This window comes from Phyllobates terribilis, unplaced genomic scaffold (genome assembly GCF_046119375.1).
Source record: "Phyllobates terribilis strain yellow unplaced genomic scaffold, ASM4611937v1 Scaffold_7__3_contigs__length_470593459, whole genome shotgun sequence".
Lineage (NCBI taxonomy): Eukaryota > Metazoa > Chordata > Amphibia > Anura > Dendrobatidae > Phyllobates > Phyllobates terribilis.
The window spans coordinates 290,175,754-290,464,111 of record NW_027362767.1 but is presented as its reverse complement, the minus strand read 5'-3'; the positions used below and the strand labels follow the sequence as shown (position 1 = coordinate 290,464,111).

At 46.5% G+C, this 288,358-nt stretch overlaps 4 protein-coding genes across 5 annotated transcripts in view; 1 reads left to right on the top strand and 3 right to left on the bottom strand.

Moving 5' to 3' along the window:
- GDPD2 (glycerophosphodiester phosphodiesterase domain containing 2) overlaps positions 1-30,663 on the bottom strand; it is a 104,214-nt gene extending 73,551 nt beyond the window's left edge. The window contains exon 1 of the mRNA XM_073640942.1: positions 30,507-30,663. The gene's annotated coding sequence lies outside the window, so the exon portion shown is untranslated. The remainder of the gene's footprint in view (positions 1-30,506) is intronic.
- A 92,994-nt stretch (positions 30,664-123,657) lies between these two features.
- Positions 123,658-177,124, bottom strand: KIF4A (kinesin family member 4A). 2 transcript variants are annotated; one of them, XM_073640940.1, is made up of 31 exons: positions 176,947-177,124; positions 161,270-161,403; positions 161,079-161,193; positions 158,393-158,583; positions 157,417-157,509; positions 157,174-157,340; positions 156,939-157,033; positions 150,935-151,054; positions 150,021-150,196; positions 149,870-149,931; positions 149,266-149,398; positions 145,667-145,725; positions 145,479-145,584; positions 144,323-144,397; positions 141,476-141,655; positions 141,045-141,148; positions 138,762-138,906; positions 138,047-138,157; positions 137,885-137,968; positions 137,688-137,801; positions 136,212-136,367; positions 135,829-135,923; positions 135,612-135,744; positions 134,794-134,964; positions 134,456-134,575; positions 134,017-134,094; positions 129,418-129,522; positions 129,197-129,346; positions 128,305-128,421; positions 126,352-126,474; positions 123,658-124,918 (listed from the first exon to the last, which is right to left on the bottom strand). In XM_073640940.1, the coding sequence occupies exons 2-31, from the start codon at positions 161,384-161,386 to the stop codon at positions 124,721-124,723; spliced, it is 3,693 nt and encodes a 1,230-aa protein (XP_073497041.1). In that variant the 5' UTR covers positions 161,387-161,403; positions 176,947-177,124; the 3' UTR covers positions 123,658-124,720. The 2 variants fall into 2 exon arrangements, with proteins under 2 accessions (XP_073497041.1, XP_073497042.1); XM_073640941.1 differs by having other exon boundaries at positions 176,971-177,124.
- Positions 177,125-190,235: 13,111 nt separating this feature from the next.
- On the top strand, positions 190,236-218,531 carry PDZD11 (PDZ domain containing 11). Its single transcript, XM_073640939.1, has 7 exons — positions 190,236-190,391; positions 190,465-190,559; positions 196,309-196,392; positions 197,536-197,592; positions 201,137-201,235; positions 212,888-212,948; positions 216,789-218,531. Exons 2-7 carry the CDS (start codon positions 190,467-190,469, stop codon positions 216,821-216,823), a joined length of 429 nt encoding a protein of 142 aa, XP_073497040.1. The 5' UTR covers positions 190,236-190,391; positions 190,465-190,466; the 3' UTR covers positions 216,824-218,531.
- A 47-nt stretch (positions 218,532-218,578) lies between these two features.
- LOC141154658 (START domain-containing protein 10-like) lies at positions 218,579-254,131 on the bottom strand. Its single transcript, XM_073640938.1, has 6 exons — positions 253,726-254,131; positions 224,863-225,010; positions 224,648-224,751; positions 223,940-224,057; positions 222,612-222,664; positions 218,579-221,844 (listed from the first exon to the last, which is right to left on the bottom strand). The coding sequence occupies exons 1-6, from the start codon at positions 253,885-253,887 to the stop codon at positions 221,608-221,610; spliced, it is 822 nt and encodes a 273-aa protein (XP_073497039.1). The 5' UTR covers positions 253,888-254,131; the 3' UTR covers positions 218,579-221,607.
- Positions 254,132-288,358: the final 34,227 nt, after the last annotated feature.

Sequence of the window (288,358 nt, the reverse complement as noted above, 5' to 3'; positions counted from 1 at the left end):
TTTTTTGTGGGACAAGTTGTACTTTTGTACGATACCATTGGTTTTACCATATCGTGTAGTGCAAAAAGGGAAAAAAAAAAAGTGCAATTCCACAATTGACTTTTGTTTTTCTTTTTTTACCATGTTCACTAAATGCTAAAACTGCCAATATGATTCCTCAGGTCATTATGAGTTTGTTGATACAAAACATGTATAGGTTCTTTTTTATTTAAGTGGTAAAAAATAAATCCCCCCTCCAATAAAAAAATGTGCCATTTTTCTAGAGCGATGAGTCTCCATTTTTCGTGATCTGGGGCCGGGTGAGAACTTAATTTTTTGTGCGCTGTGGACGTTTTTATTGATATTATTTTGGGGTAGATACAATGTATTGATCGCCAGTTATTGCATTTTAATGCAATGTTGCAACGACCAAAAAAATGTAATTCTGGGGTTTTGATTTTTTTTCTCGTTACACCGTTTGCCAGTCTGATTAATTATTTTTTCTTATTGATAGATTGGGCAATTCTGAGGGGGGTGATTTGAACTTTTATATTTTTTGAATATTTTCAAAAACATTTTTTTTTCTTTTTACTTCCTTCAATAGTCTCCATGGGAGACCAGAATCTGTGATCTTCTGATCACCTGTGCTACACACCGCAGGGCTGAAGCCCTCATATGTTTGTTTAACAAAAGTGCTCATAGCCGATCAGCTATGACAACCACAGGGGTCTCCTGCAGACCCCGGGTTCTCATGCCAACCCATCGGCAACCAGCGATGATGTGACGGGCGCACCGATGGGCAGGTCTTATGAGGCGCTTCCGGCGTGTTCATGTTAAATGCCGCTGTCAGAGTTTGATCAGATCAGCTGTCATGTCGCCGAAAAGGTGCGGGCTCATCGCCGGAGCACGCGCCAAAGAGGGGGATGCGACCTTGGATGTACTCATACGTCCAAGGTCGTAAAAGGGGTTAAAGAGAAGCCATGGTCAGAAAATGACCTATTATTTAAATTGGGTTTTTATGTTACATGTGTTTTTTTTTTTTTATATAAATGTTTTGTTCACATCACAAACATTAATTAAAAAAAAAAAAATTGTAATCTTACAAATTTCATAATAGCTGATGGACTTTTTCACACTCATACTAGAGTAAAATATATTTCAGCACTCAACGTGCTGTGAGTAAATAGTTTATATTTCTATAATTCTTAGCATACATAAATATATATAATAGCTGTACAACTAATAGAACTAAGATAAAAATAGAATAAACTACATAGATAAAGTGATCAGAAATCTGTTCCAAAGGATACTTAAAAATATAGTTTGAAAAATTATAAAAACTATTTAAAATGTAAACAAATAATGTAAAGAAACAGAAAAAATCTCAGCTTCATAATGAGTCTTGGCATCCGTGTGAATGATAGGTTACTTGCAATTCGGGGTTCTATATGATGCAAATTGCCTTGAATATGATGACGGTTGCATTTCCGTGGCCATACACACAACTCCACATGGCCATAACAGAAAAAAAACATGTAATGGATCTCAACATATCATCTTAACCAACGGCTTGGGACAGCTCATAGAGTCCCATGGCTTTCAGTATCACCTCTATGCTGATGACACACAGATCTACCTCTCTGGACCTGATATCACCTCCTTACTAACCAGAATCCCACAATATCTGTCCACTATTTCATCCTTCTTCTCTGCTAGATTTCTAAAACTTAACATGGACAAAACAGAATTCATAATTTTTCCTCCATCTCACTCAATCCCTTTAACAGACCTTTCCATCAAAGTAAATGGCTGCTCACTCCCACAAGTTCGCTGCCTCTGGGTAACCCTGGACTCTGATCGCTCCTTCAAACCACATATCCACGCCCTTTCTACTTCCTGCCGACTCCAACTCAAAAATAGCTCCCGGATCCTCAACCATGAATCTGCAAAAACACTAGTGCATGCCCTCATCATCTCACGCCTCGACTACTGCAACCTCCTGCTCTGTGGCTTCCCTTCTAACACTCTTGCACCCCTCAAATATATCCTAAATTCTGCTGCCCGACTAATCCACCTGTCATCCTGCTATTCCCCAGTCTCTCCTCTCTGTTAATCCCTGCACTCCCCATTGCCCAGAGACTCCAGTTCAAAACCCTAACCATGGCATACAAAGCCATCCACAACCTGTCTCCTCCATACATCTGTGACCTAGTCTCCCGGTACTTACCTACACGCAAACTCCGATACTCACAAGATCTCCTTCCATACTCCCCTCTTATCTCCTCTTCCACAATCGCATACAAGATTTCTTTCTCCTGTGCATCCCTCCTACTCTGGAACTCTCTATCCCAACATGTCAGACTCTCTCCTACCGTGGAAACCTTCCAAAGGAACCTGAAGACCCACCTCTTCCGACAAGCCTACAACCTGCAATAACCCTCGCCCCAACACACCGCTGCACGACCAGCTGTACCCCCACCTACTGTATCCTCAACCACCCCTTGTAGACTGAGCCCTCGCGTGCAGAGTCCTCTATCCTCCTGTACCAGTCGGTGACTTGTATTGTTTATGTCACGCAAGGTGTGGGAAAGACTTAGTGCAACACAAAGGGAAGAGTGAAAGGGAGCCCAGACTCTAGGAAAAGGGGGAAAGTGGAGACCTCTGTAGCATCGGCATCTCTGCCCCCGGCCAGGCAGAGACGCAGTCCCTCTCACCTCTCCGCTCCCAGCGTGGTGTCCTCCTGCGCTCCTCTTCCTGCTGCGGCCGGTGCGCGCAGCTTCCCGGGCACTGTGTTTAGGGCGCGTGCGTGCTACCCCTCTCTTAACCGGGCCGCGCGAGCCGTCCTAAGGAGTCCCCGGTCAATAGCCAGAGGACCTCCCATATATAAGGCACCTCCTCCAAAATGGAGGTGCCCGAGCAATAGTTGATGCACACTATACTTACCTCTGCTTCAGCCCTCAGGTCCAGTTGCCAGCCTGACTACTGTTCCAGTCCGCGAGCCTGACTACTCTCCAGCCCGACAGTCTGTCTTCCGTTCAACCCGCCAGTCTGTCTATGGGCAAGTCCGCCTGCTTACCAGGAAGCACCTGCCAGTTACCTGCCTGCTACCTGCCGTGCCTGCTTGCCCGCTCACCTGGGAGCACTCGCCTGTTACCTGCTTGTTACCTGCTAGCCTACCTGGAGGCTCGGCCGTCACTTGCCATGGCTACCTGATAGCCTACCTAGAGGCTCCTGCTGTCACTTGCCGTGACCACCTGTCTACTAACCTAGAGACTTCAGCCTGCTCTGCCGTCACGTGCCGTGACCACCTGTCAGCAAACCCAGAGACTTCTGCCTGCTTGTTGTGCCCATCCGCTATACCGGTCAGTCCCAGTCATCTGACCCGTGGGAGCCACCTGCTCTCTTACAAGGTCGTCCCCACAGTAGCACCTGGTCCCTCTGCTCGGTCCTTCCCTGGTCACGGAGTCGTTAGCCGCCGTACTACCAGGGTCGGTCTGAGTTGATACTTAGTTACGCCCCTCTGGGTCCCTCCTTGTACCGCGGCACAGAGGTTCCACCTCCCGGATCCGTAACAGTTTGCTCAGGCCATGGAACCCGGTGGCTCCCAGACCCCCGCAATCTCCAACCTGCACCAGGAGGTCTTACGTCAGAGGGCTCAACAGGAGTCGATCCTGTCCTACCTGTGGTCTGTTAACTCTCGCCTAGGTGCATTGTCCGATCCGTCTGTGTCCTTCTCTGGTCAGGCAGCGCCTACTTCCGCGGCACCACAATCTAGTCCCATTATGCACTTTGAACTCTTGGCTCATCAGTTCATCTCCGACCGGGCCAAGGTGGCATTCATCATGTCCCATCTCACTGGGGAAGCACTGGCATGGCTAAATCCCCTGTGGGAGAGAGGGGATCCCCTAGTGTTCAACCTATCATCTTTCCTCGCTGCTTTCCGGAAAGTCTTTGATGAACCAGGACGAAAATCCTCTTCAGCCTCCTCTCTGCTACGTCTCCGCCAAGAGAGTCTCACCGTGGGCCAATATGCCATACGGTTCCGTACCCTCGCTTCTGAGCTTGCCTGGGATAACGAGGCTCTGGTGTCCATCTTCTGGGAGGGTCTTTCCAGCCGGATAAAGGATGAGCTAGCTGGTTGGGACATTCCTACCACCCTGGATGACCTGGTGTCACTCGCTACCCGGATTGACATCCGGTTCCAAGAACGCACCAAAGAGACTACCCGGGAGAGAAAATTCCTCCGTCTTGCTTCTACTCTCCAGAGACCTGCCTCTCAACCAGTCACTCCCCGGGCGCACTCGCCCGAACCTATGCAGATCGACCAGACCAAGATGGTCAAATCTCGCCAAGAGTCACGTCGAGCCGAGGGGAGCTGTCTCTATTGTGGCAGTAAAGAGCACCTGATCCGTTCCTGCCCGGAGAGGTCGGGAAACTTCAGTGTCTGGGACCGCTTGGAGAGGTCGTCCTAGGCAAAAGTAAGCCCTCTCCATCCCTGACTTTGTCTGTCTCTATCTCCTGGGGAGAGAACCGTCTCTTTGAAATTGCTCATCTGGATTCTGGAGCTGCTGGAAACCTCATTTCCCAGTCCCTGGTAGAGAGATACCGAATTCCCACCAAACCTCTGGCTGAACCATTGTCCGTCGCCTCCGTGGATGGAAGACTCCTTCCGGTGACCATCCTGCTCGTCACTGAGCCCCTAACCCTGCAGGTGGGAATGCTGCACTCGGAGAAAATCTCCTTCCATGTGCCGTCCGGACTCTCTCACTCCCTATTGCTAGGTCTACCCTGGCTCCAGACACATGAACATGTGCTGAACTGGCAATCCGGTGAAGTACTCCGGTGGGGGCAAGACTGCCATAGGACCTGCCTGATTCCGGTTCGCCCGTTTCGTCCACCACCTACCCCAGCTAATTTACCTGGTCTACCGGCTCCTTACTGGTCCTACGCGGATGTCTTCGGTAAAAAAGAAGCAGAGACACTGCCACCTCATAGGCCATATGATTGGTCGATCGACCTGGTACCTGGCGCCACTTTACCCCGTGGGCGTATTTACCCGTTGTCGGCGGTCGAAACCCGGGCCATGTCTGAGTACATTGAGGAGAATCTGGCTAGGGGATTCATCCGGAAATCTACCTCCCCGGCTGGAGACGGATTCTTCTTTGTCAAGAAGGATGGCTCGCTACGCCCCTGTATTGATTATAGAGGAATCAATCAGATCACGGTAAAAAACAAATATCCCCTGCCGCTCATCTCCGAGTTGTTTGATCGCCTTAAGGGCGCCAGGATCTTTTCCAAGCTAGATCTGCGTGGAGTGCATAATCTGGTCCGAATCCGTCAAGGAGATGAGTGGAAGACGGCATTCAATACCCGGGACAGTCACTATGAATACCGTGTGATGCCCTTCGGTCTCTGCAATGCTCCCGCTGTCTTCCAAGAATTGGTCAACGACATCTTCCGTGATCTTCTTTACTCCTGCGTGGTGGTATACCTGGATGATATCTTGGTCTTCTCTCCGGATCTTCCCACACACTGGAGGGATGTTCGTCAGGTCCTGCTTAGGCTCAGGCAGAGCCACCTTTATGCAAAATATGAGAAGTGCCTCTTCGAGCAGACCTCTCTTCCATTCCTGGGCTACGTTATCTCCCAGACAGGCTTACGAATGGATCCCGAGAAACTCTCTGCTGTCCTAAAGTGGCCCCGTCCGGAGGGGTTGAATGCGATTCAGCGGTTTCTGAGCTTCGCCAACTACTATCGTCTCTTCATTCCGCACTTCTCTTCCCGGACTGCTCCCATATCTGCGCTCACCCGTAAGGGAGCAAATCCTAAGGTATGGTCGCCCGAAGCGGAGGAGGCCTTCCTCTCCTTAAAGCAAGCCTTCTCCTCTGCTCCGGTACTGCACCGTCCGGACTGCAACAAACAATTTTACCTGGAGGTTGATGCTTCCTCCTCCGGAACTGGAGCGGTGCTCACCCAAAAGTCTTCATCCGGGAGAATGGCAACCTGTGGCTTCTTCTCCAAACTCTTCTCCTCATCTGAGCGCAACTACTCCATTGGAGACCGAGAATGGTTAGCCGTTAAATTGGCGCTGGAGGAATGGAGCTACCTGCTGGAAGGGGCTCTATACCCGGTGATCATCTATAAGGATCACAAAAATCTGGCATATCTCCAAAATGCCCAAAGACTCAAACCGCGTCAGGCCCGGTGGTCTTTGTTCTTCGCCCGCTTCGACTTCGTCCTGCATTTCCGCCCGGCGGACAAGAATGTCAAAGCCGACGCCTTGTCCCGATCCTTCCTGCCCTCCGATCAAGAGGAGGAGCCTATGCACATCATCGACCCCTCCAAGGTGATGAAGGTGGCCCCCTTCGATCTAACTCGTATTCCACCCGGTAAGACGTTTGTAGCAACACCAGATCGTGAGAAGGTTCTTCGCTGGGGTCATTCATCTAAACTAGCCGGCCATGCTGGCCAAAAGAAGACCTTCCTGCTCATCACCCGGCATTACTGGTGGCCTACCCTGCGCAAGGATGTGGTAGACTTAGTCTCAGCCTGTTCGTCCTGTGCCCGCAACAAAGTTCCCAGACATCTACCTGCCGGTCATCTCCTGCCTCTTCCCGTACCTGATACCCCGTGTCAACACATTGCTATGGACTTTATTACAGATCTCCCTGTCTCTGCCGGTTGAACAGTCATTTGGGTGGTCGCCGACCGCTTTTCTAAAATGGCTCACTTCATTCCTCTGCCTGGTCTCCCGTCTGCATCAGAGCTAGCTAAGGACTTCTTCCTTCACCATGGCCTACCCCTCCACATCGTATCAGATCGAGGGGTTCAATTCACCTCACGTTTCTGGAGGGCTACGTGTAAGCTGCTGGATGTCACCCTGGATTTCTCCTCCGCTTACCATCCACAGTCCAACGGTCAAGTGGAGCGGATCAACCAGATCCTTACCAGCTACCTCCAGCACTTTGTTAACGCTCACCATACTGATTGGGTGGATCTCCGGCCATGGGCCGAATTCTCCTACAATAACCATGAGAGCGAATCGTCTTCCAAATCTCCGTTCTTTATTGTCTATGGTCAACATCCCCGGATTCCGTTTCCCGTCTCCGCTTCTGTGGACAACCCTGCCGCGGAGTCTCTGGTCAGCGAATTTTCCACCATTTGGGAGAATACTAGGTCTGCACTTCTTCAGTCCTCCGAGCGGATGAAGAGACATGCTGACAAGAGACGTCTGGATCCGCCTCAATTCCGTCCGGGAGACAAGGTTTGGCTCTCCTCCAAATATGTTCGGCTCAAAATACCCTCCTACAAGTTGGGCCCTCTGTTCATCGGTCCATTTGAAGTCCTTAAACAAATCAATCCAGTGGCCTACGAGTTAAAACTCCCAGCCACCTTACGGATTCCCAACTCCTTCCACGTATCTCTCCTCAAACCAGTTGTCTTTAACTCTTTTTCCAACAATCCAGGTTCTTCCCCTGCTCCGGTTTCCGCTGAGGACATTTTTGAGGTAGAGAATATTCTGGCCACTAAGAGGGTAAGAGGAAAAACCTTTTTTCTGGTGGATTGGAAGGGGTTTGGCCCAGAGGAGAGAACTTGGGAACCCAGGGAGAACATCCATGCCCCGCTTCTCCTTGAAAAATTTCTGTCTGGCCTAAAAAAAAGAGGGGGCGTAAAGGGGGGGGGTATTGTAGCATCGGCGTCTCAGCCCCCTGCCAGGCAGAGACGCCGTCCCTCTCACCGCTCCGCTCCCCGCGCGGCGTCCTCCTGCGCTCCTCTTCCTGCTGCGGCCGGTGCGCGCAGCTTCCCGGGCACTGTGTTTAGGGCGCGCGCGCGCTCCCCCTCTCTTAAAGGGGCCGCGCGAGCCGTCCTAAGGAGTCCCCGGCCAATAGCCGGAGGACCTCCCATATATAAGGCACCTCCTCCAAAATGGAGGTGCCCGAGCAATAGTTGATGCACAGTATACTTACCTCTGCTTCAGCCCTCAGGTCCAGTTGCCAGCCTGACTACTGTTCCAGTCCGCCAGCCTGACTACTCTCCAGCCCGACAGTCTGTCTTCCGTTCAACCTGCCAGTCTGTCTATGGGCAAGTCCGCCTGCTTACCAGGAAGCACCTGCCAGTTACCTGCCTGCTATCTGCCGTGCCTGCTAGCCCGCTCACCTGGGAGCACTCGCCTGTTACCTGCTAGCCTACCTGGAGGCTCGGCCGTCACTTGCCGTGACCACCTGTCTGCTAACCTAGAGACTTCAGCCTGCTTGTTGTGCCCATCCGCTGTATCGGTCAGTCCCAGTCATCTGACCCGTGGGAGCCACCTGCTCTCTTACAAGGTCGTCCCCAGAGTAGCACCTAGTCCCTCTGCTCGGTCCCTCCCTGGTCACGGAGTCATTAGCTGCCGTACGACCAGGGTCAGTCTGAGTTGATACTTAGTTACGCCCCTCTGGGTCCCTCCTTGTACCGCGGCACAGAGGTTCCACCTCCCGGATCCGTAACAACCTCCTAGGTTGATCTACCGTCACCCTGTCTCCCCTAACATCCCTGTATTGGCTCTTCACCAATCGCCGCACACGTGCCTCGCCCTGTCTTTCCCTGGCGTATGGCTAAATCTAGGGAAGGGAGGAGAAGAGCATTAGTCGATCTCCACTAAACACTATAGACAACAGGGGGGCACAAAAGGGGAAATTGCTTAGCTTTAGACGAATCCAGACAAATGTGCACACGTCCTCAAGCTCCAGAGAGGACGAAGTACTGCTCTTGCTAAAGCCTTCAAGTAGTAATGAATATCGCCGGCTCCTCCCTCTGCAACACAGCAGGTATTTATACACCCAGGCGGGGTGTTGATTAGCCAGAGGGAGGTAGACGCTGGGTCCTAGAGACAGCCTCTAAGAAGATGTCTGTAATGCCAAAACAGAGATCTCCTGCAAGCAACTGCAGGGCGACTGTCGCCTCGGACACACCCTTGACAGTTTAAGATTATTGTACTTGTTTTGTTTTTTTTATGTATACCCCCTTTTCACATGTAAAGCGCCATGGAATAAATGGCGCAATAATAATATTTTTTTTTATGATAGACTCAACTGAAAAACATAATCAATGTGCATATGTTATTATTGTGTGGACCTAAACGATTTACCACTGACCCTTTTTGCCTTGTAGTGTCAACCATTTTGGTGAGTAAACATGCTGTGCGAAAGTGGTAAAAAAGTCCTTTTTATAAGCCCACTTAGTGAACTTTAGTGTTATATTTTATTCATGTTTAATTCACTAGGTGATAAATGCACATATTAAATATGCATCAAAACCACTTCTAAGCCGCATCTAGAATAAATCAAAAATAGATCAAACATAAATCATGTTCTATATATTAAATAAAAAAAGAAAAATGGAAAACCTGATAAACCAAAATCACTCCAAATTGTGATATATACGGTAGGGGAAATAAGTATTTGATCCCTTGTTGTTTTGTAAGTTTGCCCACTGACAAAGACATGAACAATCTATAATTTTAATGGTAGGTTAATTTTAACATTGAGAGATAGAATATCCCAAAATAATAATTATTTGATCCCTCTGGCAAACACTTAATACTTGGTGGCCAAACCTTGTTGGCAAGCACAGCAGTCAGACATTGTTTGTAGTTGATGATGAGGGTTGCGCACATGTCAGGAGGAATTTTGGTCCACTCCTCTTTGCAGATCATCTCTAAATCATTCAGATTTTGAGGCTGTCGCTGTGCAACTCGGAGCTTCAACTCCCTCCATAAGTTTTCTATGGGATTAAGGTCTGAAGACTGGCTAGGCCACTCCATTGCTTTACTGTGCTTCTTTTTGAGCCACTCCTCTGTTGCCTTGGCTGTATGTTTTGGGTCACTGTCTTGCTGGAAGACCCAGCCACGACCCATTTTCAATGCTCTTACTGAGGGAGGGAAGTTGTTGGCCAAAATCTCACGATGCATGATCCCATCCATCTTCCCTTCAGTAAGGTGCAGTCGTCATGTCCCCTTTGCAGAAAAGCACCACCAAAGTATAATGTTTCCCCCACCATGCTTCACGGTTGGGACGATGTTCTTAGGGTTGTACTCATCCTCTTTCTTCCTCCAAACACGGCGAGTTGAGTTAATGCCAAAGAGCTCAATTTTTGTCTCATCTGACGACAGCACCTTAACCCAATAACTCATAAAATCATCTAGGTGTTCATTGGCAAACTTCAGACCGGCCTGCACATGTGCCTTGTTGAGCAGGGGGACCTTGCGGGCACTGCAGGATTTTAAGCCTTTAAGGCATAATGTGTTACCAATGGATTTCTTGGTGACTGTGGTCCCAGCTGCCTTGAGATTATTAACAAGTCCCCCCCCCCCCCCCGTGTAGTTTTCGGCTGATCTCTTACCTTCCTCGTGATCAAGTATACCCCACGAGGTGAGATTTTGCATGGTGCCCCAGATCAATGTCGATTGACAGTCATTTTGTATTTCTTCCATTTTCTTACTATTGCACCAACAGTTGTCTCCTTCTCACCCAGTGTCTTACTTATGGTTTTGTAGCCCATTCTAGCTTTGTGCAGGTCTATGATCTTGTCCCTGACATCCTTAGAAAGCGCTTCGGTCTTGCCCATGTTGTAGAGGTTAGAGTCTGACTGATTAATTGAGTCTGTGGACAGGAGTCTTTTATACAGGTGACTATGTAAAGCAGTTGTCTTTAATGCAGGTAATGAGCGGATTAGGAGCATCTAACTGGTCTGTAGGAGCCAGAACTCATAATGGTTTGTAGGGGGATCAAATAGTTATTTCTCACTGCAAAATGCAAAAAAATTATCTAATTTATGCAATGTGATTTTCTTGCTTTTTTTTTTGGGATATTCTATCTCTCAATGTTAAAATTAACCTACCCTTAAAATTATAGACTGTTCATGTCTTTGTCAGTGGGCAAACATACAAAAACAACAAGGGATCAAATATTTATTTCCCCCACTGTATGCCCAAATACAAGGAGAGCAGCAAAACTAGCACATATAAACCTCATAAAAAACGCACCTAAAACAAGTGTAATCATATTACCGTATTTTTTGGACCATAAGACGCACTTTTTTGGAGGAAAATGGGGGGTGCGTCTTCTAGTCCGAATGTGGGGGGAGCGGTATCGGTGGAGGAGCGGGGCACAGGAGGCAGCAGCCGCCCGCTGCAGCCTACACTGTCCCGCTGCTAAAGAAAATGAATATTCACTGCTCCCCACGCCCATGAGGCGTGGGGAGCACTGAAAATTCATGCTCCTTAAAAGCGGTATACAGTGTAGCTGCGTTGCGGCGGCTGCTGCTGCTGCCGGCTATGTCCTGTGCCCGCTGTTAAAGGGCATGAATATTCAACCTCTCCCATGGGCGTGGGGAGGGGGTGAATATTCATGCCCTTTAATGAGCGTGCACAGGAGATAGCCGGCAGCAGCCGCAGCGCGGCTCCGCTGTGTGCCGGCTATGAAGGAGAGTGAAGTCACTGCTCCCCGCGCACACAGACCAGGCGTAGGGAGCAGTGACTTACGGCAGCTGATCTGTCCTTGTGAGCCGCACATGGCAGTGACGTCATGCGCGGCTCATATGGAGAGATCAGTGCAGGCAGACAGGACGCAGCGCTGGAGGAGAGAGAAGAGAGGTGAGTATGAGTGTTTATTTTTTTTTTATTGTGCAGCCTGATGGGGATTAGGGGACCATGCATACCAGGACAGGGATGAGGGGTGCCATGCATACCAGGACAGGGATGAGGGGTGCCATGCATACCAGGACAGGGATGAGGGGTGCCATGCATACCAGGACAGGGATGAGGGGTGCCATGCATACCAGGACAGGGATGAGGGGTGCCATGCATACCAGGACAGGGATTAGGGGTGCCATGCATACCAGGACAGGGATGAGGGGTGCCATGCATACCAGGACAGGGATGAGGGGTGCCATGCATACCAGGACAGGGATGAGGGGTGCCATGCATACCAGGACAGGGATGAGGGGTGCCATGCATACCAGGACAGGGATGAGGGGTGCCATGCATACCAGGATTGGGGATGAGGGGTGCCATGCATACCAGGACAGGGATGATGGGTCCTACTGGAGTGATGTGGTGTTGGATGTGGGTGTGTGGGTCCTGGGTAGTGCTCTCTCCTTACCCGAGAGTGGGGTACCACACCTCTGGCTGAGATGCAGTACCTCTGTGGCGACTGGACCCGCAGGGGTGCCACATATGCCAGGACAAAATTAATCATACCAAAAATTAAAATCTAATAAACTTTATTAAGTATGATTAATAAAAACAACAATGTACAGACAAGGATTAAAATTGATGGGCAAGCACCAGTGGGAACTCCATTAATACAAAGGTATAATGTATAAATAACTAATAAATGTGAAGTAAAAGTAAGCATGAATCATGTATAAACATATACCTATATAAAGGTTTCAATACCAAGAAAAGATAGTTTAACTAACAGGTAGGTAAAGGGTAACAAATATGAATAATGAGTAGTGCCAAGCTCACCCACCAAACACCCGGCACGCGTTTCACAAATGCTTCTGACAGGTGCTCACCCACCAATTTTAATCCTTGTCTGTACTGCCTGTTAGGAATCATGGTTCTGTTCTCCCACCTGGGAATGGGACAGGTCCAGTGCTATGCTACTCCAGTCACAGGCACCCCCATTGTCCCGAACCTGAAGGCGGAGCTACTATGCATGCAGGGATATCTGGTGTTGTAGAATGTGTGAGGACGCGGGATGTCATGTCTGTGTCAGGGATGTGTTAGACAGTCGCTCTGGACCTGGCTGCAGACGCCTTCTTGATCCTCTGATCTCTTTGGTATTGTTGTATCCTTCTTCCTTTAGGACCCTGCAGCTACCTCCACCTTCTGCTGCTGATTGACACACCTTTGCTTGGTAGTTAAAAATGCTCAGTTTCTCCAGAGAGGCGCTGGTGATAGTTCTATGGACCTCGGTGTTGGCTTGGAGCACTAGCAGTTGGCTAGTTTCTTCTCTGGTGCTCTTGGAAGACAGTTGTTATCTTTCCGGCGTCTGCTCAAGCTAAGTGTATCCCCTTTGTCTACCTTGTTGTAGTGGGACCTGACTAGTGCTCACCCTGTCCCCTCCCTATCTAGGGCCAAGCTCTAGGGACATTCAGGGCTCAGGTTCCTGCTCGGCGATAGGTGTGGAACCTATATAGGGACGGTAAAGTAGGCAGGGTGATATTAGATCTGCCTAGGGATCTCCACTTCCCCTTTCCCTAGTGTTTGGGCTTCCTTCCCCTCGTGTTGCACTTAGTCTTTTCCTCACCTTGCCTGACAGTCTCTCATCGATTTCCCCGGTTGCCAGGCATAGCAGGACGCTATTTGTCTGGCTCTAAACAGTGATGGAATTATGTTCAATCTGCTGTGCAAGCCAGCAGGGAGTGGCTATCTGGGGATGATTGAATACCTCCCAACACCTGATCACTAGGCGGGCTATTTAATCTTGCTCCCTGCTCAGTCCTTTTGCTGTTTATTGCAGTTCCTATATGCTGGGTGGTGAGTGATGTTTGCATTAGTGTTGCTATCTTTTCAGAGGTTTTCTCATTTTCTCTTCTGGTTTCACTTCCTGGGGTTCTTGGAGAGGTACTCACTTGGTTCTTGACTAGGCACCAGCCGCGTCACCAGACGCCAGCTGTCCGGCAACAGTGGGCCTGGAAAGGGCTCTGCCAAAGTCCCCCTTCCATTTACTGGGAGCTGGGTGAAGAGTACTCCCGGCCCTCAAGGGCTTGCCAAGCTGGCCAGCTTGTGCCTAGTGCGTCTGTGCCTGCGCCTTTGCTGGTTTGGTGCCAGTCTTGCTGGGTCCCTTTGCAAACACTGCCGGGTTTATCAATACATTGTTGTTTTTATGAATTGTACTTCAAGTTTATTATATTTTAAAATTATTGGTATGATTTTGTCCTGGCACACATCCCCCGTTTTGTTTTTTTCCCCATTTCTATAGTGCGTTTCTGGGACATTTACACTTCCTAGGATTGTAAGCTTTGGTAGCTGGTTCATAAAATGTAGTATTACGTTAATTTTGTTTCGTATCACAGAAATTTGCTTATCCATGTGAAAGAATGATTGTCTCTACTTTTTGGACCCTACCCTCATTTACACTTTGGATATTCCCCAGGGTCTAACTTTTCTCTAAATAAGAAATTTTTGTGACCTCTTCTTCAAATTGGCTATTTTGAGTACAGTTATTATTTAACCACCAATACTGTATGAACGTTACATTTAATTGCCATGGAGGCAAGTGCCAGCTCATATACAAAATGAAATTTCTGGCAACTGGTTTTATCTCTCAATACTGATGTTAAAAGATCCAAAAATACAACAAAAAAGTCACTGATATATGGCATGAACTGTAAATTAAAGAATGTTAAGGTCCAAAATAAATTGGTCTAGAGTCTCTAGACATAATCTAGTATCCTTCCATATCAAAATAATATAATTTTGTTGTCCAAGTCGGTATCCATTTTAGTGGAGTCAGTCGGTATAAGATGGACTGACTCCGAAATATTTAATACATTGGGTTCATTAGTACAATGCTGGTTTTGCTGAATATTTTTTCACAATAATTTGGGAAAGTTATGAAATGTCCTATAAAGGTCTGTCCTATTCCTGATCTAAGGGTCTAGACTTTTAGTTGAGATGAATCTGTGCTGCACTTTATGGACATGCTCAGTAGTGAAGCTCCTCCTCCAGTGATGTGGAGTCGGAGTCAGGGAAATTGAGGAGTCGGAGGTTTGGCTTACACAGCCCTGGTTTCCCAGCAAAGCCAGGATTGCAATGACAGGTAACATCTCTATACACTGTAGATAACACAGGATCCATCAATAGCAATAGGCAAATTAACACCTGACCCTGCTACTCTGCTTGTCACAAAGACCTTTGCACAAGCTCAATAGATGCTTCAAAATAAAAGCTAGCGTCAAAGGCCCCGATTCATCAAGACAGGCAATTTTCTTGTGTGTTTGAATCAGACGCTCTTAATCAATCAGGAACTTCTGACGAGTAGCATGCACCTCCCTGTGCCTCGCCACAAATCCTACTCTAGTCCCTGAGTAGAGTAAGATTTCCGGCATAAGGAACACCACCCCCGATTTCCGCACATTTTGCCGGAGCATTGAACAACTGGCATGAAAATGCCAAAATCAGAAAATTTTTTGAACAAAACAGAGTTGCACAAAAATTTGGAGACTGTTCAAAGCAACTGATAACAAGGAACCACCATAAATAAAGTCGGGATCTACTTATCACATACCTAATAGAGAACATGGAAAAAGCAAGAAAAAAAAAAGAAGGTATGCAAAGATAAAGATCACCTGACTAAAAATTATATTTATTTAATGACATACAAGCCAACACAGAGAGACCTGTTAAAAACACTTAAAAAGCACAAATGGTCATAACAGTATAACTGACCACAACACTATAGTGTTGAAGTCTAATCCACCCGACTATAAGATGGAACATAAGGAACCAAATAGAGAATAAGCCATGGTACACATCTACCCCTGATGAAGCCACGGTTCTGAGTGGCGATACGCGTGGGGTGTCCTATCCATGTCTGCCTAAACAGGTTACCGTTTAAAGCCTTGATATCCTTATCTGTCTTGTCCATGTGCAGGTCATCATTATTGTGTCAGTCGTATATACTATTTTTATGTCTGGTGTTTACATGGTATAATAAGATCTAATATTATTAAGCACAGGATATTATTACTGTACCAATAGTGCACACTGTTTGTGTGACACTTCTATTACTTATGCGTGGATTAGACTTCAACGCTATAGTGTTGTGCTCAGTTATACTGTTATGACCATTTGTGCTTTTTAAGATGTCTCTCTGTTGGCTTGATTGTCATTAAATATCATTTTTAGTCAGGTGATCCTTGTCTTTGCATACCTTCTTTTTTTCTTGCTTTTTCCATGTTCAAAGCAATTTTTGCCAGAATTCTGGCGAAACTGCTTTTTATGAATCGGGCCCAAAGTCTGTTCACTGCTGATAATGTACACGTGAATTTCCTGAAACTACAGGAAGTTATAGTCTAAAAAAAAACCTCACTGGCCAATGTGAAAACTTCAAAACTTGTATTTTTTTTTATTTTTAATACAGATTGTGATATGAAAAAAAAAAAAAAACATTGCTAAAAATGTTTAAAGCAATAAACAAGTGAGAATCTCGGCGTGTTCCACGCCATGCATACGGCTGAGTCTGGAGACTTGTTTGACTGGTGATGGCTGAACAGCTGCAGTGATCTGGAATATCAGCCTGATCTCCATGTCCGCATGATTTCAGCCTCACCGCAGGCACACCATGCCCACAACATCATATTATTATTTTTTTTAACAATACATTTTTATTGAAAGTTTTAGGTACATTACATATAGAGTGCATAGCGGAATGTGATCATGCAAACAAATAATAGCAAGAACTGTAGGGGGTACAAACACATCAGATGAGGGTGGGGTGGGGAATTGAGCAGGGCCCAAGGAGGAGACCAATTAATTCTTGTAGATAAAAGTACTTCATGGAGAATAGGGGGTGGTAGAAGCCTTTAAAGGGGTTGTCCGGTCAAAAGTGATAAGTCTGCAGTCACTTTGTGTGACTGCAGACTTTTAAACCCCCCCCGCGCAGGCACTGTGCGCTGCAGTGATTCACCGGTATGAGACCCGGTAATGGAGGTTTTGTATGTGTTATACATACCCTCGCCAAGTGGGCGCACTCTCGCTCTCCATACACTTGTATAGAGCAAGGACACACCTTCTAGTCGGAAGCGCCCACTGGCCGTCCACGTCCACGTCACTAGACGGGGCATGGCCTTGCTCTATACAAGTGTATGGAGCGAGGCCGTGCTGAATGGCAGGGAGTATGTATTACGTATACAGTCATGGCCAAAAGTATTGAGAATGAGACAAATAGTAATTTTTCCAAAGTTTACTGCTTCATTTTTTGTAATGGCAATTTGCATATACTCCTGAATGTCAAAGAGTGATCAGCTTAACAGCAATTACTGTACTTGCAAAGTCAATATTTGCCCAGAAAATGAACTTTAACCCCCAAAACACATTTCAACATCATTGCAGTCCTGCCTTAAAAAGGAGCAGCTAACATCGTTTCAGTGATTGATCGCCAGCCCTGTCCTCAACAACAACCACACCTGTGTTTAAAAGGAGGCTGGTTCTTGGTATCATTGTTTCTCTTCAGTTAACCATGGTTATCTCTAAAGAAACACGTGCAGCCATCATTGCACTGCACAAAAATGGCCTAACAGGGAAGAGTATCGCAGCTACAAAGATTGCACCATCAAGAACTTCAAGGAGAGAGCTTCCATTGTTGTCAAAAAGGCTCCAGGGCGCCCAAGATAAACCAGCAAGCGCCAGGACCGTATCTTAAAACTGTTTCAGCTGCGGGATCGGACTACCAGCAGTGCCGAGCTTGCTCAGGAATGGCAGCAGGCTGGTGTGAGTGCTTCTGCATGCACTGTGAGGCGGAGACTCTTTGAGCAAGGGCTGGTTTCAAGGAGGGCAGCAAAGAAGCCACTTCTCTCCAGAAAAAACATCAGGGACCGACTGATATTCTGCAAAAGGTACAGGGAGTGGACTGCTGAGGACTGGGGCAAAGTCATTTTCGCTGATGAATCCCCTTTTCGATTGTTTGGGACATCTGGAAAACAGCTTATTCGGAGAAGAAGAGGTGAGCGCTACCACCTGTCTTGTCTCATGCCAACTGTAAAGCATCCTGAAACCATTCATGTGTGGGGTTGCTTCTCAGCCAAGGGAATCGGCTCACTCATAGTCTTGCCTAAAAACACAGCCATGAATAAAGAATGGTACCAGAATGTCCTCCAAGAGCAACTTCTCCCAACCGTCCAAGAGCAGTTTGGCGCCCAACAATGCCTTTTCCAGCATGATGGAGCACCTTGCCATAAAGCAAAGGTGATAACTAAATGGCTCATGGAACAAAACATAGAGATTTTGGGTCCATGGCCTGGAAACTCTCCAGATCTTAATCCCATTGAGAACTTGTGGTCAATCATCAAGAGACGGGTAGACAAACAAAAACCAACAAATTCTGGCAAAATGCAAGCATTGATTATGCAAGAATGGACTGCTATCAGTCAGGATTTGGTCCAAAAGTTGATTGAAAGCATGCCAGGGAGAATTACAGAGGTCTTGAAGAAGAAGGGGCAACACTGCAAATATTGACTTGCTGCATTAACTCATTCTAACTGTCAATATAACCTATTGGTACTCATAATATGATTGCAATTATATTTCTGTATGTGATATAAACATCAGACAAACACTAATAAAAACCAGAGGCCAGCAGATCATGTGAAAATATAATTTTGGGGTCATTCTCAAAACTTTTGGCCATGACTGTACATCGCCTCCTGTCCCGGGTCTCACACCGGCGAATCCCCGCAGCATACAGTGCCTGCGCTGGGGGGGAATTCATAAGTCTGCAACCCCTTTAAGTATAGTGCAGGTATGGCATTAGTGAGATGGCACCTGACCCCAGCTAGGGCAGCCAAAGCAGTCCCCAATACTCATCAAATGTTTTAGAGGCTGTAGATCTACTGGCAACATGTACCACATATGGTGGTTATGCCCCATAGTTCGCAGGCTCTGGATGAGAAAACTCTCTCATCCTTTCAGTTGCAAATTAGATTTTTTTTTTTTAGACAAAACTCAAGAAAAAATCAAAATGAGCATATACCCTATAGTAATAGTACATGTAACATAGGGTACTTAGTTAACTCTATTTTGATAAAAGAAAAAAAGCGTAAATGCTCAAAACACCAAGGTTACTTACCGGTAGCCGGTTTTTCCTGAGCCCATGACAGCACACCTTGAGAGAGAGGATCCGCCCCACCAAGGACAGGAAACCGTCTGAAATAAAAGGGCGGTACCTCTCCCTCGCTTCAGTTGTTTACAGAGCATTGAGAGGACCTCCCTAAACAGGTTAGGCATATAACCAACACCCACAATATACATATACACATACACACCACCCAAAACAGGGTGTGAGAAACATAGAAAAAATAGGGGGGGGGGGGAACCTACGGGTGCTGTCATGGGCTCAGGAAAAACCGGCTACCGGTAAGTAACCTTAGTGTTTTCCCCTCCCCAACGACAGCACACCTTGAGAGAATTTTGGAGAATTTATGAGCACCCTAGGGAGAGACCACCGCCTGAAGTACCCTTCTCCCAAAGGTGAGATCAGAAGAGGACAGATCCAACCGATAGTGCTTAAAGAAGGTGGATGGTGTAGACCAAGTAGCAGCCCTACATATCTGCTCGATCGAGACGTCTGCCCTCTCTGCCCAGGAGGTTGCGACGGCTCTGGTGGAATGAGCCCTCACATTGTCCGGGGCTGGAACCCCTGTGGACGTATAGGCTAAGCAAATGGCCTCCCTAAGCCACCTAGAGATGGTACCCTTGGACACCCCGTGACCTTTCCTACTCCCTTGAAAGGCCAGGAACAAGGAATAGTCCTTCCTCCACAGACTAGTCATGTGAATGTACTGTAGCAGGGACCTCCTAACATCTAGGCTATGGAACCTGACTTCCCCTGGGTTCTTGGGATTGCTGCAGAACGAGGGTAGCACAATCTCCTGACTATGGTGAAATCTAGATACCACCTTGGGAAGGTATGCTGGATCGGGCCGCAAGGTGACCCTATCCTTAAAGATTTGTGTGTAAGGAGGATTAACCAAGAGGGCCTGCAGATCACCCACCCTACGGGCTGACGTTAAGGCCACTAGGAGGATGGTCTTGAGGGTGAGAATCTTTGGAGAGACCTTGTGTAGGGGTTCGAACGGTTCGCTGGTAAGAGCGTTCAAGACTAAATTCAGGTCCCAAGGAGGAACTCCCATGGACCTAACCGGTCCTGCTCTGGCACAGGACTTGATAAACCTCGAGATCCACGTATTCCCAGGCAGATTACAATAATAGAGTGCCCCCAAAGCTGAAACCTGAATCTTAAGAGTCCCTGTAGCTAGACCCAGGTCCCGCCCCTTTTGTAGAAATTCCAGGATCCCTCTGATCGGAGGTCTGCTCGATAACGGGACATCTATAAACTCTAGGAATTTACCCCAAACCCTGCTATAAATCTTAGTTGTAACTGGTTTTCTGGTCCCCAATAAAATAGAAACTAAGCCTGGTGAAAACCCCTTGCTACTCAATAGGGACCTCTCAAATTTCCATGCAGAAAGATGGAACCCCCTGGCCTGGGCATGGAATACTGGTCCCTGCATGAGAAGGTCCGGCCTTTCTGGTAGAATCCAGGGATCTGACACCGACATTAGCCGAAGCAGAGAGAACCAAGGCCTCTTGGGCCAAAATGGGGCTATCAGAATCACCCTCGCGCCTTCCTCCTGGATCTTCCTCATCACTACTGGAATCATCACTAATGGTGGAAAGGAATAGGCCTTTCTGAACCCCCAAGGAATCTGGAGGGCATCTACGGCATGGGGATTCTCTGCCGGATTTAGGGAGCAAAATCTCTGCACCTTCCTGTTTGCCCTTGCAGCGAATAGGTCTATGTCTGGCTGCCCCCATAACTGGACAATCTGGTGGAAGACCTCCGGGTTTAACCCCCACTCCCCCTGTCTTAGGGTATGGCAGCTTAGAAAATCTGCTTTCACATTTTCTACCCCCTTTATGTGAAGGGCGCTGAGGGATGGGAGGTTTCGCTCTGCTAGACGAAGGATCCTGTCCGCCACCACCATCAGAGGGCGTGACCTTGTCCCCCCCTGGTGATTCACATAGGCTACTGCTGTCCGGTTGTCGGACCTGACCTGGACATGGTGACCTTGGATGTGAGGGAGGAAGCCCCTGAGGGATCTTTCTACTGCCCAAAGCTCCTTTATGTTTGAGGATGCCCCACTCTCGTGGTAAGCCCAGTGACCCTGTATTGAGAGTTCTGCCAGATGACCCCCCCCCATCCGGAACTGCTTGCGTCGGTCGTAATCATCCGACCTACTGGTCTGGACCACTGAACGCCTGCGGTCAGATTTCCCCTGACTGTCCACCACGAAAGGGAATCTACTACTTCTGGGGAGAGAGAGAGAGCCTGCCTTCTAAATGCCTGTTGCAGCACCTCTGTGCTGACAGGACCTCCCACTGAAGTCGTCTCATATGCCCCTGAGCCCACATTACTGCTGGGAGACAGGCTGTCATAGAACCCAGGAGGGACATTGCCTCTCTCAGAGACATCCCTGGAGCTTGAATGGCCTTCGAGACCTAACGCAATCAACCTGCAGATTTTGTCCTCTGGGAGGAAGCAGGCTTGGCGATGAGAGTCTAGGATTAGACCCAGAAAGGTCTGAGTCCTGGAGGGGATTAGTCTTGATTTTTGGAAATTCACTAACCACCCCAGCTGATGCAACACTTCCGTGACCTCTAGGAGCTGACTGGAGCAGTGGACTTCAGATTTCCCTATTATCAAGAAGTCGTCTAAATATGGCACGATCACTACGTTCTTGATCCGTAGAAAGGCTGTCACTTCTGCTATTAGTTTCGTAAATATTCTCGGGGCAATGGAGAGGCCAAAGGGTAGGGCAGCAAACTGAAAATGCCTCAGCTCCCCCTGAATAGACAGGGCTACTCTCAGATATTTCTGATACTCCGGATGGATTGGGACGTGATAATATGCGTCCTTCAAGTCTATTACAGCCATAAAGCAGTTGTGATGTAAGAGCTTCACTGCCGAGCTTACTGACTCCATCTTGAAAGTCTGGTTTTCTACTACTTGGTTCAGACTCCTGAGGTTGATGATGGTCCTTAAGGACCAGTTTGGTTTTTTTTTTTTATCATGAATAGTGGGGACTAGAACCCCTTCCCTCTCTGTGGTGTTGGTACTTCGAGAAGGACCCGCTTCCCTACTAACTCTAATACCTCTGTTTCCAGGGCTAACTGTTCTTCCTGGACCTTCCGTAGGGGGGGTAACCACAAAAGGTCCGACAGGGGGTCTGGCTGAACCGGATCTTCAGGCCCCCACTGATATTTTTTAGAATCCAGGGGTTTGTTGTAACCGCCTCCCAAGCTGGAAAAAAGTGGGAAAGCCTTCCACCCACTTCCAGCCTGGCGTCATTGGGAGGATCTCTTTGAACTTGAGGATGGTCCCCCAAACATGTAGCCTGACTCCTTTTTGGTCTTGGCTTCCCATCTCCTTTTGTCTCCCGGAGGACGACCCCGATTAAATTTCCTCCTCCGAAAACTAAATCTTCTTGATTCCCCCGAAAATCCCGGGAACCCTTTGCTTTTATCGCCTGCTTTTTGTAACAGGTCTTCTAATTCTTGGCCAAACAGGAGTCTACCGTCACACGGGAGGGAGCACAGCTTCTGTTTTGAAGGTAGGTCGCCTGGGCAACCTTTGAGCCACAAGGCCCGCCTGGCTGCGTTAGATAGTCCCGCTGCCCTAGCTGAAAGCCTGACAGAGTCTGCTGAAGAGTTGGCCAGGAAGGCCGATGCTGCTTGCATTAGAGGTAGATCCGCAAGAATTGCCTCTCTGGAAACCTTTTTATCTTTAAGCTGGTCTTCCAGTTGTTGGAGCCACACCATCAGGGATCTCGCCACACAGGTGCCAGCCACCACTGGTTTTAGGCCTCCTGCCGCCGCCTCCCATGTGTGGCGCAGGAAGGAGTCGGCTCTTTTATCCAGGGCATCTTTTCGGACGCCAGAGTCCTCCAAGGGCAGGGAAGATTTTTTCGATGACCTTTCTACAGTCCCGTCTACCTTGGGGATCTTATCCCAAGGTCCCGCGTCCTTCTCTTCGAAGGGGTACCTTCTTTTAGAGAAGGAGGGTAAAGCTCCTGATCTCTCTGGTCTCCTCCACTCCCGGTCAATGAGGCCCTGAATCTTATTGTTAACCGGAAATGAGCGTCTCTTTTTCTCTCCCAAGCCTGCAAACATGATGTCCTCCCGGGATTTAGAAGCTCTCTCTTCCTCCAGACCTATGGTTGATCTTACTGCCCTCACCAGCCTGTCTGTATTCTCAATGGGGAAGCAGGGTCTACCGCCCCCCGATGAGGAAGAGGACGACGAATCCCACTCTTCCTCGGACTGGGAGGAATCAGAGACAGAGGAAACCTCTCTACGGGGTCTTTTCTTCCCTCTAAGGAACCCTTTCAGGGACCCCTGAACTTCTGCGTGCACTATGGACTTCAAATTTGCAGCGAAATCCTGGGAATTCTCAGCTATGGTTTTGGTCACACAGCCCTGGCAAAGTGGTTTCTGCCACTCTACAGAGAGGGAAGCTTGACAAAGGGCACACATCCTATGCTTTTGCTTGGCCCTACTCTTCTTAGGCTCCTAAAAAAAAAAGGAAGCACATAAGAGACTTCCCGTTACTAATCAGTGACATTCACGAAGCTCACTCATCCCCGGAGATCACAAACGGGTACGGGATTTGGAGGCTGTCGTGGAATCAATGATTCCATTCTGGATGGTCCCGAGGCACTTGAAGCCTTACTTCTGCGGCTGCCACTATGATTACTCGAGCGGCTGTCTGTATGCGATGCATCCCTCTGCTTTTTCCGTTGCTGAGGGGGGGGGGGGTAAGCTGCTGCTCCTGATTATCCTGGTCAGCCATGTTTCAGAAGCGTACCATGCTTCCAGGATAGCCGCCCCCCCCCCTTAAAAATAGGGCCATCCAGCCTCCTCCGGTTCGTGGGCCCTCCCCCTTCCCCAGGCCGGAGCTCTATCGAAAAAAACCTCCGGCCTGGAACGCTCCGATGGGCGCCGCCATCTTGGATCGGGCTCCGCCACCCAGCGCACCGCTCCCAGTGTGCCCTGCGCCGTGACGTCAGGCGTGTCACACCCGGAATTGCTGCCGCACGGCAGGGGGAGGACGGCGCCGCGGTCTCCGGGAGGACAGAGCCTGCCTCACCGCGTGCACCCCGCTCGGCGCAGAAACCCCAGGGGAAGCTGCGGACGGCGCTTCTGGGATACTGAAGCCGGTGCACAGGCCAGTGCCCGCTCTTCCACACCGGGACAGCCCTAGATAAGTCTTCTTTTCTTCCTGAGACAGGTTCCCATCAAGAACAGGAAACCAACTGAAGCGAGGGAGAGGTACCGCCCTTTTATTTCAGACGGTTTCCTGTCCTTGGTGGGGCGGATCGTCTCTCTCTCAAGGTGTGCTGTCATGGGGGAGGGGAAAATAGTGTTTGCCAAGTACCCCATGTTATTACATGTACTATTACTATTTACATACTATAGGGTATATCCTCATTTTGTTTTTTTCTTGAGTTTTGTCTGTGAAATGGTCACAGTGTGAACATGCTCTTACACATTGCACATATACCAACTTATGCTCCGGCTCATTTCTTTGCTTTTGCTGTAGTTTCTTGTACTTTGTACAAACAGCGGTGTGGCCTACCTTTTCTTAACTAGCCATTTAATCTATATAGCTTTCCATGGACAGGTAGCTGGACAGTCGGGCCCCTGTCCTCCTTGGTCCGTATTTACATTGAGGTTGGCTGACACAAGGTAAGGTTTTAATACTAGAGACAGGAAAGTACTGACCCAATTGGGGTACACCTTGCCGTGGTGGGATGGCTTTTACACTTTTTTGATCAAAATAGCGTTAATTATTACCCTATGTTGCATACATGTAATATTGCCATTTACTTGCTGTAGGGTACTGTATATGCACATTTACTTTTTTTCTGGGGTTTTGTCTGTGAAATGGCCACAGTGTGAACATGCTCTTACACATTACACAGACAAACTTATGCTCTGGCTCATTTCTTTGATTTTGCTAGATTTTTTTTTTTTAGATTGTTTCTTTTACAAAGTTTTTTGTGTCATATTCTTGATTTTGTTGCATTTGTGAAATATTTGGGGGCTTTTTTTGCACCCTATAAAAGAAGTTTAAAAGGGAACCCGACAGCTGAACCAAGGGACAGCATGTATCAGACACTAGCTGTATGATCTCAGTCATGTATTTTTGAAAAACAATCAAAAAGCTGCTGAGAACCGAGCTGCAAGGGAAACTAGTAGAAAAGGTCCGGTAGTTTCTCCCCGCCCACTGCCAGTGACTGACAGGTCCCTCTCGGTACAGGCAAGCAGGCAGCTGGCGGGGAGATGGCGCTGATGACCCAGCAGTCCGACTAGTCTTCTGTGCAGTTCATTCTCTAGCGTCTTTTAAAGTATGCTTTTTTTGTGAAATACCACAGTGTTTCACAGTCAAACATACCTGGCTGAGATCATCGAGTCAGTGCCTGATACTTGCTTGCCTGATCCATGGTCAGCATGTATCAGTTGCAGATTTCCTTTAAGGAAAAAAAAACACCACAAACCAAAATAATCCCACAAATCCCGTGTAAATGCTTTCAAGTGGTCTTCTGGTCTAATAAGCAGTCTGCAGTCACTCCATGTGACAGTGCAATCGTGGCAGTGTGCGATATTCACTATTCCCATTCATTCCCAGTGCAAGTCAGTGATCACATGACTGCATGTAGGCGATTTACATGCTTCCTTTGGTTGTGGTCGTTTATTTTCATCAACTAAAGTCTAATATCCATGGACACCTGAAAGCTAGTTTCACGCATGCAGCTTTTGATTCAGCTTGTAGAACCAAAGCTAAAATAGCATGGAAAGTTGAGAAATGTCTATTGAAAGATCCAATGCAAAAAAAATTACCGCAGGCAATAATATTCCGAAATACCTGTTAGAGTTAGAAGTTAATTTTATTTCTTAGTTGCAATAAACCATATTTCCCATTATCACTAATATCTGGATTATTGTAAACTGCAAAAGCAGCAAAAGCAACACACAGAATCTAAAACAAACACAAAAGAAAAAAAAAAGTCTCATACTACAAAGCCACAACATCCAAGGTCTGAAAATAACTATGAAGAACAATATAAATAACAATAAGAGGGCTGGGGTGACAGATGTCACTTTTGGCTTTAAAAGGAAATGGATCAGATTTCATTTGCAAAAAGCTGGAATTGGTTGAATATATGACTAGAATAGGGTCTGTTGGATTTCTGGTTGTCTGTCATTTTAAACAGAAAAAAAATATTGTAGCAGGCTGCAGCTTATCTAAAATGACTGAATACAGTGGGTACGGAAAGTATTCAGACCCCTTTACATTTTTCACTCTTTGTTTCATTGCAGCCATTTGGTAAATTCTAAAAAGTTCATTTTTTTCTCCTAAAAGTACACTCTGCACCCCATCTTGACTGAAAAAAAACAAAACAGAAATTTAGACATTTTTGCAAATGTATTAAAAAAGAAAAACTGAAATATCACATGGTCATAAGTAGTGTTGAGCGAATTTGTTCGGCATTTCAAATTCGGGTTCATGTTCGGGGTTCCGGCTTGTTCGCGCCAAAAAGTCGGCTCCGCCCACGAACATCCCTGATTTGCCACGCTGTCACGTAGATAAAATCTGTTGTCACACAGATGTTATCTACGTGACAGCGTGGCAAAGCCAATTTTTTTGGCGCGAACAAGCCGGAACCCCGAACACGAACCCGAATTTAAAATGCCGAACAAATTCTCTCAACACTAGTCATAAGTATTCAGACCCTTTGCTCAGACACTCATATTTAAGTCACATGCTGTCCATTTCCCTGTGATCCTCCTAGAGATGATTCTACTCCTTCATTGGAGTCCAGCTGTGTTTAATTAAACTGATAGGACTTGATTTGGAAAGGCACACACCTGTCTATATAAGACCTCACAGCTCACAGTGCATGTCAGACCAAATGAGAATCATGAGCTCAAAGGAACTGCCCAAGTAGCTCAGAGACAGAATTGTGGCAAGGCACAAATCTGGCCAAGGTTACAAAATAATTTCTGCATCACTTAAGGTTCCTAAGAGCTCAGTGGCCTCCATATTCCTTAAATGGAAGAAGTTTGGGACCACCAGAAGTCTTCCTAGACCTGGCCGTTCAGCCAAACTGAGCAATCGTGGGAGAAGAGCCTTGGTGAGAGAGGTAAAGAAGAACCCCAAGATCACTTTGGCTGAGCTCCAGAGATGCAGTAGGGAGATGGGAGAAAGTTCCAGAAAGTCAACTATCACTGCAGCCCTCCACCAGCCGGGCTTTTATGGCAGAGTGGCCCGACGGAAGACTCTCCTCAGTGCAAGACATATGAAAGCCCGCATAGAGTTTGCTCAAAAACACATGAAGGACTCCCACTATGAGAAATAAGATTCTCTGGTCTGATGAGACGAAGAGAGAACATTTTGGTGATAATTCGAAGCGGTATGTGTGGAGAAAACCAGGCACTGCTCATCACCTGCCCAATACAATCCCAACAGTGAAACATGGTGGTGGCAACATCATGCTATAGGGGTGTTTTTCAGCTGCAGGGGCAGGACGACTGGCTGCAATTGAAGGAAACATGAATGCGGCCAAGTATAGAGATACCTTGGATGAAAACCTCTTCCAGAGTGCTCTGGACCTCAGACTTGGCCCAAGGTTCACCTTCCAACAAGACAATGACCCTAAGCACACAGCTAAAATAACAAAGGAGTGAACAACTCTGTGACCATTCTTGACTGGCCCAGCCAGAGCCTTGACCTAAACCCAATTGAGCATCTCTGGAAAAACCTGAAAATGGCTGTCCACCAACGTTCACCATCCAACCTGACAGAACTGGAGAGGATCTGCAAGGAAGAATGGCAGAGGATCCCCAAATCCAGGCGTGAAAAACTTGTTGCATCATTCCCAAGAAGACCCATGGCTGTACTAGCTCAAAAGGGTGCTTCTACTCAATACTGAGCAAAGAGTCTGAATACTTATGACAATGTGATATTTCAGTTTTTCTTTTTTAATAAATTTGCAAACATTTCTACATTTATGGGTTTTTTTTCAGTCAAGATGGGGTGCAGAGTGTACTTTAATGAGAAAAAAAAAAATGAACTTTTTAGAATTTACCAATTGGCTGCAATGAAACAGAGTGAAAAATTTAAAGGGGTCTGAATACTTTCCGTACCCAATGTACATGCAGATCAATGTCTGGCTTATATCTATATAGCAGATTACTTTCACATGGCAGTAAATAAACACTCTCCTACTCCCAATTTAAAAAATAAGCCTCGTTTATGGTAACGTATAAAAATAATAAGCTTACTAGCTTTATTGAGAGGAGAAGAAAAATTGCATGAATGGGCTATTCCCAGAATCATCTTATTATTTATCCATACATGATAAGGGTCCATGAGCAGTGTGATGGCTGAGACTTACCAATCATGAAAACGGAGGTTTCTTGCAACCCCTATACATCCTCCCTATGATCCCTGGTATGCTGAACCTACCCATCCAATGACCGTATTGTCCATCCATCCTCCTTATCCACATTAAATCCCCCCCATCCACGATCCCCCCAAGTACATCCACCCAGCATACCCATGACTCTTATCCCTCCCCCTTGTTTGTTCATTCTCACTACCCACGAACCCTTCCCCCAGTCCATCTACCCTACCAACAAACCCTTCAACCACTCCCACCACCACCCCAGGTCCATCCACCCAGCCCATGATCCCTTCCCCCCAGTCCGCCCATTCACGATACCGGCGATTACTACCCACCCTACCCATGGTCCCTTCCAGTCTGTCTGTACAGTCTACACATGATCATTCCCCCTTTTCTTCCAGATCAATCCATTCTGCATACAACCATTCCCCACTTCCCTCTCAGGTACATCCGTCCACCCTACCTACGATCTCCCCAGGTACATCCGTCCACCCTACCCACAATCTATCTTCCCTGGTCCGTCCATCCACCCTACCCATGATCTACCTTCCCCTCACCCCCAGGTACAACAGTCCACCATACCCACGATCCATTTTTCTTGGTCCGTCTGTCCACCCTACCCATTATCTCTTCCCCCTCCCAGGTCTGTCCACCGATCTCAAGATCCCTCCCCCACTCGGTCCATCCCTCTATCCAGCCAACCCACAATCCCTCCTTCTCCCTCTGGTCTATCCGTCCAACCTACCCTCGAACATTCACCCACTCTACCAGATATAACCATCCTTCCTACATATGAGCCTTCCTCTATCCATCCTACCCACATTCCTTCCTCCTCTCCCCAGGTTTGTCCACCCTACCCCTGATACCTTACTTCTCACCCCCAGGGCCATCTGTCCACCCTACCCACGATCTCTTCACCCCAAATCCATCTGTCGTCCATGATCCATTCTTCGCCCAAGTCCGTAATTCCACCCTAACCATGATCACTTGCCCCTCCAGTCTGTCTGTTCATCCTATCCACAATCCCTAACCTCCTTGGTCCACTTATCTATCCATGCTAAGCAAGATCCTGTCCCCCTCCTATCTGTCCATTCACTCCATCCATGATCATTCATCCCCTCCCCCATATCAATCCATCCAACTTACCCCTGATCCCCTACCCCTATCTCCCAGGTCTGTCCATCCACCTTACTCATGATCTCTTCTCCCATGTCCGTCAGTCCACCCTACACACAATCTCTTCCCCCCGCCACATAATACCTCTCCCCTTGGTCCATCCGTTTATACGCCCTACCCATGATCCCTCCCCCCTCTGGTCTGTCTAAACTACCCACGATCCCTCCCACTCTCCATCAGATATATCCGTCTATCCTACATACAAACCTTCCCCTGTCCATGATCCTTCCTCCTCCCCCCCCCCCAGTTTCTTATCCCCCTACCCAAGGTCCGTCTACTCTACAAACAATCCCTTACCTCTCAGCCCCAGATCTGTCCATTCACCCTTCCCACGATCCCCTACACCTCCCCCCAGGTCTGTCTTTCCAATGTGCCCATAATCCCCAACCCTCCAGTCCGTCGGTTGACTCCACCCACTAACCTCCCCCATCCATCCACCCTACCTTACCCACGATCCCCCTTCCACTTGATCTGTCCATTCATCCACCCTACCCACGATCCCTTCCCCTGGTCTGTCCATCCTACCCACAACCCCCCTCCCAACTAGGTCAGCCCATCCGTACCCCTACCCATGACACCTCAATCCCCAGTCCATCCAACTACTGTACCCATAATGTACTGTTATATGGACTGTTGATGAGTTTCTGGACGATTGGTAGACCTGCACTCATCCCACAAGAGCTTAACAGGGTCCTACTGGTGGCAGCAGTGGGTCGGCGAATCCTAGTGGTGGCAGCAGCAGGTCGGCGGATCCTAGTGGTGGCAGCAGCGGGTCGGCGGATCCTAGTGGTGGCAGCAGCGGGTCGGCGGATCCTAGTGGTGGCAGCAGCGGGTCGGCGGATCCTACTGACCCATGACCCCAGATGAGCAGATTCTGGAAAAGTTCCATCTAATGTTTCAGGCTGAGATATCACTTCTTGTGTACTTTCCCCACAGAATCCCCTCCTGTCCCCTCATCTCCAAGCTCTGCTGCACTCAGACTTAAGACCTGGGCTGTAGTCGCCACTCGCCACATGGGAGTCCAGAGCGGGGACCCCAGCGCGTCCACTCCCGGGCGGGCTCTACAGGAGCACATGTTCTCCCACAGACCCGGCGGCCGGCAGCCATACACGTACCTGCAGCCAGCGTGCCTCACGTGTCCCGGTACCTGGCGGTGCCCTGTGTCCTCACCTCCCGGTCACCTGCGGATCCTCATCTCCTCTCACTTTGTTTGCAGACTTTTACTTCTCATCTCTGCAGCGCCGACCTTCCACTGCTGTAACATCGGCACCTAGTGGTGACAGTGCGCGTTACACCAGCTCCTAGCGCCGTGCAGCTTCCCTGCTTTGGTCATCAATTAAGCAATTTAGGAGACGGAATACATAAGGGGTGAATGTGCGCGGTTTCCTGGCTGTGATGTCTGGGGTATTATGCAAGAAAACGTTAGAGCAAGCAACAGTTATATAGTGATAGGATTGTTAGACTGTCCTGGTAAGAACCATTGCAATAGCAATCAGCCCAGTGCAGGGACTTCTATGTTCACATATCCGTGCTTTTTGCAGAGACTTATCTATTTTTGATGCGGGTCACAGATCAAAATTTCCCATACAAGTCTATGGGTTCATGAAAAATCACAAGTAGACGTTGTCCTCTGTAATTAACATTGTAATGGATAGGAGAAGTTTTGCAATTTTTCTATTTTTTTGAATACAAGAAAATCAATGATTAAACACAGATGGTAAAACTGACACATTGACCAAACATTGAGGGAAATCTGACTCCAAACACTGATGTAAAATCTGGATTTTTGCGTAAAAGAAAAATCCCCATTGTCTGAATGAGGTTTACTGTTCTTGTTACATAAAGACAAGTAGTTAAAGCTATAAGGAACAATCATGCTTTTGTTGGACCAGTAAGAAAATTAAGCAAATTGAAGTCAAAGAAAATATCAATTGGTTTAAACACAACAGATTGGGAGAAGTAGGGAGGCAATGAGGATGAAGATGGCTGCATGTACATAGGAATCTCCCACAACTCTGTGCATTGCCATGGACTAGGACTGTCCAAACTAAAACTCTGTGGAGCCCACTCCATATTTATCAAGTAGGTTAAACACTTGTAAGACCTGAAGTTTTGTTTTTCAGAAGGTGCGTTCCATAGGTGTGGTGGGATGGGGCTCCTTATCCTGGTTGTGCAACATACATTATTCATGAATGAAGTAGAATCTTGTTTTACAAAAATGGAGATCGGTAAAGTGTCTTTCCTGCCCATCAGGCATGCCGAGGCACAGGGTGCGCACTGGTAACGAACCGCACCAAGAGAAAACATTGCATGGGTCCTATTCTAAGTAGTAAGAACTGTAACATAAACCGGGCACTACTATGTGTCTGTAGAACTGGTCCTGGATGGATTAGGACTTCTTTCAGGCCACATTCACCCTCTCAGTATTTGGTCAGTATTTTACATTAATATTGGAAACCAAAATCAGGAGAGGAACAATCAGAGGAAAAGTTTAATAGAAACACGTCACCACTTCTGGTTTTTTTTTTACCCTCTCCTACACACCAAATACTGATCATGTGAACATGGCCAAACTCTCCAGGACCAGTTTTACATGTCTATGGCAAATGTAAGATTAGACGGGACTACAATCTGTGGTACAATTTCCAGGAACACTTAGTGTGAATATGGCCTATCAGTATTTTACATCAGTATTTGTAAGCCAAAATCAGGAGAGGAACAATCAGAGGAAACATATAATAGAAACACGTCACCACTTCTGTATTTATCACCCACTCCTGGTTTTGGTTTACAAATACTGAGGTAAAAAACTGACCAAAAACTCAACGTGTGAATGTGGCCTAAGGCTATGTGCACACAGTGGGTCTTTGGTGCGGTTTTTGTGTGTTTTTTCCTTGCAGAAATGGGCCAAAAACGCATTGCAAGCCTCATCACATGATATCCTATGACATTTTTCAAGATCTGTGCACATAATCAGCATTTTTCCTGACTGAATTTCATGTGCAGAAAAAGAAGCAGCATGTCCATTCTTTCTGCGTTTTGGTCTGCGTTTTTCCTATATAATGCATTGAAAAAAAACAGGGCAAATCCGCAGGCAAAAACGCATGAAAACACATCAAAAACGCTGCGGAGTTTTCCGCTACGATTTTGCTGCCAAGAGGTGCAGAAACTTCTGCAAGCAATTCCTGATCGTGCGCACATAGCCTAAACCTAGCTATGAATGATAAAAGTAAGCATAAGATAATCTTACAGATAGACGGAGGCTCCTGCTGCTGACAGTTGACTTACAGCCAAACCCAGGACAATGAGGAGAAGGGAGGGGAACGTGGCTGAGTCCCTGGGCTACATACACACATATATACAGACACAGTGGCGTATTGCAGTTGATGGAACGGAATGCATTCACTCTGGATCTCATAATAAACACTACTTCTATTTGTGCAGTTAAAAACGATAGTGGAGCAGCCCCACCACCAAATCTTGTCATTTACAGTCTTATATGCTTCTGGATATTAGCGCTTCCAGTATTCTGGGGAAACAGGTGCAGGGTAATAGCCCACTAGCTCAGCACCATAGTCCTCTGAAATAGGCATGGAAGTGCATTAGGGCGGAGTCAGTGTACTGGAAGTCTATGGTCACTCCCCCAGGCTAATTTGCATGTGGCTTTAAAACTTGATTTCTCGGTGTTGGCACATTAGATTACTACAAGAAACATATTTCTACTTTTTTTTTTGTTTTGCATTCTTAGTAAAAAATCATCCTGACAGGTTTCCTTAAATTCTATGCCTTATTTTATATGCCTCAAATTAAAGGGAGTCTGACGACAGGATTTCATCCCCTCCAAAAGTATTAACTATTCATATATGCATATAGATCTTTCAAAGACTATTCCAGCAATACTTTCTTGACATACAAATGAGACTGAAGAGCTGTTGTAGATCTAAAGCCTTAGTCATTCCAGCTCTATTCCCTGCATAGTGCGGCCTGTTCCTGGTTGACTGCTGACTCCATTACCTGAATTAACACAGAATCGAGGTTGTCTGTCAAACAAGAGGAGGCGGCGCTGGGCGGGAATAGAGCTGGAGTGACAAACTTCAGCCTACCATAGCTCTTCAGCCTCATTTGTTTATCAATTCAAACACCAATTTCTCAGTAACATAGGAATTGACTGGCCATGTAAAGGTATTGCTGGACTTGTCTTTGAAAGAGTTACATGCACTTATACATAGTTTTGGGGGGTGGGTGAATCTTGACAGACTCCCTTTAAAATGCACAGAAAAAGATTATAAGAATTTTAATATTGTGAGGCTACTAAGAGGAGAACTGTTATTATCCCACTTTTGTGCCCCACGCACTATATACTTTGATTTTTCCAGCTGAAAAGATTTCCGTTTATTTTTTAATTGAATTGTACAGATTATATGTGACATTAAAGGAAGTAAAAGTTTTGAAATGTTTCTTCTTGGTATGCTTTTTGTTTACATGATAAAAACCTGGCATTTTAACAGGGGTGTATAGAATTTTTATATCCATAGTAGAGCAATAGTGTTACATTGCTGTATATAGTACAAGTGATGGGAGAATCAGAGGTTCAAGTCACCTAAGGGGACAACAAAATAAAGTAAAAAAGTAAATAAAAAAGTTTTTAAAAATATAAAAGTTCGAATCACCTATTTTTCTCCCATTAAAAATGTAAAAACAATGAAAAAATTGACATATTTGGTAAAAGTCTGATTATCAAAATATCAAATTAGCCCAATCAGTAAACGGCAAGACAAGAAAAAAAAAATAGAAACGCCATAATAGCAGTTTTTCGATCACCATAACACTGCAAAAAAAGGAAAAGAAACAATAAAAATATCATATTTACCTAAAAATGTTATCAATAAAAACATCAACTCGGGGCAAAGAACAAGCCCATCAGCCGAAAAGGGAAAACATTATGGTTTTTAGAGCATGGTGACACAAGTACATTTTTTTTTTTTTTTTACAAATTTTTGATTTTGTTTTCGCCACTTAAATAAAAAAAAAAAATACACATAAAAGTTTTGGTATTGCCTAGTCGGACTGGCCTGGAGAATCATATTGCAGAAAAGTGGATTTTTTGCGCAATTTCACTACAATTAGATTTTTTTTTTCTCGTTTTCCAATGAATTTAATGGTAAAATTAATAGTGTCTTTGAAAATTACAACTTGTCCCGCCAAAAAAAAGACGTCATGCAGCTACAGTATGTGGACAGAGAAATAAAAATTAAAAAAAAGTATGGCTCTTAGAAAAAGAGAAAGAAAAACACATAAATGGAAAATTGCCCAATCAGGAAAGGGTTAAAGCAACCAGTCTGCTCTTTAATCAATGTGACAGTTGTATCATCTGCCTTGTACTCGCTAACTCTTTGGCTACGTTCCCATGATGATCTTTTGGTGAGTTTTTGATGTTGCAGATTTTCTGCACCTAGTAAATTAATTCGGTTACTTGTGGTTTTTCATTACGTTTTTGAGTGCGTTTTTTTTTTTTTCATGCATTTTTATCGCGTTTTTGACACTGTATATTTCGTCTATTGTTGGTGTGTCATGTTTTAAACAAAGTCGCTTTCTTTTGGATAATACCTGGTATTTGGCTTTGACAAAACTTTATTGATATTGTCATGAGTGGATTACATGCGTTTTTGATGCGTTTTAAGCATGGAAATGCACTAACAACACGTGCGTTTTTTACCTGCGGACTTTCTGCATCTAATACAAGTCTATGGGGAAAAATCTGCACATAAAACTCAGCGTACCCAAAAGAGAAATTAACATGTTGTGAATTTAAAACACGCTCCGCAGGTCAGTTTACTCTGAGTAAAAAAAAAAATCACAGTGGGCAGGAGATTTCTATAAATCCCATCCACTTTGCTGCGGCTGTAAAACGCTGCGTTTTTGATGCTGCAAAAATATGCATCGTCAAAACCGCAGCAAAAGCTCATCGTGGACACCATGTCTTTCTCCTGAGCTAACAAGATCACTGAAAGCAGGTCATTTTGTGACCGGGATGAAATTCAGTGGAAATGGGTTTTTATTAAAGGGAACCTATCATGTAAAAAAAATGCTATTGAGCTGCAGATATGGGGTCGATCTGCAGGTTGATAGCGTTCTGTTTGCCGCACTGAAAGCCCCGCTGCCAGGAGGAAATTAACTTTATTCCCCCTGGCAGCCTCGCTCTTTCAGTCATATGGGTGGTGCCAGTGTGGCGCCCTGCTGCTCACCGGTGCCACAGATCCCAGAGGGGTGCATGGACGGATTCCTCCACAAGAGGCTCTCATAACATTCACACACCTCCACCTTCCACCTCAGACCAGCAGAGGGAGCTCGTTAGGGATATAAAAAGGGAAGGTGGAGCTAGGCAGCTCAGTCTGGAGTATGCAGTCTGGAATCTACAGCCTGGAGTATGCAGTCTACAGTCTGCTGCAGCCAGAGAGGTTGTCAGGTCAGTCCAGACTCAGAGAGCTCAGATTAGTGAGCCTAAGGCGTGCCGACGCCAAAAGAGCGGTGAAGAGTAGCGAAGAGCGTGTGAAGCCTAGTGAGGGCCCCGAGCGTGGCCGAAGGCGAGTGGAGTAAGCAAGCTACATAAGGGGTAGAGGAGCTTAACCAGCTCACCCCAAAAACTTTTTACCGGACACTGGGTCCGCGTCTGCAGGAATTCCTTAGGCCCAGCAGAAACAACCGGAACCCCTGGCGAGCTATATGTCCCAGGAACACCAAAAACTGACTGTTATACCAGGGTCAGGAGTCACGGAGGCCCAAGAGACCGGGGAGTGTGATCTCCAACAGAAGGCCCTACTACCAGGTCAGCAGGTGCAAAACAGAGACCAAGTTAGGCCTAGCTCCAGGCAGGTCAGAAACTTATCAGGAAAAGGCAAGAAACAGGAGGCCCCACACCCGCTCACTGGGGAGAGTCCTGATATGCACCCTTCACCCTAAAGTGCCCTGGATCATGCCTGAAACACCACCAGTAAAGGTACTGAAGTGAACTCCGGTGTGCGTGCCTATTCTTCTATCCTTCCTCTGACCCGGCTGGGTCCCCTCTGTCCTGCATTCCTTCTCCTACGCTGCCCTGAGGCCCTGCTCCACCTGTGGGGAGCCGCACCAACTAAGCTGCCTGAACACCGGCCTCAGAGGACTGTCACAGCGCTGGTGATCCTCACCAGACACCACAGGTGGCGTCACGAACATTCCCAATCCCATATAACTTCCCCCCCCCAGGGTACGGGCCTGGGAGCCGACCACCACAACATCCCCCAAGGTCAGGCAACAACAAGGCCCAGGCGCCGAGTCGTCCCCATCCCCTGGGCGCGTCACCAGCACTGGTTCAGTCCCCGCTCTATGGTAATGCCTGTAACCATTCCCCTGACTGACTAGTGCTGAGCCCTCTGTCAGTCAGTGTCGGGAGGTGGTTACACCATCGCTCTCTATGCACAGAACGGTGGCTAAAACTATGCTGGTGCTACCCCTATAACTGGAAGCTGAACGCTGCTGGGGGTAATGAAGTTAATTTCCTCCTGGCAGCGGGGCTCTCAGTGCAGCGGCCACATGGTATCAGAATGTAATTAACGTGCAGATTAACCCTATATCTGCAGGTTTCACAGCATTATATTACTTGACAGGTTCCTTTTAATTAAGTTTCATGTTAAGGTCTAACTTTGCAGTTCATCTGATCGCTCTTCATAACAATCTAGAGTTAATGTAAATTGCCAATATAGAAACTGAAGCGGCAAACAATGTGAAAACCAAAATTTGTGTCAGTCTCAAAACTTTTGGTCACGACTGTATATTTGTAGTGTGCGTGTGCATTGGTACCCCAATATGTGTCAGATGGTATTAGTGTGAGGCATTTATAGATCGCAGAGCTGTAGACTACAGCATTGTGTCCTGTCTTTTCACGAACTGGGGTTGGAAGGAATTGAATAAATCTTTTCCACTACAGCTACAGAAATTAGTGACACTAAGAGGGTCTGATTATGCAAAATCCCGACTCAAAAGCAAGGATTATAGGTGTGATAGCGATATCTCCATGGCAACATCAAGTGTCAGGATCAGACAATCGTGCAGGTCCCTTTAAATATAAAAAGGAATAATTAGTGTCATGTTACTCAGAGACAGGCCTGTGAGACCAAGTTCCCACAATGAGTTTTTGTCCAGTTTTCAGTGTTGCAGATATTCTGCCATATTTTTGCATCAATTAGCTAAGTTAGGTTACTTGCAGATTTTTTATTGAGTTTTTGAGTGCATTTTTTACACGTGTTTTTATGGCGTTTTTTTCAGCTCCTTACTTGTCTCTTGTTGGTGTGTCATGTTTTTAAGGCTATGTTCACACGTTGCGTTTTTAATGCATTTTTTTTTTCCGCAGGCGAAACCTGCTATCTTGGCAGTAAAGAAGCAACATCAAAAAAGCATTTACTGAGTTTTTGCCGCGTTTTTATCAGGGTAAATTTGTCTATTGTGCATGCTGATAAAATTTAGTGCACAAACAAATTACCTAATTCAGCTTCATCAGGTTTTGGCACCAAAAAAGCAGCAAAACCCGATACCTGCGTTTTTTGCTGCATTTTTGCGGCTTTTTGCACTACTGATTGCTTTCAATGGGTGAAAAACGCTGCAAAAACGCTGAAAGAAGTGACATGCTGCATTCTGACAAAACAGTCAGCAAAAAACCATCTCTGTGCATGAGATTTCTGAAATCTCAGACTTTGCTGGTACTGTAAAACGCAGCTTAAAATTTGCATTAAAAATGCATAAAAAAACGCTGCAAAAATGCAATGTGTGAACATAGCCTAATAAATCTGCTTTGTTTTTGATACTTCCTGGTATTTCACTTTGACAAATCTTTATTAATAGATATATACTGATTACATGCATTTTTTACTGCATTTCCACAGTTGAAAGGCACTAAAACCACGTGTGTGTTTTGGAGTTTTTTTCCTGAAGAGTTTCCTCATCTGATTCGAGTCTATGCAGAAAATCAGCAACTAAAATATATTTACTGCAAAAGAAATTAACATGTTACGGACCTCAAAATTGCACCGCAGGTCAGTTTATGCTGCGTAAAAAAAGGCACAGTAGAGATTAGATTTCTATAAATCCCATCCACTTTGCTGGAATTGTAAGGCACTGCATAAAAAAATTACTCATTGTGGGACTTAGCCTAAAGCAGTAAAAAGTTTTCCCTAAGAAAGGCACTATCACCCAAAGTGCTACATTCCAGGGTTTAGTAGCTTTTCACATGGCAGAAGTTGTCAATGGTTTGGGGTTTGTGTCTTTAGGTACCTTCTGTGAGAGCAGTGCCGTTTCTATGGCGTTAATGGGGTCTCAGGTTTAGACCGTCCCAGTGATTGGGAAACTCCAAAGACTATCGCAAAGGAAAGAAAAGGATTTCTAGTCTCAAGTGCTGGCTCTTAGAAAGTAGGAGACCACTCATATGTAAAGGGAATGTATTACCTCTATTACTTTTTAAATATACGGTAGATGCTGAAACATATTCTTTTTTTCTCATCTATTTTTATTTTCTCATTGTGATTTTTTTTATTTTATATTTTGTATAATTTTTTCTGGGACATCATACTGTGTGTTGTGATGTGTGTGTTGTGATGTGGGGGCTCTCATACTGTGTGGAGGAGGCAGTGGGGATCATCATACTGTGTGTTGTGATGTGGGGGCCCTCATACTGTGTGGAGGAGGCTGTGGGGATCATCATACTGTGTGTTGTGATGTGGGGGCCCTCATACTGTGTGGAGGAGGCTGTGGGGATCATCATACTGTGTGTTGTGATGTGGGGGCCCTCATACTGTGTGGAGGAGGCTGTGGGTATCCTCATACTGTGTGTTGTGATGTGGGGGGCCCTCATACTGTGTGGAGGAGGCTGTGGGGATCATCATACTGTGTGTTGTGATGTGGGAGGCTCTCATACTGTGTGGAGGAGGCTGTGAGGATCATCATATTGTGTGTTGTGATGTGGGGGCTCTCATATTGTGTGGAGGAGGCTGTGAGGATCATCATACTGTGTGTTGTTATGTGGGGGCCCTCTTATTGTGTGGAGGAAGCTGTGCGGATCATCATACTGTGTGGGGTGGCTGTAGATGCCATCATACCGTGTGAGTGCTCCGATCTCTGTAGTGTGTTCTGAAGCTCTGCATAGCGCCTGCTGTGCTGAGATGTCAGATGTCAGGGAGAATGATGAAAGAAGGAGCTGACATCCCCCTGTTCTATCATTGTTTTCAACTCTACATGCATCCAAGATGCAGATACATTTGAAAGTGTAATACCGCCATGGGCCCCACCCAACTCACGGGCCCCATGGTAGCCATGTGGTCTACTGCTATTAGCAATACGCCACTGCTTACAGGTATGCTGATGTATTTTATTACACCAATTTCAGTAACCTCATTAGCTCATCTTTTATATAGATGCAAATATCATCACAAGATGTAGTAATAAAGGGATCCTGCCATGTCCAGAATCGCTATTTATCTACAAATATAGTGGTAATCTAAAGGTAAAGTGTTTTAATCCTGTTTAGCCGGCTTATTGGAGCATTGGCTACAGGGAGAAATTGAAATCATATGCTCCCTGTAGCCGCTTGCTTCCATTCATTTGACCATTTCTGCTCTACACTCACATGTTGCATATATACAGTGTAGAGCAGGCTGTCCATCAGTGTGTCGGGGAGTGATTATAGCTATAACTGGAAGGGAACAGCTGCAGAGAGAACAAAACGTCATTTTCTCCCTGTAGTCACTACTCCTGTAAGCCTGATGCACAAGATTTAAATGCAATTTACCTGCAGATTAACTCTATATGTGCAAGTAAATAGAGCTTAGGGACATGACAGGTTCCCTTTAATGGTTATGAGCTAAGTATAAATGCATATGTGCATCCACTGCTCCCTTCCAGATTCCTGTGGATAGGTGATAATTTTAATTGTTTAGCGCAAATCTTTAAAGCGGACCTGACACCAAATTTCACAATACAAACTACATATATTAATAAAATGATCTCTTAGACCTGATTAAGCTGGTGTACTTACTTTGAAAATCTTTCCGAATGGCAATCCTAACGTTAAAATGTGCATTTTGTGCTAGAGCTAGAATTATAAAATGCTCATTTTAATATTAGACAGGGAAACTTCCAAAAAGGATTAAACAGCTACCTCATCAGGTCAAAAAGATCTATTTAATAATGTTTACAGTTTGTACTATAACATTTAGTTGCTTCATTCTTCATTTTTAGATACAATGGACTCATTCATTTATATCAAACCTATGCTCATAGTATAATAAAGGGACAGCAATATTTTTATATCAGAACGATGTTTTGTTCCCCAAAGCTTTGTTTCATTAGCATAATAAAACATGTTATATTGACAATATTACTTATCTGGTAATTAACTTTTATTGTTGGAAAGCACAATATCAGACCTTAGCTTAACATACTTGTTTACTTTGAAGATTATATTCTCTATTTTTAGGAAACAATAATACCTTTTACATATAAGTAAAAAAAAACAATGATGTGCCAAATTAAACGGCTAAAGTCCTGGAACGCCACAAATTTGTATCAAAGGCACTTCCTCTGCATTAGACAGTAAATAAATATTGTTACGTGAGTAACCTGGCAGAAGAAGACCCAGGAAGCCAAGGGAAATGCAATGATGTCATATCTTTGTGATAAGGAACCGTACACTGAATACAGTAAAAGAAATGGTGTGGAAAATAAATACAATGTATGAAGGAGAGTGAAGGCTGTCTTCTGAAGACAGACTAACCATTGTTGCTGCAATTCCCTAATATGAACATGTTATTGATATTTTGCGTTAAATCAGGGGCTATAACTTTATTATTATAACAGTGCATTCCACTGAAAATCTGCTAGCAAAACATGGCAATTGTGCCAAAGAAAATGAGAAAATTCTTCTTTGAAAACAGAATAAATTCTTTAGTTGTTAAATCAGGGTTAACGAAAGCAGAAAGGAGGGTCTGATAACAAAGTAAATGAGTATTTGATTTTTTTAAGAAATGACTTCTAAGGATTGTGTGAGAGAATGCTCAAGATGTTGAATACATTTTTAAAATGGAGACAAATTCAGAAATAAAGAAATGTTCAAGAAAAGCACAGATAATGTGTTAAAGCCAATTTGATCATCAGGGACAAAGGGAACAATCCAGATGTTCTGTGGGACCTAAGTATTGCCATAGATAGACCACAGTTCAGATTATGTCAAGTGGGAAACTCATTAAATTTATATTAGCTGTAGTCAACAAATGTAAATTCTACATAACTGATCTGAGGATTTAGACCAGCTCTACACGTAGACTTTTTTGTAGTTGTAATCTTTGATTGCTGTTGCAACTGACAAGATAGCATACTACTAAATGTATTACTGTGCATCACAGTCAAGCAGACTCCCGATAGGATGTTAGGCTCACATTGGGACAACCTTCCCTAACCTTCTTGATGGTCCCCCACTATCCATCCAACCTGGCACACACACAAGCCCAGGGAACTCTGTGCTGAGCTCAATGTTTTCCAGGGTCGGTGTCATAACCCAGTAGTTTAGGGATTCCATTCGGTGACCTTATACTACTTGATCGGTTTCCCTCTCTGCTTGGCTACAGTCCTTTTCGTCTCTGTCCAAATACTGATGGTTTCTTTTTGTCTTGGTTTTCTTTTCTTGGTTGGCTTCTCTCCAAGTGTTTTCCATTTTCCCTTTTGGCTCTGTCCTATCACATTTTGGGATGGGCTTCGAAGGGAAGGGACCCGATTTAGAGTGCAAAATTTGTCTGGAATAGAAAGCGGATGCTATGTTGCATTTGTAGAACCCATGACGTGTCTAAATAGTGGAAATCCACCACAAGTGACCCAATTTTGGAAACTACACCCATCAAGGAATTTATATAGAGGTGTTGTGAGCATCTTGAATAGAGATGAGCAAACATGTTCGGAAAACATTTGCCAATTTCAAATTCGGCAAGAACATTGCACATTCGGATTCGTGATCGAACACCTGAGCGTTTTTACTGAAAATCAGCAAAATTCAGCCAAAGTGCAGAAAATGATCACGTTTCCACTAGTGTTTTTTAGGACTTTGGTTAGGATAGTGGTGCTGTATGATGCACGGGGGAATGTTTTTGATTAGGGGAGGGGTTGAGGAGTGGTCAGAGGAATGGCGGACTGTTATTCTTATTTTTTTTTTCTTAACTTAATGTGTGGAGATTCCAGCAGCCAGTCCGGGAGCAGAAATCATCCACAAAGTCCAGACACAAGGGCTTGTGTCATTGGCTGCCGAAGTCACAAGTCCCTCTTCATATAAAGAGTGGACATGTTGTTTTGTCAGTGTAACTGCACAGAGAGGCTGCTCTTGCTGCTGATACTGAATAGTGAGATAGTTAGCTAGGCGGATGCTTGTCAGTCTGCTAGTTTAGATAGATAGGATCCTGTGTGGCTGTGAAATCAATGTTCCAGCAGATCAATCCTTTTTACTAATAGTGTGATCCAGAGGCACAAGGCCACATTTCAGCATATAACTATGTTGTGCTGATATTGTGCTCCATGCAGGAGTACACCTTTGAAACTGTAGATTCTTTCTGCTAATTCCGTGGTCCTGAAACAAGGCCACATTTGTGCATAGAAAGATTTGGTGCTGGTAATTTTTTGGGCCAGGCAGGAGTTCACATTAGAAAATCTCAATTTGTTTCTGGTACTACCGTGTTACATAAACCAGGCCACATCTGAGCTTTTAATTGTTTGGTGATGATCTTCTCCATCCAGGAGTAAATATTAGAAAATCTCAATTTTTTTGGCTACTATCTTGCTACAGAAACTATCCCACATTTGAGCTTTTATTTTTTTTGTCCTGATATTCTGCTCCATCCCAGGGTCGACATTAGAAAATCAAAATTTTTGTTGCTAATAGCGTGCTTCAGCCACACTATCTGAGCAAATAAATACTGATTGGTAATTTAGTGACAGGTGACTGACAGGTCTGGGCATAGGTTTGTTAAACAGCTGGTTAAAAGAGGGGACAGATACATCCATCATGAGTGGGAAAAAGCAAGTTTGTGGTGAAAGGGGGAATAGGCTTGGAGTTCAAGGTATATGTGAGGTAGGTGGTAATGTTAGTGAAGGCTCTACTGAACAAACACCGTCATGTCCTATTCAAAGACAACTGACAACTTCTGTTACTGGATGGGCTGCTCCACTCCCTTTCTATGGCAGCTGCACTGCGGTACGCCTTGTAGATGAGGGCCAGAAAGAGCATGTGCTGCAGTGGATGGCAAGCGCTGCATCAAGTGGCCTCTCCTCCTCTTCCTCCACCCCAACATCCCACACAGTACAGTCCTCAGAGGTGGCACCCCAGTTACCCTTGTTTGTCCCTACTTCACAACTCTCCAACCACCTAACTGACTGTAGGGAACCACAGATGGGTGAGTCTGCAGATCTGTTCACGCATTCTGTGCCATGGGCATCAGAGGTCTGCTCCAAAGATTCACAGACTCAAGAGTAAGAAAACATCTGCACCGATGCCCAAAATTTTTTCTGTTGGATCCGAGGCTGGACGATGTAGGATCCGAGTAGAATCCTGACCCTCGTCACCAGACGTTAACCCCCGGGAGAAAGGTTATCCTGATGAGACTCAGATACCTGAGGTGCACGCCGACTGTACTGTGCTGTCAGGGCAGGAAGAGCAAGTGACTCACAGGGCGAGGAGTGGGAGAACAGAGAGGATGACGATGAGGTTGTAGATCCCACTTAGTGTGAACCCAGAGGCACGCAGCTTAGTAGCTCAGCAGAGGAGGTGGAGGAGAAGGAAGACAAGGAGGTTACGTTGCGGCCTCCCGCACAGACACGGAGTTAAGTAACCACAACATGCACTGCATCCTCAGCCACAACTGTGGCTGTGGCCAGAAGCGGCCATGGGTCAGCAGTTCGCAGGGGTGGCAAGTGTTGCCTAGCCTGGGCCTTTTTTGAGACCCCAAAGGATGACCCAACTCACGTTGGCAACTTTGTACAAAATGACTCAGTAGAGGCAAAACTTGCAATAATTTGACTACTACATACATGAAGCGGCACATGCGCGATCAACATGTGTTAGCCTGGGAATCTCACTGCGATAAAATGCGGAGCAGCGGGCCTCACCAACCATCGTCCGCCCCATCAACTGCATCTGCTGCTGCTTTCTCCTCCAACACCATGGCAAGTGTTCTCAGACAGGTCTTCGGCCGCAGAACCTCCATTTGTTTAACTGCTACATTCGGGGTGAGTGAGAGCCCGTCATCTGTTACGAAAGTGGACATGCCTGTTGCTTTTTTTTCACCGAGCACACCACATGTTTCTCAATCCACTGTAACATCTCCGCCTGCACCTCACTCACAGTCCAGCAGTTTGTTGTGTTCACCCTACTCCACCCTCTCTCAGCACTGCAGTCAGACCTCGGTCCCTTATTTGTGGTCACATAAAAGATTGTTTCATCTTACACGTGCCAAAGTTAAGAGCTTGTAGTTCACCATCTCCAATCTGTTGGCCACGGAAATGCTGCCTTTCCAACTGGTGGATACAGACGGTTTCCGATATCAGTTGCCCAGTCGCCATTACTTCTCTAAGAAAGCTGTACCTGCACTACACCAGCATGTTGCAGTCAACATCACCTGTTCCTGGAAAAAATCTATGTCTCCCAGGCTGCATTTCACCACAGACACCTGGACAAGCAAGCATGACCAATCTTGCTGACTGGGCACTGGGTAACTCTGGTGGCTGTGGGGGCAGGCGGGGAAGGGGCTGCTCCACAAGTCTTGCAACCCCCAAGGCTTGTGGGATAAACCTCTGTATGTAACACTTCCTCCACTGCTTTTGCCTCCTCCACCTCCTCTAGGGCCTTCACCGGCGCTCTCAACCTCTGCCTGTTAGAACCCTCCTGTTTGTTTTTTCCATCTTGTGTTTTGCGATCACTTGACCATCTACCTTTATATTCCAGCTCTGCCCCCTTGTGGCTGTGCTGGACTTCAGTGTTTGACTGTTTCTCTAGCCTGCTGCTTCGGTGCCTTTCTCTGTCAAGTTCGCTTGGTCCTCTGGGACCTCTAGTACATTTTTGTCAGTTTGTCTTTTTGTGTTCTGCAACAACTTCTCTGTTTAGGAGGTGTCCCATTTTTGTCCCAGTCCTTAGTTCTTTTAGGGACCCCTCCCTTAATTCTATAGGTCTTCGTTCAGACTAGCCGAGGACTAAGGCGAGTCTGTTCACTAGGAACGGGCAGCCCGCTACATCGTAGGGATTCAGCTTAGTCTTACTGTAGGGACAGCTTTCCCCTATCTTTCCTTAGTACATGTTGCAGATCATAACAGTATGTCCAGCCCAAAAACTAAAAGGAAAGAAATTTGGAGATCAGTATGGTTTCCGTCCAGGATTTGGCTCAACTCCTGCAGGGATTGTCTCTGGAGGTGGCCGAGCTTCAGCAACACGTGAGTAGCTGTCCTGGAACGCATTTTGTCGAACCCAAGGTAGCACTGCCTGATGTTTTTTATGGTAAACGGCAAGATTTTTTTTCTTTTAAAAATGCTTGTTTGTTATATTTTCGTTTGAGACCAAGATCCTCTGGGAATGAATCACAGCGCATTGGTTTTATTATGTCACTTTTGCGCAATGAACCACAGGGGTGGGCCTTTTCTCTCCAGCCTAATGATCCGTGTTTAAGGTCTGTTGAAGAATTTTTTTCTGCTATGGGGCTATTATATGACGATCCTGATCGAATCTCATCTGCTGAATCAGAACTCAAGTGTTTGAATCAGGGGTCAGATGATGTTGAAAATTATTGCACACACTTCAGGAGATGGGCTTCAGAAGTTAAGTAGAATGATCCAGCGCTGAGATGTTTATTTCTTGCTGGTCTGAGTGAAAGGGTTAAGGATTTGCTAATTGCATTCCCTGCACCTGCGACTCTGCAGGATGCTATGCAGTTAGCTGTTCATATAGACAGGAGACTGAGGTGCAGGCTCAATGAGGTAAAGACTCCTGTAATGTCAGTTCCTAGTCCCCAGAAAATCTGCTCTGAAGGCGGAGAACCAATGGAGGTTGGGGCGATGTCACTCCGCTCTCAGGAAAGAGACTGGAGGTTTACCGAGGGATTGTGTCTTTATTGTGGTAAAGTTGACCATTTGATTAAGTATTGTGAGCGTCGTTTAAGTAAAGAAAAAAAAAAGTCAGTTACGCCCGTATAGCTTGTTTACGCTCTGCAGGAGTATTTCTTTCTGGGAGTACTACTTTGCAGGGAGATTAGATTGAATTTCAGGTATTTGTGGATTGTGGTTCAACACTTAATGTGATTGATAAAGGGTTTTTGAAAAAAATTTAAATTGAAATCCAAACCTTTGTCATTACCTATTTCTGTGATTGCAATTGATAACACTCCTTTGAAATGTATTACTCACAAGACTGCTGCATTTCCCCTCACTATCAATGGAGTTCACCAAGAAATTTTGGACTTGGTTGTTTTAGATAATTTACCCTCTCCAGTTGTTCTAGGATTGCCTTAGTTAAAACTGCACAATCTTTTATTGGACTGGTCTACTAATGTGATTAAGTCTTTGAGTCCGAAGTGCTATGATAAATGTTGTAATGGTCGCATTGCGGCTGTGGAAAAAGGGGAATTACCTGTACCTATTCAAGATTTTTGGAGTTTTTTTTCGGAGGAAGAGTCGCAATTTTTACCTCCTCATAGGGATTATGATTGCGCCATTGAGTTTGTTCCTGGAGCTACTCTTCCCAAGAGTCGCTTGTTTAATCTGACTATCCCTGAAAGAAGGGACTAGCCTGGCTGCTGGTCACATTAGACCTTCTAAGTCGCCTGTGGCAGTTGGATTTTTCTTTGTTAAAAAACAGGACGGGGGTTTACGTCCATGTCTGGATTTTCGTGAAATTAATAAATTACCGTACGCAATTCCTACCCATTGCTGTTAATTCCTGACTTGTTTGACCAGTTGGTGGGAGCCAAGTGGATCTCCAAAGTTGATCTCCGGGGGGCATACAATTTGTTACGAGTGAAGGAGGGTGATGAATGTAAAACTTGTTATAACACTCCGGTAGGTCACTTTGAGAATCTGGTGATGCCTTTTGGTCTTACCAATGCACCTGCATTTTTTTCAGAACCTTATTAATGACATCCTGAGACCTTTGATTGGTAAGAATGTGGTTGTGTATTTGGATGACATTTTGATTTATTCACCAGATCTAGAGTCCCATTGGCAGAGTGTACGTGAAGTTTTGCAGTTATTGAGTTATTCAATCTTTGCTAAGCTGGAGAAATGTGAGTTCGCTGTGCAGAAAATTAGTTTTTTGGGCTACATTGTCTCCAGCGAGGGCTTTGAGATGGACCCTGTGAAGGTTCAGGCTGTGCAGAAATGGCCTAGGCCTATTGGTTTGAAATCTATACAGAGATTTTGGGGTTTTGCCAATTATTACAGGAAATTCATTAAGAATTTTTCTGTAATTGTTAAACCTCTTACCGATCTCACCAGGAAAGGTGCGAATACGGCCCAGTGGACTACTGAGGCCATTGAAGCGTATCTCAAAGAGAGGTTCAGTTCTGCCCCTATCCTTATGCAGCCTGATGAGACCTAGCCTTTTTTGGTCGAGGTCGATGCTTCATCGATGGGGGTCGGAGCAGTTTCGTCTCAGTAGAACAAGGGTGGAGTACATCCTTGTGCCTTCTTTTCGAAAAAATTTTCGGAAACCAAACTGAATTATGATGTTGGAAATCGGGAGTTGCTGGCTATTAAACTTGCGTTTGAACATTGGCGTCATTTTTTGGAAGGCGCTAGATTGCCTATTCAGGTTTTCACAGATCATAAGAATTTGATCTATCTGGATGCTGCCAAGCGCTTGAATGTCCGTCAAGCTAGGTGGGCACTTTTTTTTTCTCGGTTTCATTTTTCTGTTACCTATATCCATGGTACTAAGAATGTTAAAGCCGATGCTTTATCTTGCATCTTCTCTCCTACGGTTGGTGCCGAGGAGGAGGAGAGCATTTTACAGAAAGGAGTTGTGGTGGCGGCTTTGGACTCCTTTTTGGAGAATGGGATTCTGAAAGCTCAAGATGATGCTCCATCTAACACTCCCCATGGGAGGTTGTTCGTGCCTAGAGCCTTTAGGAGAGATTTGTTTGTGGAGTGTCATGAGTCTCGGTTGGCAGGTCATCCAGGAATTTCGGAGACTAAGACTTATCAGTCGCAGTTTTTGGTGGCCCGGATGGCAGAAGGAAGTCATCAAGTGGGTGCGTCAGTGTACTGTGTGTAATAGGTCAAAGGCTTCACATACTCCTGCTGCGGGGTTGCTTTGCCCTCTGGAGGTTCCTAGTTCGCCTTGGACGCATCTCACAATGGATTTTATTACTGATCTTCCTGTGTCCGAGGGTTTTACGGTCATCTGGGTGGTCGTGGACCGTTTTAGTAAGATGTGTCATTTGGTTCCATTCATTAAGTTGCCCTGCGCCAAGACACTCGCTAAGGCGTTTGTTAAGGAGATTGTCAAGCTCCATTGTGTTACCATGGATATTGTTTCTGATAGAGGACCTAAGTTTGTGGCTCGCCTTTGGCGTGCTTTTTGTGACAGGTTGGGAGTCCATTTGTCATTTGCGTCTGGTTATCATCCTGAGTCTAATGGACAGACTGAAAGAAAGAACCAGGATGTTGAACAGTTTTTGCGTTGTTTTGTGGCTGACAATCAAGAGGTGTGGTCTGAGTTTCTGCCTCTCGCAGAATTTGCTCTTAACAATCATACATCCTCCTCTGCTGGGTGTTCTCCTTTTTTTTGTTGTACTGGGAGACATCCGTCTTTTGGCTCGTTCTCCAAATTGGGGTCGGCGGTGCGGGAGGAGGAGAATTTTTCCGGTGATTTGGAGAGCGTTTTGACTAATGTACGTTGCAACCTTTAATAAGCTAACAAGAAGTCCAAGAAGTATTTTGACAGGAAACGTAAGGAGGTTTTGTTTACTGTGAGTGACATGGTTTGGTTGTCCTCGAAGAACCTGAGGTTGAGGATTCCTTCTAAAAAACTGGGTCCTAAGTTTGTGGGTCCATTTAAAGTGCTTCAGGTTGTTAACCCTAGTGCATGACCATAAAAATCTACATTTTCACATACCTGGGGCCTTTTAGGCCCGTGAGCAAATGACATGGAATAACTCAAAAATGACAAACAACTATATACCTGAGGAGTACCTAGAGTTTCGAAATTCTAACTAAAGTAATCTTGCAGAAAATAGAAAACAATTAACAGGGCGGGCCTGCGAGGCCCCAGGTATGCGTTTTAGGGTTAACCCGTCTGCTGTTAGTTTGGATGTCCCTACTTCCTGGAAGATTAATCCTGTGTTTCATGTTTCCTTGTTGAAAAAGGCTGATATATCTGATAGGGACGCCACTGTCACAGTTCCTCCTGTTGTGCAAGACGGCAAATAGGAAATTTATCGTATCTTGAATTCTAGATGGCATAGAGGGAGATTACAGTATCTTGTCTCCTGGAAGGGTTTCGGTCTCGAAGATAACTCCTGGGTAAGGACGGATGATGTCTCTTCTCCTAGGATTGTTAAAGCTTTCCACAGGAGGTTTCCAGATAGGCCTGGGCCTGGAGGATCCGGAGGATCCTCATAAAAGAGGGGGTACTTTTAGAACCCTCCTGTTTGTTGTTTTCATCTTGTGTTTTGCGGTCACGTGACCATCTGCCTTTATATTCCAGCTCTGCCCTTGTGGCTGTGCTGGACTTCAGTGTTTGACTGTCTCTCTAGCCTGGTGCTTCAGTGCCTTTCTCTGTCAAGTTCGCTTGGTCCTCTGGGACCTCTAGTACATTTTTGTCAGTTTGTCTTTTTGTGTTCTGCAACAACTTCTCTGTTTAGGAGGTGTCCCATTTTTGTCCCAGTCCTTCGTTCTTTTAGGGACCCCTCCCTTAATTCTATAGGTCTTCGTTCAGACTAGCCGAGGACTAAGGCAGGTCTGTTCACTAGGAACAGGCAGCCCGCTACATCATAGGGATTCAGCTTAGTCTTACTGTAGGGACAGCTTTCCCCTATCTTTCCTTAGTACATGTTGCAGATCATAACACTGCCTTAATGAGACACGCGTTCCAACAGTGCAGAGCGAATCCCCACCACCTCTGTACTACGCAGCCAGGGCTCACTTCAATCAGACAGGGTTAAAATTAATATTCCAAGAAAAAGTTGTTTCCAGCTCCAGTAAAAAACATTGCGTTTATTTAGAAAGTGATTATTAAAATAACATATCCAGAAGGAGATAGTTTTGAAGTGTGGTTTTATCCCCCCAAGTTTTCATTTCAAGTGTCATGCTTTTTTCCATTTTCCTCAACTTTTCAAACATGGAGTTATAAATTAGTTCAGTATCAAGAGGATTGGAAAAAACTTGAGCTGCTCTGCGTGCCCTATCCTTCATGGGATCAGACATAGCGAAATGTAGAGAAATAGACTTGGAACCATAAAACAAACCGCACAACACTGTAATTGGTTATTGAGACCAGGAAATACAATCCCCAAAATGAGCAGAAAACAATTTTATACGGATAATCCAGTAAGGTGTGCAGTGTGCACGGCTAAACGGTCAGTACATAGCAAAAAGGGAGGCTGAGGCAGCTCACCTAGTGTGGTTTGTACAAGGAGCACGGAAGTCGTCCTGACCAGACGTATAGAACATTCCAAAACAAATCTGCTTCCGGCTCCAGTAAAAGAAATTATGTGTACTTATAAAATGAGTAATAAAATAACATATCAAAAAGGACACATCATTTTTTCACGTTTGATTGTTCATATTACTTACAATGTGGGGGTGCGTCTGTGGGGGCAAAATACTGCCCCTCGCTAGCCAATTTAGTCATGGCATATTGGGAGTGGGAATTCCTCTACTGTCTCAAATCCTTTTTCTGAGCATCATGTATGGTATGGCAGATGAATAGACAACCTCCTGTTCATTTGGGGGGGGGGGGGACATGTATCCGAGATACCTCCATTTGTGGAGTATCTTAATAGTAACAGCTACAATTTGAAATTTACTTATACATCTCATATTTCACAAATTTCATTTTTGGATCTTCAATTATCAGGTATTCCAGGTTGCACAATTTCAACTTCTACTTATATTAAACCCATTACAGGCAACACGATTCTCAATGCCCGTAGCAGTTATGCTGAACACCCAATTCGTTCCATTCTAGTTGGAGAGTTCTGTAGAATTAAAAGAAACTGTAGCAATCCAGCCACATTAAATAGGGAAATTGGTGAGACTAAAAATAGACTGGGGAAAAGGGGTTACCCCTCCAGGTCCCTAAATAGGACCATCAATATTATTCAAATGAAAAGCAGACAGGATTTCATGCAAAAGAAAAAATCTTAAAATGCAAATATGATGACTAAACCTGTATTTCCATCCAATACAGTCCACAATTTAATCGCATTAATTATGTCATTTATAAATTACTTCCTATCCTGTATCAAGATCCTATCCTTTTTTCCATCTTAGAACTTGGATTTTCTATATTGGCAAAAAAGAGTAGCCACAATAGGAAATATACAGTTGTGCTCAAAAGTTTACATACCCCAGCAGAATTTTTCCTTTCATGGCCTTGTTTGAGAGAATATGAATGATAACAAAAAAACTTTTTCTCCACTCATGGTTATTGGTTGGGTGAAGCCATTTATTGTAAAACTATTGTGTTTTCTCTTTTTAAATCTTAATGACAACCAAAAACATCCAAATGACCCTGATCAAAAGTTCACATACCCTGGTGATTTTGGCCTGATAACATGCAGAGAATTTGACATGAATGGGTTTGAATGGCTACTAATGGTAACATCCTCACCCGTGACCTGTTTGCTTGTAATCAGTGTGTGTGCATAAAAGCTGAGTGAGTTTCTGGGATTCAGACAGACTCTTGCATCTTTCATCCAGCCACTGACGTTTCTGGATTGTGAGTCAAGGGGAAAGCAAAAGAATTGTCAATGGATCTACGGGAAAAAATAGTTGAACTGTATAACACAGGAAAGGGATACAAAAAATATCCAAGGAATTGATAATGCCAGTCAGCAGCGCTCAAACTGTGATTAACAAATGGAAAATCAGGGGTTCTGTAAAAACCAAACCATGGTCAGGTAGACCAACAAACATTTCGGCCACAACAGCCAGGAAAATTGTTTGGGATGCAAAGAAAAACCCACAAATAACATCAGCTGAAATTCAGGACTCTCTGAAAACTAGCGGTGTGGCTGTTTCAAGATACACAATAAGGAGGCACTTGAAGAAAAATGGGCTGCATGATCGAGTTGACAGAAGAAAGCCATTACTGCCACAAAGTATCTCGCCTACAATACGCCAAACAGCACAGAGACAAGCCTCAAAACTTCTGGTACAAGGTAATTTGGAGTGATGAGGTCAAAATTTTACTTTTTGGCCACAGCCATAAACATTACATTTGGAAAGAGGTCAACAAGGCCTATGATGAAAGGAACACCATTCCTACAGTGGATCGCAGATGTTTTGGGGATGTGTGAGCTACAAAGGCACAGGAAACTTGGTAAAAGTTGAAGGAAAGATGAATGCAGCACGTTCTCAGCAAATACTGGAGGCAAATTTGCGCTCATCAGCCCGGAAGCTGCGCATGGGGCGTACTTGGACGTTCCAACAAGACAACGAACCAAAACACAAGGCCAAGTCGACCTGTCATTGGCTACAGCAGAACAAAGTGAAGGTTCTGGAGTGGCCTGTTACGCTCGCGCCCGGACTGACTGGCGTGAGCGTGATTAGTGATCCCACTGTACCATGAACCGAGGAGTGCCTGGAGGGGCGTAACTAAGTATCAACCCGAACCGACCAAGGTCGCACGGCGGCTTTGTCGACTCCGTGGACCAAGGAGGAACCGAGCAGAGGGACCAGGTGCGACTCCAGGTCAGACCCCGGTCACAGTTGTTGACCCACACCGGGGAATGCAGGAACAGGCAGGTTAGACTGGCATACAGGCAGGTGGGTAAGGTGGGTATTGGCAAGTACGGCTGGTATGCAGACAAGTGGTCACTGGCAAGCACGGCTGGTATGCAGACAGGGAGATTCTGGCAAGCACGGCTGGAGTGCAGACAAGGAGGTACTAGCAGGTTGGAGCGCAGGCTGGATAGGGTCCAGTACAGACTGGGAGACAGGTACAGAGCCGCAGATGCGGTAGACAAGCAGAGTAAAGCGAAACCGCCGGAGCGGAGGATAAGGCAGAGCAGAGATGAACTGCTGGTGCAGTGAGCAAGCAGAGCGGAGCGGAAACCGCAGGTGCGGTGGGCAAGGCAGAGCGGAGCGAAAACCGCAGGTGCGGTGGGCAAGGCAGAGCAGAGCAAAAACCGCGGGAGCGGTGGACGAGGCAGAGCAGAGAGAAACCGCAGGTGTGGTGGACAAGGCAGAGCAAAACCGCCGGAGTGGGGGGCAAGGCAGAGCAGAGAGAAGCCACCAGAGCGGTGGGTAAGGCAGAGCAGAGGGAAGCCTCCGGAGCGGTGGGCAAGTCAGAGCAGACAGAAACCGCCGTAGCGGTGGGTAAGGCAGAGCAGAAGGAAGCCGCTGGAGCGGTGGGCAAGTCAGAGCAGAGAGAAACCGCAGGTGCGGTGGACAAGGCAGAGAGGATAGGGCTCTGTTCACATGGAACGAAGTACAGAGACAACGGGTTGGAGTAGGTGCAGGTTCAGATACTGCAGGAAAAGGGACGGTACGGACATAGAGACAAACAGGTAACAGGCTAGGATACAGTTCAGACAGGAACTGCTACTGCAATGAGATACAAGAACGAGCCTGGGTATACAGCCCCCAGAGTGACGGAACAGACTAGAAGACAGAGATAACAGGCCTGGGTATACAGCCCCCAGAGATGGCGGAAACGGACAAGAAGTCACAGATAACAGGTCTGGGTATGCAGCCCCCAGAGAAGGCGAAAACAGACATGAAGCAGAACTGGACCTGGCAACTTCAGAGTCAAGGAGCACACTGAATTTTAGTGTTGCTCAGGCACCTCCTACTGGGTGGAGGGGGTTTAAATATCCAGTGACTCACAGCAATAGGCTGGAGACACATTAGGGGTGCGCCCACAGCAGCTATAAGAATCAGGAAGTAACCGGGCCGCCGCCCTAAGCAGTCAGTCAAGAGACATGCACACAGCATGAACAGGAGCAAGATTTGCAGGCTGGACTGACAGGTAAGATTGCGGTCTTGCATAGTGGGAGGTGGTGCACTAAGCAAGCGCGCCGCCAGGGATGTTACAGTACCCCCCATTTACGCCCCCTCTTCTTCAAGCCTGCAAGGGTCTTCTGCAGAGAATTTGGATGCCAATCCTTCTCTTCAAGAGGATTACCTCTTCTGTCCATTAGAGGAAACAAAACTGATCTCATCATCTTGGTGACTAGGATGCTTCCTCCTATCAAGCCATCCTCAGCAACAGATGAAGTGGGTGAAGTACCAGGAACAGCACACAGGAAAGTCTCTCTCCATTTGTTATCAGGTAGCACCCTGGTGGATTCAGGAGACAACTGGAGGTCCTCCGCCAGGTTGGAGGGGTGCAGGGACTCGGGGGTAACCACCACCTTGACGTTCACTTTGCCAAGCTTACTGGATGCAGTGGGCGGTGTACCAGGTGTAGGAAAGTCTCTCTCCATTTATCAGGTAGCACCCCGGGAATTTCAGGAGACAACTGGAGGTCCTCCGCCTGGTTGGAGGGATGCAGAGACTCGGGGGTAATCAATGCTTCGAAGTACATTTTGCCAAGCTTACTGCATGAAGTGGGCGGCGTACCAGGTGCAGGGTGTAGGAAAGTCTCTCTCCGTTTAACAGGTAGCACCCCGGGGAATTCAGGAGACAACTGGAGGTCCTCCGCCTGGTTGGAGGGATGCAGAGACTCGGGGGTAATCACTGCTTCGATATACAGTTTGCCAAGCTTACTGGATGAAGTGGGCGAAGTACCAGGTACAGGGTGTAGGAAAGTCTCTCTCCATTTGTTATCAGATAGCACCCCAGAGGATTCAGGAGGCAACTGGAGGTCCTCCGCCTGGTTGGAGGGGTGCAGAGACTTGGAGGTAGCCACCGCCTTGATGGACTTATTGCCAGATTTGTTAGAGATGGAGGATCCTTGATTAGGGACCAACTTCAGTCTGGTTTCTGAGATGACATGTCTGCGAGGCGGGGCGGTGCCTAAAGCCAGATCATTGGTACAATCATCGAGAGTGTGTGGGAACAATGCCTCCGCTTCCCTTCCTTCGGAGACTTCAGCGCACAGCGAGTCAGCGACTAGCAGATCTGGTGAAGAAGAAGAAACTGCTGACTGTCCTGAAGATATGGGGACTGGACACATCTTGCACCTCAGCAGTCCCCCAGGATACACCATACAGGATCTCCAGACCTGAGCGGGCACTAGATCTCTCGGCTCTGGATGACCTGTGGGTAAACCAGACAGCACCTGGTGTTAGAACCTTGCTCTTAGGTTTTTTCCTTTGCTGGTCACATGACCTTGTTGGCCTATTTAATCCTGCTCCGCCCTTCTGGCTTTGCTGGACTTCATTGTATAACTACTTTCTAGCTAGCCTGTGCTCTGTATCTAACTCTGTTAGTTTGCTTGGTCTACGGACCTCTATGTTCTATATATTTTGTTTGTTCGTCTGTCTGCTACTATTTCTGTTAGGAGGTTTCCCATTTTCCTCCCAGTCCTTAGTACTTGTAGGGATTCCTTCCCCTCATCTATAGGTCTCCGTACAGACTAGCTTAGGACTTTAGCAGGTCTGATCGCAGGATCAGGTTCCCTGTTACATCGTAGGGATTCAGCTGAGTTCTATCGTAGGGACAGATCTCCTCTCTTTCCTTAGCTCTGGTAGCAGAACATAACAGTAAGTCCAGCCTGCAAATTCTCTAAGGAAAGATTTTTCTGTTCCATCATGGTGTCGGTTCAGGATTTGGCTCATCGCCTGCAGGGACTCTCTCTGGAGGTGGCCGAGCTCCGTCAGCACGTGAGTAACTGTCCTGGAGCACATTTCTTGGAGCCTAAGGTATGTTTGCCGGATTTATTTTTTGGTGAACACCGAGAATTTTTTTCATTTAAAAATGCTTGCTTATTGTATTTTCGTTTGAGACCCAAGTCCTCTGGAGATGAATCCCAGCGCATAGGGTTCATAATGTCACTTTTGCGCAAAGAGCCTCAGGAGTTGGCCTTTTCTTTGCAATCTAGTGATACATGCTTCAGATCAGTGGATAGTTTTTTTTCTGCTTTGGGACTATTATATGATGATCCTGACCGTGTCTCATCAGCTGAGACTGAGTTGAGACGTTTGAAACAGGGATCAGGTAATGTGGAAAAATATTGTACTCATTTCCGTCGTTGGTCTACTCAAACAGGGTGGAACGATTCTGCTCTGAAAAGTCTATTTCTTGCTGGGCTCAATGAAAGGGTTAAAGACCTGCTAATTGCTTATCCTACACCTGAAGATTTGCAACAGGCTATGCAATTAGCTATACGGGTGGATAGGAGACTGCGTGCAAGGGTTAATGAGAGCAAATCCTCTGCTATGTCAGTTTCTGGTTATGAGAATGTGTGTACTAACAGTGGTGAACCGATGGAGATTGGATCGGTGGCACCTCGCTCTCAAGAAAAAGACCGTAGATTTTTTGAAGGCTTGTGTTTCTATTGCGGAAAATCTGGTCATTTGATTAAAGGCTGTGAGCTTCGTATGAAGAAAGAAAAAAAAATGGTCAGTCATGCCCGTATTGCCTGTTTAAATTCCAAGGGTGTATTTTTAGCTGCTTCCACGATTGCTCAGGAAAAATTAATGGAATTTCGGGTGTTTGTTGATTGTGGGTCTACTCTGAATTGATGGGGGATTCTTGGAAAGACTCAATTTAAAACCCGAACCTTTATCATCCCCCATTGCTGTGGTTTCTGTGGATGGTTCCCCTTTGAAGAATATTACTCTCAAGGTCTGTGAATTTCCTCTCACTATTAATGGTGTTCACCATGAGAAATTGGATTTGGTAGTTTTGAATAACTTGCCTTCTCCAGTAATATTGGGATTGCCCTGGTTAAAATTTCACAATCCTGTACTGGATTGGTCTACCAGTGAAATTAAATCCTGGAGCCATAAATGTTATGACAAGTGTTGTAACGGGCGTATTGCAGCTTTGGATAGGGGAGAATTGCCTGTTCCTATTCAGGATTTTTGGAGAGTTTTTTCTGAGAAGGAATCGCAGGTTTTGCCTCCCCATAGAGACTATGATTGTACTATTGAATTTGTCCCTGGAGCGACTCTTCCTAAAAGTCATTTATTTAACCTTACTATTCCTGAGAGGAAGGCTTTGGAGGAATACATACAGACAAGTTTGGCCGCCGGTCACATTAGGCCCTCTAAGTCTCCTGTGGCGGTTGGATTTTTTTTTGTAAAAAAAAAGGACGGCGGTTTACGTCCTTGTCTGGATTTTCGTGAGATTAACAAAATTACTGTACGCAATCCTTACCCACTGCCATTGATTCCTGATCTGTTTAACCAGTTAATGGGGGCCAAGTGGTTCTCTAAAATTGACCTTAAGGGGGCATACAATCTGTTGCGCATGAAGGAGGGTGACGAATGGAAGACTGCTTTTAACACTCCTGTGGGTCATTTTGAGAATCTGGTTATGCCTTTTGGTCTTACTAATGCTCCTGCATTTTTTCAGAATCTTATTAATGACATCCTTAGACCTTTGATCGGCAAAAATGTGGTTGTGTATTTGGATGACATTTTGATTTATTCGCCGGATCTGGAGTCTCATTAGCGGAGCGTACGTGAGGTATTACAGTTATTAATGGACAATTCGCTTTTTGCTAAGCTGGAGAAATGTGAGTTCGCTGTACAGAGAATTAGTTTTTTGGGTTACATTATCTCCAGCGATGGTTTTGAGATGGACCCGGTTAAAGTTCAAGCTGTACAGGAATGGCCTAGGCCTATTGGTTTGAAATCGATACAGAGGTTTTTAGGTTTCGCCAATTATTACAGAAAATTCATAAAAAATTTTTCTAGTATTGTCAAACCTCTGACCGATCTCACCAGGAAAGGTGCTGATGCGGTTCAGTGGTCTTCTGAGGCCATTGAAGCTTTTGTGTATCTCAAGGAGAGGTTCACCTCTGCTCCCATCCTTATGCAGCCTGATGTGACTAAGCCGTTTTTGGTTGAGGTTGATGCTTCCTCTGTGGGGGTTGGCGCAGTATTGTCTCAGGATAACGGGGATGGATTACATCCCTGTGCCTTTTTTTCAAAAAAATTTTCGGAGACTGAACTGAATTACGATATTGGTAATCGGGAATTATTGGCTATTAAACTCGCATTTGAACACTGGCGCCACTTCTTGGAAGGTGCAGAATTTCCCGTTCAGGTTCTTACGGATCATAAAAATCTGATATATCTTGATGCTGCCAAGCGCCTGAATGCCCGTCAGGCTAGGTGGGCACTGTTTTTCTCGCGGTTTAATTTCTCCGTTACTTACATCCCTGGTACTAAGAATGTTAAGGCGGATGCCTTGTCTCGCAGTTTTTCTCCCATAGTCGGTGCTGAGAAAGAGGAGAACATTTTAAAAGAAGGTGTTGTGATAGCTGCTTTGGACTCCGTTTTGGAAGATGAGATTCTTAAAGCACAGGAGAATGCCCCATCTAACACTCCTCATGGGAGGTTGTTTGTGCCTGGGACCTTTAGGAGAGATTTGTTTGTTGAGTGTCACGAGTCTCGGTTGGCAGGTCATCCCGGAATCTCTGAGACCAAGAGACTGGTGGGTCGCAGTTTTTGGTGGCCTGGATAGCAGAAGGAGGTCATTAAGTGGGTGCGTCAATGTACTATATGTGCTAGATCTAAGTCCTCACATACTCCTGCTGCGGGGTTGCTTTGTCCTTTGGAGGTTCCCAGTGCTCCTTGGACACATTTGACTATGGACTTTATAACTGACCTTCCCCCCTCTGAGGGTTTTACTGTCATCTGGGTGGTCGTGGACCGTTTTAGCAAGATGTGTCACTTGGTTCCCTTCGTCAAACTGCCCTGCGCTAAAACTCTCGCTAAGGCCTTTGTCAAGGAAATTGTCAAACTTCATGGCGTTCCTACTGACATTGTTTCTGATAGGGGTCCTCAGTTCGTGGCTCGTTTTTGGCGTGCCTTTTGTGACAGGTTGGGAGTTCATTTGTCGTTCTCGTCCGGATATCATCCTGAATCTAATGGCCAGACAGAAAGGAAAAACCAGGATGTTGAGCAGTTCTTGCGTTGTTTTGTGGCAGACAATCAAGAGGGGTGGTCTGAGTTTCTGCCACTTGCTGAATTTGCTCTGAACAATCATACATCTTCTTCTGCTGGTTGTTCGCCTTTTTTTTGTTGTTCTGGGAGACATCCGTCGTTTGGGTCGTTCTCCAAGTTGGGATCTGCCGTGCCTGAGGAGGAGAATTTTTCCGGTGATTTGGAGAGAGTTTGGACGGATGTGCGTGGTAATCTTCAGGAGGCCAACAGAAAATCTAAAGACTACTTTGATAGGAAACGACAGGAGGTTTTGTTCGCTGTTGGTGACATGGTTTGGTTGTCCTCTAGGAATCTGCGGTTGAGGATTCCTTCTAAGAAATTGGGTCCCAAGTTTGTAGGGCCCTTTAAGGTGCTTCAGGTTGTCAACCAATCTGCTGTTAGGTTGGAGGTTCCTACCTCCTGGAGAATTAATCCGGTATTTCATGTCTCTCTGTTAAAAAAAGCTGTTGTGTCGGATGGTGACGCCTCTGCCTCTGTTCCTCCGGTGGTGGAGGACGGGGAATATGAAATTTCTCGCATCCTTAACTCTAGACGGTATAGAGGTAGTTTGCAGTATCTTGTGGCCTGGAAAGGTTTCGGACCCGAGGATAACTCTTGGGTGAGGTCAGATGATGTTTCCGCGTCCTGACTTATCAGAGCATTTCACAGGAGATTTCCTGATAAGCCTGGTCCTAGGGGATCCGGAGGATCCTCTTAGAAGGGGGGGTACTGTTAGAACCTTGCTCTTAGGTTTTTTCCTTTGCTGGTCACATGACCTTGTTGGCCTATTTAATCCTGCTCCGCCCTTCTGGCTTTGCTGGACTTCATTGTATAACTACTTTCTAGCTAGCCTGTGCTCTGTATCTAACTCTGTTAGTTTGCTTGGTCTACGGACCTCTATGTTCTATATATTTTGTTTGTTCATCTGTCTGCTACTATTTCTGTTAGGAGGTGTCCCATTTTCCTCCCAGTCCTTAGTACTTGTAGGGATTCCTTCCCCTCATCTATAGGTCTCCGTACAGACTAGCTTAGGACTTTAGCAGGTCTGATCGCAGGATCAGGTTCCCTGTTACATCGTAGGGATTCAGCTGAGTTCTATCGTAGGGACAGATCTCCTCTCTTTCCTTAGATCTGGTAGCAGAACATAACACCTGGAATGTGAACTTCTTCATGTGTAATGCTCCAATCTGGAGCTTAATTTGTACAGACATATTTTGACTGTTTCTGAGTAGGGCTCGTCCTTCTGCTGACAATGCCTAAACCGGCTTCTGGAGTTGTCGGATGGGAATCAGACACCGACTTTTCAAGGCTTTAAGCCCGAAACTTCCGGTTAATCCGAGGCCTTCACTTGCCACGGAGACAGTCATGGTCATCTGTGGAGAGGAAATGACTCACCCCCTGGGCCAGTGCTGTAGTGCGGCGCGCGTGCGCGCGGGGGATACCCGGAGCCGGATCCGATGGGGGTAGTAGTCTTCGTGTGGCGGTGACCCGGTCCGCGCCCAAGGTGGTCAAACTAAGTGGCGGTTATTGGTATGATGGTATTAGTGTCCGACTATGCCACCCGTTGAATGCGGTTATGAAACCGCCGCTGCAGGGCAGACCGCTGAGGCCGGTGGTATAGGTGTGCAGCAATGTTGATATAACCCCCAACGGGAGAGGTATGGCCTCAGGGCAGTGGATGTGGATGATGTTGGGAGTGATGGTGTGGATGTCCCAGCACTAACGGTGCGACAAGGAAGCACGGAAACGCGAGGGTACAGTTCAGGGTCTTTACTGATGGTACAAGGCAAATTCCCCCGGGAGTACTGGCTAGTAGTTGGGGCCTGGTTAGTCTGCGAGTAAGCAGGAGTTCCCCTGGCCAGGTGGAGTTGTAGGCCTTCCCGTTAGTCTGTACACTTCCTGGCTACCCTGCTTTCGGCGGTTACAAGTAGCCCACGTCCCTGGGTATACCGTGTGGTGCTCACCCGTATGGCTGGTGACCTGGGGCCTCCTGTTAGCCTCCGCTCCGGGATGGCGGTGCTGGTCCCTTCGTTGTGACTGAGCCTCCGGGCTTTTATGGCCAGAGGACCTGGAATCCCCTGCCGGATGGATTCTGCTGCTGGGTATATCTTAGTCCCCACAGCCTCGGACTCCTGTGTCCGGTTTTAGTACCTTCTCCCAGGGCGAGCTCTGCACAGCTCCAGCCCCTGGCGCTTCTCCTTGGCTCCTACAGAGCTCCTGATGTTTATCTGTCCCTGTTTCTGCATGTCCAGACCAGACTCCGTCTCTCTCTGGAACTCCTGTCTCCTAACCCTGCCTCAGCCCCAGTTTATGTAGGGGAAGTTCTTCCCCTCCCAGGACTGGGCAGGAGGTGTGGCATGCTTAGGATTCCTGCCCAGGAGACCTCCCACCTGCTCACAGACGTAATATTGCTATTACTGTGGAAACCAGACCCCTGGGGTGCCACATTCCCCCCTAGTGAAATTTAGTACTCCCGGACTAAACATATATTTTTTTTCAAAAACATAACAGGGTATAAACAGGAACAATTAAATACATGAGATGGTCACGGCGTGTCCGTAACCGGGAAGCAATAAGGGTGTCCATTTCACCAAAGAACAGGGAGCCGTAACCAGGTAGGGGTCTGTCCTGCCCCGAGTCTTTAACAGTCTGTAGTCCATTCCTGAGTTACGCTCCAAACATATTTACAACAGAGTTCCGGTTACTCACTGTCCATAACCTATCAGTCCATATAAAGAAACCTGTAACTGAAAAACATAATTAGCAACGGCTACAACAAAACAGGTAAACATAAAATAGTTAAAGCAACTAGCCAACTTAGATTCTCCAACGTACGGGCATCTGGCCTTTGGTAACCCTAGTGGACCTACAGAGCTCACTAACTGGTCCTGCACTACAGGGTGTAGGAGGTGTTATGGGCAGGCTGGGCAGCTTTCTGCGCACTCTTTGGCTCACTAGGGGCACGGCAGGCTCACTACTAGCAGAGGGTTGATCCTCCTGTACTGCTGGTGTGGACTCTTCTGCCTCTTGGGCCGGCTGCTCTTCCAGCTCTACTGGTTCTTCTGTAGGCACTTGCGGGGCTGGCTGGAGAAAGGTGAGGACGGGTACCACGACAGCACCGTTTACTTGTGTCCAAGACCGGGGGAAGTCTCCGAGTACAGTCCTGATCATTTCTTCCCTTTCCTCTGCGGGTCGAGGGTTTTCTTGATCTTCTTCTTCAGGGCTTTGCAGCTGCTCGGGACACTTCTTCAGGTGGTCTCTGGAGACAACGGCTGTGGTTTCTCCTCCATCCTTACTGATCACGCAAATCTTTGGGCTCTCATGGCTTGATGGCAGTACGGTGTACGGGTCCTTCTCCCACTGGTCGTCCAACTTGTGGAGCCGTCTTTTCCTCTTCAAGACCTGCTCTCCAGGTACCAGGGGAACAGCGGGAGCATACTGATTATAAGCCCTCTCTTGCCTTTCTCTAGCTTGAGACAGACTTCGCTCCACGCTCTCCTGCACTTTCCGATACTGCTGCTGCCGTTCTGTATCCCAGTCTGCCTCTGGCGAGGTGTCCTCGGGCGTCAGGACTCCCATATCCAGGTCGATAGGCAGCTTACCAGGTCTCGCTCTCATTAGGTAAGCCGGGGTACAGTTGGTAGAACCTACAGGGATGTGGTTGTATAGGTCCACCAGATCAGGCAGCTTCTCAGGCCACATACTGCGTTCTTCCAGGGGCAATGTTTTCAGGAGGTCTATCACCACCTGGTTCATCTTCTCGCAGAGTCCATTAGTTTGTGGGTGATAGGGCGTTGTTCTTATCTTCGTGCAGCCATACAGGTTGCAGAACTCCTGAAAGACTTTCGCTTCGAAGGCTGGCCCTTGGTCTGTCAGCACTTGGTCCGGGTACCCGTGTGGACGGCAGAAGTGCTGCTGGAAGGCTCTAGCTGCTGTTTGAGCCGTTAAGTCCTTGACCGGGACCACCACCAGGAACCGGGAGTAATGATCTACGATTGTGAGGGCATAGACATACCCAGATCTGCTTGGAGCCAGTTTCACATGGTCCAGGGCTACCAGTTCCAGTGGCTGTCGGGTGATGATGGGCTGCAAGGGAGTCTTCTGGCTGGCACGGTCCTTCCTTCTTAGGTGGCACGGTCCACAGTCTCTGCACCACCTCTCGATGGCTCCTCTCATGCCTACCCAGTAGAACCGTTCACGCAACAAGAACTCCAGCTTCTTCCACCCGAAATGTCCTGCTCCGTTGTGGTACGCCTCCAGAATCATAGCTGCGTCTCGTCTGGGGACCACTACCTGCCAGGTCAACTCATGTGTTCGAGAGTTAACCATTCTCCGGCACAACTTCTCCCTGTAGAGGAACAGCCTACTTTTCTCCTTCCACAGTTGCTTAGTCTCCTCTGGGGCGTCTGGGTCCAGACTGGCATCGGCTTGGGTCAGCATTTCCTTCACCAGACGGACTGCGGGATCACTGTCTTGCGTCTCCGCCCAGTTGTAGTGGGGCAAGGGATTGAACGTCGCGGAGCGCCTGCCCTTCACACGGTGGGAATACAGGGTAATCCCATGACGGTGGAACGCAGGGAGCTCAACTTCTTCCAGATCTTCTGGATCTTCCCCTACGTCCGGTAAGTTCGGCATTCTAGACAGGGCATCCGCGTTGGCATTTGAGCGTCCTGCCCGGTATTTGATGGTGAATTCAAAGTTGGACAGGCGAGCCATCCATCTCTGTTCCAGAGCACCGAGCCTTGCAGTGTCCAGGTGTGTCAACGGGTTGTTATCCGTGTACATGATGAATTTGGAGGAGGCAAGGTAATGCTTGAAACGTTCGGTCACTGCCCACACTACTGCCAGGAACTCCAGCTTGAATGAGCTATAATTCTCAGGGTTCCTCTCGGTGGGTCGTAGCTTTCGGCTAGCGTAAGCGATTACCCGTTCTTTCCCCTGCTGGATCTGGGACAGTACGGCTCCTAGCCCGATGTTGCTTGCGTCCGTGTGGAGGATAAAGGGCTGGCTGTAGTCTGGATATGCCAGGATTTCATCCCCCGTGAGGGCCATCTTCAGCTGGCAGAAGGACTCCTCTTCCAGCTTTTCCCACCTGAAGGGCGGCTTCTGGTTTTTGGCTTTCCGAGATTGACCTATCAGGAGGTCCTGCATAGGGGCTGCCATTTTGGTGAAACTGGGAATGAATCTTCGGTAGTAGCCTACCAACCCGAGGAACTGCCGCACTTCCTTTATGCTGGAGGGTCTTGGCCAGTCCTTAATCACGGTGATCTTATCAGGGTCAGGAGCCACTCCGTCAGCACTCACCACGTGTCCCAGGTATTGCACCTTTGGTTTCAGGAGGTGACACTTGGAGGGTTTCACCTTTAGGCCGTAGTTTGCCAGAGCTTCAAACACTTCCGCCAGGTGTTTCAGGTGATCCTCGTAGGTCTTGGAATAGACGATGACATCGTCCAGGTATAACAGGACCGTCTCGAAGTTCCGGTGTCCCAGACAGCATTCCATCAACCGTTGGAAGGTTCCTGGTGCGTTGCAGAGCCCGAACGGCATACAGTTAAATTCGCTGAGACCCATCGGGGTGGTGAATGCGGTCTTCTCCCGGTCTGCCTCTGCTACAGGAACCTGCCAGTACCCGCTAGTGAGATCCAAAGTAGAGAAGAAGTTAGCAGATTTTAATGCAGCTAAGGACTCTTCTATCCTTGGTAACGGGTACGCATCTTTGTGTGTGATACGGTTGACCTTCCTGTAGTCTACACACATTCTCATAGTGTTGTCCTTCTTTTTCACTAAGACTAGTGGAGCTGCCCAGGGGCTACAGCTGTCCCTGATTACCCCAGCCTCCTTCATGTCTCTAAGCATCCCCTTGGCGTGTTGGTAGTGTGCAGGGGGTACGGGTCGGTATCTCTCCTTTATGGGAGGATGGTCTCCCGTGGGGATGTGGTGTTCTACCCCCTTTACTCGCCCGAAGTCTAACGAGTGTTTACTAAACACTCTCTCGTACTCTTGAACCACCCGATAGACTCCTTGTTTCTGGTGTGAGGGAGTGGAGTCGGTACCCAGATGTAGTTGCTGACACCAGTCCCCCACTGGTTTCTTAGAGCCGTTACCTTCCTCTGGTTGAGATGGAGGCAAGGGTTCCACGGCCTGTACAGAATTCTGGTTTATGGTGAACAATTTAGCTAGCGTGGCATACCGGGGCAGGTGTACTTCTCTCTCACCGATATTTATGATGCGAACGGGCACCCTCCCATGGCGTACATCGACCACCCCCTGTGCTGTCAAAATGGTGGGCCTACTGTCTTAGTAGACGGGTTCTACCATTGCTTGGTAGTCTCTACCTCTTAGACCAATAGCTGCCCGGCACCAAATCATCATCTCACTTTTTGGGGGCATGGCAATAGGGAACGGGTCACACATTCTCACGCTACCTATCTCACCACCAGATAGTTCCACCTGTTGCCGCTTCATCAGTGCCCGGATCTCTTTTTGGAGCACACGCTGCTGGCCGGAACTGGCGTTCTTGGCAACCTGCTGTAAAATGAGAATCACCTCTGCAAGACAATTTTCAATCACATTGGTTCCCAGGGTGATTCTAGGGTGACTCTCATGACGGTCTATGTCCACTATAATCAGTCCTTGTGCCGCCAGTTCGACTTTACCGATTTTAATGGTCACTTCCTTGAATCCCATCTGCGGCACGGGCTGACCATTGCTGGCGATGATACTCAGGTCGTCATCTGGGTAGCGGGTTATGCCCGAGTCATTCCAGTACTGTTTAAAGAGCACGTACGGGATGGTGGTCACCTGTGACCCAGTGTCTAGTAGGGCACTCATAGGAATGCCATCCAGTACCACAGGCAAGATTGGACGTCCCCCTACGTATTTATCACGCCAGTTTGATGGGCCTGATGGTCTTGTGCCTGGGGGTTGGCCCTCTACCCCAGGTTGTGCCCGTTTAAATGACAGTACCTTGCCACATGTCCGGGTTGATTGCAGCGGCGGCAGATGGGTCGTCCGTCCTCGTTGTATCTGTCGCTGGGTCTTCCTCTGGCCGGTGGGGTCCTCCTCAGTCGGCGCCACGGGACGTCCTCCGGTCCGGATGCCAGCTGGATCTTTCCTGGAGAAGAGACCTGTAAAGACTGCACAGTTCGGGTTAGCGCGGCAACGCTTTTAGTTAGCTCTTGGACCTGATGGTGCAGGTCTGTAGCTGGGTCATTGTTTAAAGCCTGCGCATCAGCTCCCACAGGCCCTGCAGACAAGGGCGCCGTCTCCTGGTGATAAGTGATAGCAGGGCGCCTGTGGGTCACAGCGCCACCTGGTGCCGGTTCTCGGAGCACCCGGATGGCTCTGTCCTTGAACTGTGCAAAGTCCAGGTCAGGGTCCTGTAAGGCCATTGCCCGCAACTGGGTTCGGTGGGCATTGCACAGTAGACCCTCAATGAATTGTTCAGTTAACAGCTTATCTTCATTTCCCACGCTGTCAGGGTCTGCCTGCTTAATGGCTCTCAGGGCCTCTTGTAGGTTTAGAGCATAGTCTCTTATACTCTCATGTGCCCGTTGTTTGCACCCATAAAATCTTAGTTTTATTTCGGCTGAGGTGCGGGTGTCAAATGTGTCTTTCAGCCGGGTTAGTATGTCTCTGACAGTCCTCTTCCTCCCAGGTGGCCAGGACTTTACCTCCCTTTGGGCTGCCCCGATTAATTGGGCCACCAGGATGCTCACTTTTTGCGCCTCCGTGAGGGGATACACCTGGAAGAGGCTATCCAGCCTTTCTCTGAAGTCATTTAGGGTATGTGACTCCCCTGAGTACTGGGGTAGCCAGGCTGCCCCCGGGATATAGGGCATGGTGAAAGGCATGACCGCAGCAGCGGTGGCGCTGGCGGCGGCTGTGGCGGTGAAGCTCTCCTCCATATCCGACATCCTCCTCCCCCCTAGTGGACCGTGGCCTACCTTGCAATGATCCTCTTCCGTAGGCCGCGGCTCCGCAGTGGATCGTCAGGGTTGAGGACCTTCCGTCGCGCTCCTGTGACGTCGGCGTCTGCTGGGCTCCTTCCAGGACCTTACGCAACGTCCGGACGTGAGGCGGGGCTTCAGTTCTCGCGGGCTTTCGGAGTCCACGCCCCTCTTCTTCCCGCGCGGCGCCCTCAAGATGGCATCCAATGGCGGGAAAACTCCACGGATGGCGGGAAGAAGGCAGAAGATGGCGTCGGATGGCGGGAATCGGCTCCAGATGGCGGGAAACGACTCCGGACGGCGGGAAACTTCACCACAGGTAAGTATAAAAGTCTCTTTTTTCAGGCACGCAGTACCCGGTGGTTGCGGGCACGTAATCCTGCCGACTACACCAAAGTTGACTCACCCCCTGGGCCAGTGCTGTAGTGGGGCGCGCGTGCGCGCGGGGGATACCCGGAGCCAGATCCGATGGGGGTAGTAGTCTTCGTGTGGCGGTGACCCGGTCCGCGCCCAAGGTGGTCAAACTAAGTGGCGGTTATTGGTATGATGGTATTAGTGTCCGACTACGCCACCCGTTGAATGCGGTTATGAAACCGCCGCTGCAGGGCAGACCGCTGAGGCCGGTGGTATAGGTGTGCAGCAATGTTGATATAACCCCCAACGGGAGAGGTATGGCCTCAGGGCAGCGGATGTGGATGATGTTGGGAGTGATGGTGTGGATGTCCCAGCACTAACGGTGCGACAAGGAAGCACGGAAACGCGAGGGTACAGTTCAGGGTCTTTACTGATGGTACAAGGCAAATTCCCCCGGGAGTACTGGCTAGTAGTTGGGGCCTGGTTAGTCTGCGAGTAAGCCGGAGTTCCCCTGGCCAGGTGGAGTTGTAGGCCTTCCCGTTAGTCTGTACCCTTCCTGGCTACCCTGCTTTCGGCGGTTACAAGTAGCCCACGTCCCTGGGTATACCGTGTGGTGCTCACCCGTATGGCTGGTGACCTGGGGACTCCAGTTAGCCTCCGCTCCGGGATGGCGGTGCTGGTCCCTTCGTTGTGACTGAGCCTCCGGGCTTTTATGGCCAGAGGACCTGGAATCCTCTGCCGGATGGATTCTGCTGCTGGGTATATCTTAGTCCCCACAGCCTCGGACTCCTGTGTCCGGTTTTAGTACCTTCTCCCAGGGCGAGCTCTGCACAGCTCCAGCCCCTGGCGCTTCTCCTTGGCTCCTACAGAGCTCCTGATGTTTATCTGTCCCTGTTTCTGCATGTCCAGACCAGACTCCGTCTCTGTCTGGAACTCCTCTCTCCTAACCCTGCCTCAGCCCCAGTTTATGTAGGGGAAGTTCTTCCCCTCCCAGGACTGGGCAGGAGGTGTGGCATGCTTAGGATTCCTGCCCAGGAGACCTCCCACCTGCTCACAGACGTAATATTGCTATTACTGTGGAAACCAGACCCCTGGGGTGCCACAGAAACACTAACGCCAAGGGCAGCCTCTCCTACAGGCCTAATGTCTTGGGATTCTCCAACCTTCGCTGGACAAAGACCGTCAGGGGGTCCCAAACAACCGCAGCGGGACCGCAATCCGATTTTGTGACTGAGTTCTGGCCTCTGCTTTGCCTGATGAACATAGTCATCCTTCATGGATTCTGTGTGGAGAGCTGACTCTACAGGGTGGGGAACAGGAGGTCTTTGGGAGGACAGAACCTGGCATGACGGTTTACCTCTACGCCTTCCACGTCTGGACTGCCTCTTGAGGTTGGGAAGGGAAGTATTCTGTGGAGCATTGTCATCCTGTGTCGATTCTGTGTGGGCAGCAGTCTCTTCATGCTGGAGAACTGGTAGGCTACCTACACACATCACCCATCGGGGCTGCTCCAGGATATTGGGAAGGGAAGCTTTAGCAGAAGCTTCAGGATAAGGGTCATCGAAGACCATTAGAAAGGCCACCAGGAAGGCCTGCAGGTCAGAGACGATAGGATCCCATGCTTCCCATAGGGGGGGGATCCATTTCAAGGCATCACCCGCTAGGTAGGACATCATGAATGCTACTTTAACCCGATCGGTAGGAAAATAGTGAGCATAGAATTTGAAATGCCGCATGCATTGCTCCACAAATGCACGGCTTCGTTTTGGATCCCCATAGTACCGCGGTGGATCCGCAGGAACTAGTGCTGATAGCTCCATTTGGGGCTGGTGCGTAAATTGCCTGAACCTCAGCTTGAGAAAAAAAATTTTTTAGTGCACGTATTCGCCAGACAAGGATTCAAATGTCTCTGAGAGCGAAGGGCCGTGGGGCTCAATGGGAACCATGGCCTGAGCAAACTGTTACGCTTGCGCCCGGACTGACTGACGTGAGCGTGATTAGTGATCCCACTGTACCATGAACCGAGTAGTGCCTGGAGGGGCGTAACTAAGTATCAACCCGTTCCGACCAAGGTCACACGGCGGCTCAGTCAACTCCGTGAACCAGGGAGGAACCGAGCAGAGGGACCAGGTGCTACTCCAGGTCAGACCCCGGTCACAGCTGTTGATCCACACCGGGGAATGCAGGAACAGGCAGGTTAGCTGGTATGCAGACAGGTGGGCACTGGCAGGCACAGCTGGTATGAAGGCAGGTGGGTACTAGCAGGCACGGCTGGTATGAAGGCAGGCGGGTGCTGACAGGCACGGCTGGAATGCAGACAGGCAGATACTGGCCGGTATGAACGCAGACTGGATAGGGACCAGTACAGACTGGGATACAGGAACAGAGCCGCAGGTGCGGTGGACTAGCAGAGCAAAACTGCAGGAGCGGTGAACAAGCAGAGCGGAGCAAAACCGCAGGTTCGGTGAACAAGCAGAGTAAAACCGCAGGAACGGTGAACAAGCAGAGCGGAGCAAAACCGCAGGTGCGGTGAGCAAGCAGAGCGGAGAAAAACCGCAGGTGCGGTGAACAAGCAGAGCGGAGCAAAATCGCAGGAGCGGTGAACAAGCAGAGCGGAGCAAAACCGCAGGTGCGGTGAGCAAGCAGTGCGGAGCAAAACCGCAGGTGCGGTGAACAAGCAGAGCGGAGTAAAACCGCAGGTGCGGAGAACAAGCAGAGCGGAGCAAAACCGCAAATGCGGTGAGCAAGCAGAGCGGAGCAGAACCGCAGGTGCGGTGAGCAAGCAGAGCGGAGCAAAACCGCTGGTGTGGTGAAGAAGTGGAGCGGAGCAAAACCGCAGGTGCAGTGAGCAAGCAGAGTGGAGCAAAACCGCAGGTGCAGTAAACAAGCGGAACAGAGCTGAACCGCCGGAGCGGTGAACAAGCAAAGCAGAACAGAACCGCAGGTGCGGTAAACAAGCGGAGCAGAGCGGAACCGCCGGAGCGGTGAACAAGCAGAGCAGAACAGAACCACAGGTGCAGTAAACAAGCGGAACAGGCCTGGGAAGGGAACTCAGCCTCCAGGGTGGCGGAAACAGACTAGAAGTCAGAGATACAGGTAGCGGCCCTGGGTACTCAGCCCCCAGGGTGGCGGAAACAGACTAGAAGTCACAGGTACAGGAAAAGGCCCTGGGTACTCAGCCCCCAGGGTGGCAGACAGACTAGAGTCAGGACAGGACCTGGCACCTCAGTAGCAAAAGACAAACTGAGTGAAAGTGTTGCTCAGGCACCTCCTACTGGGTGGAGGGGGTTTAAGTATCCAGTGACTCACAGCAATAGGCTGGGGATGCATTAGGACTGTGCACACAGTAGCTATAAGAAACAAACAGAAAGCCCTAAGCAATCAGACAAGAGACATGGACAGAGCAGGTACTGGAGCAAAGAGTGCAGCATGGACTGACAGGTAAGATTGCGGTCTTGCATGGTGGGAGGTGGTGCACCATGCAAGCACGCCGCCAGGGATGTTACAGTAACATTTTTTATTAAAGCTGGAAACAACTTTTTCTTTGAATGATCTCTTCGTCTGGTCAGGATGACTTCCGTGCTCCTTCTACAAACCGCACTAGGTGAGCTGACTCAGCCTTTCTTTTTAAAATGGCTATGCCTTGTAGATCACTGTCATACAGCTCAAGAGTTGTGGACAGCTCTCCAGGCCGAGTTTGAGCAATGGCTGTCTCCACTGAACCTGGAGACAGGAAAGGGCGTGTGCGATAACGGTGCAAACCTCGTGGCGGCCCTACGACGGGGAAACCTCACACATGTGCCTTGCATGGCTCATGCCCTCAACCTAGTGGTACAGCAATTTCTCCACCACTACCCTGGCCTGGATGTGCTGCTGCAGAAAGCTCAGTTGCTGTTGTGTCACGGGTGTGACAGAGGTGAAAGACAGTAGCCCTGCAGTGGGCTGCAGGAGATTTCTACATTTGGCATTGCAGACAGCTCCTTAGATAAGAGGCTGTCTTTAGGACCCAGCGGCTACCTCTCTCTTGCTAAATAGCTCTCTGGCCTTGGTGTATATATACCTGGTGTGTCTGAGAGGGAGTCACCGGTTATACTCATTTCTACTTGTGAAGCTTAGCAGGAGCAGTACTTTGTCTTCTCTGGAGCTTGAGGCCGTGTACTTATTTGGAGTTCATCTAAAGCTAAGCCGTTTTCCCTCTGTTTTGTCTACCTTTGTTGTCTATAGAGTTTAGCGGAGGTTGACTAGTGCTCATCTCCTTCCATCCCTAGCCATAGCTATACGCCAGGGAGAGTAGGGCGAAGCACGCGTGCGGCAATTTCTGAAGAGGCAATATAGGGATGCTAGTTGAGACAGGGTGACGCCAGATCAGACTAGGAGGTCTCCACTTTCCCCTTTCCCTAGTGTCTGGGCTCCCGTTCCCTTTTCCCTCTGTGTTGCACTAAGTCTTTCCCACACCTGGGGTGACATGTGGGCTTTCTTCCGCCGTTCGCATCCCGCGGGTCATCAACTTGCATCGCTAGAGAGGTCTTTGGCCATACCGGTTAACCAGTTGATATGTGATGTACCGACACCATGGAATTCCACTCTGCACATGTTGCAGCCACTGTGGCAGCAGCAATGAGCCCTGACACAGTGTCTCATTTTGCACAGCCTGGGCCAACGCAATACTGACGTGGTGCAAATCACGTTTGAGGAGTGGGCACAGATTAAGGACCTCTGCATCCTTCTGCACAGTTTCAAAATGGCTACTAAGATGGTTAGCGCTGACGATGCCATCATCAGCATCACTATTCCGGTCATCCACTTGCTGGTGCAACCTTTGAATAGTCTGAGGAAGGAAGTGGTGGTCCCAGAGGAAGAGGAAGAAGCAGAGGAGGATGCGGAAGGGATAACAATATCTCTAAGTTCCAGACTGTCGTCGCACAGGCGGGTGCCAAGGGAGGGTGGATTACAGTGATCGAGGGGGGCTCATGGTACCAGACAAACTGTTAGTTAAGGTGCAGGCACCGTGGAACAAATGAAGCAGGACGAGGAGGAAGAGGTGATGGGCGCACAACAGTCAGGAGATGAAGAGGATAATGTTGCCCATGGTTGGCGGGAGGGGACGGAGGAAGCAAGCTTCAGTGTTATCCCACCACCAACACACCATGGGCTTGGACCTCATGGAAGAGCCCGACACATGAGTGAGTTCTTGCTTCACTATCTGCAACATGATTCCCATATTGTTAGGATTCAAAATAATGCTGACTACTAGGTTGCCACTCTGTTAGATCTACTGTACAAGAGTAAATTTTGTCAGATGGTTCCCACCCTGAAAAGGGACGTGCGTATGCTGGGGAATCGATACACGCTTGTAGACAACCTTAAAAGTGGTTTTCCCCAGGACAGCAGCGAGACACACAGTGTGCATCACAGTTGTAGACTTCCAACCCTGGTAACATCAATTCGTCAACGCAAAAACATTAGCAGCAGCAGCAGTGTAAGTGGCAGAAGCAATTCCTTTCACACAATTTTTAGACCAGCTCGTGCACCAGCACAACAAAGTAGAAGTCTGACACGTAGTGAACGACTGGAGAGGATGGTGCAGGAGTATCTATAGCTCAATATCAATGCCATCAGGGAGAGTTTGGATCCTTTTGCACTTTGGTCTTCAAAAATAGAGTGGCCTGAGCTCGCCTGTCATGCCTTGGAGGTTTTATCATGCTCGGCAGCCAACATTCTCTCAGAGCGAGTCTTCAGTGCTGCTGGTGGGGTCATGGTGGATAAGTGCATCCAGATGTCCCCTGAAAGTGTAGACCGCCTAACTTTCATCAAGATGAACAAGTCATGGATCACCAAGGACTTTTACACCTCCAAGGACTGTGCAGACTAGGCGATGGTGTAGTTTTTAGTGTGCTGCACTGACCTCGCTTTATTGCAGTCTGTGACATCTTTGTCGTGGCTTCGGTGCCTGCTGTTGCTACTGCTGCTCATGTTATCAATAATTTTTTGAAATGCGGAGACTTCTGGTTGGGTATCTATCTGGTGTGTTTCCTCTAGTGGAAGGGGTGTCAGTCCCCATCATACTATTTCTACTCTGATGAAATTGATGTCACTTAAGTGGTGTGTGGCAATAATTTTTTGAAAAGTGAAGACTCCAAGTTGGGTTTCCTTCATGTGTGTTGCCTGTAGCAGTAGGCTTCCCAGACCAGCAGGCCTGCACTTACTTTCAGTCAACTACCTGTGTTACTATCCTTAAATTTTTGTAGCTATATTAGTTTACAAAACTGATATTTGTGCCACATGAGTGTGGCTGAGCAGAAAAGCAGCTTGAGCTGTTGCATGAGGTATCAGGGCTCCCAGCACAACAGGCCTACACCGGTCCCTCACCCACCTCGTCTTAATTTGAACTTAAATTCAAAGCTGTAAATGCTGGCCCAGACCCTGATACCTCATGCATGGCCCATGGCTGACTGCTGCTGTGCCATTATAAAATTTCGACTGTGGGTCCATTGATGCCTCTTTTCCTGATGTCTGCCCCTAATTTGAGCTGTTTTAGCAGCTTTTGGGATCCTTTTGAAGGTGTTGTCTATGTGTTTGGTTTTGTCTCCCATTGAATGCAATGGGATTCGGATATGTTTGACGAACTGTTCGGCGATCATCGGGAAAGTCATCGATCGGAACCGGAGCGAACCTTGAAAGGTTCACTCATCTCTAATCTTGAACCCACAGGTGCTTCACTGAATTTTAAAACATTGGACTGTGAAAATTAAAAATTATTTTTTTTCCCCAAAAATGTTGCTTTAGCCCCAAATTTTTCATTTTTATAAGGGTAACAAGAGAAAATGTACCACCCTGTTAGTTGTGCAATTTCTCCTGAGTACACCGGTGCGCCATGTGTTGGGGAAAACAACTGTTCGGGCACATGGGAGACCTCCAAAAGAAAGGAATGCCATTCAGGGAAGCAGACTTTACTTGTATGGTTTGCGGGCATCCTGACACATTTGTTGAGTCATTGTACTGCCAGAAGAGCAGTAACCCAAACAAATGACTCCATTTTGGAAACTATACCCTTCAAGGAATTCATCTAGGGGTATGATGAGCATATTGAACCCACGGTTAATTCACAGAATTTTATAACATTGAGACGTGAAAAACAAAAAATAAATTTTTTTTAAACGAAAATGTTGTTTTAGCCCCAATTTTTTAATTTTCACAAAGAATAATAGGGGGAAATTAACCCAAACATTTATAAAGCAATATCTTCCAAATGCAGCAATACCCTATATGTGGTCATACATTTTTGTTTGGGCGTACATCAGGGCTCAGAAGAGAGAGAGCGCCATTTGGCTTTTAGGGAGAAGAGTTTCCTGAAGTAGTTTGTGAACACCATTTGCAGAGCCCATAAGCTTCCAAAACAGCAAACATCCCGAAAAATTTACCCCATTTAGCAAATTACACTTTGGGAAACCATCTAGGGATAATGACTATTTTGACCCAACTGCCATTCTCCAGAAATTACTGCGCAATTGATGTTGCAGAGTGAACATTGCAAATATGCTATTTTAGTGCCAATACATAGTGCCCGGCTTGTACTTATGGAGACATGTGCCGCATTGATTGTTAAAAGAGTTGCCCAGGACGTAAAAATTGATGATTTATCTCAATACAAGACTGGTTGGGGTCCGACACCCTCAGGATCAGTTGAAATTGCTTTGGCAATGGCCCGACCTAAGGCGAAGTCCAAAGTGTGCTTGTGGTCACTGTTGGGTGCTTATGCTCAGGAGGTATGCGCCCATCAGTGTGCACTCTCAGGATGGATCCCGAAGCATCCGTCCACCATAGGAACCCACTGTAAAGAGATGTGCATCGCTTGTTATTCATCTTTTTGCAATGTCCCCTTGTACATAACATTTTTCTATGATTTTTATTCCAAATTTAGAGAAACAGAATAAACAAATGAAAAGTAATTCAGGGATTGTCTTCAATTTTTTTTACGTTATTTTACACTGTTCACCGTACAGTAAACATGATAAGGTGACATTATTCTTTGCGTCATTACAATTACAACAACGTAAAGGTTATTTAGCATTTTTATCATTTGCTATTTTTACATGCTAAAACACTAATTTTCAAAAAAAAATTGTTATTGTACTGTCATATTCTGAGAGCAATATTTTTTCTATTTTTCTGCTGAACGAACTGTAATGGGGGCCTGTGTTTTGCTGGATGAGTTGACGCTTCCAACTCATGCAATACCATTTTGGACTACATAACATTTTTTGATCGCTTTTTTTTCTTTCGATTTTTGGGTGGCAAAGTGAACAAAAAACAGAAATTCATAAATAATTTTTTTTTTCTCACAACATTCACCGTGCTGTAAAAGCGATCAAGTAACTTTATTCTTTGGGTCATTATGATCGCCGTGCTATTAGATTTACATAGGTTTTTTTTTAAGTTTTGCTACTTTTTCCACTAAAATCAATTTTTTACAATTTGTTTTTCCATAGTCATACTCTGATAGCTGTAACTTTTTAATTTTTTTATCGACGGAGCTATATAAAGGCTTGTTTTTTTGTGGAAAAAGATGACGTTTTTATTGATACCATTTGTTTTTGTACCATCATACCATGATATATTGATCACTTTTTACTCTATGTTTTGAGTGTCAGTTTGACGAAAAAGCTATTTTTTGGAGTGTTTTTTTTTTACGGTGTTCACCAAATGGGTTAAATAATATGACAGTTTTATAGATTGTTTCGTTACGGATGCTGTGATACCAAATACAGTGGGGAAAATAAGTATTTGATACACTGCCGATTTTGCAGGTTTTCCCACCTGCAAAGAATGGAGAGGTGTGTAATTTTTATCGTAGGTACACGTCACCTGTGTGAGACAGAATCTTAAAATCAATCCAGAAAATCACATTGTATGATTTTTACATAATTAATCTGCATTTCATTGCATACAATAAGTATTTGATACAGTAGAAAAACAGAACTTAATATTTGGTACAAAAACCTTTGTTTGCAATTACAGATGTCAGACGTTACCTGTAGTTCTTGACTAGTGTTGAGCGAATTTGTTTGGCATGTCAAATTCATGTTCGGGGTTATCTGCATGACAGTGTGGCAAACCAGGGATGTTCGTGGGTGGGGACGATTTATTGGCGCGAACAAGCCGGAACCCCGAACACTAACACGAATTTGAAATGCCGAACAAATTCACTCAACACTATTCTTGACCAGGTTTGCACACACTGCAGCTGGGATTTTGGCCCCCTCCTCCATACAGATCTTCTCCAGATCTTTCAGGTTTTGGGGCTGTTGCTGGGCAATATTGAGTTTCAGCTCCCGCCTAAGATTTTCTATTGGGTTCAGGTCTGAAGACTGGCTAGGCCACTCCAGGACTTTAAAATGCTTCTTATGGAGCCTCTTCTTAGTTGCCCTGGTTGTGTGTTTTGGGTCATTGTCATGCTGGAAGACCCAGCCACAACCTATCTTCAATGCTCTTACTGAGAGAAGGAGGTTGTTGGCCAAAATTTCATGATACATGACCCCATCCATCCTCCTTTCAATAGGGTGGAGTCGTCCTGTCTCCTTTGCAGAAAAGCACCCCCAAAGTATGATGTTTCCCCCACCATGCTTCACATGTTGTTGGGGTTGTACTCATCCTTCTTCTTCCTCCAAACAAGGCGAGTGGAGTTGATACCAAAAAGATCTATTTTGGTCTCATCTGACCACATGACCTTCTCCCATGCCTCCTCTGGGTAATCTAGTTGGTCATTGGCGAACTTCAACCGGGGCTGGACATGTGCTGGCGTGAGCAGGGGGACCTTGCATGCCCTGCAGGATTTTAAACCATGACTGCGTAGTATGTTACTAACGGTAATGTTTGAGACTGGAGTCCCAGCTCTCTTCAGGTCATTTACCAGGTCCTACCATGTAGATCTGGGCTGATTCTTGACCTTTCTCAGAATCATCCTTACCCCACCAGGTGAGATCTTCCATGGAGCCCCAGACTGAGGAAGATTGACAGCCATCTTGTGTTTCTTCCATTTTCTAAGAATTGTACCAACAGTAGTTGCTTTCTCACCAAGCTGCTTGCCTATTGTCCTGTAGCCCATCCCAGCCTTGTGCAGGTCCACAATTTTGATCCTGGTGTCCTTAGACAGCTCTTTGGTCTTTGCCATGGTGGAGAGGTTAGAGTGTGTTTGATTGTGTGGACAGGTGTATTTTATACAGGTAACGAGTTCAAACAGGTGCAGTTAATACAGGTAATGAGTGCAGAGTAGGAAGGCTTCTTAAAGAAAAACTAACAGGTGTGTGAGAGCCCGAATTCTTGTTTGTTGGTCGGTGATCAAATACTTATTTCATGCAATAAAACGCAATTTAATTAATTAAAAATAATACAATGTGATTTCTTTATTTCATTTTAGATCCTGTCTCTCACAGGTGAAGTGTACCTACAATAAAAATTACAGACCTCTCCATTCTTTGTAGGTGGGAAAACTTGCAAAATCGGCAGTGTATCAAATACTTACTTTCCCCACTTTTTGTGTACTTTTTTTTTTTACTTCTTGTTAGCATTTTTATTTGCAAAATTTTCAAGGTCCCTTTTCCTACTTTATGCTGCTCACAGATGAGGTAGCAAAAACCTGCTGATAGATTCTCTTTAAATAACACTTCATTACAATGTACAGGGTGGGCCATTTATATGGATACACCGAAATTAAATGGGAATGGTTGGTGATATCAACTTCCTGTTTGTGGCACATTAGTATATGGGAGGGGGAAAACTTTTCCAGATGGGTGGTGAACATGGCGGCCAATTTGAAGTTGGCCATTTTGGATCCAATTTTATTTTTTTCAATAGGAAGAGGGTCATGTGACACATCAAACTTATTGAGAATTTCATAAGAAAAAGAATGGTGTGCTTGGTTTTAATGTATCTTTATTCTTTCATGAGTTTTTTACAAGTTTATGACCACTTATAAAATGTGTTCAAAGTGCTGCCCATTGTGTTGGATTGTCAATGCAACCCTCTTCTCCCACTCTTGACACACTAATCGCAACACCGCAGAAGAAATGCTAGCGCAGGCTTCCAGTATCCGTTGTTTCAGATGCTGCACAAGGGTTCCTCCTTGTGCAGGACAATGCCTGGCCTCATGGGACCAGAGTGTTTAGGTAGTTCTTGAACGTTGAAGGCATTGATGTCATTAACTTTCCTTCAGACGTGAATCGAATTGAGAACCTCTGAGACCATATGTAACAGTGTATCTGATACTACCAAGTAGCTCAGCCGACCAGCCTAGAGCTCATTCATGCCCTGATCCTATCTGAGAAGAGATCCCTTAGGACACCTTATGCTGTTTCATCAGGAGCATGCACTACATTATTAGGACTGCATACAAGCACATACACATTATGACTTACTGTGATGAAATTCATGAATATTCGATCTGCTTGTGATTTTAAAGTTAATCTTTCAGTAGGATCAACCCTCCTAAGCTGTCTATATGGGCATGTAGGTCATAGGAAGTTGAATAAAATGATACCTTGATATCTGCGATCTGATGTCTTATTCCAGAGAAATCTACGTTTTTATTATATGTAAATGACCTCTTTGAGGCTATAGGACGGACACAGCCTGGAAAATAACTGCCTCCAGAGCTTATTTTACATGAAGGAGAGTTACCAGTGTAAGGGTATGTGCGCACGATGTGGATTTGAAACAGAAATGTCCTGAGCGTTTTTGCCTCTCCCTGGCAGAAAAAACGCATGCGGATTTTACATGCGTTTTTGACGCATTATTTACATGCATTTTTTGAAGCGTTTTTGTACATCAATGAATTCTTTTTGGAGCTAAATAAAGTTATTTGGTGGGACATTGCTAAAACCCTTGGATTACCATAGAACTGGGGTGAGTATATCGGTTCATTTAAATGATTAAAGAATGTGTCTGCTGTAATTCAAATAAAGTGTTTGCTCTGTGCCTGTGTGTTTATTTAACTCTTTACTTTACTTTAATTAAGTTTGGTCATGAAAAGGTCTGATTGACCCTTTGTCATCACCAAACGAAAGAGCTGGGTGTCAGTTAGTCCCATTTACCCAGTCATTCGTTAGCATGACTATTCATGTAATTTATGCGGCTGCAATGAGCTGTTATTGCTGTTATTATTAGCCTGGGAAGGTGCCATTAGGCAAACATGGTCCATGGCCATTAAATAACATCTCACAGCTGGTTCCTTAGCCACTACGTCCCTCCGATCAGCACTCAGCAGCGCTTTGAACGCAGCATATTTTTGTTACGTCCAAAACACTGTGTTCTAATACCGCACATATGAATCCACTGCATATAATGACACTTCAATCGGTCAAAATCTGCAGCGGAGACTAGCGTGTCCTCTACAGAAATTGACATGCTGCAAGTGAGTTTGGGTACGTGGCCATGATCAGAAGCCGCTGCAGGTTTGACGCTGCGTGTTTATACAGCGTCAAATCCACAGCGTCCAGATGTTACAGCATAGTGGATGGGATCTTTACAAATCCCATGTCCACTATGCGTGCATCAGAGGCTGCGAATCATCCGCGAACACTGACATACAGCGCGTCTTTCAGGACCGCAGCATGTCAAATTCTCTTGCAGAGTCGCTAGTCTCCGCAACAGAAATTTGACCACTAGAAAGTATTGAATGCGGTAAATCCGCATGGTTCAGTGAACACATGTGGATTTACCTGCATTCAATAGAATGCAAAGTTTTGGACGCAGAAAAAAATTGTGTCCAAAGCGCTGCTACGTCTGAATTATGGGCACAGAGCCTAAAATTAAATTAAAAAAATGGCGTGGGCTCCCACGTCATTTTTATAACCAGCAGAGGGAAAGCCGACCGCTGGGGGTTGATATTACCGGGGAAAGGGCCATTAGCCAACAATGTTCCCTGGCTACTAATATCAGCCCACAGCTGTTTATTTAGCCTTTACTGGCTAGATTACAGGGGGGGCCCCAGAAAAAAAATTACGTGGGGTCCCGCTTTAAATTCTAACCAGCAAAGGCTAAACTAGACAGCTGCTGGCTGATATTAATAGCCAGGGAAGGTGCCATGGATACTAGCCCCCTCCGCGGCTATTAATATCACCCCTCAGCAGTCCCAGAAATGGCACATCCATAAGATGCACCAAATCTGGCGCTTAGCCTCGCTCTTCCCACTGCCCTGTAGCGGGGGCAGTGGGGTAATGGGGTTGGGGTTCACTTCAGCCTTGTATTGGCAGCTGACGTGAAGCCCAGGTTAGTAATGGAGGGTGTCTATAAGCGTCTGCACATAGCCTGAGACAAGTAATTAACACAAAACAGAATAAATTAAATTTGTCTTCTTTCAAACACATTTTTTGCAAATCTCTGAGCTCTGCTGTTGCAACCCTGTCTGCCTGTGAGCTGGAAGCTGTATCTGAGAGGGACCTGCAGATGTCAGGTATAATCACACACAGCTCTACAGTGAGATCAGGAGAGCAGAGAGCTGCGATCACATATCATACTGGTAACCATTACACATCACACATCACACTGGTAACCATTCCACATCACACTGGTATCTATTACACATCACACTGGTAACTCCCCTTTATGTATAATAATCTCTGGAAGTTGAGTTATCTTCCAGGCAGAGTCCTCCCCAGAGCCTGGAAGAGGTAATTTATATAAAGTAATAAAAGTTGATTTATCAACAACAAGGCATCTGATATGAGGTATACAGGGATGACATTTTTCAGCAATCTATAACCTGTATGCCTATATTAATAGTTTATATAGGTCAAATGTGGTGACAGATTCCCTTTAATTTTCCTACCTTGATTTTTTTGGATGATTTTGAACCCAGCTCTCAGGTAGTTGATGATATTAGTTTTTTTTTCACCGTTGATACATCATTTTGTTCTTAATGAATTTTACAATTTATATTAGTAAATATTTTCAACATGAATCTTCTATTCATTGAGATCCAATATGTGATTTAAGCATTCTCTTAAAGGGAATCTGTCCGCAGGTTTTTAATATGTAATCAGAGAGCAACACAGTATAGGGTAAAAGAGTCTGATTCCAGCTATGTATCAGTTACTAGGCTTTGGTAGAATCCTTGTTTGTCTGATGTAAATGTAGCAAGGCTAAGACTTTTGGGCTATGTATAACCCTGCCCACACCCGATTGGCAGCTTCCTGTCTATGCTGTGCATTGTCAGCAAGCCTCCAATCAGTGGTGGGGGCGGGGTTACACAGATTAGCCTGACACAGAAGATGTAGTCCCGCACTGCTAATCTCTTGCTGATAAAATACTGATTGTATTGAAACTACAGCACAAAACCTAATAAGTGACACATCCCTGTATTCTACTATACAGAAAAAATAAAGGGGTTTAACCGGCTCACCCTCCAGCAACTTAAGTCCGTCCAGGAGTACGCAATCAAGTGCTCTGCCAGCGCTAGGACACAAAGGTTAGGAGAAATAGATGCAGCTCACCAAACGTCCAAAATGTAAAATTCAAAATTTTTTATTTTAAATATATATTAACCCCTTTACCCCCAAGGTGGTTTGCACGTTAATGACCAAGCCAATTTTTACAATTCTGACCACTTTCACTTTATGAGGTAATTACTCTGGAATGCTTCAACAGATCCCCCTGATTCTGAGATTGCTTTTTCGTGACATATTGTACTTCATGATTGTGGTAAAATTTCTTCGATATCACTTGCGTTTATTTGTGAAAGAAACGGAAATTTGGTGAAAATTTTGCAATTTTCGAAATTTGAATTTTTATTCCCTTAAATCAGAGAGATATGTCACACAAAATAGTTACTAAATAACATTTCCCACATGTCTGCTTTACATCAGCACAATTTTGGAACCAACATTTTTTTTGGTTAGGGAGTTATAAGGGCTAAAAGTTGACCAACGATTTCTCATTTTTCCAACAAAATTTACAAAACCATTTTTTAGGGACCACATCACATTTGAAGTCACTTTGAGGGGTCTTTATGACAGAAAACACCCCAAAGTGACACCATTCTAAAAACTGCACCCCTCAAGGTGCTCAAAACCACATTCAAGAACTTTGTTAACCCTTCAGGTGCTTCACAGGAATTTTTGGAATGTGGAAGAAAAAAATTAACATTTAACTTTTTTCACAAAAATGTTACTTTAGACCCAATTTTTTTTTATTTTCACAGGGGTAACAGGAAAAAATGGACCCCAAAATTTGTTGTGCAATTTCCCCTGAGCATGCAGATACCTCATATGTGGGGAAAAAACACTGTTTAGGCGCACGGCAGGGTTCGGAAGGGAAGGAGCGCCATTTGACTTTTTGAATGTAAAATTTGCTTGAATAATTAGCGGACGCCATGTTGCGTTTGGGGAGCCCCTGATGTGCCTAAACAGTGGAAACCCCCCACAAGTGACACCATCTCGGAAACTAGACCCCACAGGGAACTTATCTAGATGTGTGGTGAGCACCTTGAACCCCCAGGTGCTTCACAGAAGTTTATAACATGGAGCCGTGAAAATAAAATTTTCACATTTTTCCCACAAAAATGTTTTTCAGCCTCCAATTTTGCATTTTCATAAGAGTAACAGGAGAAATTGCACCATGCAACTTGTTGTGCAATCTCTTCTGAGTAAGCCGATATCCCATATGTGGGGGAAAACCACTGTTTGGGCGGACGGCAGGGTTCGGAAGGGAAGGAGCACCATTTGACTTTTTTAATGTAAAATTTGCTTGAATAAATAGCGGATGTGCCCCTGATGTGCCTAAACAGTGGAAACCCCTCACAAGTGACAGCATTTTGGAAACTAGACCCCTCAGGAAACTTATCTAGATGTGTGGTGAGCACCCTTAACCCCCAAGTGCTTTACAGAAGTTTATAACATGGAGCCGTGAAAATAAAAAAAATCAAACTTTTTCCACAAAAATGATGTTTTAGCCCCAATTTTTTTATTTTCACAAGGGTAAGAGGAGAAAATGGACCCCAAAAACTTTTGTGCAATTTCTCCTGAGTACGCCAATACCCCATATGTGGGGAAAATACAGCGTTTGGGCGCACGGCAGATTTCAGAAGGGAAGGAGCACTGTGTGACTTTTTGATCGCAAAATTGGCTGGAATCGAGAGCGGACACCATGTCGCGTTTGGAGAGCCCCTGATGTGCCTAAATAGTGGAAACCCCCCCACAAGTGACCCCATTTTGGAAACTACACCACTCAAGGATTTTATCAAGAGGTATAGTGAACATTTTCAACCCAGAGGTATGACACAGAATTTGATAACATTAGGTCATCATATTGAATAAGCTGTCATTAGTCTTGAGCGCGAGTACTCGGGTATGCACCATGTGTCGCGCGTGCTTGAGTGACATGCTCGAGTCCACGCCCACATGTTTCATGGTTATTAGACACCCAAAAAAAAACATGCGGGGATCGCTCGTGCATGGCAGGCAATCCTCGCAAGGTTTTTTTGGCCTCGAAGCATATGGAGCGGAGACTCGAGCATGTCACTTGAGCACCTTCGATACTCAGTGCATACCCGAGCACCCGATGCAAACTCAAGTAGCGAGCACTTGCACTCAACATTAGTCGCCATATCGTCATCTTTTTTTTTACTTTTGAAAAAAATCCCAACCCTAACCCAACCCCAACCCTAACCCTAACCCTAACGCTAACCCAACCCTAGCCCAACCCTAACCCTATCCCCAACCCTAACCCTATCCCCAACCCTAACCCTAGCCTAACCCTATCCCCAACCCTAACCCTATCCCCAACCCTAACCCTAGCCCAACCCTAACCCTATCCCAACCCTAACCCTAGAGTTTATTTTTTACGCCGTTCCTTGTGCGGTATAAGTGATTAGATGACTTTATTCTTCGGGTTGGTGCGATTACAGCGATACCAGAATCATATCGGGTTTTTATGATTGACAGCTGTCACACACTAAAAGACGCATTTTTTTTGTAAAATCTAGTTTTTGCATCCCCATATTTTGAGAGCTTTAATTTTTCCATATTTTGGCCGACAGAGTCATATGATGGCTTGTTTTTTGCGGGTCGAGTTGACGTTTTTATTGGTGCCATTTTCAGGCACGTGACATTTTTTGATCTCTTTCTATTACGATTTTTGGGAGACAGAATAAACAAAAACCAACAATTCAGGATTTTTTTTTTTCTTTTATGCTGTTCCGCGTGTGGTAAAATTGATAAGGCAGCGTTATTCTTCGGGTCAGTATGATTACAGTGGTACTACATTCATATTTTTTTTCTATGCTTTGGCGCTTTTACACAATAAAAGCTATGTTATAGAAAACATTTTTTTTTTTGCATCGCTTTATTCTGAGAGCTATAACTTTTTTATTTTTCGGCTGATGGAGCTGTATGGTGGCTTGTTTTTTTGCAGGACAAGATGACGTTTTCAGTGGTACCATTTTTATTTATATTCGTATTTTTGATCGCGTGTTATTCCATTTTTTGTTTGGCAGTATGATGACAAAGCATTGTTTTTTGCTTCATTTTTTTTTTTTTCCACCATGTTCACTAAAGGGGATAACTAGTGGGACAGTTTTATAGGTCAGGTATTTCCAGACGTGGCGATACAAAATATGTGTACTTTTATTGTTTTTTTTTTCATAATAATATTTATTGATGGGTACATTATATTTATATTTTTGGTGGATTATTTTTTTTTTTATATTTTTACAATTTTTTTTCATTTTTAAACACTTTTTTTTTTTACTTTTATTCTTTGTCCCACTATGAGACTTTCACTTTTTACATTCTGATTGTCTGTATAGCATAGGGATGGAGCACCATCCCTGTGCTATACAGGCTGTCAGTGCTGCAGATGCAGAAGATACTTTGGTCATGCACTGCACATGACAAAAGTATCTTCCTGCTGTCTGGTGACCCGGATGTTGTCATGACGACATCGGGTCGTCATGGCAACATCCGGGAAGACGCAGCAGTCAACGTTTGACGCCGGCAGGACAGGTATCGCGATCACCTCCCCTTGCCACCGCAATGCTGCGATTGACTTCGATCGCAGCATTGCGGGGGTTAATGTGCCGGGAGCGGTGCGGGACCGCTCCCGGCACATAGCACCGGGTGTCAGCTGTGACAATCAGCTGACACCCGGTGGCGATTGCGAACGCACAGACTGTGTGCGGGCGAGATCGCCATGACATACTAATACATATCTAGCTCTTAAGTCCCAGGGCGCAGATACGTATTAGTACGTCTTGGGCTTTAAGGGGGTTAAAAAGTAAAAAAAAATCCATCTTGATAGTGTGAACAATCGAAAATCCATATTTGGAATTAGGGAAACATGGGATACAATGCTGGTTACCTAACGCGTTTCGAACAGATTCCCTTTTTTTGAGCAGTGCATATGCAAAGATAAACCCATAGGCAAACATATAGCATGGGAGGATTTTTTTTTATAGAATTGAATACAGCAGATTTAATAAGACTGACCGACACGTCTTTGGTACATCTTTTGGCTGACATTACACAAGATATTGAGGAGGTGTAGGTTTACGCTACAATTTAACCCAATTTCAGCCAAAATTATAAGACAAATTTTGGACCAATGGTGACCTTACCCGTCTGCTTAACTTTTTCCAATTTGACAAGATGAATTAAAAATCACAAATGTTATGTAAAAAAATATAACGTGCAAACATTTGTGACTTTACACCAGAAAAGCTATTGATAAACTCCCATGAATTCTTTTTCTTGTTAATAATTGCCTGTGTAAACTAGGAGCCCCAGGGTAAGGTAGTTACAGAGGTGGGACGATGTGAAGCTGCACTGCAGCTAAAAACCACAGCAGCCTTTGGTTGGACATTGGTGAAGTTTTGCACTGCACAATTCTGTCTGTGAGGTTTTCCTTGCACTAACAAAGCCACAATCACACTGCACCGTCTTCCTGTGAAACTACATGCTCTTTAATTTTTTTTGGCTGCTCTGTATGGTCTCGCCAGTAGTATACCACAAGAAATAACTTATCTTTCTGAGCTGGGAGCACTTTTTCCTTTTGCACTTTGCCTTATTATCCCCGGCACATGTAAATGAACGGCGGGCCTTGTGTCCTTAATTTAGTTTGCATTCATTAGATTGATACATGTTTAATCTAGTAGCAGTTAACACATGATGCCAAGAATTTTACATGTGTCATTCAATTAAAAGTGTAGTTTGTTAGTACAGTACGTGCTCAGAAAAATTGCTTTAGTTCACACACCCACACTCCACTCCCCCTTACATTTATAAGGCCGTATAAAAGAATGAATGTGAGAAAATTCTGCATCCGACAGCTTAAATCATAGGGCAAGTGATGAAGCCCCTCACTCCAGGTCATCTGTGGCCGGCATTCTGTGGAATAACTGAGTGTACAGGCAGGGGCGGACACAGAAAGAGAAGGGCCCCTGTGCAAGAACCGTATAAGGGCCCTTTTCAGGCCAGAAGCTCCTCTAAATGCACCCTTTTACGTGTCTGTGACAGAAACTGTCTGTATGGCAGGCTCTGGGTGAATCTACCAGGTATTTTAGTGGTATATTAGATATTACATAGTGGAAAATGGCATCTGTGGGTGACACCATGGTGGCGGTCATCTTTATGGCGGGATATCTGAGAAGCATCTGAAAGGTTGCGTTATATAACGTGATAGGCTGAATTTTGTGTGCCATGTTATTTTCTCTCATTGGCTTATGAATTCATTTCAATAACTTTGTTCCAATCCAGTAGAAGTAAATACGGTATTTGGACTAAGTCAAAATATAAATCTTCTTGTCATAGCCTACAATGACTAGGTTGGAAGTATAAGGCAAGGAAGATGACAGTCACGTTTCATGCAAAAATGCTGCGCATCGGAAACAATGCTGGTACTAACAGGAGATGGACATTTCACACTAAGTGCGCTTCATCTGGCCTGAAATCAACTAATCAGCATGTCTACAACTATCTCTAGTCCTGCAAAACACAGGGCTTAAGGGTTACCACCGTGGTGGGTGTGAACATGCACAATTAATCGTCTTAAAACCTAGCGAACAAATAATTTTACCTGGGTAGATTCACATGGGCAACAAACTACAAACTACATAGATCTAATATGTTTATTTGCACCATAGATTTGCAGATCACTTCATCCAAATTCATCAAACTCTTTTTAGCATTGTATTCACAACATTTCATTGGGTTTTGAGCACATTTTTTATTCCTTATTTAAACATACCGCAATTCCTTAGATGTCTCAGTAAAACTGGCAATTAATCGGAATTGTCATAGAGAACGTCCCTGACCGTACATCTATCGCATTACAAAAGTCAGTTGTTACATATACAATACACGCAATCGTAATTTGAGAGACATTATTATATGTAGCAGATTTAACAACAATGACAAAAAAACAATTGGTTGGAGAATTATATGCCAAAAAGTAATTTTAAATGTGAAAATTGTGAATACAATGTTAAACAGTTTGATAAATTTGGATGAAGTATCCCCCGAGTGGAAGATTTCATTTCATGCAAATCAACATATCAGGTTTGTGTTTTTTTTGCCAATGTGAGTCTTTCTATATATTCTCTATAGTGGTGTGAAAAAGTGTTTGCCCCCTTCCTGATTTCTTATTCTTTTGCATGTTTGTCACACTTAAACGCAAAACAAATTAAAATATTAGACAAAGATAACACAAGTAAACACAAAATGCAGTTTTTAAATGAATGTTTTTATTATTAACGGAAAAGGAAATCCAAACCTACAGGGTCCTGTTTGAAAATGTGATTGCCCCCTAAACCTCATAACTTGTTGGGCCACCCTTAGCAGCAACAACTGCAATCAAGCATTAGTGATAACTGGCAATGAGTCTTTTACAACGCTCTGGAGGAATTTTGGCCATTCATCTCTGCATAATTGTTGTAATTCAGCCACATTGGAGGGTTTCCGAGCGTGAACCGCCTTTTTAAGGTCATGCCACAGCATCTCCATCAGATTCCCGGTCCTGAAGCAGCAAAACATCCCCAGACTATCACACTACCACCACATTTAACTGTTGGTTCGATGTTCCTTTTCTGAAATGCTGTGTTATTTCTGCGCCAGATGTAATGGGACATACACCTTCCAAAAAGTTCAACTTTTGTCTCATCAGTCCACAGAGTATTCTCTCAAAGGTCCTAGTGATCATTAAGATGTTTTCTGGCAAAAAACAGCCTTCATGTTTTTTTTGCTCAGCAGTGGTTTTCGTCTTGGAACTCTGCCATGCTGCCATTTTGCCCAGTCTCTTTCTTCTAGTGGAGTCATGAACACTGACCTTACCTGAGGCAAGTGAGGCCTGCAGTTCTTTGGATGTTGTTGTGGAGTCTTTTGTGATCTCTTGGATGAGTTGTCGTTGCACTTCTGGGGTAATTTCTCGGCCACTCCTGGGAAGGTTCAAAACTGTTCCATGTTTTCACTATTTGTGGATAATGGCTCTACCTGTGGTTCGCTGGAGTCCCAAAGCTTTAGAAATGGCTTTAGAACCTTTTCAGACTGATAGATCTCAATTACTCTATTTCTCATTTTTTCCTGAATTTCCTTGGATCGCAGTTTGATGTCTAGCTTTTGAGGATCTTTTGGTCTACTTCACTTTGTCCGGCAGGTCCTATTTAAGTGATTTCTTGATTGCGAACAGGTGTGGCAGTAATCAGGCCTGTGTGTGGCTAGGGAAATTGAACTCAGTTTCAATAAACCACAGTTAATTTATATTTTAACCCCTTAGGTCACCTCCCCCTTTTTCCGCAGGCGCCGGGAAGTCACTGTGAAGATAACTGATGGAAAAAATATAGCCGGGAGAAAATGAAAAAGTGCCTTGCGGTATAGGTGATTTGCGCATGCGTGGGATCCGGATGCCAAGACTGCACATCACAAGGCATTGTTACGTGCAGGGGAGGGGGGGGGGGATTGAAATTAGCAAAGTAGGCGGGAATTTCTTCCCGTCCCCCGGTCGGCAAGAATGAGAAAACGCACTGAATAAAAATGCATTTCACACCAACAAGACCTCTAATATGGGCCATACAGGTATGTATAGGTTGACATTACTATCATCTGTATGCCCATATTAGAGGTCTGATAAGTCCCAGGGGGTGACAGATTCCCTTTAATTCAATGGGAGCCATAGGGTTAAATGAGAAAAATTATCTGAGTGCTTTCTCTCGATAACAATAGCTTAAATAGTGATTTAACCATTACTACTAATATGTCATATATCCTTTTAGCGCTTACATTCTCTTGGGGAAAATATTATTTTTAATTTGTTTTTTATTGCTTCTTTCTTGATTTAGAGCATCGCTCCTATATAACTACATGCTGATTAGTTGATTCTAGGCCGGATGAAGCTCCTGTTAGCGCGATACAGCCGTCACCTGTTGGTACCAGCGTTGCCTTCCAGGAGCTGCATTTTTATATGAAATATAGTATTGGACGATATGCAGGGAGAGTGCTGCCTTCCTTACCTTATACTTTTGATTCATCTACCTGTTTTTTTTTTATTTTGCGGTTGAGCAACATTATACGAGATATATCCTTATGGAGTGCTTCATGTGACTAGCCATATTAGCCGGCATTAGTAGAGAAGGCACAGTCATTCTTTTATTTTGATAGGAAGAAAGGAGCTGAGATAACAGGAATGCTTACAGGGCAGGTGCTTGGTCATTAAATCAAACAGTCAGTCAGTGGCAGGTGACAGGTGTGCAGCTACTAACGCTCACATGGACAGCCAGAGACAGGCTAATACTTGCAACAATGCAGGATCCATAGACATAACAAACTTGCTTACCTTTAAAGAAACACTCCCATTAAGTTTTTTATTTATTAAATGTGTGTGTATGTGCTTTAGTGATGAGCGAACATGCTCGGCATTGCTCGATACTCGATTGAGCATCGGGGTGCTCTGGTATGCTCTTTACTCATTGGAGTATCGCTGGTGCTCAAGCGCTATGATCGAGTCCCCACCCCGCATGTTTCGTGTCTGTTAGACAGCCAATAAACATGTGAGAATTTCCTGCCATACACGGTAATGCCATAGCCATAGTTTTTGATTGTAGGTATATAGGCAGGGTTTATTGCCTTACAGTCCTTGTATAGGTATACTGCTGCTGCAACCTAAAAATAAAAGTCCTTTTCAGGGCTACATATTTTCTTTTTCCTACTAATAACAGAAAGTTTGCAGGCATATATTATATACCTAATTTAAAAGGCGCAAGGTGTGCAGTAAGGGACGGGGAAGTGGACGTGCTGCTCATGGTACATGTAGAGGCTGAGGCCGTGGGCCAGGTGAAACTGTGCCTGCTGCGGGAGCACAACAAGCATGCTCATCCACGAGAGCTAGCTTCCGGGCCCACTTTGCAGTGGGCACAGGACACCAGTTTTGAAACCAGAACAGTGCGAACAGGTGGTCAATTGGATGGTAGATAATGTTTCCAATATGTTTCGAAGCACCATCCTATCTTCCACACAATCCTGTCTCACTAGCCAAGAGTCTGGACCACATAATCCTCACCCTGATCCTCCTTCCTCCCACTATGGCGAGTTCCAGGAGACAAGTGACCCCATACTCGGACACTCTGAAGAGCTCTTTATTTTTCCATTTATTGATTCTGGCGTCTCGCCCTGCACATTTCAAGAGGGACATGAGGAGATCGTGTGTAGTGATGCCCAAATATTTGAGCAGCCACGGTCAGAAGAAGACGACGGTGGGGAACCGCAATTAGTGTCTCAAGATGTAGATGATGATGAGACACAGGGCCGGCGTCAGCACCCGGGCGAGTGCCGGGGCCCTGAGCAGGCAGAGGGGCCCACTGGCAGTCGCGCACCCCGCTGGGCTATGGGTGGAGGAGAGCGGTGTCAGCGCCCGCCCTTCTTCCCCGCTTGCTCAGGGCCCCGGCAGCCGGATACTTACCTCTCGCCGTGCCTCCGCAGATCCGCTGTCTTCCTGCTCTGCGCTCCCTGTGACGTCTCAGGTCAGAGGGCGCGGTGACGTCTTTACACCGCGCCGTCCCCCTGAGCAGTCACAGGGAGCGCAGAGCGGGAAGACACTGACAACGCTGGAGTCCGGACCCGAGCAGCGGGCAGCAGGTGAGAAGGAGGGAGGTGAGTATTTGATTTTTTTTTAATGTATGGAGGCATGGGGCATTATATGGGGGGGGGGGGTGACATCCTGCATGGGGCATTATATGGGGGGGGGTGACATCCTGCATGGGGCATTATGGAGAGAGGGGGTGACAGCCTGCATGGGGCATTATGGAGAGAGGGGGTGACAGCCTGCATGGGGCATTATGGAGAGAGGGGGTGACAGCCTGCATGGGACATTATGGAGAGAGGAGGTGACAGCCTGCATGGGGCATTATGGAGAGAGGGGGTGACAGCCTGCATGGGGCATTATGGAGAGAGGGGGTGACAGCCTGCATGGGGCATTATGGAGAGAGGGGGTGACAGCCTGCATGGGGCATTATGGAGAGAGGGGGTGACAGCCTGCACGGGGCATTATAAAGAGAGGGGGGGGTGACATCCTGCATGGGGCATTATATGGGGGGGTGACATCCTGCATGGGGCATTATATGGGGGGGTGACATCCTGCATGGGGCATTATGGAGAGAGGGGGTGACAGCCTGCATGGGGCATTATGGAGAGAGGGGGTGACAGCCTGCATGGGGCATTATATGGGGGGGTGACATCCTGCATGGGGCATTATATGGGGGGGGTGACATCCTGCATGGGGCATTATGGAGAGAGGGGGTGATAGCCTGCATGGGGCATTATGGAGAGAGGGGGTGACAGCCTGCATGGGGCATTATGGAGAGAGGGGGTGACATCCTGCATGGGGCATTATGGAGAGAGGGGGTGACAGCCTGCATGGGGCATTATGGAGAGAGGGGGTGACAGCCTGCATGGGGCATTATGGAGAGAGGGGGTGACAGCCTGCATGGGGCATTATGGAGAGAGGGGGTGACAGCCTGCATGGGGCATTATGGAGAGAGGGGGTGACATCCTGCATGGGGCATTATGGAGAGAGGGGGTGACAGCCTGCATGGGGCATTATGGAGAGAGGGCGTGACAGCCTGCATGGGGCATTATAAAGAGAGGGGGGGTGACATCCTGCATGGGGCATTATAAAGAGAGGGAGGGTGACATCCTGCATGGGGCATTATAGAGAGAGGGGTTGACAGCCTGCATGGGGCATTATAAGGGGGGAACAGCCTGCATGGGGCATTATAAGGGGGGGGCGGACAGCCTGCATAGTGCATTATGTGGGGGGAACAGCCTGCATGGAGCATTATAAGGGGGGGGCAGCCTGTATGGGCATTATGTGGGGGGTAACAGCCTGCATGGAGCATTATAAGGGGGGGGGCAGCCTGTATGGGACATTATGTGGCGGGTAACAGCCTGCATGCAGCATTATATGGGGACCAGTATCCTGTATGGAGCGTTATATGGGGGCCAGTATCCTGTATGGAGCGTTATATGGGGGCCAGTATTCTGTATGGAGCCTTATATGGGGGCCAGTATTCCGTATGGAGCCTTATATGAGGGCCAGTATTCCGTATGGAGCCTTATATGGGGGCCAGTATTCCGTATGGGGCCTTATATGGGGGCCAGTATTCCGTATGGGGCCTTATATGGGGGCCAGTATTCTGTGTGGAGCGATTCGCCCGTTTCTGAGCTTTTGTAGAATTTACAATAGATATCGCTCATGTAATGTGAGAAGTGAAATCTTTGCATTGTACTATATATATATATATATATATATATATATATATATATATATATTTATTTATATTTATTCCTCTACCTTATCTGTGCATCATGAATCGTGGTATGTATTAAAGGGGCCCACTGGGACTCTTTCGCCCGGGGCCCGGAAAAACCTGGAGCCGGCCCTGATGAGACACATTTAGCAACAAGTGATGTTGTTAAGTCAACAAGTCAGGAAGTCCAGAGTGCGTAAGTGGAAGACGAGGTGGTGGACTATGAAGTCACTGACCCAAATTGGGAAGGTGCCATGCTGAGTGAGGACAGCAGCGCAGAGGGAGGGATCCGCAGCACCACAACAGGCAGTCAGAGGCAGTGGGGTGGCCAGAGGGAAAAGGCGGGAAAATGTTCCCCAGCGCACCAACACATGGCAAGCTACGAGGACAAGGGTTAGGTGTTCCCCAGTCTGGTGCTTTTTTAAAGAAAATGCAGATGATAAAAGAACGGTCATTTGCAACCTGTGCTGTACCAAGATTAGCAGGGGCCTGACTACTCACTGTCTGACAACCACCAGTATGCTCAGGCACATGTCATCAAAGCACTCAACTAGGTGGGCTGAACGCCTGGGTCCACAATCAGTATCTGCAGGTGACACCACTGTCTCTTTTCCCATGCTACGTGCTTGTCAATCCCCTGTCCAGGATGCAGAAGCGAATGGCTCCCATCCTGCACCTATTGTTGCACATTTAGAAGCATCCTCAGCAACCATGTCCAATTCTTTGTCCCAGTGCAGCGTTCAGCTCTCCCTACCCTAGGCCTTCGAACGCAAGAGAAAATACCCAGCCACCCACTCACAGGCCCAAACAGTAAACGGCCACATTTTCAGATTGTTTGCCCTGGAAATGTTGCAGTTTAGGCTTGTGGACACTGAGGTTTTAAGCAAACTCATGGCGGCGGCCATCTCTTGGTACTCGGTCCCCAGCCGCCACTATTTTTCCGGTGTGCCGTCCCCGCCTTACACCAGCATGTGTCCCATAGCATCACCCATGCCCTGACCAACGCAGCTACTGGGAAGGTCCACTTAACGACCGACATGTGGACAAGTGCTTGTGGCCAAGGACGCTACATTTCCCTGACGGCACCCTAGGTGAACCTTGTGGAGACTGGGACCAGGTCAAACTCTGGGACGGCACACGTGCTACTGATGCTGAGGATCTCTTGCCAAAGTTCCATCAGGGTTTCCTCCACCAGTTCCTGCACACTGCTCACCTTCCTCCTTCTCATATCTGTCACAACCTGGAAGCACTGCAGCAGTGCCTCGGTGAAGCAGCAACAGGCTCTGCTGAAACTAATTTGTTTAGGCGACAAGCAGCACATCGCCGCAGAGTTATTGAAAGGTATAACAGACCAGACAGATCTGTGGCTTGTGCTGCTGAACATACAACCAGGCATGGGGGAGTGTGATAATGGCCGTACCATGCCTGGCCCACATGCCCAACTTAGTGGTTCAGCGGTTAATGAAAACCTACTCCGATTTGCCTGAGCTACTTGTGAAGGTATGCCGCGTGTGTGCGCATATCCGAAAGTCAGCTCCAGCTGTTGCCGGTCTGGCAGTGCTGCAGCAGTGCTTGCAAGTGTAGGGCACCGACTGGTGCGCGACATCACCACGCGCACTCCATATTACCGATGTTGGCGAGGCTTTGGGAGAAGCAGAGGGCAATAGTTGAATACCAGCCACATCATGCCCGTCTGTATTCTGGTCAGCTTCCGCACATAACAACCGACAAGTGGGCATGGATGTCTGACATCTGTGAGGTTCTACAAAACTTTGAGAAATCTACCAAGATGGTGAGCGGCGATGACGCCATAATCAGCGAAACCATGCCGCTTCTGTGTCTACTCAAACACTCGCTGATCACAATTAAAGAGGAAGCTTTGCATGTGGACTAGGAGTAGATGGAGGAAGAAAGTACAAAGGGTGATACCACCCAACCCAGCCTCATCTCATCTTATCAGCGCAGATTGTGTGATAATGAGGAGGAGGAACTGGAGATGTTTGCCTGAGCTACAGAGGGTACTCACATCAGCTTCATTCTGTCTGTTAAGTGCGAATGGGCTGAAAAGGAGGAGGAGAGGGAGGAGGAGATGGAAAGTTATCTTCCTGGTGGGACAGGGAAGTCTTGCCTGTTGGGAGTCTGGCACACATGGCTGACTTTATGTTCTGCTGCCTTTCTCGTGACTCTCGCATTATACGCATTTTGGTCACGTGCGCACTTACATTTCTGGTGATGCGCAGTGTGGCGTTCATATGCGTTCCAACAAGACCTTATTAACACGTGATCGGCATCTTCTAGTCACGTTTGTACAATTGTGGAACGCATTTGTGACACAGTGTCACGGAAGTGCTGTTACCTTAGGTAAGTACAAGTGAATGGTGGATGTGGGCAGGACGCCACTAATGTATATATATGCGGCGTATCTGACACATATAAACTGTGCTCCAAATTGATCCCTGGCTTTCTTTATTTAGGAAACATTGAAGTATCAAGTACCGAGTGTGATCCATGCCATGAGGGTCAGCTTATATACCACTTTGAAACATTTCCCCTGATGAACCCCTATAATAAGAGGGGAATGCAAAGTCCCCATGGCTTAAGGTCACACCACCCCACAGGCACAGCATCACAGAAATAATGGCCATCGCATAGGACCAACAGCAATGAGTTCAATACACTCCTAAAGGATCTCAGAGTGTTATATGTGTTTTTTTCCGTGCAATTACAGACTTTGCAATATTGGGATTCTCGGTTAATTTATTCACCGCATCAAATTTTTAGGGTACATATGGTGAACCTGATGATTTCGAATTTTATACCATCTGCCCAACTTTAATGAGAAGAATAAAGTATGTTGACTAGCTGCTACGGCTAATACATGTTATGATAGGACTTACTGTAACCCTGTATTCTTATCATATAATTTACTGATTTTTATAAAGTTAATAAAAAACATTAAATCATACTGCTCCTGTTCTTTAGCTCTTGTACCAAGAGCTGCAGCTTCACCTAGAAAGTATGATGCCCCCAAAGCTCCTTGCACAGTATGATACCCCCACAGCACATTAAACAGTATGATGTCCCTATAGCCCCTGCTGCAAATGATGGGGGAAGGGAGATGGAAATGATGGAGTGAAGGGGGGATGAGGGACTGCAATTGATGGAGTGAGGGGGGGGACAAGGAACTGCAAATAATGGAGCAGGGGGAAACGAGGGACTGCAAATGATGGAGTGGGGGGGCTGCAAATGATGAAGTGAGGGTGGGGGCTGCAAATGGAGCAAGGGGAGGCTGCAAATGATGGAGCGAAGGGGGCTGCAAATGATGGGTGAAGGGGGATGGAAATTATGGAGTGAAGGGGGGACGAGGGACTGCAATTGATGGAGTGAGGGGGGGACAAGGAACTGCAAATGATGGAGCAAGAGGGGGGAACGAGGGACTGCAAATGTTGGAGTGAGGGGGAGCTGTAAATGATGGAGGAGGGGGAGCTGCAAATGATGAGGGAGGAGGGCTACAAATGATGGAGTGGGAGGGCTGCAAATGATGGAGTGAGGGGGGAACGAGGGACTGCAAATGATGGTCTGCAGACCATTACAGCGAGCACAGCCTGCTTGCCATTTGTGGAGCCTTATTCAAGGACCTCTGACTAGATAAGTTATCTGTTTTTGCACTATTAATAATGACCTGTTATATTACTCCTGATGAACCTCATAGAGAGGAGAAACGCGTTGAGTTGTTTACAGGTGTTCAATTCCCGCACTAGAAGGAGGGTTGATAGTCGTTATTGATAATTAATGTTTTGATTCTATATCTATCTTTTTATATCAACCTGACTGAAGGTATCCAGCGCCTATAGGAAGTGTATATAATATCTATATGTGTCTATGATACAGTCCTTCATTGAATTTTTTCTATATAACTTTATTCTATGATTGGGAATGAGCTGATTATACAAAAGCCCTGTTTGGTTTTTGAAAGTGAGCTGACTTCATTTCCCTCAGCTTTTTTGTAGAGGTTATACATGAGAATTATCAGTTTCTCGTATATTACTTGTTCTTGTACACCAAATATGTGATATTCTTTATATAAACTAATGCTGTGTGTGACTTCAGGTGCTTCTTCTGACAATAGTAGCTAGGTGGGCTCCTTAACCCTTAGGGTGAGATAAGGGCCAGAAGGGATAATCGCCGAGGAGCGGGGGCGCCACTGCGCAGGAAATAGGGTGCCAACCTCTGCTTTCAGGCAGGGCCGTATCAGGCATAATAACAGGGATATACCCCCTAGCAAGAATGCGCTTCATACACTGGCAGTCTTTAGAAAATCAGCAACATCTTATTATCCTTTCCCTTCATTTGGGCCATGTAGTGACACATGTTGATCTGTGCATGAGTGTCTTGGTCAGCTAATTTTTGTCTACCACCTCACCTTCTTATTGAAACAGTGGATGTTTATCTGCAATTATTATTTTTGGAGTTTAATAATAATAATAATAATAATAATAATAATAATATTTTTTATTAATATAGCGCCAACATATTCTGCAGCACTTTACAATTAAGTAGGGATATGTACGGACAATATAAACAATACAATGCATCACATTTCAACAGTTACAGGAGGAGTGAGGGTTCTGCTCGCAAGCTTACAATCTATATGGAAATGGGTGGACACAATAGGTAGAACATGGTCATCAGCCAGTATCTGTCTAAGGCTGTGTGCCCACTATGCGTTTTTTAAGCATTTCTGCAGCGGCAATTCCGCTGCAGAAACACTTAAAAAACACTTGGTAGAAGGCCTGCCATGTTCCCCAATGATAATCCACATGTGCTGTGTACACGCTGCGGAAATTTCCGCTGCGGATTATCATTGCGGAAAAATATGCAGCACTACCAATTATTTTGCGTAAACGCGGCGTTTTCGCCGCCATTGACTTGCATTGGAACGCTTGGATTCCGTATCACTTGATCTGTACATGCGGAATCCATGCGTTTCAATGTGCCGATGGTACCCGGGTCTGGAGGAAAGGAGACTCTCCTCCAGACCCAGGTACCATAGTACCTGTAAAAAAAGAATAAAATAAAAAATAAATATTATACTTACCTTCTGATGGCCCCCGGTGTGGTTGTCTTCGCTTGCCGGCAGATCACAGTGGACTGAAGGACCTGCGCTGACATCATTTAGTCATGTGACGGGTCACGCGACCACTGACGTCGGAAGGTCCTTTAGACTACCGCGAGCTGCCGGCAAGCCAAGACGCATCGAATAAAGACTCCGGGGGCCATCAGAAGGTAAGTATATATTTATTTTTTATTTTTTACCATTCTTTACGTTCACGCTATATAAATCCATGCCGGTTGCATGGATTTATATAGTGTGACCAAGTTGTCAAGCACTTTCCAAGTGATGCTAAAATCGCTTGGAAAGCGCTTGACAACCCGCATGCGGAAATGCATGTGAAGAACGCTTCACATCCGCATGTCCCTGGCAGGAAAAACGCATGTACAATCCGCATGTACAATCCGCATGTACAATCCGCATGCGTTTTTTCTGCCAGGGAGATGCAGAAACGCTCAGGAAAAAATCCTGAGCATTTCTGCATCGTGGGCACAAAGCCTAAGAGCAGTTACTGTGTGCTATTTGGTGCATGGAGAATGTAGAGACAGATGAATAGGCAGGGGCAGTTTAAGATAAACATTTAGGAGGGAAGAGGGGAGAGTTAGGTTGGTGAGTTGAGGTGGTAGGCTTGTCTAAACAGATGTGTTTTTAAAGCACGTTTGAAGACATGGGGGCTAGATATTAGTCAAATCGTTTGGGGCAGTGCATTTCAGAAAACTGGCACAGCACGAGAGAAGTCTTGGAGACGGAGGTGTGAGGTTCGGAATATGGAGGATATCAATCTTAGATCCTTGCAGAACGGAGGGCACGGGAGGGGTGATAGACAGAAATGAGGGATGAGATATAGGGCGGCGCAGAACTGCGGAGAGCTTTGTGGGTGAGAGAGATGAGTTTATATTGTGTTCTGTGGTGAATGGGTAACCAGTGCATTGACTGGCACAGGGTAGAGGCGTTGGTGAAGTGACTTGATAGAAATATGACCCTAGCTGCTGCATTCAGAAAGGATTGGAGAGGAAAGCGTTTGTTTAGAGGGAGACCAATCAGAACAGAGTTGCAGTAGTCCAGACGAGAGTGAATAAGAGCGACAGTAAGAGTGTTTGCAGTATCAAAGGTGAGAAAAGGACGGATTCTGGAGATGCTTTTAAGGTGCAGGTGACAAGAGCGAGTGAGTGATTGAATATGGGGAATAAAGGAAAGTTGTGTGTCAAATTTGACTCCAAGACAGCGAGCGTGCTGCTTGGGAGTTATGGTGGCGCCACCCAAGGAAATGGAAAAGTCAGGTATTGGTAGGTTAGTAGAGGGAGGAAAAATAAGGAGTTCAGTTTTGGAGAGAGTCAGTTTCAGATAGAGGGAGGACATGATGTTAGACACAGCAGACAGACAATCACTGGTATTTTCTATTAGGGTAGGGGTGATGTCAGGTGGAGAGGTGTATAATTGGGTGTCATCAGCATAGAGATGATAGTGGAACCCAAATCTGCTGATGGTTTGTCCAATAGGGGCAGTGTATAAGGAGAAGAGGGCCCAGGACTGATCCTTATGGAACCCCGATAGTAAGGGGATGAGGAGGGGAAGAGGAGCTGGCAAAAGATACCGTGAAGGAGCGGTCAGAGAGGTAGGAGGAGAACCAGGAGAGAACAGTGTCCTTGAGGCCTATAGAGCAGAGCATAGTCAGCAGGAGTTGGTGATCCACAGTGTCAAAAGCGGCAGAGAGATCCAGGAGAATCAGCAGGGAGCAGTTACCGTTTACAGCACTAAGCACTTTCTGCACGACATTATTAGCATGGCCTAATAGGGCAAGAAGGGACAGCCGCCGAGGAGCGGGGGCGCCACTGGCGCAGGATTTTTGTAGGGTGCCAACCTCCGCTGTCAGGCAGGTGTGAGTGTTAGATTTATATAGGGACAGCAATAAATCTGTCATTTTAGCTTTTTCACCTGGGTGTTTTTTTTTGTGTTTTTTTTTTAAAACTAGTTAATAAAAGTTACATTTTATTAAATCTTGGTAAAAGTACAGCGAATACTGAAAACGCATCAAAAACGCACAGTGTGCACATAGCCTTATAGTTGTTTAGAGGGATATTGGGGCGATTCGTCAAACCTTTTACAGCAGAAAGCAAGCATAAAATGCTTTGAAAAGTCACAACATTTTTGCGTAACTCACAGCTCCGCATTGTGCAAAAGCGTAGTGACTTTTCAAAGTATTTTACACCAGTTTTTTTGGCATAAAAGCTGTGATTAATCACCTGCTTTGACTTTTTTTACGATAGACAACACTAATGCAAGATTAGGAAAAGATTAGAGACTGAAATCCCGAGGCACATTCCACCACCCTTCTGGCACAATTTGTCTGCTAACTGCTTCTTGATGTTTTGCAGGGTTGTGATTTTCTGTTTTCATTTTGGGCAGGTATCTTATGTGCCACAAAGACAGTGACAAGACCAGAATGAGGAAAGAGAGATGTATTCTGAACTACACAGATGTGTTACTATGTTTTCTTCAACACGAGCAAAAAACAAACTAAATGGAAAAAAATGTTTAAAGGACTTTTTTTCTGTTCATTTAGATAAATGTAACAGAAGTAATCTGCCAGAACACGTTTGCACATGAACATTTACCAACACCCTGTATTAAGTTTACAGGCAGTGACATGAAAACTGAACATATTATTAACATACATATGTCAGTTTCCCATAACCTAAATCGCTGCATTGGCACTAAAAAACACTCTTTGCATACAAGCGTCTACCAACATGTCTGCAAGTAATGAGCATGCAATACATTGTCATCTGTGCGCGGCAGTGTCACACATGTGTAAAGAAAAACATTGCCACATAATAAAGAAGGTTTTTACAATGCAGGATAAGAAAACCATTAAGGCAGCTAATATGGCGCAGTGACAATCTGGCCTTTAGCACATTAGAACTTTGGGATCCTCTGACACCAGATCAAGGATTTGAAGATATTTTAACCAATTTCTCTTCAGTCTTTGGAAGATCATATATTTGTGGTTCTGATTAATATTATTGCGTACAAGTAACCAAGAAAAAGTATATGTATCCAAACAATCTAATGGAAACAAAGATGTATATTCTGTATGCAAACTGAGCTTCACTTCTCAATATCTGGCTTGAACCCCTTGGAGTCGCAGCCATTTATTACTTTGTTGCATTCGTTTTTCCTCCTCACACTCCAAGAACCATAACTTTTATTCTTTCTTTTTCTGTCAGCGTTGCTATATGAGGATTTGTTTTTGTGGGACGGTTTGTAGTTGTGAATAGCATCATTCATTTTACCTTATATGTATTGATACATGGAAAAATGTATCCCAAAAGTGGGGTAGAATAAAAAAAAAAATCCAATTGCACTGTGTTTTTTTTCATTTATTTTTGTTTACAACATTCAGTTTGATATTTTATATGGATCACTATGGTCATGGCTATACAAAACTGATATTGCTTTTTTCTTTTTTTACAACTTAAAACAACTAAATAAAATTGGATTCAGCTACCATACTTTCAGGCCACGGCCCCACTATCAGTATTTGGTCAGTATTCTGTCAGTAATTTTTCTCAGGAGTGGGAGCCAAAACCAAGAGTGGGTGATAAATGCAGAATTGGTGACTTGTTTCTATTATACCTTTTCTCTGATTGTTCCTCACCTGGTTTTGGCTCCCACTCAGTGCAATTGGATTTTTTTTTATTCTACCCCACTTTTAGGATACATTTTTCCATTTACTGGTTGTGGCTCCCACTCCTGAGAAAAAATACTGACCGAATACTGACCAAATACTGATAGTCCCATAATTGTTTTGGTTGACAGAGCTGTCTGAGGGCTTGTTTTTGCATCGTGAGATGTAGTTTTGATCGGTACAATTTTGGGGTCTGTGTGATATTCTGATATATTTTTTTTCCCATTTTGATGTTCACCACATGGAATGAATATTTTTAGATTTTATTAGTTTGGACAATTATGCATGTGGCAATATGAAATATGTGATTTTTTCATTTTTTTAGATTTCACTATTTGAATCTCAGGAAAAAAGTGGGTAATTTACATTTTTTTTTTTTTATCAGTTTATACATTTATTGCCAGTTCCCTTACAGCAGAGGTGGAGAACCTCCAGCCTGCGGGCCGTTTACAGCCTTCAATATCCTTTTCTCCGGCTCCCATACAGATTCCCAAGGACCGCTGTGTTTGGGCCACTGACCTGTTTTACCAGTCACCGGTCGTTTAATTCCTCTTTTCACTTCAAGCACAGGCACGCAGTATTCCTTACTGAATGTTGTGGCGCATGCAGTGAAGGATTATGTCCTGACTCTGGCACTGGCCAGCGTCAAGACGTACTTTGTGGGCACAGTTAGCATGCTCTGCACTCCCGTCCCACTGATGAAGACAGGAGCCCCAGTGTCTCCTATGTAATGTATATGCTGCAGCCCCAGTGTATCTTACGTGATGTATAAGCTGCAGTCTCAGTGTCTCCTATGTGATGAATATACATATATATACAGGTGTCTCCTATTTGATGTATAAAAAGCAGTATCAGTGTCTCATATGTGATATATATACAGCAACCTCTGTGTCCCCTATGTAATGTATACTGCAGTCTCGTTGTTTCCTATGTAATGTATACAGCAGTCTCGGTGTATCCTATGTGATGTATATACAGCAGTCACGGTGTCTCCTATGTGATGTACAGTACAGACCAAAAGTTTGGACACACCTTATCATTTAAAGATTTTTCTGTATTTTCATGACTATGAAAATTGTACATTCACACTGAAGGCATCAAAACTATGAATTAACACATGTGGAATTATATACTTAACAAAAAAGTGTGAAACAACTGAAAATATGTCTTATATTCTAGGTTCTTCAAAGTAGCCACCTTTTGCTTTGATGACTGCTTTGCACACTCTTGGCATTCTCTTGATGAGCTTCAAGAGGTAGTCACCGGAAATGGTTTTCACTTCACAGGTGTGCCCTGTCAGGTTTAATAAGTGGGATTTATTGCCTTATAAATGGGGTTGGGACCATCAGTTGTGTTGTGCAGAAGTCTAGTGGATACACAGCTGATAGTCCTACTGAATAGACTGTTAGAATTTGTATTATGGCAAGAAAAAAGCAGCTAAGTAAAGAAAAACGACTAGCCATCATTACTTTTAGAAATGAAGGTCAGTCAGTCCGAAAAATTGGGAAAACTTTGAAAGTGTCCCCAAGTTCAGTTGCAAAAACCATCAAGCGCTACAAAGAAACTGGCTCACATGAGGACCGCCCCAGGAAAGGAAGACCAAGAGTCACCTCTGCTTCTGAAGATAAGTTTATCCGAGTCACCAGCCTCAGAAATCGCAGGTTAACAGCAGCTCAGATTAGAGACCAGGTCAAATGCGACACAGAGTTCTAGCAGCAGACACATCTCTTCAACAACTGTTAAGAGTAGACTTTGTGCAGCAGGCCTTCATGGTAAAATAGCTGCTAGGAAACCACTGCTAAGGACAGGCAACAAGCAGAAGAGACCTGTTTGGGCTAAAGAACACAAGGAATGGACATTAGACCAGTGGAAATCTGTGCTTTGGTCTGATGAGTCCAAATTTGAGATCTTTGGTTCCAACCACCGTGTCTTTGTGGGACTCAGAAAAGGTGAACGGATGGACTCTACATGCCTGGTTCCCACCGTGAAGCATGGAGGAGTAGGTGTGATGGTGTGGGGGTGCTTTGCTGGTGTCACTGTTGGGGATTTATTCAAAATTGAAGGCATACTGAACCAGCATGGCTACCACAGCATCTTGCAGCGGCATGCTATTTCATCCGGTTTGCGTTTAGATGGACCATCATTTATTTTTCAACATGACAATGACCCCAAACACACCTTCAGGCTGTGTAAGGGCTATTTGACCAAGAAGGAGAGTGATGGGGTGCTACACCAGATGACCTGGCCTCCACAGTCACCAGACCTGAACCCAATCGAGATGGTTTGGGGTGAGCTGGACCGCAGAGTGAAGGCAAAAGGGCCAACAAGTGCTAAGCATCTCTGGGAACTCCTTCAAGATTGTTGGAAGACCATTTCCAGTGACTACCTCTTGAAGCTCATCAAGAGAACGCCAAGAGTGTGCAAAGCAGTCATCAAAGCAAAAGGTGGCTACTTTGAACAACCTAGAATATAACACATATTTTCAGTTGTTTCACACTTTTTTTTATTAAGTATATAATTCCACATGTGTTAATTCATAGTTTTGATGCCTTCAGTGTGAATGTACAATTTTCATAGTCATGAAAATACAGAAAAATCTTTAAATGAGAAGGTGTGTCCAAACTTTTGGTCTGTACTGTATATACAGCAGTCACAGTGTCTCCTATGTGATGTATATACAGCAGTCACGGTGTCTCCTATGTGATGTATATACAGCAGTCACGGTGTCTCCTATGTGATGTATATAAAGCAGTCTCGGTGTCTCCTATGTGATGTATACAGGGCTGCCATCAGGAACTTCAGGCAAAATTTTCGGGCCCACTTGAGACTCCGCCCAGACTCCACCCCAGCTCTGCTTCCACCTCCCAACCCTTCACAGTTCCACAGGGGCTGCGGTCTGGTGTCTCATAGGGGAAGATATGGGTAAGAATACGTAACCTGGGTATACAGATTTCATGTTTTTTTCTATAGACACCCCATTTTACTCTGCTATGCCACCATGCAGGTGTTATAGAGGGTTTTATTTAGTGTCTTTTACTGCCGATGCATTGGTATTATGAATTCAGGTGCACTACACACATATTTAACATATGCCAAATAATTATCCATGCACTAGCACTTTCAGGTGATTCATTCACCCTGCCCTTATTATTATATGTGGACTCCATACCCTTAATACCTAAGGCTGGGTGCCCACGTAGCGTTTTTCAAGCGTTTATGCTGCGGAATTTCCGCAGCGTAAACGCTTGTGAAACGCTATGTTATCCGTCCCCCATGGTCCCCAAGGGGATTCCGCATGTTCTATGCACATGCTGCGGATTTTTCCGCAGCGTTTATGCTGCGTACAAAAATCCGCAGCATGTCATTTAATTTTGCGGAAGCGCAGCGGAATGGCCGCCATTGACTTGCATTGAGACGCATAGAATGCGCGTCTGTACATTTCTACAAGCGAATTCTATGCGTCTCTATGTGCGGATGGTACCCAGTTCTGGAGGAGAGGAGACTCTCATCCAGACCTGGGTACCATTGTACCTGTAAAAAAAAGAATAAAATAATAAATAAAGTTTATACTTACCTTTCCGAAGGCTTCTCTGCATGCCGGCAACGCTGAAGGACCTTCGGTGACGTCACAGTCATGTGACCGCAGGCCCTTCACCGCTGTGTCTCGCGATATGCCGGCAGCCAGGAACCAGCCAGGAAGCAGCGCTGCAGCCACACCGAGGCATCGGGGGTGAGTATAGCTTTATTTTATTTTTAGGGTTCACACTGTATAAATCCATGCTTTTTGCATGGATTTATATAGTGTGACCTAGTTGTCAATCACTTTCCAAGTGATGCTATCGCCTGGAAAGCTCTTGTCAATCTGCATGCGGAAACGCATGTGAATCCGCATGTGGATCCGCATGTATTCTGCAGGAAAAACGCATGCACAATCTGCATGCGTTTTTTCTGCCAGGGAGATGCAGAAATGCTGCAGAAATTTTCTGCTTCATTTCTGCATCGTGGGCACATAGCCTAACTCTATCTACTAATCATCTTGTCCTTATATATATTTATTTTATGTTAATATCTACCTTTTAGTGATACAATAAGTTGTATTTACTTTGATTATTGTACTACTTGGCTCTTTGTTTCTAGTATTATTTTCTTTTTCTTGTTTCCATACTTAAAACCTTCCATATCAGGCGGTTTTCTAATACTCTAAATTTTCCCTACTTTCGTCTATATTGATACGTTTAAGCCAAAATGGCTTAAGCTTCCGACTCAGGTGATGTCTATTCCGCATTGGGTCCACCTGTACCTGAAATTACAGAAGAGAGATGACATCATCATGGCATTACAGAGGATCATATCTATTCTTGAAAGAAACCTTAATGTTGAAGATGCACAAAAATAGACCCTTAGATTTTTGGAGAGAAAGAGCCCTCAATCTATCAGCCCTACTTGATTGATCATGCGCCCAAAGGGCGACAAATTATCAGCCCCTGCCGAGCACCAATCCTTAAAGGGATTACTTACCGTATTTTTCAGACTATTAGACGCAGTTTTTTCCCCAAAAATTTGTTAGAGCTTACAGGCTGCGGTGGAATGGGGATCCCAGGTTCACTGCTGCTGGAAGCCGGGAGCTTCGCCGACATTTTGTGAAATCTCGGAGCCCCGCACTTTCCATACTTTCTTATGCAGTGGACTTCAGGAAAATGGCCACCGGCGGCGGTGCATGCGCAGATTGAGATCTCGGCACCCGGATCTAGTCTCCCGAGATCTCAATTGCGCATGTGCCGCCTCTGGCGGCCACTTTCCTGGAGTCCACCATATTAGAAAGTATGGAAGGTGCAGGGTCCAGGCTTTCACAAAATGCCAGCGGAGCACCCGCACCGCCGAACGCTCCATCCTACCAGCCTGGGGCCCGCAGCATCACCCCGCTCCTGCCGCCGCCAAAGACCCCATCCTATCAACCTGGAGCCCACAACATCTCCTGCATCCGCAGCATTCCCTGCCTCCGCCAGCAGCGACCCTGCCACCTGGGACCTCGCTCCACCACTGCCACCCCCCAGTTAGGCTACCATAAAAGTGGATTATAACACGTACCACCATTTCATTAAAAAATATTTTTTTCCTATTTTCCTCCCCAAAATTTGGGGTGCATCTTATAAACCGGTGCGTTTTATAATCCGCAAAATATGATTTATTATTAAAATCACCCATAATTAAAGTGGGAAGGTCCGGCCAGGCTGCAATCTTCTCTAAGATTTTCTTTAGCAGGATATTTGAAACAGGAGGAGGAACATACACTGCTCAAAAAAATAAAGGGAACACTCAAATAACACATCCTAGATCTGAATGAATGAAATATTCTCATTGAATACTTTACTCTGTACAAAGTTGAATGTGCTGACAACAAAATCACACAAAAACTTCAATGGAAATCAAATTTATTAACCAAGGGAGGCCTGGATTTGGAGTCACCCCCAAAATTCAAGTGGAAAAACACACTACAGGCTGATCCAACTTTGATGTAATGTCCTTAAAACAAGTCAAAATGAGGCTCAGTATTGTGCGTGGCCTCCACGTGCCTGTATGACCTCCCTACAACACCTGGGCATGCTCCTGATGAGGTTGCGGATGGTCTCCTGTGGGATCTCCTCCCAGACCTGGACTAAAGCATCCTCCAACTCCTGGACAGCCTGTGGTGCAACGTGACGTTGGTGGATGGAGCGTGACATGATGTCCCAGATGGAGGAGGCCGTAGGAGGGCAACAACCCAGCAGCAGGACCGCTACCTCCGCCTTTGTGCAAGGAGGAACAGGAGGAGCACTGCAGAGCCCTGCAAAATGACCTCCAGCAGGCCACAAATGTGCATGTGTCTGCACAAATGGTTAGAAACCGACTCCATGAGGGTGGTATGAGGGCCCGACATCTACAGATGGGGGTTGTGCTCACAGCCCAACACCGTGCAGGACGCTTGGCATTTGCCACAGAACACCAGGATTGGCAAAGTCGCCATTGGCGCCCTGTGCTCTTCACAGATGAAAGCAGGTTCACACTGAGCACATGTGACAGATGTGACAGAGTCTGGAGACTCCGTGGAGAGGGATCTGCTGCCTGCAACATCCTTCAGCATGACCGGTTTGGCAGTGGGTCAGTTATGGTGTGGGGTGGCATTTCTTTGGAGGGCTGCACAGCCCTCCATGTGCTCGCCAGAGGTAGCCTGACTGCCATTAGGTACCGAGATGAGATCCTCAGACCCCTTGTGAGATCATATGCTGGTGCGGTTAGCCCTGGGTTCCTCCTAATGCAGGACAATGCCAGACCTCATGTGGCTGGAGTGTGTCAGCAGTTCCTGCAAGATGAAGGCATTGAAGCTATGGACTGGCCCGCCCATTCCCCAGACTTGAATCCGATTGAGCACATCTGGGACATCATGTCTCTCTCTATCCACCAACGTCACGTTGCACCACAGACTGTTCAGGAGTTAGCGGATGCTTTAGTCCAGGTCTGGGAAGAGATCCCACAGGAGACCATCCACAACCTCATCAGGAGCATGCCCAAGCGTTGTAGGGAGGTCATACTGCAACATGTTGACATGTCTTTTTAGTAATGAGTCCATATTACTCACAGTATAAATTTCTCCTGCAATGACTTAGTCTGGCCATTAGGGGTCAGCAAGAAACAAGTAAAGAAAAAGCCCGGGGATCTGTAAAAAAAAAGCCCGGGAAACACAGAACCAGGAAGTCCTCCGAGGAGATGAGATGTGACTGATTCCTAGGGGATGTTTGGGAGGTTGTACAGACTGCAGCCAGACTGTGGGTCCAAGAAGAAGCTGTGCCTTGTGAGTAACTGAGATATGTGACCAGTCACCAACTGTGTAGTCAGTTAGGGAAAGCTAGTTAGTGATTCCAGTAGTGCTGAGAACTGCCTGTTGTATATCACTGCTGATGGACTGATCAGGCTTGATCCAGAGATTGTGAAGGATCTGGTATACTAAGACTGTGTACGTGGATACTACAAAGGAGCCCTGTTGTGAGCTACACTTTGAGACTGAGATTGATTCTAATTCCTGCTTACACCTGGATATGCTGGAGAACTTGGTGAGAAGGAGAAGCTGATCAAACCCTGTGGCCAGAGATCAGGGTCTAATAAAAGGTTTAGTTTGTTAACTGTTTGTATATGTATTAAATCTGAGAGATTTCTCTTTGCTCTTGTAAGAAAAGAAACTGTACACTGTAGAGGTAACGTGTTGGCTAAATATATATATATATGAATGTTCTCTAAGGGGAAAACAAGGGTACCCAGATCCCATTGTATTAGTGTGGGAGGGGGGGTGTAAGGTTATATTCCTGGGAGGACAACGTGCCACGTCCGCGGTAACATCCTGGGTAGGCCCTGTACTGAATAAGGGTGGGAACGGCATAGCCCAGGGGTAGTTTGGCTCATTCCCGTGAGATTGGCACTTGGGTTCTCTCGGGCTGCATAACTTGTAATTTGTGTTAGTGGCTGTTATGGCCCATATTTTGTAGAATCGTTTAACCCTGTCATTTGCGTGACCAGTATAAAGAAAGTTATTTGCCACTATACGGGGTCAGAGTCATTCATAGCAGCGCCATATCCCTCATACACATTCGACCGGCGTTCCGGTCGTTACATCTTGGCGTAGTCGGCAGGATACGGTGCTCGCCATGAATGGTGACAGTAGCGCTGAAGCTGCTGCCGCGTCTGCTGTGGTAATCCACCCTCCTCCTCCAGTTGTGACCGGTAGAGACCGGTTAGTTGGTTGCTCTCTAACGAGCGCACTACTTATCCACCTGGCCAAGTCTGATGGGTATAACTTGCTGTTCAGTGATTGGGTAGGCAGGTTGAAGAATGCCATTGCCTTGCACGGTGTCAGCTCTCAGCTGCAACCGGAAGTCGCGCTGAATGCTCTGGATGGGGATGCCCGCAAAGTTGTCTTGTTAAAATCCGAGGATAGGCGAAAGACGGTCGACGACATCATCCGGATACTAGAGAAAGCATTTGATCACGTGGCGGCAGCAGGGCAACTACGAGTACAGTTTTTCGCCCGGACCCAGAGAGACGGAGAAAGCCTGATCCAGTATGCTATTGCGCTGGAGGAACTGCATCAGGAGATCAAAAAGAAGTCGCCTGTAACCGTGGGTACTGAGGCCGATGTCAACAGCATTCTTCGGGATCAGTTCATCAAGGGGATACGGAGTGAGGCGCTAAGGAGCGAATTGTTGCTGAAGGCGCGGAATACCCCTGGTGGTCACTTATGCCAAAATACAGGAAGAGGCGGTAGCACGGACTTTGGAAGTGAAGTCTGCTTTGCAGTGGAGTAGCCTACAAGTGGCTAACACAAGAGAGCCGAGACCAGACCTTGTTCAGGCACAGCTGGCGGCTTTGCAGAAAACCATGGAAAACCTGACGGAACAGATACAACAGATGCAAGTTTGGGAGACGCCTCTGATATGCTCGGCCTTGACGAACCCCCCTATTCCCCCTTATGGTCAATCCTCCTATACCTCAAGAAGGACGCCGACTGCTCCTAGACCTCAGGCATCCGGAGGTAGGGCAAGAAGACTGGTTCAATGTTGGCGATGCCAAGAACTGGGGCATATACAACAGTACTGCCTGAGGAACCTGCCGGCTGAAGTCCCGCCATCGGTAAAAGAGAGGCCCTCGCTGTAGTTGGGCATACGGCGAGTCAAGAACGAAAATTAACGCCCAACGTCTGTTCTGAAGATCTGATTGCAGAGAGTCCCACGTTGGAGGTGCAGTTTGCAGGAAAGAAGGTGGCATGCTTGGTGGATACCGGATCGAAGGTGACGACCATGCCGATGGAATTTTTCAAGACGCACTTCGAAGAGACTGTTAAAACGTAGTCGGCACACCTGCTAAGGCTGAAGGCCGCTAATAATGATGAAATTCCAGTGGCAGGCATCGCCTGGATGAGAGTACAGCTGTGCGGCCAGGAGTTGGGAGCCAAAAGAGTGGTGCTCGTGAAGACTCAGGTGAGGCCGAATCTCCCGGTGGTTCTGGGAATGAATATCCTGAGAGAGCTAGACTCCCTTTTGTTTGAGCGTGATGGTCCGAGATACTGGAAACGAGCCACACCCCACAAAGCCACTCAAAGGGCCCTGCAACAGGTCGTCCGTTCGTGCGGCATTCAAAAGAGTTCGGCTGAAGGAAGAGCAGTGGGAGCGGTGTATGTCCCACGCGGGTCTGCAGTTGTAATCGCTCCGGGTCAAGAGAAGCTTGTGTTGATGCCGGTAGGGACCCACAGGAAACTGAATGGTGTAGAGGTGATTCTGAAACCGGTGGGACGGTCAGAAGATATGGATAGCCCGATGATAGCCCGAACAGTGGCCATTGTGCAAGAAGGAAGTGTACCAGTGAGATGTCTGAATCTGCAGAATCATGAGGTGACTCTGGCAGTGGGCATGAAGCTGGCTGATGCGTATGTGTGTGGTGAAGGAGTCATCCTCAAAAGCCAGTTCACACTGAGGGCAGATCGCCGGAACGCCTGGACCCTGTCGATGCAGACGGCAGCTGAAGAATCCCCCATGCCCTAGTGGAATGGCAGAAAGATTATGGAAATCATGAGAGTGGATGAGTCCCAGTTGACTCCCGAACAGGCTCGCAGACTTGAGGCTGCGCTGTGGGAATATCAGGCTGCCTTCTCCAGGGGAGATGAAGACTTTGGTTGCACTATGTGGAGCACGAGATACCCACGGGAAACACCCCCCCCAATTCGGGAGAGATATCGTCAGATCCCACCGAGTCTTTATCAAGAGGTCAAAGGAATGCTGGCGCAGATGCTAGATAATGGGGTGATCCGGCCGAGTCAAAGTCCTTGGGCCGTGCCGGTCGTGCTGGTCCGGAAAAGGATGGAACCATACAGTTTTGTGTTGATTACCGTAAGCTGAATGCGCACACAGTACGTGACTCCTACCCGTTGCCCAGGATCGAGGAATCCCTGTCTGCCCTGGGAAAAGTGAAGTACTTCTCCACTTTTGACCTGGCCTGCGGCTACTGGCAGGTGCCCGGGGCAGCTCTAGATGAGCAGAAGACAGCATTCATCTTGCCAATGGGATTGTACGAATTTAATCGAATGCCCTTCGGACTGACTAATGCTCCAGGAATGTTTCAGCGGTTAATGGAATACTGCTTAGGCGATTACAATTTCGAGTCTGTGTTGATCTATTTGGACGATGTGATTATATTTGGAGATTCGTTCGACGACCACCTGAAGAAGCTCCGGCAAGTGTTGCACCGACAAGCCAAAGAAATGTCACTTGTTCCTGACATAGATCGAGTATCTGGGGCATGTAGAGTCGACTGAGGGTGTGCGACCAGCATCGAGTAAAATTGAGGCCATTCAGGGGTGGCCCCGTCCCAAGACCGTGAGAGAAGTACGAGTGTTCCTCGGTTTAGCCGGTTACTACCGTCGGTTTGTGAAAGACTTTGCTAAGGTGGCTGAACCACTGAATGAGTTGTTGAGAGGGACGGCACAGGGGCCCAAGAATCATCCGATTCGGTGGACGGACCAACAACAACAGGCATTCGATCGGGTCAGGGCCGCCCTTGTACAGGCACCTTTATTGGCGTATGCTCGCTTTGACCAACCGTTCACCCTGTACACTGATGGAAGTCTCCATGGTCTGGGAGCCGTGTGAGCCCAAGAACAAAATGGGCGTGAGAGGGTCATCGCGTATGCTAGCCGGTCTCTACGGGACACCAAGCGAAATCCGGACAATTACAGCTCGTTTAAGCTGGAGATGTTGGCCCTGGGTTGGGGCATGACTGAGAAGTTTGCAGAGTATCTGGCTGGTTCTGAGATTCTCGTGATGACAGACAATAATCCGCTTGCACACTTGGAAAACGCTAAGTTGGGAGCCCTGGAGCAGAGATGGGTGGCGTGGATGTCCAAGTTTAATTACCGGATTCGGTTCCGTTCGGGTAAAGAGAACTCCAATGCTAACGCATTATCACAAGTGATCCGAGGCGCACCCGAGCATGGAGTGGATGAAGACCTCGAGGATACTGAGATCCCCGATTTGAGGCGATTGCCTCTGTTCGTGGACGTGGCACTTTCAAGTGGGGTGGCGACACGGGTCGCCACGTTGCTGGGCAAGACTCGTCAAGAGTGGGCTGAGTTACAGGATGCAGACTCCGAAGTGTCACGAGTAAAGAAATGGCTGAGTCAAAATTCCTGGCCCGACGGGAGAGCAAGAGCCCGGCTGGGTTCAGAAGGACAAAAGCTGCTAAGGCAGTGGGATCGATTGGCCATAGCGGAGGGGATACTGTATCGCTGGATCTATATAGCAGCGGAGCTGGGGTACTATTGGCAGGTAGTAATTCCAGCTTCAGTGGCTCTGTACATTGCTCAGGAGGCTCATACGCGGGGTGCACATTTAGGGCCTGAGAAGACTTATCGTTGGCTGCACCGGTACTTGTACAGTCATGGCCAAAAGTATTGAGAATGAGACAAATAGTAATTTTTCCAAAGTTTACTGCTTCATTTTTTGTAATGGCAATTTGCATATACTCCTGAATGTCAAAGAGTGATCAGCTTAACAGGAATTACGGTACTTGCAAAGTCAATATTTGCCCAGAAAATGAACTTTAACCCCCAAAACACATTTCAACATCATTGCAGTCCTGCCTTAAAAGGAGCAGCTAACATCGTTTTAGTGATTGATCCATTAACACAGGTGTGGATGTTGATGAGGACAGGGCTGGCGATCAATCAGTCATGATTAAGTAAGAATGACATCACTGGACACTTTAAAAGGAGGCTGGTTCTTGGTATCATTGTTTCTCTTCAGTTAACCATGGTTATCTCTAAAGAAACACGTGCAGCCATCATTGCACTGCACAAAAATGGCCTAACAGGGAAGAGTATCGCAGCTACAAAGATTGCACCTCAGTCAACAATCTATCGCATCATCAAGAACTTCAAAGAGAGAGCTTCCATTGTTGTCAAAAAGGCTCCAGGGCGCCCAAGAAAGACCAGCAAGCGCCAGGACCGTATCTTAAAACTGTTTCAGCTGCGGGATCGGACTACCAGTAGTGCCGAGCTTGCTCAGGAATGGCAGCAGGCTGGTGTGAGTGCTTCTGCACGCACTGTGAGGCGGAGACTCTTTGAGCAAGGGCTGGTTTCAAGGAGGGCAGCAAAGAAGCCACTTCTCTCCAGAAAAAACATCAGGGACCGACTGATATTCTGCGAAAGGTACAGGTAGTGGACTGCTGAGGACTGGGGCAAAGTCATTTTCTCTGATGAATCCCCTTTTCGATTGTTTGGGACATCAGGAAAACAGCTTATTCGGAGAAGAAGAGGTGAGCGCTACCACCAGTCTTGTCTCATGCCAACTGTAAAGCATCCTGAAACCATTCATGTGTGGGGTTGCTTCTCAGCCAAGGGAATCGGCTCACTCACAGTCTTGCCTAAAAACACAGCCATGAATAAAGAATGGTACCAGAATGTCCTCCAAGAGCAACTTCTCCCAACCGTCCAAGAGCAGTTTGGCGCCCAACAATGCCTTTTCCAGCAAGATGGAGCACCTTGCCATAAAGCAAAGGTGATAACTAAATGGCTCATGGAACAAAACATAGAGATTTTGGGTCCATGGCCTGGAAACTCCCCAGATCTTAATCCCATTGAGAACTTGTGGTCAATCATCAAGAGACGGGTGGACAAACAAAAACCAACAAATTCTGGCAAAATGCAAGCATTGATTATGCAAGAATGGACTGCTATCAGTCAGGATTTGGTCCAAAAGTTGATTGAGAGCATGCCAGGGAGAATTACAGAGGTCTTGAAGAAGAAGGGGCAACACTGCAAATATTGACTTGCTGCATTAACTCATTCTAACTGTCAATATAACCTATTGGTACTCATAATATGATTGCAATTATATTTCTGTATGTGATATAAACATCAGACAAACACTAATAAAAACCAGAGGCCAGCAGATCATGTGAAAATATAATTTTGGTGTCATTCTCAAAACTTTTGGCCATGACTGTACACACCTGGCTTAGAAGAAGTTGTGAGAGAGGTGTGTGGTAGGTGCCGGGCATGTTTGCTGAATAAGTCTACGGAGCAGAGGGCTCCTGTCCAGACAATCGTGACGTTTGCCTCACTGGAAGTGCTAATGGTGGATTGCAAAAAAAAAAGAGCATGGACCGCACCTCCAAAAATCATACATTTGATCTAATGCTTCATACAGTCTGATCAGAATGTTAAACTAAGAACCTCATGTTCAGTTATATATATTTTTGCCGAGAGGCATTAGATCAAATGTATGATTTTTGGAGGTGCGGTCCATGCTCCTTTTTTTGCATTGTATATTCTTTCCCCTTTCTTGGACCAGCACTCCTCTCATTTGGCACAGGTGATTTTAATTAGCAGGAGACTGCAAAGACGGTCTAGCCTATTTTTGCTCTCATTTGAGAGCTTGAGGAAGGTGAGTCACAATGCTCCTTTCTTGTGGTGTTGGTGCAGTGTGTCGGCCATTGTTGCTGTGGTTTTGTGCTTGTGGGGCAGCGTGGCCTGGAGTCATGGGGACTCAGTCTTGCAGCATGGGTGCTGTGAGGCACCAGGCCGCCCGCCCTGCTGGTGCATTGTCGCTGTGGCGGTGGTTGGTGCACGGCTCCGCTCCCGTTCAGGCAGGAAATGTTAGGACCCACTACGAGGATTGCTGTGACGTGGCAGTGGGCTTCATACAGTCTGATCAGAATGTTAAACTAAGAACCTCATGTTCAGTTATATATATTTTTGCCGAGAGGCATTAGATCAAATGTATGATTTTTGGAGGTGCGGTCCATGCTCTTTTTTGTTGCTAATGGTGGATTATTTGTCAATTGGGTACGCCAAAAGTGGTCATCATTCATGTCTGGTCATGACTGATCACTTTACTAAGTTTGCCGTCGCTGTCCCCACCAAGGATCAGACTGCTAAGTCTGCAGCGGAGGCAATTTGTAAGTATTTCATCCAGGTTTATGGGTGTCCTCAAAGGATACATTCAGATCAAGGTGCTTGCTTCCAAGATCAGCTCATAACAGAGTTGCTACAAGTCTATGGGATTCAGCAATCCCGGACAACGCCCTACCATCCGCAGGGAAATGGGGCCTGTGAACGGTTCAACCGAACCTTGCTCCAGATGCTGAGAACACTTGAACAGAGGCAGAAGGAGCGATGGCCTGAGTTCCTCCCAGAACTTATGTGGGCCTATAACAATCGGGTCCATAGCACCACAGGATTCACTCCTTACGCGATGATATTCGGTCAGCCTGGGCGAGAGATCGAAGAACTGTATCTCACTGTACCCGATGAACCAGAATATCGTATAGCCAGTGAGTGGATCCAGGATCATCGCCGAAGGTTGCGGGAAATCCACCGGATAGTAAACGACCGTGTGCAGGATCATCCCCACCGAGATCGGGGCCGGTGCACCGAGATGAGTTCCGGGTGGGTGATAAGGTGCTAGTTCGAGTCACACGTCCGGGAGGGAAGTTGAGCGACAGGTGGGAGGATACACCCTACACAGTAGTGGAAAGGGTATTCCCAGAGGGAAGTGTGTACACAGTGGTTCCCGAAGGGTGCATTGGACCCCGTCGCACAATGCACCGGAACTGGCTAAAGAAGTGTATGTCCGACACACCTGCCAGTCACCCTAAGTCACCTGCGCCACCTACGGCGGTTGCACCGAGCAATGTTGAATGCGACTGTTGGGATGACTTCGGGGTGAAATCCTCGGACGTGCAGAGTCCGATCGCGCAAGTTCCAGACACCGCCCCTTGATGTTACTGTTCCACTAGATGCGGCGGACCCATCCATCGAGCTCAGCAGCTACTGGTTTGCGGAGATCAGAGAGGAGCACAGCTGGTGTTCCCCCGATACGATATAATCCTGAGGAGTATGTGTTACATATGAGTGGTATGAAACCATTTGTCGGGATGCCAAATTGTAAGTGGGGTGGAGTGTAACATGTTGACATGTCTTTTTAGTAATGAGTTCATATTACTGACAGTATAAATTTCTCCTGCAATGACTTAGTCCGACCATTAGGGGTCAGCAAGAAACAAGTAAAGAAAAAGCCCGGGGATCTGTAAAAAAGAAAAAAAAGCCTGGGAAACACAGAACCAGGAAGTCCTCCGAGGAGACGAGATGTGACTGATTCCTAGGGGACGTTTGGGAGCTTGTACAGACTGCAGCCAGACTGTGTGTCCAAGAAGAAGCAGTGCCTTCTGAGTAACTGTGATATGTGACCGGTCACCAACTGTGTAGTCAGTTAGGGAAAGCTAGTTAGTGATTCCAGTAGTGCTGAGAACTGCCTGGTGTATATCACTGCTGATGGACTGATCAGGCTTGATCCAGAGATTGTGAAGGATCTGGTATACTAAGACTGTGTACGTGGATACTACAAAGGAGCCCTGTTGTGAGCTACACTTTGAGACTGAGATTGATTCTAATTCCTGCTTACACCTGGATATGCTGGAGAGCTTGGTGAGAAGGAGAAGCTGATCAAACCCTGTGGCCAGAGATCAGGGTCTAATAAAAGGTTTAGTTTGTTAACTGTTTGTAAATGTATTAAGTCTGAGAGATTTCTCTTTGCTCTTGTAAGAAAAGAAACTGTACACTGTAGAGGTAACGTGTTGGCTAAATATATAAATATATATATATATATATATATATATAAGTGTTCTCTAAGGGGAAAACAAGGGTACCCAGATCCCATTGTATTAGTGTGGGAGGGGGGTGTAAGGTTATATTCCTGGGAGGACCAGAGCCACGTCCGCGGTAACATCCTGGGTAGGCCCTGTACTGAATAAGGGTGGGAACGGCATAGCCCAGGGGTAGTTTGGCTCATTCCCACGAGATTGGCACTTGGGCTCTCTCGGGCTGCATAACTTGTAATTTGTGTTAGTGGCTGTTGTGGTCCATATTTTGTAGAATCGTTTAACCCTGTCATTTGTGTGACCAGTATAAAGAAAGTTATTTGCCACTATACGAGGTTGGAGTCATTCATAGCAGCGCCGTATCCCTCATACACATTCGACCGGCATTCCCGTCGCTACAATACAGGCACGTGGAGGCCACACACAATACTGAGCCTCATTTTGACTTGTTTTAAGGACATTACATCAAAGTTGGATCAGCCTGTAGTGTGTTTTTCCACTTTAATTTTGGGGGTGACTCCAAATCCAGGCCTCCATTGGTTAATAAATTTGATTTCCATTGATGATTTTTGTGTGATTTTGTTGTCAGCACATTCAACTTTGTACAGAACAAAGTATTCAATGAGAATATTTCATTCATTCAGATCTAGGATGTGTTATTTGAGTGTTCCCTTTATTTTTTTGAGCTGTGTATATTACCACAATAATGCAATGGAAGTGAGACCGTTTACAATGAACCCCTACAAATCACCAACCTAAATGAATCTAAGCAGATAAAAGGAATATTTCTGTGTACTAGAAGGCTGACACCCAGTGCGTAGTAGGAATAAACAGAATGAAGGCCAAACCCTATCCATGACCTATGAAGCAGATTAAGAGAGTCCTTGGTTAAATGTGTTTCTTGCAATCCTATAACAGCGGGGCTAAATTTTCTAATGTGTTCAAATATTGCCGGTCTCTTGATATTAGAGGAAAGGAAAATAAGTGGCACATCGGATGTGCCGCATATTTTCCTTTCCCCTAATCTTTGGCTGAACTTCACCAGCAGGACCAGCACCCGACAGGCAGTCTTCAACCTCAGTATTAGAAGGCATAGCGTGGTGAGCTCATAATTCCCCCTCTCTCTTACCTGTCTCTTGCTATTATCTATAAGACAGTGAACATTCCAAGAAAACTAATTTTATCATTGAACCCATTTTTTAACCCCCCCCAAAAAGCTTTCAAACTAATACCCAGCTTGGCGTATTGCTGAGACGCTTTTCTCTCCCAGACAACAAAGTAATCACATTTGTGTACCATTGAAAACGTTCTCCTCCCTCACCCCCAATTTTACTCCCCTTCCCTTTAACCAGCTTAAACCTACCCTCACCAGTAAGGAGTGCGGTACCATAGCCAGTGGCGTAACTAGAATCTGATGGGCCCCAGTGGAAGATTTGGACAGGGGCCCCACCTCATCCTGAAGTAAAATAAATTTTATACTATAATATATACAGTGCTCAAAAAAATAAAGGGAACACTCAAATAACACATCCTAGATCTGAATGAATGAAATATTCTCATTGAGTACTTTGTTCTGTACAAAGTTGAATGTGCTGACAACAAAATCACACAAAAATCATCAATGGAAATCAAATTTATTAACCAATGGAGGCCTGGATTTGGAGTCACCCCCAAAATTAAAATGGAAAAACACACTACAGGCTGATCCAACTGTGATGTAATGTCCTTAAAACAAGTCAAAATGAGGCTCAGTATTGTGTGTGGCCTCCACGTGCCTGTATGACCTCCCTACAATGCCTGGGCATGCTCCTGATGAGGTTGCAGATGGTCTCCTGTGGGATCTCCTCCCAGACCTGGACTAAAGCATCCGCCAACTCCTGGACAGTCTGTGGTGCAACGTGACGTTGGTGGATGGAGCGAGACATGATGTCCCAGATGTGCTCATTCGGATTCAGGTCTGGGTAACGGGCGGGCCAGTCCATAGCTTCAATGCCTTCATCTTGCAGGAACTGCTGACACACTCCAGCCACATGAGGTCTGGCATTGTCCTGCATTAGGAGGAACCCAGGGCCAACCGCACCAGCATATGGTCTCACAAGGGGTCTGAGGATCTCATCTCGGTACCTAATGGCAGTCAGGCTACCTCTGGCGAGCACATGGAGGGCTGTGTGGCCCTCCAAAGAAATGCCACAGAACACCATTACTGACCCACTGCCAAACCGGTCATGCTGAAGGATGTTGCAGGCAGCTGATCGCTCTCCACGGCGTCTCCAGACTCTGTCATGTCTGTCACATGTGCTCAGTGTGAACCTGCTTTCATCTGTGAAGAGCACAGGGCGCCAGTGGCGACTTTGCCAATCCTGGTGTTCTGTGGCAAATGCCAAGGGTCCTGCACGGTGTTGGGCTGTGAGCACAACCCCCATCTTTTGACGTTGGGCACTCATACCACCCTCATGGAGTCGGTTTCTAACCGTTTGTGCAGACACATGCACATTTGTGGCCTGCTGGAGGTCATTTTGCAGGGCTCTGGCAGTGCTCCTCCTTGCACAAAGGCGGAGGTAGCGGTCCTGCTGCTGGGTTGTTGCCCTCCTACGGCCCCCTCCACATCTCCTGGTGTACTGGCGTGTCTCCTGGTAGCGCCTCCAGCCTATGCACACTACGCTGACAGACACAGCAAACCTTCTTGCCACAGCTCGCATTGATGTGCCATCCTGGATGAGCTGCAGTACCTGAGCAACTTCTGTGGGTTGTAGAGTCCGTCTCATGCTACCACGAGTGTGAAAGCACAACCAACATTCAAAAGTTACCAAAACATCAGCCAGAAAGCATTGGTACTGAGATGTGGTCTGTGGTCCCCACCTGCAGAACCACTCCTTTATTGAGGGTGTCTTGATAATTGACAATAATTTCCATCTATTGTCTATTCCATTTGCACAACAGCATGTGAAATTGATTGTCAGAGTTGCTTCCTAAGTGGACAGTTTGATTTCACAGAAGTTTGATTTACTTGGAGTTATATTCTGTTGTTTAAGTGTTCTCTTTATTTTTTTGAGCAGTGTATATACTCACCAGGGGCATACATAGAATTCATGGGGCCCCGAAGCAGAAGTATAATGCACTCTCCCTAGTATAATACACAGCCCTTAGTCATCCATGCAGTAGTATGGGCAGATAAAAAAAAAATATATATATATATCACACACACACACACACACACGGCCTCCTCCTGTGAAGCTGGCAGCTGACTTCAGTGTGCGACGGAAGCGCATTGGCGTCACTATCATGCACCCCCAATCACGTACGCACCTAGGTCAGTTGCTGGACTCTGATTAGCCGGCAGCGTACATTGCTGAACACAGATCCGATGGGTCTGTGCGGTGCAATACACTTCAGATGCTTGTGCGTCCGAGAGCACACATCCAGTTGAAGTTTCTTCTGGCGTGGGCAGGCCCCTGCCCCGCTGGGTCAGGTCATTACGCACCTGACCATAGAATATAAAGTAATTTGTTATGCAGTCGCCCTGAAAAAAACAATGCAACTTCTTTACTAAATGCAGACTACTCCAGAGCAGAGCCCACTCCCTTATCATAGGATAAACAAGAAAACATTAAATACAGCCTCATAACTAAGTGTAATTTCCACCATGTACAATCTTGAACTTTCTTAAAATCAATACAGAGGCCCAGGACTCTTTCACAACATTCCCTGTTAAACATATCTTTCCGCCACTGAAATTGGAAATGCCACAAGATTCTTCTTCCATGGCCGCTCATCCACTCAGGTCCTTCCGGCTCCCATTTCCTGTTGGATCTAGCGCTCATGAATTTCCAGCCATCTCAGGGGTCTCAATGAATCTTGTATTATCCAGTGTCATCACTCGCAACTTGGCAGGACAAATCATACAGTACTGTACTCCCAGTGATCTTGTTCTTCTTTTGATGTCTATAAACAAAGCTCCCTTCGGCTGGACTCCCGATGAAAAATCCGAGGCTCTCTCAAAATAATGTCCCAATTTTTATAGTGTAGAATTTTAATCAAAACTGGTCTGGGCGGTCTGCCCACTGGTACCTGTCTTGTAGGGATCCTGCGTGCTCTCTGCACAGCCAACAGAATTATCAGGACTTCTTTGCCAAAGGTGTTGAGAAGCCATTTTGCAAAGAATGTGTCTGGATCTGCTCCTTCCACTTTCTTCAGAACTCCCACCAATCTAATGTTATTATATCTTTGGCGATTTTCTAGATCCTCAGCTCTGGCCATCAACTCTGCCACCGCCTATGTATGATTTGGTATATCACTACGAACTGGAGGAAGTGCATCCTCCATCTCGCTTACCTGGCCGTCAACGACCATGGCACGTTCTGCTCCTTTCTGAACACCCAGTCGGATTATAGAAATGTTTGGGAGCCGTGTTATATTTCTGGCTAGATGGGCAAATTGCTCCAGCCTGGCAGCCAGCTCCCCACTTAGATCTTTCTGCCTCCTCACACATGGTATACTTCTCTTTAGTTAGGGCATATGATAGCATGGTGAGTCTCTGAGAATTACATGGCCTTATGTTCTGAAGGTGGTAATCATCTCAGTTACTAGAAGTTTCTATCTGATGAAATTGCTTGGACTGTAGTACTGAAATTCTCCACAAAGGAAAGACAGAAGTTCACATCAAAGATCATGATGATGACTACACAGCTCCTGTCACACAATTATATTGTAGAAAATTACAGATCAGCCTCCAGACTGTAGGCTTGTCATATATTTTCTTAGAAAAAAATAGAAGGAAGGACAATCAAATGTTATCCCAAAAGATAAACAGCTAGAGGCAGTACGGTCTATGACGCTGTACTGATGCATTATGGTATTTTCTAGAAAATCACAGAAGAATAACATGCAGGATGGGGTTCCTAGAAATCAAGATAGAGGTTGAAGGGTAAAAAAAAACAAAAAAACAACCCCCCCAAAACACAGGAATCTGAAGTACATACATACTGTATGAGAAGCACAGAGTATGAAAGAATCAGTTAGAGGATGCAATTTAAGAAGAAAAAAAAACAAACAAAAAAATACAGTGAGTGCTTCTTTAACAGAGATCAACAGAACTCGACAGATCGTCAGCACAGGAGAGGCTGGCGATTTCACAGGGGAGTATTTTTTTCCCCCTTCACATTCAAACAGTTTTTTGAGACAATAAATTCACAGTTTTTGAACAGGTAGATGTATAATTTTCTAGCCAATGGATTATAAAATAACCATAGATAAGTTCTGAAACTGGTTAGCATAACCTTTATAAAGAAACAAATAAAAAATCATAATTAAATAGTATTTATTAAATAACGTGTAGACACGTTACTAGTCCAATGCTTGTAAAGTCTATTCAAAGTCATGTAAGAAATGAAACATTTGAGCATGTGCTTTTATTAGTAATAACTACAATTATTAAAAAAAAAAAATTAAAAACAAATTTTAGATTAAAATAGCCAGGGTCTCAGAACACAATGATTTTTCAGAACTAAAAATTTCATGGCAGAATCTGAAAAAGGCCTGCACCACTGAAGGCTAGCTTAAGACTAATAGTTCAAAGTTGCTTTCAGGCTAGAACACTTAGGGGCTACATGGCGATGACACGAACAACCAAACATCACACTGCTATGATGAACTATCATGTGAGTGAATGGCGGTACGTTTCAGCCAGCAAGTTACCATGCCACACAAGAAGCAAGAAATCCAAACTAGTTGGATGTTAGAAACTTGCATGTCAGCAATGCGCCAACATTCACTTACATAGTGTTGGAAAACAGGAAAATGCAATGCGTAATGGCAAAAGTTGCCAAGTAGTCCCAGCCTTATGGTATGTCAATTAAATTAGGGTCTGTCTGCGGGGACCCCAACAAAGTCATAATCAAGAAGAACCCTGTACTGAACTTGGGGACGTTTGCTACATCGGTATGTATACTTATTGTGTCCATGTCATGCCACCAATTTATTTTGATAGAACGTGGATGTACATGCGCAGCGGACATTAGTGTGGGTATGACCACTGATTCAGAAACAATCACATTTAATTGACAAATCAAAAGACTTTCCAGAGAACCCTTTAATACCTTGTCAGGTGTAATGTGAAGTTATGTTACGTTTGTTATTACTGGTCAAGGCAGTTTTCCACCAATGCCTTCATGCCGCCTTGATCACTTAGCAGAACCGCCGGCCTCATAGGATTAATGGCAGCTGCAGACCTGTAGCTGGAAAAACTTTAGGATTTAAAACTTTTTGCCATTGCTAAACTCGAACACAACACGGACGAACAAAGACATACAAATATTTACAAGTTATTGCCGGGACTAAGCGCTAAAATTACCATTAATATACAGTCCACCTTCCCCTAGATACTACTCATTTTAACCTATGCAGAGGTCAACTATAACTGTACACAAAGAAAGGAGATACTAGGACGGACGGCTTCCTTCACTCATCTTCCGTGATCGGGGAACACCCAGAGAAGAAGCTGATATTGCTGTTGCAAAGGGCTTTCTTCTTTTTCTTTAGTATGGACGTTTGATTTTCTTGTGAGTCGGCAGTCAGCGATCCACTGGGGACGATGCTTGGTTTACGCTGCAGTTTCATGGTGATCACCTGGCCTATGTCGCTTATCTCCTGCAGAACCTATGGGGGGAAAAAAAAAAAGGAAAAAAAACACGTTACTTTTGTTCAAAAACAGTTGTACAGTTTTGTTACTGCACGCTTTTTATTAATTGAGGCACTACAGCACTGATCAGAGCAGACAGCAAGCAGCGAGGATGCTCTTCCAGCTCTGGTCACAGTGCTGGCAATCTCCTCAGCTGCTTTCCACCACTCTTCGTTCTCTGGCCACCGGCTCTTGTAAGGACAGAGGGAAGCATGTTGAGATTAGACTCTGCTGTCAAAGTATCTGATAAAGATGTGCATATGGCTGCATTGCTGGAGCTGGTGACAAAGCGCCTTTTTGACATTATGAGGGCACTCAGAATCATGCCCCATTTGACACCCAACTGTGGGGACAGCCTAGTTGTCAAGTTTTGGGCTCCAAAACTAACTGTAAAATAGACAATGTACAAGAAAAAACAAAAACAAAAGACACATCAAAAAAGGGTCACAGACAACAGGGGAGGGTAAGAGTAACCTAATATTATAGCCCCCTTACAGTGTGGTAGTGACAAATATAAATGAGAAAGGAACAATCTCACCGTTAGTTGGAGGATAGCCTTACTCAGAACAAAGATCCCCAATTAGCTGGTATTTCATCCAGAGAGACGCAATCCACAGAGGAGATACGAACAAATGGATGGGGGAGGGAGAGAAATACCCACAGGAAAATATCTCATGTATAGATAGTGAGCCAGGGATCTATTGCACATGTCCCAAAAGGTTTCTCATGGGAATGGGAAAATCTTTTGGGACATGTGCAATAGATCCCCGGCTCACTATCTATAGATGAGATTTTTTGGGGGTATTGTGTGGGTATTTCTCCCCCATATTTGTTCGCATCTCCTCTGTGGATTGCGTCTCTCTGGATGAAATACCAGCTAATTGGGGATCTCTTTGTTCTGAGTAAGGCTATCCTCCAACTAACGGTGAGATTATTCCTCTCTCATTTATATTTATGTCACTACCACACTGTAAGGGGGCTATAATATTAGGGTACGCTTACCCTTTCCCGTTGTCTGTGACCCTTTTTTAATGTGTGTCGTTTGTTTTTCTTGTCCATTATCTATTTTCTACTTGAGCCATATGGTCATTTTAATATATTTTCATTAAAAGTTACATTTTATTACACCTTCTGCCGTGCTGGATACACAATTATATGGTTGGTAGTCCTACTTTTATATTCCAAAACTAACTGCCAGTAGTGAGGTGAACAGTGGATAGTGTCTTGAGAGGTAGGAGAAGGAAGAGGAGAGAAGAGAGGAAAGAAAAGAGAAAAAATAAATAAATAAAAATTACTCTAAACAAAAGAGCAAACACTTTACAATCTAAAGATTTAATTCTATTAATACTTTGACTTTAATTTTGGAAAGAGCACATGAGCAGATAAATACAAGCAGCACACTTTGCCATACCTTTTTGGTGGGTGTGACACAAGGTGGTGTGAAAAATGAACTTCCAGCTGTTACATCTCCAGAGTAGTCAATCTTCAGTGAGTTCTCAGACTCCTGGGATTGATCCTCGCTATTTGTATCATCCTTTTAAAATAATTTAAAGTATAAAAATAAATATTGAGTGTCGTGGGACAGAAGAAAAAAAAAAACTAGACACAATAAAATTACAGCAGATGTAGGAAAGTCAGCTAGCACAGGGTTAAATCCAAGCACTAGAGGTACTAATTACTGATTAGGTGCACCTGTGTGTTCAATGGCCAGTCAGCTGGGGAAGCTGAGCAGAATGGGTTGTGTTGGGGAGCTAGAGAGACACTAAGCATAGTCTCTCTGTGTACACGACCTGTGTAGGCTTCTCTCAAACAAAGTATCACTGGTTGCTATGGACAATAGCCATTTTGTGTGTGACCAAACTGGGACTAGCTCACCCATGTCAGAGTCACCCGTGAATGTTAGCCCAACGAGCATAAAGCAGGACCTGAATTGCAGTCTGGGTGAGACCCTGTTATTGCTTTGCCTTCATTAGAAAAAAACCTGACCTTTGTTATTACATGTGTGCCAGGAAAAGGCTGTTTTCATTTAAAGACCTGTGCAAGTTTATGAAGTTCAATAACTCTTACACTGCTTTACCACAAGAATCCGGTGCCTGCCTGAGAGAGTCAACCCCTACACATGCAAATTAACTTAAGGGGTATATATATAGTAGGTGTAATAATAATATCAGCGAATACCTCCAATTAGAAATGTAGTATAGTTCTCCTGATTCACTATGTTTCTTTCATCATGTGCAGGCATGATTCACTGATAAAGTGACAGTTTGTTGCTAGTCGTAACCATGGATACCCAAGGTACTGCAATGCCTGCTCATGAGGAAAGAGACATAGCAAATCAGATGAACTATACTACATTTCTAATTGGAGATATTTGCTAATATTATGATTATTACACCTACTACTTTAGGGATAGGATATCTTGGAGATGGAAATATTCCTTTAAAGGATAAAACCCCTTGGTGGATGCTCTATTAAGTTACCAAGAGCCAAAACACTGATTTTTACATCCGTAGCCATACAAGGGCTTGTTGATCATGCAAAGCACTGGCAGACAGGAAGAAAATGTCAAGTGTAGTGAAATAGTGAGAAAAACACACAACAAAAAAAAAAACCTCCAAAGTTTTTTTTTTTTAATAGGATGTTAATTTGGTTGTAAAATTTACCTGGAAAGAAGATTCTCCAGGTCAGTACGGTTGCAGCAATGCCAAACATACAGTTTTTGTTAAAACAAAAAATACAGATTGTATTAAAGTTGGATCCAGGGTGAGGGTGGTGAGACAGTTTGTTGTGGGGAGGGGCTCTGTCATAATTTTATTATTAAAATACAGAAAGTATTAAATTAAATAAATACAAAAAAATAAACGTGCTGCCATTTTCTGAGAACCATAATGGTTTCTTTTTTTCCGTCATTGGGGCCGTATTGTTGGCTTTGTTTTTTTTTTTTGGGCATGGAGAGCAGATGTTTTTACTGGTATTATCTGGGGCTACATACAATATTTTCTTTGCTTCTTATGCTATTTTTTGATGGAGAAGTCTAAAAGGGAAGAAATATATATAAAAAATAAAAAAATGTACCTGTAAAGTAGGCATGCCAGCCTCCTATGGACACTAAGTGTAAAGTTTAGCCTAGTGGCTGCAGGAGGGATATAACTGACTGGCGTTTAGTGCCCATCTCCTAGTGGCAGCAGCTTAAACCTGTGTCATCCAACGGCACGGACGAGAAAAAAGGCACGGCCGTTTCCATAACCATAGCCCATGCCAATCAATTAAGTACTTTGCACAACTGCAGCTACATTCAGTTTTGGCCTAGAAAGGTTAAGGTGGTTTGTTTTTTATCCCAACCAAATAATCCTTAAAGACTTACGGAGAAGTTTTCCCTGTTGCGGCATTTAGTAGGGTCACAGCAGCATTCATCGGAACAGTTCTGCTTAGTTTTCCTACAGCGGCACATCTTGTTTCCACAACGCCCTTTACAAGAGCACTATAAGAGCAAGACAAAAGGGGCACACGAGCTTGGTATTACTAATTGCCAAAATACAGCCACTTCAATGTCTTAAAAAGCAGATCTGGCAGTATGGAAACCCCACCACACCACACACACAAAAAAACTACAGAGGATTCTGAATGTCATTTTTATCTCTGTACTCATTGACAAAGCCCGTCAGACATTACAGGTTCCATGTACTTTATGCCAATCTGTTCCTAGGAGACAGAGGAAGACTCCCAAGGCCCTTTTCACATCACGTTCTTGCCCACATTGAGTGCTCCCATCGCCCCAAACTTTTTTATCCGAACCTCCCACAATGGGGACTCTGGCATATGCGCTGACGGGGCCATTGACTGCAATGGTGCCAGAGTCCACATGCTCTATTGTGCATCATTTTTGAGCGTAAATGTCTACTAGAAGCGGAAACTCAGATGCAGTTTTCTATGTCTGAATGTCCGCCTCCAGTAGACATACACGCCCGAAAATGATGCACGACAGCATATGTTGACTCTTATTGGCACCATTATAGTCAATAGCCCCGTCGGCGCATATGCCAGAGTCCCGTTTTGCGGAATATTCGGATGCAAGCCCCGAAGGGACAAGAACGCAGTGTGAAAGCTCCCAAGGTGTTCTAGCACATTCTGTTCTAACCTGAAGGCTCCCCAAGTTACATCAGAGCACTTTACAAAGTCAGTGAGTATATTTATAGAAAAAAGTAAAAAGTATCATCAAGCATTGGATCAGGGGTCAACTTTTTTTTTTTACTCACTCCACTGGGCACTTTTTTGGGGTGTTTGACATTTTGGACAGGGATCCAGTTTGTGTCACTTGAGTCATCTTCAGACTCTTCAGATTCAGATAATAAATCTTCCAAAACTACTGCAGCAGATTTTGCTGTTGTTCTACGAAGATTCTTAGGCTAAAATAAAAATAAAATGGTCAACAACCTTCACGGACAATCGAGGCAGAAAAATCCTAAACAGCACTTACCTTGGGAGGAACAAAATCGAAGGGAGAATCTGGAGACTTAGTGACCTGTGCATCAGACATCGTGTACATTTTCTTTCCACTTGCAACATGAAGGAGCGCCAATTTCTTAAAGAAAATGGATAGTTGAAAAAAAGTTAATACAAAAGAGGCCAGACTGAGAAGACCACATATTCGCTTTACTATCTCCTGAATGAAAGGCTACAGAAAAGTAACAAATCTTAAAAGGGACTCATCAAATGAGTGGATCCAAACCGTGCTACTAAGCAGAGCCACAAGTATAGGAGCAGCAATGTCTCTGGACAAACAGCAAAACTCTTGTCCCTTCATCGTGATTGATGAGGTTCTCAAAGATCAGACTCCCCAATGACACTTTAATGGTCAACCCTTAGGTAAAGTGTTAATGTACTATACAAAAAGTTAGATGAGGAAAAAATGCTTCTAGAAATAAGTGTTGATAGTTTATTGATATCACATAAGAAAATGCAAAGTGAATGAACAAAAGAGAAATGTAAGTCAGATCAATATTTGGTGACCGCCCTTTGTCTTCAAAACAGCATAAATTCTTATAGGTATAACTGCACAAAGTCGGGGATTCCATAGGTTTATACCAGGGTATATGAGAAATCAATTACCCCAAACAAGGGATAATATAATTTTCATATGTAGGTTGAAACACAGTCAACAACAGAGCCCCCCATTAACTCCACCCCCGCCGTCGTATACTTGTGTATAGTGTGTAGCGTTAGTCTTTTAATATTCTCACCTACTGGTGTCTTCTCTGCTATCCAGCGCCGCTCCTCTAAGTCCCATGATGGCAATTCAGACTCTCCAGATAACGCTGTGCTCTGCGGGAGCTGGAAGTGGCTTTTACAATGGAGATGAAGAACAAGGCCCCATAGACTTACATTGTAAACGAAGCTTCCAGGTCACAGAGCACAGTGTGATCCCAAGAGTCTGAATCTATGTCTTGTCACTCAGAAGAGGAGCGGAGCGGCACTGGATACTGGAGAAGAAGGCAATCGGCTAGTATAAGGCTATGTTCACATGTTGCGTTTTTTTTTTTATGCAAATTTTCATTTGCCTTTTACAGTCCAGCAAAGTCTATCAGATTTGAGAAATGTCATGCACATAGCTTGGTTCTTTTTGTGCAAAGCCTTGTGTTTTGGAGAATGCAGCATGTTGCCTCTTTAAGCGTTTTTCATCCATTGAAAGCAATGGGTGATGCAAAAAACGCTGGTATCAGGTTTTGCTGTACAGCAGTATGTGAAACCCATTTATTTTTGTGATTTTCCAAAGTTTACCATCTTGTCTCAGTCACCTGAGATGGCAGTTTGGATTAGTATGGTTTCATTAAATTAGTAATGCCTACAAAGTAAACATTGGCTGACCAAGGTGTGAGATTGAACAATGCCTGAGCAACTAAATGGCAGACCAACGTGGGAAAGTAAATAGTGTCCTACAAACTCAATGCACTACCATTGGTGACCTGTGTTCAGTGGTGGAAGCAAAGCTGAACTTTGGGATCCTCAAAAAAGCAGCAAAACCTTCTTTTCTGCCAAGAAAAAAACGCAACGTGTGACCATAGCCTTAGAGGTTGTCCACTACTCAGATAACCCCTTCTCAATCCCTATGTTCCCCTCCACCATCCCAGAAAGTAATAACACCTAGACTCCCCTCCGGTGCCGTTCCAGTGGTGTCAACACTGGCTCTCCCCAGGCTCGTGATCCCTGTGGCCAGTCAGCACTGGCTTCACTCTCCTCTCCTTTATGCGTAATTGACATCTGAAGGAACAAGGTCTCTCCGAGGCAAATATATCAAAGCAGGCTGGGGTTTCAAGAGGTGCTGTTCCATCTCTTTTGAAGAAGCACCAAGGACAGGGCAATGATGAACATAAATGCAGGGTTCAAGGAGTCCTGATCCCAACATCGAGTCTGTCTGGGAATACACGGAGACAGAAGGATTTCACAAGTGACATCCACAGATCTGTGGTTAGTTGTCCAAGATGTTTGCCGTGGTCACTTAAATAGAAGAATTGATACTTTGGTGCCGTGACAAAAGAAAGAAAAAATATTTTGAAGCAAAAAGGGTGGTCAGATCAAATATTGATTTAATTTAGTTTTTTTCTTTTGCTCGTTCACTTTACATTTTGTTAACTGATAAAACTAAACACCATTTTTGAAAGTATTCTTACTTCGCAGCATTTTTCCAATGTTCTGTATGTTCAAAGTAATTTTTTTTTAAAGGAATTGTTCTGTAGAGATTACTTTTCAGCAGTGATCTCCCCATACTCAGACATGATAGGGAACTGTTCTGATGGGGGGGGGTTCCTTATTCCTGAGGCAGATTGAGTCACTTTGCACCCAGACTGACCTCCGTTACAGTGTTGCCTGTCTTTTTGGGATGACACAACAGCATGATAGACTGTCTGAAAAGGCAAATGCCACTGGAACAGAGGCCGGACAGTTCAGAGTTACCCCATCTGCCGCCTCATATTGAGCGGCTCCATTGTGGTTTGAATCGGAATCTTGTTTTTTAGGAATTAAGACAGAATTCGTAACGCAGTGCTCGGTGTAAGAAGACTGTGAACCAGGCCTTACAAAGAGAGGTGACTTGTATATTCACAGATGAGCATGCATACGCTACATGGACGATAGAGTAGTGTCCCAGTACTATCACTGAATGCAGGTTTTTCATTCAGTCCCATTGCCATAAGTGTATAAAATCCAGCCCCTCACCATGTAACCGGCCTTTCCTAACATTTTTGATAGAATGGGTCGCTCTTTAGAGCTCACTGAATTCGAGCGTGGTACTGTAATAGGATGGCACCATTAAAAGAAGTCTGCTCGTGCGAGATTTAGAAGGGAAGAAATGTCACCATCATTTCTGAGTGAGTGGTGATAGCATTTAGAAACCACAGCAAGTCCGTCACAAGTCGGCAGACCATGTAAAGTTACAGATTGGGGTCACCAAGTGCTGAGGCACACAAGTCGCCAATGTTCTCTCGACTCCATACCTGCACAGTCCAAATCACCTCTGGCAATAAAAGCAGAATAAAGTGTTGGGTACTTCATGACATGGGTTTCCATGGCTGAGAAGCTGCATACAAATCTTACATCAAGTGTGTGATGGAGGGATATTAAGCCACCACTGGACTCTGGAGCAATGAAACATGTCCAGGGGAATGATGGATGCCTTCTTTATCCGGCTAGTTTTGACAAATGCCAGAACATTACCTGTCTGACGCATTGTGCCAACTGAAAAAGTTTGGTGGAAGAGGGATAATGCTAGCGGGATGTTTCTCAGGACTATGTCCTTTAGTTACAGTGGAAGGCAATCTTCGTGCTTCAGCATACAAGACATATTGGACGTTATATACTTTTAATATTGCGGGAATAGTTAGGAAAAGATCCTTCTCTGTTCCCCAGGACTGTGACCAATGCACAAAGCAAGGTCCATAAAGGCATGATTGGTAGAGTTTGGTAAGGAAGAACTTGACCGACCGCAGCCCTGTCTAACACGTTTGGGATGAATTATAATGGAGATTGCAGGCCCATCCCCATCATCCAACATCAGATCTCATAAAAGCTCTTCTGGATGACTGGGTAAAAATATCCTCAAACTCCTAAACCTTGCAAAAGACCTTCCCAAAAGAGTGAAGCTGTTACAGCTGCAAAAGGGAAACGCCATATTAAAGGGGTTCTCTGGGAAATGTAAAATATATACACATTTAAATATTAAACATTTTTTGTTAATACCTTTATTTAGTAAAAAGCTATGCTTTATCTAGTTCACTCTGTCAGGATATTAAAAAATGGCAGCTGCCATATATCACTGTGCAGCCCGTCCTAGATTTCAGAGGGCACGCAGTAGGACGGGCTGCCTGAAGCACGAGACAGATGCACTAAAGCTGTCTGGCTGACTGAGATGGATGTTTGTTCTGTCAGATAAAGAAAGGGGTTTATCTTCTCCTTTACTCCGGCTCTGCTCAGTGTCCTGTCAGGTGGACTGACCAGAGGAACGTGCGTTCACCATGCCTGACCGGGGGCTGCTCTGACCCTCCTATTATGTGTCCTCTGAAATCTAGGACCGGTTGTGACTGATGGCAGCTGCAATCTGCAAAATCCTTACACAGTGCCCTAGATAAAGCATACCTCTTTGCTAAATAAAGGCATTTAGAAAAAGATTTAAACATGTATTTATTTTATTCCATTTCTCGGAGAAGTCCTTTAATGTCTAAAGCGTAGATGGCACCAATAGTTTTGTGCATGTAGTGAACATAATATAGGACAGGATTACACTGCTCATAATAGGCAATTATCACAGTTCATGGCCGCCATGCCCCGCACAATGCCCTCTACACAGATAAAACAGCATGGCCAGAACACTCTCCCTTAGAGATCTGTGACAATCTTTAGACTATTGTTTAGTATGAAGACAGTCTATATACCAGAGGCTTTCTATATATCTGGTTTTACTTAGTCTAAACAAAATTCTTTTCAAACGCGTTTCTAATGTCACCTATTTTTTTTAAAGACGTTTTCCAGCCATTTGACACTGGTGACTGGGGCTTAGAACTAAGAGGTCCATATTCTCACTTACTTGTTTGTACACATCATTTTCTTGGATGAGTTGCTGGTTTTTCTCGCAAAGCTCCTTCATTTTTTCAATTTCTTCATCCTTAGAAAAGAGACAGAATTCTTTAGAATAAGCAATGTAAATATATGAAACATTTTTTGTTTTAAAGGATTTATAGTATGAGATAGAAACTGAAATTCTGTAAGGATGATGAAAACTGAACGCATAGTTGTGCTTTCATGGTCACGACAACCTAACACTTGCTGTGGTCCATCATATCATTGTCCTTGGAATAAATACTAAATATAAGATGGCCTGGTCTTACCAGTAATCATCCCCTATAACCAATCCCACAGTGTAATCTGCACGTTGATGAGCTCCATTTCTCAGTAACCTGATAGATTCTCACTTGCATATCTTGCACAGAGGTCTAGAAACCATTTATGGACTCAATGTGAATTACCTGGAACTTCATTCTCTCTAACAGCTGTTTCTCCCTCTCCGTCACTTTGTCCTCTGCAGGTTCTTCTACCTCCGAGACAATCGGCTGCTTCTGCTGTAACTGACTCAGCAAGTAAAGTATCTGAAGAAACAAAATAAGGATGCCGGGGTTGAAAAACTTAATTATGAGCTTTAAAGAGGGTCAATGCAGAATTAGAAACACCCCTCCCTCTGAAATACCTTATTCTACTTTTGGACAAACCCTTTAAGATGTTAAATATTGAAAGTAAAGACAAAAACAAGGGTTCATGAAATATACCAAACTCAAAACCCTAGCAATGTCAGAAACTAAAAAGCTACCTTCTCCTGGTGCTGCTGCTCCAGCTCTACAAGCTGGCTCTGGTGCTCCGTCTCCATTTCAGCCATCTGGTTTCTTTCTTCGAATATTATCTTCTGCATGTCCGCAGCATGAGCTTTGTTCTGTTTAAGGCTGCTCTCCAGTTTACTGATCTGAACTTTGGCAGAAACCAGCTAAAATATTGTAGAACGAGAAGAGAGAGAAGAAAAGCAAATAAGAATGTTATTAAAATATAACATTCAGGTGATTTTTGAATGAGCAGCAGTGTATATACATGAGGAACACCATGGCGTCTGGCCAGGACATGATTGTGTCCTGCATGGTCACCAGGTTTCTACCTGCACTAGAAGCCTCAGCAGTGTCTCCTTGTGCCTTTCTGCTTCTGTCTCCCCCCAGCTGCTCACCCCTCCTCCATCCATAGTGAACATGTGTAAATTGATGTCTCACTGCAGAGATTTTTAGACCATTTGAGAGGAGTGCAAGAGACAAAGTAACAGATAAGTGGGGAAAGTAGTTACTATTTAACCCCTTAAAGGCGTTGGTCACTACTTTTCTTATTGATGGCCTATTAAGATAAGCTATAAATATCTGATCGGTGGGGGATAGATCAGATGCATTGGGGGTGGATCTTCAGTACCTGGACACGGCCATTATGTTCCTACAGCATCCAAGAACTTCTAGCCGCCACCTGTAACAGCTGATTAGCAGGGGTGCCGGGTGTTGCATCCCCATCAATCAGATATTAATGGCCTAAGCAAGGCTTGGGTGTGGAGGGGTGACAAGAAAGGTTTGCCCATTACTAAGACTCTGAATAACGTACCTCCCCCATTAAGTATTTCAGGGCACACTTTGCTTCCATGATGTTGGTGATGGTTTCCCATCGCTGCTTCACTCGCTCTTCCTCGCTGTCAGCATCCAGTAACTTTTGCTGTAGATCCGCTATCTGAGCGCTCCTGTAGGGAGGACATAATTACTAGATATTACAGCAGCACTCAAGAATACAATCAACTACTTCTATCCAGCGGTTATAACTATACCTGAGCTCCATTTCAGTCTCCAGACTGTCAATCTGCTTGGTGACTGAAGCCTCTTCTTCCATGTTCTCAAGCTCAGCCACGGTGTACGTCCGTCTCTTAAGAAGCAAAAACAAAGTATTGGGATTTTTTTTAAAAAAAAAAAGGTAAAAAAAAAAAAAAGTTATGTTCCATGTGAACACCCCAGTAACATCTGCCATCTTTAAAGGGCTCATAGCACCACAAATTATGAATAGATCTCCACCCATGTATCAGATGAGCTCCAACTTCACAGGACTGCGTTTTGTAAATCCGATTTTTGTAAATTTACATTAGTTAATACATTACCAAGAAGCAGCATTTTGTTTGTGAAGCAAAGCTCAGGACAGTTGCAAGATTCTACTTACACGGATTTTGGCGGGGATCCGCTCGCCGGCATCCTTCTTCTGCTTCAGCTGCGCTATGTCATGGGCTAGGATCTTCCTGTCTTCAAGGAGATCATTAAGATGTCGCTGAGCTTCTTCCGTACTCACGAGGACTTCCACCTCATTGCAAAGCCAATTCTGGAGAAACCAAAAACATGTTCTACCATTATATCATGATTGCAGTCTCCAGAAGGGTGGAAAAGCAATGAACTAGAAATTTTTAACACCTGATGCTTACCTCAGAGACCTACTGCAAAATGAGTGTGTGAAAGAGACAGATCGATCTAGAGACAGATCGAGCTAGAGACAGATCGATCTAGAGACAGATCGATCTAGAGACAGATCGATCTAGAGACATATATCTATATATCTCATTCACACACTCATTTTGCAGTAGGTCTCTGAGGTAAGCATCAGGTGTTAAAAATTTCTAGTTGCTTTATGAGCTTTAAAGAGGGTCAGTGCAGAGTTAGAAACAGCCCTCCCTCTGAAATACCTTATTCTACTTTTGGACAAACCCTTTAAGATGTTAAATATTGAAAGTAAAGACACACATACACATACAGTGCTCAGCATGATAGAGAACACCCCCTTAAAATCAATATTTCAACACAAGAACAATTTCCAAGATTTTAACAAGACCGAGTTTCATAGAAATGTTTTAACCCCACACCAAAACTATTACATCTCGTATTTTGTACGACCTCCATGAAATTTAAGGACAGCACCAAGACTTCTAGGTATGGAGTGAACACACGCTGGCGATATATTGCAACATCTATCTTTCTCCATTCTTCAAGAACGACCTCTCAGACTGGATGCTGGATGGAGAGTGAGGACAACTTGTCTCTTCACAATTAATCACAAGTGTTCGGTTGGATTCAGATCAGAAAACACTTGGCCGCTGAATCACTTCCACTCTGTTCTTCTTCAGAAATGCAGCAGATGTGTGTTTTGGATCACGGTCATGTTGGAAAAGTGCAAATCTACCAAGGACATTGAGAGATGGGAGCATCTTTTACAATATAGAGCAGTACATCTGTGAATTCATGGTACCATCAATAACATGTAGCTCCCCGACACCAGCAGCGTTCATGCAGTCCCACATAAGGAAACTGCCACCACAATGTTTCACTTTAGGCACCATATACTTTTCTTTGTACTCTTCACCTTTGCGATACCATGCAATTTTGAAACCATCAGGTCCACAAACATTTATCTTGGTCTCATCACTATAGAATATACTATAGAATATATAGAGTAAAACTGAAAATTTTGTAATTGAGTTCAATTAACCTTACTTTCATGTTACGGGTTAAAATAACATTTGGTATAACTCAGTCTTGTCAAAATTTTGGAAACTGATCTTGTGTTGAGATATTGATTAAAATTGTACTTTTCAAAGTTGGCATTGTGCATCAGACAAACTGACCTGATGAGGACAGTTTCTTTACTTACCTTGACTCTGGCAGACGCTCCTTCCATGCCTTTGCTCTGGGTATCCTTCCGCCTATCCATAGCTTCCTTCTGTCTCTGCAGAGCTTCCTTTAACCTCTTATTTGCAGTTGCCGCCTAAAAAAAAATACACATTTGTATATATATCACGTCAAAGTTCTACAATAGATAACACAGAAGTCATCACCACTGATCCGAACCTCTTCTGTTTTCCTGCGTAGTACGTTGGCTTGCTTCTGGAAGTCTCTTTCTAATTTGAGGAGTTCATACTGACGCTTACGGTCCTAAAAAGAGAAATAACATTGCTTTATAATAAGAACAGGACCTCTGCACATAGATCAGGATACAATGCCTCCACGTACCTTCTCCTTAAGCTGAATCACTTCTTTAGTCTTCTGTTGTTTAAAAGAACGGAACTTCTCAGCATCGTCCTTCATCTGCCTCATGAGCTGCACTCTCTGCATCTTCATTGCCTGTAGAAGACAAATGGACGTCTGCAGTTTATATATATATATATATATATATATATATATATATATATATATATATATATATATATATATATATATATGTATGTTTATACACCAGTATGAATGGCACTGTGGCACTTCTCCGGATTCCTCAAGGTCATACTTGCAAGCCCTACTAAACAACGACTTGGACATATTTTATTACAACTATGTATTGTGCTGTTCTTGTTATTCCCCCTGGATATTTGGGAATAAACTGACCATTTCCTTGCCAGAGCGGTGTGTCCCTACACAGTCCAATACCATCAGTACCGAATGGGCACTGCCGGTATGGAAAAGGATCTGCCCCCAATATTGTCAATCGATGCATACATTTCTGGAGATATAACAGTCCCAAAATTATTGGGATATCAAGTATTTACAAAAATAGGCAGATCAGGGAGCCGACAGGTCCTCTAGATCGTGCCAATATTTCTGGTCATGCTGACAACAACTGAAAATCTGCATTATCTGAGACAGACAACGTTGTCAGACATAAATCAGCCTTTTGTTATAGGGGAGATCCTCTGGGGGTGCAAAATACAGAGATTGGCGGCCCCAGACTCACGTGAATTTCTTGGTTGAGTTTGCCAACAGTTTTCTCGGTGGACTCCCTTAACTTCAGGAGCTTTGATTGCTCATTCAGCTTTTTCTTTAGATCATTCATTTGACCCTCTAGTTCTTGCAATCTTTTTCGTCTTCGTTCGCTCAGCCTGTAAAAAGATTTGATCATTTAAAGTTTCAAAGTTTTTAAAAGTTCTTAGTTCCCACTGAAATGTACATAATTTAGCACAATTGAAGGCATCATTTTTTAACCTAGTGCTGATCAAATCAGTAACCACTAAAAACAAAAGAATTGGGAGACAGCTAAAATAATGTGACAGAAGAGAAGCAAAGCCTGCAAGAGGAAGGTGAGGGGGAAAACATGGATCCCGTCATAATCAGTGAGGAGTCCTGACTGTGCAGAACACAAATGGCCAGGACAAACCAACCACAATCTCGTGAAAACTTGTGCCAAGGGCCCTCCCCATGCCACATTGTGGGCCAAGAATGGAAGCTTTGCTTTTCCTTTCAGCTAATGACTGGGTCAGATCATAGTGAAGACATCCCTGACTGTCAGCCTCTCTCAGCCCGGCACCAAAAGTATTCTCAGCAATACTGCTCAGCAATAGAGAAGCCGCTATTCACAATACTTTCCCAAAGTGGCCATTTCAGATTGATATTGGCCCCGATAAATCAAAGCTTTTATGACAAAGTGGTGTGAAAGCTTTGAAAAGAAGCAAAATTTTGGTGCAACTCCAAGTTGCACCAAAATTTTGAAACTTTTCAAAGCTTTCATGCCAGATTTTCAAAGTGGAGTGGCGAGGGGATGACTTCACAGTGTCTAATTCATGACCAGCTGTGGCCAGAAATCTGACTCCAGTCGCTGATTGACATGGCACATGAATTATGAGAGTCTGACTCCACCACACCCCCTCATTAAGACCGACGAGAAAAATAGTCAGTGTGGATGAATCGGGAGTTTGTCTATAAACTAGTGAGGACTTCCTTGCACATTGATTGACAGCCTGCTCTGTGCCCACACTGTCTGTAAGGCTGTGTGCCCACTATGCGTTTATTAAGCGTTTCCGCAGTGGCAATTCCGCTGCAGAAACGCTTAAAAAACGCTTGGCAGAAGGTCTGCAGTGTTCCCCAATGATAATCTGCATGTGCTGTGCACATGCTGCGGAAATTTCCGCTGCGGATTATAATTGCGGAAAAATCCGCAGCACTACGAATTATTTTGCGGAGTCGCTGCGTTTTTGCCGCCATTGACTTGCATTGGACCGCATGACATCCACATCACTACACATGCACATGCGGATTTCATGCGGTTCAATGTGTGGATGGTACCCAGTCTGGAGAAGAGGAGACTCTCCTCCAGACCCGGGTACCATAGTACTTGTTAAAAAAATATAAAAAATATACATTATACTTACCTTCTGATGGCCCCCGGTCTCCTTAGTGATCCGTCCTGGCTTGCCGGCAGCTCGCGATGGTCTAAAAGGACCTTCCATGATGTCATTTAGTTATGCGACGGGTCACGCGACCGCAGACGTCAGCGGTCGTGTGACCCGTCACGTGACTAAATTACGTCATTGCAGGTCCTTTTAGACCATCGCGAGCTGCCGGCAAGCCAGGACGGATCACTAAGGAGACCGGGGGCCATCAGAAGGTAAGAATATTTATTCTTTGGGGTCACACTATATAAATCCATACAGGTTGCATGGATTTATATAGTGTAACCAAGTTGTCAAGCACTTTCCAAGTGATGTTAAAATTGCTTGGAAAGCTCTTGCATTTCCGCATGCGGAAATGCATGTGAAGAACGCTTCATTTCTGCTTGTCCCTGGCAGGAAAAACACATGTACAATCCGCATGTACAATCCGCATGCGTTTTTTCTGCCAGGGAGATGCAGAAACGCTCAGGAAAAATGTGGAGCATTTCTGCATCGTGGGCACATAGCCTAAAGGTGCGGGGGAAGTGATGACTGTGCACTCACTGTATACAGAGCAGTGACTGTTACAGCCCCAATGACTGGAAGAGAGCGGCTGCAGGGAGAATACAAAGTCACTTTCCTCCCTGTAGCAGCTGCTCCAGTAAACCAGCCAGACACTAATAACTGCAGATTAATGCTATATCAACAGGTAAAGAAGATTTTTAGCTGACAGGTTCCCTTTAAGCTTTGTAATGGGCATTTTCTAGATGGAACACTATAAACAATGCAGTAATCACACACATTGGAAAATACAAAAATACAACATCTACAAAATGGGAATTAATTGGATAAATCATTTACACGTCACTCACTTTGCTTGATTGGTATCCTTCTTGGCTGAATGAAGAGCAAGGATTAACTCTTCCTTCTCCTTCTGTAGAGCCCCCACTTCTGTCTCTAAGGTCTTTATATTATTCTACATACAAGGCAATACATTAAAGAGAGAATATTCAAGAAAGAGAAACAGACGGTTGAGACACGTGACAGTGGGCACACTAGTGTTTAAATAAGGTCATTTTTTTTTGGGTGCAGTTCTTCTGCGATTTGTCACTTTAGGACTTGTGCCACGTGTACTAAAAACTGCACATAAAGGGGGAAAAAAGGCTAATCAATCATAGAAACTGCACTTTTTTTTTTTAAATATTACATTTTGCAAGTTTTTGCATTTCTTGGATTGTGGCATGATAGGTTTACTACAACAGAAAATGTTACAATGTCCTCGGTGATAAATGAAAAGGTTTACCAGGTATTCTCCCTGCATAGGTTCCAGCTGACTGTCGTTCTGCACCATCTTTTTGGCCAGGGCTTCCTTCAGAACCAATGCTTTATTTAACTCAATGAGTTCTTTGGAAAGCTGTGCTTGTCTAAGGGCATGATGAGTGGTAAAGCCATCCGAAGAACGCTTCTCTCCGCTGTCCATTTTCTGAAAAGGTAAGACAAATAGAAAACCTAAAATAAATATTAAATTATCCCCTTTTCCATATACATAAGATAGTGTGTATATTCCGGCTGTGGAGAACCACTACTGTGTCATACATTTCCCTTACAGTAGGAGGTGGACACAGTGCATTCATCCATCATATCAGCTGATCACCAGGGAAAGGGGTTAAGTGGGCTTTGTCCCAATAAAGTAATACCCTTTAGAAAAGCACCAAACAGCTTGGGTTCTAAATACCAAGATCTCACCGGGTTAGTCAGGCTTCTTGGGTCCTTCAGAAGGTATATATAAACAGTAAAGGGTTGTCTGGCTACAAGATATTGCTGATCTATCCTCACAACGGACCACTGATCCGATATTGATGACCCAACAACTTCACTGATCAATGGGTATAAGTTCTGGCAGTGGCCAGATGTAAACCCATTGAACACAGGTGCACTGTACTGTGGACCAGCTCAAGCAAAACTGCAGGAGAACTTCATGTATAGTTTATTACTTGCGACACAAGCCGACAGAGAATGACAATTCCTGCTGGTTTCTGCACAGCTGGAGGTAGAGATCACACCTGAAACGTTCCTACCAGCTACCCCAGATGTAGTCATGAAGTCCACCTGCACCTCAGAGGGCCAACTCCTTTATATGCAAGGGTATGTGCATCCATACCCTCAAAGTCCACTACCATTCTGCATCCAATGCAAGTTACTGAGATATTGCATACCTCATTCACAAGCAGTTTTGTCTGGGAACAGGCAACAAATGCATATTCTCATTTCTTGTACATGTAAAAACTGTGGATTCATCCTATTGAATGGCAGTGGTGTGGATCTGCAGCACGTGTGACAGCAGTAGGGCCCACTTTTATTAATGTGTATGGGGCTAAGAACGTACCTGCCTGGTCTGCACGGCGCTCATATCTGCCATCTCAATCAAGGACCGCTCCTGCCAGTGTTTCTTCTGCTTTCCGTGAAGTCAAGTCAAGAGAGCAGTGTTTTCTTCTGCTCTGCAGATGTCATGCTGATTGACAGCCTGCTCCCCACTGCCTAACTGCGGGGAGCCGGCTGTTAATCAGCATGATGTCTGCAGTGACACCCCGTCCAGAGCAACCCAGAAGAGCTGCTCTGTTGACAAGTGAATTGAAGTAGGGGAATCATAGGTAGTTAATAACTACCTGCCCATTAGTGGTTGGCCCCATACACAAAAATAATTACCGTATTTTTTGGACTACAAGACGCACTTTTTTTCCTCCAAAATTTTGGAGGAAAGTGAGGGATGCGTCTTCTAGTCCGATGTACATAAATATTGTGACTGTGGGTGGTGGGGGATGTGGGGTAAGCGACAGCGGCTGAGTAGTGGGGAACCGGAGGCAGCAACCACCTACTGCAGCCTACACTGTGCACACTACTAAAGAAAATGAATATTCACTGCTCCCCACCCCTATGGGCGTGGGAAGCAGTGAAAATTAATTTTCCTTAATAGCCGGCACACTGTCCCTACAGCGGCTTCTGGTATGTATGGCACCCTTCATCCCAAGTATGTATGGCCCCCTTCATCTTCCTATGCTTGGCACCCCCTGATCCCCGTCACGCTGCACAGAAAAAAAAAACAAAAACACTCATACTCACCTCCTCTGTCCTCAAGCGCTGTGTCCCGCTCTGTGCCGGAATAGTCACTTCTCCCCCCACGCTGGGATTGTGTGCGTGGGGAGCAGTGACCATTCAGTCTCCCTAATCGCACGCACACTTGAGCTGCAACGCGGCTCCTGCTGCACTCAGCTGTCAGCGTGCCCGCTATTAAACTACATGAATATTCACCACTCCCATGGGTGTGGTGAATATTCATGACCTTTAATAGCGGGCACACTGACCGCAGAGCAGGAGCCGCGCTGCAGCTACAGCGTGCACGCTATTAGGTAGAATGAATGGTCACTGCTCCCCACGCACACAATCCCGGCATGAAGTGACTATTCCGGCACAGAGCGGGACACAGCGCTGGAGGGGAGTACGAATGTTTATTTTCTTCTGTGCAGCGTGATGGGGATCAGGGGGTGCCAAGCATACCAGGCTGAAGGGTGCCATGCATACCAGGAAGAGAGATGAGGGGGGGAAATCTATACATACCAGGAAGAGAGATTGGGGGGGGGACACAGCGGCGCATACATACAGGGATAGAGAGTGCCATGCATACCAGGAAAAGGAATGAAGGTGCTATAGATACCAGGATGAAGGGTGCCATACATACCAGGAAGAGGGATGAGGGGGGCCATGCATACCAGGATGGGGGATTGGAGTGCCATGCATAACAGGAAGGAGGGGGCCATATACACCAGGATGGAGGATATTAACAGAATTAGGGGACATTACACCTATAACAGTGTCTTCCCCTTAACAGGGCATCATGAACACATTTTTTGTTTCAATTTTTTTCTCTATTTTCATCCTCTTAAACCTAGGTGCGTCTTATGGCCCAAAAAATATGGTAATGTCATGAATAACCCCTTTAATAATAAAATAAAGATAAAATAAAGCACAAAAACAATGGAAAAAAAAGAAAAAACATGAAAAGCACAATTTCTGCAATTATAAAATCTATGGTAATTTACAAATTTTTATTTTTTAATTTGATAGGAGTTTCTCTATTACATACAAGTTATACCTCTTCACAAGCTGGAGAGTGTGCGACTTCATCTACCATGGCTTCAATAGACGCAGCAATTCCTGAACTTTCATCCTGATGGAAAGGAAGGATTGAAGACAGACAATCAGTGACGGACATGCTGCTCCGCAGGAGCACTGCTCACTGAACAATTCATAGCACTAAGGAGGAAAAAACAAAGCTCTCGTGTGTGCAAACAAAACGTGCTCCAGCAAGGTGGAGCAGGTATATTTCATCTATCAGCTGGAACAAATAGGTCTACAACAATATGCAGTTATAATAGGAGCCCAAAATATCTTTTCCTGGGCTTAGACCACTGCACACAAGGAAAGACATGGGACAATCGGGATGATGTTTTAAGGGGTTGTATCAGCCCAAACTGACAGCATAAAGTAATATATATAACAGTGTAAGGGATATCCTCAGCAAGAAGAATACATATAAAAAATATTTAGTGTTCCATTTGCGCCTCTGTTCTGTAGAAATTGAAGTTTAATGAAATATGATAACTTGGGTCCTGACTGCACCCCGAGTGCGCCCGAGAGGCACAGCGCGCCATTCCACCCGCTGGTTTCGCATGCTCCCGGCTCCCTCACTGGTGATTCCCAGCAATGGCCAGAGCTTTCTCTGCAGACAGTCCTCAGTTCAGTAAAGGCAACACTGTCAATCACCAATGACAGCAGCAGGGGCATGATGCAAAACCAGTGGGCAGAACAGTGCACTGAGCCCACTATGACGTTTTAGTCAAATATTCCAGTTTGGGCAGAATGGGGACAGACATTTTTATATAACAGCTCTAGCCCTTTAAATGAAGTGTGTCACAGACTAAAATGAAAACCTAGAAAATACCCAACATAAAGAAAGCCAGAGGGCACAACAGCACCAGTAATTAGAAATGTGCCACAAATGGCAATATTCTGCGGAAGTTCTGAAAGCTTATCACATATTACAACTTACTAGTATCATAGACTAAAACATGTCACAAATTTACCAATTTAAAGGGTCTGTCCCAAATCTCTAAAAAGAAATCAGTTTACAGACGGCATAATGGTGGTGAGATGTTATTTCCAATGGTGTTGCTTCCGTGTCAAAAGAACCATATACATTAACACTATTTAACATGGCCTAGAACTCCTCTAACAACGCTGGTTCTTACCTGCAGGTGGACGATGACCTGCTGCAAGTTGCGAATAATCTCCACATTCTCCTTTAGTTCTTGGTCTTCTAATGTCTCGACCATCTTCTGCAGGTCCACCTTACAGCTGCACCGGATGAAGTCAGTTAATTAATAGGACGACGAACAGATTCTCTACATAAAAGTACAAGGCAAACCAGAAGACTCACGCTGCGTGTTGCTTAAGCTCCTCCATTTTTGTGTTAAGTTTGTCGTTCTCCTGTTCAGTCTACAAGGAGAAAAAAAAAAGAAAAGAAAAATAACATGACATCTTTGAAATAAAACCGCTCAATACATCTGAATGGTGTCGTTGTGCCAACAAGATCATAAATGGGATTTCCAAAAATCCCGTTCAGATGTATGGGATAGATGTTCAAATGGAGTTGTCCCACAAACAACAATCACACTGCAGGACAGATTTGGCCCATGGGCCTCAGTCTGACATCTATGCAGTAGGTGGAGTTTATTAATGGCTGGAGGGATTCACCCATTTCAGAAAATTATAATTCTCTAGTGCAGTTTATTAAGGCAAAAAAAAATGCTTTACGCCCTCTTCCTAGGTAAAGCACTGAGACTCCACTGCTGCTCCCGTTGTCTGTGATTGGCTGCAGTGCTGATGTCAGGTCGACAGCCATCTGTGAAGCTCAGCGGCTCTGGTCTTGTAGACTGGCTGGCGAAATGACGTGCAGCCGATATAAAGAACCAGGAGAGTAGTGTTTTTTTTTGTTTTATTAACTGGGACCAGGAATTTCTGGAAGTGAATAACCCCTATAAATTGCGGACGTATTTTTCCTGCCAAAACGTCTTGTCATTAATGATTTTTATTGGTCTTGTTTTGCAGGTAAAATCAGTGTTAACATCAGTTGTGCGGCCAATTAACTAGGTGTTTGCCAGAGTTTATGGCAAGTTTTCAGCCACAAGTCGCAGCCACCGTGTATTCTTACCTTAGGGTCCATAGGAAAGGTGATAAATGTATGGTCACTGGGGGTCTAAACTATAGCATTATTAGGGGTCTCTGCAACTGAACCCCCTGCAAGAATACATATATCATATGATAAAAGGGGGACAAAATTAAAAACTTGGATAAAGTCACTGGCCAACCTTGATATTCATAACAAAAAGTGTGTGCGCGCGCGCGCGCGCCTAGGGTAGGGAGGATCCCAATACTGCAGGATAAGTTAGGGTTGTGTGGATGGTAGACAGCAGGCCAACCTTGATATTCATAACAAAAAGTGTGTGAGAGAGAAAGTGTGTGTGTCTATCTAGGGTAGGGAGTACCCCAATACTGCAGGATGTTAGGGTTGTGGGGATGGTAGACAGCAGTATACAGGGGAATACAATGGTAAGGAGTGAACAAAAAAGGATAAAATCTCAATATATAGGGAAAGGATAACAGTGTACAAAGAAACAACATGGAGGATATACAGTTATATGAAAAAGTTTGGGCACCCCTATTAATCTTAAACTTAATGTTTTATAAAAATTGGTGTTTTTGCAACAGCTATTTCAGTTTGATATATGTAATAACTGTTGGACACAGTAATGTTTCTGCCCTGAAATGAGGTTTATTGTACTAACAGAAAATGTCCAATCTGCATTCAATCAAAATTTGACAGGTGCATAAGTATGGGCACCTCACCAGAAAAGTGACATTAATATTTAGTAGATCCTCCTTTTGCAAAAATAACAGCCTCTAGTCGCTTCCTGTAGCTTTTAATGAGTTCCTGGATCCTGGATGAAGGTATTTTTGACCATTCCTCTTTACAAAACAATTCCAGTTCAGTTAAGTTTGATGGTCGCTGAGCATGGACAGCCCTCTTCAAATGATCCCACAGATGTTCAATGATATTCAGGTCTGGGGACTGGGATGGCCATTCCAGAACATTGTAATTGTTCCTCTGCATGAATGCCTGAGTAGATTTGGAGCGGTGTTTTGGATCATTGTCTTGCTGAAAGATCCATCCCCTGCATAACTTCAACTTTGTCACTGATTCTTGAACATTATTGTCAAGAATCTGCTGATACTGAGTGGAATCCATGCGTCCCTCAACTTTAACAAGATTCCCGGTGCCGGCATTGGCCACACAGCCCCAAAGCATGATGGAACCTCCACCAAATTTTACTGTGGGTAGCAAGTGTTTTTCTTGGAATGCTGTTTTTTTTTTTGCCACCATGCATAACGCCTTTTTGTCTGACCAAACAACTCAATCTTGGTTTCATCAGTCCACAGGACCTTCTTCCAAAAAGAAATTGGCTTCTCCAAATGTGCTTTTGCATACCTCAACCGACTCTGTTTGTGGCGTGCTTGCAGAAACAGCTTCTTTCGCATCACTCTCCCATACAGCTTCTCCTTGTGCAAAGTGCGTTGTATAGTTGACCGATGCACAGTGACACCATCTGCAGCAAGTTGATGCTGCAGTTCTCTGGAGGTGGTCTGAGGATTGTCCTTGATTGATCTCACCATTCTTCTTCTTTGCCTTTCTGATGTTTTTCTTGGCCTGCTACTTCTGGCCTTAACAAGAACTGTCCCTGTGTTCTTCCATTTCCTTACTATGTTCCTCACAGTGGAAACGATGACAGGTTAAATCGCTGAGACAGCTTTTTGTATCCTTCCCCTGAACAACTATGTTGAATAATCTTTGTTTTCAGATCATTTGACAGTTGTTTTGAGGAGCCCATGATGCTACTCTTCAGAGGAGATTCAAACAGGAGAACAACTTGCAAGTGGCCACTTTAAGTAGCTTTTCTCATGATTACATACACCTGGCTATGAAGTTCAAAGCTCAATGAGGTTACAAAACCAAAAAAAGTGCTTTAGTAAGTCAGTAAAAAGTAGGTAGGAGTATTTAAAACAAGAAAATGATAAGGGTGCCCATACTTATGCACCTATCAAATTTTGTTTGAATGCAGATTGCACATTTTCTGTTAGTACAATAAACCTCATTTCAAGGCAGAAACATTACTGTGTCCAACAGTTATTACATATATCAAACTGAAATAGCTGTTGCAAAAACACCAATTTTTATAAAACATTAAGCTTAAGATTAATAGGGGTGCCCAAACTTTTTCATATAACTGTATGACCAAATAGAGCAATAAATCATGGCATGGGCACACTGGCTCCATAGCAGACCTGTGTGCACCTTGCAGATATAGAGGGTAGTAGGCACTATGTGCGCTGAGATGAATGGAGAGCACAGGGGGAGTGCGTGCCGATGTAGGGAACGTCCGGCTCATTGACCGCCGGTAAGGAGGCCCGTCATAGATGGGGAGTGCTGTACCGGAAACACAGGATTTGTAGTATTAGCATGCGGTGTCTACCGGCGGGCCAGCTCTACTAGACATTTTGTATTTTCTCATGAGCCAAATACGAGTTTGACATCCATGACTCCTACTGTATGTAGATGTTGTGTTCAGATGCACATTTCTGCATATCCCCAACTCATGACAACCCGACCTAGTTAGAATTGTGTTTTGGTTTTTTTTGCAAGCGCTTTATACAGTTCTATAAAGGAACAATTTGATGACACTGACAACTCCTGAATAAACGCCATCTATAATTCCATGCAAGGGTTTCCTCACCCATTGTTCCTGGATAAAATCCATTCCATCTGTCTGGATGTGACGGCTGTTAATAAACTTGGATGTAGAAATTATTTGCACCAGGTCACCCAATTGTGAATATTTCCTTAGGAGATTTTTCCCTAAAGTGATCAAAATGACTTTCTACACAACAAAAACCCAGACGGCCATCCAGTGGGAAGCTTACCAGGATAATTCTCTCTAGGATCTGAGCAGTTTGTTCTGCAGCCTCACTCAGCTCTCGACTGAGTTTACCGTTCTCTTCCTCCAAGGTCTTCGTCTTCACCAGCAGAGACTGCAGATTTTCAGATGGTTCCATGCTAAGAGTAAAGAAAGGGAAATAAAATAAAGTGGCATGTGAAGTCAGGGACTCCTGTGACTCAGTGAGTTCTCTAGGCATATGAGGAGGAGTGAGAATAATCAGTTCTAAAGATGGAACATGCACCCGTCTCCGGATGGTTGATCTGCTGCAATGGCGTTGGTGGCAGATCAAGTGCGTCTCTCAATTCACCACAGTGGGAGTTCTGAGGACAGATGAGCAAGTGCACATGGCTGTAGTCTGAACTCTCATGGCAGAGTGTCAAGAGGCACAGATGTGCAGCCGCCTCACCCATCACTGCTGCCAGGGCTCTGGTCGGAACAGGGCACCCCTGTCGGAAAATTGGTGCAGCACAGAGCATCTATTAGACATTTATGGCATATCCTGTGAAAGTGCCAAAAATGTCTTTCAAGGGACAACCCCTTTAAACTACTTTTGTACCAACACTAACCTACTAATTTTATTCTCTTACTTGGTCAGGACAGGTAGAGTCCCTCCATGGGCTTGTAGCAACAAAACCTGCAGATCTTGAACCTGTTGAAATACAGTCACATAGTGAGATCCTGACAGTACAGAGGAGACGACGCTTTCATGCTTCTTCAGACTCTGGAAGATACAAGTACCTGCTGTCTGAGTTTCTGAAGCTCTGCCGCCTGGGGATCAGTGTTGACTATAGGTTTATTCTTGATTTTCCTGGCTCTGTCTGCATATCTGAGAGTATTAAGGGTCTCCTCCATGTTTGAGTCAGCAGGGCTGACACAAGCAATCATGAGAGTGTGACTGTTACCACCGAGGGAATCTGTGGATGAATATACACATTATATGTCACTCCTTCCAAAATAGAACAGCTTTCTTATATGCACTAATAGGATGCAAGATTATAGCAATAGTAAACCATTTTATTTACATAAGGGGCTTGGCTGGGGATTGACCATTTATTCAAAAATGTTGGAATTGCTTTTTCTTTTAATTAATGGGTTGCATAGTGAAAAACAAGTTAATATACAGATAGTGTGTGACTGATGCCCTGACGCTCGTGTTTTGTTACTGTACAGCCCTCCACTGGCTGCAGCACTGATGTGCAGACACGGCCTCCTTAGCTGGTCACTGGTTGTAGGGAGTCACCACTGATCAATGATTGGCTGCAGTGTTCACAGGTCATTGTCACAGCACAATCACTGCAGCTGGAACCGGAGGACTGGACAGCATTGGAATGGGAGTGAAAGGGTATGTGTGCAGTGATATACACCAATTCTCCAAACAATTGGATAGGCCTTTAATATTAAAATAAGTATGATGAGTGTCCCACCCCAACCAATCAACTGAAGCCGCTACATTGCGGTGAGCGCTGCCCCATAGCTTATACCGGTACACCAGAATGCAGCCCATTTCTTTGGGGCTGAGAGGGACACTACAGCAATTAGCTGGGTCCCGAGAGCCAGACTCACATCAATGCAATATTCATGGCCTATACTAAGGCTTGATCATCAATATTAAAGTCCTTTTTAGTGTGCAATAAGCAGAACTCCAGACATACCTTGTAGGAGACGAGTTAGCTTGGAGTCTCTGTAGGGCACAAAGCTCCCCTTCTTGGAGTCATCCCCCAGAGCGCTGATAACATTACCCAGACACAACAAGCCGCGGTTAATGCTGATACCTGCGGGGCCAGAAAGACACAAGTTACTTTACAGAAAGGAAGTATAGTCAAGTAGGAATCTATATGAACATAAGCCCATAGGAGGCACTAACTTGCTTTGCCCACCACACAACTCCTGTAAGATTTATACCATTCTAGTTAAAGTACATTCCTGCCCTTTATCACTTGTTCCTCTAATTAAGAGCGCTGCCAGGTGACAAGTTATCACCAAAAAGTCAATACTTGAGAATAAAAATGGGAAGTTGTGGTATTGATAACATGTGGCACATGATGGCTGATTTAATCATCCGTCATGTGCCTGTAATTGCCGCGTGTGGAACGGTGCTCCGCTCACAGCTGTTAACCTGTCAATCTCTGACAGTACTCACATAATCAATATTATTACAATTGTTGGATTAAAAGTATTATGGGACCACTATTTATATGGAATAGATTAAATTGTTCCATGTTTGTATAGAGAATTTCGCTAGTCAATTGCGGGAATTAATTTCTCAATAATTAGACTGAAAAAAAAAAAAAAAGATATTCGGACTTAGTTGTTTATATCTCTGGTATTGGGAGAAGATTGTTGCTAATATCTATGTAAATATTGTACATTTCAATTGAAATATTAAAAGTTTTGTTTTAACATTAATCCAGTTGGAGTAGACAGTGAATTAATAATTTCATATTTTTGGAGGCAACTATTTGATTGTTAGTCAGTGAATTGCAAAGGCTCTAAAGGGCTGAAAACGCCTATAAGTCAGTCGTGTGTTTCATCACCTCAATGCATCGCAAAACAAAAAACAAACCATACATTTAGGACATATTTGCCCCAGAATAGTGCCATAACCATTAAGAAAAAAGGCCAAACAGAGACAGAATATCATAGTTCTTAAGAGTGTGTGGAGGCAAAAGCCTTAGTTACTTACCGGTAACGCGATTTTTCGGAGCCCATGACAGCACCACGTGAGAGAGAGGATCCGCCCATCAAGGACAGGAAACCTACAGGCTTAAAAGGGCGGCCCTCTCTTCCCGCCTCAGTTTAGTTAACAGAGCATGAGAGTACCGCCAATGTTAGTTATAACAAAACAATCACATTAAGTACATTACTTTTCATCAATTTCCCACAAGGGTGCACAAAAAGAAATCAAATCTACAGGAGTGCACAACACCAGTGAAGGGAGGGAATATACGGGTGCTGTCATGGGCTCCGAAAAATCCAGTTACCGGTAAGTAACTAAGGCTTTATTCGGTCGTCCATGACAGCACCATGTGAGAGAATTACAGAGACGAAGGAAATTAGGGAGAGACCACAGCTTGAAGCACCCTTCTCCCGAAAGTGAGATCTGCAGAGCCACCCAGATCCAATCTATAGTGCCTATAGAAAGTAGAGGGAGAAGACCAAGTGGCAGCCTTACAAATCTCCTCAATGGAAAGCCGTCTTCTCCGCCCAGGAGGTTGACACCGCTCTGGTAGAATGCGCCCTCAATCCCTCCAGTATCTCTTTATCCCCCGAGGAGTATGCGAGGGAAATGACCTCCTTGATCCATCTAGCGATTGTAGCCTTTGAGGCCTTACAACCCTTCCTAGCCCCCTGATAGCATATAAATAGGGACTTATCCTTTCTAAAGCCATGTGATACTTCTAAGTACCTTAGTACGCACCTCCTAACGTCTAAAGTGTGAAGTCTCTCCTCTTTTTGATTTTTGGGCGGAAAGCAAAAAGTTGGGAGAACTATTTCCTGGGTTCTATGGAATCGAGTGGCCACTTTAGGAAGAAAGGCTGGATCAGGTTTTAATATAATCCTATCGTCCAGAATTTGCGTGAATGGAGGGCATATTGAAAGGGCCTGTAGGTCACTGACTCTCCTGGCTGAAGTTAGGGCTACTAACAGGACCGTCTTTAGGAAAATAATTTTGGGGGAGACTAAATCTAGTGGCTCAAAAGGAGGACTGGTCAAGGCATCTAAGACATAATTCAAATCCCAGGGAGACATCTTTGCTTTGGTAATGGGTCTACACCTAAAGGAAGCTTTTATAAAACGGCCTATCCAATAGTTATCTGCAATATTGGAAGAAAATAAAGCTCCCAACGCCGACACCTGTACTTTCAAGGTACTGGTAGTGAGACCTAATTCTAAGCCTCGCTGCAGAAATTCCAGAATTTTCCCAATAGGGGGCCCCTCCTCCACCTTAACTTCTGCAAAGGACAGAAACTTCCTCCAGGTCCTGGCATAAATACGGGTGGTAACAGGTTTTCTGCTAGCCAGGAGAGTATTCACTACATTTGCAGGGAATCCTTTGTTGGTCAATAACACCCTCTCAAATTCCACGCCGTCAAATGTAGACTCGGGGTTGGAGGATGGGAAAGTGGCCCTTGAGTGAGGAGGTCCGGAATCTCCGGAAGAACCCAGGGATCTGATATGGACATCTTCCGGACAAGGGAACCACGGTCTTTTGGGCCAAAAGGGACATAAGAGTATCACTCTGGCCCGGTATGCCCTGATCTTTTTTTTATCACCGCTGGGAGCAGGATCATGGGAGGGAAGGCATATGCCAGAGGAAACCTCCAGGGAACCATAAAGGCGTCCACTGCCAGGGGTCCTTCTCTGGGGTCTAAGGAACAAAAATTTTCCACTTTCCGATTGGCTCTTGTTGCGAATAAGTCCACAGACGGAAGGCCCCACATCTCTACGATTCTGGAGAATATTTGTGTATTTAGGGACCACTCTCCTTCTTTTACAGAAGTACGGCTGAGGAAATCCGCTGTGATGTTTTCCTTGCCTTTTAGATGAGTAGCCGAAAGAGAGAGACAGTGATCTTCGGCTTTCAGCAGAAGTGCGTTCGCTACCCTCATCAAGTTTCTTGAGCGGGTTCCCCCTTGGTGGTTTATGTAAGCTACCGTGACTTGATTGTCCGAGAGTACACGGACATGCTGGTCCTGAAAATATATAAGGAACTCGTTGAACGCATGCTGCACCGCCAGAAGCTCCTTAACATTTGATGACAACTGTTGCTCACTGCTTGACCAGGTTCCCTGCACTAATTTCCCTTCAAAGTGAGCTCCCCAACCTGTAGCACTTGCATCAGTGGACAAGACTGCAGTTGGACTACATTCCCAGGGAACCCCTTTAGCAAGATTGTCTTGTCGTAACCACCAACGAAGGGACCATATGGCACGAGGACCTAGCGTAAACTTATGGTCTAGATGCCCCTCTAAAGCTGCGTTATTGTACAACACATCCCACTGAAAGGCTCTTGAATGCAATTGTGACCAACGAACCGCAGGAAAAGTGGAGGTGAAGGTTCCCAATAGTGACATGGCCTTACGGAGTGACATAGAAGGTTTACGTATACATTGTTCTACCAACTCCCGGATTCTATCAATTTTCTCTTCTGGAAGACAACATAGCTGTTTCCTGGAATCTAATATGACCCCCAGATATTGTTGTACCTTGAGTGGAGATAGTCTAGATTTTTCTAAATTTAGAAACCACCCCAAACTCTTTAAGACCGACATGGTCTCCTGCAGGTGGGTCTCGCATTGAACCAACGAATTCCCCACTATCAGGAGATCATCCAGGTAAGGGATAATTAGAATGTCCCTTTCTCTTATATGGGCCATAACTTCCGCCATTACTTTAGTAAAAACCCGTGGGGCTATAGCTAAACCGATGGGGAGTGCAGTGTATTGGAAGTGTTTAACCACCCCGTCTATTTCAATGGCCAGCCTCAAGTATTTCTGGTAATCACTATGAATTGGGATATGGTAATATGCATCTTTGAGATCGAGCACTACCATATAGCAGTGGGGAAAAAGTAACTTTATTACGGATTTTAAAGACTCCATTTTAAAGGTGTGTATTTTAAGGAAATTATTCAGGGATTTCAGATTTATAATTGTCCTGAAACTTCCATCCGGTTTCGGAATCAAGAAGAGCAGGGAGTAGAAACCAAGACCCTTTTCAGCTTCCGGAACCTCAATCAGGACGTGCTTTCTTATTAGGGTTTGTACTTCCGAAACGAGGGCAGCCTGGCGTTCTGGGGAAGAACTGGAGGGAACAACCATGAACCTTTTGTGAGGCAATGCTTTAAATTGAAACTTAAGACCATACTTAATCAGGCTCAAAATACAATTACTATGAGAAATCTGTTCCCAAGCTGGGACAAAAAAAAAATGACAATCTCCCTCCCACCTGGGCTGATTGTGTATCCCCTGGCTTCTGCTCAATTTTTGGAGACGGACCAAAGAGTAGACCTCTACCTTTTCGACCTCTTTCATCAGACTTGTCTTGCTCCCTGAAATATCTCTTCCGGAAAAATTTCCTCTTCCGGAACGATCTCTTAAAGGAGGGTAGAGGAACTGATGGAAACCCCTTCTTAGGGTCCCCCGCTTTCTCCAATAAGTCGTCCATGGTCTGACCAAAGAAGTATTCCCCTTCACACGGGATTGTACACAGTCTGGACTTAGTCTGTAAATCCCCTGGCCAGCTTTTAATCCACAAGGCTCGCCTAGCCGCATTTGACAGTGCTGCTGACTTTGCTGCCAACCTCACCGAGTCCACAGATGCATCAGCAAGAAAAGCTGCCGCCCCCTGAACCAGTGGAAGGGAAGAAATAATGTCTTTCCTAGAAGTCCCATCCTTCAACTGACTGTCTAGCTGTTCAAGCCACACCATCAGGGCTCTGGACGCACAGGTAGCTGCTACTGTTGGTCTCAGTGCTCCCGCAGCTGTCTCCCATGCCCCTTTCAGGAAAGTATCAGCCCGTCTGTCTAGGGGGTCTCTCAATGCACCCATATCATCGAACGGGAGGGAAGTTCTTTTCGCTGCTTTAGTAACAGCAACATCCAGCTTGAGTGCTTTTAACCAGGAGGAACACATAGCATCCTCAAACGGATATTTCCTTTTAAAGGATGGAGGAACACTACCCTTCTTGTCAGGCTTTCTCCACTCCTTATCAATGAGGTCTTTCACCCTTGAATTTACTGGAAAGACCCTTCAGCTGCTCGCGCCAAAAAATTCAAACGAGCCCCGCCCCTTCCGGTGATGTCACAGGGCTTCCTGCCCGGCGCACCGGAAGTCGCGTCAGAAGGTCGCGCCCGTCACGTGCGCCGCCGGCGCGACCTGGATCTCCTGCAAGCGGTAGCGAGGGGGGGGGGGGGGGGGGGGAGCCCCACCCCTGGCAGACATTTACCTCCCGTGAGGCGATGTCGTGCCTGCCGCAACGCTCACGGAGGCGCCCCCATGAGCCCTGCCGTGGCGTCTCCAGAGGACCGGGACGGACCGGCTCCAACCACCTGCTGTGGCCCTCTCTGGGACAGGAGTCCATCTTCTGCAGGTAAGCCTGCAAGGTCCCCCATCATGGACAGGAAACCTAAACTGAGGCGGAAAGAGAGGGCCGCCCTTTTTAACCTGTAGGTTTCCTGTCCTTGATGGGCGGATCCTCTCTCTCACGTGGTGCTGTCATGGACGACCGAATAAAGTGGCAATTCCCAGCTCCCTAGAACAGTAATGTCTGGTTAATTTTTATATAATAAAACAAAAGTTCACATGAAAATAAGAAACTTTGTAATATATCTTATCAGAGAAATCCGCTTCTTTCTCCTCCTGATCTTCCAGTCACAATTCGTGGGTAAACTGTCTTCAGTGATGGATCGTCACATTACTGAGATAGGAGATGGCAGTTACTACTGACACCAAGATGCTGTATAAGAGGAGGGAGGAGCTCGGCATCTAGCTCCTCCCACCTCCACTACATAGAATCTCACCAGTAGTAACTGCCATCTCCCATTTTATTTTTAGGTCAACTTTTGACTAGTAAAATAAAAAATTAAACACACATTACTCTAAATCTGAAATTTTACTAAATACTATACTTAAACATACACAATTTTTTTTTACCTTCCTTCAGTCGATCACCTTCAGCTTTGGTCTTCTTCTGCCTTTCAGACCCAGCAAGATCGACAAGGTGGAGTTTGGAATGAAAACTACTATTTCTATAAAAATTAAAGCGGAGATTATTATTATACAGACACAAATATATATTTTTATATACAGAAATTCATACATATTTAAAAAGGGGGATTTGTCAATAGGATCCCAAAGCGTGCCAGCTATGCTGAGGCCATTTACTTACTTCTCTCCTCCTCTTCTTTGCTCTATAGCGATGGTGAAGATGGCGTGTGATCGGGAGGACTGGGAGTTCATAGCTGTAGAGGCCACAGTGCGGGAGCCATTCCCCTGCTCCAAGCAGCTGATTGTATCCACAGCGGTCTTCACATCTCGCTCCGTCAAGCCGCAGATCTGAAGGGGATAAGAACACTTAGCCCTATCCTTTCAGACCTCAGCTCCGATGTAATACTGAGGGGCCTTGATTTACCTTTATGCCTTCCTTGGGGTCTTCGCGGATGCTAATTGGAGACGCTTTTTCCCGAGAAGAATATAATAAGTCAAGAATTTCCTCATTATAAATCTTAAAAAAATAAAAAAAATAAAAATCAGCCTTTATTGTGACTTTAAAACACCCAGACATAAGATTCTTATAGCTTCCATACAATTATCTAGACTGGATACAGTGAAGACAAGTGTGAGTTCATTATAAGGGAGCGGAGCTTATGAAACACAACTTGTATCGGCCCAAGTCGTGACTGATATTATACAGTGTGTCCATTTTATATAATGACCTCATATTGGTAGAATCAATCACTTTATGATGGGAGAATGTTTGGCCTTTTAAACCCCCAAAAGAGAATGAAGTGAGCTCCATTGGTGGAGTGCTGCGCCCCCCTCCGCTGGTTACTGCGCAGAGAAACCTTATTGGATGCAGTCAGAAATCAGCGCTGCACCCGCTTCATAGTCTGGAGGTCCCAGGGGTGGGACCATCACTGATCATATAGTGGCGACTCATTTTATAAAATGGGAAAAATTCTTTAAAAGGGTTTTTAGATTTCAGGAAAGTTGTGCCACAGGCACAGTTAGTGGTAAAATTACAACCTGAGTTTTACTCACCTTCCCCGCGTTCTGTGCCGAGTCTCAGTCGCTGCACTGGGGTCTGTTTGCAATGCTGATGTCATGCCTACAGTGCTGCAGCCAATCACTATATGTAGATGGCACAAGCTGATTCGCTCACTGATTGGCTGCTGCGCTGTGTGTGATGTCAGTAATGCAGACAATAGAAGCAGCGGTGGAGATTAGCGCTGGACCTGGGGAGGGTGAGTAAAATCCATGATTTATTTATTTATTTTTTAAACAAAACTGCATCTGGGGGACAAGTTTTCTGAAAACCTCTTTAATGTATACCCGTTCACAATAGCGTTACAAGTTTGCAGCCGTAAAAGAAGGACTTGTAAATTTACCTCCAAGTAAGAAACTTTAAGAAGAAATTCCCAGTCTGTCCTTTGTTCAATTTCCCGAAATAACGCCTTTACAACTCTCGGGATGACGCCCACTGTCGGTTCATTCTCCTGGTCATGGGTATATGCTCCTCCCATGGAGAAGGTCTTTCCAGATCCAGTCTGTCCGTAAGCAAGAACTGTAGCATTGTACCCTGAGGAAATCCAGTGGCTCTCATTAGACATGAGATCTCTATGTAATAAGATGGTAAAGGGGGGATGTTCTACTATACAGCCCATGTCACCGCACCGAAACAAGGAGCTTGTGGTCAATAGGAAAAGTAGCACAAATACAGGTGCATCTCATTAAATTAGAATATCATCAAAAAGTTAGTTCATTTCAGTTCAATACAAAAAGTGAAACTCATATATTATATAGAGTCATTACACACAGAGTGATCTATTTCAAGTGTTTATTTCTGTTAATGTTGATGATTATGGCTTACAGCCAATGAAAACACAAAAGTCATTATCTCAGTAAATTAAAATAATAAACAAAACACACCTGCAAAGGCTTCCTAAGTGTTTAAAAAGGTCCCTGAGGCTATGAGCCACGTTGCGGAAATGAAGCAGAAAATTTCCCTCTGCCGATAAGCTTTTTGGAGATGGAAACTTCATTCTCCAGCAGGACTTGGCACCTGTCCACACTGCCAAAAGTACCAATACCTGGTTTACAAACAACAGTATCACTGTGCTTGATTGGCCAGCAAACTCGCCTGACCTTAACCCTATAGAGAATCTATGGGGTATTATCAAGAGGAAGATGAGAGACACCAGACCCAACAATGCAGACCAGCTGAAGGCTGCTATCAAAGCAACCTGGGCTTCCATAACACCTCAGCAGTGCCACAGGCTGATCGCCTCCATGACACGCCGCATTGATGCAGTAATTGATGCAAAAGGAGCCCCGACCAAGTATTGAGGGCATTTACTGAACATACATTTCAGTAGGCCAACATTTTGGATTTTAAAAACATTTTTCAAGCTGTTGTTATAAAGTATTCTAATTTACTGAGATAATGACTTTTGTGTTTTCATTGGCTGTAAGCCATAATCATCAACATTAACAGAAATAAACACTTGAAATAGATCACTCTGTTTGTAATGACTCTATATAATATATGAGTTTCACTTTTTGTATTGAAGAACTGAAATAAATTAACTTTTTGATGATATTCTAATTTTATGAGATGCACTTGTATATGGCTAAGAAATCCAGAGATGGTCACACAAGGTCCTCCCCGCTGTACCCGTCTGTCACTGTTCATCCATTGTACTAGTACTTTCTATATGGGCAGCACAGTGGTTAGCACTGCAGTCTATCAGCTCTGGGGTCCTGGGTTCAAATCCCCATCAAGGACAACATCTGCAAGGAGTTTGTATGTTCTCCTTGTGTTTCTGTGGGTTTCCTCCCACACTCCAAAGACATACTGATAGGGAATCTAGATTGTGAGCCCCAATGGGGACAGTGATGATGTCTAAAGAACTGGGGAATTAATGGCGCCATATAAGCGAGTAAAATAAATAAATAATATGTATGTAAACCGTCCTCACATGTACTGGCGCGGGAAGTAATGAAATAATAGCAATCTTTTATAGGCGCCTCTTTCATCCATCTGAAAAGCCGGCACATTTCTGTATCATATGATGGTCACAAGTTATGGTCACACCGCAGGTTTTAGGACTCAAACTATCATAGGCATCTAAGCAACTGAGGGTCCAGGAGACTGACAATCAGGTCAGGACTGACTAATGTCTGCATGAGGAAATTATAGTGCTCGGTCCTGCAAAATGAGAATTATTATGTTTTGCTTACATAGTGCTATCATAATTCACAACACTCTACAGATATTATCATCACTGTCTCCACCGGGACTCACAATCTACATTCCCCATCAGTGGGTCTTTGGCGTGTAGGAAGAATATACATACAAATTCCTTGCAGATGTTGTCTTTTGGTGGGATTTGAACCCAGGACTCCATCGCTGCAAAGCAACAGTGCTAACCACTGAGCCACCCTGCTGCCCATGAATGTTACTTCAAAGGTTGTGTATTTAAAGCAGAGGAGCTTTTATTTATTCGTAGGCATAAAATGGTGAATAAAATCACAGCAGATCGGTTTATGACCCCAGTCCGGAGCCTTCACCAGGCTGTGACTGAAGACATTTGCTATCACTACATTGATCATTTTCTGCCTACAAAAAGATAAAAGATGATTGGAATTTAATGCACAAACCTTAAAGGAACATTCACGCCTACCCGGGCCCTCTCATTGCTAATTTCTACCCTAAGATTCATTCTACCTTGTGGCCGTCTCGGAAGAGCAGCAGAAGTCTACGCACCCAAGACCAGGTGAGAGTGGAGGCGAGCTACCACCATTCTTACTCCTACCTCTACCATATATGATTACCATTCTGTTACTGACAGCGCCCAAGCCCTGTACTATTATATTTATAGCAATAATTCACATCTGAACGAGGCCCAAGGTCTCAGAACTTATGAGAGAATCACTGCATGAGCAAGCAGTAAGAAAAGATGGAAGTGTTCCCCAAGGGCTGGTGTATTAGTGATCTGTAGGCCAGTCCTAGACCACTTCCATAGGGTCGCCCCGTCTTCCCCACCCCCGTACCTCACTTGCGCTTAGACTCACCCTTAAACAGGCCGTGTATGAGAGGCGATACGGAGACGTTGTACACCTCCTCCTGCTCGGCTGACGGATCAAATACAAAGTCATACGTGAAGGATTTTTCGTTGCCAACAATCAGCTGCAGATTAGAAATAGTGTCAGTATGTGCATGTAATGGCTCGTATAGGATGGACAGACATCATGGGATCACCCACCTGAGGTTCCCCGGGCACAAAGGTAAGGCACGTCTTACAGCCTTCATTGATCTCCTTCTGTACCAGGGGACGGCACCTTAGAGCGACTCGTACTGGAATCCCCTCATCCTTTCCCATGTTGCAACCGAACAAGCCTAAAAGAGGGAATAAAAAAGATAAATAAAAAACAGGGGTCATGAAATACAGGGACCTCAGTCATAGATGGTGCACATGATAGCAGTACGGAGAATAGCACTTATTTTATAAAATGAATCTTCTAAAATAGCTCGTGCATCCTTATGACAGGCCATAGATGTCAGATGGCGGGGCGTCACTCCCTGCAGCGTTACCTTAAAGATCTTTATGGCACGGGGGTCTCATTCAGGCAAGCCATGCGCCCCTCTGCATTTTTTACATTATCTCTTCGCACACAACATACTTTTCAAACGTCACTTTAAAAACTGGACAAAGCTGTAACATCGTGCCCAGACGCCATGAAGAGCGGCAACGCTGGCCCGAGGGCAGGGGATCCTCCTAACAGCTGATCCTAGGGAGATCCAGAGAGATGCCCACACACGGACCTGTCACGCACGGGACCTACAATGGAGTAATATTTTGTTCACATCAAATATGCCGGACTGTGCCGAGTGAGATCTGTAACCCTATAGCACAATAATGAGGGGTGTGCTCTCCTCATTAGACCTGTGTGGGGCCTACATCAGGCATACAAGCAGTTAAACATGGGCACATGCACCCATCTAAATACACCTTTGTACTGTGGCCATGATCCGGGCCCCGACTGCGTTTTGTGTCCAAACCTACAGGACCAGATATCTCCATGTTGCCACTAGTGCTGCTCAGAAATCCCACAGCCACAAAACAGACATGGAAACATGGCCTCAAAATAATGGTGTAACCCTCCTGATGCCCAAATGTAACGCAATCAAATGTAACGCAACTACTTAATGCTGTACTCAGCAGTGCCAGGCACCTGTGCCACCTGAGGATGGGCAGAGCCAGCTGGAAACACTCCGCAGCCATACTACCGGGAGGCCTGTAGCTCATGGAGCAGTTAGGACATCAGACCCACGGGGACAAGTGCGGGGAGAGATATAGAGTCACCAGGCATGAAAGACACGGGGGAAAATTAGATTCTCAATAGAAATAGAACAATAGTGGGTTCTAGAGCAGGGGGTCCACGCTGCCCATACTTGGGTGGTCCTGGAGTTTTCACATGTGCTTCATGCAAGTTATAACAGCAGATATCCATGTAATGACTAAGTGGTCTCATGTCTGCAGGAGTTAGGTCCTGGGGGGAACAGGTGGGAAGCCATTAATACAGCAAATACAACCCCTGGCAAAAATTATGGAATCACCGGGCTCGGAGGATGTTCATTCAGTTGTTTAATGTTGTTGAAAAAAAAGCAGATCACAGACATGGCACAAAACTAAAGTCATTTCAAATGGCAACTTTAGGGCTTTAAGAAACACTAAAAGCAGTCCAGATAAAAAATGTGGTCGTCAGTAAGGGTAATTTTCCTTCAGACCAAGCAGAGGGGAAAAAAAAATTATGGAATCACTCAATTCTGAGGAAAAAATTATGGAATCATGAAAAACAAACACACAAAAGAAAACTCCAATACATCACTAGTATTTTGTTGCACCACCACTGGCTTTAATAACAGCTTGCAGTCTCTGAGGCATGGACTTAATGAGTGACACACAGTACTCTTTATCAATCTGGCTCCAACTTTCTCTGATTGCTGTTGCCAGATCAGCTTTGCAGGTTGGAGCCTTGTCATGGACCATTTTCTTCAACTTCCACCAAAGATTCTCAATTGGATTGAGATCCGGACTATTTGCAGGCCATGACATTGACCTTATGTGTCTTCTTTCAAGGAATATTTTCACAGTTTTTGCTCTATGGCAGGATGCATTATCAGCTTGAAAAATGATGTCATCATCCCCAAACATCCTTTCAATTGATGGGATAAGAAAACTGTCCAAAATATCAATGTAAACTTGGGCATTTATTGAAGATTTAATGACAGCCATCTCCCCAGTGCCTTTACCTGACATGCAGCCCCATATCATCAATGACTGTGGAAATTTGCAGTTCTCTTCATGCAGTCATCTTTATAAATCTCATTGGAACGGCACCAAACAAAAGTTCCAGCATCATCACTTTGCCAAATGCAGATTCGCGATTCATCACTGAATATGACATTCATCCAGTCATCCACAGTCCACGATTGCTTTTCCTTAGCCCATTGTAACCTTGTTTTTTTCTGTTTAGGTGTTAATGATTGCTTAGGTTTTGCTTTTCTGTATGTAAATCCCATTTCCTTTAGGCGGTTTCTTACAGTTCGGTCACAGACATTGACTCCAGTTTCCTCCCATTCGTTCCTCATTTGTTTTGATGTGCATTTCCTGCTTTGGAGACATATTGCTTTAAGTTTCCGGTCTTGACACTTTGATGTCTTCCTTGGTCTACCAGTATGTTTGCCTTTAACAACCTTCCCATGTTGTTTGCATTTGGTCCAGATTTTAGACACAGCTGACTGAACAACCAACATCTTTTGCAACATTACGTGATTTACCTCCTTTTAAGAGTTGGATAATCCTATGCTTTGTTTCAATTGACATATCTCTTGTTGGAGCCATGATTCATGTCAGTCCACTTGGTGCAACAGCTCTCCAAGGTGTGATCACTCCTTTTTAGATGCAGACTAACGAGCAGATCTAATTTGATTGCAGGTGTTAGTTTTGGAAATGAAAATTTACAGGGTGATTCCATAATTTTTTCCTCAGAATTGAGCGATTCCATAATTTTTTCCCTCTACTTGGTCTAAAAAAAAAATTACCCTTACCGAGTACCACATTTTTAATCTTGATTTCTTTTAGTGTTTCTTAATCACTTTACAGCCTGTGCCATATTAGTACGCATCAGGCTGTAACCCCCGGTTCATTGAGGGCTCCGGTCGTGAGCCCGCACTGAACCGGGCACATGTCGGCTGATTCTTACAGCTGACATGTGCCCGCAACAGCCGTGGGCTGACAGCGGCATTTAACATCGCCGCGAGCGCGTCACTTACCCCGCCCATCGGTGACCTGGTCACATAATCGCGGGTCACGTAATCGCAGGTCACTGATGCGTGGGCATGACAACCCTGGGTCTGCAGCAGACTCCAGTGGTTGTCATGAGCTGATCGCTATCAGCGCCACCTAGTGGTCGGCGCTCATAACATGAGCATTTCTGCTAAATAGAGGTGATCTGCTGATTACCTCTATGTAGCAGAGGCAATCAGACAAGTGCAGCTTCTAGTCTTCTATGGAGACTATAGAAGCAAGCAAAAAGTGAAAAAAAAAATGTTAAAAAATATTAAAAAATGAAAAAACATAAAAGTTTAAATCACCCCCCTTTCGAGCCATTCAAAATAATAAAAAAAAAAACACATGCACATTTGGTATCACCGCGTTCAGAATCGCCCGATTTATATACATATATATAATCAGATCGGTAAACGGCCTAACGAGAAAAAAAATTCTAAACGCCAGAATTAAGTTTTTTGGTCGCCGCAACATTGCAATAACGGGCGATCAGAACATCGGATCTACTCCAAATTGGTATCAATAAAAACTTCAGTACGGCGCGCAAAAAATAAGCCCTCACCCGGCCCCAGAAAATGGCGCTGCTTTTTTTTTTTTATAGCAAACTTTGGATTTTTTTTTCCACTTAAATAAAAAAGAACCTAAACATGTTTGGTGTCTACGAACTCGTAATGACCTGGAGAATAATAATGGCAGGTCAGATTTAGCATTCAGTGAACGTGGGGGGAAAAAAAAAAACAAAAAAACTGTGGTATTGCACTTTTTTTTTGCAATTTCACCGCAGTTGGAATTTTTTTCACGTACACAATATGGTAAAACCAGTAATGTCATTCAAACGTACAACTTGTCCCGCAAAAACTAAGCCCTCACATGGCCATATTGACCGAAAAATAAAAACGCTATGGCTCTGGGAACAAGGGGAGCAAAAAACGAAAATGCAAAAACGGAAAATCCCAGGGTTGCGAAAAGGTTAAAGCCCTAAAGTTGCCATTTGAAATTACTTTAGTTTTGTGCCATGTCTGTGATCTGCATTTTTTTTCAACAACATTAAACAACTGAATGAACATCCTCCGAGCCCGGTGATTCCATAATTTTTGCCAGGGGTTGTATAACACCAGGACGGCTTCACAGATACAGGCTCATACATCACATATGATACTATGGGGGGCCGAGCACTTTCCTACCCCTTTGTCAGAGCAGTGTACCACGCTGTCTGCAGATGTAACCATTGCTGTGCCATGTCCATCAGGATGTAATGTCGTCACAGACCCTGGATATACCACTACCAGTGCAGCCACACTGAGCACTGTGCCCGTCATTGGCACCGCTGAATAATAACCAACAGAATAAAGCTGGCAGATGCTTCCTGGTGCCAGTGATGTGTGTAAACGCTCCATCCATTGCTCCCTGGTGCCAGTGATGTGTGTAAACGCTCCATCCATTGCTCCCTGGTGCCAGTGGGATGTGCAATGGCTGGCGCGCACACACACACACACACACACCACTGGCACCAGGGAGCAATGGCTGGCACACACACACACCCCACTGGCACCAGGGAGCAATAGCTGGCTGGCGCACAGACACACCACTCGCACCAGGGAGCAATGGCTGGCTGGCGCACACACCACTGGCACACACACACCACTGGCACCAGGGAGCAATGGCTGGCACACACACACACACCACTGGCACCAGGGAGCAATGGCTGGCTGGCACACACACACACCACTGGCACCAGGGAGCAATGGCTGGCTGGCGCACACACACACACACCACTGGCACCAGGGAGCAATGGCTGGCTGGCGCACACACACACCACTGGCACCAGGGAGCAATGGCTGGCTGGCGCACACACACACACACACCACTGGCACCAGGGAGCAATGGCTGGCTGGCGCACACACACACACACACCACTGGCACCAGGGAGCAATGGCTGGCTGGCGCACACACACACACACACCACTGGCACCAGGGAGCAATGGCTGGCTGGCGCACACACACACACACACCACTGGCACCAGGGAGCAATGGCTGGCACGCGCACACACACACACACACACACACACACACACACACACACACACACACACACACACACACACACCACTGGCACCAGGGAGCAATGGCTGGCACACACACACACCACTGGCACCAGGGAGCAATGGCTGGCACACACACACACCACTGGCACCAGGGAGCAATGGCTGGCACACACACACACACACACCACTGGCACACACACACACACCACTGGCACCAGGGAGCAATGGCTGGCACACACACACCACTGGCACCAATGAGCAATGGCTGGCACACACACACCACTGGCACCAGGGAGCAATGGCTGGCACACACACACCACTGGCACCAGGGAGCAATGGCTGGCACACACACACACACCACTGGCACCAGGGAGCAATGGCTGGCACACACACACACACCACTGGCACCAGGGAGCAATGGCTGGCACACACACACACACCACTGGCACCAGGGAGCAATGGCTGGCACACACACACACCACTGGCACCAGGGAGCAATGGCTGGCACACACACACACACACCACTGGCACCAGGGAGCAATGGCTGGCACACACACACACACACCACTGGCACCAGGGAGCAATGGCTGGCACACACACACACCACTGGCACCAGGGAGCAATGGCTGGCACACACACACACACACCACTGGCACCAGGGAGCAATGGCTGGCACACACAAACACACACACACCACTGGCACCAGGGAGCAATGGCTGGCACACACACACACCACTGGCACCAGGGAGCAATGGCTGGCACACACACACACCACTGGCACCAGGGAGCAATGGCGCGCACACACACACACCACTGGCACCAGGGAGTAATGGCGCGCACACACACACACCACTGGCACCAGGGAGCAATGGCGCGCACACACACACACCACTGGCACCAGGGAGTAATGGCGCGCACACACACACACCACTGGCACCAGGGAGTAATGGCGCGCACACACACACACACCACTGGCACCAGGGAGTAATGGCGCGCACACACACACCACTGGCACCAGGGAGTAATGGCGCGCACACACACACACACACCACTGGCACCAGGGAGTAATGGCGCGCACACACACACACCACTGGCACCAGGGAGTAATGGCGCGCACACACACACCACTGGCACCAGGGAGTAATGGCGCGCGCACACACACACACACACCACTGGCACCAGGGAGTAATGGCGCGCGCGCACACACACACACACCACTGGCACCAGGGAGTAATGGCGCGCGCGCGCACACACACACACACACACACACAGACACACCACTGGCACCAGGGAGTAATGGCGCGCACACACACACACCACTGGCACCAGGGAGCAATGGCGCGCACACACACACACCACTGGCACCAGGGAGCAATGGCGCACACACACACACACCACTGGCACCAGGGAGTAATGGCTGGCACACACACCACTGGCACCAGGGAGTAATGGCTGGCACACACACCACTGGCACCAGGGAGTAATGGCTGGCACACACACCCACCACTGGCACCAGGGAGTAATGGCTGGCACACACACACACACCACTGGCACCAGGGAGTAATGGCTGGCACACACACACACACCACTGGCACCAGGGAGTAATGGCTGGCACGCACACACACACCACTGGCACCAGGGAGTAATGGCTGGCACACACACACACCACTGGCACCAGGGAGCAATGGCTGGCACACACACACACCACTGGCACCAGGGAGCAATGGCGCGCACACACACACACACACACACCACTGGCACCAGGGAGTAATGGCGCGCACACACACACACCACTGGCACCAGGGAGCAATGGCGCGCACACACACACACCACTGGCACCAGGGAGTAATGGCGCGCACACACACACACCACTGGCACCAGGGAGTAATGGCGCGCACACACACACACACCACTGGCACCAGGGAGTAATGGCGCGCACACACACACCACTGGCACCAGGGAGTAATGGCGCGCACACACACACACACCACTGGCACCAGGGAGTAATGGCGCGCACACACACACACCACTGGCACCAGGGAGTAATGGCGCGCACACACACACCACTGGCACCAGGGAGTAATGGCGCGCGCACACACACACACACACCACTGGCACCAGGGAGTAATGGCGCGCGCGCACACACACACACACACCACTGGCACCAGGGAGTAATGGCGCGCGCGCGCACACACACACACACACACACACACACACACAGACACACCACTGGCACCAGGGAGTAATGGCGCGCACACACACACACCACTGGCACCAGGGAGCAATGGCGCGCACACACACACACCACTGGCACCAGGGAGCAATGGCGCACACACACACACACCACTGGCACCAGGGAGTAATGGCTGGCACACACACCACTGGCACCAGGGAGTAATGGCTGGCACACACACCACTGGCACCAGGGAGTAATGGCTGGCACACACACCCACCACTGGCACCAGGGAGTAATGGCTGGCACACACACACACACACACACCACTGGCACCAGGGAGTAATGGCTGGCACACACACACACACCACTGGCACCAGGGAGTAATGGCTGGCACGCACACACACACCACTGGCACCAGGGAGTAATGGCTGGCACGCACACACACACCACTGGCACCAGGGAGTAATGGCTGGCACACACACACACACACACCACTGGCACCAGGGAGTAATGGCTGGCACACACACACACACACACACACACACCACTGGCACCAGGGAGTAATGGCTGGCACACACACACACACACACCACTGGCACCAGGGAGTAATGGCTGGCACACACACACACACACCACTGGCACCAGGGAGTAATGGCTGGCACACACACACACCACTGGCACCAGGGAGTAATGGCTGGCACACACACACACACCACTGGCACCAGGGAGTAATGGCTGGCACACACACACACACACACCACTGGCACCAGGGAGTAATGGCTGGCACACACACACACACACACACCACTGGCACCAGGGAGTAATGGCTGGCACACACACACACACACACCACTGGCACCAGGGAGTAATGGCTGGCACACACACACACACACACCACTGGCACCAGGGAGTAATGGCTGGCACACACACACACACACCACTGGCACCAGGGAGTAATGGCTGGCACACACACACACACACACCACTGGCACCAGGGAGTAATGGCTGGCACACACACACACACACCACTGGCACCAGGGAGTAATGGCTGGCACACACACACACACACCACTGGCACCAGGGAGTAATGGCTGGCACACACACACACACACCACTGGCACCAGGGAGTAATGGCTGGCACACACACACACCACTGGCACCAGGGAGTAATGGCTGGCACACACACACACACACCACTGGCACCAGGGAGTAATGGCTGGCACACACACACACACACCACTGGCACCAGGGAGTAATGGCTGGCACACACACACACACCACTGGCACCAGGGAGTAATGGCTGGCACACACACACACACCACTGGCACCAGGGAGTAATGGCTGGCACACACACACACACCACTGGCACCAGGGAGTAATGGCTGGCACACACACACACACCACTGGCACCAGGGAGTAATGGCTGGCACACACACACACACACCACTGGCACCAGGGAGTAATGGCTGGCACACACACACACACACACACACCACTGGCACCAGGGAGTAATGGCTGGCACACACACACACACACCACTGGCACCAGGGAGTAATGGCTGGCACACACACACACCACTGGCACCAGGGAGTAATGGCTGGCACACACACACACACACACCACTGGCACCAGGGAGTAATGGCTGGCACACACACACACACACCACTGGCACCAGGGAGTAATGGCTGGCACACACACACACCACTGGCACCAGGGAGTAATGGCTGGCACACACACACACACACACACACACCACTGGCACCAGGGAGTAATGGCTGGCACACACACACACACCACTGGCACCAGGGAGTAATGGCTGGCACACACACACACCACTGGCACCAGGGAGTAATGGCTGGCACACACACACACACACACACCACTGGCACCAGGGAGCAATGGCTGGCTGGCGCACACACACACACACACACCACTGGCACCAGGGAGCAATGGCTGGCTGGCGCACACACACACACACACACACCACTGGCACCAGGGAGCAATGGCTGGCTGGCGCACACACACACACACACCACTGGCACCAGGGAGCAATGGCTGGCTGGCGCACACACACACACACCACTGGCACCAGGGAGCAATGGCTGGCTGGCGCACACACACACACACACACACACCACTGGCACCAGGGAGCAATGGCTGGCTGGCGCACACACACACACACACACACACCACTGGCACCAGGGAGCAATGGCTGGCTGGCGCACACACACACACCACTGGCACCAGGGAGCAATGGCTGGCTGGCACACACACACACCACTGGCACCAGGGAGCAATGGCTGGCACACACACACACACCACTGGCACCAGGGAGCAATGGCTGGCACACACACACCACTGGCACCAGGGAGCAATGGCTGGCACACACACACCACTGGCACCAGGGAGCAATGGCTGGCACACACACCACTGGCACCAGGGAGCAATGGCTGGCACACACACACCACTGGCACCAGGGAGCAATGGCTGGCACACACACACACACACACACACACCACTGGCACCAGGGAGCAATGGCTGGCACACACACCACTGGCACCAGGGAGCAATGGCTGGCACACACACACCACTGGCACCAGGGAGCAATGGCTGGCACACACACACACACCACTGGCACCAGGGAGCAATGGCTGGCACACACACACACCACTGGCACCAGGGAGCAATGGCTGGCACGCGCACACACACACACACACACACACACACACACACACACACACACACACCACTGGCACCAGGGAGCAATGGCTGGCACACACACACACCACTGGCACCAGGGAGCAATGGCTGGCACACACACACACCACTGGCACCAGGGAGCAATGGCTGGCACACACACACACACACCACTGGCACACACACACCACTGGCACCAGGGAGCAATGGCTGGCACACACACACCACTGGCACCAGGGAGCAATGGCTGGCACACACACACCACTGGCACCAGGGAGCAATGGCTGGCACACACACACCACTGGCACCAGGGAGCAATGGCTGGCACACACACACCACTGGCACCAGGGAGCAATGGCTGGCACACACACACACACACACACACCACTGGCACCAGGGAGCAATGGCTGGCACACACACACACCACTGGCACCAGGGAGCAATGGCTGGCACACACACACACACCACTGGCACCAGGGAGCAATGGCTGGCACACACACACACCACTGGCACCAGGGAGCAATGGCTGGCACACACACACACACACACCACTGGCACCAGGGAGCAATGGCTGGCACACACACACACACACACCACTGGCACCAGGGAGCAATGGCTGGCACACACACACACACACCACTGGCACCAGGGAGCAATGGCTGGCACACACACACACACACCACTGGCACCAGGGAGCAATGGCTGGCACACACACACACACACACACCACTGGCACCAGGGAGCAATGGCTGGCACACACACACACACACCACTGGCACCAGGGAGCAATGGCTGGCACACACACACACACACACACCACTGGCACCAGGGAGCAATGGCTGGCACACACACACACCACTGGCACCAGGGAGCAATGGCTGGCACACACACACACCACTGGCACCAGGGAGCAATGGCTGGCACACACACACACCACTGGCACCAGGGAGCAATGGCTGGCACACACACACACCACTGGCACCAGGGAGCAATGGCGCGCACACACACACACACACCACTGGCACCAGGGAGTAATGGCGCGCACACACACACACCACTGGCACCAGGGAGTAATGGCGCGCACACACACACACCACTGGCACCAGGGAGTAATGGCGCGCACACACACACACCACTGGCACCAGGGAGTAATGGCGCGCACACACACACACCACTGGCACCAGGGAGTAATGGCGCGCACACACACACCACTGGCACCAGGGAGTAATGGCGCGCACACACACACACCACTGGCACCAGGGAGTAATGGCGCGCACACACACACACACCACTGGCACCAGGGAGTAATGGCGCGCACACACACACCACTGGCACCAGGGAGTAATGGCGCGCGCACACACACACACACCACTGGCACCAGGGAGTAATGGCGCGCGCGCACACACACACACCACTGGCACCAGGGAGTAATGGCGCGCGCGCACACACACACACACCACTGGCACCAGGGAGTAATGGCGCGCACACACACACACCACTGGCACCAGGGAGCAATGGCGCACACACACACACACCACTGGCACCAGGGAGTAATGGCTGGCACACACACCACTGGCACCAGGGAGTAATGGCTGGCACACCCACCACTGGCACCAGGGAGTAATGGCTGGCACACACACCCACCACTGGCACCAGGGAGTAATGGCTGGCACACACACACACACCACTGGCACCAGGGAGTAATGGCTGGCACGCACACACACACACACCACTGGCACCAGGGAGTAATGGCTGGCACGCACACACACACCACTGGCACCAGGGAGTAATGGCTGGCACACACACACACACACCACTGGCACCAGGGAGTAATGGCTGGCACACACACACACACACACACCACTGGCACCAGGGAGTAATGGCTGGCACACACACACACACACCACTGGCACCAGGGAGTAATGGCTGGCACACACACACACACACCACTGGCACCAGGGAGTAATGGCTGGCACACACACACACACACCACTGGCACCAGGGAGTAATGGCTGGCACACACACACACCACTGGCACCAGGGAGTAATGGCTGGCACACACACACACACCACTGGCACCAGGGAGTAATGGCTGGCACACACACACACACCACTGGCACCAGGGAGTAATGGCTGGCACACACACACACACACACACACCACTGGCACACACACACACCACTGGCACCAGGGAGTAATGGCTGGCACACACACACACCACTGGCACCAGGGAGCAATGGCTGGCACACACACACACCACTGGCACCAGGGAGCAATGGCTGGCACACACACACACCACTGGCACCAGGGAGCAATGGCGCGCACACACACACACACACCACTGGCACCAGGGAGTAATGGCGCGCACACACACACACCACTGGCACCAGGGAGTAATGGCGCGCACACACACACACCACTGGCACCAGGGAGTAATGGCGCGCACACACACACACCACTGGCACCAGGGAGTAATGGCTGGCACACACACACACACACACACCACTGGCACCAGGGAGTAATGGCTGGCACACACACACACACACCACTGGCACCAGGGAGTAATGGCTGGCACACACACACACACACCACTGGCACCAGGGAGTAATGGCTGGCACACACACACACACACCACTGGCACCAGGGAGTAATGGCTGGCACACACACACACACACACCACTGGCACCAGGGAGTAATGGCTGGCACACACACACACACACCACTGGCACCAGGGAGTAATGGCTGGCACACACACACACCACTGGCACCAGGGAGTAATGGCTGGCACACACACACACCACTGGCACCAGGGAGTAATGGCTGGCACACACACACACACACACACCACTGGCACCAGGGAGTAATGGCTGGCACACACACACACACACCACTGGCACCAGGGAGTAATGGCTGGCACACACACACACCACTGGCACCAGGGAGTAATGGCTGGCACACACACACACCACTGGCACCAGGGAGTAATGGCTGGCACACACACACACACCACTGGCACCAGGGAGTAATGGCTGGCACACACACACACACCACTGGCACCAGGGAGTAATGGCTGGCACACACACACACACCACTGGCACCAGGGAGTAATGGCTGGCACACACACACACACACACACACACCACTGGCACCAGGGAGTAATGGCTGGCACACACACACACACACCACTGGCACCAGGGAGTAATGGCTGGCACACACACACACACACCACTGGCACCAGGGAGTAATGGCTGGCACACACACACACCACTGGCACCAGGGAGTAATGGCTGGCACACACACACACCACTGGCACCAGGGAGTAATGGCTGGCACACACACACACACACCACTGGCACCAGGGAGTAATGGCTGGCACACACACACACACACCACTGGCACCAGGGAGTAATGGCTGGCACACACACACACACACCACTGGCACCAGGGAGTAATGGCTGGCACACACACACACACACCACTGGCACCAGGGAGTAATGGCTGGCACACACACACACCACTGGCACCAGGGAGTAATGGCTGGCACACACACACACCACTGGCACCAGGGAGTAATGGCTGGCACACACACACACACACACCACTGGCACCAGGGAGTAATGGCTGGCACACACACACACACACCACTGGCACCAGGGAGTAATGGCTGGCACACACACACACCACTGGCACCAGGGAGTAATGGCTGGCACACACACACACCACTGGCACCAGGGAGTAATGGCTGGCACACACACACACACCACTGGCACCAGGGAGTAATGGCTGGCACACACACACACACCACTGGCACCAGGGAGTAATGGCTGGCACACACACACACACCACTGGCACCAGGGAGTAATGGCTGGCACACACACACACACACACACACCACTGGCACCAGGGAGTAATGGCTGGCACACACACACACACACCACTGGCACCAGGGAGTAATGGCTGGCACACACACACACACACCACTGGCACCAGGGAGTAATGGCTGGCACACACACACACCACTGGCACCAGGGAGTAATGGCTGGCACACACACACACCACTGGCACCAGGGAGTAATGGCTGGCACACACACACACACACACCACTGGCACCAGGGAGTAATGGCTGGCACACACACACACACACACAGACACACCACTGGCACCAGGGAGTAATGGCTGGCACACACACACACACCACTAGCACCAGGGAGTAATGGCTGGCACACACACACACCACTGGCACCAGGGAGTAATGGCTGGCACACACACACCACTGGCACCAGGGAGTAATGGCTGGCACACACACACACACCACTGGCACCAGGGAGTAATGGCTGGCACACACACACACCACTGGCACCAGGGAGTAATGGCTGGCACACACACACACACACACCACTGGCACCAGGGAGTAATGGCTGGCACACACACACACACCACTGGCACCAGGGAGTAATGGCTGGCACACACACACACACACACCACTGGCACCAGGGAGCAATGGCTGGCACACACACACACACACACACCACTGGCACCAGGGAGTAATGGCTGGCACACACACACACCACTGGCACCAGGGAGTAATGGCTGGCACACACACACACACCACTGGCACCAGGGAGTAATGGCTGGCACACACACACACCACTGGCACCAGGGAGTAATGGCGCGCACACACACACACCACTGGCACCAGGGAGTAATGGCGCGCACACACACACACCACTGGCACCAGGGAGTAATGGCGCGCACACACACACACCACTGGCACCAGGGAGCAATGGCTGGCACACACACACCACTGGCACCAGGGAGCAATGGCTGGCACACACACACCACTGGCACCAGGGAGCAATGGCGCGCACACACACACCACTGGCACCAGGGAGCAATGGCGCGCACACACACACCACTGGCACCAGGGAGCAATGGCGCGCACACACACACCACTGGCACCAGGGAGCAATGGCGCGCACACACACACCACTGGCACCAGGGAGCAATGGCGCGCACACACACACCACTGGCACCAGGGAGCAATGGCGCGCACACACACACCACTGGCACCAGGGAGCAATGGCGCGCACACACACACCACTGGCACCAGGGAGCAATGGCGCGCACACACACACCACTGGCACCAGGGAGCAATGGCGCGCACACACACACCACTGGCACCAGGGAGCAATGGCGCGCACACACACACCACTGGCACCAGGAAGCAATGGCTGGCGCACACACCACTGGCACCAGGGAGCAATGGCTGGCACACACACCACTGGCACCAGGGAGCAATGGCTGGCACACACACCACTGGCACCAGGGAGCAATGGCTGGCACACACACCACTGGCACTAGGGAGCAATGGCTGGCACACACACCACTGGCACTAGGGAGCAATGGCTGGCACACACACCACTGGCACCAGGGAGCAATGGCTGGCACACACACCACTGGCTCCAGGGAGCAATGGCTGGCTGGCTGGCACACACACACACACACACACACACACACACACACACACACACACACACACACACACACACCACTGGCACCAGGGAGCAATGGCTGGCTGGAGCGCACAAGCCGGTTCCCCGGGATGTAAGAAGAGGCGGCTCCGGGGCGGCGGCCCCGTCCCAGCCCTGCAGCTCCAGCACAGCACGTACCCGGGAGCGCACGTCCTCTTTCACCCGCTCCTGGTCGTTCCGCTGAATCTCCCGCCTGCTGTGCTGTCCGCTCGGCCCTGCCGCTGTTCTCTTCGTTGTACGCAGCCGAATCTCTCCGCTACAACCGCCAAGTATTTCAAATTCACAATGTCTCAAACCAGCCAATCATTGTGCACGTATGTCTTCAGCTGCCCAGCACGCGCACGCAGCTCTTACTATTTATCCGCCATCTTTGTTAGGGGAATGTGCCCAGAACGTGGCTATAACTAAATAGTAAGAACAAAAAAAACATTTGACGTGAATATTCACTTCTGGAAATGAATCGTTGTGTGTATCCGGTAGATGAATATGCAAAACAGTCGCTCACGATTTTATGATCGATTTAATTTGCGCGCTCCCGAAGCTTCGTAAACCTAACACTACGCATGCGCAATATTTAAAGCCAGTGAGTAACGCCCATCAGCGGCGGGTGCGCAGGCGCCGTGTGTACTGACCTCCCAGTCTGTGGCCCTGTGTCACCTGCATAATGTGCAGTTCTCAGGAGTGATGGGTCTTATCCCTTCCTGCTGCGGCCAATGATCAGCTTTTGTCTATTTTTTACTTCTTCTAAGAGCCATAACTCTTAGGGTATGTGCACACAGTCAGTGAACACTGCGGATTGCACTCAGCGCATTTGTGCTTCGTGCAATCCACAGCAGCCAGATGTTACAGCATAGTGGATGGACTTGTAGAAATCCCATGCTCACTATGAGTCTCCGTGCACCTGCGGACACAGACATGCGGGACGCAGCATGTCAATTTCAATTTTTAATCGGATTGCATTTGTCTTGATTTAAAGCGAACCTGTCATCATGATTGTGCTCATTAAACTACAGGCAGCGTCAGGTTGGTGCCATTAAAATGATACCGGGGTTGATGAAATCCGTCTTGTGCTTCTTGTTTAATCTTTGATTGCAGTTTGGAGATAATGATTTGCTCGTGCTTCGGGGTGGCCTGTGAACGGGGCTTTTGTTGGTGCTCTGGCCTCATCGTCATCATTCTGGCTTAAATGACAGGTCATTGATACCTCAGTAACCTGCCTCCTATTTTAAATAAGTTCATATTGTGGTCTTTTAAAAAACATTTTACATCCAGCAAAATGGTGCCCATGCATGCGCAGTAGCCTATCGCTTGCAGATAGATGCTACTGCGCATGCGCCGCGACCATTTTGCTGGAGCAAAAAAAAAATATTTGGCTTCAGCAAAATGGCCATGGCACGTGCGCAGTAGCATCTATCTACAAGCGATAGGCTACTGCGCATGCATACTTCTGTTTGTCTCCTTGCAAGTTCTGTCAATTTCAAGAGAGGAATTTGGCACGCTGAGCTAATTCTTCCGGTGAAATGACTGATACTTAAAGGGAACCTGTCAGCTGATATATGCTGCCCTAACCAATTAGAGCAGGGGTCCTCAAACTTTTTAAACAGGGGTCCAGTTCACGGTCCCTCAGACTATTGGAGGGCCGGAATATAGTTTTTTAAAAAAAACTATGAACAAATTCCTATGCACACTGCACATATCTTATTTTGAAGTAAAAAAAACAATACAGGAACAAATACAATATTTAAAATGAAGAACAAGTAAAGTTAAATCAACCGGTATTTCAATAGGTAGGTAACTGTACCCAATAGGCAGCATAGGTCCCCAATAGGCAGCATAGGTCCTCAATGGGCAGATAAATGTTCCCAATAGGCAGGCTGTTCCCCCCCTTATAATGCCCCATGCAGGCTGTTCCCCCCCTTATAATGCCCCATGCAGGCTGTTCCCCCCCATATAATGCCACATGCAGCATGTCACCCCCCCATATAATGCCCCATGCAGCATGTCACCCCCCATATAATGCCCCATGCAGCATGTCACCCCCCCATATAATGCCCCATGCAGCATGTCACCCCCCCATATTATACCCCTTGCAGGATGTCACCCCCCATATAATGACCTATGCCTCCATACATTAAAAAAAAAAAAAAAATCCAATACTCGCCTCACTTCTCACTTGCTGCCGCTGCCACTGCTCTACTCTGGTCTGGACTCCAGCGTCGCGTCGTCGTCGTCCCGCTCTGCGGTGCCTGTGACGGCACTCGGGAGGGCGCGGTGTAAAGACGTCACCGCACCCTCTGACCTGAGACGTCACAGGAAGCGCAGAGCAGGAAGACAGCGGTTCTGCGGAGGCACGGGGAGAGGTAAGTATCCGCCTGCCGGGGCCCTGAGCAAGCGGGGGGAAGGGCGGGCAATGGCACCGCTCTCCTCTCCTCCGCCCATAGCCCGGCGGGCCGGATAAAAGTCCTCCGCGGGCCGCATGTGGCCCGCGGGCCGTAGTTTGAGGACCCCTGAATTAGAGTATGCATCAGCTCCCAGCTGTGCGATCACAGCCATGTATGTTTTGCTCTGAAATGCTACAGAGTTTCAGAGCAAAACATACTTTTAATCACCGCCGGGGACTAAGCTGCACTATTGACTTGTACAGGCGGGTCCCCCATGGCTTCTCCCGCTCCGCTGAGCGTGACGGACAAGCCTCTGCTGATACACGCACCCATGCAAAGGTTTACCGGTCAGTGTCAGGGGGAAGGGAGAAGCCCCTGGGGACCTGCCTGTACGACTAGTCAATCGCGCGGTTTGGTCCCCGGCAGTGATTAAAGGGGTTGTCCGGTACTTTTAAAAAACTGCCAGTGTGTTTTAATGATTAATAGAAGCTTCTTTCTAATTACCTTGCGCTGCTGATACTACCTGTGAGGGGCACTATCACTGGCCGCTCACAGGCAGCACGTGACCCCCGGCTGCAGCCGGCTCTGACATCTGCTGACGTCACAACAAGTTGTGGCTGCAGCCGAGGGTCCCTCTTCTGCGTTCCACCGGTGGCTGCTGGGTTTTGGGTGGGGTCATTCCCCTGCGTCACACCCGGCATTCACCGCACTCTCTGCCTCTCCCCATTCATTGGGAAAGCGCGCGGTGGATGCCAAGTGTGACGCGGGGGGTAACCTTGCCCACAACCCAGCAGCCACCGCGGGGACCCCAGCGCTGAGTCACGCCTCACTTGTCGTGACATCAGCGCTGGGGTCACGTGATGCCTGTGAGCGGCTGCCGATAGTGCCGCTCACAGGCAGTATCAGCTGCACAAGTTAATTAGAAAGAAGGTTGTATTTATCATTAAAACACATTGGCATTTTTTTTAAAGCACCGGAAAACCCCTTTAAAAGTATGTTTTTCTCTGAAACGCTGCAGCATTTGAGTAAAGCATACATGACTGTGATCGCACAACCAGGAGCTGATACATGCAACCCACAGTTTGGGCAGCAAATATCTGCACACAGGTTCCCTTTAAATTGATTCTGTCATCAGGATTGTGCTATGTAATCAGAGAGACGCATAATGTAGGGGCAGAGACCCGGATTCCAGCAATGTGTCACTTACTGGACCACCTGCTGCAGTTTTAAAAAATCACTGTGTTATAGCAGAAGATGGAGTCCCTCAAGTTTAAAGGCCCCATCTATGCTATATAAGTCTGACAGTTATTCTAGGTCAAAACAACAGCAAGCTGAAATGTTCCTTCTTGTATCAATAGCGTGTCCTTGCTAAGAAGATAAAGTGTCCTCTCTGGCCAGATGTTTCTTCTTGTAGCAATAATGTGTTCTTGCAAGAAGATAAAATGGCCTTGCTAACCAGATACGTTTAATTAAATATTTTAAAGCATACAGAAACTAACTTTTTTCGCTTGTTCAGCTAAACTGTATAATCGAACCATATATGGCAAATCCATTTCCTGCCTTCAGGGTGTATATTAGCCCTGTGTTTTGTAATAAAGTTTAGAGTATGTTTAGACACAAACATCCTGTCCTGTGTCTTCATTCTCTCCGATATCGTAATCCAAAGGATAGAAGACCAAGAATGCAGTTACGACAGCTGGCGCCTCGAACAGGGACTTTGAGTTAATCTACCCAGGGGTGCTCGACCGGTCCGAGACGCGGGACGAGTGAAGCTCTCTGTTGGTGATATATACAGCGCTGAGGTAAGAATAACTGTTATATTCTACCTAATTATATCACTGCATAGAAGAGACTCCCTCACCCCCGAGCGGTCGGCTCCCCAGGTAATTCAACAGATTGTTGTCTGGCTCAGGTCCCTTTGAACCAGTAGAATCCCCTCAGATCAGTCCTGCCTCCTATCCTTTGGAGAATTTAAGAATGAAAGTATGGATCCGATGATTGTGTTGTGGATGTGTCCCGGGATTGATGTTTTTGGTCTGTTTTTCTGGCTGGCGTATAAGTCCTAGAGAGGCTAGTAGTGGAATGGTTCAGAAACCTTTGTGGCCCATTGTCTAAGTGACCATTGTCGAAGTGACTGAGGAGTCTCTTCTAGGTGAGGAGAACCAAAAGAATGGGGAACCAAAATGCCAAGGAAGGCATTATAGCCAAAGACTTAGTAGTACGCAGAGAAGGGAAACAGGCACTGATTGGAATTGACAAAATATTGTGTAAAGCGGGAATGAATGAGAATGGAGAGATGAATGGAGAGAAATGGAAATCCTTCTTTAACTCCTATCATGGATGGCTGAAAGATAAGGGTCTGTTAGGGACAGTAGATGTATGGATGAATGCAAGCGCTTATTTTGAAGGAAAGATTGAAAAATTAGGAGACGGACGTTACAGACTGACAAAAACCGGAAAGACAGATTTTCCTCCCTGTCCGCCCCCGACGTCACCCCCACCCCAGTATCAGAATTCCCAGGAACCCAAATGTTGGGTTTGCCCCAGATGTGGACAGCAGAACCCCCTGACAGTAGACATCTGTGTGGCATGTGGAGGACCGAGACCCCACCCAGCTAGACAATTCCCAATGAGGACGGTAGTTGTGCCAGGAGCACCGGGAGCAGCAGCAGCAGCAGGGGGGATGCAGTGGTTCCAGGTCAGGAAGCTCGTACAATGTTAATGTATAGACCATGGAGTCCTTCAGAGCAGTTGGCACTGATCTCCTAGCTGCCAGACCCATCCCAGTCCCCTATGGGTTTCGCTAGAATGATCACCACCATACAGGATATGTACCATGCCACTAGAATAGATCTGCAGGGGGTAATTAAGGGAAAATTGGCAGATGAAGCCCGCTATGATAGGTTGATAGATGAGACAAAAAAACAGTATGCCAATAGGACCGGACCCGTAGAAGCAGAATCTAATGATGCAGCAGCTGGAGTCCTATTCGCAGCAGCGTTGGTAAAAGCATGTCAAGATAGGCAAGCAGAAAAGCAAGTTACACTAGAAGATAGAGTGCAAGGGAAGGAGGAAGATCCTAAGGATTATTTCTATGCACTAAAGAAAACCTGGTCAGAAATGGAGTTCAACCCTGGGAATAAGACTAGTGAGAGGGTATTAGCAAGTGCTTTCATGAATGGACTAAAGAAAGAGATTGCAGAGAAGGTAAAAGCAAGTAGACCGGACTGGAGATCAGTGAAGGCAGAAGATTTAGCTAGAATAGCTCATTGGGCACAGCATGACATAGCGCAGGCAAAAAGAGCTAACAGAATACATATAGTAGAGACGACCCCCAGAAACAACAGAGGCAGAGGACGGACTGAAGGAGGAGGACAGAAACTGTGTTACGGATGTAAAAAGCCAGGACATTTTAGAAAGGACTGTAGGACCAACCCGTATCCAAATGCTCAGAGTACGGGTCCTCCAGCTGACCAAACAACGCCCCCATAGGATGAGGGTAGCTTGCACATGAACCCCCTCATCTCCTTACCCCCAACTCCCAGTTGTATAGTGCAGGTGAACCTACCAGGGGGACATGAAATCGATTTCCAAGTAGATACGGGGGCCGACAATTCAGTAATTACGCGAGGTGATTGGCCATATACTGACACTGATTTTTCACATCATGTCATTGCCATCCCCTTTAACCCCTTAAGCCCCGGAGCATTTTTAGTTTTTGCATTTTCGTTTTTGCTCCCCTTGTTCCCAAAGCCATAGCGTTTTTATTTTTTGGTCAATATGGCCATGTGAGGGCTTATTTTTTGCGGGACGAGTTGTACTTTTCAACGCCATTACTAGTTTTATCATATCCTGTACGGGAAAACAGGAAAAAAATTCCAAGTGCGGTAAAATTGCAAAAAAAGTGCAATACCCCAGTTGTTTTTTATTTATTTTTTTTACCATGTTCACTGAATGCTAAAACTGACCTGCCCTTCTTATTCTACAGGTCATTACGAGTTCATAGACACCAAACATGTATAGGTTCTTTTATATTTAAGTGGTGAAAAAAAATTCCAAAATTTGGTAAAAAAAAAAAAAAAAAAATAGCGCCATTTTCTAAGACCCGTAGCGTCTCCATTTTTCGTGATCTGGGGCTGGTTGATGGCTTATTTTTTGCGTGCCAGGCTGACGTTTTTATTGATAACATTTGGGGTAGATCCGATGTTTTGATCGCCCGTTATTGCATTTTATTGCAATTTTGCGGCGACCAAAAAACGTAATTCTGGCGTTTAGAATTTTTTTCTCGCTACGCCGTTTACCGATCGGAATAATTCTTTTTTTATTTTGATAGATCGGGCGATTCTGAACGTGGCGATACCAAATATGTGTATGTGGGGGTTTTTTTTATATATTTTATTTTGAATGGGGTGAAAGGGGGGTGATTTAAACTTTTATATTTTTTTATTTTTTTTTATATTTTTAAAAACTTTTTTTTTTTACTTTTTGCATGCTTCTATAGTCTCCATAGGAGACTAGAAGCAGCAACTGTCCGATCGCCTCTGCTACATACAGGGGACCAGCAGATCCCCTGCATGCAGCAGAAATGGTCCTGTGCTATGAGCGCCGACCACTAGGTGGCGCTCATAGCGACAAGATCATGACAACCACAGGCGTCTGCTGCAGACCCTGGGTTGTCATGCACGCCCATCGGCGACCCGCGATCACGTGACGGGGTCGCCGGTGGGCGGGGCTTATGACGCGCTACCCGGAAGCGCGCGTTAAATGCTGCTGTCGGAGATTGACAGCAGCATTTAACTGGTTAACAGCCGCGGGTGGATCGCGATTCCACCCGCGGCTGTTGCGGGCACATGTCAGCTGTAAGAATCAGCTGACATGTGCTCGGTTCAGTGAGGGCTCAGCGCCGGAGCCCTCACTGAACCGGCGGTACGCAGATATGCGTACTAATACGTCCCCGGTAAGTAAGGGGTTAATTCCCCGTCTGTCCTGCTTCCTGTCACTAAGAGAATTCCCCTGCAAATTCAAGGAGCTACTGCCAGCTCATGGTATCGCCCCGAGGCCAATGTAATCTATTGGGAAATGATGTGTTGTCCCAATTACAAGCACATATAGAGTATCATCCCGATGGCACTGTCACCATGACCCCAGGTTTAAAACCAAGTACCCTTTGCAAAATTATGTCACTAGATATTGCCAGCATAGAAGAGACAAATGAGTTTCCCCCGATATTAGAGCAGGCTGTGCCACATGATTTTTGGGCCTCAGACAAATCAGATGTTGGTAGGTTAAGAGTTCAACCAGTAATGGTGAAATTAAAACCAGGAGCAATCTTACCTCAACAGAGGCAGTATCCCCTTAGCTCGGCTCAGGAGAATGCCATAGCCCAGCAAGTCCAAAAATTACTACAGAGAGGAGTCCTAGTCAAAACCCAGTCCCCTTGCAACACTCCCCTGTTCCCAGTAAAGAAAAAGAGCGTGCCAGGACAACCAGCCGCATATAGAATGGTCCATGACCTCCGGTTGGTTAACAAAGCCACAGAACTTCTAACACCAGTTGTGCCCAACCCGCATACTCTTCTGTCACAGATACCTTCTAACTCTCTTTGCTTTTCAGTGGTCAATTTGGCAAATGCATTTTTCAGTGTACCATTACATCCTGACTGCCAGTACCTGTTTGTTTTCACATTCAAGGGCAGTCAATATACATGGACAGTGTTGCCACAGGGTGCCCAGAATTCACCCACAATGTACACTGCAAGTCTGCAGGAAATACTGGAGGCATGGTCTGAACCACATATCGTTGTTCTGCAATATGTCGATGACCTGCTCATTTGTGCCCCCTCCAGGAAACAATGTCATAGTGCAACTATATCGCTTATGTTGTTTCTCTATCACGCTGGCTGCAAGGCATCGAAAGATAAGCTTCAGTTTTGTAAATCTTCAGTCACCTTTTTGGGACATTGCATTACACCAGGAGCCCGTCATTTGACAAATGCACGTAAACAAGCAGTACAGGCATTCACCGTCCCCGTTAATGTTGCAGCCCTCAGAACTTTTCTTGGACTTGTTTCCTATTGCAGACAGTGGATTCATGCCGTCTCTGTTTTAATGCAGCCCCTCTATGACTGTCTTACTCCAACACCTTTTGTACTAACATCAGAGGCAATAGACTGTTTTTATTCTCTCAAGAACCGTATTTTGGCCGCTCCAGCTTTGGGTACCCCTAACTATGAGCTCCCATTTACTCTGTACCTTCATGAGCAAGCTGGACATGCAGCAGGAGTTTTAACTCAAACACACGGTGATAATCAGAGACCTGTTGCCTACTTTAGTGGCAGATTGGATGCGGTAGCCAGAGGTGCACCATCCTGCGTACGTGCTCTGCATGCTGTTGGACTATTACTCCATAAATCCGCAGACATTGTTCTTGACCACCCGCTCACCGTGCTAACACCTCATGATGTCTACACTATATTGAACCAAGTGCAACCCGCTCACCTCTCAGCAGCACGTCATCTCAGGTTACAATGTGCACTGTTAATGCCTCCCAATGTTTCTTTACAGAGGTGTACTACCCTGAATCCAGCAACTTTGTTACCTCTCTCGGATCTAAAGGAGGAGTCAGGTACTGCGCTTTATAAGGAAGATCCAAGAGAGGAAGTTCCTCATGACTGTGTACAAATGATGGCACAAGAAACGGCAGGTTTACCTACTGTATTTGAACATGAATTACAAAATGCAGATTTTGAATTTTTTGTAGATGGATCCCGTCATCAGGACGATTCAGGTACCTTCCATACTGGATATGCAGTTGTCTCCCTCAATGCAGTAATCAAGGCAAAACCAATGCTCCCACACCAGTCGGCTCAAGAGGCCGAACTTAGGGCCCTAACCAAGGCCTGTAAACTAGCAGAAGGTAGTATTGTTAACATTTACACGGATTCTAGGTACGCATTCAGTATATCGCATGATTTTGGTCCCATATGGAAGTCAAGAGGTTTCCTGACGGCAGCAGGACACCCCATAAAGAATGCTGATGCGGTCCAGCAGTTAATTGATGCGCTACAACTACCCAAACAAGTAGCTGTCATAAAGGTAAGAGCACATACCAGACGCACCGACCAGGTAAGCAGAGGAAACGCGATGGCAGATGCAGCGGCAAAAACAGTAGCCTGTAAGCCGCAACAAGGGTCAACAGTACGTCAGTTAAGTGCCCCTAAAAACCCCTTTGTGTCGGAGGACATCTTATCCCAAATGCAGGCTCAGGCTCAAAAGGAGGAGGTTGATAAGTGGTTAAAGGAAGGTGCATGCCTGAATGAAGCAAATGGGGTATGGGGGAAAGGGACACGACGATGCCTTCCAAGGGCACTGTACCCAGCAGCTGCCCAGATACTACATGGGCTGACACACCAATCTAAAACGGGTGTGATGAGTGTGATGCAGAAACATTGGGTGGCACCAGGATTCCCCACCTGTATTGAAAACCTGGTACAAGGGTGCATGATATGTGCTACACATAATCAGGGTAGAGTAGTTAAAACACCACCCAAACACACCCCCCGGCCCCTCTATCCATTCCAGAGACTGCAAATTGATTATATTCAGCTGCCAAAGTCAGGATCATGGGAATATGTGTTGGTCTGTATTGATTTGTTCTCAGGATGGCCAGAGGCTTTCCCAATTGCCAAAGCCACGGCTGCGGCAACCGCAAAGAAACTGCTTGCGGAGGTGGTCTGCAGGTATGGGGTACCAGAGGTAATTGAGAGTGACAGAGGTACACACTTCACAGGTGAAATAATGAATGAAGTCATGTCAGCTCTAGGAATTCAACAAGCATTCCACACCCCATATCACCCACAAAGTAGTGGAAAAGTGGAAAGACTGAATGGGACATTGAAATTAAAAATTCAGAAAGCCATGGCTGAGACAGGAAAACCATGGCCGGACTGTTTACCGCTTGCTCTGTTTTCAGTAAGATACACGCCCAATAGAAAGACTGGACTATCTCCATATGAGATATTGTTTGGCAACATACCCAGCCTAGGGTGTTTCTATCCACAAGCATTAGAAATGAACAACCATGTGCTAAGTTCCTACGTAAGGGCTTTACACAAAAAGATTAAGCAAGTACATGATAATGTCTTCAGTTCTCTTCCAGATCCAGATCAAGACTCTAGCAGCCATACGCTGCAACCTGGAGACTGGGTGGTTATAAAAAGACACGTGAGGAAAAGCCTAGATCCACGGTTTGACGGACCCTTTCAAGTTCTGCTGACCACAAGTACAGCCGTTAAGCTAGAGGGAAAAGAGACCTGGATCCACGCGTCCCATTGCAAAAAGATACTAGGAGAACAAGCGGACAAAGAATGATGACATTGTTTATACTTACCTGCATACTTGCGACCACAGGTGCATGGACTAGGTTAGGCACCATGGATGGAGACGACAATAGATTCATTAGACAGCATCTTGCTCTAATCGATGGACTAAAGGAGCAAAACCAGACCATTGCTAATTGTTGGATATGTACACATGCCCCTGTGACGTCCACTAGCATACCCTTTCTCGCTGTCCCGGTCTCATGGGAAGAGATAAACTTTTGGGTGAACTGTTCAGATACTTGGGCCAATAATGCCACACAGAGACTGTGGAATACCACTGTTGGGATTCCCGTAGTAGGATGGACAGAATTTCCGTGGTGGCAAGGGAACCTGACGGGTCAAATAATTCCCAGGTTGTATTTAGCATTTAAAGGAGGGATGTGCCAGATAATAGGGCCCGCATGCTGCCATTACATAGACAATTCTAGTGTACTGACGCTGAAGCATAAGTTGGAAGATGTGGTAAAATTAAGGAAGCTTTATGATGAGGCCAACCTCAAGAATCAGGATTCCTGGTGGGCAAACACCTTTTCCTTTCTAAATCCCGCAAATTGGTTTAAAGGTATCGGTGGGTGGTTGGCTGGTATAGTGCAAGCTACTTTACAGGTTTTGCTAATGTGTCTTGCGGTTTATTTGTTTTTTAAGCTTTTTCTAATGTGTATTCAGCGTTGTACTAAAAGAAAACATAGAGATTCGTATTGATAAATGAAGGAACAAAAGGATGGAATGTTATAGCAGAAGATGGAGTCCCTCAAGTTTAAAGGCCCCATATATTCTATATAAGTCTGACAGTTATTTTAGGTCAAAACAACAGCAAGCTCAAATGTTCCTTCTTGTATCAATAGCGTGTCCTTGCTAAGAAGATAAAGTGTCCTCTCTGGCCAGATGTTTCTTCTTGTAGCAACAATGTGTTCTTGCAAGAAGATAAAATGGCCTTGCTAATCAGATACGTCTAATTAAATATTTTAAAGCATACAGAAACTAGCTTTTTTCGCTTGTTCAGCTAAACTGTATAATCGAACCATATATGGCAAATCCGTTTCCTGCCTTCAGGGTGTATATTAGCCCTGTGTTTTGTAATAAAGTTTAGAGTATGTTTAGACACAAACATCCTGTCCTGTGTCTTCATTCTCTCCGATATCGTAATCCAAAGGATAGAAGACCAAGAATGCAGTGACGACAACTGTTTATCAGCAGGCTATTATCACTAGAGGACTAGTAAACCTGCGTCCTGGTAGTCCTCCAAATTCATGAGCTCTGTATAACCATACCCCCACCGCTGATTAGCAGCTTTCTACCTATTCACAGTGTACACAGAAGGCTGCCAATTAGTGGTGTGGGTGGGGTTATACAGAGCTCTGCTAGATCTGCAGCAGAGAAAACAAGGATTTTTATCAAAACTGCAGCAAGAAGTCCAGTAAGTGACACATCACTGGAATAGAGTGTCCATCTCTATACTACGCTGCTCTGAGATTACACGACAAAACCTTCTGACCGATTCCCTTTAACATACCCATAATAGACAATGAGGCCCTCCTGGCGCGGTTTGTGTCCATCATGTGACGATCCATTTACTGCATACGTTTTTCTGTTGCTTACTGAACAGAAAGTGGCACTAATATCGGCACATTTAGATGGGGTGATACTGGCCTGGCTAAGTGCCCCGGGGGTCACTCACTGGCCGATTTATGCAAAACGACAAAAACTGATGAGAACAAAACAATTGATTACTAGTCCCCCAAGGTGTTGTGATGGAGGCTCGGTAATTGCAAGAGGAGTCAGCGATCCAGCATTCCTAGAGGGAGGAGGTTGGCGACGCCACGGAGACCCAAAGTGGAAGTTCATCTCTAGAATGAATGTTTTTATGAACACTCGTTCACCGATTCGGCTCGTCTATACGGGCCTCCAGACTACGGCCAGATGGGGCGCAGCTCCACTCGCCAGGGGTGAAACACATGCGGTGCTGGATGGAGTTTAGGCAGCATGCAGCAGGTCGCACCATCTGGCCGTGCTTTAGGTAGGTTCACACGGTAAATATTGACTTAATTAATATTTTACAATGCTGCACAGCTCTGTAGACGGAATAGTTATCTGAATATGTGGCGGATGCGCAGTACCCTACTGCAGCCACTTTCCATTGATGGCGCTCTGGAGCTCCATAACTGAGCAGTTCTGGCAGCTGCCAACATCAGGGACAGCTGATCAGTGGGGTGCCTGGTGTCGCACCCCCATTAATCACACATTGATTTAGGTATTCAATGTCCTGGACAACCCCTTTAAGGGGAACCTGTGACCAGAAAGTCTATCAGGCAGATTGGAGAAGATTTTGGAGTTTAATTTCTTTTATCAAAATTCCTGATTTTTGGAGCGTTTTTGCCCCAAAAACTGCAGAAGAAACCTTAGTGAGAACACAGCCCTAGAGATGCTCTGCTGACAGCTGAGGAATGGGCATGACTCTTCATGGCCTCCTATACGAGACACGGCGTTATGAAGTAACGTGGTGACATTAGTGTACTGCTTCCCGTCATCCCATTACATTGTGTGGACAGTGCTTGCACTCATTGGCATCACCCTCGTGCGGTCAGTGCTGACACTTAATGCAGTGATTTCACGTTACAGCGCCGCCCTGTGGCGGCCCATGTGCAGCACTGCATTGTCGCGGACACCTGTAGAGACCTGTGATCAGCGGCCCCAGGAGGCGGAGCCGCAGCGAGGTGACGCCGGAAACGGCCTGCGCTGGAGCTGCTCGGTGTGAGCCCGAGACAACCGGAAGTGGGAAGTGCCGAGGGCGGAGTGCGGCGGATAATCTGTCCCCGGGACGGGTGAGTGCGGCGGTGTGTGACGTCACGGGTGTCCGCATTTACGTCATTCTGAGAACTGTACTTTCTGTTGCAGTGATGGAGGGGCGAGCAGCATATGAGGAGTACCCCTACCCCGTAGTCTTCCTGCCCCCCTACGAGAACCCTCCGGCATGGATCCCCCTCCAGGAGGTAATGGATGAAGAGGCTCCTACCATGGGGGGTAAAGGGAGTCCACAGCGGAGATCCGGTGCCCACCGTGGGGCTGAAATCCCTCCTCTCATCTACGTTCTGTAAATGGCTGCTCTGGGGCGCTCCATGGGCAAGGGGGGCGCTCTATGGGCACGGGGACGCGAGGGGGGGCGCTCTATGGGCACGGGGACGTGAGGTGGGCGCTCTATGGGCACAAGGACACGAGTGGGGCGCTCTATGGGCACGGGGACGCGAGGTGGGCGCTCTATGGGCACTGGGACGCGAGGGGGCGCTCTATTGGCACAACTTGCTTATTTCATTTCCCGGAGGAGCATGCATGGCTTATAAGTCGCCTCACTCTGACATGCCAGACATGGCTTGTCACTCTCCACAAGGAGAAATGTTACTTCTTAGACCCCTGTCTTAAGCATGTGAAATGCTGCTTGAGGGGTTGAGATCTGGTGATGACTCGACCATTGCAGAATATTCCACTTCTTTGCTTTCGCAGGATGTTTTGGGTCATTGTCCATCTGTCCTGTGAAGGCCGTCTAATCAACCTTGCTGCTTTTGATTGAGTCTCAGCAGAAAATATTGCCCTGTACACTTCAGAATTTATCAGGCTGCTTCTGTCTTCAGTTACATCATCAATAAGCACTAGTGACCCAGCACCATTGGGAGCCATGCATGCCCATGCCATTACTCGGCCTCCACCATGCTTTACTGAGGATGTGCTGTGCTTTGGATCATGAGCTGTTCTAAGCCTTCTCTATACTTTCTTCTTCCCATCATTCTGGTACAGGTTGATCTTAGTTTCATCTGTCCTGTGTAACTGTTTGGCTTCTTTTGGCAAAATCTAATCTGGCCTTTCTATTTTTAAGGCTGATTAATGGTTTTCACCTAGCGGTGAACCCTCTATATTTGCTCTCATGAAGTCTTCTCTTTATGGTAGACATAGATACTGAACCACCCTACATCTTGAAGAGTGTTCTTCAATTTGGTGGATGTTGTGAAGGGATTTTCTTCACCATGGGAAGGATTCTGTGATCATCCACCACTATTGTGATCTGTGGAAGTCCAGGCCTTTTTGAGTTCCCAAGCTCAACAGTGCGCTTCTTTTTTTTTTTTTTTTGCAGTAGGTACCAAACTGTTGATTTGGCCATTCCTGGCATTTCTGCTATCTCTGATGGATTTCTTCTTTTTGTCAGCCTAATTATGGTCTGTTTCTCTTCCTTTGACCTCATGTTGTGGGTTCACAGCAACAGCTTCCAAATGCAAATGCCACACCTGAAATCAGCTCCAGACCTTTTACCTGCTTAATTGATGATGATAATAATAATAATAATAATAATAGTTTATTTTTATAGCGCCAACATATTCCGCAGCACTTTACAAATTTTAGGGGGGACTTATACAGACAATACAGAATAAGCATATCTCGTATCGAACGGAGTGAGGGCCCTGCTCGCGAGCTTACAGTCTATGAGGAAGTGGGGGAGACACAAAAGGTAAAAAGTACATATATTGTATAATGCAGCCTTGATATACTGAATAGGATGAATAAAAATACATGGACTGGTCGCCAGCCAGTATGTGTGCAGTCCTGACAGAGGCTTTTATGTGCATGGTTGGTTTGAACCCGAAGTTGAAGAAGATTTTAATATGGGGGAAAGCTGGGATGGACAGAGTGTGTTTAGGTGATACGCCAGTCTAAAGAAATGTGTTTTTAGGGTTCGCTTGAAACTGTGGGTATTGGGAATTAATCGAACTGTCCTGGGTAGTGCATTCCAGAGAATTGGCGCAGCACGCGAGAAATCTTGGAGACGGGAGTGGGAAGTTCGGATTATGGAGGATTTTAGTTTCAAGTCATTTGCAGAACGGAGGGCACGTGTAGGGTGGTAGACTGAGACAAGGGAGGAGATGTAGGGGGGTACTGAAGCATGGAGCGCTTTGTGGGTAAGCGTGATAAGTTTAAAACGAACTCTATATTGGATGGGCAACCAATGCAATGACTGGCACAGGGAAGAGGCATCTGAGTAGCGGTTGGCGAGGAATATGATCCTGGCTGCTGCGTTCAGGACGGATTGGAGAGGGGAGAGTTTAGTAAGAGGGAGACCGATTAGTAGAGCGTTGCAATAGTCAAGACGAGAATGAATAAGAGCGACAGTAAGAGTTTTTGCCGAGTCAAAGGTGAGAAAAGTCCTGATTCTTGAGATGTTTTTGAGGTGTAGATGACATGAACGAGCGAGTGATTTGATGTGAGGAGTGAAAGAAAGATCTGAATCAAAAATGACCCCAAGACAGCGGGCTTGTAGCTGGGGAGTAATGGTTGAGCCACAAACGGAGATGGTTATATCGGGCACAGGTAGGTTAATGGAGGGAGGAAAGACGAGGAGTTCAGTTTTTGACAGATTCAGTTTTAGGTAGAGGGAGGACATAATGTTAGACACAGCAGAAAGACAATCACTGGTCTTTTGTAGTAATGCAGGGGTGATGTCCGGAGCAGAGGTGTATAATTGGGTGTCATCAGCATAGAGATGGTACTGAAAACCGAATCTACTGATTGTTTGTCCAATAGGAGCGGTGTATAAGGAGAAAAGAAGGGGGCCTAGGACTGACCCTTGAGGAACCCCGACAGTAAGAGGAAGTAGGGAGGAGGAGGAGCCGGCAAAAGACACAGAGAAGGAGCGGTCAGAGAGATAAGAGGAGAACCAGGAGAGAACCGTGTCCTTGAGGCCAATAGTGCGGAGCATAGTGAGGAGGAGCTGGTGATCCACAGTGTCGAATGCTGCAGAGAGATCCAGGAGAATCAGCAGGGAGTAGTGACCATTAGATTTAGCTGTTAGTAGATCATTAGAGACTTTAGTGAGGGCAGTTTCAGTAGAATGTAAAGAGCGGAAACCAGATTGTAAAGGGTCAAGAAGAGAGTTGTCTGAGAGATAGCGGATTAGACGGGAGTGGACCAGGCGTTCCAGGAGTTTAGAGATAAAGGGAAGATTGGAAACAGGTCTGTAGTTGGCCGTGCAGTTCTGGTCGAGGGATGGTTTTTTAAGTAATGGTTGTATGCTGGTGTGTTTAAAAGAAGAGGGAAAGATACCAGATGAGAGGGAAAGGTTGAAAATTTTAGTTAGGTGAGAGGTGACAGCTGGAGCAAGGGACTGAAGGAGATGTGAGGGAATAGGGTCGCTGGTGCAGGTGGTAGGGCGAGAAGATGCAAGGAGCCTGATCACTTCATCTTCCGTGACTGGTTCGAAGTCAGAAAATGAGCAAGATACAATGTGGCGGGGGGGAGCATGCATAACATTTGGGGATTGGGAGAAAATTTCCTGTCGGATATGGTCAATTTTTTCTTTGAAATAGTTAGCCAGATCGTCAGCGCTGAGGTCGGTGGTCGGGGCCTGTGCTGTTTGATTGAGGAGAGAATGAAACGTGTCAAAGAGTCGTTTAGGATTATTGGAAAGTGAGATGATGAGGTTGTTAAAGTAGGTTTGTTTGGAGAGGTGAAGGGCAGAGTTATATGTTTTCAGCATAAATTTATAGTGGAGGAAATCTTCGGGCAGATTTGATTTTCTCCACAGCCGTTCAGCGCACCTGGAGTACCTCTGGAGAAGACGTGTTTGAGGCGTGTTCCAGGGTTGTCGCCGTCTATGCCGAATTGTTCTTTGTGTAGGAGGTGCGGCTTCATCCAGGGCGCATAGCATTATTTTGTTATAATGCTTCAATGCAGATTCGGGACATGAGAGGGAGGAGATTGGGGCCAATGATGATTGCAACCTTTTTATAAATTTCTGGGTGTTAATGGCGCGTAAATTTCTATAAGTGTGGACTGATGGATTAATGCAGGAATAGCCCATGCAAAAAAAAAAATAGCCTATCCAAAAATAAACAAAAAAACATATACAGTTCTTTATTCACCCTCCCCGGGTCCGATGCTGAGTCTCCGCCTCTGTTCATGGTGTCATTGCCAGTTTAGCAGCCAATCACTGAGTTCAGCTGACCGTGCTGTCAACTCGATCAGAGCCACTAAACTGAGTGTTTGGCTGCAGCACTGGCGATGTGATGTCAGCGCTACAGACAATGACACCAGGAGCAACGGTAGAGACTCAGCATCGGACCTGGGGAGGGTGAGTAAAGTGAAGTGTATATACTTTTTTTTTAAGGAACAAAAAAAACAAAAACTGGAACCTGGGGTTAGGAGATTTCTGAGATTGAAAAACTCCTGATGCTTTCTCAGCATATTACACCATATAACAGCTTTTGATAAATATGAACGTCAATGTCATGTAAATTCAGGCTGTTCAGAAAACTCTCAAGCATGTAAAAATGACTTGCTGCTCATATGTTCAGACTTTTGGACATTTTTAAGCCACTTCAGGTTTCTAAAAACGCAAAACGGTTAAAAGAAGCGACCTGTCTATTCTTCTGGTGTTTTCTGTTCAGAAGACGCTCTGTACTTCACAATACAAATCAATGGGAAAGCTCAGAAGAAGCCCTGACTTCTTTTGAACGTTTTGCCATACTTTCCGCTTAAAAATCCATCCGCAGTTGCATAAGTATTCAATGGAGTAAAAAAAGAAAGCTGTACTTGAAAAAGACGGTACAAAACCATGGAAAACGCTCAAAAGACCCCGCCGACAGTCAAAACCGTCAGGAAACAACCAGAAAAAGAAATCAACACACAATACATTTTAGGAAACTCTGGTGTGTTTATTCCAGAAGTGTCTTCTGCTTGAAAAACTTGGTGGCTTTGCCTGAGTGTAAAAGACATTGTGTGCACCTTGCCTTAAAGGGAATCTGTCAGCAGGTTTCTGCTGTGTAATCTGACAGCAGTATGATGTAGGGACAGGGACCTTGATTACTGTGATTTATCGCTTCGTATACAGGGTGCAGAAGTTATGATAGTCACAGCTTTCTCTGCTGCAGATCTAGCAGAGCTCAGATGTTGAGCTGTGTATAACCCACCCACACCACAGCTTTCTGTGTACATTGTATAGTGACATGAGAGCTGCTAATCAGGGCTGGGGGCGTGATTGGACTAGGAGACACTAGTGCAATTGTCCTGTAGTCATAATGTGCTGATAAAACACTGATTGTATTGAAACAGCAAAACACAGCCTAGTAAGTGACACCTCACTGGAATCAGGGTCTCTGCCCCTACATTATGATTTCAGATTACACAGCAAAAACCTACTGACTAATTCCTTTTAAGTGTTTCTTAGTTGCTTGCACAGCACTTAATGGGCATATCGTAGTGAGCAGAGGCTATTGAGTGGGCAATCAAAATCAATTTGTGCCCCAATTATGGCACAGCTGCTGGGTTTTGGCTCGGCTAGGGACTGATATCACTGCTATCAACCATTTTCTTCTGTGATTGCAGCTTCCATGGATTCTCCAAATACAGCAGAAAAGATAACAATTGAATAATCCACAGAAGTTTCTTGTAAGACAAATTGTATGAAAAAATGGAATAGGGTTTTTTGCACCTTTTTTTTAGTGTAAAATTTGCAAATTAAAAAAAACTAACAATTGAAATTTGTTTATAGAAATAGATTACTGTAAAATGTATGAGAAAACGGGCCCAAAAAATGGAGCAAAAAAGAAATTCAAAATAAATTTTTGCAGTCACTAATAAAGCAATGGTTGGTAAACCCTATAATGGCCAAAATCACAAAACCATTGTGTCTAATCATTTAGGACCAAAGCTCCAGTTACCCACGTTGTTAGTGATTGTATTTGTCTGCTACTGTTACAGCGCATCTACGACGCGGATTACAACAACGAGCTGACGCGTTTTCTTCCTCGCTCCATCCTCCTGAAGAAGCCGCCAGGGGCACAGGTTTGTCTGAGTCCTTGTTTCTACATAGTTCAGGTTGGAGGAGTACCTGTTTACACTATGTGTATATAATATATATAATCAGATATCTTTCATGGGAAGAACATTATATACACCTACATACATATAATTCCGTTGCCAACCACTATAGTGTGTTATTTATTGTAGTTTTTCACACTTTTGGTGTGTTGTTTTTTTTTGCACGCTGTTGTGTTTTTTTGGGTTTTTTGCCGTTTATTCTTGTACTTTAATTGTACATTAATAGTTTTTTAAAGGGGATTGTCTAAACCTTCAGGAGCGCACTGCTTCCCTGGCTCCCATCATACTGCTTACCCGGATTGGTGTTTTCCTGATTGACAGTTTGGGCAGCAGTGGAAGCACACCGCTAGTCCGTGCTGTGCACTCTCCAATGTTGCACACAGAGGTAGCTTTGTCTCTGCAGCATTAGAGGAGCGCAGGGAGACTGAAGTTGGTCAAATTCAGGGTCCATTTAACCCCTTAGCAAGCTATGATGTATGTTCTTGTCATTGGTCTTTAAAGTATTGAGCCGGCTTCATACCAGGCAGGTGCTGGCTGTGTTGCCTAGCTGGCGCCTGCCTGTAACTCCAGCGACTGGAGTTTGCTCTGGTTGCTATAGTTTAACCCTTTTAAAGGGACTGTCAGCACAGAATGACTGTTCAAACCAAGCACAGGCTCTTAGTGTATATAAATGATTGGCCCCGTCATGATACATCTTCCCACTTACTTGCTTTCCATCTATCTCTCCCCTTCTCTGGCTCTGTGAAGCCAGAGCTGTCAATCAAAGAAGTGAAGGTGGGATGGTGTAGTTGAATGATTGGCTGCGCCATGATGCACCGAGCGGTGGAGCTAGGTTTGAGCAGTCATTCTGTGCTGACAGTCCCTTTACATACTGCCGTCAATCTCTGATTGTAGCGTTTATGATGTCATTGCCGGCGTGTGTGTAATACTCGAAAATGGTAGCAAGAAAAATATCAGGTCAGGGCAGAAAAAAAAAAGACAAGCCCTCCAATAGCTCCTTGGGTGGTAAAATAATAATAAAAACAGTCATTGATCACAAAAAATGGGGAAACACATACATTTTTTATTTTCAATTTTAAAAGCTGAATTATTTTTTTTCTTTTACAGCTTGGCTTTAACATCAGAGGTGGAAAAGCATCCCAGCTTGGTATCTTTATTTCCAAGGTATGACTGTGGTACATTATAATAAGTGTGGCATCATGCTGAGTCGGTAGAAATGACCAGGAAATGCCGCATTGTTCCTATTACTCCTGGCTGTATATACGGCGCAGGGTAATATGAGGCTGGGGTCACACTTAGAGTCGTGATGCGTTCACATAAGTGTTGGGGGCTGCGCTTGCAGCTTTCTTTGCAGATTCCTTCATATTTAATGGAAAGAAAGAAACTATTCTTCCCATCTGAAAACCACATTGCTGCAGAACCTGACGGACCCTATTATAAGTCAGTGGGGTCTCTCCTGTGCCACATCAATCACGCCATCATTTTCTGACTGTTGTGGATACACCTGACCACCTATTCTCTCCACGGGGGGCAACCCTCTGAGGTTACCACAACACCCATTGCCGAGACTTTTTCTGTAACTGGTAGAAACTTGTCGGATATTATCTGAGAAGTGATCCTCTGTCTAGAGGGTTTCTTCACAGCACAAAGCTAAAGACCCTCCGATATTCATCTGTGAAGTTACACATGTATTTCTTCACACTAGTGACCAATAAGGCATTAGCCTTGTAAGAAGTGCCGCTTAATGTAGCTGATCATGGAGTATGCCTATAGCTGACAGTGGCCAAAGAAAGATCTCACCTGACAGATCACATATAGACAGATGTCTGTAATCACAAGCAGTCGTTCAGATATAATTTACCGATGAAGGCTGCCCCATGTTTATAAACTATTTCAGGCCACACGTCTTAAATAGTGATGAACGCAAGTGCTCGATACTTGAGTTTGCTTAGGGTGCTCAGGTATGCGGGGAATGCCTGACATACACGGGCAGTCCTTGCATGTTTTGTGGCTGTCTGACATCCGAGGAACATGCGGGTGCAGGGACTCAAACATGTCACTTGAGCACCCGCCATACTCGGTGCATACCCGAGCACCCTAGACAAACTCCAGTAACGAGCAGTCCTGTAATAGGATGGCACCGTGAAACAAGTCAGTTTATGAATTTTATTTCCTCTTAATCGTTCCATTATCAACTGTGATTGGATTATTATAAAGCTGCGCTAGGAGCTTCATGGCATGGGTTTCCATTGCCGAGTAGTTGCTTGTAAGCCTTACATGACCATGCACATTGCTGAGTGTCAGATGGAGTAAGGTAAAGCCGCCACCACTGGACTCTGGAGCAGCGGGAAGGCATGTTATATGGAGCCCTGAATCCCCTTGGCATCTAATGGTCATGTCTGCGATTAGTGAATGCTGGGAGACTGCTACCTGCTTGATCGCATTGTGCCAGCTGTAAACTCTGGTGGTGAAGGAGGGGATGTTGGCCTTGGTCCATTAGTTTCAGTGAACAGAAAACTTAATGCTTCAGCATAATGACATTTTGGATAATTGTTTGCTGCCAACTTAGTGGGAACAGTTTTGGGAAAGTCTTTTCCTGTTTCAACATGGCTGAGCCCCAGTGTACAAAGCCAGGTCCATATAGGTATAGTTGGGTGAGTTTGGTGGGGAAGAACTTAACTGCTCCTCACAGAGCCCCATCCATCTGTAGATATACACTGCTCAAAAAATAAAGGGAACACTTAAACAACAGAATATAACTCCAAGTAAATCAAACTTCTGTGAAATCAAACTGTCCACTTAGGAAGCAACACTGATTGACAATCAATTTCACATGCTGCTGTTCAAATGGAATAGACAATAGATGGAAATTATTGGCAATTATCAAGACACAATAAAGGAGTGGTTCTGCAGGTGGGGACCACAGACCACATCTCAGTATCAATGCTTTCTGGCTGATGTTTTGGTCACTTTTGAATGTTGGTTGTGCGTTTACACTCGTGGTAGCATGAGACGGACTCTACAACCCACAGAAGTTGCTCAGGTAGTGCAGCTCATCCAGGATGGCACATCAATGCGAGCTGTGGCAAGAAGGTTTGCTGTGTCTGTCAGCGTAGTGTCCAGAGGCTGGAGGCGCTACCAGGAGACAGGCCAGTACACCAGGAGACGTGGAGGGGGCCGTAGGAGGGCAACAACTCAGGGGCAGGACCCCTACCTCCGCCTTTTTGCAAGGAGGAACAGGAGGAGCACTGCCAGAGCCCTGCAAAATAACCTACAGCTGGCCACAAATGTGCATATGTCTGCACAAATGGTTAGAAACCGACTCCATGAGGGTGGTATGAGGGCCCGACGTCCACAGATGGGGGTTGTGCTCACAGCCCAACACCGTGCAGGACGCATGGCATTTGCCACAGAACACAAGGATTGGCAAAGTCGCCACTGGCGCCCTGTGCTCTTCACAGATGAAAGCAGGTTCACACTGAGCACATGTGACCGACGTGACAGAGTGTGGAGACGCCGTGGAGAGCGATCTGCTGCCTGCAACATCCTACAGCATGACCGGTTTGGCAGTGGGTCAGTAATCGTGTGGGGGTGGCATTTCTTTGGAGGGCCGCACAGCCCCCCATGTGCTCGCCAGAGGTAGCCTGACTGCCATTAGGTACCGAGATGAGATCCTCAAACCCCTTGTGAGACCATATGCTGGTGCAGTTGGCCCTGGGTTCCTCCTAATGCAGGACAATGCCAGACCTCATGTGGCTGGAGTGTGTCAGCAGTTCCTGCAAGATGAAGCCATTGAAGCTATGGACTGGCCCGCCCGTTCCCCAGACCTGAATCCGATTGAGCACATCTGGGACATCATGTCTCGCTCCATCCACCAACGTCACGTTGCACCACAGACTGTCCAGGAGTTGGCGGATGCTTTAGTCCAGGTCTGGGAGGAGATCCCACAGGAGACCATCCGCAACCTCATCAGGAGCATGCCCAGGCATTGTAGGGAGGTCATACAGGCACGTGGAGGCCACACACAATACTGAGCCTCATTTTCACTTGTTTTAAGGACATTACATCAAAGTTGGATCAGCCTGTAGTGTGTTTTTCCACTTTAATTTTGGGGGTGACTCCAAATCCAGGCCTCCATTGTTAAAATAAATTTGATTTCCATTGATGATTTTTGTGTGATTTTGTTGTCAGCACATTCAGCTTTGTACAGAACAAAGTATTCAATGAGAATATTTCATTCATTCAGATCCAGGATGTGTTATTTGAGTGTTCCCTTTATTTTTTTGAGCAGTGTATAATACGGCCCTCAGGTAGGGCAGCATATAGCAGGTTGTAGTCGTCCGTTTTGTGGCATTGCTGATGGTAGGACAGTTGCAGGAAGGACAGAGGAATTGTTCATACATAAATGTCAATCACAGATAGCACTGGCAAAATCTCAGCCCTTTACATACAAAAATGTTTAAATGTTTTACTGCTGAACATTTTTGCCTTTTAAACTGCTGGGAAACACTATTATAATTATTAAAACATGATGCCACTGCTACCTCTCAATAAAGCGGCACACTCCTCTTCTGTTACGGCTCCGGCACTTCTAGAAGTGTTTCACTTGCTCCTCATGTGACTGTACGTCCTGCAACCAATGTAAGCAATCCCAAGTGTTTCAGGACTGTGAAAACCTTAGAAGCAGCTGTGATCCTTCTTTGTGTAGGTCATCCCAGACTCGGACGCCCATCGCGCCGGCCTTCAGGAAGGAGACCAAGTGCTCACTGTCAACAATGTGGACTTCCAGGATATTGAACACAGCAAGGTACCGGCACTGACCGCCATACGTCCAGTAACCACTGTTTTAATATATAATCACATTTTCATAAGATAAATACATTATGCTGGTTCTATATTTGGTGTATAGGTAATGGGACAGGTTTTCCCTTCCAAACAGGCCACCTCTGCCATGGGAATCTTTGCCCAGGCGGTGGTCTATAGATTGTGACACCAGCAGGACCGCGCCAGTCTTACTGGCATGATGGGAATGTACTGCAGGTGGGCCATCCTGCACAGTCTCCGTGGAGCACCACATCCCCTCCGCTCACTGTTTTTCCTGTGTCGGCATTAGAGGACAATAACGGTGACCATGTAGAGAGAACTCAGCCTGTCCGCCCCCCCTCACCGTGAGACCGGCAGCCGAGGACCCTCAGTTCTACAGGAGGAGATTGTAGGAGTAAAAATGAGCAGATCAAAATGAAAAATTGGTGAGGAAACAATCAGTGGAGCGTAGGGGCAGTTGTATATGGAGGCAAGAGGGACCTCATGCCACACAGAAGGGGTGAGAGAGGAGGAAGGGACCAGGGCTAGAACTCGCAGCATAAGGACACGTTCAGTATTTGGTCAGTATTTTCCATCAGTATTTGTAAGCCAGAACCAGGAGTGGGTGATAAATACAGAAGTGGTGACGTGTTTCTATTATACTTTTCCTCTGAAAATACTGCCCAAATACTGAATGTGTGAACGTGGCCTTATACTACTCTACCATGGGGCGTGTTAAGCACTATATTAACATACAGCACAGTGGCACTCACTTATACAGCCCTCATGAATATGGAGGACTATCTGGCAGCAGGTTTACTTTATCCTCTAGTGATAAAATTGGTGTCTTATCAGCAGGAGATTATCAAAACTGCAGGAAGCAGCCCAGTGAAGTATGCACCGCTGGAATCAGGATCTCTGTCTCTACACTATGCTGCTTTCAAATTAGTAAAAAAGTCCCCAGAATCATTTTTAGTGGGAGGTTCATCAGCACAAAATTGTAAAAGTGAACCGCGACCAAAAATACCACTCCAATAATACAGTACAACACTTGCTACTTTTTATAAGTATAGCAAAATTCTTTATTAAATAGAATCAACATCTAACAAACAGATTGTATATGTATTTTCTATCAATTAAAACGTGTTTAACAGAATAGCCAGCCAATCAATTCGTCAGAAGTGATTAGTGTTGAGCAAACTTGTTCGGCGAATGTTCGAAAGTTTCAAATTCGGCATGAATATGGCACATTCGGATTCGTGATTGCAAAGGCGAGAAAATTTTCTTAAAATCAGAAAAGTTTGACAAATTTGCATGGGACCGCGAATACCGGGAAACCACAGCGTTTTGAACAGTTTTGTTAGCATAGTGCAAGTGTATGATGAGCGGTGACATGTGCCAGGTGAGTGTGGGGGCTGTGGAGAGCTTAGAGCAGGTCAGATCAGCGGCGCACTGTTTTTTGTTTTTTTTGGGGTTGTTTTTCCTGTGGGTGGTAACTTTAACTGAGGAAAGCGCGGCCAGCCAATCATAGCGCAGGAAGCATCTACACTGTCCAGACATAAGGGCTTCTGCAATTGGCTGCAGAAATCACATGTCCTCTCAATATAAAAAGCGGCCATGTTCCCTCAGTGCCAATATATCCATGTCCCTGCTGGAGACAGACGCAGCTCAGTGTGCTCCTGTGTAATGAGAGATATTAGATAGATGGGCGCTTGTGTGGTAATCAGATAGTGTAGATAATTCCTGGCCTATGTACCTCTGCAACCGCTGTCTCAGTATATCTTGAATCTTGTTTTGCACTTGCTAATGTGATCAATCAAGCGCAGTGCACCTTTTCATTTAGTGGGGTTGAAATTGTGCTCTGCACAGTCTGCAGAGCTTCTTATTGCAGAGCACAAAATCTGTTTTTTTTTTCTGTTGCTTTTGTGATATTGAAAGCTGTGTGCAATAAAGTTTTTTTTTTTTTTAATATCAGATACTATTTTAGTGGAGTTGAACTTCAGGTGGTTTCAGAGTAAAAAAAATAAATTTTTTTCTCTTACTACACCCACTCCAAAAAATATTTTTTCCTGTGCCAAAAGTCATACAGTGCTATAAGCCAGCTACTACGGCAGGCCATATCTTACCTGGTCATTTAGTGTCGCTGAAATTCAGGTATGTGCTGAGCTATTGCACAGGAAAAAAACATATTTTTCTAATTGCATGCTCCTACCACTGTAGCTGAACAACATGAGTGGGAAAAAGAGAGGGTGTGGTGGAAGGGGGAATAGGCTTGGCGTTCAAGGTGGACGTGGAGTACGTGGTAATGTTAGTGAAAGCACTGGTGAACCAACACAAACAGGTCCTATCCAAAGACAACTGCCAACTTATGTTAGTGGACTGCCTACTGCACTCCCTTCCTTTGGCAGCCGCACAGCGATACGCCTTGTTGATACGGCCCAGAAAGAGCAGGTGCTCCAGTGGATGGCAAGCTCTGCTTCCAGTGCCCTCTCCTCTTCTTCCTCCACCTCAACATCACACGCAGTACAGTCCACAGAGGTGGAACCCCAATTACCCATGCTCCCCCCCCCCCCCCCTGCCCAACTGACTGGTCACAACTGCCCAACTGACTAGCGAACCACAGATGGGCGAGTCTGTAGAACTCTACACCCATTCTACACCATGGGCATCAGAAGTGTACTCCAAACAGTCACAGAGTCAAGGGGAGGAAAGCATCTGCACCAATGCCCAAAATTTTTTTAGCTTGGATTCAGGGCAGGACGAAGTAGGGTCCAAGCAGGTTCCTGACTCTCATCACCAGACGTTAACCGCAGGGGAGGGAGGTGATCCCGATGAGACTCAGATACCTGAGGCTCATGGGGACTCTACTGTTCTGTCAGGGCAACAAGAGGAGGGGGGTCACTCTGAGGGCGAGGAATGGGATAACAGATTGGATGATGACGAGGTTGAAGATCCTACTTCGTGTGAACCCAGAGTCACGCAGCCGAGTAGCTCACCTGAGGAGGAGGAAGACGAGGAGGTTACATTTCGCCCTACGGCACAGACACGGAGTGATGCAAGCACAAGGAGCACTGCATCCTTAGCCACAACTGTGGCTGCTAGCAGTGGTCACGGGTCTGCAGCTCGCAGGGGCGGCAACGGTTACCTAGCATGGGCCTTTTTTGTCACTGCAAAGGAAGAGCCAACTCACGTTATCTGCAAACTGTGCAATAAAAACGCAGTAGAGGGAAAAACTGCAATAATTTGACTACTACATGCATGAATGTTCACATGCTCAAACAACATTCTTTACGCTGGGAATCTTACCGCGCTGAAATGCGGACCACCGCACCTCAACAACCATTAGCTGCCCCATCAAATGCATCCGCTGCTTCTTCCTCCTTCTCTGTTACCGTGACAAGTATTGTCACGCAGGTCTTCCATCGCAGAAACTCCGGTTATTTACCCGCTCCAGTCAGGCTGAGTGACAGCCCGTCAGCTGTAACGGAAGCGGACACGCCTGCTGTGTTTGTTTCACCGAGCACACCGCATGTTTCTCAATCCACCATAACATCTGCACCTCACTCACACTCCACCAGTTTTTCTGGTTCACCATACTCCGCCCTCTCTCAGCACCTTAGCCAGCCCTCAGTCCCGCAGTTGTGATCACATAAAAGATTGTTTCATCCTACACATGACAAAGCTAAGAGGTTTAACTCCACCATCTCCAGTCTGTTAGCCACAGAAATGCTGCCTTTCCGCCTGGTAGATACAGACGGTTTTCGAAAACTGATGGTCGTCACGGTACCAGTTGCCAGGCGCCATTACGTCTCTCAGAAAGCTGAGCCTGCGCTACACCAGCATGTCGCAGACAACATCACCTGTTCCTTGTCTAAATCTACGTGTGCCAGGGTGCATTTCATCACAGACACCTGGACGAGTAAGCATGGCCAAGGGCGTTACATCTTGCTGACTGGGCACTGGGTGACTGGTGGCTGTGGGGGCAGGCGGGGAAGGGGCTGCTCCACAAATCTTGGAATCCCAAAAGGCTTGCAAAAGAAACCTCTGTATTTCCCACTTCCTCCTTTGCGTCTGCGTCCTCCACCTCCTCTAGACCCTCCACCTGCGCACTCAACCTCTGCCTTAACGAGTCACGCGTTCCAAGGGTCCGGAGAGCGAATACACACCACCTCCGTACTGCGCAGTCAGGGCTCACCGTAATCAGGCAGTCTTCAAATTAATATGCCTTGGAGATCGCAGTCATACAGGTGAAGAGTTGTGGGCAGCTATCCAGGCCCAGTTTGAGCAATGGCTGTCTCCGCTGAACCTAGAGCCAGGGAAGGCTGTGTGCGATAACGGTGCGAACCTGTTAGCGGCCCTAGGCCGAGGCAAGCTCGCACACGTGCCTTGCATGGCTCACGTCCTCAACCTGGTGGTACAGTGATTTCTCCACCACTATCCTGGCCTGGATGACCTGCTTCACAAAGTACGGAAGCTGTGTGCTCACTTGCATCGATACAGAGGTCTTTGTCTGTGCCTGTTAACAGGTTAATCTGCGATGTGCCGACACGGTGTAATTCCACTCTGCACATGTTGCAGCGACTGTGCCAGTGGCAACGAGCTCTGACGCAGTATGTCATGACTTATATCTTGGGGCAACGCAGTACGGACTTGGAGCATATCACGTTTGCAGAGTGGGAACAGATTAAGGACCTCTGCTCGGATTTGAATTGGCTACTAAACTGGTTAGCGCTGACAATGCCATCATCAGCATCACTACTCCGGTCATATACATGCAGGAGCAGACTTTTGAATAACCTGCGGCAGGTGGGGGTGGCCCCAGAAGAAGAGGAGGATGCGGAAGGGATACCAATGTCTCAAATTTCCAGACTGTTGTCACACAGGCGGATGCCAAGTGATGGTGGATTACAGCGATCGAGGGGGGTTTGGTATTACCAGGCAAACTGTTAGTGAAGGTGCAAGAGCCGAGGAACTAGTGGAGGAGGAAGAGGTGATGGGCGAGCAGCTGTCAGAGGATGAAGAGGATAATCATCCCCTCTCGTTTGAACGTGGCTGGCAGGAGGGGATGGAGGAAAAAAGCATCAGTGTTACACAGCCAACAATAGAGTCTGGCTATGGACCTCCTGGAAGAGCCCGACATATGAGTGCCTTCTTGATGCACTATCTGCAACATGATCCCTGTATAGTTAGGATTCGAAATAATGCTGACTTATGGGTTGCCACTCTGTTAGATCCAAGTTATAAGAGTTAATTTTGCCAGATGCTTCCCGCCCTTGAAAAGGACCCGCTTATGTTTGAGTATCGAAACAAGCTTTTAAGCCACCTTAACCCCTTTCCGATGTGGTCAGTAATAGTGCGCACCACGTTGGAAAGGCTAGTTCAGCGGGGGTTCCGGCCCTGAGCCCGCACTGAACCAGGCACATGTCAGCTGATTATTACAGCTGACATGTGCCCGCAACAGCTGCGGGTGGAATCGCGATCCACCCATGGCTGTTAACTAGTTAAATGCCGCTGTCAATCTCTAACAGCAGCATTTAACAGCGCCTCGCCGGTAGCGTGTCACTTACCCCGCCCATCGGTGACTCCGTCACGTGATTACAGGTCACTGATGGGTGGGCATAACAGCCCTGGGTCTGCAGCAGACTCCAGTGGTTGTCATGTAAAGATTGCTATGAGCACCACCTAGTGGTCGGCGCTCATAGCTCAGGAGCATTTCTGATCTGCTCTTCGCCTCTGTGTAGCAAGGGCGATCATACAGTTGCTGCTTCTAGTCTCCTATGGAGACTATAGAAGCAAGCAAAAAGTGTAAAAAAAAAAAAAAAAGTTTTAAAAAAAAATTTAAGTTTAAATTACCCCCTTTTGCCTCATTCAAAATAAAATACTAAAAAATAAAACCCACATACAGTACAGACCAAAAGTTTGGACACACCTTCTCATTTAAAGATTATTCTGTATTTTCATGACTATAAAAATTGTACATTCACACTGAAGGCATCAAAACTATGAATTAACACATGTGGAATTATATACTTAACAAAAAAGTGTGAAACAACTGAAAATATGTCTTATATTCTAGGTTCTTCAAAGTAGCCACCTTTTGCTTTGATGACTGCTTTGCACACTCTTGGCATTCTCTTGATCAGCTTCAAGAAGTAGTCACCGGAAATGGTTTTCACTTCACAGGTGTGCCCTGTCAGGTTTAATAAGTGGGATTTCTTTGAGGAGTTCTTTTTGATAATAAGAAAATGTGAAATTATTGTACTGAAGATGTATTTTATTATCCTATCTTTAAATGAATAAAAATGTATCTGATTTAAAAAAAATAAGTGGGATTGCTTGCCTTATAAATGGGGTTGGGACCATCAGTTGTGTTGTGCAGAAGTCTGGTGGATACATAGCTGATAGTCCTACTGAATAGACTGCTAGAATTTGTATTATGGCAAGAAAAAAGCAGCTAAGTAAAGAAAAACGAGTGGCCATCATTACTTTAAGAAATGAAGGTCAGTCAGTCCAAAAAATTGGGCAAACTTTGAAAGTCTCCCCAAGTGCAGTTGCAAAAACCATCAATCGCTAAAAAGAAACTGGCTCACATGAGGACCGTCCCATGAAAGTAAGACCAAGAGTTACCTCTGCTTCTGAGGATAAGTTTATCCGAGTCACCAGCCTCAGAAATCGCAGGTTAACAGCAGCTCAGATTAGAGACCAGGTCAATGCCACACAGAGTTCTAGCAGCAGACACATCTCTACAACAACTGTTAAGAGGAGACTTTGTGCAGCTGGCCTTCATGGTAAAATAGCTGCTAGAAAACCACTGCTAAGGACAGGCAACAAGCAGAAGAGACTTGTTTGGGCTAAAGAACACAAGGAATGGACATTAGACCAGTGGAAATCTGTGCTTTGGTCTGAGGAGTCCAAATTTGAGATCTTTGGTTCCAACCACCATGTCTTTGTGCGACGCAGAAAAGGGGAACGGATGGACTCTACATGCCTGGTTCCCACCGTGAAGCATGGAGGAGGAGGTGTGATGGTGTGGGGGAGCTTTGCTGGTGACACTGTTGGGGATTTATTCAAAATTGAAGGCATACTGAACCAGCATGGCTACCACAGCATCTTGCAGCTGTATACTATTCCATCCGGTTTGCGTTTAGTTGGACCATCATTTATTTTTCAACAGGACAATGACCCCAAACACACTCCAGGCTGTGTAAGGGCTATTTGACCAAGGAGGAGAGTGATGGGGTGCTACGCCAAATGACCTGGCCTCCACAGTCACCAGACCTGAACCCAATCGAGATGGTTTGGGGTGAGCTGGACCGCAGAGTGAAGGCAAAAGGGCCAACAAGTGCTAAGCATCTCTGGGAACTCCTTCAAGATTGTTGGAAGACCATTTCCGGTGACTACCTCTTGAAGCTCATCAAGAGAATGCCAAGAGTGTACAAAGCAGTCATCAAAGCAAAAGGTGGCTACTTTGAAGAACCTAGAATATAAGACATATTTTCAGTTGTTTCACACTTTTTTGTTAAGTATATAATTCCACATGTGTTAATTCATAGTTTTGATGCCTTCAGTGTGAATGTACAATTTTCATAGTCATGAAAATACAGAAAAATCTTTAAATAAGAAGGTGTGTCCAAACTTTTGGTATCGCCGCGTTCAGAAACGCCCGATCTATCAATATAAAAAAAGAATCTGATTGGTAAACGGCGTAACGAGAAAAAAACTCCAGACGTCCGAATTAGGTTTTTTTGGTCGCCGCAACATTGCAATAAAATGCAGTAATGGGCGATCAAAACATCGGATCTACCCCAAAATGGTATCAATAAAAACGTCAGCCTGGCGTGAAAAAAAATAAGCCCTCTTCCGGCCTCAGATCCAGAAAAATGGAGACGCTACGGGTCTCGGAAAATGGCGCCATTTTTTTTTTTTTAGCACCACTTAAACAAAAAAAAAGAACCTATACATGTTTGGTGTCTACGAACTCGTAATGACCTGGAGAATAATAATGGCAGGTCAGTTTTAGCATTCAGTGAACGTGAAAAGAAAAAAAAAGCAACTGCGGAATTGCATTTTTTTTTGCAATTTTACTGTACTTGGATGTTTTTTCCCGTTTTCCAGTACACGATATGGTAAAACCAGTGATTGCATTTAAAAGTACAACTCGTCCCGCAAAAAAATAAGCCCTCACCACCATATTGACCGAAAAATAAAAAGGCTATGGCTCTGGGAAGAAGGGGAGCAAAAAACCGAAAACACAAAAATGGAAAATGAAGGGGTTAATAGAGGTTTTCCCCAAGGCACACAGTGTGCATCGCAGCTGTAGTCTTTCAACCTCCGGCACATCAGTTCGTCAACGCCAAAACATTAGCAGCGGAAGCAGAGTAAGGGCAGAAGCAATTTCTGGGAGTCCTTTCACTTATTTTTTGCACCAGCACAACAGAGTACGAGTCTGACACGTGGTGAAGGACTGGAGAGGATGGTGCCGGAGTATGAAGAGTTCAATATCAATGCCATCAGGGAGGGTTTGGATCCTTTTACATTTTGGTCTTCAAAAATGGATGAATGGCCTGAGCTCGCTTCTCACGCTTTGGAGGTTTTGTCATGCCAGGCAGCCAGGGTTCTCTCTGAACGTGTCTTCAGCACTGCTGGTAGTGTCTTGACTGATAAGCACACCCGGCTGTCCCCTAAAAGTGTAGACCGCCTAACTTTCATCAAGATGAACAAGTCATGGATCTCCAAGGACTTTTGCACCCCAATTGCAGACTGTACAGAGTAGGCGATGTTGCCGTTTTTAGTGTGCTACATTGATCTCTTGAAATTGCAGTCTGTGATATGGCTTCTGTGCCTGCTCTTGCTGCTGCTGCAGGTTTTAGGCCCTAATTTTGGGAAATGTGGAGAATTCTGATTGTGTCTCCATCCATTGGGTTGGCTGTAGTGGGACAGGTTTGGGTCTGTGTTAAACTACTTGTAGTCTGATGACATTGATGCCACTTCGGTGGTGTTTGTTAGGCCCTCATTTTAGGGCAATGTGAACACTCCTGGTTAAGGCTCCATCTCTTGGGTTGTCTGTACTGGAAGAGATGTGGGTTTTATTTCCACTATTTCTACTGTAGCAAAATTGATTACACTTTGCTGGCGTCTGCCGCTGATTTTTGGAAATGTGAGGAATCCTGAATGGGTCTCCATCCATTGGGTTGACTGTAGTGGAAGTGGTTTTGATCTCCATGCATTTCTATAGTTGTTATACTGTAGTGAAATTGCACATTTGGTGCAGATATTATTCTCCCCAAACGGGTACACAAACGTGATGAACTCTAAATTGATTTTCAATAAACAACCATCAGCCGCCCCATCAAACACCTCTGCTGCTGCTTCTTCCTCCTTCTCTGTTACCGTGCCAAGTTGTGTCACTCAGGTGTCCGACAGAACCAGCTGTATACCCGCTGCAGTTAGGCTGAGTGACAGGTCGTCAGCTGTAAGTGAAATGGACATGCCCTCAATCCCACTGTTGTGGTCACGTAAAAGATTGTTTCATCCTACACATGACAAAGCTAAGAGCTTGAACTCCACCATCTCCAATCTGTTGGCCACGGAAATGGTTTTATTAGGACCTATTTTTTTAAATGTAAACACTTCCGATTGAGTCTGCATCTCCTGGGTTGGCTGTGGTGGGACAGGTATGGGTCTGCGTTAAACTACTTGTAGTCTGGTGACATTGATGCCACTTCGGTGGTGTTAGGCCCTCATTTATGGCAATGTGAACACTCCTGGTTAGGTCTCCATCTCCTGGGTTGGCTGTACTGGAAGAGGTGTAGGTCTTATTTATACTATTTCTACAGTAGTGAAATTGATGCCACTTTGCTGGCACTGATTGGGTCTCCACCTATTAGGTTGGCTGTAGTGGAACCTTCCTGTTCTGCAGTCTAAGTTGTGTAAGGTTGCGTACCAGTCCTTGCTGCACTCCTGAAACAGACTCTGCCTGCTGCGCTCGTGGTTCAGACTCTGCCTGCTGCGCTCGTGGTTCAGACTCTGCCTGCTGCGCTCGTGGTTCAGACTCTGCCTGCTGCGCTCGTGGTTCAGACTCTGCCTGCTGCGCTCGTGGTTCAGACTCTGCCTGCTGCGCTCGTGGTTCAGACTCTGCCTGCTGCGCTCGTGGTTCAGACTCTGCCTGCTGCGCTCGTGGTTCAGACTCTGCCTGCTGCGCTCGTGGTTCAGACTCTGCCTGCTCCGCTCGTGGTTCAGACTCTGCCTGCTGCGCCATCTAGTCTGTCCTGCTGGGTCCTGCTGCTGCGCGTCCGTTGGTCTGTTCTGGAGTGGCACCTGGCTTTCATCGGGAGCCAAGTCTAACCTCACCATCAGAGGCTCTAGTGAACAGTCCGGTGCTCGCTTAGTCATGCCCCTTCAGGCTCTCCGGGGTCCGTGGCACAGTGGTTCCACAAACCACGTCCATGACAGTGCGCCCTCACAGGCAGGGTCCTCTCTCCTGTTGTAACAGTCGGTGACCCCTTTTGACATGTAAAGCGCAACTGAATAAATGTCACTGTCACAGTAATAATAATTATAGTACTTGTACTCTGGGTCAATTGATGGCACTTCTCTGGTGTCTACACCTAATTTGATGTGTTTTGGCAGCTTTTCGTCCAGTTTCTAGGTGTTGTATATGCATTTTATTGGTCTGCCCATTGACTCCTATGGGATTCGGAAATGTTCGACAAACATTCGGCGAATATCAATTTGTTCGGCGAACTTTTCTGAGCCAAACATTGAAATGTTCGCTCATGCCTTGAAGTGAATGTTCTATATAGGTAGTTAAATAGGAAGTATAAAGGGGCAAATCAGGCTAAAGGAGTAAGCCAGGTGACCATATTAGCTGACCAAGTGGTGAGCTAAACATGTAATAGTAATACTACACATCACAGTTGCGTGCCAAACTCCCTCATTGCAGAAATGCACAAGTACCATAACAATATGAATTAATCTAGTTGGCGCGGCTCACCCCAATGGAACGGTCAGGCTGCTAGGTAGAAAGGCTATGGGCACTCCCAGGGGTAAGCAGCTATCTGATTTTTGCTATATTTATACCGTAAAACTCCTTTTCCTCTTGTGTTCTACTGCTCTCAAATTAGGTAGCAAAACCCTAGTGACAGGTTCCCTTTAAGCTAGAGCGGTCAATATGTAAATTCTATTTTTTGGGGATATTTTTAATGTTTGGGTCTTTTTTTTTTTTGAGTGGAGGGCAGGGGGCAGCATTTCAAGCTTTGCCTCAGCCAACAGAAAAGTTAGATTTCTCCCTGCTTCCAAACCATACATTGTACAGAGCGAGGGGTGTGTGAGCCGCTGGAGCGCTCTTTGTACTGTCCTTGTGCTAATCTCCAGGTATGAGAAATCTCTTCCACTAAACCGCCATCTATCATCATCTCTGCCAGCGACACGCCTCACTGGTTAGCTGAGATCCTGTAGGACAAGGCACCGCATTGATCTTTTGCAGTATCACTTATAATTACACCCTGATGATCTCATCACTAATATTGTGATTACAGAGTGATGTGGGTTGTAGTCTAACTGTAATCACAGCATGTATGTGACATTCACGTGTTTCCAGGCTGTACATGGGCACTCAACGACTTGGTATAAGATTGTTTTTTTGTTTCTCCTTTAGGCAGTGGAGATATTGAAAACAGCCAGAGAAATCTATATGCAAGTCCGATACTTCCCATACAGTAAGTATCTGGCACATGTAATGGATTGTGTTTCACAGAATGTCCTTCTCATCCAGACAATTGAATCCATGGACTGATTTATTGTACTTTCAAACATACTTTTTGTTCTATCATGTCATTCAGGGACACAGAAGATTGTAGGTATAGGCTGCTGCCACTAGGAGGCAGACACTAGGCCAAAAGCGATAGCCCCTCTTGCGCACAGGCCGTGCCCCTTGCTCCCGCCCCTCTTGCGCACGGGCCGTGCCCCTTGCTCCCGCCCCTCTTGCGCACTGGCCGTGCCCCTTGCTCCCGCCCCTCTTGCGCACGGGCCGTGCCCCTTGCTCCCGCCCCTCTTGCGCACGGGCCGTGCCCCCTGCTCCCGCCCCTGTTGCGCACGGGCCGTGCCCCCTGCTCCCGCCCCTGTTGCGCACGGGCCGTGCCCCCTGCTCCCGCCCCTGTTGCGCACGGGCCGTGCCCCCTGCTCCCGCCCCTGTTGCGCACGGGCCGTGCCCCCTGCTCCCGCCCCTGTTGCGCACGGGCCGTGCCCCCTGCTCCCGCCCCTGTTGCGCACGGGCCGTGCCCCCTGCTCCCGCCCCTGTTGCGCACGGGCCGTGACCCCTGCTCCCGCCCCTGTTGCGCACGGGCCGTGACCCCTGCTCCCGCCCCTGTTGCGCACGGGCCGTGACCCCTGCTCCCGCCCCTGTTGCGCACGGGCCGTGACCCCTGCTCTGGATGCTGATCTAATCAGTTTTAACTTGATGGTCAGAGGACTGGTACTTGCCAAAGTTGTTCAAACTACAGTCTTAGATCTTGTGGTTTCTTCAAGTATGTGATCACAACAATACTGAATGCTAGAAGACCTTCCCCAATCTCCAATTTTTCAAAAAGATCTAGGCTCTAAGGGGTAATGTTTCTCCTTGTGTAGAGTGACATGCCAGGTCTTACACGCCAGTATGAGGAGACTTAAATGCCTTGCATGCTCCTCTGGGAAATTAAATATGCAAATTGTCTCTTCAGAGAGGTAGAGGACTTGAACTCTAGTGCCACCTATTGGAAGTAGCAATCCCACAAGTCATTATCAACCCTTTAACAAGTCGATAATGACTTGTAGGGTTGCTACTTCCAATGGGCGGCACTAGAGTTCAAGTCCTCTACCTCTCTGAAGAGACAATTTGCTTATTCAACAAGATCTAAAAATGATCTCCCTTCCTTCCCCATGAAATACCCTCCATAGCTTCTGAGTGCAATTATCGTCCTTTCAGACCACCTTTCCCATCACAGAAGGCACCCAGGGCTATTATAGTGCAATCAGACGGTGTTAAAAATAAAGCTTCACTCTGTTCACATTGGCAAAATCCAGTACTGAGCCAATATAGTTGGTTTATTGGAAATCCGTCCTTAGTCTTATGTTATGCTGCTCACAGCTTTGACTACTGGAATATTTTGGGATCCTCTACATAACCCTTTAGGCCTGTGGAATAGTTCTTGCTCTAGTCTTCAATATGTATCTAAGTGTGAGCACCATGTCATGTTGTCTCCTGTCTTTTAGATGGTGTTATATACCCTAAAAGTCTGAATACCCAGATAAAATGTGGTTATTTCCGTAGTACTAGCTGTTTCTTTGCTGAGGACTGGGACCTCGTAGCCTTGTTGGCGCAGCTGTGCTATTTTCCAGGATAGATACACTTGTTTGTTTAGCTCGAGCAGTAGAACATTTTCCAATCACATTTGGACTAGTTCTGCTGTGTCTATGCTAGAAATCCCTGTCTTTCCCTAGATTTCCTCTGGTAGCTCGCTCTCGTGTGGTGCGGTTATATGGTGCACTGACAGCAATGTATCACCAACCCAGTTATTCAGTGAATATTCCTAAATACTACTTTAATGTAGCAGAAGGGGAAGCTTTGTTTCTCTCTGATTTAAGAGGTTAACAGCAGCGATCAGCAGGCGCATTGTTTGCTACTCTTAGGGGCAGATGCCCATTTGTGGAGCGAGCTTTGCTGTTGAGCCTCCTCCAAAGTCCCTGACACTCCATGATGGATATATCAGTCATGAGAATAATCAGAAAATGACATTTCTTATTATAAAAATTTATAATAAGTGTTTTAGATAGAAGTGCGGACAGCCTATGCTCACAGAACTATCGTTAATGTGATTGTTCTGTTTGGATAGAACATTATGTTCTCGGCAGCACGTATCCTGTTTACACAGGTCCGTCTGCTATCGAGAAGGATGAATTCTAAGTTTGCTTCAAAATCATCTCACTCAACAAACAACCATTTTGCAAAATGTTCCAATAGTCGATCATCTGGTTCCTGGGAATGCTCGTTCCCCATTATTGTCTTGTCTAAATGGGCTATAAGGGAGGATCGCCTTCATGATGGAACTTGCCACACTCCTAATCCAAAGTAGAACACCTAGGAGTGAGTCTGCTCCCGTTGCTTCCTATATGTGCCATATGACAGTTTCATAAAGTGGCAGTGTTCATGAGCACTAGAGCCAAGAAACAAGCTTTAGGGCTCACTCACAGGAGCGTATAACACAGAGGAGTGCTACGTGATGTTTGATCAGACAGCACTTGGACCGGTGTTATTCTACGGACCAGCTCAGATCTGCATTTTTGCTCTCATGTTGTTTCGGCACAAGAAAACAATCGCAGCATGCTGCGAGACTCTGCTTACACGCTTTCATACAAGTCTATGGGTGCGTGTGAAATATCGCACTGCACTCGGATGTCATCCGAGTGCAGTGCGATTACCGCTTACACAAAGAATGGAGAAATTACTTTCTCAGTCTTCTCTGCACCCGTGCTCTGATTCTCTCATTATCTCTGACATAGTTTTTCCGAAAAGTATTTGCATAGCCATCCGAGAATCAACGGTTGTGTGACCTCGTCCTTGGGATGTGTATCACCTGCAATTAGTGATTGCAATTATTGCCCAGCAAAATATGTGGATGTTTTGTAAGCAACAGGGAATGAATCTACAGTGAGGGTATGTGCACACGATGCAGAAAATTTCTGCATCATTTCTGCATCTCCCTGGCAGAAAAAACGCATGCAGATTGTGCATGCGTTTTTCCTGCAGAATACATGCGGATCCACATGCAGATTCACATGCGTTTCCGCATGCAGATTGACAAGCGCTTTCCAGGCGATGTTAGCATCACCTGGAAAGTGCTTGACAACTAGGTCACACTATATAAATCCATGCAAACAGCATGGATTTATACAGTGTGAACCGAGAGAGTGTATATACTTACCTCCGATGGCCCGCGCTGTCCTGCTCACTCCGTTCTCCCGGCTGCCGGCAACTTTGAATTGAAAGACCTGCCGACGTCAGCGTCACGTGACCCGTCACATGACTCTGACGTCACCGCAGGTCCTACAACTCACTGCAAGTGCCGGAAACCAAGCGGGAGCGCTGCGCGGGCCGACAGAAGGTAAGAATACATTTATTTTTTATTTTATTCTTCTTTTTACAGCTTTTTTAATGGTACCTGGGTGTGGATGAGACTCTCCTCTCCTCCACACCCGGGTACCATCCGCACATTAGAACGCACCAATTACGCAAGTACAAATGCTGTCTTGCGGAATTGGCGCGTTCTAATGCAAGTCAATGGCGGCGAAATCGCCGCGTTTCCGCAAAATTAATTGACATGCTGCGGATTTTTGACCGCAGCGTTAACGCTGCGGAAAAATCCGCATCATGGGCACAGCACATGCGGATTTCCATTGGGGAACATTGCTGCCCTTCTACCATGCGTTTTTCATGCGTTTCCGCAACTGCAAAAACGCCGCGGAAACGCATGAAATACGCATCGTGTGAACACAGCCTAATTGTTGTGTTTATGTCCTTCCAGATTATCAGAGACAGAAAGAAAGAACAGTTCACTAGCGTCTCATCATTGGCTTCTTCTGTCCACGTCAATGCCGGCAGCAAGAATGATTGCAAGAGAGAAGCTTATCACTACAGAGACCTGATCCGGGTGCTGGACCGATGGCACGCGCATACATTACCTACTGGGGTTTAAAGCAGGATTTGATAATGACACATTGTAACTGACACACAGCTATATGGTTTTTGGTCGCCTCCTACACCTTTAATAGTGTGCTATCTACTGACCATTTGATTTCTTATACAAAGTTATGTGCAAAATAATAGCTGTCTAACATCACTGTTTAATTACTGTTTTTGGCAGAAAAGATCATATAACATGGGGAAAAATGAATGACTAGGTGTAGTCGAGTAATGGGCAATCAGTCATGACAGCACGCTACTAACTGGGTCTAATGAACGGGGTGTGTTTTAATTAATAGTTCAATTTGGTGAGGTCATTCATTCGGTGAAGAAACAAGCCCTTATTTAAAGAAGGAAGGTAGCACATGTTGTACCTGCTGGTTTTATCTGGGTATCACTCCAGCCATTGTACCGAAGGAAAAAGAACTTTGATCAAGAAGTTGATTGGAGAGGGGAAAACATATAAAGAAGTGCAGAAAATAATTGGCTGCTCAGCTAAAAAGATTTCCAATGCTTTAAAATTGCAAACAAACCCAAAACGCGTGGTAAGAAAATAAATACTACCAAGTATGGCAAAGAAGCATCCAATAATCAGCTCCAGAAAGATCAAAGAAGATCTTCAGTTACCTGTGAGTCCTGCAACCATCAGAAAACACCTACTTGAAGCCAAACTATTTGCAAGAAACCCTCGTAAAGCACTACTGCTGAAAATACGTGTTTGAATGGAAAACTGACCTAAGAACACATGGACTGGCCTAAAGAGAAGTGGCGCAAGATTGTTTTTATTGGGTCTAAAGGCCGCAGACACTTTGAGACGACCCATAAACACTGAATTAAAGCCACAGTACACTGAAGACTGTAAAACATGGAGGTGCAAGCATAATGGTTTGGGGATGTTTTTCAAACTATGGAGTTGGGCCCATTTATCACTTACCAGGGATTATGGACCAGTTTGAATATATCAAAATACTGAGTAAGGTCATGTTGCCTTAAGCTGAAGAAATGCCCTTGAAATGGGTGTTTCAATGGGTCTGTCTGCAGATGTTAGATGACTCCATGCCACACAGATGTAAAGCCATTATCAGAAATAAAGGTTATACGGCTAAATATTACTACAGTGATTAACAGAAAAGCAAAAGTCTGGAAAGAAATGTTTATACTGTAAAGATTTGAGTTTGTAAATGAAAATGCAGACACTGCTATATTTTGAGCAGCTTCTTCCTTATTAGTTTAAAAATTTATATTTTTCTCATGCAGAATTGAATGGGCGGCTCCCCGTGCCTTTACGTATATGGAAATAAATGTTATTCTGAGGACTGAGCTTTTTCTCACTTGTTTTAAACACACTGCTATTATTTTGCACATAACTATTTCCTTCTGAGATTTAAGGCAGGATTTGATAATGTTACATTGTAACTGACACACAACTATATGGTTTTCGGTGGCCTCCTACACCTTTAATAGTGTGCTATCTACTGACACTTTGATTTCTTAAATATAGTAGCTTGGATTATAACTAATGGCTTCTTACAATGTCTGATCTGATGTTATTAGTGTATTGGCAAATAAAGATCTTTTACCAGAATGTATGACATCCTATGGGAATGCATTAAGCAATAAGCACACAAGAGGTAAGGTATCGCCTTTATGGCAATTGTCAATTTTAACAAAAATAAAATCATTAGAAATAACTTTTCTAGAAAGTTCTCCAAAAAAAGTTTTTCAATTGGTTAATAACTCTGAATCCTAAGACTTAATACAACATTGCATTTTTGCTATTAAAAACAACTAAAAATAATTAAGAATAATTAAAATATAAACACTATCAGCATTTCAGGCACTTTTAGAAAAGGAGAATTGTAATTGGAAACTGAGGCTGTAGCTCCACTTCTGCTTTACATCAAAAAGAGGCACATGTCAATTAGATGAATGTTAAAGAAGCACTCCCATGAATATTTTTAATTTTCATTAAAGGGAACCTGTCACGTCCTAGTTACTATCTACACAGCCCCCGTAGTGTTGTTAGTGATGCAATGTCCATCACCAACAAGCTTTTTTTTTTTTTTTTTTTTTAGTGGTAGTATAATGATTTTATAACCTTTGATATACTTTGTCCTACCTGCTTGTATTCAGTCATAGGGGTGAGATTCTCACATGGGCAGCGCCAGTAGTGACAATGTATTTGAATATTGCACCAGGCAAGTGCTATTATTGTGGGGCGCATGCACATTTGTACACGTTCAGCCGCTGGTCCCGCACCTGCGCTGTGAGGCTGTGTAGTTCGCAGAGGGTCATAGTGTGTGCGCAGTGAAGCTGGTAATCGCACAGCCTCACTGCGCAGGTGGCTGGACGTGTACAAGTGCGCATGCGCCCCACAATATCAGCGCTTCCCGGCAGCAGGATTCAAATACATGGGCAACGCCAGCAGTGAGTGAGTGCTGCTCCCACCCATGACTGAATGAGAGAATCACACCCACTATGACTGAATATGAGCAGGTAGGAAGTATATCAAAGGTTATAAAATCATTAGAATACCACCGATTTTAATAAAAAAAAGCTTGTCAGTGATGCACATTGTGTCACTAACAATGCTATGGGGGCTGTGTAGAGGGTAGCTAGGACATGACAGGTTCCCTTTAAATGTGCGAATGTGATGTAGTACGAGTATATTAATATATTCACCTCCTGCTGCGCTCCCCAGTGGCCAGCGCTGTTCTGCTCCTCTTTTCAGTCATATTATTGCTTTTCAGCCTCTCCAGATCACTCCATGGATGAGCGAGAAGTCTCTTTTAGGCCCCCTTCACACATCCTGATGATACCGGTACTGCAAAAACCACTACCAATATTATCAGTGTTGCATGTCTGTGTGACAGTTGTGTACATGTGTGTGAAGAGTGATGTCAGTAACGTTACTGCTCTTCAGGCGCCGGGTGTCGCGGAGCGCAGTGTGAGCCGGGAGTGGCTGCTGCTAAAGCCAAAGAAGGAGGCCCCATAGGGTTGATGGATTCTGGGAATCTCATGGGAAGCGCTGGACTATATTAGATCTTAATGGGAATTTTTTTTTTTTTAATTGGCGAATGAGGGACAATGTCTGTCATGGGTGGATTTTTCTTTTCAATAAATTGGTGAACTGGGAAAACAGTTGGAGTGTTTTTTTTAAATCATTTTTGCACTTGAGTTTTTCTCTTTAGTAATAGGGGTGTCTGCTAGACACCTCTCCATTACTAACACCAGGGCTTTATGTCAGCTGTGTGTTTGGACAATTCACATTTAACATTAACCCCATCTACCATTATTTCAATTGTGCGCCATTTCTGGGGTGGGTGCGGGCTGGTATTTTTAGGCAGGGAAGGGCCCAATAACCATGGATCTCCCCAGTCTGATATCAGCCCACGCCATTTTTTTTTCATTTATTTATTAGGTTAATACATGTACAGTAGGCTACACATGCAAGGCACTAATTATAAATAATTATCTCTCTCACGGATTTACCTCATATCTATCTAAATTGTTGCACATCTTTAACAAATAAAAAGCTTTTTCTATTTTGCATTGCATTCCGGTACGTGGCACACGTACGTCATCAGTGTGCGGTAAGTATTGTCATTTGTGCTGCCGGTAAAATCAGACATGTCTACGTGTGGGCCATGGACATGTCTACGTGTGGGCCATGGACATGTCTACGTGTGGGCCATGGACATGTCTACGTGTGGGCCATGGACATGTCTACGTGTGGGCCATGGACATGTCTACGTGTGGGCCATGGATTATAATGGGTGTACGTGTCTCCAGTAAGTGTGAAAATGGACATCACATGTACTGGAAACACAGATGTGTGATGGAGGCCTTATAATGTGAGCCTATGGTGCCTCATTGTGACGCTCCACAGACTTACATTATAAAAGCCACTTGCGGGTCAAGCAGAGCGGTGACATCACTCAGAAGAGGAGAAGACCAGCGGTGGTAGGTGAGTATATTAATACACATACACACATTTTAATGAAAAAAAAAACATTTATGGGTGTGCTTCTTTAAGTCTATACTCTAAGGCAGTGTTCTCCAAGCTGGTTTTCTGTCATATTCATAAGTGGTAGAAAAGCTCGCTGCACCAAACCTACACATTGACAATGGCCTTCATTAATGATTAATCTGTTGTCAAGGAGAAACCTGTTAAAACTAAATATAAAAATTCAAGTGATCGTAAACAGTATCAGGAATTCAGGCACAGAGCTGCTGCCGACTTTCCACCGCGATCCTGAAAGGGTTTTAGAAGAAGCTGAATTCCTTGACAACTTGGAAAACAACCGTCTGCATTCAGGTTGTTCTATTACAATGATATGGATTCACTCTAGTTAATTTCTGACAAATTGTCCAGATCATCAGTCACATATTTTGGCGCTTTCCACTAGTCTCCTGTCCAAAACAACAACCACCTGGTCTGGTGAAAATAGACAGTAAACCAAAATGGACATCAAAACTACTTTGGTTCTAAGCAGCTTTATGAGTCCCATGTAAGGCTTTCCTTTAGATTACTAAAGCAATGGTTGTGTGCCATGAGCTTTATTTCAGGAAAAGGAAGAGATCTGTAAACTGTATTAATGTGCGTTGCCCCTTTTCACAGTTCAGCAGACATTTGCTGCACTCACGCCAGTGTTTGGTGATCATCGTTTAGCCTTCTTCCCCTCCTCGTCGTCGCTGTCTCCTCGGTCGTCTTTATCCTCACACACCTGACTCTCATCCACATGTTCTAGGGACTCTGCTCTCTGCAGGGAGAGCTCATCAAGGGATATTCGAGGTAACGTGTTCTGTTCTGGGTTTAGCCATGGCTTAAACTCTGGGTTATTCTTTTTCTTCCAGGCTGGATATTGTAAGCATGCCTTGTGCAATTTCCGCAGAATCTGGATTAACAAGGGTCAACAGGAGGGGAGAGTACAGTCAGGGATCAGATGTAGCGGACAGAAGAGGACAGGCCAACTAGACTGATCATTATTCACATATGTCAGTGATGTCAAGTACACTTATATGTGGAGGTAACAAGAGACCGCCACAGCAAAAAACATGTGAATGTCATTGATACATCACTATAATAAACAGTCATGCTATATTTGTTGTTTTGCCTAATATATACTGTATATACAGCTCTGGCAAAAATTAAGAGACCACTGCAAAATTTTCAGTTCCTCTGATTTTTCTCTTTATAGGTATATTTTTGAGTAAAATGTACATGGTTGTTTTAGTCTATAAACTACTGACAACATGTCTCCGAAATTCAAAGCTAAAAATGTTGTATTTATTTGCAGCAAATGATAAAGCATCAAAATACTAAAAAGGAAACAGTGTTTTCAGACCTCAAATTACTCATGTTTTAACTCAGGAAGAGTTCAGAAATCAATATTTGGTGGAATAACCATGATCTTTAATCCCAGCTTTCATGCGTTTTGGCATGCTTTCCAATTGGATGGATGGATTTATTTTTTTTTTTTAAAACATATGCATGAAGGAGGTAGATTTGCTTTTAAACAGCTGTAATACAGGATATGTGTCTTGCTCAGTTAATCTAAGGAAGGTCTGATATTACAGCCATGATAGGGATGCTACAATGGGCCTGTATTACAGCTCATAGCAGCCTAGTAATATACAAAGCACAGGCCCTAAGTGCTCTCACCTTTGGTGCCAAATACTGGGAGGATTTATTAACAACCCATTTTGGTAAGGAACCTAAAAGGCAAAAAATAGAAAACAAGCTGACATACTGCACATAGATGGTGACCACTCAACTTTTAATGCATATTGAGGTTCTAACAAGTTACCTGACAGAATGGCCCTGTGGTCTTGTGTCCCCTATTTTATTAGATGGGTGGTTGAGCATGTGCACGGGCACGGTATTCAAAGGATGTAGGACTAAGATAGGAAAGGAACCATGGCGTCTTGTGTACCCCGTTTCATCAGAGGGGTGGTTAAGCATGTGCACGGGCACGGTATTCAAAGGATGTAGGACTAAGATAGGAAAGGAACCATGGTGTCTTGTGTCCCCCGTTTCATCAGAGAGGTGGTTAAGCATGTGCACGGGCACGGTATTCAAAGGATGTAGGACTAAGATAGGAAAGGAACCATGGTGTCTTGTGTCCCCCGTTTCATCAGAGGGGTGGTTGAGCATGTGCACGGGCGCTGTATTCAAAGGATGTAGGACTAAGATATAGGCAAGTACAGCGCACGGCTATCTCCATCAGGTCCCAAGGCTGCCAGTGGAGCAGCAGGGCACATACTCAATCACCACTTTGAAATGTGGAACTTGGAAACCTTGTGACTGGTGGGCTCTCCAGTGAGTCCCCTATAATCAGACGCATATTCTGTGATGGGATAACCCAGTTTTTTTTTTTATAAACTCTGATGTTTTTACAGGTTCATTTTGCTTTCTGTGTTCTTCTGAAAAAGACCATTCAAAGTGATTGTCAAGTTAAAACAAAGTTATCAACTCTCCACAGGGTAGGTGATAACTTATTAAGCAGTGGGGTCTGACCACCTGGACCACCACCTAGTGGCAGAATGGGGAACTTAACTCTGTTAGAATGGGGCAGCAGTGCACATGCCCAACCACTGCACCATTCATTCCCTATGGAATTGCCGAGCGCTGCACTGTATTTTTTCCAGAAGCCCCATAGAAAATGAATGGAGCGACGGTCGGGTGTCAGACCTGCTGCATCATCTTCTAACGGGGATAGAAATTCCTTTGATCTGCTGATCATTGCAGGTCCCAGCAGTTGGGTATCTACCAATCAGCACATTATCACCTGTCCTGTTGAGGTCTGGTTCTATCGCTGGGTTACTATATGAACAATAAATGGATAGGACCTTTAGCAATAAATGTATGTAAATTAAGCATGTAGATTACATGTGTTGTGAACTATGATCTGAATTACATGCTGTTGTGCCCAATGCTTGTGGTGAACCCGAATGTTATGATAGTCTGGGCTAGTTAGGGTTGACTCTTACCTCTGGGATCTACCTGTGCCAGGTAAGTGAGAGTACAGCTTGTAGGACCATTGACTTTAATAAGGTATCCCGCAAGGAAGGACACTGCCCGGATCAAGTCTCTTCTGGGTGGGTACATCTGCAACAGACAATCTGAGATTAAGACCCAATTCACAACTTATTTCACAATCGTCCAGCTACCATCTAGTAGGATTTCAGTTAATTTAAATGTTCTTCTCCATTGTCCAGTCCATGGGAACACCCAAAGGAAGAATTTTATTTAAGAATATAAACAAATTCGGATGATTTGGGGCTATCCACTTAACAGATCTGATTTTTTTTTGGTCTCCACAGACATCAGTTGGCAATTTGCATCCTGAGATAGGAATCCAAAGCTGCATGTTGCAATTTTTTTTTTAATCAAACTGATTAATGTGTGTGTTTCCAAGCTAAAATTGATCTTCTGAATGGGGCCATTTACTATTAGGAGGGTCAGTTTGAACTCCGATTTTGAGAAGATTTTTAAGTGGACAGAATTCGGGGGAGGGGGAGGAACAGTTGTGTGAATAAACGCTAGTTGTAAAGTCTACATAAACATATTGGTTTAGAATTAACCAACATTATCAAATTTAAGAGGAAATTTTAGTGAATGTACGCCAGAAATCCAGTGGGAAAAAAGTTGGTGTATCTAATAAGGGCTCTGCCGGCAGCACCGGCTCTCAGACTTACGCTATGCTTGACAGAGAAATTGATGATCATGTAGCAATCCGGCAATACCAGCCAGGAGCGTAATGTCACCACGTCACGATTCTTCACAGGTTTTGGGCACTTCCCTAGGAAGAATGAAAACGTTCACAGTATAAGAGGAATAGAAGAACAGTGGAGAAGTGGACTGCCTTCTAGATACAATGTGGTTTTCTATTCTATTATTGCTTTGAACTCACAAGAGTAATATCCCACATCTGCGTTCACCGAGAGCCGAGCAATGTCCCGAGTTTCTATCATGTTTACGTCCCACTTCTTGCGATAGTCTGTATCATGTAGAACATCATATACAATTTCGGCTGGGACATCTGGGAATTTCATGGATCCCTGAAAAATACAAAAAAAAACTGCTTAAAAACAATACAGTACAGGATGAAAGTGAGCCTAACATTTAAGAAGACTTCTGACACATAGACCGATTCATCAAAACCTAATTGTGGCGCAGCTGGAGGCAGTGCTAATATTATGCGATTTTTGGCACTCACGCTATTTTCGCCCAGCTCTGACAAAGTGGGCAGAGCTGGGGCGTGCTGACCGCCATTCGTCAAATTCATGCATTCGCTACGCCACAAATTAGTGATGGGCAGTCCGGCTCTTTTTGGTGATCTGGATCTAAAAAGAGAAGGCTCTTTTGGATCCCAAACGGATACCCATTAATTTGTTCACTGCAATAAGCACATATTTAAAATAAAATCACTGCTGCCGAAACCCCTCCCACCTATAGCTAGCCAATTAAATTACTTGGTGGGCAGGGTTTCAGCTGCTGAATATTATCATTTAACACCTGTGAGAGCCATTCAGAGACTATAATTGGCTCTCACTGGGGTGCCGGCTACAATCGTTTACAGTAGGGACCCGTCTCTTTGTAACGGATCGTTCGCAAAATATCCATCACTACCAAAAATCTTACTCCAGTAAGGACTGGAGTAGGATTTGTGTCAAGGCACAGAACAGAAGTGCCTTCCTATTTTTTATTTTTAACAATCTTCTCTGCCAGAGATGAGCGAACCCAAACTGTAAAGTTAGGGGTTTGTACTGGACACCTAGTGTTCGATGCTGAACTCTGAACACAGACTTCTGAAAAGGAGAGATTCGGTCGGGTAGAAGAACCTGAATTTCCACGGGTCCGCTCATCCCTATTCTCTGCACCTACTGATAGACTCATTCGCCTCTGCAAGTTTTGCACACTGTATTTGCCCGTGTGAACACTGATATTCACAGCAAAGGAAGCACCGCTGAGGACTATAATGTGGAGACTGTCCATCACTTCCCCACTCCAGCGTACCACCATACGTGCACTTTGTTTCCTTAATTATTTGCTGGCAGGTGTGGGTGGTCAACCTGGTGAGCGAGAATGGGGCAGATGGGTCAGGAGCGGAGGATGATATTCAGTGGCATACTTTCTCGAGGACGCCATTGGGTGGGTGGAGGGGAATGGTGTATGGTCTTTGTATAGCACGTTATGAGCACACTGGGGTTATACAAGTCGGCAACCTTCTTTATCTAAATCTTGAAGCAGAAGTTGCGGTGGGGACAGACGGATAAGAATCGGTGCTCCTCCCTACACACCATTGAGAACCAGGAGCTCTTCCAATCAGCACTCATAGGTTCTCAGAACAGCTCAAAGTGGGAAGAGATTGTCTTACTGAACAGAAAGCCGCTGGAAAAAAAAGTCACAAAATTAACCAGCCAGAGGGTCCACATATGATGTGAGCTATAGCCCCTTCACAACTAGGCATTTTCCATTTATGCGTATCATTTTTCTCCCCCTTTTATAAGAGCCATAAGTTTTCTATTCTTCCAGCGAGCTAGCCATATGAGGGCTAGGTTTTTGCAAGACCAGTTGTAGTTTTGAACAACATCATTCATTTGAACATACAATGTACTGAAAAGTGTGAAAAAATTCCAAGTGCAATAAAATGGTGAAAAACACAATTCCATCATGGCAATGGCAAACTTAGAAGGTTTAATAATAAAAAAACCTGGAAAAAAAATCAGAAAATAGTTAAAAACAAGTATTTTCTATCGCCATTTTGTTACCCATAATAATTTCATTTTTAAGTCAAGCTTCCCTTTTACATCAGTTGCCAGGCCTAGATTGGAGAAATGGTAGCAGCCACTACCTCCCCCAACTCATCCAGCTGCTTCTAAAATCCAGACCCAGATCTCCGCCATATGAGTGTTGGATCCTTCTCTCCAGGTTTTACATCACCGAGGCCAGGCACCTCAGTGGCACATATAAACCATCCAGGACTTCTTCGGTTGCCTTCTTACAATATATACATACATACAAGTCAGTGTGACCTTGGGTAACAACTATTTGAATATATGTGTAAAACCATGCTTCCGAATATGTGTGTATGTGTAAAATGTGTCTACGTATGTGTGCTTAAAAGTGTGCATGAGCTCTGTAAAGGCTTTCCCTGTATCCATCTATAAAAATTCTCCATGGACAGTAAAGTGCTAAAGTTTTAGGAAGTGAATGAACATGAGAGAAATTTAAATCAAAATTATTTCTCTTCATGTAATCCCAGATAAACTCGATAAAGTTGAGAACAGGGCTCTGTGGGGGCTATATCATCACTTCTAGGACTGTTATTTATCTTCTTTCAGGTCTCAGGCCATATACTATGAAAAGACTCGGCACAGCAACAAGACATAAGGTAGTTATACTGCATCAGCAGGGTCTCTCCCAGGCAAAGATTGCAAAGCAGACTGGGGTCAAAATGTGCTGTTCAATCTCTTTTCAAGAAGCACCAAGAAATGGGCAACATTGAGGACTGGAAAATGCAGTGGTCAGCCAAAGCAACTTAGTGCAGCAGATGATGCACCACGCTTTCTTACTTTTGAAATGAGATGTCCAGCAGTGCCATCAGCTCAGAACTGGCATCCATTGGGTAGAAGCTACCTCCAGCTATTTAGAGAAGTATAGCTAAAAGTGGTCTTCATGGAAGAATTGGCCAAGAAAAAAAAAAAAAAAAGTTATACCTTCTACATGGAAACAAGGCCAAGCAACTTAAATATGTAACTATACTCTGGACTGGAGAGTCAAAATGTTAAATATTTGGCTGTAACAGAAGGTTGGTTGTTTGCTGAAGGGCTGAGAGTAGTACAATAGTGAGTGTCTGCAGGCACCAGTGGAGCATTGTGGAGGTTCCTATCAAGTTTAGGGCTGCATTTCAGCAAATGGAGTTGGGGATTTAATTATTAACCCCTTCCTGACATGCACCATATATACACGGCGCTGCGGGAGCTGCGTTCCCACAAACTGCCATATATACTGCCCAACGATCACGCGGACTCCCGCCGCAATCGATTGCGGGTGTCAGCTCTATATGAAAGATGATAACACGCAGCAACGCCCACAATATTGACAGCGACAGAGTAGCATCACAGAGGGAGTAAGCTCCCTCTCTGCTCTCATCAGCACAACACGATGGAGATCGCGTTGTGCTGATAATCTCTATGATGACCCCGGGTCCCAAGATGGCTGCGGGGGTTCTTCAGGGAAGGTGGCCTAGGAGCTCCTGCTCAGAACAGGAGCGGACACTCCCCCCTCCCTGCCTGACAGACGCCGATCTAATTCCCTGCAGTGCAGAAGCATTGCAGAGTATTAGATCAGCGAAAGTTGATGTCCCAGAACAAAAAAAATATATATACATATATTAATCCAGTAAATACATTTGTGTAAGTAAAAAAAAAAAAAAGTTCACATATTTGGTATTGCCGCGTCCGTAACGACATGATTTATGAAACTGTCCCACTTGTTAACCCTTTCAGTGAACACCGTAAAAAAAAAAAAAAAAAGAAAAACGAGGCAAAAAACAAACAAACTGTGCTTTATCATTATACCGCCAAAACAAAAAGTGGAATAAAACGCCATCAAAAAGACAAAATGTAAATAAAAATGGTATAGTTGAAAACATCACCTTGTCCCGCATAAAACAAGCCGCCATACAGCTCCATCAGTGGAAAAATTAAAAAGTTACAGCTCTCAGAATAAAGAGATGCAAAAATAATTTTTTCCATAAAAGTTTTTATTGTGTAAAAGCATCAAAACACAAAAAAACAATAAAAATGTGCTATCGCTGTAATCGTACTGACCCGAATAATAAAGCTGCCTTATTAATTTTACCACACGCGGAAAGGCATAAAAAAAAAAAATCTCCAAAAAACAATTCCTGAATTGCTGGTTTTTGTTCATTCTGCCTCCCAAAAATCGGAATTGAAAGCGATCAAAAAAGTCACGTGTCCGAAAATGGTACCAATAAAAATGTTAATTTGTCCCGCAAAAAACAAGCCCTTACATGACTGTCGGCCAAAATATGGAAAAATTATAGCCATCAAAATATGGCAATGCAAAAACTTGTTTTTACAATAAAAACCGTTTAGTGTGTGACAGCTGCCAAACATAAAAAAACTGTTTAAATCTGGTATCGCTGTAATCGCACCGACCCAAAGAATAAAGTCGTCATATCACTTATACCACAGGAGGAACAACGTAAAAAATAAATAAAACCAATTCTTCACCTGTTGTTGACTTGTTCATTCCGGCTCCCAAAGATCGCAGTATGGCTCGGCTCACATCTATCCTGCGCTATGTGCCGAGCGCTTACACCGGGGTTTCCATGTAAATCTCTGAAACACGCGTGTCAGACGGAACCCCCAGCGGAATATTCCCTATAATGAGGCAGATGGAGGCACTGGACGCCATTTGGTCTATGATCCGGCGGTGTCATCTTTTTAGGTGTGCATAAAAACACGGTCCGCCACAGTTTTGTGCACTACTAAAAAGAAGGACACCGCTGAACAGAGGCAAGATGTAGTTCAGAGTAACTCTGCTGCCTCATTATAGTGAATGGATCGCTCGGGGGTTTCATCTGAATCACGTCACTCGGAGTGCTCCAAAATGTTATGTAAAATGTTCCCAATAAAAGCTTCAACTCCATTCACAAAAAAAGTCCTCACTCAGGTATGGCATCTGTTAACAGAAATATAGGTGCTTCCACGTTTCTGGTAGCACAAAAGCTCTGGAAAAGTGAAATGGCTCCTCGTCCTCCAAAAGAAATCCAGCGAATTCGGCGCTCCAAAATCCAAATGCACCCTCAATTCTGAGCCCCACAGTAGGCCTAAGCTACAGTTAGCGTCCACATGTTTGGCATTTCTGTAGCGATGAGAGCCCGCCTAATTTACGGGTGTATGTCTCCAGAAGCACGAGCTGGGCACAAAGTACTGGTCACTACAACATACTGATCACTACAATGGCAGTTCACAATTTTCACTCAGCAACATCCACTGCTGCTTGTTTCTGCAAAACACCCATGGAGTCAAAATAGTCAGTACAACAGTAGATAAATTCACAAAGGGGTATAATCCCAAAAATGGAGTCACCTGAGGGGGGGGGGGGGGGCTTATGCTCTTAAGCACATAGGGGCTCGGTATATGGAGTCCGCAAACTATTCAAGGAAAATCTGCGCTCCAGGAGGCAAAAAGCACTCTGTCCCTCCAGAGTCTCGCCGTGTGGCTAAGCAGTACTGTACAGCCACATATTGGGTATTTCTACATTCAGCAGAAATTGTGGAAAAATTGTGGTGCCATTTTACCCATTTCCCAGTGTGAAAATGTAAAATCTGGGGCTAAAACAAAATTTTGCTGTTAAAAATGTAATTATTTTTCTTCACGGCCCAATGTTATAAAATGCGGTGACACACCTCTGGTGTCAATGCGATCACTGTATCACTACATTAATTCATTGAGAGGTGTAGTTTCTAAAATGGGGTCACTTATGGGGGGGGGGGCTGGTGTTCTGCAGTTCTGGCACCTCAGGGGCTCTACCAATGGGACATGGCACCCTCAAACCAGTCCAGAAAAATCTGAACTCCAATATGGCACTTCTTCCCTTCTGGTTTTTGACCACATATGGGGTATCGGCGTACTCAGGAAAAATTGCACAACAAATTTCTCCTGTTATCCTGAACGGTGTCACTTGTGGGTGGTTTCCACTGTTTAGGCACATCAGGGGCTCTCCAAATGCATTGAATTTTACATTCAAAAAGTCATTTGGTACTCGTTCCCTTCCGAGCGCCCAAACAGTGGTTTTCCCACACATATTGGGTATCGGTGTGCTCAAGAAAAATCGCACAACAAATTTTGGGGTCCATTTTTCTCCTGATACCCTTGTGAAAGTAAAAAAAAAAAAAGAAAAAAAAAGGGGTATACAGTAATATTTCTGTGGAAAAAAGTTACGTTTATTTTTTCCTTCCACATTACAAAAATTCCTGTGAAGCACCGGAAGGGTTATAAAATTCTTGAATGTGGTTTTGAGCACCTTGAGGGGTGCAGCTTTTAGAATGGTGTCACTTTTGGGTATTTTCTGTCATAAAGACCCCTCAAAGTCACTTCAAATGTAATGTGGTCCCTAAAAAAAAATAGTTTTGTAAATTTTGATGGAAAAATGAGAAATCACTGGTCAACTTTTAACCCTTAGAACTTCCTAACAAAAAAAAAAAATTATGTTTCCAAAATTGTGCTGATGTAAAGTAGACATGTGGGAAATGTTATTTGTTAACTATTTTGTGTGACATATCTCTCTGATTTAAGGGCATAAAAATTCAAAGTTTGAAAATTGGAAAATTTTCACAATTTGTCAAATTTTAGATTTTTATACAAATAAACGCAAGTGATATCAAAGAAATTTTACCACCATCATGAAGTACAATATGTTACGAAAAAAATCTCAGAATCAGTGGGATCCATTGAAGCGTTCCAGAGTAATTACCTCAAAGTGACAGAGGTCAGAATTCAAAAAAATTGGCCTGGTCAGGAAGGTGAAGACAGGCTTCGGGGTGAAAGGGTTAATGGTGTCCTCAATACAGAGAAATACAGGCAAACACTTATCCATCATAGAACACCATCAGGAAAGTGTCTGATTGGCTCCAAATGTATACTGCAGCAGTACAATGACCCCAAATACATAGCTAAGAACTATCTATCTTTAGTGTAAAGAAGAACAAGGAGTCCAGGAAGTATTTATATGGCCCCCACAGAGCCCTGATCTTAACATCGAGTCTATCTGAGGTTACATGAAGAGACTGAAGGATTTGCACAAGTGAAATTCATAGAAAATCTACGGTAAGTGTACTGAGAAGAATTGATGCTGTTTAGAAGGCAAAGTGTGAAATATTGATGCGATTTAGATATCTTGTGTTTATTTTTATCACTTAAATGCAAAGAAATTTAACTATTAAACCTTACATTTTTGAAAGCATCCTCCTCACCTGCCTAAAATTTTTGTTTTGTACAGCACTGTATGTCTGTTGGTAGAGGTTGCAATAACGTCTCTACAGGAGTCTTTGACGCCGGAAAGTGCATTTTTACTTTTTAAAATCAGTCTGTAGAAACAGGAGGTCAATTTTCCCTGCATTAGTCATCACTCCAAAAGTCCCCGGCAGGAGGAGGAGTGGAGCAGATGGGTCAGGAGTTGAATATGGGAATGATAAATGCAAGGAAAAGAGAATAACTAGCTGGGTACAAAGACAAAATGAGCAATTGTAAGTACCCAGTGCTATATAATATGATGATTGTAATATATTAAGAGGATCATGTTTTTTTGGCAGCACATACTCTTTTTACACCAGGGGAAGTACTGCAGATAATAATGATTTTTATGCTGATGCAAACGTTCCGGTCACTCGCCAAACAAGAGTTTTGCTTATGCGTCACATGACCACTTATACGTTTATGTGGGACAATAATCACCATTTATCGACTAACAATGCACCATTACTCTTTCCTTGCCTGTAACATTACTCAGAATCTGCTTTTACAGTGGGTACGGAAAGTACTCAAATCCCTTTATATTTTTCACTCTTTGTTTCATTGCAGCCATTTGGTAAATTCTAAAAAGATCATTTTTTTTTCATTAAAGTACACTCCGCACCCCATCTTGACTGAAAAAAAACAGAAATGTAGAAATTTTAGCAAAATTATTAAAAAAGAAAAACTGAAATATCACATGGTCATAAGTATTCAGACCCTTTACTCAGACACTCATTTAAGTCACATGCTGTCCATTTCCTTGTGATCCCCCTTGAGATGGTTCTACTCCTTCGTTGGAGTCCAGCTGTGTTTAATTAAACTGATATGATTTGATAAGGCACACACCTCTCTATATAAGACCTCACACCTCACAGTGCATGTAAGACCAAATGAGAATCATGAGCTCAAAATGAACTGCCCAAGGAGCTCAGAGACAGAATTGTGGCAGGGCACAGATCTGGCCAAGGTTACAAAAGAATTTCTGCATTACTCAAGGTTCCTAAGAGTACCGTGGCCTCCATAATCCTTAAATGGAAGAAGTTTGGGACCACCAGAAGTCTTCCTAGACCTGGCCCTCCAGCCAAACTGAGCAATCGTAGGAGAAGAGCCTTGGTGAGAGAGGTAAAGAAGAACCCCAAGATCACTGTGGCTGAGCTCCAGAGATGCAGTAGGGAGATGGGAGAAAGTTCCACAAAGTCAACTATCACTGCAGCCCTCCACCAGACAGGCCTTTATGGCAGAGTGGCCCGACGAAAGCCTCTCCTCAGTGCAAGACATATGAAAGCCAGCATATAGTTTGCTCAAAAACACATGAAGGACTCCCAGACTATGAGAAATAAGATTCTCTGGTCTGATGAGACGAAGATAGAACTTTTGGTGATAATTCTAAGTGGTATGTGTGGAGAAAACCAGGCACTGCTCATCACCTGCCCAATACAATCCCAACAGTGAAACATGGTGGTGGCAGCATCATGCTATGGGGGTGTTTTTCAGCTGCGGGGACAGGACGACTGGTTGCAATTGAAGGAAACATGAATGCGGCCAAGTACAGCGATATCCTGGATGAAAACTTCTTCCAGAGTGCTGTGGACCTCAGACTTGGCTGAAGGTTCACCTTCCAACAAGACAATGACCCTAAGCACACAGCTAAAATAACAGAGGAGTGGCTTCAGAACAACTATGTGACCATTCTTGACTGGTCCAGCCAGAGCCCTGACCTAAACCCAATTGAGCATCTCTGGAGAGACCTGAAAATGGCTGTCTACCAACGTTCACCATCCAATCTGACGGAACTGGAGAGGATCTGCAAGGAAGAATGGCAGAGGATCCCCAAATCCAGGTGTTAAAAACTTGTTGCATCATTCCCAAGAAGACTCATGGCTGTACTAGCTCAAAAGGGTGCTTCTACTCAATACTGAGCAAAGGGTCTGAATACTTATGACCATGGGATATTTCAGTTTTTCTTTTTTAATACATTTGCAAAAATTTCTACATTTCTGCTTTTTTTCAGTCAAGATGGGGTGCAGAGTGTACTTTAATGAGAAAAAAAATGAACTTTTTAGAATTTAACAAATGGCTGCAATGAAACAAAGAGTGAAAAATTTAAAGGGGTCTGAATACTTTCCGTACCCACTATATGTGCAAGTAATTCTCATTCCACACAACCCAACATTCAAGAAATTATATCAGCAGAATGACAGAATTTATCAGGTACCTGGAGGTTATGAAAACATAAAAGTTGTTCCTGCAGCCCATCACGTGCTTGCAGGTGTAAATAATATCCATGCAACGTCTGAGCCCTCCCCAGGTGAGTAACACTATCATAGCTAAAAAAAACAAAAACTATTATGTTAAAAGGGGTATGGCGCTAACTTTCGTATCTAGTGGGGCCCGTGACAATACAAGCCCAAATACCTGCTGAGAAACAAGATCAGCAGATATCTCGCAACGCATCTTGGCAGGAATATGGGATCGTAACTTCATTGGCACCAATCATCTCAGATGTGGAAGTGAGCAGCACCAGTGTATAAGGAGGAACATCGCTGGTCCAAGAGCCAAGTATACAGTTGATTTTAGGCTGTTCGTTGGTGCTATTAAGAAGGGGTCGTCTAGTACTGGACAACCCTTTTAAGATAAGCCTTCTCTTTGCCCATTATTGCAGTACAGACTATTCTAGAGGTTACACTAGCCATCTATTAAAGGGGGGTTATCAACTCTCAGGATTCTCACCTGTGATGTTCAACGCTGTGTAAAAATAATAAAATCAGATGATCCTCACCTTCCCTGGGTCCATCACCGGCTGTCCGCTACTGCTGCTACAGTCTCTCTGTATTGCCTGTAATAGTGAGGTCACAACTGCAGCCAGCACACAGACCTGAACAGCGGACAGTCGGCACAGGACCCGGGAACGTTAGGATCATCTGATTTTATTATTTTTACACAGCTCTGTCCAATACAGTGGAGACTCCTGAAAGTGGAAAACCTGTTTAATACTTGAAAACTTATTTCCTTGCACATGTAGCAAAGTCTCAAAGGAGTTATCCGAGACTTTGGTTTTTGCCATCAGGCTGAGAACTTACAGGCAGATAGTTGCTAACTACCCGTCAGCTGTCCTGTGGCTTATGGGGACTGTAATGCAGCGGCTTGCGGCATTACTGTAATGGTCCAGGGGTGTTTTGCCTGACCATGTACCCCCCCCCCAGGTGACTGGTCACATGACTGTGACATTGCACAGGTCCTGTGCATACAGAAGGTCTGATCACTTGACTGTGACATCAGCATAGGTCCTGTGTGTGCACTAGAAGATATATAAACCCTGGTAGTTTTGAGACAGGTGTGTAAGGTGTGAGGCCTGTTCCCGTGTGGGACACCGCTAGAGTGTGAGGCCTAGTGAGGCCTATTGAAGCCTGAAAGACAGAGGCTGGATCCTTAGGTGTAAGCGATCCCAGTAGCCTTGGAGGGCCAGAGGCTTGGAAGGAAAGAGCCTGAAAGGCAGAGGCGGGATCCTTAGGTGTAAGCGATCCCAGTAGTCTTGGAGGGCCAGAGGCTTGGAAGGCAAGAGTCCTGGAAGGCAGAGGCTGGATGTGAGGTGAGACCACATACCAGTAGCCTTTGAAGGAACGAGGGCTGGAGACCCCCAATCTGGGAAGCCGTAAAGCCACAGTGGTGGCAGAACAAGTCTGAAGCAGCTAAAACCCAGAAAAGGTAAAACACTGCTTGATGTGGACATTTCGATAAGTGACTTTGCTGGAGGCTGTAACTGGAGCCAAGTGGGCCTGTCTGCCACTTGAAAGGCTCCTGGACATTATATGTAATATGTCGGCGAGCCACTGAGTTGGACTCGGTTATAAGCAGTTATCAAGTGTAATAAACTGCTGGATTGTGAAATACTGGAAAACGTGGCTGGTGTGCTTTAATTGACCGGATGCAGCGAGTGTCCCCCAGCATGATGACTAGCGCTGCCTTACATGTGGTGGAGAATGCGGGCAACTGCAGCCCGGTTGCTAGGGGCAACGGCACAGGACGACGAGTGTGGATACAAGCATCTTGCTGTGGCTCGGCGGGGTCACGAAAATTAAAGCATCTTGCTGTAACTCAGCGGGGTTACGAAAATTGTCCTCGCACTCAAACCTGGTTTGCTGTGGCTCGGCGGGGCCACAAAAATTTTCCGCGGAGAGCGGTGTGAAGTGTCTAGTGTGAATAGTGTACTGCGATGGCGGTGAACGGAGCAGCAAAAGAAAATGAAGCTATTGATCGATTAAAGTACCGGTTGAAACCGCAGCAGGTATTTGAGAAAGTCTACAGGACATGGTGCAGGATCGGCAGGAGCTGTGGGCACCGTATAGAATGGCAGCAGTGAACCATTCTGTGAACTCTCTGGGGACGCCAGTATTGTCCCAGAGTGCCCGGGGAGGTGGTAAGAGATGTTGTGAACTGGGTCCTAAGACTATTGCTGATTTTTTTTGTAAAAATTCCCCTACCGGTGTGGTTGTTCAAAAGGGGGCGGAGTCTAAAAAAAGGGGCGGATTTTCACAAGAGCGTGGAGTATAGAAAACCAAAATTTGTTACTGGTTGTGGGTTGGTTCCGCCTAAAAATGACAATTTGACCGTTGATAACGGGGTAGCTCCAGTAGAAGGGGTTGACGTCAAAGTGGGAGGTGACCTGTTAGTCCACAAAACCATGGGGAGTGACACAGACCCCACAATTGACGGTGACACTATGAAAGTAGAAAGAGTCCAGTCAGGAGGGGCTAGACGAGGGGAGAGAGTCCCCCTCTCGTCGCAGACAGCGCAAGGGCAACAAAAAGGTTGCTCCTGTAGTCTTTGCTGCAAGTGAAAATAAAAAAAATGTAATGCTGTGTGCCTTTGTTTCAAGTGTGGATTCTTCTTTAGAGGCAGAAGAGGTGACGTTGCCAGTAGCAACCTCCGGTACAGTACTGAGACAGAAGGATCAGGATCTGACAGCCCTGAAAGAGGAGGTGGCCAGTCATGACCAAGAGCTGGAGCCTATCAGGCAGCAGTATCAGAGTGACGTGCAGCAACTATGGGAAAACCTGGAGAACGTGTCCTCAGACCAGCGGAGCCTGGAGTCTGAACGGCAGAAAATATACCAGGTTGTGAGGAACTTACAGTGAGACCTGGAGGGAAGCAACGAGGAAATTAACCAATGGAAGGAAATGTTCCAGAAAATTAAGGAGGACTGCCGCAAAACCAAGGAGGAGGTTTTGCAGTTGAAGCTTGAGAAGGAGGCGCTGCAGGATGAAGTTTCTGGGTGTGAACAAAACCTAGGAAGACTGCGCGAACAGTTCAACCGGGAGCGGTGTGAATCCAAGAAGGAATATGGTGAACGCAGTGGAGAACTGCAACAAATTAAGAGAGACTATGAGGATCTCCTCAGGGTTAAAGGAAAACTAGAGGATGATAAGGCGGATGCAGAGCACATGCGCCAAGTGGTTGAGACCACTCGGCAGGACAACCGTGATGAAAATGATGATCTCCGCAGAAAGACCCTAGGTCTGGAGGCTCGGGTGGAGGAGCTGCAGACGTTCTGTGATAATCTCCAGAGGGCAGAGACGTGCCTTAAGGAAAGAATCAGCAAGATGGAAGCTGAGCGGAAAAAGATGGAGGAGTCTATCGGAGAAGCCACAGACCAGGGCCAGGAGTTGGCCACTGGAGATGGGAGGTTTGAAACAAATACCTACTCGAATAATGCGAGCTCGGATGATTCGGTGGATGTAGGAGCCGAGATCAAGGAGCTCAAGGAGTCGCTACAAGCCCATTTGAAGCAAGAGAAGCTTGAGAGACTGGCTGTTGAGGGCCGAGTGGGCGCATTGGAGACAGAGAGGTCTGAGAGAACTCTACTGTTAAAGGAGCAGTTGAAGCAGGAAGAGCTTCAGAGATGGGCTGCTGAGAGGCGAGTAGCTGAGCTAGAGGAAGAAGTTTTCGAGCTCAAAGGTCACCTACCAAAGTATCACTCAGTGAACGAGGCCTCCTTGGAGAAGGAAAAGAGCAAACAAGTTGCACTGACTCCCTTATACCATGAGAAGGTGGACCTGAGGAGAGCTAAGAGTGTTAACAGAAGATAAATATGAAATGGAAGTGGTCAAGACAAAAATTTGTGAATTTGTAGCTGTGAGTCAGCTCAGGGGAAGCATACAGGGTGAAGAAGCTGAAAGTCAGTTGCCCCTGAAACCTGAGCAGGTTGATCGTCTGGAAACCACTGGTGAAACAGAAACATCTCGGTACAAGTGCCTCATAGATGTACCCGAGGATTTGAGAGAAGAATGCACCAGAAAGTCAGTGCATGAAGAGTTTAAGAAGGCCGTGGGAGCCTGTAAGGTGTACTCGACCTCAGAAGCTAAACAGCTGGTGGTCCTGTCCACGACCGAAGTCACAGTGAAGAGGGTGGCGATCCTAAGTGACATGCACTGGTGATGTATTCGCACGAAGCGGTCTCTCCGGTTGAAGACGGAACAAGCCGTTAGACAACTGGAGCTTATGAGAAAAGCTCACAGTCTGCGGGAAGAGGTCATCCAAGTGCCTCAGGGTCTGGTAAGAAAGCTTATTGGGAGAAATGGCCGAGCCATGCATATGATGGTAAAGAAGTCTGGTGTGATGAGAGTAAGCAGTCCACATGATCAACAGGACTGGATACCAGATGAAGACGGCATGGTCTCATTCTCTGCTGTAGGAACGGAAGAAAGTCTTGCATATATACGCATGCTGATTGAATACAGAGTGAGCTACCTGCGAGAGGTAGAACAGTTGAATCTCGCTAGACTGCGAGTGGAAAGACAGCATCATCTGAGCAGTAGAAGATGGCAGCCGTCTAGAAATTGTGACACCAGACAGAGAAAGGGCCCCCTAAATAACAGAACAGCTACAGCTGAAGTTAGGGACCTTTCAAGATGTCCTGAGAGTAGTGGGCGTGGGTTTAGAGGTAGTGAGACCTCCAGTAACTCAGGTTTGAGAGGCCCATACAAACGACCCGATAGAGTACGGGACAGTACGGAGTCTAACCGGACCTTAGATACCAGGGCTTGTGAGTCACACTGCTGTATTGACCGCTGGGAGCGGGGGAGGTCTGACAAGGTTACTACTGACCGCTGGGAGCGGGGGAGGTCTGACAAGGTTACGACTGACCGCTGGGAGCGGGGGAGGTCTGACAAGGTTACGACCCGGAAATATGACTTGACGAAGTCAGGGACAATGACAGATGGTAGGTCCCTAAGGAATGGGTTAATGTCAATGACTAATGTTCCAGGGGCTGAGCAGCGCAATTGTCAAGTACATGGTCTCCGTGTGAACTGTGGTTTATAAGGTGATTGTGTATATTATGTGTTCAACCCCACAAGTTTGAACAGAGGGGGGGGATATGTAATGCAGCGGCTTGCGGCATTATTGTAATGGTCCAGGGGTGTTTTGGCTGACCATGTACCTCCCCCCCAGGGGACTGGTCACATGACTGTGACATAAGCACAGGTCCTGTGTATGCACTAGAAGATATATAAACCCTGGTAGTTTTGAGATAGGTGTGTAAGGCGTGAGGCCTGTTCCCATGTGGGACACCGCTAGAGTGTGAGGCCTAGTGAGGCATATTGAAGCCTGGTGAAGCCTGAAAGGCAGAGGCGGGATCCTTAGGTGTAAGCGATCCCAGTAGCCTTGGAGGGCCAGAGGCTTGGAAGGAAAGAGCCTGAAAGGCAGAGGCGGGATCCTTAGGTGTAAGCGATCCCAGTAGCCTTGGAGGGCCAGAGGCTTGGAAGGCAAGAGTCCTGGAAGGCAGAGGCTGGATGTGAGGCGAGACCACATACCAGTAGCCTTTGAAGGAACGAGGGCTGGAGACCCCCACCTGGGAAGCCGTAAAGCCACAGTGGTGGCAGAACAAGTCTGAAGCAGCTAAAACCCAGAAAAGGTAAAACACTGCTTGATGTGGACATTTCTATAAGTGACTTTGCTGGAGGCTGTAACTGGAGCCAAGTGGGCCAGTCTGCCACTTGAAAGGCTCCTGGACATTGTATGTAATATGTCGGCGAGCCACTGAGTTGGACTCGGTTATAAGCAGTTATCAAGTGTAATAAACTGCTGGATTGTGAAATACTGGAAAACATGCCTGGTGTGTTTTAATTTACCCGATGCAGCGAGTGTCCCTCAGCATGATCACTAGCGCTGCCTTACAGGACATAACGTTGGCAGAGCAGTTTCTTCTGTTCTGCTCTGTTGATGTCATTCTGATTGACAGACGGCTCCCAGCTGCCTAAAAGGTGGAAAGCCGAATGACAATCAGCATGATGTTTGCAGTGATGCCCCATTGACAAAGCAGCCTGGAAGAGAGGAAGCTGCTCTGTTAATGTGAGGTCAAATGAAGCAGGAGAGTTACCACCCGATTCGGGAGAGATTGTTGTCGGACAGAACAATAAGCAACTACCTGCTGATAAGTTCTTAGCCCCATAGGTAAAAATAACTAAAGTTGCAAATAATTCCTTTAACAATAAGTATAACTGTTCACTATAAATGTGAGTTACTACAAATTACATCCGCCTCTAAAAATACTTCTTAAAATTGCTAAAAAGACTATTTTTACCCTGCTGTAAGATATGAAGAGTGACAACTGTCTGTTTTCCGTATATTTAGTGGTGATATGCATTTATGTATATGTTTTATTCTTTAGTGGTATATATGTATATGGTTTATTCACGGATAATGTATATACTCCTCAACATTGAAATTGCAACACCAAAATGAATTGTGGAATTGCAGAAACCACAGGGTTGATAGACATGTTAATGATATGTAAATGATGAAAAAGTGGAGATACAATTTTCCTGCAGCATCTCCAGACTTGTCTCACATTGCACACATCTGTGACATCATTGGTCGGCATTTACAAAGGAGATGCCAGCAGCGGATCTTGATGATTTGCCCAAGTGCATTCAGTGTGGCAGAACATTTCTCCGCCAGCCATTAATACACATCTTGGCATGTTAAAAACGAGGTTAAATGTGGCATTTCTGCATGTAGTGCTAATACTTGATTTTTTTTTTTATATTTTAACATATCACAAACACTGCCCAGTGTTTTTTTCTCCAATTTCCTGCTGTTTCAGGAAACAACACATGTACATAGCCAAAATGGTCAGACCCAGACCCTATATTTTCTATTCATGCATCTAATGAGAGTTTGACATCACTTATTCTGATTGGTGGATCCTGTACTATAGAGGTGGTACCTGTCACTGTATCCTGCCTCTGATGATAATAAAGCCTTGCTGAAAACGCTTTCCTGAATGGACGGCATGTCTAAGAAGTCCCAGTGGCCAGTGTGAACATTGCAAAATTACAAATGTATGTATACAGAATATATCCAGTCACACTTACAGTACAGCTATCCACAGACATGGGACAGAGTTCACCAACGTCCCCATTATTTCTATAGCGGGAGATAAACTGCTGGCAGATGCCTGTGACATGGCTTATCTGGTAGACACAAGGTCAGTTAGATAAAAATATGTTTTTCCAATCTATCAATTAGGTGCTTCTACCGTGAGAGATTATCGCCAAGCAAAAATGTTAAACCATTGTTGGATCCTGCAGAAACCATCCCAGGTGGGTGCCAGCTGTCATGGCCATGATCAGGGCTCCAGGTAAATAAAGCACAGGGTCCGCCGCAGTCTCACCACATCCTATCAAAGAAATGGTTGATTCATTAATGCCAAACCACTTCTGTGATATCTGATCATTATATGGCCTGTGGTAGATCGCTCACTCAGCTGCACCTGGAGGTAGACACAGGTACACTGTCTCTTTAAATCTTTGGTTGGTTTGTTATAACAGCATAAACCAACCTTTAGTCAGTGAAAATAAATACAGCCCGCTGGGCAAAACAGGAAAACAGAAGCAAAAATGGTAACACAAAGAAAGCAGTCTTTGTAGTAGCAAGGCTTCGCCTGCTGGGAGTTCAGCAACTGCCCAGGGTTCAGGAACAAACACAAGCTCCCTTCTGGAGCTTACTTCTCCAGACATTGAACTCTGAATGCCTCAGCTGGCCAAGTATTTAAACTCCCCCAGACCACACCCTGAGGTGGGGAGATATGGTGAATGACCTTCCACCCTTCACAATAGTCATTCACAAAAACCACTCCCTTTTACTATTGTTAACCCCTCTCAACGAATAACATGCTGGAGGAAACTTATTGGTTTTAGTTCACTGATGCCACTTTACCAGTGACTTTGTCACAGGCCATACTTATCTGGGTCTACATCTGCAATGCTGCCCGGGATCTGAATCGACTTTCTTATTGGCTTCCTCTGTTAGTCTTCCCCCACTTACTCCTTCAGATATTACCTGTTCTTTTTTTCATTATTTGGTCAGCCCATCTGGCACTAGACATTTACCGTACATGAAACAGGGTTACGTACATCTCTAGGTATTAGTACCCGGCTCGTGCCAGGGATATGACCGACTTATGTTGCCTAAGGCTATGTGCACACTGTGCGTTTTTGATGCGTTTTTGCAGCATTTTTTCCACACAGAAATGCACCAAAAATGCTAGGTAATCCAAGTGCCAGCTAATCCAATGATAATCCTGATGTGCTGTGCACATGATCAGGAATTTTCCTGACAGGATTGTCATTGCGTTTAAATCCACAGCATTTCCATGCTTTTTAGCGTTTCTGCAGTGTTTTCCGCCCATTCAGTTTAATGGAACCGCAGCAAACCTGCAGGTATAAATATATTAGAGGATTTGCTGCGGTTGTTTGCTGCATATTTGACTGACTCAATTCAAGTCAATGAGTCAAATACGCCACAAAAACGCAGAAAGAATGGTACCCGGGCCGGGGGAGTAGACTACTTCTCCCATTATCCGACCACCGATCCCCATTGATAACAGTGAAGGAGTCTCCTCAGCCAGCGTTTGTGCGCAGTGGGTAACAAAAAAAGTAAAAATCAATATTAAAGTAAAAAACACCTTATTCTCAGCTGTCCAGCGTCCTCTGATGTCCCCCGGCGACCCGATCACCAGGCAGCCGGCAATACACTGATGGGAGCGTGCTCGCTCCCGACAGTGTACATCGCTGGCCTGCCGGGACTGAGTTCACCTAAGTTCATCAGCTCAAGATCAGCTGAGAGCTCTGGGACCTCACTTTACGGCACTGGTGCTGCGTGGGAATGTTCTCATGCAACACTAATGCCGTAAATGAGGTCACCGGGGCTTATCAGCTGATGAACTCAGGTGAATTCAGCCCCAGCAGCAGCGATGTACACTGACAGGAGTGATTACACTCCAGTCTTCTACAGTAAGTCACATCAGTGATTGCTGATGTGGCTGCTGTAGAAGTGACCCAGATCGCCGTGGGACACTGGGATTACGTTATGACAGTGGACAGGTGAGGGATATGGTTGTTTTTTATTTTTGGTTTCTTACAGGAGATGAGGGCTTCGGGAACTGGGCGTTGAGTATACAGTGTTTTTAATTTTTAAATAAATTATTAAAACAGTGTGTAATTTTACTTCAATAAAAGACTTTAGTCTGGCCGTGTCTTTATTGAAAAAGCATCAAAAACCTTTACTCTGGGGTTAGTAATGGGGGCGTCTTATAGACGCCCTCCATTGCTAACCTTGGCTTCATATCAGTCGCCAATACAAGGCTGACATGAACTTCAACCTCATTACCCCACTTGCCACCACTACACGGCAGTGGGAAGAGCAGAGGCTAAGCACCAGATTTGGTGCATCATATGATTACACCAGTTCTGGGGCCGCTGAGAGCTGATATTAGAAGTGGAGGGGGCCAGGATCCATGGACCCTTCCCTGGCTATTAATATCAGCTCGCAGCTGTCTGTTTAGCCTTTTATGGTTAGATTTTATAGGGGGACCCTACGTAAAACAATTTCTGGGGTCCCCCTCTAATCTAGCCAGTAAAGGCTAAGTAAACAGCTGTGGGCTGTTATTAATAGCCAGGGAACATTTTTGGCTAATAGCCCCTTGCCCGGCTACTAATATCAGCTCTCAGCGGTCGGCTTTCCCTCTGCTGGTTATGAAAATGAAGCGGGAGCCCACGCCATTTTTTTTTTTTTAAATATTAGGCTATGTGCCTACTGTCCAGACGTAGCAGCGCTTTGCACGCAGCATATTTTTGCTGCGTTCTATTGAACGCAGGTAAAACCGCATGTGTTCACTGAACCATGCAGATTTACTGCATTCAATACATTCTAGTGGTCAAATTTCTATTGCAGAGACTAGTGACTCCGCAACAGAATTTGACATGCTGCAGTCCAGAAAGACGTGCTGCATGTCAGTGTGCGCGGGTGATCCGCAGCCTCAGATGCACGCATAGTGGACATGGGATTTCTAGAAATACCATCCACTATGCGGTAACATCTGGATGCTGCGGGTTTGACACTGCATAAACACGCAGCTTCAAACCTGCAGCGACTCCTGATCGTGGTAACGTACCCAAACTCACCCGCAGCATGTCAATTTCTGTAGCGTGAAAGAATTGGAGGAAAAATTAAGCGACATCAAAGCCCCAAATATGAAATGACAAATTTTATTACATATACATATACAAGAAAAGTATATAAATTACATAGAACTTACGGGCACCAAGTGCCACATGTGCTGGTAAAAAGCAAAGACACCACAAACCCCCAAGGAAAATTTACTTATAATGAAGGGTCCAATATAGGAACACCAGGGCCACATATAGAAATTCATTTGTATCAAGGGGAACAATTCCCGAATGCCAAATCACATTTCAAAAGAGATTTAACATAACTGATAAGTTACATATAGGAAACCCCTATGCCACTAATAAAATGATGCAAAGCCTACAAAAAAAAAGAATCAAGGGGCAGCAAAGCAGGAGTAGTCGGCAAAAGGGATATGTACCACATATATAATTACCTAGGTAGCAGGCACCAATAGTGAACCTAGGAAAAGGAAGGGGGGTGGTGTCACCCCTACGTGCGTTTCGGCGGGCCTTCGTCAGGGGGCAATTTCTGTAGCGGCATATTTTGACAGATTGAAATGTCATTATATGCGGTGGATCCAAATCTATTGACAACAAAAGTGCAGCATTAGAACACAGCGTTTTGAATGCAGCTAAAACATGATGCATCCAAAGCGCTGCTGGTTGCTGATCGTGGAGAGGTAGCGACTAATGAAACAGCTGTTATTAATAGCCAGGGAACATGTTTGCCTAATGGCACCTAACTAGGCTAAAAATAGCAGCTCTCAGCTGCCCCAGAAATGACTTGAATGGGAATGCTAATGAGATTGGGTTTATTGGATTAGCTGACACCTAGCCCTTTTGTTTAGTGATGACAAGTTGTCAATCAGACCCTTTCATTACTAAACCTAATTAAAGTATAAAGAGTTAAATAAGCACACACAGAGAGTAAGACAGGACAGACACATTCTTTAATCATTTAAATTAACCAATATACTTACCCCCAGATCTGACGGTAATCCAAGGGTTAAAGTGATGTCCCACGTTTCTTTTTTCAAATATCTTTATTTAGCTCCAAAGAGCATTCATTGATTTACAAAAACATATGTTTTTTTATGCAGCATTTTTCCTGCCAAGAGATGCAGAAACCTTAAGGAATTTTCTGCATTCAAATCCTGAATGAGCCTAAGGCTATGTGCACATGGTCAGTACTGTCAGCGTTTTGAACGCAGCATACTCTATGCTGCATCCAAAGTGCTGCACGCAGGTGAATCCGCATGTGTTCATTGAACCGTGCGGATTCACTGCAATCAATATATTGTATTGATCTAATTTCTTTTGCGGAGACTAGTGACTCTGCAAGAGAAATTGACATGCTGCGGTCTGTAAAGACGCATCACATGTCCGTGTCCGCGGGTGATCCACAGGAGCACGGAGACGCATAGTGGACATGGGATTTCTTGAAATCCCGTCCACTATGCGCTAACATCTAGCCGCTGTGGATTGCACGCAGCGCAAGTCCACGGCGTCCAATCTGCAACTATTACTGATAGTGTGCACATACCCTAATACATTTACTTGTCCAGCGCTTGTTTCTTTTCATCTGAATTATTGGTACTTTTTTTATTTTTACAAACCTTTAATGAAAAGTTAATGTCACTTTGTTCGTTTTTATATTGCTATAACTTTTTTTTATATTTTTTGCCAATACCAGAGGAAAATGTAAGGAAATAAAAGGAAGCATTTTTAACAAGGGAGGGGCTAAAAAAAAAAAAACAAAAAAAAAAACCAGCAGTGAGTACTGACAGTGGCTTTCTTGTTTTTTTTTTTAAATCAAGTTCACACATTCATGACCTTATGGAGGTCACAAAGACCTTTGGATGGCATTTTAACATAAAAATACATTTGTTTTAATTATTGCCGACTTCCCTTGTAATTGCATGAACTGCAGAGCAGATCTGGGTCTGCTGAGACCAACAGCTGCTGCTCCCTCTGGCATAAGGCAATCACATGTCAATTCTTTCAGCGTTTTTGCTGCAGATTTCACCCATACTAATGAGTGGGGAAAACAAAACACATGTAAAAACCGCAACAAAGACGTGCATATTTTAAGCGGCGTTTTTCCTGCCAACACATCAGGATTTGCAGCAGAATTTTCTGCTGCAAAATCCTGAACGTACCCATGAGGACGTACCCAAATATTAGGTCTTTCAAGATGTTGAAGTTACAATGATCCAAAAATCAAGAGCCAGTCATAGTAGAAGTGTTATTTGCAGAAAACACAATTCCCAGCTAGCGAGGTACAATAAACCCAATGTGCAGTAGTGCAGGAGGCACAGAAGATGCCATAAAGATAAGTCCAGCACACCATAAAGTACAACTAAGAATATTTTTTACACTTCTCTCTGATCAGCCGCATTCGGCCTGTTTTAGACTTATGTCATTTTTAACTAAAATAGCGCCAATATTTTTTCTAGCTGCCGTCTGTATCGTCAGATGCCACTCCATCAGAATGATCAGAATCTGGAGTTGTACTTTACAGCACGGGCGGCTCTGTGCCGCGAGCGCAAACATCACAACTTCCTCTATTTTGTGTCCAACTTCCTGTACAGTCACAGAAATTGCATTTATTTTACTGCATCTCAACAACTTCCTCTGAAAATTCTAAAGGAAGACTTCATACAAAGTTTGTCTCTTTGGATCAGTCATGTTTTTTCAAGACCTACTGTCCTGGCCTGGCAAATTGAAATAAGTCCACCAGCCCTGTTCATACACAGCAGTGATGACATGCCATCAGCCGCACTTTGTGGTGGAAGGCACCAAACTGATTGTAAGTGCCAGAGAGACAAAATCCTGTTTCACCCTACTGACCCGGGTACAGAAGACTACAGTCCCGTGACATGGAGGGAGCATTGGTCACAGGGATTTTCCACCTCGAGGAAACAGAATAACAACTCTGCAGAGTCGAGGAGTGAAAAATGCAATTTTCTAAGCTTCTCCCTTGGCATAAATGATAGGTTTCCTGCCCGCACGAAGCGTCTGAAAGCATTAAGGTCTGACTACATTTCCATATCCTGTCACTGATTTAAAGAGTATCTGTCATCAGATTTCACAATAGTGTATGAATAATTAAAGAGGTTTTCCACCCCAGGGCAAACATTCACCAAACAGTGTAGCATACCGAATACTAACAAATGTGTAACATACACACCATCAGGATCTGTCTCTGCTAGCCAATTCGTGCAGTCGTGATCACAAGTATGTGATTTTAATGCTTTGGTTGTGAGCCGACTAGCTTCTCATCCGCTTCTATTAATTTTCTACTCAGAGATGCTAGTCAGCACGTGACCACAAGTATGCGAATTTACAGTTACGTGATGACCAATCAAAAAGGCAAGCAGAGCCGAATCCTGGCAGTGTACACATTACACACCTGTGGCGCCCCTGCGGGTTCAGTCGCCACAGAGGTACTGCATCTCACCCAGAGGTGTGGTATCTCACTCTCAGGTAAGGAAGGAGTACAGCCTGGGACCCTAACACCTGCATCCAACAGTACACTACTCCAGACCAGCTGGAGGGGCAAGGTGTGTCGCGCTTCCTGCTGAGCCCTGACCCTGGTTGGAGTGGGGGGAACCATGTAGTGGGTGTGGGTGGAGGACGTAGATCAGGGGAGCACTTGTTAGAAGTGATATAAAAGAGGGAACCATCTTGGGTGTGAAGCCAGTCAGTCAGTGGAGTTTGAGGGGAGCAGGAGCTCTGCTCGGGAGGAGGGCCTAGGAGAGAGGCCCAAGACTGAGAAGGAAAGGAGGAAGGAGAGAGGAGCAGGAGAAAGGCTCCAGGAAAGTGAAAGGGATCCCAGGGGTACGGGTAGTGCTGGAGGCCACCCGTATGCCCGAATCTGCCAGGCGGTGGAGGGATCAAACCGCAGAGGGGACCGGCCCCTGACCAGTGAGAATTACAAGGTTCAACTGGAAACCAGAGGCTTCTGTACTTTCAGGGTGCAGTTGCCACATCCGCACTCAAGTCGCCAAAAAGGTAACCACGTAGGATCCAGGGAATTCCAGGTTGCCCAGAAAGATCCGAGGATACCGGCTTGGGACATTGTTTGGCGAGGCGCAGGGCAAGAAGGGTGAGGGCCAGCGCAGAAAGACGGCTGAGAAGGTCATATAGAACGGGGTCCTGTCAGGCACTCTTGAAACACCTGGCAGTTTGCTGAACCCCTGCCTGGTGAACGCAGCGCAACGTGGGAGGCTGTAAGCTGGACGGTGCAACCTGAGGCACTTAACAACTGTGAGTAAACTCTGAAGACTGCACCCCACTGTCTCTGTTAAGTTATTGCTGCGCCATCACCCCCTGCACTACACCGCAACATCCATAACAACTCAGCACAGCCCTGGAGCTAAGCTCTACCTGTGGAGAGCTAAACCAACTCTGCTGCATTAACAACAGCTCCAGAGGACCTGCTCCGCATTGGCGGCTCCCTTTAGCCACACACCACAGGTGCAGGTGGCGTCACGAACTCCAGGGCCGGTGTCAGCACCCGGGCAAGTGCCGGGGCCCTGAACAGGCAGAGGGGCCCATTGGCGGTCGCGCACCCCGCTGGGCTATGGGGGGAGGAGAGCGGTGTCAGCGCCCGCCCTTCTCTCCCGCTTGCTCAGGGCCCCGGCAGCCGGATACTTACCTCTCCCCGTGCCTCTGCAGATCCGCTGTCTTCCTGCTCTGCGCTCCCTGTGACGTCTCAGGTCAGAGGGTGCAGTGACGTCTTTCCACCGCGCGCTCCCCTGAGCCGTCACAGGGAGCACAGAGCGGGAAGATACTGGAAACGCTGGAGTCCGGACCCGAGCAGCTGCAGCAGGTGAGGAGGAGGGAGGTGAGTATTTGATTTTTTTTTTTAATGTATGGAGGCATGGGGCATAATATGGAGGGGTGACATCCTGCATGGGGCATAATATGGGGGGGTGACATCCTGCATGGGGCATTATAAAGAGAGGGGGTAACATCCTGCATGGGGCATTATAAAGAGAGGGGGGGTGACATCCTGCATGGGGCATTATAAAGAGAGGGGGGAGGAGTGACATCCTGCATGGGGCATTATAAAGAGAGGGGGGAGGAGTGACATCCTGCATGGGGCATTATAAAGAGAGGGGGGAGGAGTGACATCCTGCATGGGGCATTATAAAGAGAGGGGGGAGGAGTGACATCCTGCATGGGGCATTATAAAGAGAGGGGGGAGGAGTGACATCCTGCATGGGGCATTATAAAGAGAGGGGGGAGGAGTGACATCCTGCATGGGGCATTATAAAGAGAGGGGGGGGGACATCCTGCATGGGGCATTATAGAGAGAGGGGGTGACATCCTGCATGGAGCATTATAGAGAGAGGGGGTGACATCCTGCATGGGGCCTTATAAAGAGGGGGGGGTGACATCCTGCATGGGGCATTATAAAGAGAGGGGGGTGACATCCTGCATGGCGCCTTATAAAGAGAGGGGGGGTGGCATCCTGCATGGTGCCTTATAAAGAGAGGGGGGGGGTAAATCCTGCATGGGGCATTATAGAGGGGGGGGTGACATCCTGCATGGGGCATTATAAAGAGAGGGGGGGGGGGTAAATCCTGCATGGGGCATTATAAAGAGAGGGGGGGGGGTGACATCCTGCATGGGGCATTATAAAGAGAGGGGGGGGTGACATCCTGCATGGGGCATTATAAAGCGAGGGGGGTGACATCCTGCATGGGGCATTATAAAGCGAGGGGGTGACATCCTGCATGGGGCATTATAAAGAGAGGGTGGTGACATCCTGCATGGGGCATTATAAAGAGAGGGGGGGGTGACATCCTGCATGGGGCATTATAAAGAGAGGGGGGTGACATCCTGCATGGGGCATTATAAAGAGAGGGGGGTGACATCCTGCATGGGGCATTATAAGGGGGGGGGGGGACAGCCTGCATGGGGCATTATAAGTGGGGGGGACAGCCTGCATAGTGCTTTATGTGGGGGGAACAGCCTGCATGGAGCATTATAAGGAGGGGGGGGGGACAGCCTGCATGGGGCATTATGTGGGGGGTAACAGCCTGCATGGAGCATTATAAGGGGGGGGGCAGCCTGTATGGAGCATTATGTGGGGATAACAGCCTGCATGGAGCATTATATGGGGGCCAGTATCCCGTACGGAGCGTTATAAGGGGACCAGTATCCCGTACGGGGCCTTATATGGGGGCCAGTATTCCGTACGGGGCCTTATATGGGGGCCAGTATTCCGTACGGGGCCTTATATGGGGGCCAGTATTCCGTACGGGGCCTTATATGGGGGCCAGTATTCCGTACGGGGCCCAGGATTCCGTACGGGGCCTTATATGGGGGCCAGGATTCTGTGTGGAGCGATTCGCCGGTTTCTGAGCTATTGTGGAATTTACAATAGATATCGCTCATGTAATGTAAGAAGTGAAATCCTTGGCCTTGTACTAATATATATATTATATATATATATATATATATTTCTCTGCGGTATCTGTGCATCATGAATCGTGGTATGTATTAAAGGGGCCCACTGAGACTTTTTCGCCCGGGGCCCAGAAAAACCTGGAGCCGGCCCTGACGAACTATAAATCCCCTGTAAATATTCCCCTTTTGATTGACCGCCCTGGGTCACGGACCAGGTCACTGCCACTGTGACATCTCCCCTAGCAACGACCGGCCCAGCACCAAGTACCCCACGGCCCAGGGGGCTCGTCACACCGTTACGCTGCAGACACACGTCCATGTGTCGCGGCCCGTGATGCACTGACCGGCTACGGTTCTCCTGACCCAAACTCAGCAGCCACTCTGGCATATACGAGTCCGTACTTGGACCGCGACACAAGGGTGTATAAATCGGGTCTTAGTATTCAGCGAGCTGCACTGCTCGCTGAAAGTTATTATGGGGATGGAAAAACTCTTGAAAGCTCGGGTCACAAGGCCGTTATTCTCTCTTCCGAGAAAATCGGGCCGATTATGCTAATCACACTCTGCTCAGTGGGTGCTCCAGTTTTCTTAGATGTGGAGAAGAAAAAAAATGTCTCCATCTTCTCCATGCTGCCAACCCACGAAAGAGGTCATCCGAGTGCTGTCCGATTTTTTAAACGGACCCATAGACGTGAATGGCCGAGTGTGATCAGATACTTGGATGCAACGATTTTATTTCCTCCGACAGAAAGAGATATGTGCACGGGGCATAAAACAACATAAGGACAAGTGCACTTGTCTGATTATTACGGTCCTGTGCATGAGCCCTAAGAGGAACCCGTTAGGTGCGCCCATGACCTCATGATTTAGTACAACTGCATATATGTGAGTAAAATAAACGTATACACATCAGCTCGCCGGGTGCTAATGATCCAGGACAGGACTAGTCCGGCGAGGCATTTATTCACTGGAAACCCTGAATAAAGGACCAAAAAGTCCTGAGCAGTTGACTGTTCTTTTTAAAGGGGTTTAAAAGAGTTGGGGACTTCACAGGGTCCCTTAGAGGCCAGGAGTGCAGCGGGATTGTGCAATCTGGGGGCAGATCGGCTTTACGTCTAAATGACGGCTCCTTGGAAATCAATGAGTTTCTGTAGATCTGAACTATGGACATGAATGAGTCAGAGGCCGATCGGTGCCTGATACTGGGAGCACGGGGAGAGGAAAGACAGTGGACTGGTATCCGGGCGTATACTGGTCATATACATGACACCTGTACAGTGGTCTCCTCTGCCCATATTACTGTACACAGCCCACTGCAGTAGCAGCCTGTGTATGGGAAGCACCCGATGCTCGGAGGGCATACTGCAGCTCCATGGGCATCACTCGTCTTGTGGCATTGATGCCTCCATGTGTACGAGCACCTCCTGCTGGTCTCTGACAGTGCCACGGTCGGTAATGGGACAGTGAATAGAGGAGCTCCAGCTGAGCCATGTGTTCTAGAGGCAGCACCCACCACACGGCGCCTAGCACCCAGATCAGAGCCCACCACCGCCCAGCACCTAGCACCCAGATCAGAGCCCACCACCGCCCAGCAACAAGCACCCAGATCAAAGCCCACCACCACACAGCGCCTAGCACCCAAGTCAGAGCCCACCACCACACTGCGCCTAGCAATCAGGTCAGAGCCCACCACCACACTGCGCCTAGCACCCAAGTCAGAGCCCACCACCACACTGCGCCTAGCACCCAAGTCAGAGCCCACCACCACACTGCGCCTAGCACCCAAGTCAGAGCCCACCACCACACTGCGCCTAGCACCCAAGTCAGAGCCCACCACCACACTGCGCCTAGCACCCAAGTCAGAGCCCACCACCACACTGCGCCTAGCACCCAAGTCAGAGCCCACCACCACACTGCGCCTAGCACCCAAGTCAGAGCCCACCACCACACTGCGCCTAGCACCCAAGTCAGAGCCCACCACCACACTGCGCCTAGCACCCAAGTCAGAGCCCACCACCACACTGCGCCTAGCACCCAAGTCAGAGCCCACCACCACACTGCGCCTAGCACCCAAGTCAGAGCCCACCACCACACTGCGCCTAGCACCCAAGTCAGAGCCCACCACCACACTGCGCCTAGCACCCAAGTCAGAGCCCACCACCACACTGCGCCTAGCACCCAGATCAGAGCCCACCACCACACTGCGCCTAGCACCCAGATCAGAGCCCACCACCACACTGCGCCTAGCACCCAGATCAGAGCCCACCACCACACTGCGCCTAGCACCCAGATCAGAGCCCACCACCACACAGCGCCTAGCACCCAGGTCAGAGCCCACCACCACACAGCGCCTAGCACCCAGGTCAGAGCCCACCAACACACAGCGCCTAGCACCCAGATCAGAGCCCACCACCACACAGCGCCTAGCACCCAGATCAGAGCCCACCACCACACAGCGCCTAGCACCCAGATCAGAGCCCACCACCACACAGCGCCTAGCACCCAGATCAGAGCCCACCACCACACAGCGCCCAGCACCCAGATCAGAGCCCACCACCACACAGCGCCCAGCACCCAGATCAGAGCCCACCACCACACAGCGCCCAGCACCCAGGTCAGAGCCCACCACCACACAGTGCCCAGCACCCAGATCAGAGCCCACCACCACACAGCGCCCAGCACCCAGGTCAGAGCCCACCACCACACAGCGCCCAGCACCCAGGTCAGAGCCCACCACCACACAGTGCCCAGCACCCAGATCAGAGCCCACCACCACACAGCGCCTAGCACCCAGATCAGAGCCCACCATCACCCAGCCCAGCGCCCTCCGCTCACCTTCGCCGTGTGCACCAGGCAGCCCTTCTCGCTCGGGGGCTTCATCCACACCCCGATGCCCGGCTTGCTATAGGAACTGCTCCAGCCATCGCTGGACTCGCATTGTGCCTGGAAGGACAGGAACAGGGAGTCATCGGGCACCTCGGGCACCTCCCGGGCCATGGGCAGGGCGCTGACTTGCACTGCACGGAAGCGTCTTCTCCAGCTGTGAGGACTTCGTGTGCCCGCTACACACCAGCTTGCTACGGCCGCCCGGAGGACGCGTCACATGAACAGCGGCGGATGTACGTGCGGTCGCCGGAGCCGCAGGGTCAGCGCTGTGCTCAGTCTACCGGCTCCCGGGACAATACAGGTAACAGGTGTCAGGCTCCTGGCGTCACCGCCCTGGCAGCTGCTGACCACGCCCAGTGCAGGCGCCCGGCGCTGATTGGTCAGGGCATAACCGGCTTTTCTTCCCTTCTCTCAGAAGTTCTGAGTGTGACAGGGTCGTCATGGTGATAATGGGGGCGGGAGGTCCAGGTAGTGACTACGGGATGGCCCCTTCAGGCTAGTGAGTGAGTGCTGCTATGTGCACAAGGGAAGCACGTGATAGAAAGCAGTCAGCAGCCCGTGATCCCAGACTGGTTTTTCCTGACATATTGTGCTTCATGTTAGTGGTACATTTTGGTTGTCATTATTTGCGTTTATTTATGAAAATATTGAAAATTTGACAACAAAAATTAGAATATTTTGCAGTTTTTAAACTTTACATTTTTATACCTTTAAATCAGAGATATGTCATACAAAACACTTAATAAATAACATTTCCCACATGTCTACTTTACATCAGCACAATTTTGGAACCAACATTTTTTTTTGTTAGGGAGCTATAAGGGTTAAAAGTTGACCAGCGATTTCTCATTTTTCCAACAAAATTTACAAAACCGTTTTCTTTAGAGACCACATCACATTTGAAGTCACTTTGAGGGGCCTTCATGACAGAAAAGACCCAAAAGTGACACCATTCTAAAAACTGCACCCCTCAAGGTGCTCAAAACCACATTCAAGAACTTTATTAACCCTTCAGGTGCTTCACAGGAACTGAAGCAATTGCAGAAGGAAAAACTAAACATTTTAATTAGCATTTTAATTTTTTCAACAAAAATGTTGCTTTAGTCCCAAATTTTTAATTTTCACGATGGTAACAAGAAAAAATGCACCATACATTTTGTTGTGCAATTTCTCCTGAATACACCAAGAACCCAAATGTGGGGGAAAACTACTGTTTGGGCGCACGGTCGGCGCTCAGAAGGGAAGGAGCAAGGTTTGACTTTTGGTGAGTAAAAGTTGCTGGAATCATTTCACATTTGGAAAGCCCCTAAGGTGCCTAAACAGTGGAAACCCCAAACAAGTGACCCCATTTTGTAAACTACACCCCTCAAGGATTTTATGCAGAGGTATAGTGATCATTTTTAACTCACAGGTATGACACAGAATTTGATAACATTAGGTCGTCATATTGAAACTTTCAATTTTTTCACAAAAATGTTGTTTTAGCCTCAAATTTTTCACTTTTGCAAGAGGTAACATGAATACATGCGGATTTACATGCAGGATCGGACGCAGCGAAAATATGCTGCTTCCAAAGCGCTGCTATAGCCTGATTGTGGGCACATAGCCTTATACTGTTTGTGGGAAAAATTGTCATTAAAATAATTTATTAGGGGCCTGATTTTGTAAAGTCGGTCATGGCTGGTGTCAAGATACCACAGCCCGGAAAGGTAACGCAGAACCACCTGCTGTGATCTTGGTGTCGAATATCTCTCTGCTGCCCCCTATTGTCCAGACAGTTACACGATTGGTCGACTTAACCCCTTAAGGACCCTGGGATTTTCCTTTTTGCATTTTCGCTTTTTGCTCCCCTTCTTCCCAGAGCCATAGCCTTTTTATTTTTCAGTCAATATGGCCATGTGAGGGCTTATTTTTTGCGGGACAAGTTGTACTTTTAAATGCCATCACTGGTTTTACCATATCGTGTACTGGAAAATGGGAAAAAAAATTCCAAGTGCGGAGAAATTGCAAAAAAATGCAATTCCACAGTTGTTGTTTTTTTTCTTTTTACCACGTTCAGTGAATGCTAAAACTGACCTGCCATTATTATTCTCCAGGTCATTACGAGTTTGTAGACACCAAACATGTATAGGTTCTTTTTTATTTAAGTGGTGAAAAAAAATCCAAAGTTTGCTTAAAAAAAAAAAAAATGGCGGCATTTTCAGAGACCCTTAGCGTCTCAATTTTTCATGATCTGGGGCCAGGTGAGGGCTTATTTTATACGTGGCAAGCTGCCATTTTTATTGATACCATTTTGGGCTAGATCCGATGTTTTGATCGCCCGTTATTGCATTTTATTGCAATGTTGCGACGACCAAAAAAACGTAATTCTGGCATTTAGAATTTTTTTCTCATTGCGCCGTTTACGGATCGGATTAAGTCTTTTTTTATATTGATAGATCAGGCATTTCTGAACGCAGTGATACCAAATATGTGTATGTGGGAATTTTTTTAAATTTTATTTTGAATGGGGCGAAAAGGGGGGTGATTTAAACTTTTATATATTTTTTTATATTTTTAAAAAAAATTTTACACTTTCTGCATGCTTCAATAGTCTCCATAGGAGACTAGAAGCTGCAGTTTCCTGATCGTTTCTACTGCATACAGGCGAGGAGCAGATCGCCTGTATGCGGGAGAAATGCTCCTGTGCTATGAGCGCCGACCACTAGGTGGCGTTCATAGCTAGCGAGACCTGACAACCACAGGGGTCTGCTGTCGACCCCGGGTTGCCATGCCCACACATCAGTGACCTGCGATTACGTGACGGGGTCACTGATGGGCGGGGCTAAGGCCGCGCTTCCGAGATTTACAGCGGCGTTTAACTGGTTAACAGCCGCGGGCGCTGTTGCGGGCACATGTCAGCTGTAAGAATCAGCTGACATGTGCCAGGTTCAGTGCGGGCTCAGCGCCGGAATCCTCACTGAACCGGGGGTGATGGCCTGGGGCGTACTAATACGCTCCAGGCTTTAAAGAGGTTAACGGAGGAGGCTGCAGGCTGTTTGCACGAATAGGCCGGTTATCAGAAAACTAACAGACCGCAAATGGTATATACACCTCCAATTCCAACTCATGGAATATATGTATGTACCCTGTACAGTCACTGCCAACTCCATGATAACCCAAGAAAGATTAATAGCTGCCACCACAAGTCGTGTTTTATACAGGATGAGTGGAGGCCTGGTAGGTAGCGTACGGCTTCAAGGTGCGGTTTACAGAACCAAGGGAACAGTACTATTACATTTTATATTTAATCCAAATTAAAGCAGTGTTTTTGAAAAATATTAAAAAAAATTTACGAAGGGGACAAAATAATACAGCATATACAATTACAGAAAAGAAAACGGATAAAACAAAAGAAACTTATTACGCCACTCACAGAGATGAGTCAGCTAGCGGATTGAAGTAATCTGGTTGAAAACGTCTGGTTAACTGGATCAAGTCTACACACTGACATGTATCTTCCTCAGCATTGAACACAGATCATAATTTGCCTTGATCTTTTATGAGCACCTGAGTTACACCCACACATTCCCCCATGATGACCTCACGTGGGCCGGGTTGTGGGCTCTCTTCAGCCCTTCAGGATTTTTGAAATCCCAACTTATGCAATTTCTCCTCTCCTGATGGTCGAAATCACCGACATATTTTTTATTGGTCTTTTACGTTACCCAGAGACCAAACATGAAATGACTGCTGTCAGCGATTTGCCCATTATCGATTTGTGGTCCATAGGCAAGGGATACAGTTAGAAAAAAATATTCATCTTCTTCCCCTATTAGTCCTGAAGCCGAAAATGTATGTCCCATCACTATCGGATTGATACAAACTTCGATATTCAACGTTTTCTTTATGAGACATCAAGTCTATTGCAGGTGCAATATTTCCCTTACAGGGATAAAGTGTCTAGCGTAAATGTATAACATTGCCTTTGCAGGAAACCACAGTGTCACCTGAATTCAAAATGCATTTACTGGGGACAAAAGGCTTCTTCCACTTCTGTGTCTATGTGTAAACACAGGTCCCTATTGTTGTCCAACCCTTTGAAAAGACTTCCCCTGGATCAATTATCTGTCCAAACTATAAATCTTGGTCTATGCACAATATACATCTTCTTTCAGTTATCTGCTGTAATGCACACGCCCGGGCTGAGCGGCGTGTGCGTGAGATTGTAGTGATTCCACTGGACCGTGCCGGAGAGTGAATGCCTGGAGGGGCGTAACTAGGTATTCACCCGATCCGACCAGGGTCGCACGACGGCATACGACGCCAGTGCACCAAGGAGGAACCGAGCGGAGGGACCAGGTGCTACTCCAGGACAGACCCCGGACACGGCTGTTGACCCACACAGGGGAATACAGGAACAGACTGGTAGGCTGGCACACAGACTGGTGGGAATAGGCAGGCACGACTGGTATGCAGGCACGACTGGTATGCAGGCACGACTGGTATGCAGGCAGGCGGGTACAGGCAAGCACGGCTAGAGTGCAGCCAGGGAGGCACTAGCATATAGGAACACTGGCGGGATAGAACCCAGTACACACTGGGACTCAGGAACAGAACCACAGATGTGGCGGACAAACACAGCAGAGTGAGGCCGCCCAGAGAGGTGAGCGAGAACAGGGCAGGACAAGGCCGCCTGGAGCGGTGAGCAAGAGTAGAGCAGGACAAGGCCGCCAGGAGCGGTGAGCAAAGGGTAAGAGCTGAGCGAGACTGCCGGAGCAGTGAGCAAGAGTAAAGCAGGATGAGGCCGCCTGGAGCGGTGAGTAAGAGTGGAGCAGGACAAGGCCGCAAGGAGCGGTGAGCAAGAGTGAAGCAAGACTGCCGGAGCAGTGAGCAAAAGGAATCAGAGCAGGCCAGAGCCGCCGGAGCGGTGAGCAAAGGAGTCAGAGCAGGCTAGAACCGCTGGAGCAGTGAGCAAAGGAGTCAGAGCAGGCAAGGCTGAGTAGGGGGGACAGTGCTCTGTTCACAAGGAACAGACAGGAAGGGTAAGACAGAGCCAGACACCCACAGGGTACTTGCAGTGAAGTAGCGAGTGGACCACAAACTCACAAACGAGAGTACAGAGACAACAAGCAGGAGTTAGGTACGAGTACAGACTCTGCAGAAAACGGAAGGGATCGGACATAGAGGCAAAATAGGTAAAGGATAGGAGAGAGTTCAGACTGGAACTGAGTGTACGGAGGAGACCGACACTGCAGCGGGATACAGGAGCGGGTCTGGGAATACGGCCCCCTAGAGAGGCGGGACGAACAGGCAAGGAGCGTGTTCAGACAGGACAGACAAGATACAGGAGCGGGTCTAGGTAATCGGCCCCTAGAAGGCAGGAGGAACAGGCTAGGAGCGTGTTCAGACAGGCCTGGAAATACAGCCTCCAGGAAAGGCAGCAGGCAAGAGTACACAAACAGGACTCAGTTCAGACACGGGAACTGATACCGCAAGGCAGGAGACAAAGACAGGACTCAGCTCAGACACGGGAACTGATACCGCAAGGCAGGAGACATAGACAGGACTCAGTTCAGACACGGGAACTGATACCGCAAGGCAGGAGACATAGACAGGACTCAGTTCAGACACGGGAACTGATACCGCAAGGCAGGAGACATAGACAGGACTCAGTTCAGACACGGGAACTGATACCGCAAGGCAGGAGACAAAGAACGGGACCTGGCACCCTCAGAGTGCATGCATACACTGAATGAAACACTATGCTCAGGCAGGGATTGATTGGAGCAGCTGAGCTATATACCAGGTGACAGACAGCAATAGGCTGAGGACGCACAAGGGGTGTGACCCACAGCAGGTACAAAAAGCAGGAAGTGATCGGGCGCCGCCCTTAAGCAGCAGAAACAGACAGCAAGGAGGGAAGCCAGAGAGACATTCTGGACTGGAGATCAAGTGCGCGCTCTTGTGTGACACCCCAGGGGTCTGGTTGCCACAGTGATAGAGATATTACGTCTGAGAGCAGGTGGGAGGTCTCTTGGTCAGGGATCCTATGCATGCCACACCTCCTGCCCAGTCCTGGGAGGGGAAGAACTTCCCCTATATAAACCTAGGGCTGAGGCAGGGTTAGTGTGTAGAGAAGAAGTAGAGACAGAGAAGCAGATATAGGAAAAGAACATTAGGAGCTCTGTGGGAGCAGTGCTACAAGGAGTCAGGGGCTGGCAGCTGCAGAGCTCGCCCTGACTGAGAAGTTATCACCGGACCCGGAGTCCGAGGCTGTGGGGACTAACTCCTATCCAGCAGCAGAAACCGACCGGCAGGGGATTGCAGGTCCTCTGGCCCAGAAACCCGAAGGCACGGTCACACGCGTGGGACCAGCACCGCCGTCGTGGAGCGGAAGCTACTAGAAGGCCCCGAGTCACCGGCCATACGGGTGAGCACCACACGGTACACTCAGGGACGTGGGCTACTTATACCCGCCTCTAGCAAGGTAGCCGGAAGAGTATCGTTAGTTTGGGAGGCCTACAACTCCGCCTGGCCAGGGGAGATCCCATCTGCTCAAGGACTGACCAGGCCCCAATCGCTAGCCAGTACTCCGGGAGGGTCTATCTTTGTCACCAGTAAAGACCCTGAACTACACCGTACCGTCTCCGAGTGGTTCCTGCTACCCCCATCATCCACGTCGGCTGCCCTGAGGCCATACCCCTCCCGTTGGGGGTTATACTATCACGCTGCACAATCCTACCACCGGCCTCAGCGGTCTGCCCTGCAGCAGCAGCTCCATAGCTGTACTCAACGGGTGGCGTAGTCGTCCAACATCTACCGCTAATACAGCGCCACTTAGTCTGACTCCCTGGGCACGGACCGGATCACCGCCACGAGACTACAACCCTAAAGAGATCCGGCTCCGGGTAAGCTCCCGCGTGCGCAACGCAGCGCGACACAGGCCCAGGGGCGCGTCAACTTTTGGCGTAGTCGGCAGGATTTCGTGCCCGCAACCACCGGGTACTGCGTGCCTGAAAAAGACTGTTCAAACTTACCAGTGGTGAAGATTCCCGCCATCCGTGGAGGTTTCCCGCCATCCGGCGCCATCTTCTACCTTCTTCCCGCCATCCGCGAAGTTTTCCCGCCATCCGGCGCCATCTTCTGCCTTCTTCCCGCCATCCGTGGAGTTTTCCCGCCGTTGGACGCCATCTTGAAGACGCCGCGCGGGAAGAAAAGGGGCGTGGACTCCGAAAGCGCGCGAGAACTGAAGCCCCGCCTCACGTCCGGACGTTGCGTAAGGTCCTGGAAGGAGCCCAGCAGACGCCGACGTCACCAGAGCGCGACGGAAGGTCCTCAACCCTGACGATCCACTGCAGAGCCGCGGCCTACGGAAGAGGATCATCGCAAGGTAGGCCACGGTCCACTAGGGGGGAGGAAGATGTCGGATACGGAGGAGAGCTTCACTGCCTCAACCCCCGCCAGCGCCACCGCTGCTGCAGTCATGCCTTTCACCATGCCCTATATCCCGGGAGCGGCCTGGCTACCCCAGTACTAAGGGGAGTCACATACCCTGCATGACTTTAGAGAAAAGCTGGATAGCCTCTTCCAGGTGTATCCCCTCACAGAAGAGCAAAAAGTGAGCATCCTGGTGGCCCAATTAACCGGGGCAGCCCAAAGGGAGGTAAAGTCCTGGCCACCTGGGGGGAGGACTGTTGCAGGGATACTAACCCGGCTGAGGGACACCTTTGATACCCGCACCTCAGCCGAGATCAAGCTTAGATTCTACGGGTGCAAGCAGCGAGCACACGAGAGTATAAGGGACTATGCCCTGAACCTACAAGAGGCCCTGAGAGCCATTAAGCAGACCGACCCTGACGGCGTGGGAGACGAGGACAGGCTGTTGACTGAACAATTTATAGAGGGTTTATATTGCAATGCCCACCGAACCCAGTTGCGGGCAATGGCCTTACAGGACCCTCATCTGGGATTTGCACAGTTCAAGGACAGAGCCATCCGGGTGCTCCGAGAACCGGCACCAGGTGGCGTTGTGACCCACAGACGCCCCACTACCACTTACCACCAGGAGGCGGCGCCCTTGTCGGCAGGGCCTGTGGGAGCTGATGCGCAGGCTTTGAACAATGACCCGGCTCCAGACCTGCAACATCAGGTCCAAGAGCTAGCTAAAAGCGTTGCCGCGCTAACCCGAACTGTGCAGTCTTTACAGGTTTCCACTCCAGGGAAGATCCAGCTGGCATCCGGACCGGAGGACATCCCGTGGCGTCGACCAAGGAGGACCCCACCGGCCAGAGGAAGACCCAGCGACCGATACAACGAGGACGGACAACCCATCTGCCGCCGCTGCAATCAACCCGGACATATGGCAAGGTACTGTCCTTTAAACTGGCACAACCTGGGGTAGAGGGCCAAACCCCAGGAAAAAGATCATCAGGCCCATCGAACTGGCGCGACAAATATGTGGGAGGACGTCCAGTCTTGCCTGTGGTACTGGATGGCATCCCTATGAGTGCCCTACTGGACACCGGGTCACAGGTTACCACTATCCTGTACGTGCTCTTCAAGCAGTACTGGAATGACTCGGATATCACCCGCTACCCTGACGACGATTTGAGTATCATCGCCAGCAATGGTCAGCCCGTGCCACAGATTGGATTTAAAGAGGTGACCATTAAAATCGGTAGAGTTGAACTGGCAGCACAGGGACTGATCATTGTAGACATTGACAAACACGAGAGTCACCCAAAGATAACTCTAGGAACTAATGTAATTGAAAATTGTCTTGCAGAGGTGATTTTCCTTTTACAGCAGGTTGCCAAGAACGCCAGCTCCGGCCAGCAGCGAGTGCTCCAGAAAGAGATCCGGGCACTGATGCGACGGCAACAGCTAGAACTCTCCGGTGGTGAGATTGGTAGCGTGCGAATGTGTGACCCTTTCCCTATTGCCATGCCCCCGAAAAGTGAAATGATAATTTGGTGCCGGGCAGCTATTGGTCTGAGAGGTAGAGATTACCAGGCAATGGTAGAACCAGTTTACTCAGACAGTAGGCCCACCATTTTGACAGCACGGGGGGTGGTCAATGTACGCCATGGGAGGGTGCCCGTTCGCATAATAAATATCGGGAAGAGGGAAGTGTACCTGCCCCGGTATGCCATGCTAGCCAAATTGTATACCATCAATCAAGATTCCATACAGTCCGTAGAACCCTTGCCTCCATCTTCCCCGGAGGAAGGTAACGGCTCTCAGAAAACAATGGAGGACTGGTGTCAGCAACTACATTTGGGTACTGACTCCACTCCCTCACACCAGAAACAGGGAGTCTATCGGGTGGTTCAAGAGTACGAGAGAGTGTTTAGTAAACACCCGTTAGACTTCGGGCGAGTCAAGGGGGTAGAACACCACATCCCCATGGGAGACCATCCTCCCATAAAAGAGAGGTATCGACCCGTACCCCCTGCACACTACCAACACGCCAAGGGGATGCTTAGAGACATGAAGGAGGCTGGGGTGATCAGGGATAGCTGTAGCCCCTGGGCAGCTCCACTAGTCTTAGTCAAAAAGAAAGACAACACCATGAGGATGTGTGTAGATTACCGGAAAATCAACCGTATCACACACAAGGATGCGTACCCCTTACCAAGGATAGAGGAGTCTTTGGCTGCTTTAAGATCTGCTAACTTCTTCTCTACCTTGGATCTCACTAGTGGGTACTGGCAGGTTCCTGTAGCAGAGGCGGACCGGGAGAAGACCGCATTCACCACCCCGATGGGACTTAGCGAGTTTACCTGCATGCCGTTCGGACTCTGCAACGCACCAGGAACCTTCCAACAATTAATGGAGTGCTGTCTGGGCCACAGAAACTTCGAGACGGTCCTGCTGTACCTGGACGATGTCATCGTATATTCCAAGACGTATGAGGACCACCTGAAACACCTGGCGGAAGTGTTCGAAGCTCTGGCAAGCTACGGCCTAAAGGTGAAACCCTCCAAGTGTCACCTCCTGAAACCAAAGGTGCAGTACCTGGGACACGTGGTGAGCTCCCGACCCTGATAAGATCACCACAATTAAGGAATGGCCAAGTCCCTCCAGTGTAAAGGAAGTGCGGCAGTTCCTCGGGTTGGTAGGCTATTACCGCAGATTCATCCCCGGTTTCACCAAAAAGGCAGCTCCTATGCAGGACCTCCTGATAGGCCAGTCCCGGAAGGCCAAGAACCAGAAGCCACCCTTCAGATGGGAGAAGTTAGAAGAAGAGTCCTTCCGCCAGCTGAAGATGGCCCTCACGGGGGATGAAATCCTGGCGTACCCTGATTACAGCCAGCCCTTTATCCTCTACACCGACGCAAGTAACATCGGGCTAGGAGCCGTGCTGTCCCAGATCCAGCAGGGGAAAGAACGAGTAATCGCTTACGCCAGCCGAAAACTGCGACCCACCGAGAGAAACCCTGAGAATTACAGCTCATTTAAGCTAGAGTTCCTGGCAGTGGTGTGGGCAGTCACCGAACGCTTTAAGCACTACCTCGCTTCTTCCCGGTTCACCGTGTACACGGATAACAACCCGTTGACACACCTGGACACGGCAAGACTCGGTGCCCTAGAGCAGAGATGGATGGCCCGTCTGTCCAACTACGAGTTCACAATCAAATACCGGGCAGGACGCTCCAATACCAACGCGGACGCCCTGTCCAGGATGCCAAACCTACCGGACGTAGGAGAAGATCCAGAGGGACTGGAAGAAGTCGAACTCCCCGCGTTCCACCGTCATGGGACTATCCAGTATTCCCATCGGGTAAGGAGTAAGCAAGCCGCTACGTTTAACCCCTTGCCTCACTACAACTGGGAGGAAACGCAAGACAGTGACCCTGCCGTCCGACTGGTGAAGGAGATGCTGACTCGGCCAGAGGCTCGCCTTGACCCAGACGCTCCGGAGGAAGCCAAGCAACTGTGGGCTGAGAAGAGTCGACTGTTCCTTTATAATGGGAAGTTGTGCCGCCGAATGGTTAACTCCCGGACGCATGAACTAATCTAGCAAGTAGTGGTGCCATGAAGAGACGCAGCCGTGGTGATAGAGGCATACCACGACGGGGCTGGACACTTCGGATGGAAGAAGCTGGAGTTCCTGCTGCGCGGGCGGTTCCACTGGGTAGGCATGAGGGGAACCATCGAGAGGTGGTGCAGAGACTGTGGCCCGTGCAACCTAAGAAGGAAGGACCGTGCCAGCCAGAAGACTCCCCTGCAGTCCATCGTCACCCGGCAGCCGTTGGAACTGGTAGCCTTGGATCATGTAAAACTGACCCCAAGCAGAAGTGGCTACGTCTACGCACTAACCATCGTGGATCACTACTCCCGGTTCTTGGTTGTCGTCCCCGTCAAGGACTTAACCGCTCGAACAGCAGCTAGAGCCTTCCAGCAGCATTTCTGCCGTCCACACGGGTACCCGGACCAAGTGTTGACAGACCAGGGACCTGCCTTTGAAGCGGAGGTCTTCCAAGAATTCTGCACTCTGTATGGCTGCCGGAAGATAAGGACGACACCCTATCATCCGCAAACTAATGGACTTTGTGAGAAAATGAACCAGGTGGTGATAGATCTTCTGAAAACATTGCCCCTGGAAGAACGCAGTCTGTGGCCTGAGAGGCTGCCCGACCTAGTGGACCTATACAACCACATCCCGGTAGGTTCCACCAACTGTACCCCGGCTTACCTGATGAGGGCAAGACCTGGTAAGCTACCTGTTGACCTGGAGATGGGAGTCCTGACACCCGAGGACACTTCACCAGAAGCAGACTGGGACACAGAGAGGCAGCAGCAGTACCGGAAAGTACAGGAGAGCGTGGAGCGAAGTCTCTGTCAAGCTAGGGAAAGACAAGAGAAAACTTACAACCAGTATGCTCCCGCTGTTCCCCTGGTACCCGGAGAGCAGGTCTTGAAGAGGAAAAGGCGGCTCCACAAGTTGGACGACCAGTGGGAGAAGGACCCGTACATCGTACTGCCCTCAAGCCACGACAACCCAAAGGTCTGTATCATCAGTAAAGACGGAGGGGAAACCACAACCATTGTATCCCGGGATCACCTGAAGAAGTGTCCCGAACAGCTACGGAACCCTGAAGAGGAACAAGAAGACCCTCGACCCGTAGAGGAAAGGGAAGATATGGTTAGTACTGTGCTCGGAGACTTCCCTCGGTCTTGGACTCAAGTCAATGGTGCAGTTGTGGTACCCGTACTCACCTTCCTCCAACCAGCATCCCAAGCACCTACGGAGCAACAGGTAGAGCTGGAAGAACAGCCGGTCCAGGAGGCAGAAGACCCCACACCAGCAGACCAGGAGGATCAACCCTCTGCTTATAGTGAACCTGCCATGCCTCTAGTGAGCCAAAGGGCCCGTGGACAGCTGCCCAGTTTACCCTTGACAGTTCCTACACCCTGTAGTTCGGGGCTAGACAGTCAGCTCCGTAGGTCCACTAGGGCCACTAGAGGCCAGTTACCCGCACGTTGGAGGATTTGAAGTGTATAAGTTGTTTTATTTATGGTTACCTGTTTTTCTTGTTACTTGTAAATAATTATGTGTTTCTAGTTATTTTTAGGAGTCCTTGGTGGATTTACCGGGAATCCTTGTACAATTGGTTGGAGCGTAACCTAGGAATGGACTAAAGACTGTTAAGGACTCGGGGCAGGACAGACCCCTACCTGGTTACGTCTCCCTGTTTTGGTGAAATGGACACCTTGCTTTTCACCCGGTTGCGGCCACGCCGTAACCATCTTTATGTGTTTTTCTTATTGTATTATTATTGTTTATACCTTGTTATGTTTTTCTAAAAATATGTTTAGTCCCGGAGTACTAAATTTCACTAGGGGGGAATGTGACACCCCAGGGGTCTGGTTGCCACAGTGATAGAGATATTACGTCTGAGAGCAGGTGGGAGGTCTCTTGGTCAGGGATCCTATGCATGCCACACTTCCTGCCCAGTCCTGGGAGGGGAAGAACTTCCCCTATATAAACCTAGGGCTGAGGCAGGGTTAGTGTGTAGAGAAGAAGTAGAGACAGAGAAGCAGATATAGGAAAAGAACATTAGGAGCTCTGTGGGAGCAGTGCTACAAGGAGTCAGGGGCTGGCAGCTGCAGAGCTCGCCCTGACTGAGAAGTTATCACCGGACCCGGAGTCCGAGGCTGTGGGGACTAACTCCTATCCAGCAGCAGAAACCGACCGGCAGGGGATTGCAGGTCCTCTGGCCCAGAAACCCGAAGGCACGGTCACACGCGTGGGACCAGCACCGCCGTCGTGGAGCGGAAGCTACTAGAAGGCCCCGAGTCACCGGCCATACGGGTGAGCACCACACGGTACACTCAGGGACGTGGGCTACTTATACCCGCCTCTAGCAAGGTAGCCGGAAGAGTATCGTTAGTTTGGGAGGCCTACAACTCCGCCTGGCCAGGGGAGATCCCATCTGCTCAAGGACTGACCAGGCCCCAATCGCTAGCCAGTACTCCGGGAGGGTCTATCTTTGTCACCAGTAAAGACCCTGAACTACACCGTACCGTCTCCGAGTGGTTCCTGCTACCCCCATCATCCACGTCGGCTGCCCTGAGGCCATACCCCTCCCGTTGGGAGTTATACTATCACGCTGCACAATCCTACCACCGGCCTCAGCGGTCTGCCCTGCAGCAGCAGCTCCTTAGCTGTACTCAACGGGTGGCGTAGTCGTCCAACATCTACCGCTAATACAGCGCCACTTAGTCTGACTCCCTGGGCACGGACCGGATCACCGCCACGAGACTACAACCCTAAAGAGATCCGGCTCCGGGTAAGCTCCCGCGTGCGCAACGCAGCGCGACACAGGCCCAGGGGCGCGTCACTTGCACAGTGGGTGATGGACCACCATGCAAGGACGCCGCCAGGTATGTTACATCTGGGCTTCAAAAGGACTTTCTGCATTTTAGGATTTGTCACTTCCTTATGTCCTTTGTCTAAATCTATTTTCTAGGAGACTCAAACTGTCAGCTAAATTGCCAGCTCTTGTCCTACTGCTAATCTGTGTGATAGAGAAGGAGGGAGGGGGGGATGAATGTGGCTTCAGAGATTTAAATATTTTTGATGACAGCTGGGGTTATTGGGAGAGGGACAATTTGAGTTTGCTGCGAAGTTTAGGAATCGCAGAATACTCTCAAATAGTTGCCGGCTCATTACCTCTCTGTACATATGGGTGTTGTATAGTATATCAGATGACCCATAAGATCTGATGGTCTTTTTTTATCAGACCCATGTTGAGAAGCAGGCGAAAAAATGTTAACATATCCAGCACATTAACATGTCTCCAGTTAGTACTTTTGGAGTAGGATGTGGGGTGCCCGGCAATGAATTAAGCAGCATACGAATTGATCTGCTCAAACATTAAATCTCATAATTGTTCAGAGAGGAAAAGTTTTAAAAAAACAACCTCCCTAAACAAAGCAGTGTCCACACGGATGCCAGCGGCAAAAGTACATTTTGACACGCACGGAGTGTAGGATTCTGTGGGCACTCAGTCGCTTACAATAGCACTAGCGCTAGACTGAGCATTTTCTCACCTGCTGCGATGTATCATCTCTAGTGCTAATGGATGATAATAACAACCGTAAAAACTGTTATTCTGTCTCACTTGCACCGTCTGTATCTGAACAGATCATGGTGTAAGCCTTATCTATCGTATACAGGTGTGCCGCCATTACAGTATATATATCTATAATATAGCCAGGGATGTGTCCTTCTGTCCGAAGCCACTACAGACTGCACAAGCACACTGCGCCTGTACAGTGTGGCTTGAGACAGAAGTACACATCCAGCGCTTAGAGGTGACTGTGAGGAGGACGAGGATGGAGGTGTTTGGAGCCAGAGATCGCGGTATGCGCATAGCGCCATCTACGGCGCCATTTTGTGGAAGAAAAAGTGATGCCAGAGTCAGCGCCTGTGCATAGGGCGATCTCCGGCGCCATTTTGTTAAAGACAACTTTGCACACAGTGTCTTCAACAAAATGGGGCCGAATAGCGCAGTATGCGCATGCGCTGATTCCAGTCCCATTTAATTTACATATCGCAGATGACGCACTGCAGGGGAGTGGGGAAAAGGTGAGTAGGAGTGTTTTTTTTTGTATGGATGGAACAACAGAAGCTCAGGCAGGATGGGAGAGCATATTCCAGGATGGGGGAGCATACACCAGGATGGGGGACCATATACCAGGATGAGGGACCAGGATGAGGGAGCATATACCAGGATGGGGGACAAGGATAGAGGAGCATATTCCAGAATGGGGGATCATATACCAGGATGGGGTACCAGGATGGGGGAGCATATTCCTGGATGGGGGACCATATACCAGGATGGGGGACAAGGATGTAGGGGCATATTCCAGGATGGGGGAGCATATACCAGGATGGGAGAGCATATTCCAGGATGGGAGAGTATATTTCAGGATGGGGGAGCATATTCCAGGATGGGGGACCATATACCAGGATGGGGGACCAGGATGAGGGAGCATATACCAGGATGGGGGACAAGGGTAGAGGAGCATATTCCAGAATGGGGGATCATATACCAGGATGGGGGACCAGGATGGGGGAGCATATTCCAGGATGGGGGACCATATACCAGGATGGGGGACAAGGATGTAGGGGCATATTCCAGGATGGGGGAGCATATACCAGGATGGGGGAGCATATACCTGGATGGTGGACCAGGATGAGGGAGCATATTACCGGGATGGGGGAGCGGGGAGAATAAAATTCATTTTCTCCCCACTGCATTCAGGTGCATGCAGGCGCCGGGCACCATAATTAACCGCATATCTGCAGGTTAATAGTGTTATTTCTGATGACAGGATCCCTTTAATTTTGTAGCACAATACTTCAATAAAATGTACCCATAAAAATGCTCGCCACCCGGGGATAGAATGAGTTCAGTAGAGCTAGTTAGTATATATACAGTGGGTACAGAAAGTATTCAGACCCCTTTAAATTTTTCACTCTTTGTTTCATTGCAGCCATTTGATAAATTCTAAAAAGTTAATTTTTTTCTCATTAAAGCACTCTCTGCACCCCATCTTGACTGAAAAAAAAACAGAAATGTAGAAATTTTTACAAATTTATTAAAAAAGAAAAACTGGAATATCACATGGTCATAAGTATTCAGACCCTTTGCTCAGACACTCATATTTAAGTCACATGCTGTCCATTTCCTTGTGATCCTCCTTGAGATGGTTCTACGCCTTCATTGGAGTTCAGCTGTGTTTAATTAAACTGATATGATTTGATTTGGAAAGGCACATACCTCTCTATATAAGACCTCACAGCTCACAGTGCATGTCAGACCAAATGAGAATCATGAGCTCAAAGAAACTGCCCAAAGAGCTCCGAGACAGAATTGTGGCAAGGCACAATCTGGCCAAGGTTACAAAAGAATTTCTGCATTACTCAAGGTTCCTAAGAGCACAGTGGCCACCATAATCCTTAAATGGAAGACGTTTGGGACCACCAGAAGTCTTCCTAGACCTGGCCATCCAGCCAAATTGAGAAATCGTGGGAGAAGAGCCTTGGTGAGAGAGGTAAAAAAGAACCCCAAGATCACTCTGGCTGAGCTCCAGAGATGCAGTAGGGAGATGGGAGAATGTTCCACAAAGTCAACTATCACTGCAGCCATCTACCAGTCGGGCCTTTATGACAGAGTGGCCCGATGCAAGCCTCTCCTCAGTGCAAGACATATGAAAGCCCGCATAGAGTTTGCTCAAAAACACATGAAGGACTCCCAGACTATGAGAAATAAGATTGTCTGGTCTGATGAGACGAAGATAGAACTCTTTGGTGTGGAAGTGGTATGTGTGGAAAAAAACAGGCAATGCTCATCACCTGCCCAATACAATCCCAACTGTGAAACGTGGTAGCAGCATCATGCTATGGGGGTGTTTTTCAGAATTTACCAAATGGCCGCAATGAAACAAAGAGTGAAAAATTTAAAGGGGTCTGAATGCTCTCCGTACCCACTGTATGTGTGTAAAAGATAAAAAAATATATATTTTTTTACTATATATATATATATATATATATATATATATATATATATTTATTTATTTATATATATATATATATATATATATATTTATTTTTTTTTAATAAGACACAAAGTCCCTAAACCTGTACCTAATGCTAATTCCCATACCATTTTTGTTAGAGACCACCTCACATTTGAAGTGACTTTGAGGGGTCTATATGGCAGAAAACACTCAAAAGTCACACAATTCTAAAAACTGCACCCCTCAAGGTGCTCAACACCACATTCCAAAAGTTTATTAACTTTTCAGGTGCTTCACAGGAATTAATGGAATATGGAAGGAAAAAATGAACATTTAACTTTTTTTCACAAAAATTTTAATTTGGACTCAAGGGTAACAGGAGAAAATGGACCCCAAAATGTATTGTGCAATTTCTCCTGAGCACGCCAATACCTCATGGAAAAACCACTGTTTGGGTGCACGGCAGGGCTCAGAAGGGAAGGAGCGCTATTTGACTTTTTGAATGTAAAATTTGCTTGAATAATTAGCGGACGCCATGTTGCGTTTGGAGAGCCCGAGATGTGCCTCAGCAGTGGAAATACCCCACAAGTGACACCATTCTGGAAACTAGACTCCTAAGAGAACTTATCTAGATGTATGGTGATCACTTTGAACCCCCAGGTGCTTCACAGAAGTTTATAATGTAGCTCCGTGAAAATAAAAATAAAAAATCACGTTTTTCCCACAAAAATGTTTTTTAGCCACAAATTTAGCATTTTCATAAGGATATCAGGAGAAAATAAACCACAAAATTTGTTGTGCAATTTCTCCTGAGTACGGAGATACCCCATATATAGGGGAAAACTACTGTTTGGGCACACAGCAGAGCTCAGAAAGGAAGGAGTGACATTTTGGAACGCAGACTTTGATGGAATGGTCTGCGGGTGTCATGTCTCGTTTGGAGAGCCCCTGATGTGCCTAAACAGTGGAAACCCCACCACATTTGACACCATTTTGGAAACTAGACCCCTCAGGGAACTAGATGTGTGGTGAACACTTTGAACCCACAGGTGCTTCACAGAAGTTTATAAGGTAGGGCTGTGAAAAATGAAAAAAAATCTGTTTCCCTCAAAATTATTGTTTTATCCCCCAATTTTTTCATTTTCACAAGGATAACAGGAGAAAATGGAACCCAAAATTTGTTGTGCAATTTCTCCCAAGTACGCAGTTGCAGATGTGCAAAGCTCAGAAGGGAAGAAGCACGATATTGGAATTCAGATTTTGCTGGACTGGTTTGACGGTTGTAAGGTGGCTAATGGTTGCTTAGTAGATGGGCGGTATGTGTCGCAGAGATGGCTGGTCTCTGTGATGTAACCAAGAGTGTTTCTCTAGTGCATGTGGCACTAAGAGGATCGTTTGGTGCACCTGGGAGATGGATTTCGGGTAGTTTAGAGAGATGGGTGGGTCTAGCTATCCACATACCTCACCTCAGGGTGGGGTTAACAACCTACATAATGGAGGCTGTTGTTTGGCACATGGTCTGTGTTTGGAGGGAGAAGGCCTCCTATGTGTTGTCTCCAGACTGAGCTGTGTGCTAGATGCTTACCAGCCAGTGTGACCACAAGTCCGGTTTACCAGAGACTTTTCTTAAAGGACTGTTTTCTTTGGCTTTTGCCTGGACTAAAGGCTGTTTGTCTGCATTTTGCTATTGACGGTTTATGAAGCCAATAAACCGCTATGGACATTTAAAGGAACATGCCTCCTGTCTGCCTCTCATCGCACCTGAGTACAATCCCTAAAATTGGTGTTAGACGTGCAGGCAGCATTCCCAGCGTACACATGTGACTGCTATAAGAAGGACTGCATGTCCTGAATGAAGTCTGCTATTAGCCAGCAAGTGACACCAGACAAGATGGAGGACCTGCTCAAGCATCTGTTGCAGGCACAGCAGGTGCAGCAAGCGTAGCATCAACAGCAACAAGCGCAGAACCAACAGATGCAACAGCAGATGGCGCAACAGGAGACCACAAAATTGCTTATGCAGCAGCTCCAGCAGCAGGCCCAACAGGACCAGTACCGACAACAGCAGCAGCAGACCGATCTGTTAGCAGAGGCAATCCGTGGCTCGGCAACAGCTCCGACTACAAGGTCAGTGGGCGATTTTTCCATCCGGAAGATGGTAAGGGGAGCCCTGCAGAAAATGACTCCGGGGGGATGATATAGAGGCCTTCCTGACGATATTTGAAAGGGTCACCGACAGAGATTTCCGCCAGAGCAGTTGGCAGAGGTGCTGGTGCCATACTTGACAGGGGAGCCCAGGAAGGCTTATTATGACTTAGCTCTGCAGGACGCCAAGGAGTATGGTAAATTAAAAAACGAAATTCTGGCGCGCGTGGGGGTTACGATGGGCGTATTACCAGGACAAACCCCATCGCTCTCTAATGTTTGACCTGTTGCACCTGGTCCAGAAGTGGCTGCAGTTGGAGTCCTCTACGCCTGCGCAGATGGTAGAGCAAGTGGTAATGAACAGGTGTGTGCACTCCCTACCGAGGCCCATGTAGACTTGGGTTGTCCAGGGTGATCCTCGGAATGCGGATGAACTGGTCAGACTGATCGAGAGATACTATGGGGTTGAAGGTTCCTTGGGAAGGCTGCCCATTCCATACTGGGGGTCCCAACAGGTAGCGGAGGCCCAAAAGGAGGTGGGGCATCCAAGGTCCAAACGGGCAGTGGAGGTGGTGCCTAAGGTCCCTACGGGTGTGTGATCTGCTGGAGGTGCCACAGCCCAGGCCATATAGCTACCCGTTGTCCCCTGACCCCCGAGCAGATGGACTGCAGCACAGGACACCGCTGCTCATATTACACGTATTCGGCCTGCAGTGTGAACTGTCCACCCAGCGAGGGGCCACAAGCGTGTCCCATGAAGGTGAATGGGCGGTAGGTAACGGCGCTGCTAGACTCTGAGAGTCTGGTGACCCTTGTGAGGGCCACTCTTCCTCTCCAACTGATCCCGGGGGAAAAGGTTGGCGTACGTTGCATTCATGGCGATGCTAAGGACTATCCTATAGCCAGAGTGGAAATTGAAACGGCCCACGGTACTGAGTCCCACGAGGTCGGCGTCGTTCAGGACTTGTTGCACCCTATCATTATAGGCCGGGACTTTTGTTTATTTCAGGATCTGTGGGGGAATGGTTTAAAGAAGTTGTCCAGTATTTTATATTACCCCGCCCCTCCAATGTATCCCCCTGGGGCCCATAAGGATTTTTGTAAATACCTTACGTTGCTGTTTCTGCCTGTGAGCGGCGCTATCCTTGGCCGCTCACAGGCATCACGTGACCCCACGCTGGCGTCACGACAAGTGAGGCGTGACTCAGTGCTGGGGTCCCTGCGGTGGCTGCTGGGTTGTGGGCGGGGTTACCCCTGGCGTCACACCCATCATCCACCACGCGCTTTCCCAATGAATGGGGAGAGGCAGAGCGCACGGTGGATGCCGGGTGTGACGCGAGGGGGAAACCCCGCACACAGCCTGGCATCCACCATGGAACGCAGAAGACAGAGACCTCCGGCTGCTGCCAGCACTTGTCGTGACGTCAGCGGATGTCAGAGCCGGCTACAGCTGGGGGTCACGTGATGCCTGTGAGTGGCCAGTGATAGCACCGCTCACAGGCAGTATCTGCAACGTAAGGTAATTACAAAAATCCTTAGGGGCCCCAGGGTGATACATTGGGGGGGGGTAATATAAAGTACTGGAAACCCCTTTAAGGTTTGCTGGCGCGGTTAAGAAACCAGGTAACCCTGAAGAGGTATCATCACCCCCAGAGTCAGACGGGTTTCCATTTTGTGTCCTTGTGGGGGATGAGGAGGTAGGGTCCCCTGAGTCTGACATTCCAGAGTTAGGAGTGACCAGCGGGAATTTTGGGTCTCCCCAACATAGGGACCTAACTCTAAGGAAGCCTTCAATAATGTCGCGGTCACAAATAGGTTGACACAGGAGCCAGGGGTTGACACAAGGCTTCCCTATTTTATCATAAGTGGGGAATTGTTGTACCGGGTCACGAAAGTGAGGGAAGAGCTGGTGGAACAGTTAATAGTGTCGGGTCCCTATGGACGGAAGGTGTTGGACATGACCCATTTGCATATCTTGGAGGGGCATCTAGGGGTGAAAAAAACGCAGGAACGGATTATGCAGAGGTTCTATTGGCTCGGGTGTCACCGGGAAATATTAAAGTATTGCAGGTCCTGCCCTGCATGCCAGTCAACCGCCCCCACCTCTCACTTTCGAAGTCCCCTCGTGCCATTGGCCATTATTGAAGTGCCGTTCGGGAGAATTGCCATGGACTTGGTTGGTCCCCTGGTTAAATCTGCTCGTGGGCATCAATACATATTGGTCATCCTGGACTATGCCACACACTATCCGGAAGCAATTTCCCTGAGAAACTCTTCCGCGAAGAGTATAGCCCGAGAGCTGGTCCACGGGCAGGTTTACCAAAGGAGATCCTGACCGACCAGGGAACTCTCTTTATAAGTAAGGTAATGAGGGAGTTGTGCAAGGTCCTGCAAATCTCCCAACTGAGGACTTCAGTATACCATCCTCAGACAGATGGCCTTGTGGAAAGATTAAGAAAACTGTGAAGAGCATGCTGAGGAAGGCTATAGAAAAGAACTGTAGAGACTGGGACTGTCTCCTACCATATCTGTTGTTCTCCATCCGAGAGGTTCCACAGACCTCTATGGAGTTCCCGCCGTTCGAACTTCTGTATGGCCGACATCCACGTGGTTTCCTGGATGTAGCAAAGGAGACATTGGAAGCCGAGGTCACATCCCACAGGAGTGTCATCGAGCACGTTGCTATGATGCAGGAGAGGATTGTGAAGGTGATGCCCATCATAAAAGAACATCTCCTCCAGTCACAAGGGGCGCAGGCCAGGGTCTACAAAAGCTCAGCCAGAGTGCGGCAATTCAATCCTGGTGACAGAGTCCTCGTTCTGATTCCTACGGTGGAAAGCAAATTCTTGGCCAAGTGGCAAGGGTCGTATGAGGTGGTGGAAAAAGTTGGTGAGTTGAACAGGGTTCATCAACCGGGACAACGTAAGCCGTACCAGATATACCATGTCAACCTCATCAAGCCTTGGCAAGACAGAGAGGCTGTGGAAGCACCATTCTTGCTAGGCAAGCCAGAAGGTGACGTTGGAGGAGTCGCAATAGCGGAAACGCTCACGAAGACCCAAAAACAGCAGTGTGGGGAGTTACTGCAGAAGAACAGGGATCTGTTTCGGAATTGCCGGGCTGCACAAGGGTCATAGAACACGAGTTCTGACGGAGCCACATATGCGGGTGAACTTGAAGCCCTATCGAATACCTGAGGCCCGACGAGAGGTGATCTCCAAAGAGGTGGTTCGTATGCTGAAACTCGGAGTCATTGAAGAATCCAAGAGCGGTTGGTCGAGCCCGATTGTCTTGGTTCCAAAGCCCGATGGTAAATGCAGGTTCTGCAATGACTATCGGAAGTTGAACAAAGTCTCCAAATTCAACGCATGTCCCATGCCACGAGTTGATGAGCTGATCCAGCGACTTGGGCCAACAAGGTACATAACCACCTTGGATTTGACAAAAGGATATTGGCAGATTTCCAAGGCACAGGGAGCCAAGGAAAAAAACTGCATTTTCTACGCCGGATGTATGCTTTCAGTATGTCTGGATGCTGTTTGGACTGCAGGGGGCCTCTGCCACCTTCCAAAGAGTCATGGATCGAATCCTTGTGCCCCATAAGAAATACGCCGTGGCATACCTGGACGATATTGTTATCTTCAGCCCAGACTGGGAGAGTCATCTGGAAAAGGTACAGGCGATGTTTAATGCCCTAAGGAAGGCGGGGTTTTCAATTAACCCGAAGAAATGTGCTATGGGGAAAGAAAAGGCTAAATACCTCGGATATGTAGTGGGTAGAGGCGAGATTAAACCCCAGATCAGTAAAGAGGCAATCCAAACCTGGCCGAGACCGCTCTCGAAAAAACAAGTTAGAGTCTGTGGGATATTACAAGAGGTTCATCCCAAACTTCGCCATGGTGGCCGCACCCCTGACTGATCTCCTCAAGGGGCAAAATCAGCCATGGGCAAGTGGATTGCAGAGGCGGAGACAGCCTTTCAAGACATGAAAGTGACTCTGTGTAGGCAACCGGTTCTGGTTGCCCCCGACTTCAAGAAAGAGTTTGTACTCCAGAAAGATGTCTAAGATGTCGGTTTAGGAGCCGTCCTTTCCCAGGAGATACACGGAGAGGAGCACCCTGTCCTCTACTTAAGTAGGAAGTCATCCTCATGCGAGAAAAATTAGCACGTCATAGAGAAGGAGTGCTTGGCCATAAAGTGGGCGGTGGACATGTTACGATACTATCTGTTAGGTCAAAAATTTAGATTGGTATCCGACCAGGGTCACCCGCTGGTTTTTAGCCTTACAGAATTTCAACTTTCATGTAGAACATAGAGCAGGGAAGCTACATGGTAATGCCGATGCCCTATCGAGAATCCCCTGTCTGGGAGTGGAAAGTGCCAAGCCCCACGGCTTTAGGCAGAGGGGGGAGGTACAGTACAGACCAAAAGTTTGGACACACCTCATTTAAAGATTTTTCTGCATTTTTATGACTATGAAAATTGCACATTCACACTGAAGGCATCAAAACTATGAATTAACACATGTGGAATTATATACTTAACAAAAAAGTGTGAAACAACTGAAAATATGTCTTATATTCTAGGTTCTTCAAAGTAGCCACCTTTTGCTTTGATGACTGCTTTGCACACTCTTGGCATTCTCTTGATGAGCTTCAAGAGGTAGTCACCGGAAATGGTCTTCCAACAATCTTGAAGGAGTTCCCAGAGATGCTTAGCACTTGTTGGCCCTTTTGCCTTCACTCTGCGGTCCAGCTCACCCCAAACCATCGCGATTGGGTTCAGGTCTGGTGACTGGAGGCCAGGTCATCTGGCGTAGCACCCCATCACTCTCCTTCTTGGTCAAATAGCCCTTACACAGCCTGGAGGTGTGTTTGGGGTCATTGTCCTGTTGAAAAATAAATGATGGTCCAACTAAACGCAAACCGGATGGAATAGCATGCCGCTGCAAGATGCTGTGGTAGCCATGCTGGTTCAGTATGCCTTCAATTTTGAATAAATCCCCAACAGTGTCACCAGCAAAGCCCCCCCACACCATCACACCTCCTCCTCCATGCTTCACGGTGGGAACCAGGCATGTAGAGTCCATCCGTTCAACTTTTCTGCGTCGCACAAAGACACGGTGGTTGGAACCAAAGATCTCAAATTTGGACTCATCAGACCAAAGCACAGATTTCCACTGGTCTAATGTCCATTCCTTGTGTTCTTTAGCCCAAACAAGTCTCTTCTGCTTGCTGCCGGTCCTTAGCAGTGGTTTCCTAGCAGCTATTTTACCATGAAGGCCTGCTGCACAAAGTCTCCTCTTAACAGTTGTTGTAGCGATGTGTCTGCTGCTAGAACTCTGTGTGGCATTGACCTGGTCTCTAATCTGAGCTGCTGTTAACCTGTGATTTCTGAGGCTGATGACTTGGATAAACTTATCCTTAGAAGCAAAGGTGACTCTTGGTCTTCCTTTCCTGGGGCGGTCCTCATGTGAGCCAGTTTCTTTGTAGTGCTTGATGGTTTTTGCAACTGCACTTGGGGACACTTTCAAAGTTTTCCCAATTTTTCGCACTGACTGACCTTCATTTTTCTTAAAGTAATGATGGCCACTTGTTTTTCTTTACTTAGCTGCTTTTTTCTTGCCATAATACAAATTCTAACAGTCTATTCAGTAGGACTATCAGCTGTGTATCCACCAGACGTCTGCACAACACAACTGATGGTCCCAACCCCATTTATAAGGCAAGAAATCCCACTTATTAAACCTGACAGGGCACACCTGTGAAGTGAAAACCATTTCCAGTGACTACCTCTTGAAGCTCATCAAGAGAATGCCAAGAGTGTGCAAAGCAGTCATCAAAGCAAAAGGTGGCTACTTTGAAGAACCTAGAATATAAGATATATTTTCAGTTGTTTCACACTTTTTTGTTAAGTATATAATTCCACATGTGTTAATTCATAGTTTTGATGCCTTCAGTGTGAATGTACAATTTTCATAGCCATGAAAATACAGAAAAATCTTTAAATGAGAAGGTGTGTCCAAACTTTTGGTCTGTACTGTATGTAAGGTGACTAATGGTCGCGTAGTCGATGGGAGTTATGTGTCACAGAGATGGCTGGTCTCTGTGATGTCACCCAGAGTGTTTCTCTAGTGCATGTAGCAATAAGAGGATCGTTTGGAGCATATGGGAGCCGAGTTTCGGGTAGTTTAGAGAGATGGGTGGGTCTAACTACCAACATAACTCACCCCTGGGTGTGGTTAACAGCCTATATAATGGAGGCTGTTGTTTGGCACATGGTCTGTGTTTGGAGGGAGAAGGCCTCCTATGTGTTGTCTCCAGACTGAGCTGTGTGCTGGATGCTTACCAGCCTGTGTGACCACAGGTCCGGTTTACCAGAGACTTTGCTTAAAGGACTATTTTCTTTTGCTTTTGCCTGGACTAAAGGCTGTTTGTTTGCATTTTGCTTTTTACGGTTTATGAAGCCAATAAACCGCTATGGATATTTACACTAGCATGCTACCTGTTTGCCTCTCATTGCACCTGAGTGAGTACAATCCCTACACAATGCCTTGTCACATTTACCACCAAAATTTTGTTTTGTCCTCAGCAGCACCGGTCTCATGGATTATGGCGGGGGACACCTAAGAGAGGTGAGTACATGGATTTTATTATTTTGTTCTTATTTTTACAGGCGGAGACACTGCGAGAGCAGACTACCACTACCCTCATCATGGTCCCTGCTGCTGCTGATCACAGTGCCGGAAGGATGAGGGCAGTGTTCAGCACTGGCGCTTGGGAACAGTGCTAACTCTAGCGCTGATTCCCAGGTGCTGTCCGTGTGATTATAATGCGGCACACGGGCGGCACACGGTTGCTACACGTGTGACACACTCGGACATACGGGACATGGATATCTCCTGTACCGGTGATATACGGTCGTGCGAAACCAGCCTAAAAGACTTTTTTTTTTTTTTTTGCAAAGACTAGTTTTTGCATCACCTTATTTTGAGAGCTATCATTTTTTCCATATTTCAGCCAACAGAGTCATGCAAGGGCTTATTCTTTGTGGGACGAGTTGACGTTTTTAGTGGTACCATTTTCGGGCACGTGATTTCTTGATTGATTTCTATTCTTATTTTTGGGATGCAGAATGAACAAACACCAGCAATTCAGGAATAGCCTTTTTTTTTTTTTGCAATGCCGTTCCGCGTGTGGTAAAGTTGATAAGGCAGCTTTATTCTTCGGGTCAGTACGATTACAGTGATACCACATTTATTTATATATGAACGTATATATACACTGCTCAAAAAAATAAAGGGAACACTTAAACAACAGAGTATAACTCCAAGTAAATCAAACTTTTGTGAAATCAAACTGTTCACTTAGGAAGCAACACTGATTAACAATCAATTTCACATGCTGTTGTGCAAATGGGATAGACAATAGATGGAAATTATTGGCAATTATCAAGACCCACTCAATAAAGGAGTGGTTATGCAGCTGGGGACCACAGACCACATCTCAGTACCAATGCTTTCTGGCTGATGTTTTGGTCACTTTTGAATGTTGGTTGTGCTTTCACACTCGTGGTAGCATGAGACGGACTCTACAACCTACAGAAGTTGCTCAGGTAGTGCAGCTCATCCAGGATGGCACATCAATGCGAGCTGTGGCAAGAAGAATTGCTGTGTCTGTCAGCGTAGTGTCCAGAGGCTGGAGGCACTACCAGGAGACAGGCCAGTACACCAGGAGACGTGGAGGGGGCCGTAGGAGGGCGACAACCCAGCAGCAGGACCGCTACCTCCGCCTTTGTGCAAATAGGAACAGGAGGAGCACTGCCAGAGCCCTGCAAAATGACCTCCAGCAGGCCACAAATGTGCATGTGTCTGCACAAGTGGTTAGAAACTGATTCCATGAGGGTGGTATGAGGGCCCAACATTCACAGATGGGGGTTGTGCTCACAGCAAAAGCAGTCATCAAAGCAAAAGGTGGCTACTTTGAAGAACCTAGAATATAAGACATATTTTCAGTTGTTTCACACTTTTTTGTCAAGTATATAATTCCACATGTGTTAATTCATAGTTTTGATGCCTTCAGTGTGAATGTACAATTTTCATAGGCATGAAAATACAGAAAAATCTTTAAATGAGAAGGTGTGTCCAAAAGTTTGGTCTGTACTGTATGTATATATATATATATATATATATATATATATATATATATATATATATACACATACACTGCTCAAAAAAATAAAGAGAACACTTGAACAACAGAATATAACTCCAAGTAAATCAAACTTCTGTGAAATCAAATGGTCCACTTAGGAAGCAACACTGATTGACAATCAATTTCACATGCTGTTCTGCAAATGGAATAGACAATACATGGAAATTATTGACAATTATCAAGACCCACTCAATAAAGGAGTGGTTATGCAGGTGTGGACCACAGACCACATCTCAGTACCAATGCTTTCTGGCTGATGTTTTGGTCACTTTTGAATGTTGGTTGTGCTTTCACACTCGTGGTAGCATGAGACTTACTCTCCAACCCACAGAAGTTGCTCAGGTAGTGCAGCTCATCCAGGATGTCACATCAATACGAGCTGTGGCAAGAAGATTTGCTGTGTCTGTCAGCGTAGGGTCCAGAGGCTAGAGGCGCTACCAGGAGACAGGCCAGTACACCAGGAGATGTGGAGGGGCCATAGGAGGGCGACAACCCAGCAGCAGGACCACTACCTCCGCCTTTGTGCAAGGAGGAACAGGATGACTGCCAGAGCCCTGCAAAATTACCTCCAGCAGGCCACAAATGTGCATGTGTCTGCACAAACGATTAGAAATCGACTCCATGAGGGTGTTATGAGGGTCTCACGTCAACAGATGGGGGTTGTGCTCACAGCCCAACAAATTTGATTTCCATTAATGATTTGTGTGATTTTGTTGTCAGCACATTCAACTTTGAACAGAACAAAGTATTCAATGAGAATATTTTATTCATTCAGATCTAGGATGTGTTATTTGAGTGTTCCCTTTATTTTTTTGAGCAGTGTATATATATATATATATATATATATATATATATATGGCCTCCATGTGCCTGTATGACTTCCCTACAACGCCTGAGCGTGCTCCTGATGAAGTTGCGGATGGTCTCCTGTGGGACTCCTCCCAGATCGGGACTAAAGCATCCGCCAACTTCTGGACAGTCTGTGGTGCAACGTGACGTTGGTGGATGGAGCGAGACATGATGTCCCAGATGTGCTCAATTGGATTCAGGTCTGGGGAACGGGCGGGCCAGTCCATAGCTTCAATGCCTTCATCTTGCAGGAACTGCTGACACACTCCAGCCACATGAGGTCTGGCATTGTCCTGCATTAGGAGGAACCCAGGTCCCACCGCACCAGCATATGGTCTCAAAAGGGGTCTGAGGATCTCATCTCGGTACCTAATGGCAGTCAGGCTACCTCTGGCGAGCACATGGAGGGCTGTGCGGACCTCCAAAGAAATGCCTCCCCACACCATTACTGACCCACTGCCAAATCGGTAATGCTGAAGGATGTTGCAGGCAGCAGATCGCTCTCCACAGCGTCTCCAGACTCTGTCACGTCTGTCACATGTGCTCAGTGTGAACCTGCTTTCATCTGTGAAGAGCACAGGGCGCCAGTGGCGACTTTGCCAATCCTGGTGTTCTGTGACAAATGCCAAGCGTCCTGCACGGTGTTGGGCTGTGAGCACAACCCCCATCTGTGGATGTCGGGCCCTCATGCCACCCTCATAGAGTCGGTTTCTAACTGTTTGTGCAGACACATGCACATTTGTGGTCTGCGGGAGGTGATTTTCCAGGGCTCTGGCAGTGCTCCTCCTGTTCCTCCTTGAACAAAGGCGGAGATAGCGGTCCTGCTGCTGGGTTGTTGCCCTCCTACGGCCCCCTCCACGTCTCCTAGTGTACTGGCCTTGTCTCCTGATAGTGCCTCCAGCCTCTGGACACTACGCTGACAGACACAGCAGTACCTGAGCAACTTCTGTGGGTTGGAGAGTCCGTCTCATGCTACTGTGGCACCCCAGGGGTCCGGTTGCCACAGTGGCATTGCCTCCCTCACAAGGGGTGATGCCATACATGAAGCAAGGAGGGGTCCCCTAATCAGGTTTACCAGCATACAACACTTTCCTGGCTCCAGACCAGAAAGGGGAGCTCCTCCCCTTAGCAACTGGAATCTGGAGGCAGGGTTAGTAAGAGTGAGTGAAGAGGAGTTGAAGACAGGACAGCGATGAGGAAGGACCTGGGGAGTGGAGCTGTGAGCCAGCTCACCCCAGAGGGAAGCGCAGAAGAACCGGACACCGGAGTCCGAGGTTGTGGTGCACTGAAGGCCCAGCAGCAGAAACCGGAGGGCCGGAGACTGCAGGTCTCCTGGCCCCATCAGACACCCGGAGGCTCAGCAGCACCATAGGGCCCAGCACCACCACGTGGGAGCGACACTCCAAGAAGGCCCGAGCTGCCTGCCATACAGGTGAGGAACAGACATTTTACTCAGGGACGAGGGCCGCAGCATAGCTACAAGCAGCAGGGCCAAAAAGATTAGTGCAGAGGGAAGGCCTACAACTTGATCTGGCGAGGTGGATCCCCAACTTGCTTCCAGGCTGCCCGGACCTCTACTACCAGCTAGTACCCGTGCCCCGGTCTGCTTAACCGAAAGTAAAGATAAGAGGAAACCGCCATTAAGTTGTGGACTGGTCATTATCTGCGCCATCACCTGCATTACACCGCACCAACCACATCTACCCTATAGTATCACTACACCCTACCCTGGAGCTAAGCTCTGCCTGTGGAGAGCTGAACCAACTCTGCTGCGTCACCATCAGCTCCAGAGGATCTGCACCGCAGCGGCGGTTCCAAATAGCCGCATACCACGGGTGGCGTCACGAACAATATATATAAAAACTTTATTCCCCTTTTACTTTTCCCCTTTTATTGACCGCCCTGGGTCAACGACCGGGTCACTGCCACCGTGACATCCCCCAGCATCGACCGGCCCGGCTACCGAGTACCCCACAGCCCAGGGGGCGCGTCACTACCACGAGTGTGAAAGCACAACCAACATTCAAAAGTGACCAAAACATCAGCCAGAAAGCATTGGTACTGAGATGTGGTCTGTGGTCCCCACCTGCAGAACCACTCCTTTATTGAGGGTGTCTTGATAATTGCCAATAATTTCCATCTATTGTCTATTCCATTAGCACAACAGCATGTGAAATTGATTGTCAATCAGTGTTGCTTCCTAAGTGGACCGTTTGATTTCACAGAAGTTTGACTTACTTGGAGTTATATACTGTTGTTTAAGTGTTCCCTTTATTTTTTGAGCAGTGAATATACAGGTGCATCTCACAAAATTAGAATATCATCAAAAAGTTAATTTATTTCCGTTCTTCAATGCAAAAAGTGAAACTCATATATTATATAGAGTCATTACAAACAGAGTGATCTATTTCAAGTGTTTATTTCTGTTAATGTTGATGATTATGGCTTACAGCCAATGAAAACACAAAAGTCATTATCTCAGTAAATTAGAATACTTTATAACAACAGCTTGAAAAATGTTTTAAAATCCGAAATGTTGGCCTACTGAAATGTATGTTCAGTAAATGCACTCAATACTTGGTCGGGGCTCCTTTGGCATCAATTACCGCATCAATGCGGCGTGGCATGGAGGCAATCAGCCTGTGGCACTGCTGAGGTGTTATGGAAGCCCAGGTTGCTTTGATAGCAGCCTTCAGCTCATCTGCATTGTTGGGTCTGGTGTCTCTCATCTTCCTCTTGACAATACCCCATAGATTCTCTATGGGGTTAAGGTCAGGTGAGTTTGCTGGCCAATCAAGCACAGTGATACTGTTGTTTTTAAACCAGGTATTGATACTTTTGGCAGTGTGGACAGGTGCCAAGTCCTGCTGGAGAATGAAATTTCCATCTCCAAAAAGCTTGTCGGCAGAGGGAAGCATGAAGTGCTGTAAAATTTCCTGGTAGACGGCTGGGCTGACTTTGGTCTTGATAAAACACGGTGGACCTACACCAGCAGATGACATGGCTCCCCAAACCATCACTGATTGTGGAAACTTCACATTAGACCTCAAGCAGCTTGGATTGTGGCCTCTCCACTCTTCCTCCAGACTCAGAGACCTTGATTTCCAAATGAAAATTGGAACTCTGGGACCTTGTGGAGTGTGTCAATGACTGCCTTCTGGACATCTGTCAAGTCAACAGTCTTCCCCATGATTGTGGAGCCTACTGAAACAGACTAAGGGACCTTTTAAAAGCTTAGGGAGCCTTTGCAGGTGTTTTTTGTTAATTATTGTAATTTACTGAGATAATGACTTTTGTGTTTTCATTGGCTGTAAGCCATAATCATCAACATTAACATAAATAAACACTTGAAATAGATCACTCTGTTTGTAATAACTTTATATTATATATGAGTTTCACTTTTTGCATTGAAGAACTGAAATAAATTAACTTTTTGATGATATTCTAATTTTGTGATATGCACGTGTGTGTGTGTGTGTGTGTGTGTGTATATATATATATATATATATATATATATATGGTGGACTTAGAATGGCTAATGAAATGAATGAGTTCTTCAATAGATTCAGCAATAAAGGTGCGGTAGCAGCAGGGAAGGGGGAGGAGGCCGGGGAACAACTAGCTAAATTAACAGGGGGTGAAATAGATCATTTCTCGGTCTCCAAAAATGACGTGAGGGACCAGTTTAGTAAGCTGGCCATTGCCAAAGCAGCAGGGCCTGACGGTCTCAGTCCACGTGTCCTCAGAGTGTGTGCAAATGAGTTGTATACTGTCTTCCAGCATCTCTTTAACCAGAGCTTACAATCAAAGAGAGTACCAGTGCTATGGAAGACTTCCTGCCTGGTGCCGGTTCCCAAGACTACCTTCCCGGCTTCCCCGGGGGACTATAGACCGGTGGCCTTAACATCGCATGTGATGAAGTCCTTGGAGAGAATAGTACTTGCTCACTTGTGTCCGAGGGTGATGGCGCATACTGATGCTCTTCAGTTTGCGTACCGGCAGGGACTGGGGGTGGACGATGCTGTAGCGTCTCTGCTACAAACAGTACATTCCTTTTTGGACAATGATGGAACCACAGTGCGTGCTTTGTTCTTTGATTTCTCTAGTGCGTTCAACACATTACAGCCACTCTTACTGCGTGGAAAGTTGATTAAAATGGCGGTGGATGAGGGACTTGTGAATTGGATAATTGACTACCTGTCGGATAGGCCACAGTTTGTTAGGTGGGGGACGGCTACATCAGATAGTGTACTGAGCAGTGTCGGAGCCCCGCAGGGAACAGTGCTGTCGCCATTCCTCTTTACATTGTACACAGCTGACTTTCAGTATAAATCAGACCGTTGTCACCTCCAGAAGTACTCGGATGACTCTGTGATAGTTGGCGGTATTGGGAAGGACCAGGATGAAGAGGAATATAGAAGGGTGGTTGCGGACTTTGTAGTATGGTGCCAGGCTAACCATCTAGAACTAAATGTTAAGAAAACCAGGGAGTTGGTGATGAGCTATGGAAGGTGCAAGAAGGTATGCCTACCTGTTACCATTGACGGTCAGGATGTGGAGATGGTGGACAGTTTCAAATATTTGGGGGTTTACCTGGATAGTAAGCTAGACTGGAAGTGCCACATGGAGAAGGTCTACAAGAAGGGGATGAGTAGATTGTACTTCCTAAGGAAGTTAAGGTCTTTTAATGTGTGTGGCAAAATGCTTGAGGTGTTCTACCAATCCATTGTGGCTAGTGCCACCTTTGCGGCAATAATTTGCTGGGGTAACAGTGTGCGTGTTGCTGACGCCAACAAGCTCAACAAACTTATAAAGAAGGCTAGCGCGACGGTGGGCCTACAGCTTGGGACTTTTGAAGAGGTGGTAGAGGATAGGATTAAGAAGAAGTGCAGAGCTGTAATGGGCAACAACACACACCCGCTTTATGAACTGTTTGCGAAACAGAAGAGCACATTCAGCAATCGCCTAATACAACTAAGGTGTAAAAAGGAAAAATACAGGAGATCGTTTGTTCCAACAGCTATGGGGGTGTTTAACAAATGTCTGAAAAGCAATGTCTAAAGCATTCCAAATGTTATGTTATCATATGTGTCATGTTCGAGATCTGTGTTCTGCTGCTGTGATACCGCAATTTCCTCCGGGATAAATAAATTATATCTTATCTTATCTTATCTTATATATATATATATATATATATATATATATATATATATATATATATATATATACAGTATATCTATCTATATAATTGTCTTATCCCGTCTGTCTGTCTTTCTGTCTGTCTGTCTTTCTGTCTGTCTGTCTGTCCTGGAAATCCCGGGTCGCTGATTGGTCCGGCCGCGGCCAATCAGCGACGCGGCATTTCAGAAAAACATGGCGGCCATTAGCGGCTCATGTGAGGCACGGAGGTCAGTGGCGATGCAGCCGGGAGATGCAGCCGGCTGCTCGCAGCATAAGTCCCCCGACCGCAGGTGCCGCTGACCTACATGCGGCTATCGTCGGAAGATCAGCGGCTATAGCCGCTTATCTCCCGAGGACAAGTGTGACGCCCCTCCCCTCCTCTCCCCTCCCCTCCTTTCCCCTCCTCTCCCTTCCCCTCTCCTCTCCTCCCGTCCCTCCCCCCGCTCGATCAGGACCCCGGCGTCATACTTACCCCTCCCCTCCTCTCCCCTCCCCTCCCCTCCTCTCCCCTCCCCTCTCCTCTCCTCCCGTCCCTCCCCCCGCTCGATCAGAACCCCAGCACCGGCGTCATACTTACCCCTCCCCGTGCCTGCGCAGCAGCTCCTGTGTCTTCCGCTGATGCTCTGTGACGTTTCAGGTCAGAGGGTGCGGTGACGTCTTTACACCCTGCGCTCTCTCCTGACCGATCACAGCGCACAGCGTGAAGATGCCGGCTACGCTGGAGTCCGGAGCAGCATCTGAGAAGTGAGGTGAGTATTGGATTTTTTTTTTTTGTATGGGGCCATAGGGGACCTGCATGGGGCACTATGGGGGGATGCGATATCCTGCATGGGGTATTATATAGGGGGGATGTGACAGCCTGCATGGGGCATTATATGGGGGGAGAGGTGACATCCTGCTTGGGCCATTATATGGGGGGAGAGGTGACATCCTACATGGGGCATTATATGGGGGAGAGGTGACATCCTGCATGGGGCATTATATGGGGGGAGAGGTAACATCCTACATGGGGCATTATATGGGGGAGAGGTGACATCCTGCATGGGCCATTATATGGGGGGAAAGGTGACATCCTACATGGGGCATTATATGGGGGAGAGGTGACATCCTACATGGGGCATTATATGGGGGTGAGGTGACATCCTGCATGGGGCATTATATGGGGGGAGAGGTGACAT

Excerpts from the sequence above, each read along its gene's own strand:
- KIF4A (XM_073640940.1), bottom strand. The coding sequence starts at position 161,386 with ATGGGAAAGGATGAGGGGATTCCAGTACGAGTCGCTCTAAGGTGCCGT. Across the intron at positions 135,745-135,828 it reads GAGACTGAAATGGAGCTCAG|GAGCGCTCAGATAGCGGATC; the intron begins GTATAGTTATAA and ends TCCTCCCTACAG. Across the intron at positions 126,475-128,304 it reads GCAACAGGGAAAACTTCTCC|GATGATACAAATAGCGAGGA; the intron begins GTAAGTCTTTAA and ends TTATTTTAAAAG.
- LOC141154658 (XM_073640938.1), bottom strand. The coding sequence starts at position 253,887 with ATGGCCCGGGAGGTGCCCGAGGTGCCCGATGACTCCCTGTTCCTGTCC. Across the intron at positions 225,011-253,725 it reads GCCTGGTGCACACGGCGAAG|GGATCCATGAAATTCCCAGA; the intron begins GTGAGCGGAGGG and ends TGTATTTTTCAG. Across the intron at positions 221,845-222,611 it reads CCCAGTATTTGGCACCAAAG|ATTCTGCGGAAATTGCACAA; the intron begins GTGAGAGCACTT and ends TTGTTAATCCAG.
- PDZD11 (XM_073640939.1), top strand. The coding sequence starts at position 190,467 with ATGGAGGGGCGAGCAGCATATGAGGAGTACCCCTACCCCGTAGTCTTC. Across the intron at positions 190,560-196,308 it reads CATGGATCCCCCTCCAGGAG|CGCATCTACGACGCGGATTA; the intron begins GTAATGGATGAA and ends CTACTGTTACAG. Across the intron at positions 212,949-216,788 it reads AGTCCGATACTTCCCATACA|ATTATCAGAGACAGAAAGAA; the intron begins GTAAGTATCTGG and ends ATGTCCTTCCAG.